At 44.2% G+C, this 260,243-nt stretch overlaps 249 non-coding genes across 249 annotated transcripts; 239 read left to right on the top strand and 10 right to left on the bottom strand.

Annotated features, from left to right (window-relative positions):
• Window positions 1–39,988: 39,988 nt before the first annotated feature.
• TRNAS-AGA (transfer RNA serine (anticodon AGA)) lies at window positions 39,989–40,070 on the bottom strand. The gene has a single exon. It is a non-coding gene; the product is annotated as a tRNA-Ser (tRNA).
• Window positions 40,071–51,356: 11,286 nt separating this feature from the next.
• TRNAT-CGU (transfer RNA threonine (anticodon CGU)) lies at window positions 51,357–51,428 on the top strand. Its single transcript has one exon. It is a non-coding gene; the product is annotated as a tRNA-Thr (tRNA).
• Window positions 51,429–51,650: 222 nt separating this feature from the next.
• On the top strand, window positions 51,651–51,722 carry TRNAT-UGU (transfer RNA threonine (anticodon GGU)). The gene has a single exon. It is a non-coding gene; the product is annotated as a tRNA-Thr (tRNA).
• An 8,320-nt stretch (window positions 51,723–60,042) lies between these two features.
• Window positions 60,043–60,114, bottom strand: TRNAT-AGU (transfer RNA threonine (anticodon UGU)). The gene has a single exon. It is a non-coding gene; the product is annotated as a tRNA-Thr (tRNA).
• A 75-nt stretch (window positions 60,115–60,189) lies between these two features.
• On the bottom strand, window positions 60,190–60,261 carry TRNAS-ACU (transfer RNA threonine (anticodon AGU)). The gene has a single exon. It is a non-coding gene; the product is annotated as a tRNA-Ser (tRNA).
• Window positions 60,262–60,336: 75 nt separating this feature from the next.
• Window positions 60,337–60,408, bottom strand: TRNAT-UGU (transfer RNA threonine (anticodon UGU)). Its single transcript has one exon. It is a non-coding gene; the product is annotated as a tRNA-Thr (tRNA).
• Window positions 60,409–73,106: 12,698 nt separating this feature from the next.
• TRNAT-UGU (transfer RNA threonine (anticodon UGU)) lies at window positions 73,107–73,178 on the top strand. The gene has a single exon. It is a non-coding gene; the product is annotated as a tRNA-Thr (tRNA).
• A 225-nt stretch (window positions 73,179–73,403) lies between these two features.
• On the top strand, window positions 73,404–73,475 carry TRNAT-UGU (transfer RNA threonine (anticodon UGU)). The gene has a single exon. It is a non-coding gene; the product is annotated as a tRNA-Thr (tRNA).
• A 225-nt stretch (window positions 73,476–73,700) lies between these two features.
• On the top strand, window positions 73,701–73,772 carry TRNAT-UGU (transfer RNA threonine (anticodon UGU)). Its single transcript has one exon. It is a non-coding gene; the product is annotated as a tRNA-Thr (tRNA).
• Window positions 73,773–74,276: 504 nt separating this feature from the next.
• Window positions 74,277–74,348, top strand: TRNAT-CGU (transfer RNA threonine (anticodon UGU)). The gene has a single exon. It is a non-coding gene; the product is annotated as a tRNA-Thr (tRNA).
• An 817-nt stretch (window positions 74,349–75,165) lies between these two features.
• TRNAT-UGU (transfer RNA threonine (anticodon UGU)) lies at window positions 75,166–75,237 on the top strand. Its single transcript has one exon. It is a non-coding gene; the product is annotated as a tRNA-Thr (tRNA).
• Window positions 75,238–75,314: 77 nt separating this feature from the next.
• Window positions 75,315–75,386, top strand: TRNAT-UGU (transfer RNA threonine (anticodon UGU)). The gene has a single exon. It is a non-coding gene; the product is annotated as a tRNA-Thr (tRNA).
• A 226-nt stretch (window positions 75,387–75,612) lies between these two features.
• On the top strand, window positions 75,613–75,684 carry TRNAT-UGU (transfer RNA threonine (anticodon UGU)). Its single transcript has one exon. It is a non-coding gene; the product is annotated as a tRNA-Thr (tRNA).
• Window positions 75,685–76,058: 374 nt separating this feature from the next.
• TRNAT-UGU (transfer RNA threonine (anticodon UGU)) lies at window positions 76,059–76,130 on the top strand. Its single transcript has one exon. It is a non-coding gene; the product is annotated as a tRNA-Thr (tRNA).
• Window positions 76,131–76,653: 523 nt separating this feature from the next.
• On the top strand, window positions 76,654–76,725 carry TRNAT-UGU (transfer RNA threonine (anticodon UGU)). Its single transcript has one exon. It is a non-coding gene; the product is annotated as a tRNA-Thr (tRNA).
• Window positions 76,726–76,950: 225 nt separating this feature from the next.
• TRNAT-UGU (transfer RNA threonine (anticodon UGU)) lies at window positions 76,951–77,022 on the top strand. Its single transcript has one exon. It is a non-coding gene; the product is annotated as a tRNA-Thr (tRNA).
• Window positions 77,023–77,247: 225 nt separating this feature from the next.
• TRNAT-UGU (transfer RNA threonine (anticodon UGU)) lies at window positions 77,248–77,319 on the top strand. Its single transcript has one exon. It is a non-coding gene; the product is annotated as a tRNA-Thr (tRNA).
• A 222-nt stretch (window positions 77,320–77,541) lies between these two features.
• Window positions 77,542–77,613, top strand: TRNAT-UGU (transfer RNA threonine (anticodon UGU)). Its single transcript has one exon. It is a non-coding gene; the product is annotated as a tRNA-Thr (tRNA).
• A 225-nt stretch (window positions 77,614–77,838) lies between these two features.
• Window positions 77,839–77,910, top strand: TRNAT-UGU (transfer RNA threonine (anticodon UGU)). The gene has a single exon. It is a non-coding gene; the product is annotated as a tRNA-Thr (tRNA).
• A 374-nt stretch (window positions 77,911–78,284) lies between these two features.
• On the top strand, window positions 78,285–78,356 carry TRNAT-CGU (transfer RNA threonine (anticodon UGU)). Its single transcript has one exon. It is a non-coding gene; the product is annotated as a tRNA-Thr (tRNA).
• A 374-nt stretch (window positions 78,357–78,730) lies between these two features.
• On the top strand, window positions 78,731–78,802 carry TRNAT-UGU (transfer RNA threonine (anticodon UGU)). Its single transcript has one exon. It is a non-coding gene; the product is annotated as a tRNA-Thr (tRNA).
• A 522-nt stretch (window positions 78,803–79,324) lies between these two features.
• Window positions 79,325–79,396, top strand: TRNAT-UGU (transfer RNA threonine (anticodon UGU)). The gene has a single exon. It is a non-coding gene; the product is annotated as a tRNA-Thr (tRNA).
• Window positions 79,397–79,621: 225 nt separating this feature from the next.
• TRNAT-CGU (transfer RNA threonine (anticodon CGU)) lies at window positions 79,622–79,693 on the top strand. The gene has a single exon. It is a non-coding gene; the product is annotated as a tRNA-Thr (tRNA).
• Window positions 79,694–79,915: 222 nt separating this feature from the next.
• On the top strand, window positions 79,916–79,987 carry TRNAT-UGU (transfer RNA threonine (anticodon UGU)). The gene has a single exon. It is a non-coding gene; the product is annotated as a tRNA-Thr (tRNA).
• A 374-nt stretch (window positions 79,988–80,361) lies between these two features.
• On the top strand, window positions 80,362–80,433 carry TRNAT-UGU (transfer RNA threonine (anticodon UGU)). Its single transcript has one exon. It is a non-coding gene; the product is annotated as a tRNA-Thr (tRNA).
• Window positions 80,434–80,658: 225 nt separating this feature from the next.
• TRNAT-UGU (transfer RNA threonine (anticodon UGU)) lies at window positions 80,659–80,730 on the top strand. The gene has a single exon. It is a non-coding gene; the product is annotated as a tRNA-Thr (tRNA).
• Window positions 80,731–81,252: 522 nt separating this feature from the next.
• On the top strand, window positions 81,253–81,324 carry TRNAT-CGU (transfer RNA threonine (anticodon UGU)). The gene has a single exon. It is a non-coding gene; the product is annotated as a tRNA-Thr (tRNA).
• Window positions 81,325–81,695: 371 nt separating this feature from the next.
• On the top strand, window positions 81,696–81,767 carry TRNAT-UGU (transfer RNA threonine (anticodon UGU)). Its single transcript has one exon. It is a non-coding gene; the product is annotated as a tRNA-Thr (tRNA).
• Window positions 81,768–81,992: 225 nt separating this feature from the next.
• Window positions 81,993–82,064, top strand: TRNAT-UGU (transfer RNA threonine (anticodon UGU)). The gene has a single exon. It is a non-coding gene; the product is annotated as a tRNA-Thr (tRNA).
• Window positions 82,065–82,583: 519 nt separating this feature from the next.
• Window positions 82,584–82,655, top strand: TRNAT-UGU (transfer RNA threonine (anticodon UGU)). Its single transcript has one exon. It is a non-coding gene; the product is annotated as a tRNA-Thr (tRNA).
• A 225-nt stretch (window positions 82,656–82,880) lies between these two features.
• Window positions 82,881–82,952, top strand: TRNAT-UGU (transfer RNA threonine (anticodon UGU)). Its single transcript has one exon. It is a non-coding gene; the product is annotated as a tRNA-Thr (tRNA).
• A 222-nt stretch (window positions 82,953–83,174) lies between these two features.
• Window positions 83,175–83,246, top strand: TRNAT-UGU (transfer RNA threonine (anticodon UGU)). The gene has a single exon. It is a non-coding gene; the product is annotated as a tRNA-Thr (tRNA).
• Window positions 83,247–83,471: 225 nt separating this feature from the next.
• On the top strand, window positions 83,472–83,543 carry TRNAT-UGU (transfer RNA threonine (anticodon UGU)). The gene has a single exon. It is a non-coding gene; the product is annotated as a tRNA-Thr (tRNA).
• Window positions 83,544–83,917: 374 nt separating this feature from the next.
• On the top strand, window positions 83,918–83,989 carry TRNAT-UGU (transfer RNA threonine (anticodon UGU)). The gene has a single exon. It is a non-coding gene; the product is annotated as a tRNA-Thr (tRNA).
• A 225-nt stretch (window positions 83,990–84,214) lies between these two features.
• On the top strand, window positions 84,215–84,286 carry TRNAT-UGU (transfer RNA threonine (anticodon UGU)). The gene has a single exon. It is a non-coding gene; the product is annotated as a tRNA-Thr (tRNA).
• Window positions 84,287–84,511: 225 nt separating this feature from the next.
• On the top strand, window positions 84,512–84,583 carry TRNAT-UGU (transfer RNA threonine (anticodon UGU)). Its single transcript has one exon. It is a non-coding gene; the product is annotated as a tRNA-Thr (tRNA).
• Window positions 84,584–84,808: 225 nt separating this feature from the next.
• On the top strand, window positions 84,809–84,880 carry TRNAT-UGU (transfer RNA threonine (anticodon UGU)). The gene has a single exon. It is a non-coding gene; the product is annotated as a tRNA-Thr (tRNA).
• Window positions 84,881–85,105: 225 nt separating this feature from the next.
• Window positions 85,106–85,177, top strand: TRNAT-CGU (transfer RNA threonine (anticodon UGU)). The gene has a single exon. It is a non-coding gene; the product is annotated as a tRNA-Thr (tRNA).
• Window positions 85,178–85,388: 211 nt separating this feature from the next.
• TRNAT-UGU (transfer RNA threonine (anticodon UGU)) lies at window positions 85,389–85,460 on the top strand. The gene has a single exon. It is a non-coding gene; the product is annotated as a tRNA-Thr (tRNA).
• A 373-nt stretch (window positions 85,461–85,833) lies between these two features.
• TRNAT-CGU (transfer RNA threonine (anticodon UGU)) lies at window positions 85,834–85,905 on the top strand. The gene has a single exon. It is a non-coding gene; the product is annotated as a tRNA-Thr (tRNA).
• Window positions 85,906–86,127: 222 nt separating this feature from the next.
• On the top strand, window positions 86,128–86,199 carry TRNAT-UGU (transfer RNA threonine (anticodon UGU)). The gene has a single exon. It is a non-coding gene; the product is annotated as a tRNA-Thr (tRNA).
• A 374-nt stretch (window positions 86,200–86,573) lies between these two features.
• Window positions 86,574–86,645, top strand: TRNAT-UGU (transfer RNA threonine (anticodon UGU)). The gene has a single exon. It is a non-coding gene; the product is annotated as a tRNA-Thr (tRNA).
• Window positions 86,646–86,870: 225 nt separating this feature from the next.
• On the top strand, window positions 86,871–86,942 carry TRNAT-UGU (transfer RNA threonine (anticodon UGU)). The gene has a single exon. It is a non-coding gene; the product is annotated as a tRNA-Thr (tRNA).
• Window positions 86,943–87,167: 225 nt separating this feature from the next.
• Window positions 87,168–87,239, top strand: TRNAT-UGU (transfer RNA threonine (anticodon UGU)). The gene has a single exon. It is a non-coding gene; the product is annotated as a tRNA-Thr (tRNA).
• A 222-nt stretch (window positions 87,240–87,461) lies between these two features.
• On the top strand, window positions 87,462–87,533 carry TRNAT-UGU (transfer RNA threonine (anticodon UGU)). Its single transcript has one exon. It is a non-coding gene; the product is annotated as a tRNA-Thr (tRNA).
• A 225-nt stretch (window positions 87,534–87,758) lies between these two features.
• On the top strand, window positions 87,759–87,830 carry TRNAT-UGU (transfer RNA threonine (anticodon UGU)). Its single transcript has one exon. It is a non-coding gene; the product is annotated as a tRNA-Thr (tRNA).
• A 225-nt stretch (window positions 87,831–88,055) lies between these two features.
• On the top strand, window positions 88,056–88,127 carry TRNAT-CGU (transfer RNA threonine (anticodon CGU)). The gene has a single exon. It is a non-coding gene; the product is annotated as a tRNA-Thr (tRNA).
• Window positions 88,128–88,349: 222 nt separating this feature from the next.
• Window positions 88,350–88,421, top strand: TRNAT-UGU (transfer RNA threonine (anticodon UGU)). The gene has a single exon. It is a non-coding gene; the product is annotated as a tRNA-Thr (tRNA).
• A 508-nt stretch (window positions 88,422–88,929) lies between these two features.
• Window positions 88,930–89,001, top strand: TRNAT-CGU (transfer RNA threonine (anticodon CGU)). The gene has a single exon. It is a non-coding gene; the product is annotated as a tRNA-Thr (tRNA).
• A 374-nt stretch (window positions 89,002–89,375) lies between these two features.
• Window positions 89,376–89,447, top strand: TRNAT-UGU (transfer RNA threonine (anticodon UGU)). The gene has a single exon. It is a non-coding gene; the product is annotated as a tRNA-Thr (tRNA).
• Window positions 89,448–89,969: 522 nt separating this feature from the next.
• Window positions 89,970–90,041, top strand: TRNAT-UGU (transfer RNA threonine (anticodon UGU)). The gene has a single exon. It is a non-coding gene; the product is annotated as a tRNA-Thr (tRNA).
• A 225-nt stretch (window positions 90,042–90,266) lies between these two features.
• On the top strand, window positions 90,267–90,338 carry TRNAT-UGU (transfer RNA threonine (anticodon UGU)). The gene has a single exon. It is a non-coding gene; the product is annotated as a tRNA-Thr (tRNA).
• A 225-nt stretch (window positions 90,339–90,563) lies between these two features.
• Window positions 90,564–90,635, top strand: TRNAT-CGU (transfer RNA threonine (anticodon CGU)). Its single transcript has one exon. It is a non-coding gene; the product is annotated as a tRNA-Thr (tRNA).
• A 222-nt stretch (window positions 90,636–90,857) lies between these two features.
• Window positions 90,858–90,929, top strand: TRNAT-UGU (transfer RNA threonine (anticodon UGU)). Its single transcript has one exon. It is a non-coding gene; the product is annotated as a tRNA-Thr (tRNA).
• Window positions 90,930–91,303: 374 nt separating this feature from the next.
• TRNAT-UGU (transfer RNA threonine (anticodon UGU)) lies at window positions 91,304–91,375 on the top strand. Its single transcript has one exon. It is a non-coding gene; the product is annotated as a tRNA-Thr (tRNA).
• Window positions 91,376–91,600: 225 nt separating this feature from the next.
• TRNAT-UGU (transfer RNA threonine (anticodon UGU)) lies at window positions 91,601–91,672 on the top strand. Its single transcript has one exon. It is a non-coding gene; the product is annotated as a tRNA-Thr (tRNA).
• Window positions 91,673–91,897: 225 nt separating this feature from the next.
• TRNAT-UGU (transfer RNA threonine (anticodon UGU)) lies at window positions 91,898–91,969 on the top strand. Its single transcript has one exon. It is a non-coding gene; the product is annotated as a tRNA-Thr (tRNA).
• Window positions 91,970–92,491: 522 nt separating this feature from the next.
• On the top strand, window positions 92,492–92,563 carry TRNAT-CGU (transfer RNA threonine (anticodon CGU)). The gene has a single exon. It is a non-coding gene; the product is annotated as a tRNA-Thr (tRNA).
• Window positions 92,564–92,934: 371 nt separating this feature from the next.
• Window positions 92,935–93,006, top strand: TRNAT-UGU (transfer RNA threonine (anticodon UGU)). Its single transcript has one exon. It is a non-coding gene; the product is annotated as a tRNA-Thr (tRNA).
• Window positions 93,007–93,231: 225 nt separating this feature from the next.
• TRNAT-UGU (transfer RNA threonine (anticodon UGU)) lies at window positions 93,232–93,303 on the top strand. The gene has a single exon. It is a non-coding gene; the product is annotated as a tRNA-Thr (tRNA).
• Window positions 93,304–93,822: 519 nt separating this feature from the next.
• Window positions 93,823–93,894, top strand: TRNAT-UGU (transfer RNA threonine (anticodon UGU)). The gene has a single exon. It is a non-coding gene; the product is annotated as a tRNA-Thr (tRNA).
• A 225-nt stretch (window positions 93,895–94,119) lies between these two features.
• TRNAT-UGU (transfer RNA threonine (anticodon UGU)) lies at window positions 94,120–94,191 on the top strand. Its single transcript has one exon. It is a non-coding gene; the product is annotated as a tRNA-Thr (tRNA).
• Window positions 94,192–94,413: 222 nt separating this feature from the next.
• On the top strand, window positions 94,414–94,485 carry TRNAT-UGU (transfer RNA threonine (anticodon UGU)). The gene has a single exon. It is a non-coding gene; the product is annotated as a tRNA-Thr (tRNA).
• Window positions 94,486–94,710: 225 nt separating this feature from the next.
• TRNAT-UGU (transfer RNA threonine (anticodon UGU)) lies at window positions 94,711–94,782 on the top strand. Its single transcript has one exon. It is a non-coding gene; the product is annotated as a tRNA-Thr (tRNA).
• Window positions 94,783–95,156: 374 nt separating this feature from the next.
• Window positions 95,157–95,228, top strand: TRNAT-UGU (transfer RNA threonine (anticodon UGU)). Its single transcript has one exon. It is a non-coding gene; the product is annotated as a tRNA-Thr (tRNA).
• Window positions 95,229–95,453: 225 nt separating this feature from the next.
• TRNAT-UGU (transfer RNA threonine (anticodon UGU)) lies at window positions 95,454–95,525 on the top strand. The gene has a single exon. It is a non-coding gene; the product is annotated as a tRNA-Thr (tRNA).
• A 225-nt stretch (window positions 95,526–95,750) lies between these two features.
• On the top strand, window positions 95,751–95,822 carry TRNAT-UGU (transfer RNA threonine (anticodon UGU)). The gene has a single exon. It is a non-coding gene; the product is annotated as a tRNA-Thr (tRNA).
• A 225-nt stretch (window positions 95,823–96,047) lies between these two features.
• Window positions 96,048–96,119, top strand: TRNAT-UGU (transfer RNA threonine (anticodon UGU)). Its single transcript has one exon. It is a non-coding gene; the product is annotated as a tRNA-Thr (tRNA).
• Window positions 96,120–96,344: 225 nt separating this feature from the next.
• Window positions 96,345–96,416, top strand: TRNAT-CGU (transfer RNA threonine (anticodon CGU)). The gene has a single exon. It is a non-coding gene; the product is annotated as a tRNA-Thr (tRNA).
• Window positions 96,417–96,627: 211 nt separating this feature from the next.
• TRNAT-UGU (transfer RNA threonine (anticodon UGU)) lies at window positions 96,628–96,699 on the top strand. The gene has a single exon. It is a non-coding gene; the product is annotated as a tRNA-Thr (tRNA).
• A 373-nt stretch (window positions 96,700–97,072) lies between these two features.
• TRNAT-CGU (transfer RNA threonine (anticodon CGU)) lies at window positions 97,073–97,144 on the top strand. Its single transcript has one exon. It is a non-coding gene; the product is annotated as a tRNA-Thr (tRNA).
• Window positions 97,145–97,366: 222 nt separating this feature from the next.
• TRNAT-UGU (transfer RNA threonine (anticodon UGU)) lies at window positions 97,367–97,438 on the top strand. The gene has a single exon. It is a non-coding gene; the product is annotated as a tRNA-Thr (tRNA).
• Window positions 97,439–97,812: 374 nt separating this feature from the next.
• Window positions 97,813–97,884, top strand: TRNAT-UGU (transfer RNA threonine (anticodon UGU)). Its single transcript has one exon. It is a non-coding gene; the product is annotated as a tRNA-Thr (tRNA).
• Window positions 97,885–98,109: 225 nt separating this feature from the next.
• Window positions 98,110–98,181, top strand: TRNAT-UGU (transfer RNA threonine (anticodon UGU)). The gene has a single exon. It is a non-coding gene; the product is annotated as a tRNA-Thr (tRNA).
• A 225-nt stretch (window positions 98,182–98,406) lies between these two features.
• TRNAT-UGU (transfer RNA threonine (anticodon UGU)) lies at window positions 98,407–98,478 on the top strand. Its single transcript has one exon. It is a non-coding gene; the product is annotated as a tRNA-Thr (tRNA).
• A 222-nt stretch (window positions 98,479–98,700) lies between these two features.
• TRNAT-UGU (transfer RNA threonine (anticodon UGU)) lies at window positions 98,701–98,772 on the top strand. Its single transcript has one exon. It is a non-coding gene; the product is annotated as a tRNA-Thr (tRNA).
• Window positions 98,773–98,997: 225 nt separating this feature from the next.
• TRNAT-UGU (transfer RNA threonine (anticodon UGU)) lies at window positions 98,998–99,069 on the top strand. The gene has a single exon. It is a non-coding gene; the product is annotated as a tRNA-Thr (tRNA).
• A 225-nt stretch (window positions 99,070–99,294) lies between these two features.
• On the top strand, window positions 99,295–99,366 carry TRNAT-CGU (transfer RNA threonine (anticodon CGU)). Its single transcript has one exon. It is a non-coding gene; the product is annotated as a tRNA-Thr (tRNA).
• A 211-nt stretch (window positions 99,367–99,577) lies between these two features.
• Window positions 99,578–99,649, top strand: TRNAT-UGU (transfer RNA threonine (anticodon UGU)). The gene has a single exon. It is a non-coding gene; the product is annotated as a tRNA-Thr (tRNA).
• A 508-nt stretch (window positions 99,650–100,157) lies between these two features.
• Window positions 100,158–100,229, top strand: TRNAT-CGU (transfer RNA threonine (anticodon CGU)). Its single transcript has one exon. It is a non-coding gene; the product is annotated as a tRNA-Thr (tRNA).
• Window positions 100,230–100,603: 374 nt separating this feature from the next.
• On the top strand, window positions 100,604–100,675 carry TRNAT-UGU (transfer RNA threonine (anticodon UGU)). Its single transcript has one exon. It is a non-coding gene; the product is annotated as a tRNA-Thr (tRNA).
• Window positions 100,676–100,900: 225 nt separating this feature from the next.
• TRNAT-UGU (transfer RNA threonine (anticodon UGU)) lies at window positions 100,901–100,972 on the top strand. The gene has a single exon. It is a non-coding gene; the product is annotated as a tRNA-Thr (tRNA).
• A 225-nt stretch (window positions 100,973–101,197) lies between these two features.
• TRNAT-UGU (transfer RNA threonine (anticodon UGU)) lies at window positions 101,198–101,269 on the top strand. Its single transcript has one exon. It is a non-coding gene; the product is annotated as a tRNA-Thr (tRNA).
• Window positions 101,270–101,494: 225 nt separating this feature from the next.
• On the top strand, window positions 101,495–101,566 carry TRNAT-UGU (transfer RNA threonine (anticodon UGU)). The gene has a single exon. It is a non-coding gene; the product is annotated as a tRNA-Thr (tRNA).
• Window positions 101,567–101,788: 222 nt separating this feature from the next.
• On the top strand, window positions 101,789–101,860 carry TRNAT-UGU (transfer RNA threonine (anticodon UGU)). The gene has a single exon. It is a non-coding gene; the product is annotated as a tRNA-Thr (tRNA).
• Window positions 101,861–102,085: 225 nt separating this feature from the next.
• On the top strand, window positions 102,086–102,157 carry TRNAT-UGU (transfer RNA threonine (anticodon UGU)). The gene has a single exon. It is a non-coding gene; the product is annotated as a tRNA-Thr (tRNA).
• A 76-nt stretch (window positions 102,158–102,233) lies between these two features.
• TRNAT-UGU (transfer RNA threonine (anticodon UGU)) lies at window positions 102,234–102,305 on the top strand. The gene has a single exon. It is a non-coding gene; the product is annotated as a tRNA-Thr (tRNA).
• Window positions 102,306–102,976: 671 nt separating this feature from the next.
• TRNAT-CGU (transfer RNA threonine (anticodon CGU)) lies at window positions 102,977–103,048 on the top strand. Its single transcript has one exon. It is a non-coding gene; the product is annotated as a tRNA-Thr (tRNA).
• A 222-nt stretch (window positions 103,049–103,270) lies between these two features.
• On the top strand, window positions 103,271–103,342 carry TRNAT-UGU (transfer RNA threonine (anticodon UGU)). Its single transcript has one exon. It is a non-coding gene; the product is annotated as a tRNA-Thr (tRNA).
• A 225-nt stretch (window positions 103,343–103,567) lies between these two features.
• Window positions 103,568–103,639, top strand: TRNAT-UGU (transfer RNA threonine (anticodon UGU)). The gene has a single exon. It is a non-coding gene; the product is annotated as a tRNA-Thr (tRNA).
• A 223-nt stretch (window positions 103,640–103,862) lies between these two features.
• Window positions 103,863–103,934, top strand: TRNAT-UGU (transfer RNA threonine (anticodon UGU)). The gene has a single exon. It is a non-coding gene; the product is annotated as a tRNA-Thr (tRNA).
• Window positions 103,935–104,011: 77 nt separating this feature from the next.
• TRNAT-UGU (transfer RNA threonine (anticodon UGU)) lies at window positions 104,012–104,083 on the top strand. The gene has a single exon. It is a non-coding gene; the product is annotated as a tRNA-Thr (tRNA).
• Window positions 104,084–104,160: 77 nt separating this feature from the next.
• On the top strand, window positions 104,161–104,232 carry TRNAT-UGU (transfer RNA threonine (anticodon UGU)). Its single transcript has one exon. It is a non-coding gene; the product is annotated as a tRNA-Thr (tRNA).
• A 225-nt stretch (window positions 104,233–104,457) lies between these two features.
• On the top strand, window positions 104,458–104,529 carry TRNAT-UGU (transfer RNA threonine (anticodon UGU)). The gene has a single exon. It is a non-coding gene; the product is annotated as a tRNA-Thr (tRNA).
• Window positions 104,530–104,754: 225 nt separating this feature from the next.
• Window positions 104,755–104,826, top strand: TRNAT-CGU (transfer RNA threonine (anticodon CGU)). The gene has a single exon. It is a non-coding gene; the product is annotated as a tRNA-Thr (tRNA).
• A 373-nt stretch (window positions 104,827–105,199) lies between these two features.
• TRNAT-CGU (transfer RNA threonine (anticodon CGU)) lies at window positions 105,200–105,271 on the top strand. Its single transcript has one exon. It is a non-coding gene; the product is annotated as a tRNA-Thr (tRNA).
• Window positions 105,272–105,493: 222 nt separating this feature from the next.
• On the top strand, window positions 105,494–105,565 carry TRNAT-UGU (transfer RNA threonine (anticodon UGU)). The gene has a single exon. It is a non-coding gene; the product is annotated as a tRNA-Thr (tRNA).
• A 225-nt stretch (window positions 105,566–105,790) lies between these two features.
• TRNAT-UGU (transfer RNA threonine (anticodon UGU)) lies at window positions 105,791–105,862 on the top strand. The gene has a single exon. It is a non-coding gene; the product is annotated as a tRNA-Thr (tRNA).
• A 222-nt stretch (window positions 105,863–106,084) lies between these two features.
• Window positions 106,085–106,156, top strand: TRNAT-UGU (transfer RNA threonine (anticodon UGU)). Its single transcript has one exon. It is a non-coding gene; the product is annotated as a tRNA-Thr (tRNA).
• Window positions 106,157–106,367: 211 nt separating this feature from the next.
• On the top strand, window positions 106,368–106,439 carry TRNAT-UGU (transfer RNA threonine (anticodon UGU)). Its single transcript has one exon. It is a non-coding gene; the product is annotated as a tRNA-Thr (tRNA).
• Window positions 106,440–106,664: 225 nt separating this feature from the next.
• TRNAT-CGU (transfer RNA threonine (anticodon CGU)) lies at window positions 106,665–106,736 on the top strand. The gene has a single exon. It is a non-coding gene; the product is annotated as a tRNA-Thr (tRNA).
• A 374-nt stretch (window positions 106,737–107,110) lies between these two features.
• Window positions 107,111–107,182, top strand: TRNAT-UGU (transfer RNA threonine (anticodon UGU)). The gene has a single exon. It is a non-coding gene; the product is annotated as a tRNA-Thr (tRNA).
• A 76-nt stretch (window positions 107,183–107,258) lies between these two features.
• TRNAT-UGU (transfer RNA threonine (anticodon UGU)) lies at window positions 107,259–107,330 on the top strand. The gene has a single exon. It is a non-coding gene; the product is annotated as a tRNA-Thr (tRNA).
• Window positions 107,331–107,555: 225 nt separating this feature from the next.
• On the top strand, window positions 107,556–107,627 carry TRNAT-UGU (transfer RNA threonine (anticodon UGU)). Its single transcript has one exon. It is a non-coding gene; the product is annotated as a tRNA-Thr (tRNA).
• Window positions 107,628–108,001: 374 nt separating this feature from the next.
• TRNAT-UGU (transfer RNA threonine (anticodon UGU)) lies at window positions 108,002–108,073 on the top strand. The gene has a single exon. It is a non-coding gene; the product is annotated as a tRNA-Thr (tRNA).
• A 225-nt stretch (window positions 108,074–108,298) lies between these two features.
• On the top strand, window positions 108,299–108,370 carry TRNAT-UGU (transfer RNA threonine (anticodon UGU)). The gene has a single exon. It is a non-coding gene; the product is annotated as a tRNA-Thr (tRNA).
• Window positions 108,371–108,595: 225 nt separating this feature from the next.
• On the top strand, window positions 108,596–108,667 carry TRNAT-UGU (transfer RNA threonine (anticodon UGU)). The gene has a single exon. It is a non-coding gene; the product is annotated as a tRNA-Thr (tRNA).
• A 225-nt stretch (window positions 108,668–108,892) lies between these two features.
• On the top strand, window positions 108,893–108,964 carry TRNAT-UGU (transfer RNA threonine (anticodon UGU)). The gene has a single exon. It is a non-coding gene; the product is annotated as a tRNA-Thr (tRNA).
• Window positions 108,965–109,189: 225 nt separating this feature from the next.
• Window positions 109,190–109,261, top strand: TRNAT-CGU (transfer RNA threonine (anticodon CGU)). Its single transcript has one exon. It is a non-coding gene; the product is annotated as a tRNA-Thr (tRNA).
• Window positions 109,262–109,483: 222 nt separating this feature from the next.
• Window positions 109,484–109,555, top strand: TRNAT-UGU (transfer RNA threonine (anticodon UGU)). Its single transcript has one exon. It is a non-coding gene; the product is annotated as a tRNA-Thr (tRNA).
• Window positions 109,556–110,371: 816 nt separating this feature from the next.
• On the top strand, window positions 110,372–110,443 carry TRNAT-UGU (transfer RNA threonine (anticodon UGU)). The gene has a single exon. It is a non-coding gene; the product is annotated as a tRNA-Thr (tRNA).
• Window positions 110,444–110,665: 222 nt separating this feature from the next.
• On the top strand, window positions 110,666–110,737 carry TRNAT-UGU (transfer RNA threonine (anticodon UGU)). The gene has a single exon. It is a non-coding gene; the product is annotated as a tRNA-Thr (tRNA).
• Window positions 110,738–110,962: 225 nt separating this feature from the next.
• On the top strand, window positions 110,963–111,034 carry TRNAT-UGU (transfer RNA threonine (anticodon UGU)). Its single transcript has one exon. It is a non-coding gene; the product is annotated as a tRNA-Thr (tRNA).
• Window positions 111,035–111,408: 374 nt separating this feature from the next.
• Window positions 111,409–111,480, top strand: TRNAT-UGU (transfer RNA threonine (anticodon UGU)). The gene has a single exon. It is a non-coding gene; the product is annotated as a tRNA-Thr (tRNA).
• A 225-nt stretch (window positions 111,481–111,705) lies between these two features.
• On the top strand, window positions 111,706–111,777 carry TRNAT-UGU (transfer RNA threonine (anticodon UGU)). The gene has a single exon. It is a non-coding gene; the product is annotated as a tRNA-Thr (tRNA).
• Window positions 111,778–112,002: 225 nt separating this feature from the next.
• On the top strand, window positions 112,003–112,074 carry TRNAK-UUU (transfer RNA lysine (anticodon UUU)). The gene has a single exon. It is a non-coding gene; the product is annotated as a tRNA-Lys (tRNA).
• A 225-nt stretch (window positions 112,075–112,299) lies between these two features.
• On the top strand, window positions 112,300–112,371 carry TRNAT-UGU (transfer RNA threonine (anticodon UGU)). The gene has a single exon. It is a non-coding gene; the product is annotated as a tRNA-Thr (tRNA).
• A 225-nt stretch (window positions 112,372–112,596) lies between these two features.
• TRNAT-CGU (transfer RNA threonine (anticodon CGU)) lies at window positions 112,597–112,668 on the top strand. Its single transcript has one exon. It is a non-coding gene; the product is annotated as a tRNA-Thr (tRNA).
• A 211-nt stretch (window positions 112,669–112,879) lies between these two features.
• On the top strand, window positions 112,880–112,951 carry TRNAT-UGU (transfer RNA threonine (anticodon UGU)). Its single transcript has one exon. It is a non-coding gene; the product is annotated as a tRNA-Thr (tRNA).
• Window positions 112,952–113,173: 222 nt separating this feature from the next.
• On the top strand, window positions 113,174–113,245 carry TRNAT-UGU (transfer RNA threonine (anticodon UGU)). Its single transcript has one exon. It is a non-coding gene; the product is annotated as a tRNA-Thr (tRNA).
• Window positions 113,246–113,619: 374 nt separating this feature from the next.
• TRNAT-UGU (transfer RNA threonine (anticodon UGU)) lies at window positions 113,620–113,691 on the top strand. Its single transcript has one exon. It is a non-coding gene; the product is annotated as a tRNA-Thr (tRNA).
• Window positions 113,692–113,916: 225 nt separating this feature from the next.
• On the top strand, window positions 113,917–113,988 carry TRNAT-UGU (transfer RNA threonine (anticodon UGU)). Its single transcript has one exon. It is a non-coding gene; the product is annotated as a tRNA-Thr (tRNA).
• A 225-nt stretch (window positions 113,989–114,213) lies between these two features.
• Window positions 114,214–114,285, top strand: TRNAT-UGU (transfer RNA threonine (anticodon UGU)). Its single transcript has one exon. It is a non-coding gene; the product is annotated as a tRNA-Thr (tRNA).
• Window positions 114,286–114,510: 225 nt separating this feature from the next.
• TRNAT-UGU (transfer RNA threonine (anticodon UGU)) lies at window positions 114,511–114,582 on the top strand. Its single transcript has one exon. It is a non-coding gene; the product is annotated as a tRNA-Thr (tRNA).
• A 222-nt stretch (window positions 114,583–114,804) lies between these two features.
• On the top strand, window positions 114,805–114,876 carry TRNAT-UGU (transfer RNA threonine (anticodon UGU)). The gene has a single exon. It is a non-coding gene; the product is annotated as a tRNA-Thr (tRNA).
• A 225-nt stretch (window positions 114,877–115,101) lies between these two features.
• TRNAT-UGU (transfer RNA threonine (anticodon UGU)) lies at window positions 115,102–115,173 on the top strand. The gene has a single exon. It is a non-coding gene; the product is annotated as a tRNA-Thr (tRNA).
• Window positions 115,174–115,398: 225 nt separating this feature from the next.
• Window positions 115,399–115,470, top strand: TRNAT-CGU (transfer RNA threonine (anticodon CGU)). The gene has a single exon. It is a non-coding gene; the product is annotated as a tRNA-Thr (tRNA).
• A 222-nt stretch (window positions 115,471–115,692) lies between these two features.
• TRNAT-UGU (transfer RNA threonine (anticodon UGU)) lies at window positions 115,693–115,764 on the top strand. Its single transcript has one exon. It is a non-coding gene; the product is annotated as a tRNA-Thr (tRNA).
• A 211-nt stretch (window positions 115,765–115,975) lies between these two features.
• On the top strand, window positions 115,976–116,047 carry TRNAT-UGU (transfer RNA threonine (anticodon UGU)). Its single transcript has one exon. It is a non-coding gene; the product is annotated as a tRNA-Thr (tRNA).
• Window positions 116,048–116,272: 225 nt separating this feature from the next.
• TRNAT-CGU (transfer RNA threonine (anticodon CGU)) lies at window positions 116,273–116,344 on the top strand. Its single transcript has one exon. It is a non-coding gene; the product is annotated as a tRNA-Thr (tRNA).
• Window positions 116,345–116,718: 374 nt separating this feature from the next.
• Window positions 116,719–116,790, top strand: TRNAT-UGU (transfer RNA threonine (anticodon UGU)). Its single transcript has one exon. It is a non-coding gene; the product is annotated as a tRNA-Thr (tRNA).
• Window positions 116,791–117,015: 225 nt separating this feature from the next.
• TRNAT-UGU (transfer RNA threonine (anticodon UGU)) lies at window positions 117,016–117,087 on the top strand. The gene has a single exon. It is a non-coding gene; the product is annotated as a tRNA-Thr (tRNA).
• Window positions 117,088–117,312: 225 nt separating this feature from the next.
• TRNAT-UGU (transfer RNA threonine (anticodon UGU)) lies at window positions 117,313–117,384 on the top strand. The gene has a single exon. It is a non-coding gene; the product is annotated as a tRNA-Thr (tRNA).
• Window positions 117,385–117,609: 225 nt separating this feature from the next.
• TRNAT-UGU (transfer RNA threonine (anticodon UGU)) lies at window positions 117,610–117,681 on the top strand. Its single transcript has one exon. It is a non-coding gene; the product is annotated as a tRNA-Thr (tRNA).
• A 222-nt stretch (window positions 117,682–117,903) lies between these two features.
• Window positions 117,904–117,975, top strand: TRNAT-UGU (transfer RNA threonine (anticodon UGU)). Its single transcript has one exon. It is a non-coding gene; the product is annotated as a tRNA-Thr (tRNA).
• Window positions 117,976–118,200: 225 nt separating this feature from the next.
• TRNAT-UGU (transfer RNA threonine (anticodon UGU)) lies at window positions 118,201–118,272 on the top strand. Its single transcript has one exon. It is a non-coding gene; the product is annotated as a tRNA-Thr (tRNA).
• A 671-nt stretch (window positions 118,273–118,943) lies between these two features.
• On the top strand, window positions 118,944–119,015 carry TRNAT-CGU (transfer RNA threonine (anticodon CGU)). Its single transcript has one exon. It is a non-coding gene; the product is annotated as a tRNA-Thr (tRNA).
• A 222-nt stretch (window positions 119,016–119,237) lies between these two features.
• Window positions 119,238–119,309, top strand: TRNAT-UGU (transfer RNA threonine (anticodon UGU)). The gene has a single exon. It is a non-coding gene; the product is annotated as a tRNA-Thr (tRNA).
• Window positions 119,310–119,534: 225 nt separating this feature from the next.
• TRNAT-UGU (transfer RNA threonine (anticodon UGU)) lies at window positions 119,535–119,606 on the top strand. Its single transcript has one exon. It is a non-coding gene; the product is annotated as a tRNA-Thr (tRNA).
• A 372-nt stretch (window positions 119,607–119,978) lies between these two features.
• TRNAT-UGU (transfer RNA threonine (anticodon UGU)) lies at window positions 119,979–120,050 on the top strand. Its single transcript has one exon. It is a non-coding gene; the product is annotated as a tRNA-Thr (tRNA).
• Window positions 120,051–120,127: 77 nt separating this feature from the next.
• On the top strand, window positions 120,128–120,199 carry TRNAT-UGU (transfer RNA threonine (anticodon UGU)). The gene has a single exon. It is a non-coding gene; the product is annotated as a tRNA-Thr (tRNA).
• A 225-nt stretch (window positions 120,200–120,424) lies between these two features.
• Window positions 120,425–120,496, top strand: TRNAT-UGU (transfer RNA threonine (anticodon UGU)). The gene has a single exon. It is a non-coding gene; the product is annotated as a tRNA-Thr (tRNA).
• Window positions 120,497–120,721: 225 nt separating this feature from the next.
• Window positions 120,722–120,793, top strand: TRNAT-CGU (transfer RNA threonine (anticodon CGU)). The gene has a single exon. It is a non-coding gene; the product is annotated as a tRNA-Thr (tRNA).
• A 373-nt stretch (window positions 120,794–121,166) lies between these two features.
• On the top strand, window positions 121,167–121,238 carry TRNAT-CGU (transfer RNA threonine (anticodon CGU)). The gene has a single exon. It is a non-coding gene; the product is annotated as a tRNA-Thr (tRNA).
• Window positions 121,239–121,460: 222 nt separating this feature from the next.
• Window positions 121,461–121,532, top strand: TRNAT-UGU (transfer RNA threonine (anticodon UGU)). Its single transcript has one exon. It is a non-coding gene; the product is annotated as a tRNA-Thr (tRNA).
• A 225-nt stretch (window positions 121,533–121,757) lies between these two features.
• Window positions 121,758–121,829, top strand: TRNAT-UGU (transfer RNA threonine (anticodon UGU)). The gene has a single exon. It is a non-coding gene; the product is annotated as a tRNA-Thr (tRNA).
• Window positions 121,830–122,051: 222 nt separating this feature from the next.
• Window positions 122,052–122,123, top strand: TRNAT-UGU (transfer RNA threonine (anticodon UGU)). The gene has a single exon. It is a non-coding gene; the product is annotated as a tRNA-Thr (tRNA).
• A 225-nt stretch (window positions 122,124–122,348) lies between these two features.
• Window positions 122,349–122,420, top strand: TRNAT-UGU (transfer RNA threonine (anticodon UGU)). The gene has a single exon. It is a non-coding gene; the product is annotated as a tRNA-Thr (tRNA).
• Window positions 122,421–122,642: 222 nt separating this feature from the next.
• TRNAT-UGU (transfer RNA threonine (anticodon UGU)) lies at window positions 122,643–122,714 on the top strand. The gene has a single exon. It is a non-coding gene; the product is annotated as a tRNA-Thr (tRNA).
• A 225-nt stretch (window positions 122,715–122,939) lies between these two features.
• On the top strand, window positions 122,940–123,011 carry TRNAT-UGU (transfer RNA threonine (anticodon UGU)). The gene has a single exon. It is a non-coding gene; the product is annotated as a tRNA-Thr (tRNA).
• A 225-nt stretch (window positions 123,012–123,236) lies between these two features.
• On the top strand, window positions 123,237–123,308 carry TRNAT-UGU (transfer RNA threonine (anticodon UGU)). Its single transcript has one exon. It is a non-coding gene; the product is annotated as a tRNA-Thr (tRNA).
• Window positions 123,309–123,530: 222 nt separating this feature from the next.
• Window positions 123,531–123,602, top strand: TRNAT-UGU (transfer RNA threonine (anticodon UGU)). The gene has a single exon. It is a non-coding gene; the product is annotated as a tRNA-Thr (tRNA).
• A 222-nt stretch (window positions 123,603–123,824) lies between these two features.
• On the top strand, window positions 123,825–123,896 carry TRNAT-UGU (transfer RNA threonine (anticodon UGU)). The gene has a single exon. It is a non-coding gene; the product is annotated as a tRNA-Thr (tRNA).
• Window positions 123,897–124,121: 225 nt separating this feature from the next.
• On the top strand, window positions 124,122–124,193 carry TRNAT-UGU (transfer RNA threonine (anticodon UGU)). Its single transcript has one exon. It is a non-coding gene; the product is annotated as a tRNA-Thr (tRNA).
• A 225-nt stretch (window positions 124,194–124,418) lies between these two features.
• Window positions 124,419–124,490, top strand: TRNAT-UGU (transfer RNA threonine (anticodon UGU)). Its single transcript has one exon. It is a non-coding gene; the product is annotated as a tRNA-Thr (tRNA).
• A 223-nt stretch (window positions 124,491–124,713) lies between these two features.
• TRNAT-UGU (transfer RNA threonine (anticodon UGU)) lies at window positions 124,714–124,785 on the top strand. Its single transcript has one exon. It is a non-coding gene; the product is annotated as a tRNA-Thr (tRNA).
• Window positions 124,786–125,010: 225 nt separating this feature from the next.
• TRNAT-UGU (transfer RNA threonine (anticodon UGU)) lies at window positions 125,011–125,082 on the top strand. Its single transcript has one exon. It is a non-coding gene; the product is annotated as a tRNA-Thr (tRNA).
• A 222-nt stretch (window positions 125,083–125,304) lies between these two features.
• TRNAT-UGU (transfer RNA threonine (anticodon UGU)) lies at window positions 125,305–125,376 on the top strand. The gene has a single exon. It is a non-coding gene; the product is annotated as a tRNA-Thr (tRNA).
• A 374-nt stretch (window positions 125,377–125,750) lies between these two features.
• Window positions 125,751–125,822, top strand: TRNAT-UGU (transfer RNA threonine (anticodon UGU)). Its single transcript has one exon. It is a non-coding gene; the product is annotated as a tRNA-Thr (tRNA).
• Window positions 125,823–126,047: 225 nt separating this feature from the next.
• On the top strand, window positions 126,048–126,119 carry TRNAT-UGU (transfer RNA threonine (anticodon UGU)). Its single transcript has one exon. It is a non-coding gene; the product is annotated as a tRNA-Thr (tRNA).
• Window positions 126,120–126,344: 225 nt separating this feature from the next.
• Window positions 126,345–126,416, top strand: TRNAT-UGU (transfer RNA threonine (anticodon UGU)). Its single transcript has one exon. It is a non-coding gene; the product is annotated as a tRNA-Thr (tRNA).
• Window positions 126,417–126,641: 225 nt separating this feature from the next.
• TRNAT-UGU (transfer RNA threonine (anticodon UGU)) lies at window positions 126,642–126,713 on the top strand. Its single transcript has one exon. It is a non-coding gene; the product is annotated as a tRNA-Thr (tRNA).
• Window positions 126,714–126,935: 222 nt separating this feature from the next.
• On the top strand, window positions 126,936–127,007 carry TRNAT-UGU (transfer RNA threonine (anticodon UGU)). Its single transcript has one exon. It is a non-coding gene; the product is annotated as a tRNA-Thr (tRNA).
• A 76-nt stretch (window positions 127,008–127,083) lies between these two features.
• Window positions 127,084–127,155, top strand: TRNAT-UGU (transfer RNA threonine (anticodon UGU)). The gene has a single exon. It is a non-coding gene; the product is annotated as a tRNA-Thr (tRNA).
• Window positions 127,156–127,232: 77 nt separating this feature from the next.
• TRNAT-UGU (transfer RNA threonine (anticodon UGU)) lies at window positions 127,233–127,304 on the top strand. Its single transcript has one exon. It is a non-coding gene; the product is annotated as a tRNA-Thr (tRNA).
• Window positions 127,305–127,529: 225 nt separating this feature from the next.
• Window positions 127,530–127,601, top strand: TRNAT-CGU (transfer RNA threonine (anticodon CGU)). The gene has a single exon. It is a non-coding gene; the product is annotated as a tRNA-Thr (tRNA).
• A 76-nt stretch (window positions 127,602–127,677) lies between these two features.
• TRNAT-CGU (transfer RNA threonine (anticodon CGU)) lies at window positions 127,678–127,749 on the top strand. Its single transcript has one exon. It is a non-coding gene; the product is annotated as a tRNA-Thr (tRNA).
• Window positions 127,750–127,971: 222 nt separating this feature from the next.
• On the top strand, window positions 127,972–128,043 carry TRNAT-UGU (transfer RNA threonine (anticodon UGU)). The gene has a single exon. It is a non-coding gene; the product is annotated as a tRNA-Thr (tRNA).
• A 520-nt stretch (window positions 128,044–128,563) lies between these two features.
• Window positions 128,564–128,635, top strand: TRNAT-UGU (transfer RNA threonine (anticodon UGU)). Its single transcript has one exon. It is a non-coding gene; the product is annotated as a tRNA-Thr (tRNA).
• A 225-nt stretch (window positions 128,636–128,860) lies between these two features.
• Window positions 128,861–128,932, top strand: TRNAT-UGU (transfer RNA threonine (anticodon UGU)). The gene has a single exon. It is a non-coding gene; the product is annotated as a tRNA-Thr (tRNA).
• A 374-nt stretch (window positions 128,933–129,306) lies between these two features.
• On the top strand, window positions 129,307–129,378 carry TRNAT-UGU (transfer RNA threonine (anticodon UGU)). Its single transcript has one exon. It is a non-coding gene; the product is annotated as a tRNA-Thr (tRNA).
• A 225-nt stretch (window positions 129,379–129,603) lies between these two features.
• Window positions 129,604–129,675, top strand: TRNAT-UGU (transfer RNA threonine (anticodon UGU)). The gene has a single exon. It is a non-coding gene; the product is annotated as a tRNA-Thr (tRNA).
• Window positions 129,676–130,194: 519 nt separating this feature from the next.
• Window positions 130,195–130,266, top strand: TRNAT-UGU (transfer RNA threonine (anticodon UGU)). The gene has a single exon. It is a non-coding gene; the product is annotated as a tRNA-Thr (tRNA).
• A 374-nt stretch (window positions 130,267–130,640) lies between these two features.
• On the top strand, window positions 130,641–130,712 carry TRNAT-UGU (transfer RNA threonine (anticodon UGU)). The gene has a single exon. It is a non-coding gene; the product is annotated as a tRNA-Thr (tRNA).
• A 225-nt stretch (window positions 130,713–130,937) lies between these two features.
• TRNAT-UGU (transfer RNA threonine (anticodon UGU)) lies at window positions 130,938–131,009 on the top strand. The gene has a single exon. It is a non-coding gene; the product is annotated as a tRNA-Thr (tRNA).
• A 519-nt stretch (window positions 131,010–131,528) lies between these two features.
• On the top strand, window positions 131,529–131,600 carry TRNAT-UGU (transfer RNA threonine (anticodon UGU)). The gene has a single exon. It is a non-coding gene; the product is annotated as a tRNA-Thr (tRNA).
• Window positions 131,601–131,825: 225 nt separating this feature from the next.
• On the top strand, window positions 131,826–131,897 carry TRNAA-UGC (transfer RNA alanine (anticodon UGC)). Its single transcript has one exon. It is a non-coding gene; the product is annotated as a tRNA-Ala (tRNA).
• A 225-nt stretch (window positions 131,898–132,122) lies between these two features.
• Window positions 132,123–132,194, top strand: TRNAT-UGU (transfer RNA threonine (anticodon UGU)). Its single transcript has one exon. It is a non-coding gene; the product is annotated as a tRNA-Thr (tRNA).
• Window positions 132,195–132,419: 225 nt separating this feature from the next.
• TRNAT-CGU (transfer RNA threonine (anticodon CGU)) lies at window positions 132,420–132,491 on the top strand. Its single transcript has one exon. It is a non-coding gene; the product is annotated as a tRNA-Thr (tRNA).
• A 211-nt stretch (window positions 132,492–132,702) lies between these two features.
• On the top strand, window positions 132,703–132,774 carry TRNAT-UGU (transfer RNA threonine (anticodon UGU)). The gene has a single exon. It is a non-coding gene; the product is annotated as a tRNA-Thr (tRNA).
• Window positions 132,775–132,999: 225 nt separating this feature from the next.
• Window positions 133,000–133,071, top strand: TRNAT-CGU (transfer RNA threonine (anticodon CGU)). Its single transcript has one exon. It is a non-coding gene; the product is annotated as a tRNA-Thr (tRNA).
• Window positions 133,072–133,441: 370 nt separating this feature from the next.
• TRNAT-UGU (transfer RNA threonine (anticodon UGU)) lies at window positions 133,442–133,513 on the top strand. The gene has a single exon. It is a non-coding gene; the product is annotated as a tRNA-Thr (tRNA).
• Window positions 133,514–133,738: 225 nt separating this feature from the next.
• Window positions 133,739–133,810, top strand: TRNAT-UGU (transfer RNA threonine (anticodon UGU)). The gene has a single exon. It is a non-coding gene; the product is annotated as a tRNA-Thr (tRNA).
• Window positions 133,811–134,033: 223 nt separating this feature from the next.
• Window positions 134,034–134,105, top strand: TRNAT-UGU (transfer RNA threonine (anticodon UGU)). Its single transcript has one exon. It is a non-coding gene; the product is annotated as a tRNA-Thr (tRNA).
• Window positions 134,106–134,330: 225 nt separating this feature from the next.
• On the top strand, window positions 134,331–134,402 carry TRNAT-UGU (transfer RNA threonine (anticodon UGU)). Its single transcript has one exon. It is a non-coding gene; the product is annotated as a tRNA-Thr (tRNA).
• A 225-nt stretch (window positions 134,403–134,627) lies between these two features.
• TRNAT-CGU (transfer RNA threonine (anticodon CGU)) lies at window positions 134,628–134,699 on the top strand. The gene has a single exon. It is a non-coding gene; the product is annotated as a tRNA-Thr (tRNA).
• Window positions 134,700–134,775: 76 nt separating this feature from the next.
• TRNAT-CGU (transfer RNA threonine (anticodon CGU)) lies at window positions 134,776–134,847 on the top strand. The gene has a single exon. It is a non-coding gene; the product is annotated as a tRNA-Thr (tRNA).
• A 222-nt stretch (window positions 134,848–135,069) lies between these two features.
• Window positions 135,070–135,141, top strand: TRNAT-UGU (transfer RNA threonine (anticodon UGU)). The gene has a single exon. It is a non-coding gene; the product is annotated as a tRNA-Thr (tRNA).
• Window positions 135,142–135,366: 225 nt separating this feature from the next.
• TRNAT-UGU (transfer RNA threonine (anticodon UGU)) lies at window positions 135,367–135,438 on the top strand. The gene has a single exon. It is a non-coding gene; the product is annotated as a tRNA-Thr (tRNA).
• Window positions 135,439–135,515: 77 nt separating this feature from the next.
• On the top strand, window positions 135,516–135,587 carry TRNAT-UGU (transfer RNA threonine (anticodon UGU)). The gene has a single exon. It is a non-coding gene; the product is annotated as a tRNA-Thr (tRNA).
• Window positions 135,588–135,812: 225 nt separating this feature from the next.
• Window positions 135,813–135,884, top strand: TRNAT-UGU (transfer RNA threonine (anticodon UGU)). The gene has a single exon. It is a non-coding gene; the product is annotated as a tRNA-Thr (tRNA).
• A 222-nt stretch (window positions 135,885–136,106) lies between these two features.
• TRNAT-UGU (transfer RNA threonine (anticodon UGU)) lies at window positions 136,107–136,178 on the top strand. The gene has a single exon. It is a non-coding gene; the product is annotated as a tRNA-Thr (tRNA).
• A 374-nt stretch (window positions 136,179–136,552) lies between these two features.
• On the top strand, window positions 136,553–136,624 carry TRNAT-UGU (transfer RNA threonine (anticodon UGU)). Its single transcript has one exon. It is a non-coding gene; the product is annotated as a tRNA-Thr (tRNA).
• Window positions 136,625–136,849: 225 nt separating this feature from the next.
• TRNAT-UGU (transfer RNA threonine (anticodon UGU)) lies at window positions 136,850–136,921 on the top strand. Its single transcript has one exon. It is a non-coding gene; the product is annotated as a tRNA-Thr (tRNA).
• Window positions 136,922–137,146: 225 nt separating this feature from the next.
• Window positions 137,147–137,218, top strand: TRNAT-UGU (transfer RNA threonine (anticodon UGU)). The gene has a single exon. It is a non-coding gene; the product is annotated as a tRNA-Thr (tRNA).
• Window positions 137,219–137,443: 225 nt separating this feature from the next.
• On the top strand, window positions 137,444–137,515 carry TRNAT-UGU (transfer RNA threonine (anticodon UGU)). Its single transcript has one exon. It is a non-coding gene; the product is annotated as a tRNA-Thr (tRNA).
• Window positions 137,516–137,737: 222 nt separating this feature from the next.
• Window positions 137,738–137,809, top strand: TRNAT-UGU (transfer RNA threonine (anticodon UGU)). The gene has a single exon. It is a non-coding gene; the product is annotated as a tRNA-Thr (tRNA).
• A 225-nt stretch (window positions 137,810–138,034) lies between these two features.
• Window positions 138,035–138,106, top strand: TRNAT-UGU (transfer RNA threonine (anticodon UGU)). Its single transcript has one exon. It is a non-coding gene; the product is annotated as a tRNA-Thr (tRNA).
• Window positions 138,107–138,331: 225 nt separating this feature from the next.
• Window positions 138,332–138,403, top strand: TRNAT-CGU (transfer RNA threonine (anticodon CGU)). Its single transcript has one exon. It is a non-coding gene; the product is annotated as a tRNA-Thr (tRNA).
• Window positions 138,404–138,479: 76 nt separating this feature from the next.
• On the top strand, window positions 138,480–138,551 carry TRNAT-CGU (transfer RNA threonine (anticodon CGU)). The gene has a single exon. It is a non-coding gene; the product is annotated as a tRNA-Thr (tRNA).
• Window positions 138,552–138,773: 222 nt separating this feature from the next.
• Window positions 138,774–138,845, top strand: TRNAT-UGU (transfer RNA threonine (anticodon UGU)). The gene has a single exon. It is a non-coding gene; the product is annotated as a tRNA-Thr (tRNA).
• A 520-nt stretch (window positions 138,846–139,365) lies between these two features.
• Window positions 139,366–139,437, top strand: TRNAT-UGU (transfer RNA threonine (anticodon UGU)). Its single transcript has one exon. It is a non-coding gene; the product is annotated as a tRNA-Thr (tRNA).
• A 225-nt stretch (window positions 139,438–139,662) lies between these two features.
• Window positions 139,663–139,734, top strand: TRNAT-UGU (transfer RNA threonine (anticodon UGU)). Its single transcript has one exon. It is a non-coding gene; the product is annotated as a tRNA-Thr (tRNA).
• Window positions 139,735–140,108: 374 nt separating this feature from the next.
• Window positions 140,109–140,180, top strand: TRNAT-UGU (transfer RNA threonine (anticodon UGU)). Its single transcript has one exon. It is a non-coding gene; the product is annotated as a tRNA-Thr (tRNA).
• A 225-nt stretch (window positions 140,181–140,405) lies between these two features.
• On the top strand, window positions 140,406–140,477 carry TRNAT-UGU (transfer RNA threonine (anticodon UGU)). The gene has a single exon. It is a non-coding gene; the product is annotated as a tRNA-Thr (tRNA).
• A 519-nt stretch (window positions 140,478–140,996) lies between these two features.
• Window positions 140,997–141,068, top strand: TRNAT-UGU (transfer RNA threonine (anticodon UGU)). Its single transcript has one exon. It is a non-coding gene; the product is annotated as a tRNA-Thr (tRNA).
• Window positions 141,069–141,442: 374 nt separating this feature from the next.
• Window positions 141,443–141,514, top strand: TRNAT-UGU (transfer RNA threonine (anticodon UGU)). Its single transcript has one exon. It is a non-coding gene; the product is annotated as a tRNA-Thr (tRNA).
• Window positions 141,515–141,739: 225 nt separating this feature from the next.
• On the top strand, window positions 141,740–141,811 carry TRNAT-UGU (transfer RNA threonine (anticodon UGU)). Its single transcript has one exon. It is a non-coding gene; the product is annotated as a tRNA-Thr (tRNA).
• Window positions 141,812–142,330: 519 nt separating this feature from the next.
• TRNAT-UGU (transfer RNA threonine (anticodon UGU)) lies at window positions 142,331–142,402 on the top strand. The gene has a single exon. It is a non-coding gene; the product is annotated as a tRNA-Thr (tRNA).
• Window positions 142,403–142,626: 224 nt separating this feature from the next.
• On the top strand, window positions 142,627–142,698 carry TRNAA-UGC (transfer RNA alanine (anticodon UGC)). The gene has a single exon. It is a non-coding gene; the product is annotated as a tRNA-Ala (tRNA).
• Window positions 142,699–142,923: 225 nt separating this feature from the next.
• On the top strand, window positions 142,924–142,995 carry TRNAT-UGU (transfer RNA threonine (anticodon UGU)). The gene has a single exon. It is a non-coding gene; the product is annotated as a tRNA-Thr (tRNA).
• A 225-nt stretch (window positions 142,996–143,220) lies between these two features.
• Window positions 143,221–143,292, top strand: TRNAT-CGU (transfer RNA threonine (anticodon CGU)). Its single transcript has one exon. It is a non-coding gene; the product is annotated as a tRNA-Thr (tRNA).
• A 211-nt stretch (window positions 143,293–143,503) lies between these two features.
• TRNAT-UGU (transfer RNA threonine (anticodon UGU)) lies at window positions 143,504–143,575 on the top strand. Its single transcript has one exon. It is a non-coding gene; the product is annotated as a tRNA-Thr (tRNA).
• A 225-nt stretch (window positions 143,576–143,800) lies between these two features.
• On the top strand, window positions 143,801–143,872 carry TRNAT-CGU (transfer RNA threonine (anticodon CGU)). Its single transcript has one exon. It is a non-coding gene; the product is annotated as a tRNA-Thr (tRNA).
• Window positions 143,873–144,242: 370 nt separating this feature from the next.
• Window positions 144,243–144,314, top strand: TRNAT-UGU (transfer RNA threonine (anticodon UGU)). Its single transcript has one exon. It is a non-coding gene; the product is annotated as a tRNA-Thr (tRNA).
• Window positions 144,315–144,539: 225 nt separating this feature from the next.
• TRNAT-UGU (transfer RNA threonine (anticodon UGU)) lies at window positions 144,540–144,611 on the top strand. The gene has a single exon. It is a non-coding gene; the product is annotated as a tRNA-Thr (tRNA).
• Window positions 144,612–144,834: 223 nt separating this feature from the next.
• Window positions 144,835–144,906, top strand: TRNAT-UGU (transfer RNA threonine (anticodon UGU)). Its single transcript has one exon. It is a non-coding gene; the product is annotated as a tRNA-Thr (tRNA).
• A 225-nt stretch (window positions 144,907–145,131) lies between these two features.
• On the top strand, window positions 145,132–145,203 carry TRNAT-UGU (transfer RNA threonine (anticodon UGU)). The gene has a single exon. It is a non-coding gene; the product is annotated as a tRNA-Thr (tRNA).
• A 6,889-nt stretch (window positions 145,204–152,092) lies between these two features.
• On the top strand, window positions 152,093–152,164 carry TRNAT-UGU (transfer RNA threonine (anticodon UGU)). The gene has a single exon. It is a non-coding gene; the product is annotated as a tRNA-Thr (tRNA).
• A 225-nt stretch (window positions 152,165–152,389) lies between these two features.
• Window positions 152,390–152,461, top strand: TRNAT-UGU (transfer RNA threonine (anticodon UGU)). Its single transcript has one exon. It is a non-coding gene; the product is annotated as a tRNA-Thr (tRNA).
• Window positions 152,462–152,686: 225 nt separating this feature from the next.
• Window positions 152,687–152,758, top strand: TRNAT-UGU (transfer RNA threonine (anticodon UGU)). The gene has a single exon. It is a non-coding gene; the product is annotated as a tRNA-Thr (tRNA).
• Window positions 152,759–152,983: 225 nt separating this feature from the next.
• On the top strand, window positions 152,984–153,055 carry TRNAA-UGC (transfer RNA threonine (anticodon UGU)). The gene has a single exon. It is a non-coding gene; the product is annotated as a tRNA-Ala (tRNA).
• Window positions 153,056–153,280: 225 nt separating this feature from the next.
• TRNAT-UGU (transfer RNA threonine (anticodon UGU)) lies at window positions 153,281–153,352 on the top strand. Its single transcript has one exon. It is a non-coding gene; the product is annotated as a tRNA-Thr (tRNA).
• A 225-nt stretch (window positions 153,353–153,577) lies between these two features.
• On the top strand, window positions 153,578–153,649 carry TRNAT-CGU (transfer RNA threonine (anticodon UGU)). Its single transcript has one exon. It is a non-coding gene; the product is annotated as a tRNA-Thr (tRNA).
• Window positions 153,650–154,008: 359 nt separating this feature from the next.
• Window positions 154,009–154,080, top strand: TRNAT-CGU (transfer RNA threonine (anticodon CGU)). Its single transcript has one exon. It is a non-coding gene; the product is annotated as a tRNA-Thr (tRNA).
• Window positions 154,081–155,044: 964 nt separating this feature from the next.
• Window positions 155,045–155,116, top strand: TRNAT-UGU (transfer RNA threonine (anticodon UGU)). Its single transcript has one exon. It is a non-coding gene; the product is annotated as a tRNA-Thr (tRNA).
• Window positions 155,117–155,341: 225 nt separating this feature from the next.
• Window positions 155,342–155,413, top strand: TRNAT-UGU (transfer RNA threonine (anticodon UGU)). The gene has a single exon. It is a non-coding gene; the product is annotated as a tRNA-Thr (tRNA).
• A 77-nt stretch (window positions 155,414–155,490) lies between these two features.
• Window positions 155,491–155,562, top strand: TRNAT-UGU (transfer RNA threonine (anticodon UGU)). The gene has a single exon. It is a non-coding gene; the product is annotated as a tRNA-Thr (tRNA).
• Window positions 155,563–155,796: 234 nt separating this feature from the next.
• On the top strand, window positions 155,797–155,868 carry TRNAT-CGU (transfer RNA threonine (anticodon UGU)). Its single transcript has one exon. It is a non-coding gene; the product is annotated as a tRNA-Thr (tRNA).
• Window positions 155,869–156,387: 519 nt separating this feature from the next.
• On the top strand, window positions 156,388–156,459 carry TRNAT-UGU (transfer RNA threonine (anticodon UGU)). Its single transcript has one exon. It is a non-coding gene; the product is annotated as a tRNA-Thr (tRNA).
• Window positions 156,460–156,833: 374 nt separating this feature from the next.
• TRNAT-UGU (transfer RNA threonine (anticodon UGU)) lies at window positions 156,834–156,905 on the top strand. The gene has a single exon. It is a non-coding gene; the product is annotated as a tRNA-Thr (tRNA).
• A 225-nt stretch (window positions 156,906–157,130) lies between these two features.
• TRNAT-UGU (transfer RNA threonine (anticodon UGU)) lies at window positions 157,131–157,202 on the top strand. The gene has a single exon. It is a non-coding gene; the product is annotated as a tRNA-Thr (tRNA).
• A 225-nt stretch (window positions 157,203–157,427) lies between these two features.
• TRNAT-UGU (transfer RNA threonine (anticodon UGU)) lies at window positions 157,428–157,499 on the top strand. The gene has a single exon. It is a non-coding gene; the product is annotated as a tRNA-Thr (tRNA).
• Window positions 157,500–157,724: 225 nt separating this feature from the next.
• TRNAT-UGU (transfer RNA threonine (anticodon UGU)) lies at window positions 157,725–157,796 on the top strand. The gene has a single exon. It is a non-coding gene; the product is annotated as a tRNA-Thr (tRNA).
• A 226-nt stretch (window positions 157,797–158,022) lies between these two features.
• On the top strand, window positions 158,023–158,094 carry TRNAT-UGU (transfer RNA threonine (anticodon UGU)). The gene has a single exon. It is a non-coding gene; the product is annotated as a tRNA-Thr (tRNA).
• Window positions 158,095–158,319: 225 nt separating this feature from the next.
• TRNAT-UGU (transfer RNA threonine (anticodon UGU)) lies at window positions 158,320–158,391 on the top strand. Its single transcript has one exon. It is a non-coding gene; the product is annotated as a tRNA-Thr (tRNA).
• A 225-nt stretch (window positions 158,392–158,616) lies between these two features.
• On the top strand, window positions 158,617–158,688 carry TRNAT-UGU (transfer RNA threonine (anticodon UGU)). The gene has a single exon. It is a non-coding gene; the product is annotated as a tRNA-Thr (tRNA).
• Window positions 158,689–182,782: 24,094 nt separating this feature from the next.
• TRNAT-UGU (transfer RNA threonine (anticodon UGU)) lies at window positions 182,783–182,854 on the top strand. Its single transcript has one exon. It is a non-coding gene; the product is annotated as a tRNA-Thr (tRNA).
• A 17,701-nt stretch (window positions 182,855–200,555) lies between these two features.
• TRNAS-AGA (transfer RNA serine (anticodon AGA)) lies at window positions 200,556–200,637 on the bottom strand. Its single transcript has one exon. It is a non-coding gene; the product is annotated as a tRNA-Ser (tRNA).
• Window positions 200,638–206,314: 5,677 nt separating this feature from the next.
• On the top strand, window positions 206,315–206,396 carry TRNAS-AGA (transfer RNA serine (anticodon AGA)). Its single transcript has one exon. It is a non-coding gene; the product is annotated as a tRNA-Ser (tRNA).
• Window positions 206,397–216,105: 9,709 nt separating this feature from the next.
• TRNAS-AGA (transfer RNA serine (anticodon AGA)) lies at window positions 216,106–216,187 on the top strand. Its single transcript has one exon. It is a non-coding gene; the product is annotated as a tRNA-Ser (tRNA).
• Window positions 216,188–217,852: 1,665 nt separating this feature from the next.
• On the bottom strand, window positions 217,853–217,934 carry TRNAS-AGA (transfer RNA serine (anticodon AGA)). The gene has a single exon. It is a non-coding gene; the product is annotated as a tRNA-Ser (tRNA).
• Window positions 217,935–223,162: 5,228 nt separating this feature from the next.
• On the bottom strand, window positions 223,163–223,244 carry TRNAS-AGA (transfer RNA serine (anticodon AGA)). Its single transcript has one exon. It is a non-coding gene; the product is annotated as a tRNA-Ser (tRNA).
• An 8,718-nt stretch (window positions 223,245–231,962) lies between these two features.
• On the top strand, window positions 231,963–232,044 carry TRNAS-AGA (transfer RNA serine (anticodon AGA)). Its single transcript has one exon. It is a non-coding gene; the product is annotated as a tRNA-Ser (tRNA).
• A 6,490-nt stretch (window positions 232,045–238,534) lies between these two features.
• On the top strand, window positions 238,535–238,616 carry TRNAS-AGA (transfer RNA serine (anticodon AGA)). Its single transcript has one exon. It is a non-coding gene; the product is annotated as a tRNA-Ser (tRNA).
• Window positions 238,617–239,885: 1,269 nt separating this feature from the next.
• On the bottom strand, window positions 239,886–239,967 carry TRNAS-AGA (transfer RNA serine (anticodon AGA)). Its single transcript has one exon. It is a non-coding gene; the product is annotated as a tRNA-Ser (tRNA).
• Window positions 239,968–242,444: 2,477 nt separating this feature from the next.
• TRNAS-AGA (transfer RNA serine (anticodon AGA)) lies at window positions 242,445–242,526 on the bottom strand. Its single transcript has one exon. It is a non-coding gene; the product is annotated as a tRNA-Ser (tRNA).
• A 1,079-nt stretch (window positions 242,527–243,605) lies between these two features.
• TRNAS-AGA (transfer RNA serine (anticodon AGA)) lies at window positions 243,606–243,687 on the bottom strand. Its single transcript has one exon. It is a non-coding gene; the product is annotated as a tRNA-Ser (tRNA).
• Window positions 243,688–249,646: 5,959 nt separating this feature from the next.
• TRNAS-AGA (transfer RNA serine (anticodon AGA)) lies at window positions 249,647–249,728 on the top strand. Its single transcript has one exon. It is a non-coding gene; the product is annotated as a tRNA-Ser (tRNA).
• The last annotated feature ends 10,515 nt before the right edge of the window (window positions 249,729–260,243 follow it).

Raw genomic sequence — 260,243 nt, 5'->3', positions numbered from 1 at the left:
GCCTGTCAGCAACTGCATTGCACCATCATATGCCACGTCCCACATAGGGCTATCTGTTTTGAAATATAAAAAACGGTCTTGTAAACCAGATGTCGTGAATTTCCTCCAAACAGGTGGCATTAATACACTGACTGACAGAGCAAATGCAACACCAAGAAGGAGTGGTCAGAACTTTATGCCAATTGCAGGGTAGACTGACGTCACTGAGGTATGCTCATGATGTGAAATGCGCCGCTGTGCTGCGCACGTAGCGAACGATAAATGGGACATGGCGTTGGCGAATGGCCCACTTCGTACCGTGATTTCTCAGCCGACAGTCATTGTAGAACGTGTTGTCGTGTGCCACAGGACACGTGTATAGCTAAGAATGCCAGGCCGCCGTCAACGGAGGCATTTCCAGCAGACAGACGACTTTACGAGGGGTATGGTGATCGGGCTGAGAAGGGCAGGTTGGTCGCTTCGTCAAATCGCAGCCGATACCCATAGGGATGTGTCCACGGTGCAGCGCCTGTGGCGAAGATGGTTGGCGCAGGGACATGTGGCACGTGCGAGGGGTCCAGGCGCAGCCCGAGTGACGTCAGCACGCGAGGATCGGTGCATCCGCCGCCAAGCGGTGGCAGCCCCGCACGCCACGTCAACCGCCATTCTTCAGCATGTGCAAGACACCCTGGCTGTTCCAATATCGACCAGAACAATTTCCCGTCGATTGGTTGACGGAGGCCTGCATTCCCGGCGTCCGCTCAGAAGACTACCATTGACTCCACAGCATAGACGTGCACGCCTGGCATGGTGCCGGGCTAGAGCGACTTGGATGAGGGAATGGCGGAACGTCGTGTTCTCCGATGAGTCACGCTTCTGTTCTGTCAGTGATAGTCACCGCAGACGAGTGTGGCGTCGGCGTGGAGAACGGTCAAATCCGGCAGTAACTGTGGAGCGCCCTACCGCTAGACAACGCGGCATCATGGTTTGGGGCGCTATTGCGTATGATTCCACGTCACCTCTAGTGCGTATTCAAGGCACGTTAAATGCCCACCGCTACGTGCAGCATATGCTGCGGCCGGTGGCACTCCCGTACCTTCAGGGGCTGCCCAATGCTCTGTTTCAGCAGGATAATGCCCGCCCACACACTGCTCGCATCTCCAAACAGGCTCTACGAGGTGTACAGATGCTTCCGTGGCCAGCGTACTCTCCGGATCTCTCACCAATTGCACACGTGTGGGATCTCATTGGACGCCGTTTGCAAACTCTGCCCCAGCCTCGTACGGACGACCAACTGTGGCAAATGGTTGACAGAGAATGGCGAACCATCCCTCAGGACACCATCCGCACTCTTATTGACTCTGTACCTCGACGTGTTTCTGCGTGCATCGCCGCTCGCGGTGGTCCTACATCCTACTGAGTCGATGCCGTGTGCATTGTGTAACCTGCATATCGGTTTGAAATAAACACCAATTATTCTTCCGTGCCGACTCTGTTTTTTCCCCAACTTTCATCCCTTTCGAACCACTCCTTCTTGGTGTTGCATTTGCTCTGTCAGTCAGTGTATTTCTCTACTCTAGTAACAAGATTACGTTAGAAAGTAAGCAATAAGTTACAAACACCATTCGCCTCATTTTCTCACTGGCGTTGTAAACTAGAGGGTGTGAGTTCGATATCCACAGAGACCAGTATTTAAGTACTGTTGTAACGTTCCAGACGTTACAGTGTAATTATGTTAATTTTATTATGTGTAATTAATTCAGGAATTTAACGTCATGATATTTATTTTGGTATGTAATTGCATTTATAATTCATGTTTAATCATTTGCTCACTATCATTTCATTACTTTGTAACTACGACTTGTAAACGAGGGCTGAATATCCTAATATTCACTTAGATTCTTGCGACATTCGTTTAAAATTAACTTGCAGTAGATTTCCTCTATCTTGCCACATCACCGAGGAAGAAGGAAGGACAAATTTAGACACCAAGTTCTGGGAAAAGCGAGCACGTGTTCACGCGTCCTAACGTAAGCTACCGTATTTCGACCAGAATTATTCAAACTGTTCACCGCCTATATTTTCAAAGGAGCGTCATGTTGCCATGGATACTGAGTGAAAGGACTAATAGAAGAACAGTTGACATCATGATTAAGACCCGTCAACTCTAATATATGGAGTGGGGAGAGACGTGTCATCTGATTGGACCACGTGTAACGACCTGTAATTAGCGCCAGAGAAGGTTATAAAAGGGCGTGTTGGAGCTCTTGGCTTCATCTTCTACTGATCTTCTACGAGACGTCGACGTATTATTCTGATCGATATTATTCTACGTGATTCTTCTACTTGATTCTCTACTTGATTCTTCGTCTCGATACTTAGAAATTCTGAATGAGGGGTGTATAGCCACTCTCATCAGGAAGTACGTACAGCACGGCTACAAGACCGGTTTGAACCAGTCTAAGTCTATAGGTAGTATTAATCTAGATAGAAATGAAACTTCAGAGCACATTTTCAGTAAAGTCGGAAGGATTCTTAATTGAGTATCCTCTCCATATAACCCAAGGTGGTTCTTCTAACTATGACTTAGGGCTTATCTCCAATATATGGGATAAAGCATAATAGGGAGTGTTAGTTTTGAAGTCATCTTCCAATTAGTGGTGGGTGCAATTGGCAAGGCAGGAATGGTACTTAGCTGCAGATGAAGAGATCTCAAAGACGACCGATGATGTTCCCGCTACAAGGATGGAAGCTTTCCCAGGACCAGCAGAACAAGACTACATGGTGAGCAAGCGAGTTAAAGATATTGCAAGTTTTCGCGAAGTAGAGTCATTCAATTTTTTGTTAAATTCATTTTCTATTTTAAATTCAGTTCTCGTTAAACCGTCGTCATTTATATTAAATATAATAAATAGTATTTTTCTAGTTCATTTTAATCAATCTGCCTTAATTAGCCTTTTGATTTTTAATTCTCCTGCTTAATGATTAGTGCACAAATAAGAGTCCGTCCAAGCTTGATTATAAATTTTTATCTTTAAGTCCTCAACTTAAAGATTGGCGCCCTTAGCTTGCATGGTTGCATTTCTCATTCAATGATTGTTCTCCAAGAGGGGAAGTCACATAAATGCCGCTCCAACGTGTGGCGAGAAAATCATTAAGTACGGAGCAGTTAATGACAGTAACGATATCAGAATTCGTATTATGGGCAAAATTTGGATATCCACGTTGCATTAGGAGTGTTTGATTGTGGGAAGGGTCATGGCTGATCAGACGAAAGAGGAGAGGATGTTGCGCAGTGGACGGGCGATAAAAGGCAATAATGTATTGAGTTCAGAGGAAGAGTTGTGTAGTCTAGGAGAGGAAATTGAAGATAGAAGTGTAAGTAGTATGGAGAGTGAAGGCAAGCAGAAAGAAGTCGGTATGGAGTCAGATGATATTAGGATGGTGGGCGAAGCGGAAGTAAACACTAACAATGAAAGTAATAATAATGATCAGTTAATGGGAATGATGCAGTTAATGTTAAGTAAGATAGAGGACAGTAAAACTGAAATAAAAATGAATTGGAACAAACTAAATCTGGGCTTAAAGGTGAATTAGAACAAACTAAATCTGAACTGAAAGAACAGTTAGAACAAACTAAAGCTGAATTAAGCAGGGAGATGAGGGAAAATAAGGAGGAAGCGAATCGGAGAATGGACGAACACAGTAGGCAGTTACGCGATCTGGTGGTAAAAAATTAACATTTTAATAAGCGATTAGAGGACCAGGAAAGGGAATATGTACGGCAAGGGAAAGAGGTAGAAGAAAAGTTTGCGGAGCAGAGAAGTGAATTCCTGGAATTAATGGGGAAGGAAAACAACTCTACTAGGGAGGAAGTAATGAGGCAGGTCACTAGTATTGATAAGAGAGTTGAGACTCAAAGAGGGGAAATACGGATATTTAAAGACCACGTCCAACAAGAGATTGACACGGTAAAGCTTAGAATAGAAGATGAGACCCGGGCAAGTGAAGAAAGGTTTGCGATAGCTGAAGAGAATAAGATTGAAATTAGGACATTGAAAGAGAAGCAGGTTAATTTGGAGAGCGAAATTGATAGGAGAGACAAAGAGGTAGAATGCCGGATAGAGAAAGCAGAAAATCAGTTAAAACAGGTGGCAAAGGATAAACAGGTTTTCACGGGAAGGCAATGTCTAGGAAATAGCTACATTAGGGAAATTGAACTACCTAAATTTAATGGGAAACAAACGAACCCGCTAGATTTCCTTAAGATGATAGAAAAACGATTTGAAAAGCGTCTAGAGGAAGGGTCTATGGACTGGGAAGGCGTTATGGAAAATATTGACCATGCTTTTGTAGGAGAAACTCGGTCTTGGTTCATGGTATATAGGCAAACGATGACGAACCTGAAAGAATTCAGAAATAAGTTTAGAGAGAAATTCTGGAATGAAGCGATACAAGCTCGGGAGAGAGAAAGGGTGGTATTTGGGAGGTACAAACAGCATGAAGGAGTTACTATGACCGAGTACTTCCTGGCACATGTCATGATTTGTCAGAACTTAGATGGTATAACCGAGGGGTCTGATGTAGTAAGACTACTTTTAAGACATTTTCCGGACAGGGTGAGAGAAGCGGCCTGCATGCAAAAAGTTGGAACTATTCAGGAGATGGAGAACCTACTAGGCAGTTTTGATGCTTTAGGTAACCTTAGGAGTAGAACGGAGAATATTCAGAACTTTAGTCATCACAACGGAATGAGACATAACGGTAGAACACAGAATCACGAAGCTCGCAATCAGTTCAGACCTCAGCAGAACAGCAGGAGCGGAGCACCTGAATATAGGACAGGAAATTCCCAACGGAGGCCAGAGCAATGTACTAATGAGTCCAACGTCAATACACAAAGGGAACCTTTAAACTAACTAGAGGCTGTAATGTTAGGTCAGAATTCCAGCCTAGTACGAAGGTAGCGAAGTGTCTTGTCATGAAAGTGTTACCATATGACCTAGATGTTAGAGACGATTTGTTGTATGAACCCGAGCAGAATAATGGAGATTCATGTAATAAAGTAGTCAATCCCGTTGTTAAATTGAAAGTCTGGGGGGCGTGCGTTAAAGTTTTGATTGATTCTGGTAGCCAAATATCATGTATTAGTTCTCAGTGGTATGAGTCATTAGTGAAACAGGGTATTCAGTTGGAGGAAATGCCTGTTAAGTCTACTTTCATCATTACGGCTGTTGGAAAGAGGTCTAAGCAAATTTGTAAACAAGTAGCTGTCCCGATCTGCATTAATAATTCTATTAGCGTTCAAACATGTTTGGTAATTCCGCATTTGATATTTGATCTTATCTTGGGATCTGACTGGTTAACGTTAAAATTGGCTCAGTTAAATTACTATGATCTAGTGCTAAATTTGAGGTGGAATAATGAGGATATCAAGGTCAAGTTTGAGGAGGAAATTCAGAGGAATACGGAAGTTAGTACAGTGTGGAGAATGAGAGAGGTTTCTAAAGTAAATGAAGAGGCTAGTGAGGGCCTGAAGTTGTGCCAGTTGTGGATTAATGAGGATAAAATATGTGGCTTGAAAGAAGCCGTAAGTAGAAATGAGTTAAATGAAATCCAGAAGGACAAGTTATTTGAAGTGTTATGTGAACACGTGGAGATTTTCTCCGAGAAACCTGGTGTTACCCATTTGTACGAACATTCTTTTTCTGTGCTGGATAAGAGTCCATTCAGCGGACCGCGGTATCCGATACCACACAAATATGCAAAAGCCGTAGAGGATCAAATTCAAGCTATGTTAGCAGACGATGTGATTGAATTATCAAACAGTCAATACGTTAATCCCTTAATTGTCGTGCCTAAGTCTGATAGATCAATACGTCTGTGTATTGAATATGAGAGCGTAGTGAGAGTGTTAGGTTTGCCTGTGAAACCACCTCGTAATGCTGAATTTTACGTCCGACTGGCACGGGAGAACCTGATTAAATCTGGAGATAAACGTAAAAGGCAGCAGAAACGTAAGGTACTTGATAACTTTGAGGTAGGTGATATGGTTTTGGTGAGAGTTCACATGTTGTCAAACAATGAGGATAAGGTAACAAAGAAATTTTTTCTTTTATATCAAGGCCCTTATAAAGTACATAGAAAACTAGGACCCTGTGCTTACAAGTTAGCGGATGGCGAGAGCGTAATGAATGGTTCATATAACATTAGTAGTTTACGGAGATACCTGTCGTGTGAGGTGGCTGAACCGGATTGTGAGATATAGGTCAGTAACTCGGGGAAGTTGCTACTTGTTATGTCAGACTACGAGCGGAATGAGTTACGTCTCAATTGTGGTGGTATTTCCTGGTTGTGTTTGTAAACAAGGGAGGTGTTTGTGCGTATCGGTAGATTTACGCTCGTTCATTGACGATAGATCATCTGTTTTCCGTATGTGAGGCCATGAAATTTTATATATATTATTTGTTTTCTGAGATGTTACAGAAGGCTAATTAAAGCTGACGACGGCAAATAATTAATTTTCCCGTATGTGCATTTCTAACTTGCAATAATTTTACCGTGAGCTTAAATCACGTGTGAATTCGTGTGAAGTGTATTGCATAATGCTTCAAGATAAGGTTGAAACATTCGAAAGAGTGATAAAAGTGTAAATTGTTTGTATCATTTGTTTTCCATGGTTCTAATGTTAAAGATTGGAAGAGAACGTGTTACTGCTATCTAGCAAAGAATGTCGGAGAGATGGGGAGTAAAAGGACAAATAGACACTCGGCAGAGTCTGTAATCTGAATTGTATATATATTATGTTATATTCTCTAGGATAATCTTGTTTTTTACAAAAATGGAAAGTTGCTTGTGTTGGGCATAATTTAGTATCTAAACCTCAAGATGAACTGAAATAACAGACATTCACAATGGTAAGCAGTCTAAGAGAGATATGGAAACAGTGAGATATAATTAATTGTATGAAAATAATGTCGCTCGTTATGGGCAGGTAATAGAGGCATTTCAAGTCAATGTGGGAGTAAGTGTGTGAGTTCTCAACTCGTGTGATATTTGTTAAGAACTCATGGGGGCGTATGTAACGTTCCAGACGTTACAGTGTAATTATGTTAATTTTATTATGTGTAATTAATTCAGGAATTTAACGTCATGATATTTATTTTGGTATGTAATTGCATTTATAATTCATGTTTAATCATTTGCTCACTATCATTTCATTACTTTGTAACTACGACTTGTAAACGAGGGCTGAATATCCTAATATTCACTTAGATTCTTGCGACATTCGTTTAAAATTAACTTGCAGTAGATTTCCTCTATCTTGCCACATCACCGAGGAAGAAGGAAGGACAAATTTAGACACCAAGTTCTGGGAAAAGCGAGCACGTGTTCACGCGTCCTAACGTAAGCTACCGTATTTCGACCAGAATTATTCAAACTGTTCACCGCCTATATTTTCAAAGGAGCGTCATGTTGCCATGGATACTGAGTGAAAGGACTAATAGAAGAACAGTTGACATCATGATTAAGACCCGTCAACTCTAATATATGGAGTGGGGAGAGACGTGTCATCTGATTGGACCACGTGTAACGACCTGTAATTAGCGCCAGAGAAGGTTATAAAAGGGCGTGTTGGAGCTCTTGGCTTCATCTTCTACTGATCTTCTACGAGACTTCGACGTATTATTCTGATCGATATTATTCTACGTGATTCTTCTACTTGATTCTCTACTTGATTCTTCGTCTCGATACTTAGAAATTCTGAATGAGGGGTGTATAGCCACTCTCATCAGGAAGTACGTACAGCACGGCTACAAGACCGGTTTGAACCAGTCTAAGTCTATAGGTAGTATTAATCTAGATAGAAATGAAACTTCAGAGCACATTTTCAGTAAAGTCGGAAGGATTCTTAATTGAGTATCCTCTCCATATAACCCAAGGTGGTTCTTCTAACTATGACTTAGGGCTTATCTCCAATATATGGGATAAAGCATAGTAGGGAGTGTTAGTTTTGAAGTCATCTTCCAATTAGTGGTGGGTGCAATTGGCAAGGCAGGAATGGTACTTAGCTGCAGATGAAGAGATCTCAAAGACGACCGATGATGTTCCCGCTACAAGGATGGAAGCTTTCCCAGGACCAGCAGAACAAGACTACATGGTGAGCAAGCGAGTTAAAGATATTGCAAGTTTTCGCGAAGTAGAGTCATTCAATTTTTTGTTAAATTCATTTTCTATTTTAAATTCAGTTCTCGTTAAACCGTCGTCATTTATATTAAATATAATAAATAGTATTTTTCTAGTTCATTTTAATCAATCTGCCTTAATTAGCCTTTTGATTTTTAATTCTCCTGCTTAATGATTAGTGCACTAATAAGAGTCCGTCCAAGCTTGATTATAAATTTTTATCTTTAAGTCCTCAACTTAAAAATTGGCGCCCTTAGCTTGCATGGTTGCATTTCTCGTTCAATGATTGTTCTCCAAGAGGAGAAGTCACACTGTGATAATAAGATGGGCGGTAGAGGTGGGATCCCTCCCTGAGTCGAGGGAAAAACCAACCCTTAAGGGTGAATGTATTAAGAAAGAAAAAAGAAAGGAAGAAAGCAAAAGAAAGGTGGCGTTAGACACTACCCAATAATCAGGAACTATAGTTGCATTCTTGGCTCATTGGTCTCGTTAAGAAGGGGTCGTGGGTCGTTCTTCATAGAAGATATTGTATAAACAAGATTGTGTTGCGTATTAGCCATTAAGTTGCTCGTGCCTCCTGCCTCAATGGTAGAACCTGGTCTCGTAGACCAAGGGTCAACATTTCGATCCTCGCAGAAATCAAGAATCGTTCTTTCTTTCTTTTTTGCCGGCATGAATGGCTCAGACAGTTATTTTGTTGTTCTCCTGGCCCCAACTTGGCAGCTTCGATCAAGGCTCAGTCCGATGGTATTCGAAGGTGTTCAAATACGTCAGCCTCGTGTCGGAAGATTTAGTGGCACGTAAAAGATCTCCTGCGGGACTAACATCCGGGACCTCGCCGTACCCGAAAACCGTTAATGTAGCGGAACGCAAAGCAAATAATATTATTATTTCTTTATTTATTTCTTTCTTTCTCTTCTTTTTTTCTTAACCCTTTTACCAACTAGGGTTTGTTTTCCTTCGGACTCAGCGAGGGATCCCACCTCTACCACCTCAAGACCAGTGTCCTGGAGGGTGAGAATTTGGGTCACAAGATATAAGTGGGGAAAATTTCGCGGCAGAGCCGGGAATCGAACCAGTGCGTCCCGGCTCCTCCACGAAATTTGAAAAGTGGTACGAGGGCTGGAACGGGGTCCACACAGCTACGGGAGGTCAAGTGAGTATAGGGGCTTCCATTCCCTCCTCAGCCATCCTTGAAGTAGTTTTCCGTTGTTTCCCACCTCTCTTCCAGGCAAATGCTGCTTCCTTCCCTCTTCCTTGTTTATCCATTCCAATCTTGCCGTCTCTCCACAATGCCCGTGTTCAGCATAGCAGGTGAGGTCGCCTGAGTGAGGTACCGTTCCTCCTTCGCCGTTATATCACCGACCCAAAGTCTCACGCTCCAGGACACTGTCCATAAGGCGTAAAAGGAAGGATCGCTCGCTGAGACCGTGGTAAGAACCAACTCTGGAAGGTATACGGATTAAGAAAGGAAGAAGAAAGTAATAACAATCATCAAGGCATAGTTGAGATATGTTGAAAATAACATAGTAAAATTTGTATCCACACCTCCATTGAGATAGTAAAATGTAAAAAAGAAAAGCAACCTACGCTCCCAGAGGGAATCTGATTTCTAGTCAGACGCCTTAACCACTCGGCCACGACTGCACGCCGCAGTGGTTATTACGGACACCTTATTAATAGAACCGACGTGCCTCGATGGCCGAGGGACTTGTTTTCCTACAGGTAAGATCTTCATGCATCCATATTGCACTTTTATTATTAGTGCAAGTGCGTAAAGGTTAATTGTTAGCGCCAACTGGGACTGCGGGCCATACACATCCTGTGATCTGAAACGAGAAAGCTCTTTCGGTCAAACGTTTCCAACAATTCCTTATTGAGGATGATTTCTGATGCTAACTTCGGTTCATTCTGCACTCCATGTTCCTTATTCCTTCCACAGTACATTGAATGCTTAATATTTGCGATTGAGGAATGTGTGTTTCTATCTTTATTCTTTCTTAATCAGTTAATCCCTAGGGTCGTTTTTCCCTCGGACTCAGCGAGGGATCCCACTTCCACCGTGGAGCGTGATACAATGGGTCGGGTTATACAACTGGGGAGAATGACCTGCACCTCGCCCAGGCAGCCGACCTACTATGCTGAACAGGGGCCTTGTGGGGGGATGGGAAGACTGGAAGGGATAGACAAGGAAGAGGGAAGGAAGCGGCCGTAGCGTTAAGTTAGGTACCATCCTGGCATTTTCCTGGAGGAGAAGTGGGGAACGGAAAACCACTTCCAGGATGGCTCAGTTGGGAATCGAACAAACCTCTACTCAGTTGACCTCCCGAGGCTGAGGAGACCACGCTTCAGCCCTCGTACCACTTTTCAAATCTCCTTGCAGAGCCCGAAATGGAACCCGGGCCACCAGGTATGGTAGCTATTCACACTAACCACTACACCACAGAGGCGGACTAATTTTATTATGGAGAAGCCAGCGTATCTTTCCATAACAGACTCAAATTTCTTCATTTCTTCTATTCCAACAATCTTTAAATACTGTCAGGAATGAATCCAAAACTGCTTTGGATATAAGCTAATTGGAAATATACGTTAGAATCACGGAAGGCTTTTAGGGCGTGTCCAGTTTAGCTTAAGCAAGCGACGAGTGCAAACGTGCTGGGTAGAGTGTGCCGGTAGAGCGAGAGGGAAGTGTTTGAGGGGAGTGCAAGGGCGAAGCAAAGAGTGTCGAGGAAGATGATTGGTGTGGAAAAATATAGGGCAGTAATAGGAAGATGGCTGGGGAGAAAGAAGAAAGAAGAAGCGAAAAATGGAAAAAGAGAGATGGAACTGGGAATGAAGGGGGAGAGGATGCTGGCGTCAGAGATGATCATATTGATGCTAAATATCGGGGGAGTGGAACTGAATCCCGGGCCGATCTCTAGTGGAAGCATGAGCTGGGAAGACGTTTAAGTAATTAGGAAGGTGGTAAAAGAGATGGTAGAAAAGGTTTGCCCGTTTGAGCAAATTAAAGATACGATACAAGAGCAAACGAAGGTGTTCGAAAATATGATGAAATGGTTCCAGGAAAAAAACAGACGATACAACAAACAAAGTGGGAGACAACGGGAAAGAAATTGCGTTACTAGGAGAGAAAATAAGAAAATTAGAATAGGAAGATTCGAAGCTGAAACAGAAGTAGGGGCCAGTAGTCAAGATCGAAGAAAGACATGCTTATTTATATATTTATATATGGTGTTCCGGAGGATAAGAGAGAGGACAAATGAATGCAATATATAAAGTGGTGGAGCTAATACAGGGCAAAATGAAAATTAATTTTAGCCAAGCTGTACAGACGATGCGGAAAGAATCGGTATAGTGCAAGGTTATAGGCCTATAAAAGTAAATTGTTATCTACTTTGATGGCCGAAACAGTGATCAGAAATGCGGGTAACATTCAGAGAGAAGAATTTGGATTAAGACAGATATGGGAAGTGAAGGGATCAAGAATTGAAAAGCTCTTAAGTAATATTTGACGAGGGCCTAGATACTCAGGATTGAAAGCTTACGTTAGGGGACAGCAATTAGTAGTGACTGTTGGCAGGTGGCTAAGATTTTGGTCGGTGACAAACTTACTGGAACTGGAAGAAATGATGTAACAGGACGGAGATACCGGGACGAGAGTGGAAGAAACGCTGGTACTCGGAAACCTTCCCGGAGAAGATGGACATGCGGAAAGGGGAGAACAGGGACCAATGACGACATAGAAACTCCTTCGGAGGTGACAAGTCCAAAGGAAAGAAAGAGAGATGATCGCAGTTTTGGAGTTGTCATACATAGTGATAAAGAGAGGACAGTGATTAATAGAGAAAGAATGGTATCGCCTAGGACAACAGTTAGGAGCGTTATCAGTGACGCATGTAAAGAGATTGAATGGGAGGGCTAATTAAGTGAAATGAAGAAGTACCACGAAGGTCTGAATGAGATGAAGGAGGTACTTAGTAAAGGGGGAAGCACAAGGGTAAAATATCTGTGGGGAAAGAAAGATAAAATTGATGAGGGTGTAGTAACGATAAGTAGAAAGTTAAGTAAAGAGAGTCAATAGACGATAGAGTAAAGTCATGTAGTGTTAGCAAGTGAGGTAGGTATTAACTAGTTTGGTAAGTATAATATTATTAAAGTGAAAACTAGTTTGGTGTGAGTAGTGAAAAATGGCTGCTATAGTGTATGTATATTATAAAGATGTGGAAAGAGGTTGATTTTGAGGTATATAGTAAGTGAATAAAAGGGGTGAAAGCAGGATGAGATCATGGTTGGAATTTGTTTGAATGGCAAGTCGTTTATTGACGGTTTTTGTTTTACCTTAATGTGGCTGTAAGGTGGATGGAGTATGGCACGAAATGTAAGTAAAAAATGAGCGTTTTGATGAAGAGGAGGAGGTGGTGGGATGTAAGGTATGTTGGCAAGTTAAGTGAGAGAAGTATGAAACTAAGATATGATTATGGTTGGTATATGCATGTACGGTAAGATGAATATTGCTGCATTATCATATGTAGAGAATGTGATGGCTAAAAAGTTGTAGAATAAGTTATTGGTGGATTCATAGTGTTGTCTGTAAGTGATTATTGTTGTTGAGATAAGAGTGATTAAGTTATAGATAGGGCACGGTAATTAGTGAAAGATAAAGAAGAGGTGGTATAACTTGATGTGGAGGATGATTGTGATTTAATGATACGGTGGTGTGTATTGTTAAGATGATTATGGCTGACCTTTGTATGTAAGTGCGGTTGTACGGTTTTTGGGTCTCGTCCAAGTCTAAACGGTTAGCGTGCTGGCCTTTAGTCACAGGGGTGGCGGGTTCGATTCCCGACAGGCTCGGGAATTTTAACCATCATTGGTTAATTTCGCTGGCACGGGGACTGGATGTATGTGGCGTCTTCATCATCATTTCATCCTCATCACGAAGCGCAGGTCACCTACTGGTGTCAAATCAAAAGACCTGCACCTGGCGAGCCGAACATGTCCTCGAACACACCCGGCACGAAAAGCCATGCGCCATTGTGTCTGGTCTGAGTGTGAGGTACTATTAAGAAGTTAAATTAGGTAGGTGCCGACGTTTGTTTCGCGGTGTGTTTGGGCTATTGTAAATCTGGGTGAAGGATGCTTAGGATGATTATGTCTACGGGCGTGTAGAGTGAGTAAGCTATTGGTGAAGACTGATAAGATGAGAGAGGTAGTTAAATATGAAGATGAAGCGTGATAATAGTGGTGGTGGCTAAAAAGAAGTAAGTTATTGGTAGTTTCGTAGTGTTGTCTGAAAGTTATGATCATAGTTGAGATAAGGGTGATTAAGTTATAGATAGGGTACGGTAATTAGTGGAAGAATAAGAAAAGGTGGTATAATCTGAGGTGGAGGATATTTGTGATTCGGTGATACGGTGGTTTGTTTGGAGAATTTGTAATTAATAGCTAGGTATCCTGATTAAGTACGGTTGGCAAGCTAATATGCTTGATGAGATAATGGAGCTTGGTAAATAGGAAGTAGTGCATATTATAAATAATACGTGAAGAGAATGTCGTACACCACCACGTCAGATGATATAACGCTGAAGCTGGTTTTGCAACTGAAGTAGGTCAGAAGAGATGGTAGCGTAAGGTCTGGATTGTGCTAGGTTGCAAGCGCAGTAGAATGAGTTCCATCTTGCTTCCTCCATTTTTCACTTCTTTCTTCTTTCTCCCCGGCCATCTTCATATAACTGCCCTATATGATTCCACACCAATCACCATCCTCGACATCTTCGCTTCGCGCTTGCACTCTCCTCCAACACTCCCCTCTCGCACTACCGGCACACTCCACCCAGCACGTGTGCACTCGTCGCTTGCTTAAGCTAAACTGGACACGCCCTAAGTGCCTTCAGTGATTCTAACGTACATTGCCAATTAGCTTATATCCAAAGCAATTTTGGATTTATCCCTGACAGTATTTAGGGATTGTTGGTATAGAAGAAATGAAGAAATTTTAGTTTGTTATGGAAAGATATCCTGGGTTCTCGAAATTCATCGCAGTGTGCAAGATCCTCAGGGGCGAAGAAGATAATCCCGCAGACGATATCTCACAGTTTAAATTTGTGCCAGCAACATCCTGTAACGTGGAGAGATCATTTTCTGCATACAAAAACATCCCCTCTGACCAGCGTCATTCCATGACACATTTGGTGTTCACCATACGACACCTCATAATCTGCAGGCCATCGGAATGAGCAGCGGTCGCTTGGTAGGCCAAGGCCATTGGGGGCTGTTAGGGCATGGGGTGTGGTGTTTAATAAAGGAAGAAGGTAGAAATGCCCCAGTCTTGTGTAGTCAAGGATAAAAGTGAATTATCCACAACACTTAACATTCTCATATGTATAGATTGGATGCGTTCGTGTTAAAACACTTTCCACCGTCCACTTCATAAATCATTCAGAATATATTGTTATAGTAGTGACAGGTTTATGAGTTATAAAAGACAAGTTAAATAAGACCTCACGACAAAAATTCCAAGCAGTGCTCCACAATGGCTATAAGACAGTTTATTGGTAAAATTTAACAGTAAAAAAATGGCGTATGCTTTTAGTGCCGGGAGTGTCCGACGACAAGTTGGGCTTGCCAGGTGCAGGTCTTTCGATATGACACCCGTAGGTGACCTGCGCGTCGTGATGAGATTGAAATGTTGACGAAGACAACACATACACCCAGCCCCCGTGCCAGCGAAATTAACCATTATTGTGGTTTAAATTGCCGACCCTGCCAGGAATCGAACCCGGGACCCATGTGACCAAAGGCCAGCCTGCTAACCATTTAGCCATGTAGCCGGACATCACTAACAGTTACTGGCGCGAACAGTATTGTATCTTACGGCAGATGAGGGCAATGTCTGGCAATAGACCTGTCTCGTACAAAAATGTGTCTTTCTTTATCCATCGAGGGTAGGTTTTCCCTCGGACTCAGCGAGGGATACCACCTCTACCGCCTGAAGGGCAGTGGCCTGGAGCATGATACTTTGGGTCGGGGATACAACGGGTGAGTATGACCAGTACCTCGCCCAGCGGCCACACCTGCTATGCAGAACAGATGCCTTGGTGGGAGATGGGAAGATTGGTAGGGATAGACAAGGAAGAGGGAAGGTAGCGGCCGTGGCCTTAAGTTAGGTACCATCCCGGCATTTGCCTGGAGGAGAAGTGGGTAACAACGGAAAAACGCTTCCAGGATGGCTGAGCTAGGAGTCGAACCCTATTCTACTCAGTTAACCTCCGGAGGGTAAGTGGACCCCATTCCAGCCCTCATACCACTTTTCAAATTTCGTGGCAGAACCGGAAATCGAACCCTGGCCTCGCGGTTGGCAACTAATCACACTAACCACTACACCACAGAGGCGGACAACGGGGAGCTTCTCGTTGATATTTCTCGATATCAGGAAATAACATAGGGTCATCCATCAAAATAGCACTAATACCAGAAGGTACGGGCATGGGTAGAGAAGACCTATCTTCCTCTTCACTTGTCTCAACATCATTAGAGAACATGCGGCTTAGTCCATCTACGCCTATATTTTCTGATCCTCTAATGTGTCGCACATCAAATAGAAAGGCAGAAATTCTGATAGCCCAACGGGCGATACGACCAGTACGACGAGGCCTAGCTAGGACCCAACTTAAGGCTTGATTGTCTGTCTCTAATTTAAATTACACATACTTTCGAAACAGGCGGAATTTCTCCATGGCGTACAGGACTGCCAAACCTTCTACTTCCTTTCCCTTTCACAGTGCAAGGGTCGAATATCTAGTAGTTTTCCTCTGATTAGAGTTAAGAGAGAATGGTTTGCCAATTAATTGTGCATCCTCATTACCACCGCACGTAGAGCCAAAATCTCCGTTTCAAACTTCACTTTGGATATGGGCTTGATGACGTAATAAAGAACTAAGCTTTTAAAATAAACATATTAACAATAATATTCCGCCTCTGTGGTGTAGTGGTTAGTGTGATTAGCTGCCATCCCCGGAGGCCCGGAATCGATTCCCACCTCTGCCACGAAATTTGAAAAGTGGTACGATGGCTGGAGCCTCGGGAGGTCAACTGAGTAGAGGTGGGTTGATTCCCACCTCAGCCATCCTGGAAAAGATTCGCCGTGATTTCCCACTTCTCCTCCAGGAAAATGCAGGGATGGTACCTAACTTAAGGCCACGGACAGTTCCTTCCCACCTCCTTGTCTATCCCTTCCAATCTTCCCAGCCCCCGCAAGGCCCCTGTTCAGCACAGCAAGTGAAGCCACCTGGGCGATGTAACGGTACTGCTCAAGGAAGAGGGAAGGAAGAAGCCGTGGCCTTAAGTTAGGTACCAGCCCGGCATTTGCCTGGAGGAGAAGTGGGAAACAACGGAAAACCACTTCCAGGATGGCTGAGGGTGGAATCGAACCCACCTCTACTCATTTGACGTCCCGAGGCTGAGTGGACGCGGTTCCAGCCCTCGTACTAACTTTTAAGTTTCGTGGCAGAGCCGTGAATCGATCCCGGACCTCTGAGGATGGCAGCTATTCACACTAACCACTACACCACAGAGGCGGACTACTTTTATTACCACTCGACGATATTGAGTTTGTGTTTCAAGCTCATTCGTATTACAGCGACAGCCAGAGCCTCTTTAGCTCAGTGGGAGAACACTGGCCTCTGATTTCTTTTACGACGCATCGAGTTGTGTAACAATTTGAACAGAAAGGAAAACGTACCGGTAATTGCATAAAGATACTGGTGTATGTGTGCAGGTATCTGAAAAGGGACTCGTTCTCGGGTTAAATCTCATTCTGGACTACCGATACTTTTATATAAGTATGGTAATAAATTTATCGTTTCCATGAAAAGGATCATTCAAGACCAGCCACAATATCATCCGACCTGAAGGCACATACACCGGAAGGAGCCGAACTCCGTCGACAAACTTCCGGAAACTGTTGAGGGAAACCTTCTGTGTATATTGGTAGAAGGTACCCGTGGTCTCCGGTGGCTCGTTATAGAGTAGAACTGGTAATTAAATTATGATTTATTCGGTTTTATTACCGCAAACAATCTTATTTCTGTGGAAATATCTTCACATCAGAGAAACAGCCTGCAATATTCAATAACCAAAACGTACAACACAAAACCGAGAGTAGCAAAGCCTGTAATATGTAATAACCAAAACGTACAACACAAAACACAGTAATGCGATAACGCTCTGTAGAAACACGTACACTTTTATCGCAGTGTGTTCAATATTTTCTATCAGTATAGTGTTTTATGTGTAACAATTCCATGTCGCTGGCTTTCAGCACGTTTAAGAACTCATTTCTTTCTTTCTTTCTTTCTTTCTTTCTTTCTTTCTTTCTTTCTTTCTTTTTCTTTCTTTCTTTCTTTCTTTCTTAATCTGTATACCCTCCAGGGTTGGCTTCTCCCTCGGACTCAGCGAAGGATCCCACCTCTACCGCCTCAAGGGCAGTGTCCTGAAGCTTCAGACTCTGGGTCGGAGGCGGCCTCACCTGCTATGCTGAACAGGGGCCTTGCGGGGGATGGGAAGATTGGAATGGATAGAAAAGGAAGTGGGAAGGAAGCGGCCGTGGCCTTAAGTTAGGTACCATCCCTGCATTTGCCTGGAGGAGAAGTGGGAAACCACGGAAAACAACTTCCAGGATTGCTGAGGTGGGAATCGAACCCACCTCTACTCAGTTGACCTCCCGAGGCTGAGTGGACCACGTCCCAGCCCTCGTACCACTTTTCAAATTTCGTGGCAGAGCCGGGAATCGAACTCGGGCCTCCCGGGGGTGGCAGCTAATCACACTAACCACTACACCACAGAGGCGGACTAACGGACTCCAGCGGGACATAATTCCCACACCCCGGCGTCTGTCAAGAACTAGCATTTAGGACGGACGTGAAAAGTGGTACGAGGGCTGGAACGGGGTCCACTCAGCCTCGGGAGGTCAACTGAGTAGAGGTGGGTTCGATTCCCACCTCAGCCATCCTGGAAGTGGTTTTCCGTGGTTTCCCACTTCTCCTCTAGGCGAATGCCGGGATGGTACCTAACTTAAGGCCACGGTCGCTTCCTTCCTCTCTCGTTTGAGATACTCGAGCCTGACGTCATTATCTCGACGCATCTCGGGGCACGCTCCAATTGGTCCTCAGCCAGGACGAATATGGTAGAAACAGAAATGATTAGCGTGTGTTTGGTACCGAAACTCCGATTGCAAAACAAGAACAAAGAAAAATATTTGAAAATAAGATTCGAACCACCACAAGACGTAGCGGAGGATAATACCGAACGATGCTATTTAGCCAAGTGTGCCATACAAACAGCTCGAGCTCCCAGTTTGCTAATCTTTTCTGTTTCTACCGTATTCGTCCTGGCTGAGGACCAATTGGAGCGTGCCCCGAGATGCGTCGAGATAATGACGTCAGTCTCGAGTATCTCGAACGAGAGTTTCGCCCACCACAATTGTAAACCAGGCGTCGTGATTTCGATCCTCACAGGAGGCAACTTTATTTCTCTTATTATCACACGACGATAATGAGTTTGTTCTCCAAGCTCATTCGTAGTACGCCGAGTGCCAGAGCTTCTTTAGCTCAGTGGTAGAGCACTGGTCTTGTAAACCTGGGGTCGTGAGTTCAATCCTCGCAGAAGGCAACTGTCTTTCTCTTATTATCACACGGACAATAATAAGTTTTGTTCTCCAAGCTCATTCGTATTACGCCGACAGCTAGAGCCTCTTTTTCTCAGTGGTAGAGCACTGGTCTTGTAAACCAGTGGTCGTGAGTTCGATGTTTGCAAGCGGCAACTGTCTTTCTTTTATTATCACACGACGATAATGAGTTTGTGTTTCAAGCTCATTTGTATTACGTCGACAGCCGTAGCCTCTTTAGCTCAGTGGTAGAGTACTGGTCTTGTAAACCTGGGGTCGTGAGTTCAATCCTCGCAGAAGGCAACTGTCTTTCTCTTATTATCACACGGACAATAATAAGTTTTGTTCTCCAAGCTCATTCGTATTACGCCGACAGCTAGAGCCTCTTTTTCTCAGTGGTAGAGCACTGGTCTTGTAAACCAGTGGTCGTGAGTTCGATGTTTGCAAGCGGCAACTGTCTTTCTTTTATTATCACACGACGATAATGAGTTTGTGTTTCAAGCTCATTTGTATTACGTCGACAGCCGTAGCCTCTTTAGCTCAGTGGTAGAGCACGGGTCTTGTAAACCAGTGGTCGTGAGCTCGATGTTTGCAAGCGGCAACTGTCTTTCTTTTATTTTCACACGAAGAAATTGAGTTTGAATTTCAAATTCATTCGTATTATGATCAAACCAAGACCCTATCCAGCTCAATGGTAGATTATTGGTCATGTAAACAAGGGGTCGTGAGTTCGATCCTCACAGGAGGCATTTGTTCTTATATTATCTTCTTCTTCTTCCTTATCGGTTTAGCTTCCAGGCTCGGTTTTTCCCTCGGACTCAGCGAGGGATCCCACCTCTACCACTTCAAGGGCAGTGTCCTGGAGCTTCGAACACTGCATTGGGGGATACAACTGGCGAGGATGACCAATACCTCGCTCAGGAGGCCTCATCTGTTATTGAACACGGGCCTTACGGAGGTATGGGAAGATTGGAAGGGACAGACAAGGAAGAGGGAAAGAAACGGCCTTGGAGGAGAAATGGGAAACCAAGAAAACCACTTCCAGGGTGGTGAAGTGGGAATCGGAAACCCCGTTTTCAGTTGACCTCCCGAGGCTGAGTGGAACCCGTTCCATTCCTCGTACCACTTTTCAAATTTCGTGGCAGAACCTCCGGGGTGGCAGCCAATCACACAAAACTCTATACCACACAGGCGGACAGGACACCGCCATTGAGGCGTTAGAGGTGCGATCCCTCGCTGAGTCCGAGGAATAAACAACCTTGGAGAGTAAACACATTAAGAAAGAAAGAAAAATTGTTTTGACAAATATAAATAAACATTTTTAAATCCAAAATGCATAAATTTTGAAATGAAAAACCAATATATTTGAAAGAAATAATGCACTGCGCATTAAAGAGTTAAATCCTCTAAAGCGATCCTAAAGCTGGCAAAGATTCCTGTCGAACAGTACTGAAGCCAGGTACGATTCTACATACAGTTAATCAATATAACTTTTGCTTTCTCTTTTTCTTTCTTTCTTTCTTTCTTTCTTTCTTTCTTTCTTTCTTTCTTTCTTTATCTATGTTTTACCGTCCAGTGTTGGCTTATCCCTATGATTCAGTGTAGTATCCCACTTCTAGCGCCTCAAGGGTAGTATCCGGAGCCTAACAATATGGACAGGGATACAACCGGGGAAGGGGACCAGTACCTCGCCCAGGCAGGCTTCCCTGCTCTGCCTTGTGGGGGGATGGGATATAAGGAAGTGATGGACAAGGAAGGGGGAAGGAAGCGCCATACCATCCCGGCATTGGGCTGAAGAAAAAGCGAGAAAACATAGAAAACCACTTCGAGGATTGATTTTTTTTTGTCATTGGCTTTACGTCGCACCGACACAGATAGGTCTTACGGCGACAATTGGACAGGAAATGGCTATGAGTGGGAAGGAAGTGGCCGTGGCCTTAATTAAGCTACAGCCCGAGCATTGGCGTGGTGTGAAAATGGAAAACCACGGAAAACTATCCTCAGGGCTGATCACGCTAACCACTACACCAGAGAGGTGGGCAGTAAAATATTCAGTGGCGGACATTTTGGTGTCAGTTGCAAACACAAAAATGGTTTAACAGTTTCACAATGAAACTCTGTCAGATGTTCGTTTAATAAGCTGGGACACAACAAATGACGGAAACATCATTTAATAAGCACTCACTAAATTTCAATCAATAACGTAGATGTGCTCTGAGAAAAGGCTGCAAATACTGAGTTAATGCCTAACAGAGTACAGACAGGTCCGCCTCTGTGGTGTAGTGGTTAGTGTGATTAGCTGCCACCCCCGGAGGCCCGGGTTCGATTCCCGTCTCTGCCACGAAATTTGAAAAGTGGTACTGTGACCGTATAGTCATATGAATAATTATTTCGAATTATATATTTAAGAAATTAGTAGGCTTGTAGCTTCCTTTGTGTGGATGCTGGCAGTAGCGTCCTATTGCATAACACTTCGCGACATAGAGGCGCCTAGATCTCCCAGTGGGTGGCTTAAAAAAACTCCCGAACTGCGCGCGTATCATGGAAAAAGGGGAAGAAGAATACAATTTTGCCGACTCCATATTGAAAACATATGCCAACGCACAGCGATGCCAAAGCGATGGGGCGATTTCAGGGGTATTTCCAGCTCAATAGAGGCTAAACTAACCGGAAAACATACGGCAGAGTAATAAGAGGAATATTGGATGAATGGCAAAATTGAAAAACAAGGTAGAATAATCTCGCCTACGAAAATGCACCTTCATAAGATTACGTAACCACCACGCGTACCCACGCCTACAGGGTCGCCAAATGCTCATAGCGAGTACTACCCCCACCCCGATTGTATTGGAATTAATTACGACAAATCCACCGATCATCCTGAGTTCCGCATTATAGCGTGTATTTTGGAGTAGTTGGCCACACAAGTTGCCGCATCGCTGGGATTCGTAAGCCTTGTGGATCTGGAAAACTGAAATGTGTAGGAGGGTGATGTCTCCCCAAGCATTCCCCACCCTAGGAAGCCTTTATATTTGCCTGCACATATGAGGGTGGACTCCAGTCTGCGAGGAGTCTACGAGGTGACCACACGGCCGATTTTTGGTCTGATTTCCCTCTCTTTGTGTGAAAAAGTTCTGTAAGCGGGAGTGTGAACAGTCGGATTTCCGTGCGAATCTGCAGTAAAAATCTGTACTGTGTAAACATGATGTGCGCATCTAGAGTTTGATCGCGGTGCGACACGAAGGATCGTGAGTGGCATAAATTTGCACCGAGAACTGTGAAACAATGAATTGCCGTCTGTCGAACGTGGAACGTTGTTTTTCAATCGGTACCCCGTAGTGGAGGTAGAGAGCTTCTTAATTATAATCTATGTTATAAACTGTGTAATCGGCAGGCGAGTGAATAGTGAGGGTACGAAGAATTAGTGGTTATCACATAAACAAAATTGTATCAACGTTTATCGAGCTTCAGAACAGCGTAGTCTGAAGAGCGCGCTGATCAAAGCATACCAGACAGGGTTGAGAATAAACATAAGTTGCCCACCTTGGGGTAATGCGGGAGGTTAAACTGTTCCGGTAATGAAACTGTGAGCTCGGAATTGCATATGTCAGATTAGGATAGACTAGCTACGTCCTGTACCAGGGTATCGTATACATTCATAACTTTCATACTGGTTAGAAGAAAGGAAAATTTGCCTGTAACGTGAGTGGAGGAAGTTTTGTGAAAAAAGTGTAAACAGTGTCATTTCAGTGTTCAAACCCCAACGCTATGGATTATTCCAGGAGCATCATGGAACGTCTTGAACCAGCGACTTTCCACTTCACCATGATGGGCTAAGACCTCCGAGGCAGCTCCCCTCGGGGCTCGAACAGCATACGATGGACAACGGACCAACATGTTGAGTACAAAATTATGATCTTATGATATTGATATTCCCTGTAGATAAACCATGTCAGAATATAGGAATAGCATGGGATGAGTTTATATTGAATAATTAAAGTAGTGATTAGAGTGGTCGGTATTTTATTTTAGTTTAACCTTTTAAAGTTGTTTGGGAAGGAAACAAATTAGGAATAGAGTATGAATTTCCCATCTAGTTGTCTTTATTGCACGAGCATGATTATATCCTTGTTTTATGAGTACTGTCAGAGGAGACGGGGGGAAAAGGCTAATTAATTTCGTTGAGGTAATAAAGGAGCCTTCGTTCTTGGTGAGATATATGAAAGAAGTCAGGTTAAGATGACGCAAGAATCTTTGACATATATCCTGTGAACCAGATAAAGTTGGATAGATGAAGTACTCGTTTTAATGTAAAGTAGTTGTATTTTATGCATGATAACTTAAGGCGTTGCTGTCCAATATGTGTGTGAAGAGTCATGGCACCGAGGAACAAATGTCCACCCCACCAACTCTAGCTAATGCCCCTGTTAAAGAAAATTTTATTTTGTGATTGCTTAAATACCTTTTTGGTAGTTCATTTTATTTCATTTAAATTAATCAGTTTGGTCGGATAATCTTATGCCGATCTATTAAAGAATTATAACTTCATGTCAGGTACATAGTCCGTATTATTATTATTATTATTATTATTATTATTATTATTATTATTATTATTATTATTATCATTATGGTGATTATTACGACTATTGTTATTAGTAAATTCTGTGAGGTTATTACACTCTAGTTTGCTAGCCCGTGGATTGTGGTAGTTTTACTATGAGAGGCACGAGGATGGAACTCCGGACTCCTATATAAGAGAGAGAGAGAGAGAGAGAGAGAGTAAAATGATGTAACGGCCCAAAGGTTGAGAGATTGGTCCGATGAAGAATACCTGAGCGGGTTAGAGCATAATTCTATGCACCTGTTTGTATTTGTTATTTTTGTTCGCGTGAATAAATTGGCCCACTGAATAGGCTTTTGTAAACGTACTAATGTTGGGTTTTAAAGAAAGAAGTATGTGGCCGGCGTGAGGGCGGTTGACAAGGAAATTTATGGCATCCTTCCCCGGGTCGGGTCGGAGCTCGCTTGTCGTGCCGAACCAGGCCTGCTAAAGGACAAATGCATGGCCGTCTTTCTCAAGGAGATGTTTTATGTTAATCGATTACCACAATCTAATAAGGCTAAGAAAGAATGAATGCAGGAACACTTAATTCATACACATGTAGAAGCGATAGATAGGGTCTTGATTTTTCAGGTTCCCCGACTCGAGAGACCTGTTGGTCTCCCGTTCGTACCTCGGACATGACAAAAGGGAGTCAGTCACACAAACGACGGCTAATGGTAATCCAGATGCAGTTACCATGTATGGGAAATGTTATAATATGTGTTTTCACTTCCAGGTGTGATAATAGTGTAAATAGGATGTTGTTTTGATGCTAATTGATTTGTTTAATTGAGACTTCGTGAACAATCCTTTGGTAGTTCGTTTGAGTGGCGGGTTCAGGCCCTAGGATGTGTATAGTTAGTCCTCAAATGAGGTGATTAGCAGTAACTAGAATTTTGTGCATTTCATGTTTTTGCGAGAGGTTGTAACGCCGCGAAGTTGTTGATCATTTATGATTTTTTTTAATGTCTTTAAATATTATATTTCTCGTGTTATGTTCGATGTAGGTGGCCACTCTAATCTTAGAGTAAATTAGTGGAACTTGCTGTGTTTTAAATATGTAATTTGGGAATTAATCCCGGGAATATTTATATCCGTAAGGTCATAGTTTCCTTATAAATTTTTGTAAAAAGTTTGGTTCATTATAATAGTGTTTACCGTACTCAGCAGGTAAAATAATCGTGTCCGTAAACTGGAAACCAAGTTTATCAACCAAGAGTGTAGTAAACGCAACTCAAATGTCTCCGAGTTGTTTGAAGTTATATGTGAACACCCATGTGCTTAATCCGAATAGGTGATAGTTTTTGTGTTAAACTATTCAACAGCGTAATGTCAATAGACCACATAATGAATCTTATAATGATGTGGATCAAAATTTCACTTGTGTGATAGCCCGGACGGGGTTGTCCGTGGCTGGTATTAAAATTTCAATGGATGTAATTTAGCTATGATGTTCAAGGTTGTCGATTGTAAATATGTTCAACGGGAGTGAATTAAATATTCAGAAAATTTATTCGTGCCAAAATTTTTTGCCGATAATTAGCATCCAGTACCTCTTCCGTTCATGTTATGCCTTTAAGTTAGTTGTAAGATATTTTATTTTTATCGCCGCGGACGGTCTGCGACTCTGAGTAGCCGGGGTTCAGATCTTAGGAACGGGAGAGTTAGCAATGACCTGGCTGGGCCGCAGGGCGTTGACTTCTCATGTGAGTGGATTACTTATTCAATCCCAATGAGAGGGAATCGTCACAGGCTGAAAAGGTCCCTTGACCATCGCCTTCCGTGGAGCATGGTGTCATGTGTTCATGACCCGACAGGGTCACCTCTTTGTTGGCACATGGTACCATGAGCTATGGGGGATGGTGGGAAAGGTCCCATATGGCGCCCTTCGTGTTGGCAATTTCGGCATTTCCAGTAGGTTTTTTCGGTTTTTTCGGTGGGCATTTTCGGTTTTTTATTTTTTGAAAAATGGGCGCATGGCATGGTAATGCCAGAATTAAAAATTTGTAGGAATGGCCAATTATGATAACGAACTGATTTAGTTCATATTACTGGATGCACATGATTGGACCAATAGGTGAAAATGAATGACGAGTGACAGAAAATTTTAATTTGTATGGTTACGGCGAAGATTGTCGTATGTCATGGTTGTTATTATTATTATTATTATTATTATTATTATTATTATTATCATTATTATTATTATTATTATTATTATTATTGCTACGGCAATAGCCATGACGGTCATTCATAGCAATTGACGTACCCAGAAAGTAATACAAGGATTCTATTGAATCAGGGAAACAATGGAGTGATTTTCCCGAATCTGAGGGAAAACGAATATTGATACCCTTCAGGTAACCATATTCATGGGTATTAGTCAGGAGGTACTACTTGCAATAGGCCTCATTGCTAATAGTGAGTGTTTATGCATGTGACGAGTTAGATTCTCCGCTGAGTAGCCAAGGTGACCTCAGGCCTTTGAGCTGATTCTGAAGATGCAGTAGATTAGGCTTCAGACGGAAAGTCTTGGGACGGTATTACCCATTGTCTCAGGTGTATCTGCCTCAATGCTGGAAGGATGACCTAATTTATTGGCATATACCACCTGTGTTGGTATTTTATTTTCGGATAGCTAATGTATTCAAAATTCTATCGTTAAGTATTATGGCTACTTTCTTTAATTTTGATTATGCTCCCGGTGCAACAGGGGTGTAAAAGTTAGGCAACTTCGAGTTAGCGTTTCCTTTTTGTGGCTACGTTTTGGACTTCATTCTATTAAATTGCAGAAATCTTCGAAGTTGAGGGGGGGAAACAACCTTGAAGAAAACTTGGTTTCGAGTTAATTGACCCAGGTCCTAAGTTCGAGTCTAAAGGGGGGCTCATTTAATGAAAATTGTGTTCGTAATGGAATTAGAACAGATGAAAGAATGGATGCAGGAGATGATTCGCGTTAATAGCGAAAACATTTTGGCGAAAATAAATCAGAATAACGAAGACATGCAGGGTATGAAGGAACTGATGCGTGAAAATAACGAAGACATGCAGGCGAAACTAAATGAGACTAGTGAGGATATTCAGGGAAACATTAAAGAAATGATAGAGAAGGTACAGGAGGAATGCAAGGAAGGGAGAGAGGGGATCAATAAACGGCTAGGTGACTTTGAGGAGCGGTTCGAGCGAATGACTGAACGTCAGAACGAACTAGTCGACCAACTTAAAGTCGATCGAGAACGTTGTGAAAAGGTTACCGAGCAATTAGGAGCGCGAGTAGACGGTGTAGAGGAAAAACAGGAAAATTTCGGCAAGATGATCAACACAGCGGTTGAGCGTGTAGATCGTATTGAAGCCCAAACTATCAGTATGGCGGAGCAACTCGAGGAACACATTAGAGCGACAGTGGCATATCAGGAAACTACCAGTAGGGAGATTGTAGCAACTAAGGGGGAGATATGTCAGGCTCAGAGCAAACTGTGTGATGTGCAACATCAAGCCGTGGCGGTGCGTAAGGAATTTGCTGAGCCAATAGAGAAGCAGATATCCAAAGTCAAAGAAATAACGACCGAAGAAATAATTTCGATCCGAGAAGAGGTTCATAAGAGGGACGACCAAATATCGGATAGGATCGAGGATTGGTCCCATAAAATCCAGAAGGCGAAAATTAGGGTAGATACCCATGAAAACCTCATCCAAGAGTTGAGAGAAGAGGTAGGAAAATTGAAAGTACGGGAGGATTTTCACGGAAAGGGAAAGGAGTTCAGTCCGATAAAATCGAGCCCCGTTAACCCTTTCGAAATGAATATGGAACCGGAAGGAACAGATCTTTTTGCTAGGATTAATACCAGTCAGGAACAGTCATCTGGAACGCAAATGCACAATTCGACGTCAATTCCCATTGAACCACTACCCATTTACAATATGATGAAGATGGCGGAAGATAAGCCGAAACGGTTTAAACCTGGGGGGAACATGACTCCAAAGAAATTTTTGCTCGAAATGGACGGATATATGGCCGATCATCGGATAACGCCAGAGCGAAAATTGAGGGTTGTGGAAAGGTTTTTGGAAGACCAGGCCCTCGTTTGGTTCCAAGCGTTCCGGTACTGCTTTGATGGTTATGAGAGCTTTAAAAGGGCATTTCTGGATAAGTATTGGGGAATGCAGACTCAACAGGGGTTGCGATTGGAGTTGTACTCTCGTCGGTACTCCATGACTGGCCCAACGCGCTTCTGTGAGTACTTCACTGGGCAGCTAGTCAAGATGAGAGAACTAGACAATCCCCCGGCAGAAATTGAGCTAATGGCAGCCATTAGTAAGCAATTTCCCGCCGACGTTCAACGCATGTTAATAGCCGCGAACGTAAAGACGGCGGTGGAAATGGAACAGGTGTTGCGGCACCTTGACCAAACGTCCAGTGGGCAGCATATACGAACTAGGCAGACAGAGATGGTCAACGTTTTGGATTGCCAAGGGAGTGCTAATTCAACCAGCCAGAAAGATCAGGGAACAAGTACACGGGAGCTGTACGTTGGGAACCGAAACCCAAGAGATGCGAGGTGGAGGTCTCGACCATGGGAAGAGTCCAGACGTAAATATGATAGACCGGCTTATAAGCAAAATGGTAATAATAGAGAGCGTCGACCATATCCAAAATGGCAACCGCGCAATGACGGCAATTCCCAACAGCGTAGGGAATACTACCAGGGCGACCTTCAGGACAGAAAAAGGGAGTCACAACAGTACGTCCGGGAGCTAAGTGCATCACAAAATGTTAAGGACATATGGGAGCAGCCCATTAGGCGATTAACTCAGACGACCGAATGTAAAGGGGCTGAAAGCCTTGCATTGCAACAACACAATGCAAGTCAAAGTAGATTAGATCCCCGTGCGCCAGAATATGAGGCGGCTGAGGGAGATCGTCTAAAAAAAAAGCCGAAGTACTAGATGAGGAGATAGCCGAATTTTCGAAGGCTATCGACCCTCAAACATTGTCATGGACAGTGATCACGATCGACACGTGGGTGGTACAATCTGATGAGTTATTGGAAGATACGTTTCAAACCGACATCAAGGTCGTGAGGGAATTGCCTGTGATCTATATCAGAGTCCATGGGGTCCGAGTTCGTTGTCTTGTGGATACGGGAGCCAGCGTGAGCGTCGTTTCTAGAACACTATTACAAGAACTTCAATCCAAAAATGATATCCCGGTTATCCCAATATCAAATGTCAAAGTTCGTGGGGTAATTCCTGACAGGACCACGATCTGCAATAGTCAAGCGTATTTGGATCTGGAGATTGGGAAGGATATTATTTCCCACCCGTTTATCGTGTTATCCAAAATGGAATATAATATTATCATCGGTTCAGATTTCCTAAGGGAATATAAAGCCCATATCAATATGGAAGTTGGAGTCGGCCCAAACTGAGATAAAGTTAAATGATTTTGAAGACTTAGAAACCGAGGAAAGGATTTGGATGACGCAGCTCTGTTCAGGAAACACGGAGGGAGAGGAAAACTGGATAGGAGTGGACGGAATGTGCCACAACGTTTTTGAGGAATCTGGAATGACAATCGCCGCATTGGAAACAGAAGAGGAACCATCGTTGGATTCAACAATTCAAGGAAAAATTCATGAAGCCAAAATTGGGGAAAATGAGAAGGATCAATTACTCAAAATTTTAGAACAATGCAAAGAAGTTTTCGGTTCACGACCGGGGAAGATCCCAAATTTCCAGTATACCTTGGTAGTAAACAGTTGGGAACCATTTAAGCAACGCCCGTATCCGGTACCAGAAAAGTATCATGACAAAGTCAGTCAAATAATTAGCGAGATGGAGGCTAGTGGTTTGATTATGAAGTCACCAACACCTTTTCTGAACCCACTCGTAATCGTGGAGAAAGCGAATGGGTCCCTTCGCGTTTGCCTTGACGCGAGGGCCATTAATAAGCGCTTAGTCCCCCAGTATGATCAAGCCCCCTGTATCAAGGACATCCTGAAGAAATTTCGGCATATGAAATTGTTTTCTGGGGTCGACTTAACTTCCTCTTTTCATCACGTAGAGTTAGACCCGAGGACCAAAATTTTGACGGGGTTTATGTTTGACCAAACGACGTACGTCTTCATCGTCTTCCGTTCGGCATTATGAACGCGGGATCCGCTCTTATCCGAGCTCTTGATAGAAACCTTAGCGACGAGGTAAAGGCATTTACGGTAAGGTACATTGATGACATTCTGGTGGCATCTGAGACAGTCGAGGATCATCTCGAGAAGATCAAGAAGCTCTTGCTCGATCTGGATCGAAACAACTTTAAAGTCAACCTTTCAAAGTCACAGTTTTGTCAAAGGAGTATTTTATTTTTGGGACACGTGATTGATGCCGATGGCGTGATCCCAAACCCCGTAAAAATTCAAGCAATCCAAAACTTTCCAAGACCAACTAGGGTCAAGCATGTTCGGCAATTTCTAGGGATCTGTAACTTCTTTTCTGATCATTGTCCTGGGTATACCGAAGTCGTAGCACCCCTCCAAAATTTGCTAAAGAAAAATAACCGTTGGAAGTGGAACGAGGAATGCGAAGCTGCTTTCGATAAGACGAAGGAACTCCTCGCCAACAGCGTCAAATTAGGTTACCCAGATTATTCAAAGAAATTCATCGTGCAAACGGACGCATCGAAAATTGGGGTCTGTGCCGTGTTGTACCAAGAAGACCCAGAGGCACGACCAAAGATCACGTATCTGGCATTTATGAGCCGAAAATTGAGAACTCACGAGCTCAAATACACAGTGACTGAACTCGAGATGTTGGCCATCGTCACAGCCCTAGGTCATTGGCGGAAGTATATCTACGGCTTCCCCATTGTCCTACGGACGGACCATAAGGCGTTAACGTTCATGCTCAAGTCGACAATGACGAGCGAAAGGGTCAATCGTTGGTGTCTTTTCGTCCAGCAGTATGACTTAACAGTAGAGCATTGTGCTGGGAAAAACAACATTATCGCGGATGCATTGAGTCGAAACCCGGACCCCAGCGAAACTTCCATTTTCCACATCCAACTAGAAGATGAAGACCAGGCCACGCTAGAGAAGTTGAGGACTATAGGGGAGGAGCAAGAAAGAGATCCGGAAACAGGGAAGTTGATCAAGTTCTTCAAGCGGAAGATACAACCAGGTACCGCCGAGTACTCAGAAATAGAGAAGAAGGCAGAACGATACAATTACTTCAATGGGATTCTACACAAATTTGTCGATGATAACCACACTCGATACAGGATTGTAGTGCCGCCCGTATTACATGAAGACTTAATCTGGTTGGCCCACCGAGCCATTGGTCACGCCGGGATCGACAAGGTTGTATCGACGTTAAAGGAAACCTTCATTTGGCCAAATTTGAGGAAGATTGTCCGCCGTGTATTGATGACATGCGATATATGCCAGCGGGTGAAACACAACACCTTTTTGCTGAAACAACTGCCACGACCTTTGTTGCCGGAGGAGCCTAAAGAGCTCTTCGCGCTAGATTTTTACGGTCCTTTGCCCAAGGCACGACGCGGAATGCAGCATATTTTGGTGTGCGTCGATGTTTTTTCAAAGTTCATCCAACTTTGCCCTGTACAAAAAGCAAATACCAGAGCTGTCATAAATCAGATAAAGAATAAAATCATTCCGAGGATGGGTAAACCGGAGTGTATTTTAACAGACCACGGTTCCCAATTTACCTCCGGAGCTTTTAAAAGGGATATTGAACGGCTAGGGGTGAAGCATCATTTGAGTTCGATTCGCCATCCCGAATCCAATCCAGCTGAGCGGATCATGCGGGAAATAGGCAAATTCTGCCGAATCTACTGTTCCTGTCAACATTGGCGATGGGTGGACGTCCTCCCTATCATTGAGGAGTGTGTTAATGGGACAGTCCACGAATCAACTGGGATGATCCCAAGCGTCGTTCATTTCGATGAAGTGCCCAAGAGACCCTGGGTGAACGTGATCCAATGTCCCCAAGACCCCCGCTTATCCGCGGAACTCTGCATCCAAACGACGGCAGAATACTTGAAGGAACAGGCGGAAAAGAGATTACGACGTCTGCGTGGGAAAAGGTACCATCGTCCGCTACGAGTTGGTGAACTCGTCCTTGTTAAACGACCAGCGATCTCCGATCCCGCAAATAAAATCTATCACAAGTTTGCGGAGCTATACATTGGGCCGTATAGGGTCATCGAAAATCTGGATAATAACTCGTACAAGGTCCAGAGTATGGACGGCACAACTGAGACAGTGTACAACGCCGCAAATTTGAAAGTATACCATCCTCCAGGTAGCAGCAGAATCGACGCCAATCAGGTGGATGAGAACGTCGAAGAAGAGGGAGATGACCTGGAGAGAGACGAAGATGAGGATCCATTGGACGAGGAAGAGGACGTTCAAGAGGATGCAATGGTCCACGTGATGTCAACGGTCGAGCAGGAGAACCAAGATGGCCAGTGTTGTGAAGAATGCCTAGGATTGTATCAGAAGCGTGAAGCCTTGGGACGGATATGTTTCCTTCTCAAAAGAGAAAATGCCTGGCTGAATTTAGAGACTCAAAGATTAAGTACACACAGAGGAGACGTTCCTTAAAGCAAAATTTTAAAACCAAGAAATTCGTAAATCCGTTCCAAATTTCTTGAAACCAATGGAGGGGCAGATGTGACCGTATAGTCATATGAATAATTATTTCGAATTATATATTTAAGAAATTAGTAGGCTTGTAGCTTCCTTTGTGTGGATGCTGGCAGTAGCGTCCTATTGCATAACACTTCGCGACATAGAGGCGCCTAGATCTCCCAGTGGGTGGCTTAAAAAAACTCCCGAACTGCGCGCGTATCATGGAAAAAGGGGAAGAAGAACACAATTTTGCCGACTCCATATTGAAAACATATGCCAACGCACAGCGATGCCAAAGCGATGGGGCGATTTCAGGGGTATTTCCAGCTCAATAGAGGCTAAACTAACCGGAAAACATACGGCAGAGTAATAAGAGGAATATTGGATGAATGGCAAAATTGAAAAACAAGGTAGAATAATCTCGCCTACGAAAATGCACCTTCATAAGATTACGTAACCACCACGCGTACCCACGCCTACAGGGTCGCCAAATGCTCATAGCGAGTACTACCCCCACCCCGATTGTATTGGAATTAATTACGACAAATCCACCGATCATCCTGAGTTCCGCATTATAGCGTGTATTTTGGAGTAGTTGGCCACACAAGTTGCCGCATCGCTGGGATTCGTAAGCCTTGTGGATCTGGAAAACTGAAATGTGTAGGAGGGTGATGTCTCCCCAAGCATTCCCCACCCTAGGAAGCCTTTATATTTGCCTGCACATATGAGGGTGGACTCCAGTCTGCGAGGAGTCTACGAGGTGACCACACGGCCGATTTTTGGTCTGATTTCCCTCTCTTTGTGTGAAAAAGTTCTGTAAGCGGGAGTGTGAACAGTCGGATTTCCGTGCGAATCTGCAGTAAAAATCTGTACTGTGTAAACATGATGTGCGCATCTAGAGTTTGATCGCGGTGCGACACGAAGGATCGTGAGTGGCATAAATTTGCACCGAGAACTGTGAAACAATGAATTGCCGTCTGTCGAACGTGGAACGTTGTTTTTCAATCGGTACCCCGTAGTGGAGGTAGAGAGCTTCTTAATTATAATCTATGTTATAAACTGTGTAATCGGCAGGCGAGTGAATAGTGAGGGTACGAAGAATTAGTGGTTATCACATAAACAAAATTGTATCAACGTTTATCGAGCTTCAGAACAGCGTAGTCTGAAGAGCGCGCTGATCAAAGCATACCAGACAGGGTTGAGAATAAACATAAGTTGCCCACCTTGGGGTAATGCGGGAGGTTAAACTGTTCCGGTAATGAAACTGTGAGCTCGGAATTGCATATGTCAGATTAGGATAGACTAGCTACGTCCTGTACCAGGGTATCGTATACATTCATAACTTTCATACTGGTTAGAAGAAAGGAAAATTTGCCTGTAACGTGAGTGGAGGAAGTTTTGTAAAAAAAGTGTAAACAGTGTCATTTCAGTGTTCAAACCCCAACGCTATGGATTATTCCAGGAGCATCATGGAACGTCTTGAACCAGCGACTTTCCACTTCACCATGATGGGCTAAGACCTCCGAGGCAGCTCCCCTCGGGGCTCGAACAGCATACGATGGACAACGGACCAACATGTTGAGTACAAAATTATGATCTTATGATATTGATATTCCCTGTAGATAAACCATGTCAGAATATAGGAATAGCATGGGATGAGTTTATATTGAATAATTAAAGTAGTGATTAGAGTGGTCGGTATTTTATTTTAGTTTAACCTTTTAAAGTTGTTTGGGAAGGAAACAAATTAGGAATAGAGTATGAATTTCCCATCTAGTTGTCTTTATTGCACGAGCATGATTATATCCTTGTTTTATGAGTACTGTCAGAGGAGACGGGGGGAAAAGGCTAATTAATTTCGTTGAGGTAATAAAGGAGCCTTCGTTCTTGGTGAGATATATGAAAGAAGTCAGGTTAAGATGACGCAAGAATCTTTGACATATATCCTGTGAACCAGATAAAGTTGGATAGATGAAGTACTCGTTTTAATGTAAAGTAGTTGTATTTTATGCATGATAACTTAAGGCGTTGCTGTCCAATATGTGTGTGAAGAGTCATGGCACCGAGGAACAAATGTCCACCCCACCAACTCTAGCTAATGCCCCTGTTAAAGAAAATTTTATTTTGTGATTGCTTAAATACCTTTTTGGTAGTTCATTTTATTTCATTTAAATTAATCAGTTTGGTCGGATAATCTTATGCCGATCTATTAAAGAATTATAACTTCATGTCAGGTACATAGTCCGTATTATTATTATTATTATTATTATTATTATTATTATTATTATTATTATTATTATTATCATTATGGTGATTATTACGACTATTGTTATTAGTAAATTCTGTGAGGTTATTACACTCTAGTTTGCTAGCCCGTGGATTGTGGTAGTTTTACTATGAGAGGCACGAGGATGGAACTCCGGACTCCTATATAAGAGAGAGAGAGAGAGAGAGAGAGAGAGTAAAATGATGTAACGGCCCAAAGGTTGAGAGATTGGTCCGATGAAGAATACCTGAGCGGGTTAGAGCATAATTCTATGCACCTGTTTGTATTTGTTATTTTTGTTCGCGTGAATAAATTGGCCCACTGAATAGGCTTTTGTAAACGTACTAATGTTGGGTTTTAAAGAAAGAAGTATGTGGCCGGCGTGAGGGCGGTTGACAAGGAAATTTATGGCATCCTTCCCCGGGTCGGGTCGGAGCTCGCTTGTCGTGCCGAACCAGGCCTGCTAAAGGACAAATGCATGGCCGTCTTTCTCAAGGAGATGTTTTATGTTAATCGATTACCACAATCTAATAAGGCTAAGAAAGAATGAATGCAGGAACACTTAATTCATACACATGTAGAAGCGATAGATAGGGTCTTGATTTTTCAGGTTCCCCGACTCGAGAGACCTGTTGGTCTCCCGTTCGTACCTCGGAAACGACAAAAGGGAGTCAGTCACACAAACGACGGCTAATGGTAATCCAGATGCAGTTACCATGTATGGGAAATGTTATAATATGTGTTTTCTCTTCCAGGTGTGATAATAGTGTAAATAGGATGTTGTTTTGATGCTAATTGATTTGTTTAATTGAGACTTCGTGAACAATCCTTTGGTAGTTCGTTTGAGTAGCGGGTTCAGGCCCTAGGATGTGTATAGTTAGTCCTCAAATGAGGTGATTAGCAGTAACTAGAATTTTGTGCATTTCATGTTTTTGCGAGAGGTTGTAACGCCGCGAAGTTGTTGATCATTTATGATTTTTTTTAATGTCTTTAAATATTATATTTCTCGTGTTATGTTCGATGTAGGTGGCCACTCTAATCTTAGAGTAAATTAGTGGAACTTGCTGTGTTTTAAATATGTAATTTGGGAATTAATCCCGGGAATATTTATATCCGTAAGGTCATAGTTTCCTTATAAATTTTTGTAAAAAGTTTGGTTCATTATAATAGTGTTTACCGTACTCAGCAGGTAAAATAATCGTGTCCGTAAACTGGAAACCAAGTTTATCAACCAAGAGTGTAGTAAACGCAACTCAAATGTCTCCGAGTTGTTTGAAGTTATATGTGAACACCCATGTGCTTAATCCGAATAGGTGATAGTTTTTGTGTTAAACTATTCAACAGCGTAATGTCAATAGACCACATAATGAATCTTATAATGATGTGGATCAAAATTTCACTTGTGTGATAGCCCGGACGGGGTTGTCCGTGGCTGGTATTAAAATTTCAATGGATGTAATTTAGCTATGATGTTCAAGGTTGTCGATTGTAAATATGTTCAACGGGAGTGAATTAAATATTCAGAAAATTTATTCGTGCCAAAAAATTTTGCCGATAATTAGCATCCAGTACCTCTTCCGTTCATGTTATGCCTTTAAGTTAGTTGTAAGATATTTTATTTTTATCGCCGCGGACGGTCTGCGACTCTGAGTAGCCGGGGTTCAGATCTTAGGAACGGGAGAGTTAGCAATGACCTGGCTAGGCCGCAGGGCGTTGACTTCTCATGTGAGTGGATTACTTATTCAATCCCAATGAGAGGGAATCGTCACAGGCTGAAAAGGTCCCTTGACCATCGCCTTCCGTGGAGCATGGTGTCATGTGTTCATGACCCGACAGGGTCACCTCTTTGTTGGCACATGGTACCATGAGCTATGGGGGATGGTGGGAAAGGTCCCAGTACGAGGGTTGGAACGGGGTCCACTCAGCCTCGGTAGGTCAACTGAGTAGAGGTAGGTTCGATTCCCACCTCAGCCTTCCCGGAAGTGGTTTTCCGTGGTTTCCCACTTCTCCTCTTGGCAAATGCCGCGATGGTACCTAACTTAAGGCGGTCACATAATCTATAGTCAGTCTGTCCAATATTCTCGAGTGGTTCCGAATTGAGAGAATATTCGTATTAAAATTTATTTAACTAGTTTTGTTTTATGAATGATTATGCTGATCATGTTCATTTTATACTTAGATAGCTTATCAAAGTCTTCCTATCCCCCACCAAGGCCCCTGTTCAGCATAGCTGGTGAAGTCACCTGGGAGAGGTACTGGTCATCCTCTCCAATTGTATCCCCCGATCCAATGTCTCATGCTCCAGGACTGAGTACGAGAGATACACCAACACTGGAGGTACGGTAAACCGATTAAGAAAGAAAGACAGAAAGAAATAATATTTTTAGTCCGCCTCTGTAGTCTCTGGTATAGTGAATACATGCACGCCCACGACGTGGAAAGCGCGTCTTTCAACGCTGACCAATGAAAACGATTGCTCGTCCTCTTCTAGGATCGCAGTATGTAAGTGCAAATGGTTTCTAGAGGACCCGCTGCAATCGCTGTTGACGATTATAATGCCATATTACATACCACCTGGAATACATTTACGAAATAAGATACATACCCCTCAATCCAGGATCGACTCCTCGAACTCCTGCATGCTAACCCATAACTCTATTCACTACGCCTACTACACAGGACAGCTAATATGCGCTGACAGAGCTAGTTACCCTACATGTGATTACAGTGTTGCCAGATTGCCGCACTTCGACGTCCTTTTCTGCCGGATACACTCGCAGGACGAACTTTTGTGAGAGAAATTTTTCTATTGCTGGCATGTGAGGAGTCGCGCTGCGGCGCCCTAGTGCGCGAATTTCGGTTCATCCTGTATAAAATATGTTATTATTCTATCGAAGACTATTTCTAGCCTGGCGCAGACCTTGCAAGGCACACCCTCCGAGGAGTGTAGGGGTCATCTGCCGTGTATAGCACACTGCGCGTTATTGTGTTGTGTTGTGTTGTATTGTGTTGTGTTGTATTGTGTGAGACTTGCAGAAACGTTGGCGACAGTGCAATGGCACCTGGGCGGGGGAATTAAACATCCAAGGTTAAAATCTCCGACCCGGGCCTCCGGGGGAGGCAGTTAAGCACACCAACCACTACACCACAGAAACGGACACTAAATCATACAAATACAAATTAAATTTCATATACCATAATTTGTAGATGCCCTCCGTCCGCCTCTGTGGTGTGATTAGCTGTGAGCCCGGGTTCGATTGCTGAATCTGCCACGAAATTTTAAAAATGGTAGAGTGCTGGAACGGTGTCCACTCAGCCTCGGGAGGTCAACTGTGTAGAGGAGTTTCGATTCCCACCTCAGCCATCCTGGAAGTGGTTTTCCGTGGTTTCCCACTTCTCCTCCAGGCAAATGCCAGCATGGTACCTAACGTAAGGCCACGGTCGCTTAATTCCCTCTTCCTTTTCTATCTCTTCTGATTTTTCCAACCCCCCACAATGGCCCTGTTCAGCTTAGCAGGTGAGGCTGCCTGGACGAGGTACTGGTCATCCTCCCCAGTTGTATCCCCCGACTCAAAGTCTCACGCCTTTAGACACTGTAGTTGAGGCCAGGTGGGATCCCTCGCTGATGCTACGGAGAAAAACAACCCTGGAGTGTAAAGGGAATAAATTTCAAAATTTTTATGAAATAATAAATATTCCAATATTGTTACATTTATTTTAATATCTTACGTTACTATTGCTCAAAGTGGAACTTGATGCATTCTAGTAACTCCACTATCTGTGGATCCATATATAATTTGTAAGGACAGGTTATTCTTGCCTGTCAGCAAATGCATTGCACCATCATATGCCACGTCCCACATATCTGTTTTGAAATATTAAAAACGGTCTTCTAAGCTAGACGTCGTGAATTTCCTCCAAACAGGTGGCATTAATATTCTCTCCTCTGGTAACAACATTACGTTAGAAAGTAAGCAATCGCTTACAAACACCATTCGCCTCATTTTCTCACTGGCATTGTAAACTAGAGGTTGTGAGTTCCACATCCACATAGGCCAGTATTTAAGTACTGTGATAATAAGATGGGCGGTAGAGGTGGGATCCCTCCCTGAGTCGAGGGAAAAACCAACCCTGAAGGGTGAATGGATTAAGAAAGAAAAAAGAAAGGAAGAAAGCAAAAGAAAGGTGGCGTTAGCACAACCCAATAATCAGGAACTATAGTTGCATTCTTGGCTCATTGGTATAGTACCGGTCTCGTTAAAAAGAGGTCGTGAGGTCGAACTTCACAGAAGATATTGTAGAAACAAAATTGTGTTGCAAATTAGCCATTTACTTGCTCGTCCCACCTGCCTCTTTAGCTCAGTGGTAGAGCGCTGGTCTCGTAGACCAAGGGACAACATTTCGATCCTCACGGAAATCAAGAATCGTTCCGTCTTTCTTTCTTGCCGGGCTGAATGTCTCAGACGGTTATTTCGTTGTTCTTCTGGCCCAAAATTAGCAGCTTCGATCAAGGCTCAGTCCGATGGTATTCAAAGGTGCTCAAATAAGTCAGCCTCGTGTCGGAAGATTTAGTGGCACGTTAAAGATCTGCTGCGGGACTAACATCCGGCACCTCGGCGTCTCCGAAAACCGTTGAAGTAGTTAGTTGAACGGAAAGCAATCAATATTATTATTTATTTCTTTCTTTCTTTCCTTCTCTCATTCTTTCTTTCTCTTTTCCTTTCTTAACCCTTTTACCAACCAGGGTTTGTTTCCCTTCGTACCCAGCGAGGGATCCCACCTCTACCGCCGCAAGACCAGTGTCCGTGGGCGTGAGACATTGGGACGCAGGATACAACTGGGGAAAATTTCGTGGCAGAGCCGGGAATCGAACCAGGGCGTCCCGGCTCCTCCACGAAATTTGAAAACTGGTACGAGGGCTGGAACGGTGCCCACTCACCTTCGGGAGGTCAACTGAGAAGAGGGGTTTCTTTTTTTTTTTTTTGCTAGGGGCTTTACGTCGCACCGACACAGATAGGTCTTATGGCGACGATGGGATAGGAAAGGCCTAGGAGTTGGAAGGAAGCGGCCGTGGCCTTAATTAAGGTACAGCCCCAGCATTTGCCTGGTGTGAAAATGGGAAACCACGGAAAACCATCTTCAGGGCTGCCGATAGTGGGATTCGAACCTACTATCTCCCGGATGCAAGCTCACAGCCGCGCGCCTCTACGCGCACGGCCAACTCGCCCGGTAAGAGGGGTTTCGATTCCCGCCTCAGCCATCCTCGAAGTGGTTTTCCGTGCTTTCCCACCTCTCTTCCAGGCAAATGCCGCTTCCTTCCTTCTTCCTTGCTTATGCATTCCATTCCTCCACAATGCCCGTGTTCAGCAAAGCAGGTGAGGCCGCCTGAATGAGGTACCGTTCCTCCTTCGCCGTTGTGTCCCAGACCCAAAGTCTCACGCCCCAGGACACTGCCCATAAGGCATAAAGGAAGGATCGCTCGGTGAGACCGAGGTAAGCACCAACCCTGTAAGGTATACGGATTAAGAAATGAAGAACAATCACCAAGGCATGGTTGAGTTATGTTGAAAGTAACATAGTAAAATTTGCATCCACCACTTTTGCATTATGTGGGATAGTAGAATTGAAAGAGGGAAAGATACCTTCGCAGTCGGTGGGACTCGAACCTATGCTTCCAGAGGGAATCTGATTTCTAGTCAGACGCCTTAACCACTCGGCCACGACTGCAGTAGTGATTACGCACACCTTATTAAAGTCTTGACGTGCCTCGATTGCAGAGAAATATTTTCCTACAGGTAAGTCTTCATGCATCTATATTGCACTTTTATTATTAGTGCAAGTGCGTAAAGGTTAATTGTTAGCGTCAACTTGGACTGCGTGCCGGTTACATCGCGCATACCTATCTACGAAAAGTCACTGTAAAATGTGTCACAAATGGAACACAATAATTGCTTTTACTTAAATGAAGTGAAAAATCTGCGGTAAATTAAGAAATACCGTCGTTATTAGAGAAATACATAAGGCTTGTTGACAGGACTCCTTTATGTCGTATTCCGCTGCTGGTGCCGTCTTTTGTTAATTTCTTGAGGTCCAGGGCTAGCACCGAGGAATGGGAGTGATATGTCTGTGGATTCTCATTATCGTTGTCCATATGACTAGAGCGGCCAGTTCAAACACCAAAATGGAGGTCAACAACATTCACGATGTTATTTCGTTCTTCAGTGAGGCAAATGACCATGTTATAGTGATGTGGCTGGAACTCGACGGAAAAACAACTAAGGATGCATTCAACAACTTGGTGCTGCACATTTCAGAGAAATATCGTAAGTACCACAAAAATGACTTTTGTTGAAAGAAAAATACCATGATCCCTGCACCAATAAATAATTTTTACTTTTGTTCGAACGAAAATAGTCCACAGAATTCTTGGCCATAGCTTTTTGCCTCCTATTAAAACTTGCATATCGCGATACAATTCAGGAAATGATGTCATTGACAAGTGAAGCAATGAAACGAAAGCAAAGAAGTTCGGTGAACACAGACATCAAACACGAAATTGTTGAAAGTCTAAGACAAACAGAAGACATACGTGTGTTACTGTGAGTGTAGCACCAAAAGTACTTGTTATTCTCCAAAAATAAAATGTTTCTTAATTTACCGCGGATTTTAGACTTCAAATGTGTAAAAGCAATTAGTATATTTCAATTGTGACAAATTTTACACTGACATTTCGTAGATAGGAATGCACGACGTAACCCTGCGTGCCATACACATCCTGTGGCATGAAACGAGAAGGCGCTTTCCGTCAAACGTTTCCAACAATTCCTTATTGAGGATGATTTCTGATGCTAACTTCGATTCTTTCTGCACTCCATGATCCTTATTCCTTCCACAGTACATTGAATGCTTAATGTTACGGAGATATCCGTGGTAGTTAGAGGTGAAAGAAGGAGTGGGCTGGAATAGGTCTCAACTACAAAATTAAAGTTAATTTGAAACTTTAACAAAGGTTATATTTTCTTTTCAAAATCAATCAATAACAAAGTATAACAGGTACCAAGTATCAGATCAATAAATTAAGAAATTACAAATTACAGTTCGTTACAAGATTTGGACTTCGAGCCCCACACTCACAATCCTTGAGCTATGAGCCCAACTTTACCAATGTACCAAGTTCAAACAAAGGGCAGAAAACCCCAATCATGCCAAGGACCACTTGCTCCCAATTACCATGTTAAGCCTCCTAGAGGCACACAGAAATCAAATTTAGGAAAGAGCAGACCCGCTCTCAAAATTCAAGCCTATCAAAGGCCACAACGAATTTCACTTCCATTTGCCCTCAAGGCACACATATAATGGTACAGGGGTACCTCGTACCCAATCTACTGGGCCTTCGCAGGAAGGAAAACAAAACCGGTTAAGTAAATGGCCCAAAATACAAAATTGAATGGAGGCGATAACTTGCACTCCTACACAAAGTTTTTGTCTTAAAACCTATGTGGCGCTAGGCCGATAATACAGGGGCTAATCCCAAGCTAGGGAGGTGAACCGTACGAGAAAACTTTACTACATTAAAGAAGAGAAGAACGGTTATGAAAACGTAGTCACCTCCATTTCAAAATGAAGGGGAGTTCGAGAGGGTGAAGCACTCTCTATCCCCGCTTCACAGTAAAAGATATTTGTAGATTTTACACAGACAGAAAAGGAATTTACATTTTTAAAAGATGGGTTAAATATTAAAGGATTCGAACCTTCTCCGAGAGTTAAACTGCTGAGCAAGCAAGAAATAAAGATGTTAACAGGCCATTACCTTGTTGAAGAACTGCTGCTTGAAGAAAGAGGCGCTTCCGCCCCTGCTACATATTCACACACTGAGTTAAATGTTATACTAGTGGCACGGAGACAAGAAAATCAGCAGTTTTTATACCCTCGTGGAAAATTCGAGACCTTTCAGGAATGAGTAGACACACCCCCTCAATTTTATTGGATAGCTAAAAGTTACACATCAACATCGAAAAAGAAAGACATTGTTGGTCAGAAATTAATTACAAAAATTCATGATTGGTTACATTCAAAACAGACGGAAAGAAAGGATAACTGTTACCAATCCACAAACTACAGAACAAAATTTAGTAAAAACAAAACTTAGGAATACAATATTTCTTCAGGAGAGTACATTCCTTTACACCAGAGTGCGTTATCATAGTTTTTGATAGAGACATCTGTTAGAGATTGTCCACACTCCTTAATCGTTGAAAAAAAAAGGCAAGTCAAAAACACTCAGTGACATCTTCTGAATAACCGTGGAGTTAGTTCAGTAGTTAAAGTTCCAAGTTTCTCCAGTAGAGAAGTTTCAATTGGCGCAAGATTTGAACTTGCGTCGTGGAGGTGTCCCGCCCGGTACAGCCCTCCCCCCCCCCCCAAAAAAAAAGTCCTTCCAAGGGGTGACACAGAATAAAACAAAAATTTTTGTTTTAAAACGAAGTCCAATTTTTTAGGTAATGATTAGAAGAAAAAATATAACTTTTCAGTAGTCGGAGGTCTCAGAAGTTGTTTGATAAAGGTGGGTGCGACTAGATTAAGTCCAGATTTAAACCATTTTGTAGTAGATTTTGATGAACGGTCTCTATGTTTGTAGTAGTTGAATTCAGAAAAAACTTTAATTCTTGAAAGGAAAATTTTTTTGAGTCCACCAAATGTTAATTTTAGCAAAAATGTAGTAACTGCGGATATGGAATGTCCATGTAGCTTAAGTAGTACATAAGCTGTCCGATTAATGTTGACTGTGAGAACTGTCGCCACTGCTTGTTTCCAGGAGGCCGCACGGACCCCTCAAGTACCCTGAGATACACCTCTCCCGCTAATATGAGAGGGGTAGTCGTGGTGAAGCATGCCGCAGACGCGACGATTGTTTACAGTCCTCGAGCAATTGCAGGTAGTGCGCCGCATATCAGCCTTGGCCGGAAGGAGGACTCCGGCTCGCCGTACACTGGTTGACCTCACTGGAGTGGAGTGGGCCCGTACCCCACCTCAGTGGCGGTACGGCGCCGCACGGCTGCGGGAGCACTGAAACATTAAGATCTCGGCGGCAGAACTTGTGTTGGACCATAATGGTTTTAGGGTACTGTCTTGGAGTTGAGGCTGAGGGGCCAGCGGCGTGGAAACTCTTATTTCATTACTTTTATTTTCATGCCACTGGTGTGGTTTAGCAGGAGACGGGAGCTTGGTAATGGCCTTACGGAGAGGACACCAGAGTAACCTCAGGGAAGATTTCACAATATTTATACAGAGCAGATTAAAAAACGAAATGTAAAACTATAAGAGGCAGAAGGCCTAGGATTTAGAGAAAAATATAACCTTTTCGGGCTCTTACAAGATGTTAAAGATCCAAGGAGCAAGTAATTTACACAGGTTTCACCTGGGACAGGTGAACCCTAAAGATTCTCTCGGTGGCTGGATTGCTCACTAACAATGTCACCGGCGTTAAAAAATCCAAGACGGTGCACGGCCCATGAAATCTGGGGGCAAGCGTGCCCGCGGGAAAAAAATTCTTGATCATAACTTGGTCTCCTACCTTTACGTTGGTGGGCCTCCGTCCACGATCATATCTTTCCCTAACTTTTCATGAGAAATTTTAAGATTGGCCTTGGATTCTTCCAAATATCTCTAATATTATCTGGATATATTATCTCCGGTAGAGTATCATTAAAAGACCAAAGGTTACAGAGCGGCGTGTTGGGAACAAACTTGAATGTCAAAGAAGCTGGAGTAAATTTATGGGATTCATGAACCGCCGAATTCAAAGCAAAACTAACCAATGCAGGGACGTGTCCCACCTTGAATGATCTTTGTGATAATAGGCAGTAAGAGCCGACCTCAGATTACGAGTGACCCGTTCAGCTAGATATGGTTGAGGATAGTATGCAGAAGTTGTTACATGTGAGATAGATAGGTCAAAACAGAATTTACGAAAGAGAGTAGAGGTGAAGGCTTTAGCATTATCCGAGACAATATATTGACACGGACCAAAAGAAGCAAAAATAGAATTTAAACAAGAAATGGTGGACTGAGCGGTAGCCAGCTTGGTCGGAAATAAACAAGAAAATCTTGTGAAACCATCTACACACACCAAAATGAATTTGTTAGTGTTCCCCTTTGACTGGGGGAAGGGGCCTACGTAGTCGATATAAAGACGCTGCATGGGGCGCGACGCTTGATGAGAAGACAAGGGCCCTTGTTTAGTGGACATGGAGGGTTAACTAAGCCAACAAGATTTACAAGATTTTACCAATTCACGAATTTCACCGTCCATACCTTTCCAGATGAACATTTCTCGGATATTTTCTCGAGTTTTGAAGATACCTAAATGCCCCTCTAATGGGGTCTCATGATAGTACTTGAAGATCATTGGTACAAGAACAGCTGGAACTACAACTTTCATCTTTTGATCATGCCTCGACGGGCAACATAAAACACCATTCCTCAATACATAAGGGACGACATGTTCCCCAGAAGAAAGGGTTTCCATGATAGGAGCCAGCGTCGGATCTTCACGTTGATATTTCTCAAGATCCCTAAACAACATGGGAGCATCCGTTAGTATGGCATTTACGCCAGCAGATATGGACTCGGGAGGTGAAGAACAGTCTTCCTGTTCAAGGGGCTCTACATCATTAGAAAACATACGGCTTAGTCCATCAGCTACAACATTTTCAGTTCCCCTTATATGCCTAACATCAAATTGGAAGGCAGAAATTCTGATGGCCCACCGGGCTATACGATCAGTACGACGCGGCCTAGCTAAGACCCAACTTAAGGCTTGGTTATCCGTCTCCAAGTCGAACTTGACATGTTCCAGATAGAGGCGGAACATTTCTAAAGCAAACAGGACAATCAAACCCTCAAGTTCATAGACGGAATATTTGGTTTCATGAGCCGAAAGAGTCCTAGATGCATAGGCGATGGGTCGCCTCCCTAGTTCAGTCTCTTGAAGAAGGACCGCAGCCACTGCCAACGACGACGCGTCCGTTTGGACGATGAATTTCTTCGAGAAATCCGGCGTAGCCAGAACAGGGGCATTACAAAGAGCTAATTTCAGGTCTTCAAAAGCGGCTTGTTGAGAAGCCCCCACTCAAGTTTGACGACTTTCCTACGAAGAAGATTCAAGGGCGCCGCTCTATTAGCAAAGTTGGGAATAAATTTCCTGAAGAAGTTCACCATACCAATGAATCTAGCAGTACCTTTGATGTCCTTGCGAGGTTTGAAATCACGGATGGCCTGTGTTCTAGAATGATCTACAGCGACACCATCGGGCGACACAATATGCCCTAGAAATGACATGGAAGGCTTAGCAAAAGCGAACCCACCTCTACTCAGTTGACCTCCCGAGGCTGAGTGGACCCCGCTCCAGCGCTCGTACCACTTTTCCGGGGGTGGCAGCTAATCACGCTAACCACTACACCACAGAGATGGACTCCACATATAATAATGCAGCAATAATCATCTTTCCATACATGCATATACCAACCATAATCATACCTTATTTTCCTACTTCTCTCATTTCACTTGTCAACATTCCTTACATCCCACCACCTAATCGTCCGACTCGTTGGCTGAACGGTCAGCGTACTGGCCTTCGGTTCAGAGGGTCCCGGGTTCGATTCCCGGCCGGGTCGGGGATTTTAACCTTAATTGGTTAATTCCTACGGCACGGGGCTGGGTGTATGTGTTGTCTTCATCATCATTTCATACTCATCACGACGCGCAGGTCCCCTACGGGTGTCAAATAGAAAGACCTGCAACTGGCGAGCCGAACCCGTCCTGGGATATCCCGGCACTAAAAGCCATACGCCATTTCATTTCACCACCTAATCTTCTTCTTCAAAACGCTCATTTTTTACTGACATTTCGTGCCATACACCATCCACCTTACAGCCACAATAAGGTAAAACAAAGACCGTCAATAAACGTCTTGCCATTCAAACATATTCCAACCATGATCTCATCCTGCTTTCACCCCTTTTATTCGCCTACAATAAACCTCAAAATCAACCTCCTTCCACATCTTTATAATATACATACACTATAGCAGCCATTTTTCACTATTCATACCAAACTAATTAAAACAATCCACAATCTCACCTTAATAATATTATACTTACCAAACTAGTTAATACCTACCTCACTTGCTAACACTACATGACTTTAATCTATGGTCTATTGACTCTCTTTACTTAACTTTCTACTTATCGTTACTACACCCACATCAATTTTATCTTTACTTCCCCACAGATTTTTTTAGCCTCGTGCTTCCCCCTTTCCTCAAAGTCTTCCCTTTACTAAGTACCTCCTTCATCTCTTTCAGACCTTCGTGGTACTTCTGCACTTCACTTAAGTAGCCCTCCCATTCAGTCTCTTTACATGCTTCACTGATATCGCTACTGACTGCTGTCCTAGGCGATACCATTCTTTCTCTATTAACCACTGTCCTCTCTTTATCACTATGTATGACCACTGCAACACTGCGATCATCTCTCATTCTTTCCTCTGGACTTGTCACCTTCGAAGCAGTTTCTATGTCCTCATTCGTCCCTGTTCTTCCCCTTTCCGCATGACCATCTATTTCGGGAAGGTTTCCCAGTACTAGCCTTTCTTCCACTCTCGTCCCGGTATCTTCGTCGTGTTCCATCATTTCTTCCAGTTCCAGTAAGTTTGTCACCGACCAAACCCTTATCCACCTGCCATTAGTCACTACTAATTGCTGTGAACTAACGTAAGCTTTCAGTCCTTAGTGTCTGGCCTTCACCAAATATTTCTTAAGAACTTTTAAATTTTTGATTCCTTCAATTCCCATATCTGTCGTAATTCAAATTCTCCTCTCTGAACGTTACCTGCATTTCTGATCACTATTTCACCAATCAAACTAGATAACAATTTCACTTTTATAGGCCTTGCACTATACCGAATCTTTCCGCATCGTCTATATCAGCTTGGCTAAAATTAATTTTCATTTTGCCCTGTATCAGCTCCACCACTTTATATATTGTGTTCATTTGTCCTCTCTCTTATCCTTCGGAATTTCTTATTTTCTCTCTAAGTGCCGCAATTTCTTTCCCGTTTTTTTCCCACTTCGTTTGTTGCATCGTCTGTTTTTTCCTGGAACTATTTCGTCATATTATCAAAATCCTTCATTTGCTCCTGTATCATATATTTCATTTGCTCAAACGGGCAAACTTCTTCTAACACCTCTTTTACCACCTTCCTAATTACTTAAAAGTCTTCCCAGCTCATGCTTCCACTAGAGATCGGCCCGGTATTCAATTCCACTTTCCCGATATTTAGCATTACCATGATCACCTCTGCCGCCAGAATCGTCTCCCCCTTCATAACCAGTTCCATCTTGCTTTCTCCATTTTTCGCTTCTTCTTTATTCCTTCTACCTGTCCATCTTCCTATAACTGCCCTATATTGTTCCACACCAATCATCTTCCTCGACACTCTCCGCTTCGCACTTGCACTCCCTTCCAACACGCCCCTCTCGCACTACCGGCACACTCTACCCAGCACGTGAGCACTCGTCGCTTGCTTAAGCTAAACTGGACACGCCCTAAGTGCCTTCAGTGATTCTAACGTACATTGCCAATTTGCTTATATCCAAAGCCATGTTGGATTCATTCCTGATAGTATTTAGTAATTGTTGGAATAAAAGAAATGAGGAAATTTGAGTCTGTTGTGGAAAGAAATTCATCGCAATGTGCAAGGTCCTCAGCGGCGAGGAGGAGAATCCCGCAGACGATATCTCTCAGCTTAAATTTGTGCCAGTAACATCCTTTAACGTGGAGAGATCATTTTCTGCATACAAAAACATGACCTCTGAATAGCGGCATTCCATGAAACATTTGGTGTTCACCACACGACACCTCACAATCTGCAGGCCATCGGACTGTGCAGCGGTCGCTTGGTAGTCCAAGGCCATTGGGGGCTGTTAGGGCATGGGGTGAGGTGTTTAATTATGGCAGAAGGTAGAAATGCCCCAGTCTTATGCAGTCGAGGTTAAAAGTGAATTATCCGCATCACCTAACATTCTCATATGTATAGTTTGGATGCGTTTGTGTTAATACACTTTCCACCGCCCACTTCAGTAATCCTTCACAACATATTGTTATACTAATGACAGGTTTATGAATTATAAGAGACAAGTGAAATAAGAGTCCACCTCTGTGGTGTAGTGTTTAGCGTGATTAGCTGCCACCCCCGGAGGTCCGGGTTCGATTCCCGGCTCTGCCACGAAATTTGAAAAGTGGTCCGAGGGCTAGAACGCGGTCCACTCAGCCTCGGGAGGTCAACTGAGTAGAGGTGAGTTCGATTCCCACCCCATCCATCCTGGAAGTGGTTTTCCGTGGTTTATCACTTCTCCCCCAGGCAAATGCAGGCATGGTACCTAACTTAAGGCCACGGCCGCTACCTTCCCTCTTCCTTGCCTTTCTCATCCAATCTTCCCATCCCTCCACAAGGCTCCCGTTGAGTATAGCATGTGAGGCCGCCTGGGCGAGGTACTGGTCATTCTCCCCAGTTGTATCCTCGACTCAAATTCTGAAACTCCAGGACACTGCCCTTGAGGCGGTAGAGGCGGGATCCCTCCCTGAGTCCGATTGAAGAGCCGACCCTGGAGGGTAAACATATTAAGAAGAAGAAGAAATAAGATCTCAGGACAACAAATTCCTTGGGTATAAGACAGTTAGTTGGTAAAAATTAACAGTAAAATGAATCACGTATGGCTTTTAGTGCCGGGAGTGTCCGAGGACATGTTCGGCTCGCCAGGTGCAGGTCTTTCGATTTGACACCCGTAGGCGACCTGCGCATCGTGATGAGGATGGTATGATGATGAAGACAACACATTTACCCAGTCCCCGTACCAGCGAAATTAACCAATGGTGGTAAAAATTCCCGACCCCGCCGGGAATCGGACCCGGGTCCCCTGCGACCAAATGCCAGCACGCTAACCATTTAACCATGTAACCGGACATGATTAATAGTTATTGGCGCGAACAGTATTGTATCTTACGGCAGATGTAGTTAATGTCAGGCAACAGACCTGTCTCGTTCAAAAATGTTTCTTTCTTTATCCATCGAGGATTGATTTTCCTTCGGACTCAGCGAGGGATACGACCTCTACCGCCTCAAGGGCAGTGGCCTGGAGCATGAGACTCTGGGTCGGGGAAACAACTGAGTAGGAGGAACAGTACCCCGCCGAAGCGGCCTCACCTGTTATGCTGATCATGTGCTTTCAACGTTGTTAATAACAATAACAATAGTCATTCACTTTCAGTCTTAACGTGGTTCTTCTTCTTTTCTTCTTCTTCTTATCCTCCTTCTTATTCTTTTCTTAATATTTTGTCCTCCGGGTTCGGCTTTTCCCTCGGACTCAGCGACGGATCCCACCTCTACCGCCTCAAAGGCAGGGTCCTGGAGCTTCAGACTCTGGTTCGGGGTATACAACTGAGGAGTATGACCAGTACCTCGCCCAGTCGGCCTCACCTGCTATGCTGAACAGGGGCCTTGGTAGGGAATGGGAGAAATGGTAGGGATAGACACGAGGGTAGGAAGCAGCCGTGGCCTTAAGATAGGTACCTTCCCGGCATTTGGCTGGAGGAGAAGTGGGAAACCACGGAATACCGCTTCCAGGATGGCTGAGGTGGGAATCGAACCCACCTCTACTCAGTTGACCTCCCGAGGATGAGTGGACCCCATTCCAGGCTGAGAACGGGGATCTTCTCGTTGATATTTCTCGATATCACGAAATAACATAGGGGCATCAATCAAAATAGCACTAATACCAGAAGGTACGGGCATGGGTAGAGAAGACCTATCTTCCTCTTCACTTGTCTCAACATCATTAGAGAACATGCGGCTTAGTCCATCTGAGATTATATTTTCTGATCCTCTAATATGTCGCACATCAAATAGAAAGGCAGAAATTCTGATAGCCCAACGGGCGATATGACCAGTACGACGAGGCCTAGCTAAGACCCAACTTAAGGCTTGATTGTCTGTCTCTAATTTAAATTACACATACTTCAGATACAGGCCGAACTTCTCCATGGCATACAGGACTGCCAAACCTTCTACTTCCTTTCCCTTTCACAGTGCAAGGGTCGAATCTCTAGTACTTTTCCCCGAATTAGAGTTAAGAGAGAATGGTTGGAAAATTAATTGTACATCGTCATTACCACCGCACGTAGAGGCAAATCTCCGTTCAAGCTTCACTTTGGAAATGGGCTTGATGACGTTATATAGAGCTAAGCTTCTAAAATAACTATATTAATAATCATATTCCCCCCTCTGTGGTGTAGTGGTTAGTGCGATTAGCTGCCACCCACGGAGGCCCGGGTTCGATTCACAACTCTGCCACGAAATTTGAAAAGTTGTACGAGGGCTGGAGCCTCGGGAGGTCAACTGAGTAGAAGTGGGTTCGATTCCAACCTCAGCCTTCCTGGAAATGATTCGCCGTGGTTTCCCACTTCTCCTCCAGGCAAATGCAGGGATGGTAACTAACTTAAGGCTACGGACACTTCGTCGCCACATCCTTGTCTAACCCTGCCATCTTCCGAGCCGCCGCAAGGCCCCTGTTCAGCATAGCAGGTGAAGTCACCTGGGCGGGGTACCGGTACTGGTCAAGGAAGAGGGAAGGACGTGGCCGTGGCCTTAAGTTAGGTACAAGTCTGGTATTTGCCTAGTGGAGTAATGGAAAACAACGGAAAACCACTTCCAGGATGGCTGAGGTGGGAATTGAACACACCTCTACTCATTTGACATCCCGAGGCTGAGTGGACGCAGTTCATGCCCTCGTAGTAATTTTCAAATTTCGTGGCAGAGCCGTGAATCGAACCCGGAACTCCGAGGGTGGCAGCTATTCACACTAACCACTTCATCACAGAGGCGGATTACTTTCATTATCACACGACGATAATAAGTTTGTTTTCCAAGTTCATTCGTATTACGACGACAGCTAGAGCCTCTTTAGCTCAGTGGTAGAGCACTGGTCTCGTAAACCAGGGGTCGTGAGTTCGATCCTCACATGAGGCAACTTATTTCTTTTCTTACCACACGACGATAATGAGTTTGTGGTTCAAGTTCACTCGTATTACGACGGCAGTCAGAGCCTGTTTAGCTCGGTGGTAGAGCACTGGTCTGGTTACTCTGGGGTCGTGAGTTCGGTAGTAAAAGGAGGAGAATCTTCCCTTTTATAATAACTCGACGATAATGTGTTTGTGCTTCAAGTTCACTCGTATTACGGCTACAGCCAGAGCCTCTTTAGCTCAGTTGTAGAGCACTGGTCTTGTAAACCAGTGGTCGTGATTTCGATCCTCACAGGAGGCAACTTCTTTCTTTTATTACCACACGACGATATTGAGTTTGTGTTCCAAGCTCATTCGTATTACGATCACACCAAAAACCTATTTAGCTCAATGGTAGGGCACTGGTAATGTAAACGAGGGGTCGTGAGTGCGATCCTCAAAGGAGGCATTTGTTCTTATATTACTTTTTTCTTCCTTATGGGTTTAGCTTCAAGGGTCGTTTTTTCCTTCGGACCCAGCGAGGGATCCCACCTCTACCACTTCAAGGGCAGTGCCCTGGAACTTCAGGCACTGCATTGGGGGATACAACTGGGGAGGATGACCAGTACCTCGCTCAGGAGGCCTCATCTGTTATTGAACACGGGCCTTAAGGGGGCACGGGAAGACTGGAAGTGATAAACAAGGAAGAGGGAAGGAAACGGCCTTGGAGGAGAAGTGGGAAACCAAGAAAACCACTTCCAGGGTGGTTGAAATGGGAATCGCAAACCCCTTTTTCAGTTGACCCGAGGCTGAGTGGAACCTGTTCCATCCCTCGTACCACTTTTCAAATTTCGTGGCAGAGCCTCCGGGGTGGCAGCCAATCACACAAAGCTCTACGCCACAGGGGCGGACAAATTAATTAAATTTGATAGTCACATCTTTTCAAGAAATAGTGGACAGCTTAGGATTAATTATCTGACTCAATTTCACTTTACTTTTAAAAATTAGCTAAAAGAAGTAATTGAAGAAAAGGAGGAAAATCCCTCCCGAAAGTGTTTTCCTTTTGTTAGCACATTAACAATAATAATTAATATTATTATGATCCGCCTCTGTGGTGCAGTGGTTTGGTGATTAGCAGCAACCCCCGGGTCCGGGTACGATTCCAAGCTCTACCACGAAATTTGAAAAGTGGTACGGGGGGCTGGAACGGGGTCCTCTCAGCTTCGGAAGGCCAACTGAGTGGAGGTGGGTTCGATTCTCACCTCAGCCATCCTGCAAGGGGTTTTCCGTGGTTTCCCATTTCTCTTAGGCAAATGCCGGGATGGGACCTAACTTAAGGCCACGGTCGCTTCCTTCCCTCTTCCATGTCTATCCCTTCCAATCTTCCCATCCCCCCCAAGACCCCTGTTCAGCATAGCAGGTGAGGCTGCCTAGGCGAGGTACTGGTCCTCCTCACCCATTTTATTCCCCGACCCAGAGTCTCACACTCCAGGACACTGCCCTTGAGGCGGTGGAGATGGGATTCCTCGCTGAGTACGAGGAGGAAAACAACCTGGGGCAGTAGACGCATTAAGAAAGAAGGAAAAATTGTTTTGACAAATTTATATCAACATTTTTAAAAATCAATAATGCATAAATTTTGAAATGAAAAACCAACATATTAGAAAGAAATAATGCATTACGCATTTAAGAGTTAAATCCTCTAAAGCGACCCTAAAGCTGGCAAAGATTCCTGTCGAACAGTATTGAAACCAGGTACGATTCTACATACAGTTAATCAATATTACTTTTGCTTTCTCTATCCTTCTTTCTTTCTTTCTTTCTTTCTTTCTTTCTTTCTTCCTTTATCCATATTTTACCGTTCAGTGTTGGCTCATCCCTATGAATCAGTGTGGTATCCCACTTCTATCGCTCCAAGGGTAGTGTCCGGAGCGTAACAATATGGTCGGAGATACAACCGGGGAAGAGGACCAGTACCTCGCCCAGGCAGCCTTCCCCGCTATGCCTTGTGGGGGATGGGATGTAAGGAAGTGCTGGACAAGGATGAAGGAAGGAAGCGCCATACCATCCCGGCATTGGCCTGAAAGAGAAGTGAGAAACCATACAAAACCACTTCTTGGATTGCTTTTTTCTTGTCATTGGCTTACGTCGCACCAGCAAAAAAGGTCCTATGGCTACGATGGGACAGGAAATGGCTAGGAGTGGGAAGGAAGCGGCCGTGGCCTTAATTAAAGTACAGTCCCAGCATTTGCCTGGTGTGAAATTGGGAAAGCACGGAAAACCATATCTTCAGGGCTGCCGACAGTGCGGTTCGATACCACGATCTCCCGAATACTGGATAGCGGCCGCACTTAAGCGACTGCAGCTATCGAGCTCTGTCGAGGATAGCTGAGGTGGAAATCGAACCCTCTTTACTCAGTTGAACTACCGCGATGAATTGACCCCATTCCAGTCCTTGTAGGGCCTACTACGTTTGAAATTTTGTGGCAGAGCCGGGAATTGAACACGGTTCACCGGGACTGGCGGCTAAACACACACATTGTTTAACTTTGCTTTACGTCGCGCCGACACAGATAGGTCTTACGGCGACAAGGGGATAGGAAAGGACTAGAAGTGGGAAGGAAGTGGCCGTGGCCTTAATTAAGCTACAGCCCGAGCATTGGCCTGGAGAGAAAATGGGAAACCACGGAAAACCATCCCCAGAGCTGATCACACTAACCACTACACCACAGAGGTGGACAGTAAAATATTCAGAGGTGGATATTTTGGTGTCAGTTGCAAACACAAAAATCGTTTAACACTTTCACAATGAAACTCTGTCAGATGTTCGTTTAATAAGCTTGGGCACAACAAATGACGAAAACATCATTTAATAAGCACTCACTAAATTTCAATCAATAACGTAGATGTGCTCTGAGAAAAGGCTGCAAATACTGAGCTAATGCCTAGCAGAGTACAGACAGGTCCGCCTCTGTGGTGTAGTGGTTAGTGTGATTAGCTGCCACCCCGGAGGTCCGGGCTCGATTCCCGGCTCTGCCACGAAATTTGAAAAGTGGTACGAGGGCTGTAACGGGGTCCACTCAGCCTCGGGAGATCAACTGAGTAGAGGTAGGTTCGATTCCCACCTCATCCAACCTGGAACTGGTTTTCCGTGGTTTCCCACTTCTCCTCCTGGCAAATGCCGGGATGGTACCTAACTTAAGGCGGTCAGATAATCTATAGTCAGTCTGTCCAATATTCTCCAGTGGTTCAGTATTGATAGGATAATAGTATTAAAATTTATTTAATTACTTTTGTTTTATGAATGATTATGCTGATCATGTTGATTTTATACTTAGATAGCTTATCTAAGTCATCCTATCCCCCACAAGGCCCCCTGTTCAGCATAGCGGGTGAAGCCACCTGGGCGTGGTTCTGGTCATCCTCTCCAGTTGTTTCCCCCGAGCCAATGTCTCTCGCTCCAGGACACTGCCCTTGATGGGGGAGAGGTGGGATCCCTCGCTGAGTACGAGAGATAAACCAACACTGGGGATACGGTAAACCGATTAAGAAAGAAAGAAAGAAAGAAAGAAAGAAGGAAGAAAGGAGGGAAGAAGTAATATATTTAGTGCGCTTGTGTGGTGTAGTGAATAAATGGACGTCCAAAAAGTGGAAAGCGCGTCTTTCAAAGCTGACTAACGAAAACGATTGTTCGTTCATTTCTAGGATCGTAGTATGTAAGTGCAAATGGTTTCTGGAGGACCCACTGCAATCGCTGCGTACGATAAAGATGCCAGAGAACATACCACCTGGACTACATTTACGAAATAAGATACATACCCCTCAACCCAGGATCGACTCCTCGAACTCCTGCATACTAACCCAAAACTCTATCCACCAACTGTACAGGACACCTAATATGTGCTGACAGAGTTAGTTACCCTACATGTGGTTACAGTGTTGCCAGATTGACACACTTCGACGTCCTTTTAGCTAGTTGTTTTACGTCGCACCGACACAGATAGGTCTTACGGCGACGATGGGACAGGGAAAGGCTAGGAGTCGGAAGGAAGCGGCCGTGGCCTTAATTAAGGTTCAGCCCCAGTTTTGCCTGGTATGAAAATGGGAAACCACGGAAAAGTTCTTCTGGGCTGCCGACAGTGGGGTTCGAACCAACTATCTCCCGAATACTGGAAACTGGCCGCACTTAAACGACTGCAGCTATCGAGCTCGGAGACGTCCTTTTTCTGCCGGATATACTCGCAGGACGAACTTATGTGATAGACATTTCTTTTTATTGCTGGCAGGTGAGAAGTCGCGCTGCGACGCCCTAGTGTGCGAATATCGGTTCATCCTGTATAAAATATGTTGTTATTATATCGAAGACTTTTTCTAGCCTGGCGCAGACTTGCAAGGCAAAACCTCCGACGAGTGTGGGCGACATCTGTCGTGTATAGCACACTGCGCGTTATTGTGTTGTGTTGTGTTGTGTTGTGTTGTGTTGTGTTGTGTTGTGTTGTGTTGTGTGAGAGTTGCAGAAACGTTGGCGACAGTACAAAGACTCAGTCCCCGAGCCAGGGGAATTAAAAATCTAACGTTAAAATTTCCGACCCGAGCCTCCGAGGGAGGCAGCTAAGCACACTAACCACTGCACCACAGAAGCGGACACTAAATCATATAAATACAAATTAAATTATATCGTATACCATAATTTGTAGATGCCCTCCGTCCGCCTCTGTGGTGTGATTAGCTGTGAGCCCGGATTCGATTGCTGACTCTGCCACGAAATTTGAAAAATGGTGCGAGTGCTGGAACGGTGTCCACTCAACCTCGGGAGTTCAACTGTGTACAGGAGTTTCGATTCCCACCTCATCCATCCTGGAAGTGGTTTTTCGTGGTTTCCCACTTCTCCTCTAGGCAAATGCCGGCATAGTACCTAACATAAGGCCACGGCCGCTTCCTTCCCTCTTTCTTGTCTATACCTTCCAATTTTCCCATCCCCTACCAAGGCCCCTGTTCAGCATAGCAGGTGAGGCCGCCTGGGCGAGGTACTGGTCATTCTCCCCAGTTGTATCCCCCGACCCAAAGTCTGAAACTCCAGGACACTGCCCTTGAGGCGGTAGAGGTGGGATGCCTCGCTCAGTCCGAGGGAAAAACCGACCCTGGAAGGTAAACATTAAGAAGAAGAAGAAGATAATAAGATGGGCGGTCGAGGTGGGATCCCTCACTGAGTCGAGGGAAAAACCAACCCTGAAGGTTGAATGGATTAAGAAAGAAAAAAGAAAGGAAGAAACCAAAAGAAAGGTGGCGTTAGACACTACCCAGTAATCAGGAACTATAGTTGCATTCTTGGCTCTTTGGTATAGTAGTACCGAGCTCGATAGCTGCAGTCGCTTAAGTGCGGCCAGTATCCAGTATTCGGGAGATAGTAGGTTCGTATTCCACTGTCGGCAGTCCTGAAAATAATTTTCCGTGGTTTCCCATTTTCACACCAAGCAAATGCTGGGGCTGTACCTTAATTAAGGCCACGGCCGCTTCCTTCCCACTCCTAGCCCTTTCCTCTCCCATCGTAAAACAACTAGCAAACAAAAAAAAAGTTTTAGTACCGGCATAGCGTATCGAAGAGGAAGTTGGACATCATCTCCGTTCGCCCGTAAGAGAGCTCAAGAGGTTGGTGGAACACCCGCTTGGTGGCAGCACAGGCGATTGCGATGTCAACAGCGACCCTTGGCTTGGCCATTAGCCCGCGTTATATTTGCCTTCAGATGTAGTAATTTTTATTGCTCATTATTGTCGCTGCCAGAGATGTTTCGACAGTTTTGCATTATTAGTGTATTCACGATTGAGTTGTGTGAGAAGTGTTATGTTTTAAATACCTCGGTCTTTGTCGCTATTGTGCTATAAGGCAACGTATATAGTGATTCCGGGAGAGATGGCGCAGGGTAGGTCAGTGTGGCAGTCGCCCGCTAGATCGCTCGACCACTGCTTCTCGTGTGTACAGTATGTAGTACGTGAGAACAAATGCTATCTGTTGGATGTCACATGGTGCGAGTGATTTCGCCTGAAATCATGGATATTTCTGGCAAGTACGTCTTCTCTACCTTCAAAAGTTTGCTACGGCATGATATAAAAGCCCACTGACTAAGCTGTTCAAGCTAAATTAACTTTGCATTGGCACAGACGGATGACTAGGTTAGTCAACGACTATGCTGGTGTGATATACGCCATGTTGGGCCAACGCAGTTCCTGGGGCAGGGGTGCGCCATCTCTCCCCAAATGTCGGGAGAGTTGGCGCGCTACATTTCCGGGAGAGATGGCGCGGTATTCTTTGAATTTCCATTTAGGTATAAAATGTGTTTCCATCCTCCGGTCAGTTTGTCAATAAAATATATTATATAGCCTGTATGTTTTTTTTAAATGCTGTGTCCTATTATACTAATTATGGAGAAAAGGAAGCAGCTACAGCCTAATCGAAGTTTGTGGTACATGCCTTTAATGAAACTTTAAAGCGTAATATCTCCAACAAAAGAGAAATCTCAGTGAACGAAAAGAACAAATTGCAAAGAAAAATTGCAACCGATACCACAATTGGAAAGAGTAGGAAAGGAGAAAAACCTCATTCCAATGAAGCAGCCAAAATGATTCAAGATGGGAAAAATAATGCAATGTCTGATGACTGCAACAAGTGTGTGGAGTGCTGGGAGAACTATTATTTGACAAAAAAGAAGGATGATTGGATTAAGTGCACCGTCTGCAACAAGTGGCTGCATGAATTGTGCTCAATGTATAAGAACTTGTGCAATGATTGTGGACGTGAGAGAGTACGCAAAAACATATCCTAAAAGGACTGAGTGATAAATTTTGAAATTTAAATAATTAACTGATTTATTGTCCGTCTCTGTGGTGTAGTGGTTAGCGTGATTAGCTGCCACCCCCGGAGGTCCGGGTTCGATTCCCGGATCTGCCACAAAATTTGAAACGTGGTACGAGGGCTGGAACGGAGTCTACTCAGCCTCGGGAGGTCAACTGAGTAGAGGTGGGTTCGATTCCCACCTCAGCCATCCTGGAAGTGGTTTTCCGTGGTTTCCCACTTCTCCTCCAGGCAAATGCCGGGATGGTACCTAACTTAAGGCCACGGCCGCTGCCTTCCCTCTTCCTTGTCTATCCATTCCAATCTTGCCATCCCCCCACAAGGCCCCTGTTCAGCATAGCAGGTGAGGCTGCCTGGGCGAGGTGCACGTCATCCTTTCCAGTTGTATCCACCGACCCAATGTATCACGCTCCACGGTGGAAGTGGGTTACCTCACTGATTCCGAGGGAAAAACTGACCCTAGAGGGTTAACTGATTAAGAAAGAAGATAGAAACACACATTCCTCAATTCGCAAATCACCAGTTTGTGTGAGACACGCTCAAAGAGGATAGGATTTATTGAACCTTACAGGCTTCTGCCTAATACATAGTTCAAATCCGTAATAGCTTAAGCAAAATACAGAATGCATAAAATACAGTAAATAAAATTAACGGCAATCTGCCCCCATATGCATTGACATATGGTCCATGATCAATCCTTATTGGCAATTCTAAGGCCATGGCAAGGAGATCTATTACTCCAAGACCGTTTCCTTCCCTATTCCTTATCTATCCTTTCCAATCTTCCATGCCCCCCGTGGAGCCCGGATTCAATAGCAGATGAGGACTCCTGGGCGAGGTATTGGTCGCCTACACAGTTATATCCCCCAATCCAGTGTCTGAAGATCCAGTGCACTGCCCTTGAAGTGGTAGACATGGGTTCCCTCACTGAGTCCGAGGGAAAAACTGACCCTAGAGGGTTAACTGATTAAGAAAGAAGATAGAAACACACATTCCTCAATTCGCAAATCACCAGTTTGTGTGAGACACGCTCAAAGAGGATAGGATTTATTGAACCTTACAGGCTTCTGCCTAACACATAGTTCAAATCCGTAATAGCTTAAGCAAAATACAGAATGCATAAAATACAGTAAATAAAATTAACGGCAATCTGCCCCCATATGCATTGACATATGGTCCATGATCAATCCTTATTGGCAATTCTAAGGCCATGGCAATAGGCAACAGGAGAACTACTACTCCAAGACCGTTTCCTTCCCTATTCCTTATCTATCCTTTCCAATCTTCCATGCCCCCCGTGGAGCCCGGGTTCAATAGCAGATGAGGACTCCTGGGCGAGGAATTGGTCGCCTACACAGTTGTATCCCCCCATCCAGTGTCTGAAGATCCAGTGCACTGCCCTTGAAGTGGTAGACATGGGATCCCTCGCTGATTCCGAGGGAAAAACCGACCCTGGAAGTTAAATCGATAAGGAAGAAGAAGATAATATAAGAAAAAATGCCTCCTGTGATGACCGAACTCACGACCCCTTGTGTATATGACCAGGACTCTACCATTGAGCTAAATACGGTCTTGATGTCGTCGTAATACGAATAAGCTTGGAACACATACTCAATATCGTCATGCGATAATAAAAGAAAATTTTGCCTCCTGTGAGGATCGAACTCACGACCGCTGGTATACAAGACCAGTGTTCTACCACTGAGCTGAAGTGGCTCTGGCTGTCGTCGTAATACGAATGAGGTTGGAGAAAAAACTTATTATCTTCGTGTGATGATAAAAGAAGTAAAGTTGCCTCGTGTGAGGATCGAACTCACGACCCCTGGTTTACTAGACCAGTGTTCTACCTCTGAGCTAAATAGGCTTTCGGCTGCGGAACAATACGAATGAACTTCGAACACAAACACATTATCGTCATGTGATAATAAACGTAATAATTTGCCTCCTGTGAGGTTCGAACTCACGACCCGTGGTCTAGTAGACCAGTGTTCTTCCACTGAGCCAAAGAGGCTCCGACTGCCTCTGTAATACGAATGCGGTTGGACAACAAACTTATTATCGTCGTGCGATTAAAAAAGAGGAAAGTTGCCTCCTGTGAGGATCGAACTCACGATCCCTTGTTTACAAGACCAGTGCTCTATCGCTGAGCTAAAGAGGCTCAGGCTTCCGCCGCAATATGAATGAGCTTGGACAAGAAACTTATTATCGTCGTGTGATAATAAAAGAAGGAAAATTGCCTCCTGTGAGGATGGAACTCACGACCTCTGGTTTATTAGTCCAGTGCTCCACCAGCGAGCTAACGTGGCTCTGGTAATACTAATGACCTAGGAACACGAACTTTTTATCTTCGTGTGATAATAATAGAAGGATAATTGCCTCCTGTGAGTATCAAACTCACCACCGCTGGTTAACAAGACCAGTGTTCTACCACTGAGCTAAAACGGGTCTTATGCTTTGTGGTAATACGATGAGCTTGGAAAACAAACTTATTATCGTCGTGTGGTGATAAAAGTAGTCCGCCTCTGTGGTTAAATGGTTAGTGTGAATAGCTGCCATCCCTCAGAGGTCCGGGATCGATTCACGGCTCTGACACGAAATTTGAAAGTTAGCACGAGGCCTGGAACCGCGTCCACTCAGCCTCGGGATGTCAAATGAGTACAGGTGGGTTCGATTCCCACCTCAGCCACCCTGGAAGTGGTTTTCCGTTGTTTCCCACTTCTCCTCCAGGCAAATACCGGGATGCTACCTAACTAAAGGCCACGGCCACTTTCATCCCTCTACCTTGACCAGTACCGGTACCTCGTCCAGGTGGCTTCACCTGCTATGCTGAACGGGGGCCTTGCGGGGGCTGGGAACATTGGAAGGGATAGACAAGGAGGTGGGAAGGAACTGTCCGTGGCCTTAAGTTAGGTACCATCCCTGCATTTGCATGGAGGAGAAGTTGGAAACCACGGCGAATCATTTCCAGGATGGCTGAGGTGGGAGTCGATCCCACCTCTACTCAGTTGATCTCTCGAGGCTCCAGTCTTGGTACCACTTTTCAAATTTCGTGGTAGAGGTAGGAATCGAACCCGGGCCTCCGGGGATGGCAGCTAATCACACTAACCACTACACCACAGAGGGGGAATATTATTATTAATATGGTTATTTTAGAAGCTTAGATCTATACTACGTCATCAAGCCCATATCCAAAGTGAACCTTGTAACTTTTTGATGATTATAATAAATAATATCATGAATAAAAATATATAAATAAAATTACTCAAAAACTTAATAAAATTAATAAGCATAATTAACCGAAATGTCCGTAGTATGGACGCCAGAGTTCACCAGAATGGATCCCTCGAATTTAGATAAGAGCATGATAAACTGTATATCCCAGGGCGTGTACATAATGCTGCGTACTGGTACATCTGTTGCAGGCCTTACCTAACCTCCTGAAAACGACTAATTAGGTAGGAAGTGCACCTAGGTTCATCAATAACACTGATTCTAAAATAGCTAACTATATTCTTAACAAATTCCGTGCATGAGCACCTCATCAACATACAACATTATACATATAATATACACATAAAATATTGCTGGAAGACTCCATATTTACAACAACAACAATAATGAAAATCGAGGGAAAACGAAAGCGAGAACTAAGCTACCATTTGTAGATAGTCCGATGAACAATGTACATGTATGAAGATAAATACCCTCCACTGTCTCTATATCAATTCGACTTACCGATTCTCATAATCGGCAGTTATCACATCACACAGATACTGTACCTTGTACTACTGTATTCACATATTTTAACACTTGTTGTAAAGATATATACACACGTCTGTCGATTATCAACATAAATTATGGAAAGTCTGAGATAGCTTTCACAACATATAATTCTAGGCCGCCACAAGTGCTACAATACTAAATGCGCAAGCACTCTCCACAATCATCCACTTTCCACGAACATAACAAGACTACGCTCCACGTATGTTTGAAGTCCAGTCCATTGCAGCCGTGTCCCTCCAGTACCGTGTATCAGCACTACTTCCTTCTCGTACAGTCTGTCAGTTGTAGTTCCTTCATACCGAGTGGCACTGGTTGTAGTTATCTTCCTTCTCGTTCCTTTACAACCACACCTGTTGCCGCCGTATGATCAACCTTTATTGACATCAACATCCCCCTCCTCTCAGATGATACGTCTGGATTGGTGTTTGCCAGCCAAACATGAGTGAACCTCTTGTCAAGACCTTGCTCCCAAGAGATAAACAGACTCTGGGGTTTGCCTCGGATGAGTCAACGAACTTCCCTAATACAACAACAAGCTCATCTCATCAGGCTGGGATATATACATGACTCAGGGAATATCCCGACACAAGTACACCACAACAAACACTGGGGTAGCCACATGACTCAACCAAATTACCAGAGTTATTAAAGCAATGTTTTCCCACTCGTGCAAAACAAATTACTCATACCTATATATGTGGATATCTTCCAGCTTACCAATATAAATGGCAAAATATACAAATGCAATACTGATAATAAAGATGATAATAATAATAATAATAAATCGAATACTGACAATAATATCTCTAACTTCTACATATAATTCGGGGGTGTGATATATGTACTATCACAAGCTTGAAACGGAGATTTTGGCTCTACTCGCGGTTGTAATGAGGATGCGCGATTAATTGGCAAACCATTCTCTATTAATTCTAATCAGAGGAAAAGTACTAGAGATTCGACCTTTGCACTGTGAAAGGGAAAGGAAGTAGAAGGTTCGGCAGTCCTGAATGCCATGGAGAAGTTCCGCCTCTATCTGAAGTATGTGTAATTTAAATTAGAGACAGACAATCAATATTTAATTTGGGTCTTAGCTATGCCTCGTCGTACTGGTCGTATCGCCAGTTGGGCTATCAGAATTTCTGCCTTTCTATTTGATGTGCGACACATTAGATTATCAGAAAATATAGTCGCAGATGGACTAAGTCGCATGTTTTCTAATGATATTGAGACAAGTGAAGAGCATTAGGCCTTCTCTCCGCATGCCCATACCTTCTGGTGTTAGTGCTATTTTGACTGATGATCCTATGTTATTTCGTGATATCGAGAAATATCAACGAGAAGATCCACTTTGTCCGCCTCTGCGGTGTAGTGGTTAGTGTGATTAGTTGCCATACGCGGAGACCGGGTTCGATTCCCTGCTCAGCCACGAAATTTGAAAAGTCGTACGAGGGCAGGAATGGGGTCCACTGAGCCTGGGGATGTCAACTGACAAGAGGTGGGTTCGATTCCCACCTCAGCCATTCTGCAAGCGGTTTTCCGTGATTTCCAACTTCTCCTCCAGGCAAATGGTCGTACTCCCCAGTTGTATCCCCCGAACCAGAGTCTCAAGCTCCAGGCCACTGTCCTTGTGGCGGTAGAGGTGGGATCCTTCGCTGAGTCCGAAGGAAAACCAACCCTCGATGGATAAAGAAAGAAACATTTTTGAACGAGACAGGCCTATTGCCTGACATTGCCCTTATCTGCCGTAAGATACAATACTGTTCGCGGCAGTAACTGTTAATGTAGTCCGGCTACATGGCTAAATGTTTAGCGTGCTAGCCTTTGGTCACATGGGTCCCGGGTTCGATTCCCGGCAGGGTTGGGAAATTAAACCACCATTGGTTAATTTCGCTGGCACGGTGGCTGGGTGTATGTGTTGTCTTCATCATCATTTCAACATCATCACGACGCACACGTCGCCTACGGGTGTCAAATCGAAAGTCCTCCACCTGGCGAGCCGAACTTGTCGTCGGACACTCCCGGCACTAAAAGCATACGCCATTTTTTTACTGTTAAATTTTACCAATAAACTGTCTTATAGCCATTGTGGAGCACTGCTTGGAATTTTTGTCCCGAGGCCTTTTTCACTTGTCTTTTATAACTCATAAACCGGTCACTAGTATAACAAATATATTCTGAAAGGTTTATGAAGTAGGCGGTGGAAAGTGTATTAACACGAACGCATCCAAACTATACATATGAGAATGTTAAGTGATGTAGATAATTCACTTTTATCCTTGACTTCATAAGACTGGGGCGTTTCTACCTTCTTCCTTTATTAAAAACCACACCCCATGCCCTAAGAGCCCCCAATAGCCTTGGTCTACCAAGTGACCGCTGCTCAGTCCGATGGCGTGCAGATTATGAGGTGTCGTGTGGTGAACACCAAATGTGTCATGGAATGACGCTGGTCAGAGAGGATTTTTCTGTGTGCGGAAAATGATCTCTCCACGTTACAGGATGTTGCTGGCACAAATTTAAGCTGAGAGATATCGTCTGCGGAATACTCTTCTTCGCCGCTGAGGACCTTGCACACTGCGATGTATTTCCATAACAGACTCAAACTTCTTCATTTCTTCTATTCCAACAATCCCTAAATACTGTCAGGAATGAATCCAATATTGCTTTGGATATAAGCTAATTGGCAATGTACGTTAGTATCACTGAAGGCACTTATGGCGTGTGCAGTTTAGTTTAAGCAAGCGGCGAGTGCAGACGTGCAGTTGTAGGAACATAGCCGGGGAGAAAGGAGAAAGAAGAAGCGAAAAATGGAGGAAGCAAAATGGAACTGGGAATGAAGGGGGAGAGGATGCTGGCGGCAGAGGTGATCATGGTAATGCTAAATATCGGGGGAGTGGAATTGAATCCCGGACCGATCTCTAGTGGAAGCATGAGCTGGGAAGACGTTTAAGTAATTAGGAAGGTGGTAAAAGAGGTGGTAGATGAAGTTTTCCCGTTTGAGCAAATTAAAGATATGATACAGGAGCAAAGGAAGGAGTTCGATAATATAATGAAATGGTTCCAGGAGAAATCACACGATACAACCAACTAAGTGGAAACAATGGGAAAGAAATTGCGTCACTAAGCGAGAAAGTAAGAAAATTAGAAGAGGAAGTGTCGAAGCTGAAAACGGAATAGAGGCCAGTAGTCAAGATCGAAGAAAGAAATGCTTATTTAAATATGCTGTTCCGGAGGATAAGAGAGAGGACAAATGAACATAATATATAAAGTGGAGGAGCTAATACAGGGCAAAATGAAAATTAATTTTTACCAAGCTGATACTGACGATGCGGAAAGTATCGGTATAGTGCAAGGTAATAGGCCTATAAAAGAGAAATTATTATCTATTTTGATGGCCGAAATAGTGATCAGAAATGCGGGTAATATTCAGAGTGGAGAATTTGGATTAAGACAGATATGGGAAATGAAGGGATCAAGAATTTAAAAGTTCTTAAGAAACATTTGGCGAGAGCCAGACACTACGGATTGAAAGCTTACGTTAGGGGACAGCAATTAGTAGCGACTAATGGCAGGTGGATAAGAGTTTGGTCGGTGACAAACTTACTGGAACTGGAAGAAGTGATGAAACAGGACGAAGATGCCGGGACGAGAGTGGAAGAAAGGCTGGTAATGGGAAACCTTCCCGGAGATGATGGACATGCGGAAAGGGGAAGAACAGGGACCAATGAGGTCATGAAAACTGCTTCGGAGGTGACAAGTCCAAAGGAAAGAAAGAGAGATGATCGCAGTGTTGGAGTGGTCATACATAGTGATAAAGAGAGGACAGTGGTTAATAGAGAAAGAATGGTATCGCCTAGGACAACGGTCAGGAGCGTTATCATTGAAGCATGCAAAGAGATTGAATGGGAGGGTTTTTAAGTGAAATGCAGAAGTACCACGAAGGTCTGAAAGAGATGAAGCAGATACTTAGTAAGGGGGAGACTTTGAAGAAAGGGGGAAGCACGAGTCTAAAATATCTGTGGAGAAAGAAAGATAAAATTGAGGAGGGTGTAGTAACGATAAGTAGAAACTTTAGTTAAGAGAGTCAATAGACGATAGAGTAAAGTCATGTAGTGTTAGCAAGTGAGGTAGGTATTAACTTGTTTGGTATTTATAATATTATTAAAGTGAGATTGTGGATTGTTTTAACTAGTTTGGTGTGAATAGTGAAGAATTTCTGCTATAGTGTATGTATATTATAAATATGTGGAAAGAGGTTGAATTTTAGGTATATAGTAAGTGAGTAAAAGGGTTGAAGGCAGGATGAGATCATGGTTGGAATATGTTTGAATGGCAAGACGTTTATTGGCAGTTTTTGTTTTACCTTATTGTGGCTGTAAGGTGGATGGAGTATGACACGAAATGTAAGTTAAAAAATGACGTATTGATATAAAGAGGACGAGGTGGTGGGATGTAAAGTATGTTGGCAAGTTAAATGAGAGAAGTAGGAAAATAAGGTATGATTATGGTTGGTATATGCATGTATGGTAAGATGATTATTGCTGCATTATTATATGTAGAGAATGTCATCATCATCATCATCATCTGTTTACCCTCCAGGGTCGGCTTTTCCCTTGGACACAGCGAGGGATCCCACATCTACCGCCTCAAGGGCAGTGTCCTGGAGCTTCAGACTCTTGGTCGGGGATACAACTGGGGAGAATGACCAGTACCTCGCCCAGGCGGCCTCACCTGCCATGCTAAACAGGGGCCTTGTGGAGGGATGGGAAGATTGGAAGGGATAGGCAAGGAAGAGGGAAGGAAGCGGCCGTGGCCTTAGTTATCATCCGGGCATTCGCCTGGAGGAGAAGTGGGAAACCACGGAAAACCACTTCCAGGATGGCTGAGGTGGGAATCGAGCCCACCTCTACTCAGTTGACCTCCGGAGGCTGAGTGGACCCCGTTCCAGCCTTCATACCACTTTTCAAATTTCGTGGCAGAGCCGGGAATCGAACTCGGGCCTCCGGGGGTGGCAGCTAATCACGCTAATCACGCTAACCACTACACCACAGTGGCGGACCGTAGAGAATGCGATGGCTAAAATGTTGTTGAATAAGTTATTGGTGGATTCACAGTGTTGTCTGTAAGTGATTATTGTGGTTGAGATAAGAGTGATTAAGTTATAGAGAAGGCACAGTAATTAGTGAAAGATAAAGAAGAGGTGGTATAACTTGATGTCGAGCATGATTGTGATTTGGTGAATTGGTGGTATGTATTGGTAAGATGATTATGGCTGACCTTTGTATGTAAGTGTGGCTGTAATGTCAATGTTGAATCAATGGCTAAATGGTTAGCGTGCTGGCCTTTAGTCACAGGGGTGCCGGATTCGATTCCCGACAGGCTCGGGATTTTTAACCATCATTGGTTAATTTCGCTTGCACGGGGACTGGATGTATGTGTCGTCTTCATCATCATTTCATCCTCATCACGAAGCGCAGGTCGCCTACGGGTGTCAAATCAAAAGACCTGCACTTTGCGAGCCGAGCGTGTCCCCGGACACTCCGGCCACGAAAAGCCATACGCCATTTCAATTCATTGGGTCTGGTCTAAGTGTGAGGTACTATTAAGATGTTAAATTAGGTAGGTGCCAACGTTTGTTTCGGGGTGTGATTGGTCTATTGTAAATCTGGGTGAAGGATGCTTAGGATGATTATGTTTACGGGCGTGTAGAGTGAGTAAGCTACTGGTGAAGGCTAATAAGATGAGGTAAGGTAAGGATTGTACTGCCCGAAGGCAGGTCCTAACCTCCGCAGAGGTGTTCCTGAGCCGGAGTTTACGTGCGGTAGGGTGGTCAGTTCCTTTCCGCTCCTCCATTCCCTTTCCCCCCACCAACAGCGCGTGGCAACCCATCCAACTCCTGACCACGCCTAATGTTGCTTAACTTCGGAGATCTCACGGGATCCGATGTTTCAACACGGCTACGGCCGTTGGCAATAAGATGAGAGAGGTAGTTAAATATGAAGATGAAATGTGATAGGATTGGTGGTGGCTAAGAAGAAGTAAGTTATTGGTAGATTCGTAGTGTTGTCTAAAAGATATGATCAAAGTTGAGATAAGAGTGATTATGTTGTAGATATGGTACGGTAATTAGTGGAAGAATAAGAAAAATAACAACATTTATTACATTTACGACACTTATAACACATTATTAATACATAATACTGAGTACTAATGGGCTGATGCCCTCGGTAATAGTCAGTCACATGTTCCCGTCTCCTCACGCACGAGGCACCCAAGCATAACAGTCTCTCATCCCCTTCCATCCACACCACTTCCGGCTGGGTGCTGAAGGGTGCTGCTATCTGTCCTAGGAAGTGGTAGCGAGCAACTAGGTGGTCTAGCCATAGCTAGGCCGGAACAGGTGATATAATCTGAGGTGGAGAATATTTGTGATTCGGTGTTTGCAGAATTTGTAATTAATGTGAAAATTATCGCTTAGTTGCTTTGATTTCACATGCCAGTAAAGTTATGCTTCATATCCTGCACAAGAGACTCCGGGCATTTCTAGAGTATCAAATTCCTGAAGTCCAGACTGGATTTATGAAAGGAAAAGGTACTCGCGAACAAATCTTAAGCCAAAGACAGATCATAGAAAAGGCTAGAGAATTCAATGTTCCGGTATATCTGTGCTTTATTGACTACCAAAAGGCCTTTGATACTGTCAAATGGAACCATCTTTGGAAAATTTTGGATGACATGGGTTTGCCACTCCATTTAATTGAACTCCTCAAGTCCTTGTATAAGGAAAATACAGCCACTGTGAAGATTCAAAACAAACAGTCTCAGCAGTTTCGTACAAGGGTTGGAGTTCGCCAGGGATGTATCCTGTCACCGTTACTTTTCAATATCTATGGTGAATATGCAATGAGAACTCCATTAGAAGGCTGGGACAAAGGGTTTTCCATTGGGGGATGCAAGATCAACAATCTGAGATTTGCTGATGACACCACCTTGATAGCATCATCTGAAGAGGAGTTGACAGAGCTGATCAAGAGAGTAGAGGAAGCAAGCCTAGAAATTGGATTACGCCTAAATCGACAGAAAACCAAAGTCATGATTGTTGATCGTAAGAACAACAACAGTCCACATATCAAACAGATTGTTGGGTGTGAAGTTGTACATCAGTATGTATACCTAGGCTCCATACTATCCAATTCTGGTGGTTCCAAAGATTAAATAAAGCTCAGAATTGAAATAGCAAAGGTAGCAATGATCCGTCTGCGGAAGATCTGGAAAGATAATAACATCACCATTAAGACAAAAAAGAAGCTCGTTGAATCTCTAGTCTTCTCAGTCTTCTTGTATGGCGCAGAGACGTGGACCATCCTCAAACGTGATGGTGAACGGATAGAAAGCTTCGAAATGTGGTGCTGGAGGAAAATATTAAGGATTCCTTGGACAGCTCATCGCACGAACACATCAATCCTGAACCAACTTCAGATAAAAGTTCGTCTATCGTGTAAGGTCTCTCAACGAATTGTACGCTACTTTGGACATATAATGCGCCGAGATGGTAGTCTACAAAAGCTGATTGTTGAGGGCAAAGTCCAGGGAACCAGACAACGAGGACGAATACCAACGCGATGGATTGACATGGTGAACGGCCCCCTACAGTGTTCTCTCAGAGTAACCACATTGAAAGCTTTAGATAGGGAAGAATGGCGGAGTATGGTTCATCGGCTAGAGGGCTGAATATTATGATAGTCACGACGCCTAAGTCATGTGGCAAAACGAAGAAGAAGAAGAATCGTGATTATGTACGGTTGGCAAGCTAATATGCTTGATTAGATAATGGAGCTTAGTAAATAGGAAGCAGCGCATATTAATAATAATACGTGAAGAGAATGTGGTACACCAGCACGTCAGATGATGTAACGCTAAAGCTGGTTTTGCAACTGAAGTAGGTCAGAAGAGATGTCAGCGTAAGGTCTGGATTGTGCTAGGTTGCAAGCGCAGCAGAATGAGTTCCATCTTGCTTCCTCCTTTCTACACTTCTTCTTTCTCCCCGGCCATCTTCCTATAATTGCCCTATATTGTTCCACACCAATCATCTTCCTCGACACTCTTCGCTTCGCCCTTGCACTCCACTCCAACACTCCCCTCTCGCACTACCGGCACACTCCACCCAGCACGTGTGCACTCGTCGCTTGCTTAAGGTAAACTGGACACGCCCTAAGTGCCTTCAGTGATTCTAACGAACATTGCCAATTAACTTATATCCAAAGCAATTTTAGATTCATTCCTGACAGTGTTTAGGGATTGTTGGAATAGAAGAAATGAAGAAATTTGAGTCCGTTATGGAAAGATATCCTGGCTTCTCGGAATTCATCGCAGTGTGCAAGATCTCCAGCAGCGAAGATGAGAATCCCGCAGACGATATCCTGTAACGTGGAGAGATCATTTTCTGCACACAAAAACATCCTCTCTGACCAGCGGCATTCCATGACACATTTGGTGTTTACCACACGACACCTCATAATCTGCAGGCCATCGGACTGAACAGCGGTCGCTTGCTAGGCCAAGGCCATTGGGGGCTGTTAGGGCATGGGCTGTGGTGTTTAATAAAGGAAGAAGGTAGATATGCCCCAGTCTTATGTAGTCAAGGATAAAAAGTGAATTATCCACTTCACTTAACATTCTGATAGGCTATGTATAGTTTGGATACGTTCGTGTAAAAACACTTTCCACCGCCCACTTCATAAATCTTTCAGTATATATTGTTATACTAGTGACCGGTTTAAGAGTTATAAAAGACAAGTGAAAAAGGCCTCGGGACAAAAATTCCAAGCAGTGCTCCACAATGGCTATAAGACAGTTTATTGATAAAATTTAACAGTAAAAAAATGGCGTATGCTTTTAGTGCCGGGAGTGTCCGACGACAAGTTGGGCTCGCCAGGTGGAGGTCTTTCGAATTGACACCCGTAGGTCACCTGCGCGTCGTGATGAGGATGAAATGATGACGAAGGCAACACATACACCCAGCCCCCGTGCCAGTGAATTTAGCCAATTGTGGTTAATATTCCCGGCCCTGCCGGGAATCGAATTCGGGGCCCCTGTGACCTAAGGCCAGCACGCTACCGTTTAGCCATGTAGCCGGACAACATCAACAGTTACTGGCGCGAACATTATTGTAGCTTACGGCAGATGAGGGCAATGTCAGGCAATAGACCTGTCTCGTTCAAAAATGTTTCTTTCTTTATCCATCGAGGATTGATTTTCCCTCGGACTCAGCGACGGATTCCACCTCTACCGCCTCAAGGGCAGGGGCCTGGAGCATGATACTTTGGGTCGGGGATACAACTGGGGAGTATGATCAGTACCTCGCCCAGGCGGCCTCACCAGCCATGCTGGTGGGGGATGGGAAGATTGGAAGGGATAGACAAGGAAGAGGGAAGGAAGCGGCCGTGGCCTTAACTTAGGTAACATCCCGGCATTATTTGCAGAAGAAGTGGGAAACCACGGAAAACCGCTCCCAGGATGGCTGAGTTGGGAGTCGAACCTTCTTCTACTCACTTGACCTCCTGAGGCTAAGTGGACCCAATTCCAGCCCTCGTACCACTTTTCAAAATTCGTGGCAGAACCTGGAATCGAACCCTGGCCCCGCGGATGGCAACTAATCACACTAACCTTTACACCACAGAGGCGGACAACGGGGATCTTCTCGTTGATATTTCTCGATATCACGAAATAACATAGCACTAATACCAGATGGTAATGGCATCATTAGAAAACATGCGGCTTAGTCCATCTGCGACTATATTTTCTGATCCTCTAATGTGTCGCACATCAAATAGAGAGGCAGAAATTCTGATAGCCCAACTGGCGATACGTCCAGTACGACGCGGCCTAGCTAGGACCCAACTTAAGGCTTGATTGTCTGTCTCTAATTTAAATTACACATACTTTATATACAGGCGGAACTTCTCCATGGCATACAGGACTGCCAAACCTTCTACTTCCTTTCCCTTTCACAGTGCAAGGGTCTAATATCCAGTAGTTTTCCTCTGATTAGAGTTAAGAGAGAATGGTTTGCCAATTAATTATACATCCTCATTACCACCGCGAGTAGAGCCAAAATCTCCGTTTTAAGCTTCACTTTGGATGTGGCCTTGATGACGTAATATAGAGCTAAGCTTCTAAAATAAACATATTAACAATAATATCCGCCTCTGTGGTATAGTGGTTAGTGTGATTAGCTGCCATCCCCGGAGGCCCGGAATAGATTCCCACCTCTGCCACGAAATTTGAAAAGTGGTACGAGGGCTGGAGCCTCGGGAAGTCATCAGAGTAGAGGTGGGTTCGATTCCCACATTAGCCATCCTGGAAATGATTCGCCGTGCTTTCCCACTTCTCCTCCAGGCAAATGCAGGGATGGTACCTAACTTAAGGTCACGGACACTTCCTTCCCACCTCCTTGTTCAATGTTCCCAGCCCCCGCAAAACCCCTGTTCAGCATAGCAGGTGAAGCCACCTGGGCGAGGTACCGGTACTGGTCAAGGAAGGCGTGTGTTCGGTAGCCGAAACTCCGATTGCAAACAAACACAAAAAAAAATATTTGAAGACAAGATTCGAACCACCACAAAACGTTGCGGAGGATAATACCTAACAATGCTTTTTAGCCAACTGTGCCATTAACAGCTCGAGCTCAAAGTTTCTGTTTCTACCATATTCGTCCTGCCTGAGGACCAATTGGAGCTTGCCTCGAGATGCATCGAGAGTGGTGACGTCAGTCTCGAGTATCTCGAACGAAAGTTTCGGCCACCAATATTGTAAACCAGGCGTCGTGAGTTCGATCCTCACAGGAGGCAACTTTATTTCTTTTATTATCACACGACGAAAATTAGTTTGTGTTTCAAGCTCATTCGTGTTACGACGATAGCCAGAGCCTCTTTAGAACAGTGGAAGTGCCCTGGTCAAGTAACCCAGCCGTCGTGAGTTCGATCCCACAAGAACAACGTTCTTGTCTTTATTACCACACGACGATAATAAGTTTTGTTCTCCAAGCTCATTCGTATTACGACGACAGCCAGCGCCTCTTTAGCTCTGTGGTAGAGCACTGGTCTTGTAAACCAGGGGTCGTGAGTTCGATCCTCACAGGAGCCAACTTCATTTCTTTTATTATCACACGACGAAAATGAGTATGTGTTTCAAGCTCATTCGTGATGCGACGGCAGCCAGAGCCTCTTTAGAACAGTGGTAGAGTACTGGTCTTGTAAACCAAGGGTCGTGAGTTCGATCCTCACAGGAGGCAAACTTCCTGTTTTTATTATCACACGACGATAATAAGTTTTGTTCTCCAAGCTCATTCGTATTACTACGACACCCACACCCTCTTTAGCTCAGTGGTAGAGCACTGGTCGTGTAAACCAGGGGTCGTGAGTTCGATCCTCACAGGAGGCAACTTTGTTTCTTTTATTATCACACGACGAAAATGAGTTTGTGTTGCAAGCTCATTCGTGTTACGACGAGATCCGGAGCCTCTTTAGAACAGTGGTAGAGCACTGGCCTTGTAAACCACGGGTCGTGAGTTCGATCCGCACAGGAGGCACACATCCTGTTTTTATTATCACACGACGATAGTAAGTTTTGTTCTCCAAGCTCATTCGTATTACGACGACAGCCAGAGCCTCTTCAGCTCAGTGGTAGAGCACTGGTCATGTAAACCAGGGGTCGTGAGTTCGATCCTCACAGGAGGCAACAGTCTGTATTTTATTATCACATGACGAAAATGAGTTTGTGTTTCAAGCTCATTCGTGTTACGACGACAGCTACAGCCTCCTTACAACAGTGGTAGCGCACTGGTCTTGTACACCGAGGGTCGTGAGTTCGATCCGCACAGGAGGCGAACTTCCTGTTTTTATTATCACACGACGATAGTAAGTTTTGTTCTCCAAGCTCATTCGTATTACGACGACAGCTACAGCCTCTTTTAACAGTGGTAGAGCACTGGTCTTGTAAACCAAGGGTCGTGATTTCGATCCGCACAGGAGGCACCAGGCAACTTTCTCTATTTTATTATCACATGACGGTAATGAGTTTGTGTTTCAAGCTCATTCGTGTTACGACGACAGCCAGAGCCTCTTTAGAACAGTGGTAGAGCACTGGCCTTGTAAACCAAGGGTCGTGAGTTCGATCCTCACAGGAGGCAAACTTCCTGTTTTTATTTTCTCCAAGCTCATTCGTATTACGACGACAGCAAGAGCCTCTTTAGCTCAGTGGTAGAGCACTGGTCTCGTAAACCAGGGGTCGTGAGTTCGATCCTCACAGGAGGCAACTTTTTTTCTTTTATAATAAATGACGAAAATGAGTTTGTGTTTCAAGCTCATTCGTGTTACGTAGACAGCCAGAGCCTCTTTAGAACAGTGGTAGAGCATTGGTCTTGTAAACCAAGGGTCGTGAGTTCGATCCGCACAGGAGGCAACTGTCTATATTTTATTATCACATGACGAAAATGAGTTTGTGTTTCAAACTCATTCGTGTTACATCGACAGCCAGAGCCTCTTTAGAACAGTGGTAGAGCATTGGTCTTGTAAACCAAGGTTCGTGAGTTCGATCCTCACAGGAGGCAAACTTCCTGTTTATATTATCACGCGACGATAGTAAGGTTTGTTCTCCAAGCTCATTCGTATTACGACGATAGCCAGAGCCTCTTTAGCTCAGTGGTAGAGCACTGCTCTTGTAAACCAGGGGTCGTCAGTTCGATCCTCACAGGAGGCAAACTTCCTGTTCTTATTATCACACGACGATAATAAGTTTTGTTCTCCAAGGTCATTCGTATTACGACGACAGCCAGAGCTTCTTTACAACAGTGGTAGAGCACTGGTCTCGTAAACCAGGGGTCGTGAGTTCGATCCTCACAGGAGGCAACTTTATTTCTTTTATTATCACACGACGAAAATGAGTTTGTGTTTCAAGCTCATTCGTGTTACGACGACAGCTACAGCCTCTTTAGAACAGTGGTAGAGCACTGGTCTTGTAAACCAAGGTTCGTGAGTTCGATCCGCACAGGAGGCAACTATCTCTATTTTATTATCACATGACGAAAATGAGTTTGTGTTTCAAGCTCATTCGTGTTACGTCGACAGCCAGAGCCTCTTTAGAACAGTGGTAGTGCATTGGTCTTGTAAACGAAGGGTCGTGAGTTCGATCCTCACAGGAGGCAAACTTCCTGTCTTTATTATCACACGACGATAGTAAGTTTTGTTCTCCAAGCTCATTCGTATTACGACGATAGCCAGAGCCTCTTTAGCTCAGTGGTAGAGCACTGGTCTTGTAAACCAGGGGTCGTGAGTTCGATCCTCACAGGAGGCAAACTTAGTGTTTTTATTATCACACAACGATAATAAGTTTTGTTCTCCAAGGTCATTCGTATTACGACGACAGCCAGAGCCTCTTTAGAACAGTGGTAGAGCACTGGTCTTGTAAACCAACAGTCGTGAGTTCGATCCGCACAGGAGGCAAACTTGCTGTTTTTATTATCACACGACAATAATAAGTTTTGTTCTCCAAGCTCATTCGTATTACGACGACAGCCAGAGCCTCTTTAGCTCAGTGGTAGAGCACTGGTCTTGTAAACCAGGGGTCGTGACTTCGATCCTCACAGGAGGGAACTTTGTTTCTTTTATTATTACACGACGAAAATGAGTTTGTGTTTCAAGCTCATTCGTGTTACGACGACAGCCACAGCCTCTTTAGACCAGTGGTAGAGCACTGATCTTGTAAACCAGGGGTCGTGAGTTCGATCCGCACAGGAGGCAAACTTCCTGTTTTTATTATCACACGACGATAGTAAGTTTTGTTCTCCAAGCTCATTCGTATCACGACGACAGCTACAGCCTCTTTAGAACAGTGGTAGAGCACTGGTCTTGTAAACCAAGGGTCGTGAGTTCGATCCTCACAGGAGGCAAACTTCCTGTCTTTATTATCACACGACGATAGTAAGTTTTGTTCTCCAAGCTCATTCGTATTACGACGATAGCCAGAGCCTCTTTAGCTCAGTGGTAGAGCACTGGTCTTGTAAACCAGGGGTCGTGAGTTCGATCCTCACAGGAGGCGAACTTAGTGTTTTTATTATCACACAACGATAATAAGTTTTGTTCTCCAAGGTCATTCGTATTACGACGACAGCCAGAGCCTCTTTAGAACAGTGGTAGAGCACTGGTCTTGTAAACCAACGGTCGTGAGTTCGATCCGCACAGGAGGCAAACTTGCTGTTTTTATTATCACACTACAATAATAAGTTTTGTTCTCCAAGCTCATTCGTATTACGACGACAGCCAGAGCCTCTTTAGCTCAGTGGTAGAGCTTTGGTCTTGTAAACCAGGGGTCGTGACTTCGATCCTCACAGGAGGGAACTTTGTTTCTTTTATTATTACACGACGAAAATGAGTTTGTGTTTCAAGCTCATTCGTGTTACGACGACAGCCACAGCCTCTTTAGACCAGTGGTAGAGCACTGATCTTGTAAACCAGGGGTCGTGAGTTCGATCCGCACAGGAGGCAAACTTCCTGTTTTTATTATCACACGACGATAGTAAGTTTTGTTCTCCAAGCTCATTCGTATCACGACGACAGCCAGAGCCTCTTTAGCTCAGTGGTAGAGCACTGGTCTTGTAAACCAGGGGTCGTGAGTTTGATCCTCACACGAGGCAACATTATTCCTTTTATTATTACACGACGAAAATGAGTTTGTGTTTCAAGCTCATTCGTGTTACGACGACAGCCAGAGCCCCTTTAGAACAGTGGTAGAGCACTGGTCTTGTAAACCAGGGGTCGTGAGTTCGATCCGCACAGGAGGCAAATTTCCTGCTTTTATTATCACACGACGATAGTAAGTTTTGTTCTCCAAGCTCATTCGTATTACGACGGCAGCCAGAGCCTCTTTAGCTCAGTGGTAGAGCACTGGTCTTGTAAACCAGGGGTCGTGAGTTCGATCCTCACAGGAGGCAACTGGCTCTATATTATTATCACATGACGGTAATGAGTTTGTGTTTCAAGCTCATTCGTGTTACGACGACAGCCAGAGCCTCTTTAGAACAGTGGTAGAGCACTGGCCTTGTAAACCAAGCGTCGTGAGTTCGATCCTCACAGGAGGGAAACTTCCTGTTTTTATTATCACACGACGATAGTAAGTTTTGTTCTCCAAGCTCATTCGTATTGCGACGATAGCCAGAGCCTCTTTAGCTCAGTGGTAGAGCACTGGTCTTGTAAACCAGGGGTCGTGAGTTCGATCCTCACAGGAGGCAACTTTATTTCTTTTATTATTACACGACGAAAATGAGTTTGTGTTTCAAGCTCATTCGTGTTACGACGACAGCCAGAGCCTCTTTAGAACAGTGGTAGAGCACTGGTCTTTTAAACCAAGGGTCGTGAGTTCGATCCGCACAGGAGGCAAACTAACTGCTTTTATCACACGACGATAGTAAGTTTTGTTCTCCAAGCTCATTCGTATTACGACGACAGCCAGAGCCTCTTTAGCTCAGTGGTAGAGCACTGGTCTTGTAACCCAGGGGTCGTGAGTTCGATCCTCACAGGAGGCAACTGTCTCTATATTATTATCACATGACGAAAATGAGTTTGTGTTTCAAGCTCATTCGTGTTACGACGACAGCCAGAGCCTCTTTAGAACAGTGGTAGAGCACTGGTCTTGTAAACCATGGGTCGTGAGTTCGATCCTCACAGGTGGCAAACTTCCTGCTTTTATTATCACACGACGATAGTAAGTTTTGTTCTCCGAGCTCATTCGTATTACGACGATAGCCAGAGCCTCTTTAGCTCAGTGGTAGAGCACTGGTCTTGTAAACCAGGGGTCGTGAGTTCGATCCTCACAGGAGGCAAATATCTCTATTTTATTATCACATGATGAAAATGAGTTTGTGTTTCAAGCTCATTCGTGTTACGACGACAGCCAGTGCCTCTTTAGAACAGTGGTAGAGCATTGGTCTTGTAAACGAAGGGTCGTGAGTTCGATCCTCACAGGAGGCAAACTTCCTGTTTTTATTATCACACGACGATAGTAAGTTTTGTTCTCCAAGGTCATTCGTATTACAACGACAGCCAGAGCCTCTTTAGAACAGTGGTAGAGCACTGGTCTTGTAAACCAAGGGTCGTGAGTTCGATCCGCACAGGAGGCAAACTTCCTGTTTTTATTATCACACGACGATAATAAGTTTTGTTCTCCAAGCTCATTCGTATTACGACGACAGCAAGAGCCTCTTTAGCTCAGTGGTAGAGCACTGGTCTCGTAAACAAGGGGTCGTGCGTTCGATCCTCACAGGAGGCAACTTTATTCCTTTTATTATCACACGACGAAAATGAGTTTGTGTTTCAAGCTCATTCGTGTTACGTCGACAGCCAGAGCCTCTTTAGAACAGTGGTAGAGCATTGGTCTTGTAAACCAAGGATCGTGAGTTCGATCCTCACAGGAGGCAAACTTCCTGTCTTTATTATCACACGACGATAGTAAGTTTTGTTCTCCAAGCTCATTCGTATTGCGACGATAGCCAGAGCCTCTGTAGCTCAGTGGTAGAGCACTGCTCTTGTAAACCAAGGGTCGTGAGTTCGATCCTCACAGGAGGCAAACTTCCTGTTTTTATTATCACACGACGATAGTAAATTTTGTTCTCCAAGCTCATTCGTATTGCGACGATAGCCAGAGCCTCTTTAGCTCAGTGGTAGACCACTGGTCTTGTAAACCAGGGGTCGTGAGTTCGATCCTCACAGGAGGCAACTTTATTTCTTTTATTATTACACGACGAAAATGAGTTTGTGTTTCAAGCTCATTCGTGTTACGACGATAGCCAGAGCCTCTTTAGACCAGTGGTAGAGCACTGATCTTGTAAACCAGGGGTCGTGAGTTCGATCCGCACAGGAGGCAAACTTCCTGTTTTTATTATCACACGACGATAGTAAGTTTTGTTCTACAAGCTCATTCGTATTACGACGACAGCCAGAGCCTCTTTAGCTCAGTGGTAGAGCACTGGTCTTGTAAACCAGGGGTCGTGATTTTGATCCTCACACGAGGCAACTTTATTTCTTTTATTATTACACGACGAAAATGAGTTTGTGTTTCAAGCTCATTCGTGTTGCGACGACAGCCAGAGCCTCTTTAGAACAGTGGTAGAGCAGTGGTCTTGTAAACCAGGGTTCGTGAGTTCGATCCGCACAGGAGGCAAACTTCCTGTTTTTATTATCACACGACGATAGTAAGTTTTGTTCTCGAAGCTCATTCGTATTACGACGATAGCCAGAGCCTCTTTAGCTCAGTGGTAGAGCACTGGTCTTGTAAACCGGGGGTCGTGAGTTCGATCCTCACAGGAGGCAACTGTCTCTATTTTATTATCACATGACGGTGATGAGTTTGTGTTTCAAGCTCATTCGTGTTACGACGACAGCCAGAGCCTCTTTAGAACAGTGGTAGAGCACTGGCATTGTAAACCAAGGATCGTGAGTTCGATCCTCACAGGAGGGAAACTTCCTGTTTTTATTATCACACGACGATAGTAAGTTTTGTTCTCCAAGCTCATTCGTATTACGACGACAGCAAGAGCCTCTTTAGCTCAGTGGTAGAGCACTGGTCTCGTAAACCAGGGGTCGTGAGTTCGATCCTCACAGGAGGCAACTGTCTCTATTTTATTATCACATGACGAAAATGAGTTTGTTTTTCAAGCTCATTCGTGTTACCACGACAGCTACAGCCTCCTTAGAACAGTGGTGGAGCACGGGTCTTGTAAACCAAGGGTCGTGAGTTCGATCCGCACAGGAGGCAAACTTACTGCTTTTATCACACGGCGACTGTAAGTTTTGTTCTCCAAGCTCATTCGTATTACGACGACAGCCAGAGCCTCTTTAGCTCAGTGGTAGAGCACTGGTCTTGTAAACCAGGGGTCGTGAGTTCGATCCTCACAGGAGGCAACTGTCTGTATTTTATTATCACATGACGGTAATGAGTTTGTGTTTCAAGCTCATTCGTGTTACGACGACAGCCAGAGCCTCTTTAGAACAGTGGTAGAGCACTGGTCTTGTAAACCAAGGGTCGTGAGTTCGATCCTCGCAGGAGGCAAACTTCCTGTCTTTATTATCACACGACGATAGTAAGTTTTGTTCTCCAAGCTCATTCGTGTTACGATGACAGCCAGAGCCTCTTTAGAGCAGTTGTAGAGCACTGGTCTTGTAAACGAAGGGTCGTGAGTTCTATCCGCACAGGAGGCAAACTCCCTGTTTTTATTATCACACGACGATAGTAAGTTTTGTTCTCCAAGCTCATTCGTATTACGACGATAGCCAGAGCCTCTTTAGCTCAGTGGTAGAGCACTGGTCTTGTAAACCAGGGGTCGTGTGTTCGATCCTCACAGGAGGCAACTGTCTCAATTTTATTATCACATGACGAAAATGAGTTTGTGTTTCAAGCTCATTCGTGTTACGACGACAGCCAGAGCCTCTTTAGAACAGTGGTAGAGCATTGGTCTTGTAAAGGAAGGGTCGTGAGTTCGATCCTCACAGGAGGCAAACTTCCTGTTTTTATTATCACACGACGATAGTAAGTTTTGTTCTCCAAGCTCATTCGTATTACGACGACAGCCAGAGCCTCTTTAGCTCAGTGGTAGAGCACTGGTCTTGTAAACCAGGGGTCGTGAGTTCGATCCTCACAGGAGGCGACTTTATTCCTTTTATTATCACATGATGAAATTGAGTTTGTGTTTCAAGCTCATTCCTGTTACGACGAGAGCCGGAGCCTCTTTGGAACAGTGGTAGAGCACTGGTCTTGTAAACCAAGGGTCGTGAGTTCGATCCGCACAGGAGGCACACTTCCTGTTTTTATAATCACACGACGATAGTAAGTTTTGTTCTTCAAGCTCATTCGTATTACGACGACAGCCAGAGCCTATTTAGCTCAGTGGTAGAGCACTGCTCTTGTAAACCAGGGGTCGTGAGTTCGAACCGCACAGGAGGCAACTGTCTCTATTTTAATATCACATGACGAAAATGAGTTTGTGTTTCAAGCTCATTCGTGTTACGAGGACAGCCATGGCCTCTTTAGAACAGTGGTAGAGCACTGGCCTTGTAAACCAAGGGTCGTGAGTTCGATCCTCACAGGAGGCAAACTTCCTGTTTTTATTATCACACGACGATAGTAAGTTTTGTTCTCCAAGCTCATTCGTATTACGACGACAGCAAGAGCCTCTTTAGCTCAGTGGTAGAGCACTGGTCTCGTAAACCAGGGGTCGTGAGTTCGATCCTCACAGGAGGCAACTTTATTTCTTTTATTATCACACGACTTAAATGAGTTTGTGTTTCAAGCTCATTCGTGTTACGACGACAGACACGGCCTCTTTAGAACAGTGGTAGAGCACTGGTCTTGTAAACCAAGGGTCGTGAGTTCGATCCGCACAGGAGGCAAACTTCATGTTTTTATCATACGACGATAGTAAGTTTTGTTCTCCAAGCTCATTCGTATTACGGCGACAGCCAGAGCCTCTTTAGAACAGTGGTAGAGCACGGGTCTTGTAAACCAAGGGTCGTGAGTTCGATCCTCACAGGAGGCAAACTTCCTGTTTTTATTATCACACGACGATAGTAAGTTTTGTTCTCCAAGCTCATTCGTATTACGACGACAGCCAGAGCCTCTTTAGCTCAGTGGTAGGGCACTGGTCTTGTAAACCAGGGGTCGTGAGTTCGATCCTCACAGGAGGCAACTGTCTCTATTTTATTATCACAAGACGACAATGAGTTTGTTGTTCAAGCTCATTCGTGTTACGACGTCAGCCAGAGCCTCTTTAGAACAGTGGTAGAGCACGGGTCTTGTAAACCAAGGGTCGTGAGTTCGATCCTCACAGGAGGCAAACTTCCTGTTTTTATTATCACACGACGATAGTAAGTTTTGTTCTCCAAGCTCATTCGTATTACGACGACAGCCAGAGCCTGTTTAGCTCAGTGGTAGGGCAGTGGTCTTGTAAACCAGCGGTCGTGAGTTCGATCCTCACAGGAGGCAACTGTCTGTATTTTATTATCACATGACGGTAATGAGTTTGTGTTTCAAGCTCATTCGTGTTACGACGACAGCCAGAGCCTCTTTAGAACAGTGGTAGAGCACGGGACTTGTAAACCAAGGGTCGTGAGATCGATCCTCACAGGAGGCAAACTTCCTGTTTTTATTATCACACGACGATAGTAGGTTTTGTTCTCCAAGCTCATTCGTATTACGACGACAGCCAGAGCCTGTTTAGCTCAGTGGTAGGGCAGTGGTCTTGTAAACCAGGGGTCGTGAGTTCGATCCTCACAGGAGGAAACTGTCTCTATTTTATTATCACATGACGAAAATGAGTTTGTTTTTCAAGCTAATTCGTGTTACGACGACAGCTACAGCCTCCTTAGAACAGTGGTGGAGCACGGGTCTTGTAAACCAAGGGCCGTGAGTTCGATCCGCACAGGAGGCAAACTTACTGCTTTTATCACACGACGACAGTAAGTTTTGTTCTCCAAGCTCATTCGTATTACGACGACAGCCAGAGCCTCTTTAGCTCAGTGGTAGAGCACTGGTCTTGTAAACCAGGGGTCGTGAGTTCGATCCTCACAGGAGGCAACTGTCTGTATTTTATTATCACATGACGGTAATGAGTTTGTGTTTCAAGCTCATTCGTGTTACGACGACAGCCAGAGCCTCTTTAGAACAGTGGTAGAGCACGGGTCTTGTAAACCAAGGGTCGTGAGTTCGATCCTCACAGGAGGCAAACTTCCTGTTTTTATTATCACACGACGATAGTAAGTTTTGTTCTCCAAGCTCATTCGTATTACGACGACAGCCGGAGCCTGTTTAGCTCAGTGGTAGGGCAGTGGTCTTGTAAACCAGGGGTCGTGAGTTCGATCCTCACAGGAGGCAAACTTCCTGTTTTTATTATCACACGGCGATAATAAGTTTTGTTCTCCAAGGTCATTCGTATTACGACGACAGCCAGGGCCTCTTTTGAACAGTGGTAGAGCACTGGTCTTGTAAACCAAGGGTCGTGAGTTCGATCCGCACACGGGGAAACTTGCTCCATTTATCACACGACGACAGTAAGTTTTGTTCTCCAAGCTCATTCGTATTACGACGATTGCCAGAGCCTCTTTAGCTCAGTGGTAGAGCACTGGTCTTGTAAACCAGGGGTCGTGAGTTCGATCCTCACAGGAGGCAACTGTCTGTATTTTATTATCACATGACGGTAATGAGTTTGTGTTTCAAGCTCATTCGTGTTACGACGACAGCTACAGCCTCTTTAGAACAGTGGTAGAGCACTGGTCTTGTAAACCAAGGGTCGTGAGTTCGATCCTCACAGGAGGCAAACTTCCTGTTTTTATTATCACACGACGATAGTAAGTTTTGTTCTCCAAGCTCATTCGTATTACGACGGCAGCCAGAGCCGCATTAGCTCAGTGGTAGAGCACTGGTCTTGTAAACCAGGGGTCGTGAGTTCGATCCTCACAGGAGGCAACTGTCTCTATTTTATTATCACATGACCAAAATGAGTTTGTGTTTCAAGCTCATTCGTGTTACGAGGACAGCCAGAGCCTCTTTAGAACAGTGGTAGAGCACTGGTCTTGTAAACCAAGGGTCGTGAGTTCGATCCTCACAGGAGGCGAACTTCCCGTTTTTATTATCACACGACGATAGTACGTTTTGTTCTCCAAGCTCATTCGTGTTACGACGACAGCCAGAGCCTCTTTAGAGCAGTTGTAGAGCACTGGTCTTGTAAACGAAGGGTCGTGAGTTCTATCCGCACTGGAGGCAATCTTCCTGTTTTTATTATCACACGACGATAGTAAGTTGTGTTCTCCAAGCTCATTCGTATTACTACGATAGCCAGAGCCTCTTTAGCTCAGTGGTAGAGCACTGGTCTTGTAAACCGGGGGTCGTGTGTTCGATCCTCACAGGAGGCAACTGTCTCTATTTTATTATCACATGACGAAAATGAGTTTGTGTTTCAAGCTCATTCGTGTTACGACGACAGCCAGAGCCTCTGTAGAACAGTGGTAGAGCGTTGGTCTTGTAAACGAAGGGTCGTGCGTTCGATCCTTACAGGAGGCAAACTTCCTGTTTTTATTATCACACGACGATAGTAAGTTTTGTTCTCCAAGCTCATTCGTATTACGACGACAGTCAGAGCCTCTTTAGCTCAGTGGTAGAGCACTGGTCTTGTAAACCAGGGGTCGTGAGTTCGATCCTCACAGGAGGCGACTTTATTCCTTTTATTATCACATGATGAAATTGAGTTTGTGTTTCAAGCTCATTCCTGTTACGACGACAGCCAGAGCCTCTTCAGAATAGTGGTAGAGCACTGGTCTTGTAAACCAAGGGTCGTGAGTTCGAACCGCACAGGAGGCAAACTCGCTGTTTTTATTATTACACGACGATAATAAGTTTTGTTCTCCAAGCTCATTCGTATTACGACGACAGCCAGAGCCTCTTTAGCTCAGTGGTAGAGCACTGGTCTTGTAAACCAGGGGTCGTGAGTTCGATCCTCACAGGAGGCAACTTTATTTCTTTTATTATCACACGACGAAAATGAGTTTGTGTTTCAAGCTCATTCGTGTTACGACGATAGCCGGAGCCTCTTTAGAACAGTGGTAGAGACCTGGTCTTGTAAACCATGGGTCGTGAGTTCGATCCGCACAGGAGGCACACTTCCTGTTGTTATTATCACACGACGATAGTAAGTTTTGTTCTCCAAGCTCATTCGTATTACGACGACAGCCAGAGCCTCTTTAGCTCAGTGGCAGAGCACTGGTCTTGTAAACCAGGGGTCGTGAGTTCGATCCTCACAGGAGGCAACTGGCCCTATTTTATTATCACATGACGAAAATGAGTTTGTGTTTCAAGCTCATTCGTGTTACGACGACAGCCAGAGCTTCTTTAGAACAGGGGTAGAGCACTGGTCTTGTAAACCAAGGGTCGTGAGTTCGATCCGCACAGGAGGCGAACTTCCTGTTTTTATTATCACACGACGATAGTAAGTTTTGTTCTCCAAGCTCATTCGTATTACGACGACAGCAAGAGCCTCTTTTGCTCAGTTGTAGAGCACTGGTCTCGTAAACCAGGGGTCGTGAGTTCGATCCTCACAGGAGGCAACTTTATTTCTTTTATTATCACACAACGGAAATGAGTTTGTGTTTCAAGCTCATTCGTGTTACGACGACAGCTACGGCCTCTTTAGAACAGTGGTCTTGTAAACCAAGGGTCGTGAGTTCGATCCGCACAGGAGGCAAACTTCCTGTTTTTATCACACGACGATAGTAAGTTTAGTTCTCCAAGCTCATTCGTATTACGACGGCACCCAGAGCCGCATTAGCTCAGTGGTAGAGCACTGGTCTTGTAAACCAGGGGTCGTGAGTTCGATGCTCACAGGAGGCAACTGTCTCTATTTTATTATCACATGACGAAAATGAGTTTGTGTTTCAAGCTTATTCGTGTTACGACGACAGCCAGAGCCTCCTTAGAACAGTGGTAGAGCAGTGGTCTTGTAAACCAAGGGTCGTGAGTTCGATCCTCACAGGAGGCAACTGTCTCTATTTTATTATCACATGACGGTAATGAGTTTGTGTTTCAAGCTCATTCGTGTTACGACGACAGCCAGAGCCTCTTTAGAACAGTGGTAGAGCACTGGCATTGTAAACCAAGGGTCGTGAGTTCGATCCTCACAGGAGGGAAACTTCCTGTTTTTATTATCACACGACGATAGTAAGTTTTGTTCTCCAAGCTCATTCGTATTACGACGACAGCAAGAGCCTCTTTAGCTCAGTGGTAGAGCACTGGTCTCGTAAACCAGGGGTCGTGAGTTCGATCCTCACAGGAGGCAACTGTCTCTATTTTATTATCACATGACGAAAATGAGTTTGTTTTTCAAGCTCATTCGTGTTACGACGACAGCTACAGCCTCCTTAGAACAGTGGTGGAGCACGGGTCTTGTAAACCAAGGGTCGTGAGTTCGATCCGCACAGGAGGCAAACTTACTGCTTTTATCACACGACGACAGTAAGTTTTGTTCTCCAAGCTCATTCGTATTACGACGACAGCCAGAGCCTCTTTAGCTCAGTGGTAGAGCACTGGTCTTGTAAACCAGGGGTCGTGAGTTCGATCCTCACAGGAGGCAACTGTCTGTATTTTATTATCACATGACGGTAATGAGTTTGTGTTTCAAGCTCATTCGTGTTACGACGACAGCCAGAGCCTCTTTAGAACAGTGGTAGAGCACTGGTCTTGTAAACCAAGGGTCGTGAGTTCGATCCTCACAGGAGGCAAACTTCCTGTTTTTATTATCACACGACGATAGTAAGTTTTGTTCTCCAAGCTCATTCGTGTTACGACGACAGCCAGAGCCTCTTTAGAGCAGTTGTAGAGCACTGGTCTTGTAAACGAAGGGTCGTGAGTTCTATCCGCACAGGTGGCAAACTCCCTGTTTTTATTATCACACGTCGATAGTAAGTTTTGTTCTCCAAGCTCATTCGTATTACGACGATAGCCAGAGCCTCTTTAGCTCAGTGGTAGAGCACTGGTCTTGTAAACCAGGGGTCGTGTGTTCGATCCTCACAGGAGGCAACTGTCTCTATTTTATTATCACATGACGAAATTGAGTTTGTGTTTCAAGCTCATTCCTGTTACGACGACAGCCAGAGCCTATTTAGAATAGTGGTAGAGCACTGGTCTTGTAAACCAAGGGTCGTGAGTTCGAACCGCACAGGAGGCAAAATTACTGTTTTTATTATTACACGACGGTAATAAGTTTTGTTCTCCAAGCTCATTCGTATTACGACGACAGCCAGAGCCTCTTTTGCTCAGTGGTAGAGCACTGGTCTTGTAAACCAGGTGTCGTGAGTTCGATCCTCACAGGAGGCAACGTTATTTCTTTTATTATCACACGAAGAAAATGAGTTTGTGTTTCAAGCTCATTCGTGTTACGACGAGAGCCGGAGCCTCTTTAGAACAGTGGTAGAGCACTGGTCTTGTAAACCAAGGGTCGTGAGTTCGATCCGCACAGGAGGCACACTTCCTGTTTTTAATATCACACGACGATAGTAAGTTTTGTTCTTCAAGCTCATTCGTATTACGACGACAGCCAGAGCCTGTTTAGCTCAGTGGTAGAGCACTGGTCTTGTAAACCAGGGGTCGTGAGTTCGATCCTCACAGGAGGCAACTGTCTCTTTTTTATATTCACATGACGAAAATGAGTTTGTGTTTCAAGCTCATTCGTGTTACGACTAAAGCTACGGCCTCTTTAGAACAGTGGTAGAGCACTGGTCTTGTAAACCAAGGGTCGTGAGTTCGATCCGCACAGGAGGCAAAGTTCCTGTTTTCATCACACGACGATAGTAAGTTTTGTTCTCCAAGCTCATTCGTATTACGACGACAGCCAGAGCCTCTTTAGCTCAGTGGTAGAGCACTGGTCTTGTAAACCAGGGGTCGTGAGTTCGAACCTCACAGGAGGCAACTGTCTCTATTTTATTATCACATGACGAAAATGAGTTTGTGTTTCAAGCTCATTCGTGTTACGAGGACAGCCATAGCCTCTTTAGAACAGTGGTAGAGCACTGGTCTTGTAAACCAAGGGTCGTGAGTTCGATCCTCACAGGAGGCAACCGTCCTGTTGTTATTATCACACGACGGTAGTAAGTTTTGTTCTCCAAGCTCATTCGTATTACGACGACAGCCAGAGCCTCTATAGCTCAGTGGTAGAGCACTGGTCTTGTATACCAGGGGTCATGAGTTCGATCCTCACAGGAGGCAACTGCCTGTATTTTATTATCACATGACGGTAATGAGTTTGTGTTTCAAGCTCATTCGTGTTACGACGACTGCCAGAGCCTCCTTAGAACAGTGGTAGAGCACTGGCCTTGTAAACCAAGGGTCGTGAGTTCGATCCTCACAGGAGGCGAACTTCCTGTTTTTATTATCACACGACGATAGTAAGTTTTGTTCTCCAAGCTCATTCGTATTACGACGACAGCAAGAGCCTCTTTAGCTCAGTGGAAGAGCACTGGTCTCGTAAACCAGGGGTCGTGAGTTCGATCCTCACAGGAGGCAACTTTATTTCTTTTATTATCACACGACTTAAATGAGTTTGTGTTTCAAGCTCATTCGTGTTACGACGACAGCTACGGCCTCTTTAGAACAGTGGTAGAGCACTGGTCTTGTAAACCAAGGTTCGTGCGTTCGATCCGCACAGGAGGCAAACTTTCTGTTTTTATCACACGACGATAGTAAGTTTTGTTCTCCAAGCTCATTCGTATTACGGCGACAGCCAGAGCCTCGTTAGCTCAGTGGTAGAGCACTGGTCTTGTAAACCAGGGGTCGTGAGTTCGATCCTCACAGGAGGCAACTTTATTTCTTTTATTATCACACAACGGAAATGAGTTTGTGTTTCAAGCTCATTCGTGTTACGACGACAGCTACGGCCTCTTTAGAACAGTGGTCTTGTAAACCAAGGGCCGTGAGTTCGATCCGCACAGGAGGCAAACTTCCTGTTTTTATCACACGACGATAGTAAGTTTAGTTCTCCAAGCTCATTCGTATTACGACGGCACCCAGAGCCGCATTAGCTCAGTGGTAGAGCACTGGTCTTGTAAACCAGGGGTCGTGAGTTCGATGCACACAGGAGGCAACTGTCTCTATTCTATTATCACATGACGAAAATGAGTTTGTGTTTCAAGCTTATTTGTGTTACGACGACAGCCAGAGCCTCCTTAGAACAGTGGTAGAGCAGTGGTCTTGTAAACCAAGGGTCGTGAGTTCGATCCTCACAGGAGGCAAACTTCCTGTTGTTATTATCACACGACGATAGTAAGTTTTGTTCCCCAAGCTCATTCATATTACGACGAGAGCAAGAGCCTCTTTAGCTCAGTGGTAGAGCACTGGTCTCGTAAACCAGGGGTCGTGAGTTCGATCCTCACAAGAGGCAACTTTATTTCTTTTATTATCCCACGACGAAAATGAGTTTGTGTTTCAAGCTCATTCGTGTTACGACGACAGCTACAGCCTCTTTAGAACAGTGGTAGAGCACTGGTCTTGTACACGAAGGGTCGTGAGTTCGATCCTCACAGGAGGCAAACTTCCTGTTTTTATTATCACACGACGATATTAAGTTTTGTTCCCCAAGCTCATTCGTGTTACGACGACAGCCAGAGCCTCTTTAGAGAAGTTGTAGAGCACTGGTCTTGTAAACCAAGGGTCGTGAGTTCTATCCGCACAGGAGGCAAACTTCCTGTTTTTATTATCACACGACGATAGTAAGTTTTGTTCTCCAAGCTCATTCGTAGTACGACGATAGCCAGAGCCTCTTTAGCTTAGTGGTAGAGCTCTGGTCTTGTAAACCAGGGGTGGTGAGTTCGATCCTCACAGGAGGCAACTTTATTTCATTTATTATCACACGAAGAAAATGAGTTTGTGTTTCAAGGTCATTCGTGTTACGACGACAGCCAGAGCCTCTTTAGAACAGTGGTAGAGCACTGGTCTTGTAAACCAAGGGTCGTGAGTTCGATCCGCACAGGAGGCAAACTTCCTGTTTTTATTATCACACGACGATAGTAAGTGTTGTTCTCCAAGGTCATTCGTATTACGACGACAGCCAGAGCCTTTTTAGCTCAGTGGTAGAGCACTGGTCTTGTAAACCAGGGGTCGTGATTTTGATCCTCACACGAGGCAACTTTATTTCTTTTATTATTACACGACGAAAATGAGTTTGTGTTTCAAGCTCATTCGTGTTACGACGATAGCCAGAGCCTCTTTAGACCAGTGGTAGAGCACTGATCTTGTAAACCAGGGGTCGTGAGTTCGATCCGCACAGGAGGCAAACTTCCTGTTTTTATTATCACACGACGATAGTAAGTTTTGTTCTACAAGCTCATTCGTATTACGACGACAGCCAGAGCCTCTTTAGCTCAGTGGTAGAGCACTGGTCTTGTAAACCAGGGGTCGTGATTTTGATCCTCACACGAGGCAACTTTATTTCTTTTATTATTACACGACGAAAATGAGTTTGTGTTTCAAGCTCATTCGTGTTGCGACGACAGCCAGAGCCTCTTTAGAACAGTGGTAGAGCAGTGGTCTTGTAAACCAGGGTTCGTGAGTTCGATCCGCACAGGAGGCAAACTTCCTGTTTTTATTATCACACGACGATAGTAAGTTTTGTTCTCGAAGCTCATTCGTATTACGACGATAGCCAGAGCCTCTTTAGCTCAGTGGTAGAGCACTGGTCTTGTAAACCGGGGGTCGTGAGTTCGATCCTCACAGGAGGCAACTGTCTCTATTTTATTATCACATGACGGTGATGAGTTTGTGTTTCAAGCTCATTCGTGTTACGACGACAGCCAGAGCCTCTTTACAACAGTGGTAGAGCACTGGCATTGTAAACCAAGGATCGTGAGTTCGATCCTCACAGGAGGGAAACTTCCTGTTTTTATTATCACACGACGATAGTAAGTTTTGTTCTCCAAGCTCATTCGTATTACGACGACAGCAAGAGCCTCTTTAGCTCAGTGGTAGAGCACTGGTCTCGTAAACCAGGGGTCGTGAGTTCGATCCTCACAGGAGGCAACTGTCTCTATTTTATTATCACATGACGAAAATGAGTTTGTTTTTCAAGCTCATTCGTGTTACCACGACAGCTACAGCCTCCTTAGAACAGTGGTGGAGCACGGGTCTTGTAAACCAAGGGTCGTGAGTTCGATCCGCACAGGAGGCAAACTTACTGCTTTTATCACACGGCGACTGTAAGTTTTGTTCTCCAAGCTCATTCGTATTACGACGACAGCCAGAGCCTCTTTAGCTCAGTGGTAGAGCACTGGTCTTGTAAACCAGGGGTCGTGAGTTCGATCCTCACAGGAGGCAACTGTCTGTATTTTATTATCACATGACGGTAATGAGTTTGTGTTTCAAGCTCATTCGTGTTACGACGACAGCCAGAGCCTCTTTAGAACAGTGGTAGAGCACTGGTCTTGTAAACCAAGGGTCGTGAGTTCGATCCTCACAGGAGGCAAACTTCCTGTCTTTATTATCACACGACGATAGTAAGTTTTGTTCTCCAAGCTCATTCGTGTTACGATGACAGCCAGAGCCTCTTTAGAGCAGTTGTAGAGCACTGGTCTTGTAAACGAAGGGTCGTGAGTTCTATCCGCACAGGAGGCAAACTCCCTGTTTTTATTATCACACGACGATAGTAAGTTTTGTTCTCCAAGCTCATTCGTATTACGACGATAGCCAGAGCCTCTTTAGCTCAGTGGTAGAGCACTGGTCTTGTAAACCAGGGGTCGTGTGTTCGATCCTCACAGGAGGCAACTGTCTCAATTTTATTATCACATGACGAAAATGAGTTTGTGTTTCAAGCTCATTCGTGTTACGACGACAGCCAGAGCCTCTTTAGAACAGTGGTAGAGCATTGGTCTTGTAAAGGAAGGGTCGTGAGTTCGATCCTCACAGGAGGCAAACTTCCTGTTTTTATTATCACACGACGATAGTAAGTTTTGTTCTCCAAGCTCATTCGTATTACGACGACAGCCAGAGCCTCTTTAGCTCAGTGGTAGAGCACTGGTCTTGTAAACCAGGGGTCGTGAGTTCGATCCTCACAGGAGGCGACTTTATTCCTTTTATTATCACATGATGAAATTGAGTTTGTGTTTCAAGCTCATTCCTGTTACGACGACAGCCGGAGCCTCTTTAGAATAGTGGTAGAGCACTGGTCTTGTAAACCAAGGGTCGTGAGTTCGAAACGCACAGGAGGCAAACTTACTGTTTTTATTATTACACGACGATAATAAGTTTTGTTCTCCAAGCTCATTCGTATTACGACGACAGCCAGAGTCTCGTTTGCTCAGTGGTAGAGCACTGGTCTTGTAAACCAGGTGTCGTGAGTTCGATCCTCACAGGGGGCAACGTTATTCCTTTTATTATCACACGACGAAAATGAGTTTGTGTTTCAAGCTCATTCGTGTTACGACGAGAGCCGGAGCCTCTTTGGAACAGTGGTAGAGCACTGGTCTTGTAAACCAAGGGTCGTGAGTTCGATCCGCACAGGAGGCACACTTCCTGTTTTTATAATCACACGACGATAGTAAGTTTTGTTCTTCAAGCTCATTCGTATTACGACGACAGCCAGAGCCTATTTAGCTCAGTGGTAGAGCACTGCTCTTGTAAACCAGGGGTCGTGAGTTCGAACCGCACAGGAGGCAACTGTCTCTATTTTAATATCACATGACGAAAATGAGTTTGTGTTTCAAGCTCATTCGTGTTACGAGGACAGCCATGGCCTCTTTAGAACAGTGGTAGAGCACTGGCCTTGTAAACCAAGGGTCGTGAGTTCGATCCTCACAGGAGGCAAACTTCCTGTTTTTATTATCACACGACGATAGTAAGTTTTGTTCTCCAAGCTCATTCGTATTACGACGACAGCAAGAGCCTCTTTAGCTCAGTGGTAGAGCACTGGTCTCGTAAACCAGGGGTCGTGAGTTCGATCCTCACAGGAGGCAACTTTATTTCTTTTATTATCACACGACTTAAATGAGTTTGTGTTTCAAGCTCATTCGTGTTACGACGACAGACACGGCCTCTTTAGAACAGTGGTAGAGCACTGGTCTTGTAAACCAAGGGTCGTGAGTTCGATCCGCACAGGAGGCAAACTTCATGTTTTTATCATACGACGATAGTAAGTTTTGTTCTCCAAGCTCATTCGTATTACGGCGACAGCCAGAGCCTCTTTAGAACAGTGGTAGAGCACGGGTCTTGTAAACCAAGGGTCGTGAGTTCGATCCTCACAGGAGGCAAACTTCCTGTTTTTATTATCACACGACGATAGTAAGTTTTGTTCTCCAAGCTCATTCGTATTACGACGACAGCCAGAGCCTCTTTAGCTCAGTGGTAGGGCACTGGTCTTGTAAACCAGGGGTCGTGAGTTCGATCCTCACAGGAGGCAACTGTCTCTATTTTATTATCACAAGACGACAATGAGTTTGTTGTTCAAGCTCATTCGTGTTACGACGTCAGCCAGAGCCTCTTTAGAACAGTGGTAGAGCACGGGTCTTGTAAACCAAGGGTCGTGAGTTCGATCCTCACAGGAGGCAAACTTCCTGTTTTTATTATCACACGACGATAGTAAGTTTTGTTCTCCAAGCTCATTCGTATTACGACGACAGCCAGAGCCTGTTTAGCTCAGTGGTAGGGCAGTGGTCTTGTAAACCAGCGGTCGTGAGTTCGATCCTCACAGGAGGCAACTGTCTGTATTTTATTATCACATGACGGTAATGAGTTTGTGTTTCAAGCTCATTCGTGTTACGACGACAGCCAGAGCCTCTTTAGAACAGTGGTAGAGCACGGGACTTGTAAACCAAGGGTCGTGAGATCGATCCTCACAGGAGGCAAACTTCCTGTTTTTATTATCACACGACGATAGTAGGTTTTGTTCTCCAAGCTCATTCGTATTACGACGACAGCCAGAGCCTGTTTAGCTCAGTGGTAGGGCAGTGGTCTTGTAAACCAGGGGTCGTGAGTTCGATCCTCACAGGAGGAAACTGTCTCTATTTTATTATCACATGACGAAAATGAGTTTGTTTTTCAAGCTCATTCGTGTTACGACGACAGCTACAGCCTCCTTAGAACAGTGGTGGAGCACGGGTCTTGTAAACCAAGGGCCGTGAGTTCGATCCGCACAGGAGGCAAACTTACTGCTTTTATCACACGACGACAGTAAGTTTTGTTCTCCAAGCTCATTCGTATTACGACGACAGCCAGAGCCTCTTTAGCTCAGTGGTAGAGCACTGGTCTTGTAAACCAGGGGTCGTGAGTTCGATCCTCACAGGAGGCAACTGTCTGTATTTTATTATCACATGACGGTAATGAGTTTGTGTTTCAAGCTCATTCGTGTTACGACGACAGCCAGAGCCTCTTTAGAACAGTGGTAGAGCACGGGTCTTGTAAACCAAGGGTCGTGAGTTCGATCCTCACAGGAGGCAAACTTCCTGTTTTTATTATCACACGACGATAGTAAGTTTTGTTCTCCAAGCTCATTCGTATTACGACGACAGCCGGAGCCTGTTTAGCTCAGTGGTAGGGCAGTGGTCTTGTAAACCAGGGGTCGTGAGTTCGATCCTCACAGGAGGCAAACTTCCTGTTTTTATTATCACACGGCGATAATAAGTTTTGTTCTCCAAGGTCATTCGTATTACGACGACAGCCAGGGCCTCTTTTGAACAGTGGTAGAGCACTGGTCTTGTAAACCAAGGGTCGTGAGTTCGATCCGCACACGGGGAAACTTGCTCCTTTTATCACACGACGACAGTAAGTTTTGTTCTCCAAGCTCATTCGTATTACGACGATTGCCAGAGCCTCTTTAGCTCAGTGGTAGAGCACTGGTCTTGTAAACCAGGGGTCGTGAGTTCGATCCTCACAGGAGGCAACTGTCTGTATTTTATTATCACATGACGGTAATGAGTTTGTGTTTCAAGCTCATTCGTGTTACGACGACAGCTACAGCCTCTTTAGAACAGTGGTAGAGCACTGGTCTTGTAAACCAAGGGTCGTGAGTTCGATCCTCACAGGAGGCAAACTTCCTGTTTTTATTATCACACGACGATAGTAAGTTTTGTTCTCCAAGCTCATTCGTATTACGACGGCAGCCAGAGCCGCATTAGCTCAGTGGTAGAGCACTGGTCTTGTAAACCAGGGGTCGTGAGTTCGATCCTCACAGGAGGCGACTGTCTCTATTTTATTATCACATGACCAAAATGAGTTTGTGTTTCAAGCTCATTCGTGTTACGAGGACAGCCAGAGCCTCTTTAGAACAGTGGTAGAGCACTGGTCTTGTAAACCAAGGGTCGTGAGTTCGATCCTCACAGGAGGCGAACTTCCCGTTTTTATTATCACACGACGATAGTACGTTTTGTTCTCCAAGCTCATTCGTGTTACGACGACAGCCAGAGCCTCTTTAGAGCAGTTGTAGAGCACTGGTCTTGTAAACGAAGGGTCGTGAGTTCTATCCGCACTGGAGGCAATCTTCCTGTTTTTATTATCACACGACGATAGTAAGTTGTGTTCTCCAAGCTCATTCGTATTACTACGATAGCCAGAGCCTCTTTAGCTCAGTGGTAGAGCACTGGTCTTGTAAACCGGGGGTCGTGTGTTCGATCCTCACAGGAGGCAACTGTCTCTATTTTATTATCACATGACGAAAATGAGTTTGTGTTTCAAGCTCATTCGTGTTACGACGACAGCCAGAGCCTCTGTAGAACAGTGGTAGAGCGTTGGTCTTGTAAACGAAGGGTCGTGCGTTCGATCCTTACAGGAGGCAAACTTCCTGTTTTTATTATCACACGACGATAGTAAGTTTTGTTCTCCAAGCTCATTCGTATTACGACGACAGTCAGAGCCTCTTTAGCTCAGTGGTAGAGCACTGGTCTTGTAAACCAGGGGTCGTGAGTTCGATCCTCACAGGAGGCGACTTTATTCCTTTTATTATCACATGATGAAATTGAGTTTGTGTTTCAAGCTCATTCCTGTTACGACGACAGCCAGAGCCTCTTCAGAATAGTGGTAGAGCACTGGTCTTGTAAACCAAGGGTCGTGAGTTCGAACCGCACAGGAGGCAAACTCGCTGTTTTTATTATTACACGACGATAATAAGTTTTGTTCTCCAAGCTCATTCGTATTACGACGACAGCCAGAGCCTCTTTAGCTCAGTGGTAGAGCACTGGTCTTGTAAACCAGGGGTCGTGAGTTCGATCCTCACAGGAGGCAACTTTATTTCTTTTATTATCACACGACGAAAATGAGTTTGTGTTTCAAGCTCATTCGTGTTACGACGAGAGCCGGAGCCTCTTTAGAACAGTGGTAGAGACCTGGTCTTGTAAACCATGGGTCGTGAGTTCGATCCGCACAGGAGGCACACTTCCTGTTGTTATTATCACACGACGATAGTAAGTTTTGTTCTCCAAGCTCATTCGTATTACGACGACAGCCAGAGCCTCTTTAGCTCAGTGGCAGAGCACTGGTCTTGTAAACCAGGGGTCGTGAGTTCGATCCTCACAGGAGGCAACTGGCCCTATTTTATTATCACATGACGAAAATGAGTTTGTGTTTCAAGCTCATTCGTGTTACGACGACAGCCAGAGCTTCTTTAGAACAGGGGTAGAGCACTGGTCTTGTAAACCAAGGGTCGTGAGTTCGATCCGCACAGGAGGCGAACTTCCTGTTTTTATTATCACACGACGATAGTAAGTTTTGTTCTCCAAGCTCATTCGTATTACGACGACAGCAAGAGCCTCTTTTGCTCAGTTGTAGAGCACTGGTCTCGTAAACCAGGGGTCGTGAGTTCGATCCTCACAGGAGGCAACTTTATTTCTTTTATTATCACACAACGGAAATGAGTTTGTGTTTCAAGCTCATTCGTGTTACGACGACAGCTACGGCCTCTTTAGAACAGTGGTCTTGTAAACCAAGGGTCGTGAGTTCGATCCGCACAGGAGGCAAACTTCCTGTTTTTATCACACGACGATAGTAAGTTTAGTTCTCCAAGCTCATTCGTATTACGACGGCACCCAGAGCCGCATTAGCTCAGTGGTAGAGCACTGGTCTTGTAAACCAGGGGTCGTGAGTTCGATGCTCACAGGAGGCAACTGTCTCTATTTTATTATCACATGACGAAAATGAGTTTGTGTTTCAAGCTTATTCGTGTTACGACGACAGCCAGAGCCTCCTTAGAACAGTGGTAGAGCAGTGGTCTTGTAAACCAAGGGTCGTGAGTTCGATCCTCACAGGAGGCAACTGTCTCTATTTTATTATCACATGACGGTAATGAGTTTGTGTTTCAAGCTCATTCGTGTTACGACGACAGCCAGAGCCTCTTTAGAACAGTGGTAGAGCACTGGCATTGTAAACCAAGGGTCGTGAGTTCGATCCTCACAGGAGGGAAACTTCCTGTTTTTATTATCACACGACGATAGTAAGTTTTGTTCTCCAAGCTCATTCGTATTACGACGACAGCAAGAGCCTCTTTAGCTCAGTGGTAGAGCACTGGTCTCGTAAACCAGGGGTCGTGAGTTCGATCCTCACAGGAGGCAACTGTCTCTATTTTATTATCACATGACGAAAATGAGTTTGTTTTTCAAGCTCATTCGTGTTACGACGACAGCTACAGCCTCCTTAGAACAGTGGTGGAGCACGGGTCTTGTAAACCAAGGGTCGTGAGTTCGATCCGCACAGGAGGCAAACTTACTGCTTTTATCACACGACGACAGTAAGTTTTGTTCTCCAAGCTCATTCGTATTACGACGACAGCCAGAGCCTCTTTAGCTCAGTGGTAGAGCACTGGTCTTGTAAACCAGGGGTCGTGAGTTCGATCCTCACAGGAGGCAACTGTCTGTATTTTATTATCACATGACGGTAATGAGTTTGTGTTTCAAGCTCATTCGTGTTACGACGACAGCCAGAGCCTCTTTAGAACAGTGGTAGAGCACTGGTCTTGTAAACCAAGGGTCGTGAGTTCGGTCCTCACAGGAGGCAAACTTCCTGTTTTTATTATCACACGACGATAGTAAGTTTTGTTCTCCAAGCTCATTCGTGTTACGACGACAGCCAGAGCCTCTTTAGAGCAGTTGTAGAGCACTGGTCTTGTAAACGAAGGGTCGTGAGTTCTATCCGCACAGGTGGCAAACTCCCTGTTTTTATTATCACACGTCGATAGTAAGTTTTGTTCTCCAAGCTCATTCGTATTACGACGATAGCCAGAGCCTCTTTAGCTCAGTGGTAGAGCACTGGTCTTGTAAACCAGGGGTCGTGTGTTCGATCCTCACAGGAGGCAACTGTCTCTATTTTATTATCACATGACGAAATTGAGTTTGTGTTTCAAGCTCATTCCTGTTACGACGACAGCCAGAGCCTATTTAGAATAGTGGTAGAGCACTGGTCTTGTAAACCAAGGGTCGTGAGTTCGAACCGCACAGGAGGCAAAATTACTGTTTTTATTATTACACGACGGTAATAAGTTTTGTTCTCCAAGCTCATTCGTATTACGACGACAGCCAGAGCCTCTTTTGCTCAGTGGTAGAGCACTGGTCTTGTAAACCAGGTGTCGTGAGTTCGATCCTCACAGGAGGCAACGTTATTTCTTTTATTATCACACGAAGAAAATGAGTTTGTGTTTCAAGCTCATTCGTGTTACGACGAGAGCCGGAGCCTCTTTAGAACAGTGGTAGAGCACTGGTCTTGTAAACCAAGGGTCGTGAGTTCGATCCGCACAGGAGGCACACTTCCTGTTTTTAATATCACACGACGATAGTAAGTTTTGTTCTTCAAGCTCATTCGTATTACGACGACAGCCAGAGCCTGTTTAGCTCAGTGGTAGAGCACTGGTCTTGTAAACCAGGGGTCGTGAGTTCGATCCTCACAGGAGGCAACTGTCTCTTTTTTATATTCACATGACGAAAATGAGTTTGTGTTTCAAGCTCATTCGTGTTACGACTAAAGCTACGGCCTCTTTAGAACAGTGGTAGAGCACTGGTCTTGTAAACCAAGGGTCGTGAGTTCGATCCGCACAGGAGGCAAAGTTCCTGTTTTCATCACACGACGATAGTAAGTTTTGTTCTCCAAGCTCATTCGTATTACGACGACAGCCAGAGCCTCTTTAGCTCAGTGGTAGAGCACTGGTCTTGTAAACCAGGGGTCGTGAGTTCGAACCTCACAGGAGGCAACTGTCTCTATTTTATTATCACATGACGAAAATGAGTTTGTGTTTCAAGCTCATTCGTGTTACGAGGACAGCCATAGCCTCTTTAGAACAGTGGTAGAGCACTGGTCTTGTAAACCAAGGGTCGTGAGTTCGATCCTCACAGGAGGCAACCGTCCTGTTGTTATTATCACACGACGGTAGTAAGTTTTGTTCTCCAAGCTCATTCGTATTACGACGACAGCCAGAGCCTCTATAGCTCAGTGGTAGAGCACTGGTCTTGTATACCAGGGGTCATGAGTTCGATCCTCACAGGAGGCAACTGCCTGTATTTTATTATCACATGACGGTAATGAGTTTGTGTTTCAAGCTCATTCGTGTTACGACGACTGCCAGAGCCTCCTTAGAACAGTGGTAGAGCACTGGCCTTGTAAACCAAGGGTCGTGAGTTCGATCCTCACAGGAGGCGAACTTCCTGTTTTTATTATCACACGACGATAGTAAGTTTTGTTCTCCAAGCTCATTCGTATTACGACGACAGCAAGAGCCTCTTTAGCTCAGTGGAAGAGCACTGGTCTCGTAAACCAGGGGTCGTGAGTTCGATCCTCACAGGAGGCAACTTTATTTCTTTTATTATCACACGACTTAAATGAGTTTGTGTTTCAAGCTCATTCGTGTTACGACGACAGCTACGGCCTCTTTAGAACAGTGGTCTTGTAAACCAAGGTTCGTGCGTTCGATCCGCACAGGAGGCAAACTTTCTGTTTTTATCACACGACGATAGTAAGTTTTGTTCTCCAAGCTCATTCGTATTACGGCGACAGCCAGAGCCTCGTTAGCTCAGTGGTAGAGCACTGGTCTTGTAAACCAGGGGTCGTGAGTTCGATCCTCACAGGAGGCAACTTTATTTCTTTTATTATCACACAACGGAAATGAGTTTGTGTTTCAAGCTCATTCGTGTTACGACGACAGCTACGGCCTCTTTAGAACAGTGGTCTTGTAAACCAAGGGCCGTGAGTTCGATCCGCACAGGAGGCAAACTTCCTGTTTTTATCACACGACGATAGTAAGTTTAGTTCTCCAAGCTCATTCGTATTACGACGGCACCCAGAGCCGCATTAGCTCAGTGGTAGAGCACTGGTCTTGTAAACCAGGGGTCGTGAGTTCGATGCACACAGGAGGCAACTGTCTCTATTCTATTATCACATGACGAAAATGAGTTTGTGTTTCAAGCTTATTTGTGTTACGACGACAGCCAGAGCCTCCTTAGAACAGTGGTAGAGCAGTGGTCTTGTAAACCAAGGGTCGTGAGTTCGATCCTCACAGGAGGCAAACTTCCTGTTGTTATTATCACACGACGATAGTAAGTTTTGTTCCCCAAGCTCATTCATATTACGACGAGAGCAAGAGCCTCTTTAGCTCAGTGGTAGAGCACTGGTCTCGTAAACCAGGGGTCGTGAGTTCGATCCTCACAAGAGGCAACTTTATTTCTTTTATTATCCCACGACGAAAATGAGTTTGTGTTTCAAGCTCATTCGTGTTACGACGACAGCTACAGCCTCTTTAGAACAGTGGTAGAGCACTGGTCTTGTACACGAAGGGTCGTGAGTTCGATCCTCACAGGAGGCAAACTTCCTGTTTTTATTATCACACGACGATATTAAGTTTTGTTCCCCAAGCTCATTCGTGTTACGACGACAGCCAGAGCCTCTTTAGAGAAGTTGTAGAGCACTGGTCTTGTAAACCAAGGGTCGTGAGTTCTATCCGCACAGGAGGCAAACTTCCTGTTTTTATTATCACACGACGATAGTAAGTTTTGTTCTCCAAGCTCATTCGTAGTACGACGATAGCCAGAGCCTCTTTAGCTTAGTGGTAGAGCTCTGGTCTTGTAAACCAGGGGTGGTGAGTTCGATCCTCACAAGAGGCAACTTTATTTCATTTATTATCACACGAAGAAAATGAGTTTGTGTTTCAAGGTCATTCGTGTTACGACGACAGCCAGAGCCTCTTTAGAACAGTGGTAGAGCACTGGTCTTGTAAACCAAGGGTCGTGAGTTCGATCCGCACAGGAGGCAAACTTCCTGTTTTTATTATCACACGACGATAGTAAGTGTTGTTCTCCAAGGTCATTCGTATTACGACGACAGCCAGAGCCTTTTTAGCTCAGTGGTAGAGCACTGGTCTTGTAAACCAGGGGTCGTGAGTTCGATCCTCACAGGAGGCAACTGTCTCTATTTTATTATCACATGACGAAAATGAGTTTGTGTTTCAAGCTCATTCGTGTTACGACGACAGCCAGAGCCTCTTTAGAACAGTGGTAGAGCATTGGTCTTGTAAACGAAAGGTCGTGAGTTCGATCCTCACAGGAGGCAAATTTCCTGTTTTTATTATCACACGACGATAGTAAGTTTTGTTCTCCAAGCTCATTCGTATTACGACGACAGCCAGAGCCTCTTTAGCTCAGTGGTAGAGCACTGGTCTTGTAAACCAGGGGTCGTGAGTTCGATCCTCACAGGAGGCGACTTTATTCCTTTTATTATCACATGATGAAATTGAGTTTGTGTTTCAAGCTCATTCCTGTTACGACGACAGCCAGAGCCTCTTTAGAATAGTGGTAGCGCACTGGTCTTGTAAACCAAGGGTCGTGAGTTCGAACCGCACAGGAGGCAAACTTGCTGTTTTTATTATTACACGACGATAATAAGTTTTGTTCTCCAAGCTCATTCGTATTACGACGACAGCCAGAGCCTCTTTAGCTCAGTGGTAGAGCACTGGTCTTGTAAACCAGGTGTCGTGAGATCGATCCTCACAGGAGGCAACGTTATTTCTTTTAATTTCACACGACGAAAATGAGTTTGTGTTTCAAGCTCATTCGTGTTACGATGTGAGCCGGAGCCTCTTTAGAACAGTGGTAGAGCACTGGTGTTGTAAACCAAGGGTCGTGAGTTCGATCCGCACAGGAGGCAAAGTTCCTGTTTTCATCACACGACGATAGTAAGTTTTGTTCTCCAAGCTCATTCGTATTACGACGACAGCCAGAGCCTCTTTAGCTCAGTGGTAGAGCACTGGTCTTGTAAACCAGGGGTCGTGAGTTCGATCCTCACAGGAGGCAACTGTCACTATTTTATTATCACATGACGAAAATGAGTTTGTGTTTCAAGCTCATTCGTGTTACGAGGACAGCCGGAGCCTCTTTAGAACAGTGGTAGAGCACTGGTCTTGTAAACCAAGGGTCGTGAGTTCGATCCTCACAGGAGGCAACCCTCCTGTTGTTATTATCACACGACGATAGTAAGTTTTGTTCTCCAAGCTCATTCGTATTACGACGACAGCCAGAGCCTCTTTAGCTCAGTGGTAGAGCACTGGTCTTGTAAACCAGGGGTCGTGAGTTCGATCCTCACAGGAGGCAACTGTCACTATTTTATTATCACATGACGAAAATGAGTTTGTGTTTCAAGCTCATTCGTGTTACGAGGACAGCCAGAGCCTCTTTAGCTCAGTGGTAGAGCACTGGTCTTGTAAACCAGGGGTCATGGGTTCGATCCTCACAGGAGGCAACTGTCTGTATTTTATTATCACATGACGGTAATGAGTTTGTGTTTCAAGCTCATTCGTGTTACGACGACAGCCAGAGCCTCCTTAGAACAGTGGTAGAGCACTGGCCTTGTAAACCAAGGGTCGTGAGTTCGATCCTCACAGGAGGCAAACTTCCTGTTTTTATTATCACACGACGATAGTAAGTTTTGTTCTCCAAGCTCATTCGTATTACGACGACAGCAAGAGCCTCTTTAGAACAGTGGTAGAGCACTGGTCTCGTAAACCAGGGGTCGTGAGTTCGATCCTCACATGTGACAACTTTATTTCTTTTATTATCACACGACGAAAATGAGTTTGTGTTTCAAGCTCATTCGTGTTACGACGACAGCTACAGCCTCTTTAGAACAGTGGTAGAGCACTGGTTTTGTAAACCAAGGGTCGTGAGTTCGATCCGCACAGGAGGCAACTGTCTGTATTTTATTATCACATGACGAAAATGAGTTTGTGTTTCAAGCTCATTCGTGTTACGACGACAGCCAGAGCCTCTTTAGAACAGGGGTAGAGCACTGGTCTTGTAAACCAAGGGTCGTGAGTTCGATCCGCACAGGAGGCAAACTTCCGGTTTTTATTATCACACGACGATAGTAAGTTTTATTTCTCCAAGCTCACTCGTATTACGACGACAGCAAGAGCCTCTTTAGCTCAGTGGTAGAGCACTGGTCTCGTAAACCAGGGGTCGTGAGTTCGATCCTCACAGGAGGCAACTTTATTTCTTTTATTATCACACGACGGAAATGAGTTTGTGTTTCAAGCTCATTCGTGTTACGACGACAGCTACGGCCTCTTTAGAACAGTGGTAGAGCACTGGTCTTGTGAACCAAGGGTCGTGAGTTCGATCCGCACAGGAGGCAAACTTCCTGTGTTTATCACACGACGATAGTAAGTTTTGTTCTCCAAGCTCATTCGTATTACGGCGACAGCCAGAGCCTCTTTAGCTCAGTGGTAGAGCACTGGTCTTGTAAACCAGGGGTCGTGAGTTCGATCCTCACAGGAGGCAACTGTCTCTACTTTATTATCACATGACGAAAATGAGTTTGTTGTTCAAGCTCATTCGTGTTACGACGTCAGCCAGAGCCTCTTTAGAACAGTGGTAGAGCACGGGACTTGTAAACAAAGGGTCGTGAGTTCGATCCTCACAGGAGGCAAACTTCCTGTTTTTATTATCACACGACGATAGTAAGTTTTGTTCTCCAAGCTCATTCGTATTACAACGACAGCCAGAGCCTGTTTAGCTCAGTGGTAGGGCAGTGGTCTTGTAAACCAGGGGTCGTGAGTTCGATCCTCACAGGAGGCAAACTCACAGTTTTTATTATCACACGACGATAATAAGTTTTGTTCTCCAAGGTCATTCGTATTACGACGACAGCCAGGGCCTCTTTTGAACAGTGGTAGAGCACTATTCTTGTAAACCAAGGGTCGTGAGTTCGATCCGCACAGGAGGCAAACTTACTGCTTTTATCACACGACGACAGTAAGTTTTGTTCTCCAAGCTCATTCATATTACGACGATTGCCAGAGCCTCTTTAGCTCAGTGGTAGAGCACTGGTCTTGTAAACCAAGGGTCGTGAGTTCGATCCTCACAGGAGGCAATCTTCCTGTTTTTATTATCACACGACGATAGTAAGTTTTGTTCTCCAAGCTCATTCGTATTACGACGGCAGCCAGAGCCGCATTAGCTCAGTGGTAGAGCACTGGTCTTGTAACCCAGGGGTCGTGAGTTCGATCCTCACAGGAGGCAAACTTCCTGTTTTTATTATCACACGACGATAGTAAGTTTTGTTCTCCAAGCTCATTCGTATTACGACGGCAGCCAGAGCCGCATTAGCTCAGTGGTAGAGCACTGGTCTTGTAAACCAGGGGTCGTGAGTTCGATCCTCACAGGAGGCAACTGTCTCCATTTTATTATCACATGACGAAAATGAGTTTGTGTTTCAAGCTCATTCGTGTTACGAGGACAACCAGAGCCTCTTTAGAACAGCGGTAGAGCACTGGTCTTGTAAACCAAGGGTCGTGAGTTCGATCCTCACAGGAGGCAAATTTCCTGTTTTTATTATCACACGACGATAGTAAGTTTTGTTCTCCAAGCTCATTCGTATTACGACGACAGCCAGAGCCTCTTTAGCTCAGTGGTGGAGCACTGGTCTTGTAAACCAGGGGTCATGAGTTCGATCCTCACAGGAGGCAACTGTCTGTATTTTATTATCACATGACGGTAATGAGTTTGTGTTTCAAGCTCATTCGTGTTACGACGACAGCCAGAGCCTCCTTAGAACAGTGGTAGAGCACTGGCCTTGTAAACCAAGGGTCGTGAGTTCGATCCTCACAGGAGGCAAACTTCCTGTTTTTATTATCACACGACGATAGTAAGTTTTGTTCTCCAAGATCATTCGTATTACGACGACAGCAAGAGCCTCTTTAGAACAGTGGTAGAGCACTGGTCTCGTAAACCAGGGGTCGTGAGTTCGATCCTCACAGGTGGCAACTTTATTTCTTTTATTATCACACGACGAAAATGAGTTTGTGCTTCAAGCTCATTCGTGTTACGGCGACAGCTACAGCCTCTTTAGAACAGTGGTAGAGCACTGGTTTTGTAAACCAAGGGTCGTGAGTTCGATCCGCACAGGAGGCAACTGTCTCTATTTTATTATCACATGACGAAAATGAGTTTGTGTTTCAAGCAAATTCGTGTTACGACGACAGCGAGAGCCTCTTTAGAACAGGGGTAGAGCACTGGTCTTGTAAACGAAGGGTCGTGAGTTCGATCCGCACAGGAGGCAAACTTCCTGTTTTTATTATCACACGACGATAGTAAGTTTTGTTCTCCAAGCTCATTCGTATTACGACGACAGCAAGAGCCTCTTTAGCTCAGTGGTAGGGCACTGGTCTCGTAAACCAGGGGTCGTGAGTTCGATCCTCACAGGAGGCAACTTTATTTCTTTTATTATCACACGAATTAAATGAGTTTGTGTTTCAAGCTCATTCGTGTTACGACGACAGCTATGGCCTCTTTAGAACAGTGGTAGAGCACTGGTCTTGTAAACCAAGGGTCGTGAGTTCGATCCGCACAGGAGGCAAACTTCCTGTTTTTATCACACGACGATAGTAAGTTTTGTTCTCCAAGCTCATTCGTATTACGGCGACAGCCAGAGCCTCGTTAGCTCAGTGGTAGAGCACTGGTCTTGTAAACCAGGGGTCGTGAGTTCGATCCTCACAGGAGGCAACTGTCTCTATTTTATTATCACATGACGACAATGAGTTTGTTGTTCAAGCTCATTCGTGTTACGACGTCAGCCAGAGCCTCTTTAGAACAGTGGTAGAGCACGGGTCTTGTAAACCAAGGGTCGTGAGTTCGATCCTCACAGGAGGCAAACTTCCTGTTTTTATTATCACACGACGATAGTAAGTTTTGTTCTCCAAGCTCATTCGTATTACGACGACAGCCAGAGCCTCTTTAGCTCAGTGGTAGGGCAGTGGTCTTGTAAACCAGGGGTCGTGAGTTCGATCCTCACAGGAGGCAACTGTCTCTATTTTATTATCACATGACGAAAATGAGTTTGTTTTTCAAGCTCATTCGTGTTACGACGACAGCTACAGCCTCCTTAGAACAGTGGTGGAGCACGGGTCTTGTAAACCAAGGGCCGTGAGTTCGATCCGCACAGGAGGCAAACTTACTGCTTTTATCACACGACGACAGTAAGTTTTGTTCTCCAAGCTCATTCGTATTACGACGACAGCCAGAGCCTCTTTAGCTCAGTGGTAGAGCACTGGTCTTGTAAACCAGGGGTCGTGAGTTCGATCCTCACAGGAGGCAACTTTATTTCTTTTATTATCACACAAAGGAAATGAGTTTGTGTTTCAAGCTCATTCGTGTTACGACGACAGCTACGGCCTCTTTAGAACAGTGGTCTTGTAAACCAAGGGCCGTGAGTTCGATCCGCACAGGAGGCAAACTTCCTGTTTTTATCACACGACGATAGTAAGTTTAGTTCTCCAAGCTCATTCGTATTACGACGGCACCCAGAGCCGCATTAGCTCAGTGGTAGAGCACTGGTCTTGTAAACCAGGGGTCGTGAGTTCGATGCTCACAGGAGGCAACTGTCTCTATTCTATTATCACATGACGAAAATGAGTTTGTGTTTCAAGGTTATTTGTGTTACGACGACAGCCAGAGCCTCCTTAGAACAGTGGTAGAGCAGTGGTCTTGTAAACCAAGGGTCGTGAGTTCGATCCTCACAGGAGGCAAACTTCCTGTTGTTATTATCACACGACGATAGTAAGTTTTGTTCCCCAAGCTCATTCATATTACGACGAGAGCAAGAGCCTCTTTAGCTCAGTGGTAGAGCACTGGTCTCGTAAACCAGGGGTCGTGAGTTCGATCCTCACAAGAGGCAACTTTATTTCTTTTATTATCCCACGACGAAAATGAGTTTGTGTTTCAAGCTCATTCGTGTTACGACGACAGCTACAGCCTCTTTAGAACAGTGGTAGAGCACTGGTCTTGTACACGAAGGGTCGTGAGTTCGATCCTCACAGGAGGCAAACTTCCTGTTTTTATTATCACACGACGATATTAAGTTTTGTTCCCCAAGCTCATTCGTGTTACGACGACAGCCAGAGCCTCTTTAGAGAAGTTGTAGAGCACTGGTCTTGTAAACCAAGGGTCGTGAGTTCTATCCGCACAGGAGGCAAACTTCCTGTTTTTATTATCACACGACGATAGTAAGTTTTGTTCTCCAAGCTCATTCGTAGTACGACGATAGCCAGAGCCTCTTTAGCTTAGTGGTAGAGCTCTGGTCTTGTAAACCAGGGGTGGTGAGTTCGATCCTCACAGGAGGCAACTTTATTTCATTTATTATCACACGAAGAAAATGAGTTTGTGTTTCAAGGTCATTCGTGTTACGACGACAGCCAGAGCCTCTTTAGAACAGTGGTAGAGCACTGGTCTTGTAAACCAGGGGTCGTGAGTTCGATCCTCACAGGAGGCAACTGTCTGTATTTTATTATCACATGACGGTAATGAGTTTGTGTTTCAAGCTCATTCGTGTTACGACGACAGCCAGAGCCTCTTTAGAACAGTGGTAGAGCACTGGTCTTGTAAACCAAGGGTCGTGAGTTCGATCCTCACAGGAGGCAAACTTCCTGTCTTTATTATCACACGACGATAGTAAGTTTTGTTCTTCAAGCTCATTCGTATTACGACGACAGCCAGAGCCTATTTAGCTCAGTGGTAGAGCACTGGTCTTGTAAACCAGGGGTCGTGAGTTCGATCCTCACAGGAGGCAACTGTCTGTATTTTATTATCACATGACGGTAATGAGTTTGTGTTTCAAGCTCATTCGTGTTACGACGACAGCCAGAGCCTCTTTAGAACAGTGGTAGAGCACTGGTCTTGTAAACCAAGGGTCGTGAGTTCGATCCTCACAGGAGGCAAACTTCCTGTCTTTATTATCACACGACGATAGTAAGTTTTGTTCTCCAAGCTCATTCGTGTTACGATGACAGCCAGAGCCTCTTTAGAGCAGTTGTAGAGCACTGGTCTTGTAAACGAAGGGTCGTGAGTTCTATCCGCACAGGAGGCAAACTCCCTGTTTTTATTATCACACGACGATAGTAAGTTTTGTTCTCCAAGCTCATTCGTATTACGACGATAGCCAGAGCCTCTTTAGCTCAGTGGTAGAGCACTGGTCTTGTAAACCAGGGGTCGTGTGTTCGATCCTCACAGGAGGCAACTGTCTCAATTTTATTATCACATGACGAAAATGAGTTTGTGTTTCAAGCTCATTCGTGTTACGACGACAGCCAGAGCCTCTTTAGAACAGTGGTAGAGCATTGGTCTTGTAAAGGAAGGGTCGTGAGTTCGATCCTCACAGGAGGCAAACTTCCTGTTTTTATTATCACACGACGATAGTAAGTTTTGTTCTCCAAGCTCATTCGTATTACGACGACAGCCAGAGCCTCTTTAGCTCAGTGGTAGAGCACTGGTCTTGTAAACCAGGGGTCGTGAGTTCGATCCTCACAGGAGGCGACTTTATTCCTTTTATTATCACATGATGAAATTGAGTTTGTGTTTCAAGCTCATTCCTGTTACGACGACAGCCGGAGCCTCTTTAGAATAGTGGTAGAGCACTGGTCTTGTAAACCAAGGGTCGTGAGTTCGAAACGCACAGGAGGCAAACTTACTGTTTTTATTATTACACGACGATAATAAGTTTTGTTCTCCAAGCTCATTCGTATTACGACGACAGCCAGAGTCTCGTTTGCTCAGTGGTAGAGCACTGGTCTTGTAAACCAGGTGTCGTGAGTTCGATCCTCACAGGGGGCAACGTTATTCCTTTTATTATCACACGACGAAAATGAGTTTGTGTTTCAAGCTCATTCGTGTTACGACGAGAGCCGGAGCCTCTTTGGAACAGTGGTAGAGCACTGGTCTTGTACACCAAGGGTCGTGAGTTCGATCCGCACAGGAGGCACACTTCCTGTTTTTATAATCACACGACGATAGTAAGTTTTGTTCTTCAAGCTCATTCGTATTACGACGACAGCCAGAGCCTATTTAGCTCAGTGGTAGAGCACTGCTCTTGTAAACCAGGGGTCGTGAGTTCGATCCTCACAGGAGGCAACTCTATTTCTTTTATTATCACACGACTTAAATGAGTTTGTGTTTCAAGCTCATTCGTGTTACGAGGACAGCCATAGCCTCTTTAGAACAGTGGTAGAGCACTGGCCTTGTAAACCAAGGGTCGTGAGTTCGATCCTCACAGGAGGCAAACTTCCTGTTTTTTTTATCACACGACGATAGTAAGTTTTGTTCTCCAAGCTCATTCGTATTACGACGACAGCAAGAGCCTCTTTAGCTCAGTGGTAGAGCACTGGTCTCGTAAACCAGGGGTCGTGAGTTCGATCCTCACAGGAGGCAACTCTATTTCTTTTATTATCACACGACTTAAATGAGTTTGTGTTTCAAGCTCATTCGTGTTACGACGACAGCTACGGCCTCTTTAGAACAGTGGTAGAGCACTGGTCTTGTAAACCAAGGGTCGTGAGTTCGATCCGCACAGGAGGCAAACTTCCTGTTTTTATCATACGACGATAGTAAGTTTTGTTCTCCAAGCTCATTCGTATTACGGCGACAGCCAGAGCCTCGTTAGCTCAGTGGTAGAGCACTGGTCTTGTAAACCAGGGGTCGTGAGTTCGATCCTCACAGGAGGCAACTGTCTCTATTTTATTATCACAAGACGACAATGAGTTTGTTGTTCAAGCTCATTCGTGTTACGACGTCAGCCAGAGCCTCTTTAGAACAGTGGTAGAGCACGGGTCTTGTAAACCAAGGGTCGTGAGTTCGATCCTCACAGGAGGCAAACTTCCTGTTTTTATTATCACACGACGATAGTAAGTTTTGTTCTCCAAGCTCATTCGTATTACGACGACAGCCAGAGCCTGTTTAGCTCAGTGGAAGGGCAGTGGTCTTGTAAACCAGCGGTCGTGAGTTCGATCCTCACAGGAGGCAACTGTCTGTATTTTATTATCACATGACGGTAATGAGTTTGTGTTTCAAGCTCATTCGTGTTACGACGACAGCCAGAGCCTCTTTAGAACAGTGGTAGAGCACGGGACTTGTAAACCAAGGGTCGTGAGCTCGATCCTCACAGGAGGCAAACTTCCTGTTTTTATTATCACACGACGATAGTAGGTTTTGTTCTCCAAGCTCATTCGTATTACGACGACAGCCAGAGCCTGTTTAGCTCAGTGGTAGGGCAGTGGTCTTGTAAACCAGGGGTCGTGAGTTCGATCCTCACAGGAGGAAACTGTCTCTATTTTATTATCACATGACGAAAATGAGTTTGTTTTTCAAGCTCATTCGTGTTACGACGACAGCTACAGCCTCCTTAGAACAGTGGTGGAGCACGGGTCTTGTAAACCAAGGGCCGTGAGTTCGATCCGCACAAGAGGCAAACTTACTGCTTTTATCACACGACGACAGTAAGTTTTGTTCTCCAAGCTCATTCGTATTACGACGACAGCCAGAGCCTCTTTAGCTCAGTGGTAGAGCACTGGTCTTGTAAACCAGGGGTCGTGAGTTCGATCCTCACAGGAGGCAAACTTCCTGTTTTTATTATCACACGGCGATAATAAGTTTTGTTCTCCAAGGTCATTCGTATTACGACGACAGCCAGGGCCTCTTTTGAACAGTGGTAGAGCACTGGTCTTGTAAACCAAGGGTCGTGAGTTCGATCCGCACAGGGGCAAACTTGCTGCTTTTATCACACGACGACAGTAAGTTTTGTTCTCCAAGCTCATTCGTATTACGACGATTGCCAGAGCCTCTTTAGCTCAGTGGTAGAGCACTGGTCTTGTAAACCAGGGGTCGTGAGTTCGATCCTCACAGGAGGCAACTGTCTGTATTTTATTATCACATGACGGTAATGAGTTTGTGTTTCAGGCTCATTCGTGTTACGACGACAGCTACAGCCTCTTTAGAACAGTGGTAGAGCACTGGTCTTGTAAACCAAGGGTCGTGAGTTCGATCCTCACAGGAGGCAAACTTCCTGTTTTTATTATCACACGACGATAGTAAGTTTTGTTCTCCAAGCTCATTCGTATTACGACGGCAGCCAGAGCCGCATTAGCTCAGTGGTAGAGCACTGGTCTTGTAAACCAGGGGTCGTGAGTTCGATCCTCACAGGAGGCAACTGTCTCTATTTTATTATCACATGACCAAAATGAGTTTGTGTTTCAAGCTCATTCGTGTTACGAGGACAGCCAAAGCCTCTTTAGAACAGTGGTAGAGCACTGGTCTTGTAAACCAAGGGTCGTGAGTTCGATCCTCACAGGAGGCGAACTTCCCGTTTTTATTATCACACGACGATAGTACGTTTTGTTCTCCAAGCTCATTCGTGTTACGACGACAGCCAGAGCCTCTTTAGAGCAGTTGTAGAGCACTGGTCTTGTAAACGGAGGGTCGTGAGTTCTATCCGCACTGGAGGCAATCTTCCTGTTTTTATTATCACACGACGATAGTAAGTTGTGTTCTCCAAGCTCATTCGTATTACGACGATAGCCAGAGCCTCTTTAGCTCAGTGGTAGAGCACTGGTCTTGTAAACCGGGGGTCGTGTGTTCGATCCTCACAGGAGGCAACTGTCTCTATTTTATTATCACATGACGAAAATGAGTTTGTGTTTCAAGCTCATTCGTGTTACGACGACAGCCAGAGCCTCTGTAGAACAGTGGTAGAGCGTTGGTCTTGTAAACGAAGGGTCGTGCGTTCGATCCTTACAGGAGGCAAACTTCCTGTTTTTATTATCACACGACGATAGTAAGTTTTGTTCTCCAAGCTCATTCGTATTACGACGACAGTCAGAGCCTCTTTAGCTCAGTGGTAGAGCACTGGTCTTGTAAACCAGGGGTCGTGAGTTCGATCCTCACAGGAGGCGACTTTATTCCTTTTATTATCACATGATGAAATTGAGTTTGTGTTTCAAGCTCATTCCTGTTACGACGACAGCCAGAGCCTCTTCAGAATAGTGGTAGAGCACTGGTCTTGTAAACCAAGGGTCGTGAGTTCGAACCGCACAGGAGGCAAACTCGCTGTTTTTATTATTACACGACGATAATAAGTTTTGTTCTCCAAGCTCATTCGTATTACGACGACAGCCAGAGCCTCTTTAGCTCAGTGGTAGAGCACTGGTCTTTTAAACCAGGGGTCGTGAGTTCGATCCTCACAGGAGGCAACTTTATTTCTTTTATTATCACACGACGAAAATGAGTTTGTGTTTCAAGCTCATTCGTGTTACGACGAGAGCCGGAGCCTCTTTAGAACAGTGGTAGAGACCTGGTCTTGTAAACCATGGGTCGTGAGTTCGATCCGCACAGGAGGCACACTTCCTGTTGTTATTATCACACGACGATAGTAAGTTTTGTTCTCCAAGCTCATTCGTATTACGACGACAGCCAGAGCCTCTTTAGCTCAGTGGCAGAGCACTGGTCTTGTAAACCAGGGGTCGTGAGTTCGATCCTCACAGGAGGCAACTGGCCCTATTTTATTATCACATGACGAAAATGAGTTTGTGTTTCAAGCTCATTCGTGTTACGACGACAGCCAGAGCTTCTTTAGAACAGGGGTAGAGCACTGGTCTTGTAAACCAAGGGTCGTGAGTTCGATCCGCACAGGAGGCGAACTTCCTGTTTTTATTATCACACGACGATAGTAAGTTTTGTTCTCCAAGCTCATTCGTATTACGACGACAGCAAGAGCCTCTTTTGCTCAGTTGTAGAGCACTGGTCTCGTAAACCAGGGGTCGTGAGTTCGATCCTCACAGGAGGCAACTTTATTTCTTTTATTATCACACAACGGAAATGAGTTTGTGTTTCAAGCTCATTCGTGTTACGACGACAGCTACGGCCTCTTTAGAACAGTGGTCTTGTAAACCAAGGGTCGTGAGTTCGATCCGCACAGGAGGCAAACTTCCTGTTTTTATCACACGACGATAGTAAGTTTAGTTCTCCAAGCTCATTCGTATTACGACGGCACCCAGAGCCGCATTAGCTCAGTGGTAGAGCACTGGTCTTGTAAACCAGGGGTCGTGAGTTCGATCCTCACAGGAGGCAACTGTCTCTATTTTATTATCACATGACGAAAATGAGTTTGTTTTTCAAGCTCATTCGTGTTACGACGACAGCTACAGCCTCCTTAGAACAGTGGTGGAGCACGGGTCTTGTAAACCAAGGGTCGTGAGTTCGATCCGCACAGGAGGCAAACTTACTGCTTTTATCACACGACGACAGTAAGTTTTGTTCTCCAAGCTCATTCGTATTACGACGACAGCCAGAGCCTCTTTAGCTCAGTGGTAGAGCACTGGTCTTGTAAACCAGGGGTCGTGAGTTCGATCCTCACAGGAGGCAACTGTCTGTATTTTATTATCACATGACGGTAATGAGTTTGTGTTTCAAGCTCATTCGTGTTATGACGACAGCCAGAGCCTCTTTAGAACAGTGGTAGAGCACTGGTCTTGTAAACCAAGGGTCGTGAGTTCGATCCTCACAGGAGGCAAACTTCCTGTTTTTATTATCACACGACGATAGTAAGTTTTGTTCTCCAAGCTCATTCGTGTTACGACGACAGCCAGAGCCTCTTTAGAGCAGTTGTAGAGCACTGGTCTTGTAAACGAAGGGTCGTGAGTTCTATCCGCACAGGTGGCAAACTCCCTGTTTTTATTATCACACGTCGATAGTAAGTTTTGTTCTCCAAGCTCATTCGTATTACGACGATAGCCAGAGCCTCTTTAGCTCAGTGGTAGAGCACTGGTCTTGTAAACCAGGGGTCGTGTGTTCGATCCTCACAGGAGGCAACTGTCTCAATTTTATTATCACATGACGAAAATGAGTTTGTTGTTCAAGCTCATTCGTGTTACGACGACAGCCAGAGCCTCTTTAGAACAGTGGTAGTGCATTGGTCTTGTAAACGAAGGGTCGTGAGTTCGATCCTCACAGTAGGCTAACTTCCTTTTTTCATTATCACACGACGATAGTAAGTTTTGTTCTCCAAGCTCATTCGTATTACGACGACAGCCAGAGCCTCTTTAGCTCAGTGGTAGAGCACTGGTCTTGTAAACCAGGGGTCGTGAGTTCGATCCTCACAGGAGGCGACTTTATTCCTTTTAATATCACATGATGAAATTGAGTTTGTGTTTCAAGCTCATTCCTGTTACGACGACAGCCAGAGCCTCTTTAGAATAGTGGTAGAGCACTGGTCTTGTAAACCAAGGGTCGTGAGTTCGAACCGCACAGGAGGCAAACTTACTGTTTTTATTATTACACGACGGTAATAAGTTTTGTTCTCCAAGCTCATTCGTATTACGACGACAGCCAGAGCCTCTTTTGCTCAGTGGTAGAGCACTGGTCTTGTAAACCAGGTGTCGTGAGTTCGATCCTCACAGGAGGCAACGTTATTTCTTTTATTATCACACGAAGAAAATGAGTTTGTGTTTCAAGCTCATTCGTGTTACGACGAGAGCCGGAGCCTCTTTAGAACAGTGGTAGAGCACTGGTCTTGTAAACCAAGGGTCGTGAGTTCGATCCGCACAGGAGGCACACTTCCTGTTTTTATTATCACACGACGATAGTAAGTTTTGTTCTTCAAGCTCATTCGTATTACGACGACAGCCAGAGCCTCTTTAGCTCAGTGGTAGAGCACTGGTCTTGTAAACCAGGGGTCGTGAGTTCGATCCTCACAGGAGGCAACTGTCCCTTTTTTATATTCACATGACGAAAATGAGTTTGTGTTTCAAGCTCATTCGTGTTACGACAAAAGCTACGGCCTCTTTAGAACAGTGGTAGAGCACTGGTCTTGTAAACCAAGGGTCGTGAGTTCGATCCGCACAGGAGGCAAAGTTCCTGTTTTCATCACACGACGATAGTAAGTTTTGTTCTCCAAGCTCATTCGTATTACGACGACAGCCAGAGCCTCTTTAGCTCAGTGGTAGAGCACTGGTCTTGTAAACCAGGGGTCGTGAGTTCGAACCTCACAGGAGGCAACTGTCTCTATTTTATTATCACATGACGAAAATGAGTTTGTGTTTCAAGCTCATTCGTGTTACGAGGACAGCCAGAGCCTCTTTAGAACAGTGGTAGAGCACTGGTCTTGTAAACCAAGGGTCGTGAGTTCGATCCTCACAGGAGGCAACCGTCCTGTTGTTATTATCACACGACGGTAGTAAGTTTTGTTCTCCAAGCTCATTCGTATTACGACGACAGCCAGAGCCTCTATAGCTCAGTGGTAGAGCACTGGTCTTGTATACCAGGGGTCATGAGTTCGATCCTCACAGGAGGCAACTGCCTGTATTTTATTATCACATGACGGTAATGAGTTTGTGTTTCAAGCTCATTCGTGTTACGACGACTGCCAGAGCCTCCTTAGAACAGTGGTAGAGCACTGGCCTTGTAAACCAAGGGTCGTGAGTTCGATCCTCACAGGAGGCGAACTTCCTGTTTTTATTATCACACGACGATAGTAAGTTTTGTTCTCCAAGCTCATTCGTATTACGACGACAGCAAGAGCCTCTTTAGCTCAGTGGAAGAGCACTGGTCTCGTAAACCAGGGGTCGTGAGTTCGATCCTCACAGGAGGCAACTTTATTTCTTTTATTATCACACGACTTAAATGAGTTTGTGTTTCAAGCTCATTCGTGTTACGACGACAGCTACGGCCTCTTTAGAACATGGGTAGAGCACTGGTCTTGTAAACCAAGGTTCGTGCGTTCGATCCGCACAGGAGGCAAACTTTCTGTTTTTATCACACGACGATAGTAAGTTTTGTTCTCCAAGCTCATTCGTATTACGGCGACAGCCAGAGCCTCGTTAGCTCAGTGGTAGAGCACTGGTCTTGTAAACCAGGGGTCGTGAGTTCGATCCTCACAGGAGGCAACTTTATTTCTTTTATTATCACACAACGGAAATGAGTTTGTGTTTCAAGCTCATTCGTGTTACGACGACAGCTACGGCCTCTTTAGAACAGTGGTCTTGTAAACCAAGGGCCGTGAGTTCGATCCGCACAGGAGGCAAACTTCCTGTTTTTATCACACGACGATAGTAAGTTTAGTTCTCCAAGCTCATTCGTATTACGACGGCACCCAGAGCCGCATTAGCTCAGTGGTAGAGCACTGGTCTTGTAAACCAGGGGTCGTGAGTTCGATGCTCACAGGAGGCAACTGTCTCTATTCTATTATCACATGACGAAAATGAGTTTGTGTTTCAAGCTTATTTGTGTTACGACGACAGCCAGAGCCTCCTTAGAACAGTGGTAGAGCAGTGGTCTTGTAAACCAAGGGTCGTGAGTTCGATCCTCACAGGAGGCAAACTTCCTGTTGTTATTATCACACGACGATAGTAAGTTTTGTTCCCCAAGCTCATTCATATTACGACGAGAGCAAGAGCCTCTTTAGCTCAGTGGTAGAGCACTGGTCTCGTAAACCAGGGGTCGTGAGTTCGATCCTCACAAGAGGCAACTTTATTTCTTTTATTATCCCACGACGAAAATGAGTTTGTGTTTCAAGCTCATTCGTGTTACGACGGCAGCTACAGCCTCTTTAGAACAGTGGTAGAGCACTGGTCTTGTACACGAAGGGTCGTGAGTTCGATCCTCACAGGGGGCAAACTTCCTGTTTTTATTATCACACGACGATATTAAGTTTTGTTCCCCAAGCTCATTCGTGTTACGACGACAGCCGGAGCCTCTTTAGAGAAGTTGTAGAGCACTGGTCTTGTAAACCAAGGGTCGTGAGTTCTATCCGCACAGGAGGCAAACTTCCTGTTTTTATTATCACACGACGATAGTAAGTTTTGTTCTCCAAGCTCATTCGTAGTACGACGATAGCCAGAGCCTCTTTAGCTTAGTGGTAGAGCTCTGGTCTTGTAAACCAGGGGTGGTGAGTTCGATCCTCACAGGAGGCAACTTTATTTCATTTATTATCACACGAAGAAAATGAGTTTGTGTTTCAAGGTCATTCGTGTTACGACGACAGCCAGAGCCTCTTTAGAACAGTGGTAGAGCACTGGTCTTGTAAACCAAGGGTCGTGAGTTCGATCCGCACAGGAGGCAAACTTCCTGTTTTTATTATCACACGACGATAGTAAGTGTTGTTCTCCAAGGTCATTCGTATTACGACGACAGCCAGAGCCTTTTTAGCTCAGTGGTAGAGCACTGGTCTTGTAAACCAGGGGTCGTGAGTTCGATCCTCACAGGAGGCAACTGTCTCTATTTTATTATCACATGACGAAAATGAGTTTGTGTTTCAAGCTCATTCGTGTTACGACGACAGCCAGAGCCTCTTTAGAACAGTGGTAGAGCATTGGTCTTGTAAACGAAGGGTCGTGAGTTCGATCCTCACAGGAGGCAAACTTCCTGTTTTTATTATCACACGACGATAGTAAGTTTTGTTCTCCAAGCTCATTCGTATTACGACGACAGCCAGAGCCTCTTTAGCTCAGTGGTAGAGCACTGGTCTTGTAAACCAGGGGTCGTGAGTTCGATCCTCACAGGAGGCGACTTTATTCCTTTTATTATCACATGATGAAATTGAGTTTGTGTTTCAAGCTCATTCCTGTTACGACGACAGCCAGAGCCTCTTTAGAATAGTGGTAGCGCACTGGTCTTGTAAACCAAGGGTCGTGAGTTCGAACCGCACAGGAGGCAAACTTGCTGTTTTTATTATTACACGACGATAATAAGTTTTGTTCTCCAAGCTCATTCGTATTACGACGACAGCCAGAGCCTCTTTAGCTCAGTGGTAGAGCACTGGACTTGTAAACCAGGTGTCGTGAGATCGATCCTCACAGGAGGCAACGTTATTTCTTTTAATTTCACACGACGAAAATGAGTTTGTGTTTCAAGCTCATTCGTGTTACGATGTGAGCCGGAGCCTCTTTAGAACAGTGGTAGAGCACTGGTGTTGTAAACCAAGGGTCGTGAGTTCGATCCGCACAGGAGGCAAAGTTCCTGTTTTCATCACACGACGATAGTAAGTTTTGTTCTCCAAGCTCATTCGTATTACGAAGACAGCCAGAGCCTCTTTAGCTCAGTGGTAGAGCACTGGTCTTGTAAACCAGGGGTCGTGAGTTCGATCCTCACAGGAGGCAACTGTCACTATTTTATTATCACATGACGAAAATGAGTTTGTGTTTCAAGCTCATTCGTGTTACGAGGACAGCCGGAGCCTCTTTAGAACAGTGGTAGAGCACTGGTCTTGTAAACCAAGGGTCGTGAGTTCGATCCTCACAGGAGGCAACCCTCCTGTTGTTATTATCACACGACGATAGTAAGTTTTGTTCTCCAAGCTCATTCGTATTACGACGACAGCCAGAGCCTCTTTAGCTCAGTGGTAGAGCACTGGTCTTGTAAACCAGGGGTCATGGGTTCGATCCTCACAGGAGGCAACTGTCTGTATTTTATTATCACATGACGGTAATGAGTTTGTGTTTCAAGCTCATTCGTGTTACGACGACAGCCAGAGCCTCCTTAGAACAGTGGTAGAGCACTGGCCTTGTAAACCAAGGGTCGTGAGTTCGATCCTCACAGGAGGCAAACTTCCTGTTTTTATTATCACACGACGATAGTAAGTTTTGTTCTCCAAGCTCATTCGTATTACGACGACAGCAAGAGCCTCTTTAGAACAGTGGTAGAGCACTGGTCTCGTAAACCGGGGGTCGTGAGTTCGATCCTCACATGTGGCAACTTTATTTCTTTTATTATCACACGACGAAAATGAGTTTGTGTTTCAAGCTCATTCGTGTTACGACGACAGCTACAGCCTCCTTAGAACAGTGGTAGAGCACTGGTTTTGTAAACCAAGGGTCGTGAGTTCGATCCGCACAGGAGGCAACTGTCTGTATTTTATTATCACATGACGAAAATGAGTTTGTGTTTCAAGCTCATTCGTGTTACGACGACAGCCAGAGCCTCTTTAGAACAGGGGTAGAGCACTGGTCTTGTAAACCAAGGGTCGTGAGTTCGATCCGCACAGGAGGCAAACTTCCGGTTTTTATTATCACACGACGATAGTAAGTTTTATTTCTCCAAGCTCACTCGTATTACGACGACAGCAAGAGCCTCTTTAGCTCAGTGGTAGAGCACTGGTCTCGTAAACCAGGGGTCGTGAGTTCGATCCTCACAGGAGGCAACTTTATTTCTTTTATTATCACACGACGGAAATGAGTTTGTGTTTCAAGCTCATTCGTGTTACGACGACAGCTACGGCCTCTTTAGAACAGTGGTAGAGCACTGGTCTTGTGAACCAAGGGTCGTGAGTTCGATCCGCACAGGAGGCAAACTTCCTGTTTTTATCACACGACGATAGTAAGTTTTGTTCTCCAAGCTCATTCGTATTACGGCGACAGCCAGAGCCTCTTTAGCTCAGTGGTAGAGCACTGGTCTTGTAAACCAGGGGTCGTGAGTTCGATCCTCACAGGAGGCAACTGTCTCTACTTTATTATCACATGACGAAAATGAGTTTGTTGTTCAAGCTCATTCGTGTTACGACGTCAGCCAGAGCCTCTTTAGAACAGTGGTAGAGCACGGGACTTGTAAACCAAGGGTCGTGAGTTCGATCCTCACAGGAGGCAAACTTCCTGTTTTTATTATCACACGACGATAGTAAGTTTTGTTCTCCAAGCTCATTCGTATTACAACGACAGCCAGAGCCTGTTTAGCTCAGTGGTAGGGCAGTGGTCTTGTAAACCAGGGGTCGTGAGTTCGATCCTCACAGGAGGCAAACTCACAGTTTTTATTATCACACGACGATAATAAGTTTTGTTCTCCAAGGTCATTCGTATTACGACGACAGCCAGGGCCTCTTTTGAACAGTGGTAGAGCACTGGTCTTGTAAACCAAGGGTCGTGAGTTCGATCCGCACAGGAGGCAAACTTACTGCTTTTATCACACGACGACAGTAAGTTTTGTTCTCCAAGCTCATTCGTATTACGACGGCAGCCAGAGCCGCATTAGCTCAGTGGTAGAGCACTGGTCTTGTAAACTAAGGGTCGTGAGTTCGATCCTCACAGGAGGCAAACTTCCTGTTTTTATTATCACACGACGATAGTAAGTTTTGTTCTCCAAGCTCATTCGTATTACGACGGCAGCCAGAGCCGCATTAGCTCAGTGGTAGAGCACTGGTCTTGTAACCCAGGGGTCGTGAGTTCGATCCTCACAGGAGGCAAACTTCCTGTTTTTATTATCACACGACGATAGTAAGTTTTGTTCTCCAAGCTCATTCGTATTACGACGGCAGCCAGAGCCGCATTAGCTCAGTGGTAGAGCACTGGTCTTGTAAACCAGGGGTCGTGAGTTCGATCCTCACAGGAGGCAACTGTCTCTATTTTATTATCACATGACGAAAATGAGTTTGTGTTTCAAGCTCATTCGTGTTACGAGGACAGCCAGAGCCTCTTTAGAACAGTGGTATAGCACTGGTCTTGTAAACCAAGGGTCGTGAGTTCGATCCTCACAGGAGGCAAATTTCCTGTTTTTATTATCACACGACGATAGTAAGTTTTGTTCTCCAAGCTCATTCGTATTACGACGACAGCCAGAGCCTCTTTAGCTCAGTGGTGGAGCACTGGTCTTGTAAACCAGGGGTCATGAGTTCGATCCTCACAGGAGGCAACTGTCTGTATTTTATTATCACATGACGGTAATGAGTTTGTGTTTCAAGCTCATTCGTGTTACGACGACAGCCAGAGCCTCCTTAGAACAGTGGTAGAGCACTGGCCTTGTAAACCAAGGGTCGTGAGTTCGATCCTCACAGGAGGCAAACTTCCTGTTTTTATTATCACACGACGATAGTAAGTTTTGTTCTCCAAGATCATTCGTATTACGACGACAGCAAGAGCCTCTTTAGAACAGTGGTAGAGCACTGGTCTCGTAAACCAGGGGTCGTGAGTTCGATCCTCACAGGTGGCAACTTTATTTCTTTTATTATCACACGACGAAAATGAGTTTGTGCTTCAAGCTCATTCGTGTTACGGCGACAGCTACAGCCTCTTTAGAACAGTGGTAGAGCACTGGTTTTGTAAACCAAGGGTCGTGAGTTCGATCCGCACAGGAGGCAACTGTCTCTATTTTATTATCACATGACGAAAATGAGTTTGTGTTTCAAGCAAATTCGTGTTACGTCGACAGCGAGAGCCTCTTTAGAACAGGGGTAGAGCACTGGTCTTGTAAACGAAGGGTCGTGAGTTCGATCCGCACAGGAGGCAAACTTCCGGTTTTTATTATCACACGACGATAGTAAGTTTTGTTCTCCAAGCTCATTCGTATTACGACGACAGCAAGAGCCTCTTTAGCTCAGTGGTAGGGCACTGGTCTCGTAAACCAGGGGTCGTGAGTTCGATCCTCACAGGAGGCAACTTTATTTCTTTTATTATCACACGACTTAAATGAGTTTGTGTTTCAAGCTCATTCGTGTTACGACGACAGCTACGGCCTCTTTAGAACAGTGGTAGAGCACTGGTGTTGTAAACCAAGGGTCGTGAGTTCGATCCGCACAGGAGGCAAACTTCCTGTTTTTATCACACGACGATAGTAAGTTTTGTTCTCCAAGCTCATTCGTATTACGGCGACAGCCAGAGCCTCGTTAGCTCAGTGGTAGAGCACTGGTCTTGTAAACCAGGGGTCGTGAGTTCGATCCTCACAGGAGGCAACTGTCTCTATTTTATTATCACATGACGACAATGAGTTTGTTGTTCAAGCTCATTCGTGTTACGACGTCAGCCAGAGCCTCTTTAGAACAGTGGTAGAGCACGGGTCTTGTAAACCAAGGGTCGTGAGTTCGATCCTCACAGGAGGCAAACTTCCTGTTTTTATTATCACACGACGATAGTAAGTTTTGTTCTCCAAGCTCATTCGTATTACGACGACAGCCAGAGCCTCTTTAGCTCAGTGGTAGGGCAGTGGTCTTGTAAACCAGGGGTCGTGAGTTCGATCCTCACAGGAGGCAACTGTCTCTATTTTATTATCACATGACGAAAATGAGTTTGTTTTTCAAGCTCATTCGTGTTACGACGACAGCCACAGCCTCCTTAGAACAGTGGTGGAGCACGCGTCTTGTAAACCAAGGGCCGTGAGTTCGATCCGCACAGGAGGCAAACTTACTGCTTTTATCACACGACGACAGTAAGTTTTGTTCTCCAAGCTCATTCGTATTACGACGACAGCCAGAGCCTCTTTAGCTCAGTGGTAGAGCACTGGTCTTGTAAACCAGGGGTCGTGTGTTCGATCCTCACAGAAGGCAACTGTCTCAATTTTATTATCACATGACGAAAATGAGTTTGTGTTTCAAGCTCATTCGTGTTACGACGACAGCCAGAGCCTCTTTAGAACAGTGGTAGAGCACGGGTCTTGTAAACCAAGGGTCGTGAGTTCGATCCTCACAGGAGGCAAACTTCCTGTTTTTATTATCACACGACGATAGTAAGTTTTGTTCTCCAAGCTCATTCGTATTACGACGACAGCCAGAGCCTCTTTAGCTCAGTGGTAGGGCAGTGGTCTTGTAAACCAGGGGTCGTGAGTTCGATCCTCACAGGAGGCAACTGTCTCTATTTTATTATCACATGACGAAAATGAGTTTGTTTTTCAAGCTCATTCGTGTTACGACGACAGCCACAGCCTCCTTAGAACAGTGGTGGAGCACGCGTCTTGTAAACCAAGGGCCGTGAGTTCGATCCGCACAGGAGGCAAACTTACTGCTTTTATCACACGACGACAGTAAGTTTTGTTCTCCAAGCTCATTCGTATTACGACGACAGCCAGAGCCTCTTTAGCTCAGTGGTAGAGCACTGGTCTTGTAAACCAGGGGTCGTGAGTTCGATCCTCACAGGAGGCGACTTTATTCCTTTTATTATCACATGATGAAATTGAGTTTGTGTTTCAAGCTCATTCCTGTTACGACGACAGCCAGAGCCTCTTTAGAAAAGTGGTAGAGCACTGGTCTTGTAAACCAAGGGTCGTGAGTTCGAACCGCACAGGAGGCAAACTTACTGTTTTTATTATTACACGACGATAATAAGTTTTGTTCTCCAAGCTCATTCGTATTACGACGACAGCCAGAGCCTCTTTTGCTCAGTGGTAGAGCACTGGTCATGTAAACCAGGTGTCGTGAGTTCGATCCTCACAGGAGGCAACGTTATTTCTTTTATTATCACACGACGAAAATGAGTTTGTGTTTCAAGCTCATTCGTGTTACGACGAGAGCCGGAGCCTCTTTAGAACAGAGGTAGAGCACTGGTCTTGTAAACCAAGGGTCGTGAGTTCGATCCGCACAGGAGGCACACTTCCTGTTTTTATTATCACACGACGATAGTAAGTTTTGTTCTTCAAGCTCATTCGTATTACGACGACAGCCAGAGCCTCTTTAGCTCAGTGGTAGAGCACTGGTCTTGTAAACCAGGGGTCGTGAGTTCGATCCTCACAGGAGGCAACTGTCTCTATTTTATATTCACATGACGAAAATGAGTTTGTGTTTCAAGCTCATTCGTGTTACGACAAAAGCTACAGCCTCTTTAGAACAGTGGTAGAGCACTGGTCTTGTAAACCAAGGGTCGTGAGTTCGATCCGCACAGGAGGCAAAGTTCCTGTTTTCATCACACGACGATAGTAAGTTTTGTTCTCCAAGCTCATTCGTATTACGACGACATCCAGAGCCTCTTTAGCTCAGTGGTAGAGCACTGGTCTTGTAAACCAGGGGTCGTGAGTTCGAACCTCACAGGAGGCAACTGTCTCTATTTTATTATCACATGACGAAAATGAGTTTGTGTTTCAAGCTCATTCGTGTTACGAGAACAGCCATAGCCTCTTTAGAACAGTGGTAGAGCACTGGTCTTGTAAACCAAGGGTCGTGAGTTCGATCCGCACAGGAGGCAAAGTTCCTGTTTTCATCACACGACGATAGTAAGTTTTGTTCTCCAAGCTCATTCGTATTACGACGACATCCAGAGCCTCTTTAGCTCAGTGGTAGAGCACTGGTCTTGTAAACCAGGGGTCGTGAGTTCGAACCTCACAGGAGGCAACTGTCTCTATTTTATTATCACATGACGAAAATGAGTTTGTGTTTCAAGCTCATTCGTGTTACGAGAACAGCCATAGCCTCTTTAGAACAGTGGTAGAGCACTGGTCTTGTAAACCAAGGGTCGTGAGTTCGATCCTCACAGGAGGCAACCGTCCTGTTGTTATTATCACACGACGATAGTAAGTTTTGTTCTCCAAGCTCATTCGTGTTACGACGACAGCCAGAGCCTCCTTAGAACAGTGGTAGAGCACTGGTCTTGTAAACCAGGGGTCGTGAGTTCGAACCTCACAGGAGGCAACTGTCTCTATTTTATTATCACATGACGACAATGAGTTTGTTGTTCAAGCTCATTCGTGTTACGACGTCAGCCAGAGCCTCTTTAGAACAGTGGTAGAGCACGGGTCTTGTAAACCAAGGGTCGTGAGTTCGATCCTCACAGGAGGCAAACTTCCTGTTTTTATTATCACACGACGATAGTAAGTTTTGTTCACCAAGCTCATTCGTATTACGACGACAGCCAGAGCCTGTTTAGCTCAGTGGTAGGGCAGTGGTCTTGTAAACCAGGGGTCGTGAGTTCGATCCTCACAGGAGGCAAACTTCCTGTTTTTATTATCACACGGCGATAATAAGTTTTGTTCTCCAAGGTTATTCGTATTACGACGACAGCCAGGGCCTCTTTTGAACAGTGGTAGAGCACTGGTCTTGTAAACCAAGGGTCGTGAGTTCGATCCGCACAGGAGGCAAACTTGCTGCTTTTATCACACGACGACAGTAAGTTTTGTTCTCCAAGCTCATTCGTATTACGACGATTGCCAGAGCCTCTTTAGCTCAGTGGTAGAGCACTGGTCTTGTAAACCAGGGGTCGTGAGTTCGATCCTCACAGGAGGCAACTGTCTGTATTTTATTATCACATGACGGTAATGAGTTTGTGTTTCAAGCTCATTCGTGTTACGACGACAGCTACAGCCTCTTTAGAACAGTGGTAGAGCACTGGTCTTGTAAACCAAGGGTCGTGAGTTCGATCCTCACAGGAGGCAAACTTCCTGTTTTTATTATCACACGACGATAGTAAGTTTTGTTCTCCAAGCTCATTCGTATTACGACGACAGCCAGAGCCTCTTTAGCTCAGTGGTAGGGCAGTGGTCTTGTAAACCAGGGGTCGTGAGTTCGATCCTCACAGGAGGCAACTGTCTCTATTTTATTATCACATGACGAAAATGAGTTTGTTTTTCAAGCTCATTCGTGTTACGACGACAGCTACAGCCTCCTTAGAACAGTGGTGGAGCACGGGTCTTGTAAACCAAGGGCCGTGAGTTCGATCCGCACAGGAGGCAAACTTACTGCTTTTATCACACGACGACAGTAAGTTTTGTTCTCCAAGCTCATTCGTATTACGACGACAGCCAGAGCCTCTTTAGCTCAGTGGTAGAGCACTGGTCTTGTAAACCAGGGGTCGTGAGTTCGATCCTCACAGGAGGCAACTGTCTGTATTTTATTATCACATGACGGTAATGAGTTTGTGTTTCAAGCTCATTCGTGTTACGACGACAGCCAGAGCCTCTTTAGAACAGTGGTAGAGCACTGGTCTTGTAAACCAAGGGTCGTGAGTTCGATCCTCACAGGAAGCAAACTTCCTATTTTTATTATCACACGACGATAGTAAGTTTTGTTCTCCAAGCTCATTCGTGTTACGACGACAGCCAGAGCCTCTTTAGAGCAGTTGTAGAGCACTGGTCTTGTAAACGAAGGGTCGTGAGTTCTATCCGCACAGGAGGCAAACACCCTGTTTTTATTATCACACGACGATAGTAAGTTTTGTTCTCCAAGCTCATTCGTATTACGACGATAGCCAGAGTCTCTTTAGCTCAGTGGTAGAGCACTGGTCTTGTAAACCAGGGGTCGTGTGTTCGATCCTCACAGGAGGCAACTGTCTCAATTTTATTATCACATGACGAAAATGAGTTTGTTTTTCAAGCTCATTCGTGTTACGACGACAGCCAGAGCCTCTTTGGAACACTGGTAGAGCATTGGTCTTGTAAACGAAGGGTCGTGAGTTCGATCCTCACAGGAGGCAAACTTCCTGTTTTTATTATCACACGACGATAGTAAGTTTTGTTCTCCAAGCTCATTCGTATTACGACGACAGCCAGAGCCTCTTTAGCTCAGTGGTAGAGCACTGGTCTTGTAAACCAGGGGTCGTGAGTTCGATCCTCACAGGAGGCGACTTTATTCCTTTTATTATCACATGATGAAATTGAGTTTGTGTTTCAAGCTCATTCCTGTTACGACGACAGCCAGAGCCTCTTTAGAAAAGTGGTAGAGCACTGGTCTTGTAAACCAAGGGTCGTGAGTTCGAACCGCACAGGAGGCAAACTTACTGTTTTTATTATTACACGACGATAATAAGTTTTGTTCTCCAAGCTCATTCGTATTACGACGACAGCCAGAGCCTCTTTTGCTCAGTGGTAGAGCACTGGTCTTGTAAACCAGGTGTCGTGAGTTCGATCCTCACAGGAGGCAACGTTATTTCTTTTATTATCACACGACGAAAATGAGTTTGTGTTTCAAGCTCATTCGTGTTACGACGAGAGACGGAGCCTCTTTAGAACAGAGGTAGAGCACTGGTCTTGTAAACCAAGGGTCGTGAGTTCGATCCGCACAGGAGGCACACTTCCTGTTTTTATTATCACACGACGATAGTAAGTTTTGTTCTTCAAGCTCATTCGTATTACGACGACAGCCAGAGCCTCTTTAGCTCAGTGGTAGAGCACTGGTCTTGTAAACCAGGGGTCGTGAGTTCGATCCTCACAGGAGGCAACTGTCTCTATTTTATATTCACATGACGAAAATGAGTTTGTGTTTCAAGCTCATTCGTGTTACGACAAAAGCTACAGCCTCTTTAGAACAGTGGTAGAGCACTGGTCTTGTAAACCAAGGGTCGTGAGTTCGATCCGCACAGGAGGCAAAGTTCCTGTTTTCATCACACGACGATAGTAAGTTTTGTTCTCCAAGCTCATTCGTATTACGACGACAGCCAGAGCCTCTTTAGCTCAGTGGTAGAGCACTGGTCTTGTAAACCAGGGGTCGTGAGTTCGAACCTCACAGGAGGCAACTGTCTCTATTTTATTATCACATGACGAAAATGAGTTTGTGTTTCAAGCTCATTCGTGTTACGAGAACAGCCATAGCCTCTTTAGTACAGTGGTAGAGCACTGGTCTTGTAAACCAAGGGTCGTGAGTTCGATCCTCACAGGAGGCAACCGTCCTGTTGTTATTATCACACGACGATAGTAAGTTTTGTTCTCCAAGCTCATTCGTATTACGAGGACAGCCAGAGCCTCTTTAGCTCAGTGGTAGAGCACTGGTCTTGTAAACCAGTGGTCATGAGTTCGATCCTCACAGGAGGCAACTGTCTGTATTTCATTATCACATGACGGTAATGAGTTTGTGTTTCAAGCTCATTCGTGTTACGACGACAGCCAGAGCCTCCTTAGAACAGTGGTAGAGCACTGGCCTTGTAAACCAAGGGTCGTGAGTTCGATCCTCACAGGAGGCAAACTTCCTGTTTTTATTATCACACGACGATAGTAAGTTTTGTTCTCCAAGATCATTCGTATTACGACGACAGCAAGAGCCTCTTTGGAACAGTGGTAGAGCACTGGTCTCGTAAACCAGGGGTCGTGAGTTCGATCCTCACAGGTGGCAACTTCATTTCTTTTATTATCACACGACGAAAATGAGATTGTGCTTCAAGCTCATTCGTGTTACGACAACAGCTACAGCCTCTTTAGCTCAGTGGTAGAGCACTGGTCTCGTAAACCAGGGGTCGTGAGTTCGATCCTCACAGGAGGCAACTTTATTTCTTTTATTATCACACGACTTAAATGAGTTTGTGTTTCAAGCTCATTCGTGTTACGACGACAGCTACGGCCTCTTTAGAACAGTGGTAGAGCACTGGTCTTGTAGACCAAGGGTCGTGAGTTCGATCCGCACAGGAGGCAAACTTCCTGTTTTTATCACACGACGATAGTAAGTTTTGTTCTCCAAGCTCATTCGTATTACGGCGACAGCCAGAGCCTCGTTAGCTCAGTGGTAGAGCACTGGTCTTGTAAACCAGGGGTCGTGAGTTCGATCCTCACAGGAGGCAACTGTCTCTATTTTATTATCACATGACGACAATGAGTTTGTTGTTCAAGCTCATTCGTGTTACGACGTCAGCCAGAGCCTCTTTAGAACAGTGGTAGAGCACGGGTCTTGTAAACCAAGGGTCGTGAGTTCGATCCTCACAGGAGGCAAACTTCCTGTTTTTATTATCACACGACGATAGTAAGTTTTGTTCACCAAGCTCATTCGTATTACGACGACAGCCAGAGCCTGTTTAGCTCATTGGTAGGGCAGTGGGCTTGTAAACCAGGGGTCGTGAGTTCGATCCTCACAGGAGGCAAACTTCCTGTTTTTATTATCACACGGCGATAATAAGTTTTGTTCTCCAAGGTTATTCGTATTACGACGACAGCCAGGGCCTCTTTTGAACAGTGGTAGAGCACTGGTCTTGTAAACCAAGGGTCGTGAGTTCGATCCGCACAGGAGGCAAACTTGCTGCTTTTATCACACGACGACAGTAAGTTTTGTTCTCCAAGCTCATTCGTATTACGACGATTGCCAGAGCCTCTTTAGCTCAGTGGTAGAGCACTGGTCTTGTAAACTAGGGGTCGTGAGTTCGATCCTCACAGGAGGCAACTGTCTGTATTTTATTATCACATGACGGTAATGAGTTTGTGTTTCAAGCTCATTCGTGTTACGACGACAGCTACAGCCTCTTTAGAACAGTGGTAGAGCACTGGTCTTGTAAACCAAGGGTCGTGAGTTCGATCCTCACAGGAGGCAAACTTCCTGTTTTTATTATCACACGACGATAGTAAGTTTTGTTCTCCAAGCTCATTCGTATTACGACGGCAGCCAGAGCCGCATTAGCTCAGTGGTAGAGCACTGGTCTTGTAAACCAGGGGTCGTGAGTTCGATCCTCACAGGAGGCAACTGTCTCTATTTTATTATCGCATGACCAAAATGAGTTTGTGTTTCAAGCTCATTCGTGTTACGAGGACAGCCAGAGCCTCTTTAGAACAGTGGTAGAGCACTGGTCTTGTAAACCAAGGGTCGTGAGTTCGATCCTCACAGGAGGCAAACTTCCCGTTTTTATTATCACACGACGATAGTACGTTTTGTTCTCCAAGCTCATTCGTGTTACGACGACAGCCAGAGCCTATTTAGAGCAGTTGTAGAGCTCTGGTCTTGTAAACGAAGGGTCGTGAGTTCTATCCGCACAGGAGGCGAACTTCCGGTTTTTATTATCACACGACGATAGTAAGTTTTGTTCTCCAAGCTCATTCGTATTACGACGATAGCCAGAGCCTCTTTAGCTCAGTGGTAGAGCACTGGTCTTGTAAACCAGGGGTCGTGTGTTCGATCCTCACAGGAGGCAACTGTCTCTATTTTATTATCACATGACGAAAATGAGTTTGTGTTTCAAGCTCATTCGTGTTACGACGACAGCCAGAGCCTCTGTAGAACAGTGGTAGAGCGTTGGTCTTGTAAACGAAGGGTCGTGCGTTCGATCCTTACAGGAGGCAAACTTCCTGTTTTTATTATCACACGACGATAGTAAGTTTTGTTCTCCAAGCTCATTCGTATTACGACGATAGCCAGAGCCTCTTTAGCTCAGTGGTAGAGCACTGGTCTTGTAAACCAGGGGTCGTGAGTTCGATCCTCACAGGAGGCGACTTTATTCCTTTTATTATCACATGATGAAATTGAGTTTGTGTTTCAAGCTCATTCCTGTTACGACGACAGCCAGAGCCTCTTTAGAACAGTGGTAGAGCACTGGTCTTGTAAACCAAGGGTCGTGAGTTCGATCCTCACAGGAAGCAAACTTCCTGTTTTTATTATCACACGACGATAGTAAGTTTTGTTCTCCAAGCTCATTCGTGTTACGACGACAGCCAGAGCCTCTTTAGAGCAGTTGTAGAGCACTGGTCTTGTAAACGATGGGTCGTGAGTTCTATCCGCACAGGAGGCAACTGTCTCTATTTTATTATCACATGACGAAAATGAGTTTGTTTTTCAAGCTCATTCGTGTTACGACGACAGCTACAGCCTCCTTAGAACAGTGGTGGAGCACGGGTCTTGTAAACCAAGGGCCGTGAGTTCGATCCGCACAGGAGGCAAACTTACTGCTTTTATCACACGACGACAGTAAGTTTTGTTCTCCAAGCTCATTCGTATTACGACGACAGCCAGAGCCTCTTTAGCTCAGTGGTAGAGCACTGGTCTTGTAAACCAGGGGTCGTGAGTTCGAACCTCACAGGAGGCAACTGTCTCTATTTTATTATCACATGACGAAAATGAGTTTGTGTTTCAAGCTCATTCCTGTTACGACGACAGCCAGAGCCTCTTCAGAATAGTGGTAGAGCACTGGTCTTGTAAACCAAGGGTCGTGAGTTCGATCCTCACAGGAGGCAAACTTCCCGTTTTTATTATCACACGACGATAGTACGTTTTGTTCTCCAAGCTCATTCGTGTTACGACGACAGCCAGAGCCTCTTTAGAGCAGTTGTAGAGCTCTGGTCTTGTAAACGAAGGGTCGTGAGTTCTATCCGCACAGGAGGCGAACTTCCGGTTTTTATTATCACACGACGATAGTAAGTTTTGTTCTCCAAGCTCATTCGTATTACGACGATAGCCAGAGCCTCTTTAGCTCAGTGGTAGAGCACTGGTCTTGTAAACCAGGGGTCGTGTGTTCGATCCTCACAGGAGGCAACTGTCTCTATTTTATTATCACATGACGAAAATGAGTTTGTGTTTCAAGCTCATTCGTGTTACGACGACAGCCAGAGCCTCTGTAGAACAGTGGTAGAGCGTTGGTCTTGTAAACGAAGGGTCGTGCGTTCGATCCTTACAGGAGGCAAACTTCCTGTTTTTATTATCACACGACGATAGTAAGTTTTGTTCTCCAAGCTTATTCGTATTACGACGACAGCCAGAGCCTCTTTAGCTCAGTGGTAGAGCACTGGTCTTGTAAACCAGGGGTCGTGAGTTCGATCCTCACAGGAGGCGACTTTATTCCTTTTATTATCACATGATGAAATTGAGTTTGTGTTTCAAGCTCATTCCTGTTACGACGACAGCCAGAGCCTCTTTAGAACAGTGGTAGAGCACTGGTCTTGTAAACCAAGGGTCGTGAGTTCGATCCTCACAGGAAGCAAACTTCCTGTTTTTATTATCACACGACGATAGTAAGTTTTGTTTTCCAAGCTCATTCGTGTTACGACGACAGCTAGAGCCTCTTTAGAGCAGTTGTAGAGCACTGGTCTTGTAAACGAAGGGTCGTGAGTTCTATCCGCACAGGAGGCAACTGTCTCTATTTTATTATCACATGACGAAAATGAGTTTGTTTTTCAAGCTGATTCGTGTTACGACGACAGCTACAGCCTCCTTAGAACAGTGGTGGAGCACGGGTCTTGTAAACCACGGGCCGTGAGTTCGATCCGCACAGGAGGCAAACTTACTGCTTTTATCACACGACGACAGTAAGTTTTGTTCTCCAAGCTCATTCGTATTACGACGACAGCCAGAGCCTCTTTAGCTCAGTGGTAGAGCACTGGTCTTGTAAACCAGGGGTCGTGAGTTCGAACCTCACAGGAGGCAACTGTCTCTATTTTATTATCACATGACGAAAATGAGTTTGTGTTTCAAGCTCATTCCTGTTACGACGACAGCCAGAGCCTCTTCAGAATAGTGGTAGAGCACTGGTCTTGTAAACCAAGGGTCGTGAGTTCGAACCGCACAGGCGGCAAACTCGCTGTTTTTATTATTACACGACGATAGTAAGTTTTGTTCTCCAAGCTCATTCGTATTACGACGACAGCCAGAGCCTCTTTAGCTCAGTGGTAGAGCACTGGTCTTGCAAACCAGGGGTCGTGAGTTCGATCCTCACAGGAGGCAACTTTATTTCTTTTATTATCACACGACGAAAATGAGTTTGTGTTTCAAGCTCATTCGTGTTACGACGAGAGCCGGAGCCTCTTTAGAAGAGTGGTAGAGACCTGGTCTTGTAAACCATGGGTCGTGAGTTCGATCCGCACAGGAGGCACACATCCTGTTGTTATTATCACACGACGATAGTAAGTTTTGTTCTCCAAGCTCATTCGTATTACGACGACAGCCAGAGCCTATTTAGCTCAGTGGTAGAGCACTGGTCTTGTAAACCAGGGGTCGTGAGTTCGATCCTCACAGGAGGCAACGCGCCCTATTTTATTATCACATGACGAAAATGAGTTTGTGTTTCAAGCTCATTCGTGTTACGACGACAGCCAGAGCTTCTTTAGAACAGGGGTAGAGCACTGGTCTTGTAAACCAAGGGTCGTGAGTTCGATCCGCACAGGAGGCAAACTTCCTGTTTTTATTATCACACGACGATAGTAAGTTTTGTTCTCCAAGCTCATTCGTATTACGACGACAGCAAGAGCCTCTTTTGCTCAGTTGTAGAGCACTGGTCTCGTAAACCAGGGGTCGTGAGTTCGATCCTCACAGGAGGCAACTTTATTTCTTTTATTATCACACAACGGAAATGAGTTTGTGTTTCAAGCTCATTCGTGTTACGACGACAGCTACGGCCTCTTTAGAACAGTGGTCTTGTAAACCAAGGGTCGTGAGTTCGATCCGCACAGGAGGCAAACTTCCTGTTTTTATCACACGACGATAGTAAGTTTAGTTCTCCAAGCTCATTCGTATTACGACGGCACCCAGAGCCGCATTAGCTCAGTGGTAGAGCACTGGTCTTGTAAACCAGGGGTCGTGAGTTCGATGCTCACAGGAGGCAACTGTCTCTATTTTATAATCACATGACGAAAATGAGTTTGTGTTTCAAGCTTATTCGTGTTACGACGACAGCCAGAGCCTCCTTAGAACAGTGGTAGAGCAGTGGTCTTGTAAACCAAGGGTCGTGAGTTCGATCCTCATAGGAGGCAAACTTCCTGTTGTTATTATCACACGACGATAGTAAGTTTTGTTCTCCAAGCTCATTCGTATTACGACGACAGCAAGAGCCTCCTTAGCTCAGTGGTAGAGCACTGGTCTCGTAAACCAGGGGTCGTGAGTTCGATCCTCACAAGAGGCAACTTTATTTCTTTTATTACCCCACGACGAAAATGAGTTTGTGTTTCAAGCTCATTCGTGTTACGACGACAGCTACAGCCTCTTTAGAACAGTGGTAGAGCACTGGTTTTGTAAACCAAGGGTCGTGAGTTCGATCCGCACAGGAAGCAACTGTCTCTATTTTATTATCACATGACGAAAATGAGTTTGTGTTTCAAGCTCATTCGTGTTACGACGGCAGCCAGAGCCTCTTTAGAACAGGGGTAGAGCACTGGTCTTGTAAACCAAGGGTCGTGAGTTCGATCCGCACAGGAGGCAAACTTCCTGTTTTTATCACACGACGATAGTAAGTTTTGTTCTCCAAGCTCATTCGTATTACGGCGACAGCCAGAGCCTCTTTAGCTCAGTGGTAGAGCACTGGTCTTGTAAACCAGGGGTCGTGAGTTCGATCCTCACAGGAGGCAACTGTCTGTATTTTATTATCACATGACGAAAATGAGTTTGTTGTTCAAGCTCATTCGTGTTACGACGTCAGCCAGAGCCTCTTTAGAAAAGTGGTAGAGCACGGGACTTGTAAACCAAGGGTCGTGAGTTCGATCCTCACAGGAGGCAAACTTCCTGTTTTTATTATCACACGACGATAGTAAGTTTTGTTCTCCAAGCTCATTCGTATTACGACGAGAGCGAGAGCCTGTTTAGCTCAGTGGTAGGGCAGTGGTCTTGTAAACCAGGGGTCGTGAGTTCGATCCTCACAGGAGGCAAACTTACTGTTTTTATTATCACAAGACGATAATAAGTTTTGTTCTCCAAGGTCATTCGTATTACGACGATAGCCAGGGCCTCTTTTGAACAGTGGTAGAGCACTGGTCTTGTAAACCAAGGGTCGTGAGTTCGATCCGCACAGGAGGCAAACTTAGTGCTTTTATCACACGACGACAGTAAGTTTTGTTCTCCAAGCTCATTCATAATACGACGATTGCCAGAGCCTCTTTAGCTCAGTGGTAGAGCACTGGTCTTGTAAACCAGGGGTCGTGAGTTCGATCCTCACAGGAGGCAACTGTCTGTATTTTATTATCACATGACGGTAATGAGTTTGTGTTTCAAGCTCATTCGTGTTACGACGACAGCTACAGCCTCTTTAGAACAGTGGTAGAGCACTGGTCTTGTAAACCAAGGGTCGTGAGTTCGATCCTCACAGGAGGCAACCGTCCTGTTGTTATTATCACACGACGATAGTAAGTTTTGTTCTCCAAGCTCATTCGTATTACGAGGACAGCCAGAGCCTCTTTAGCTCAGTGGTAGAGCACTGGTCTTGTAAACCAGTGGTCATGAGTTCGATCCTCACAGGAGGCAACTGTCTGTATTTCATTATCACATGACGGTAATGAGTTTGTGTTTCAAGCTCATTCGTGTTACGACGACAGCCAGAGCCTCCTTAGAACAGTGGTAGAGCACTGGCCTTGTAAACCAAGGGTCGTGAGTTCGATCCTCACAGGAGGCAAACTTCCTGTTTTTATTATCACACGACGATAGTAAGTTTTGTTCTCCAAGATCATTCGTATTACGACGACAGCAAGAGCCTCTTTGGAACAGTGGTAGAGCACTGGTCTCGTAAACCAGGGGTCGTGAGTTCGATCCTCACAGGTGGCAACTTTATTTCTTTTATTATCACACGACGAAAATGAGATTGTGCTTCAAGCTCATTCGTGTTACGACAACAGCTACAGCCTCTTTAGCTCAGTGGTAGAGCACTGGTCTCGTAAACCAGGGGTCGTGAGTTCGATCCTCACAGGAGGCAACTTTATTTCTTTTATTATCACACGACTTAAATGAGTTTGTGTTTCAAGCTCATTCGTGTTACGACGACAGCTACGGCCTCTTTAGAACAGTGGTAGAGCACTGGTCTTGTAGACCAAGGGTCGTGAGTGCGATCCGCACAGGAGGCAAACTTCCTGTTTTTATCACACGACGATAGTAAGTTTTGTTCTCCAAGCTCATTCGTATTACGGCGACAGCCAGAGCCTCGTTAGCTCAGTAGTAGAGCACTGGTCTTGTAAACCAGGGGTCGTGAGTTCGATCCTCACAGGAGGCAACTGTCTCTATTTTATTATCACATGACGACAATGAGTTTGTTGTTCAAGCTCATTCGTGTTACGACGTCAGCCAGAGCCTCTTTAGAACAGTGGTAGAGCACGGGTCTTGTAAACCAAGGGTCGTGAGTTCGATCCTCACAGGAGGCAAACTTCCTGTTTTTATTATCACACGACGATAGTAAGTTTTGTTCACCAAGCTCATTCGTATTACGACGACAGCCAGAGCCTGTTTAGCTCAGTGGTAGGGCAGTGGTCTTGTAAACCAGGGGTCGTGAGTTCGATCCTCACAGGAGGCAAACTTCCTGTTTTTATTATCACACGACGATAGTAAGTTTTGTTCTCCAAGCTCATTCGTATTACGACGACAGCCAGAGCCTCTTTAGCTCAGTGGTAGGGCAGTGGTCTTGTAAACCAGGGGTCGTGAGTTCGATCCTCACAGGAGGCAACTGTCTCTATTTTATTATCACATGACGAAAATGAGTTTGTTTTTCAAGCTCATTCGTGTTACGACGACAGCTACAGCCTCCTTAGAACATTGGTGGAGCACGGGTCTTGTAAACCAAGGGTCGTGAGTTCGATCCTCACAGGAGGCAAACTTCCTGTTTTTATTATCACACGACGATAGTAAGTTTTGTTCTCCAAGCTCATTCGTATTACGACGACAGCCAGAGCCTCTTTAGCTCAGTGGTAGGGCAGTGGTCTTGTAAACCAGGGGTCGTGAGTTCGATCCTCACAGGAGGCAACTGTCTCTATTTTATTATCACATGACGAAAATGAGTTTGTTTTTCAAGCTCATTCGTGTTACGACGACAGCTACAGCCTCCTTAGAACAGTGGTGGAGCACGGGTCTTGTAAACCAAGGGCCGTGAGTTCGATCCGCACAGGAGGCAAACTTACTGCTTTTATCACACGACGACAGTAAGTTTTGTTCTCCAAGCTCATTCGTATTACGACGACAGCCAGAGCCTCTTTAGCTCAGTGGTAGAGCACTGGTCTTGTAAACCAGGGGTCGTGAGTTCGATCCTCACAGGAGGCGACTTTATTCCTTTTATTATCACATGATGAAATTGAGTTTGTGTTTCAAGCTCATTCGTGTTACGACGACAGCCAGAGCCTCTTCAGAACAGTGGTAGAGCACTGGTCTTGTAAACCAAGGGTCGTGAGTTCGATCCTCACAGGAAGCAAACTTCCTGTTTTTATTATCACACGACGATAGTAAGTTTTGTTCTCCAAGCTCATTCGTGTTACGACGACAGCCAGAGCCTCTTTAGAGCAGTTGTAGAGCACTGGTCTTGTAAACGAAGGGTCGTGAGTTCTATCCGCACAGGAGGCAAACTCCCTGTTTTTATTATCACACGACGATAGTAAGTTTTGTTCTCCAAGCTCATTCGTATTACGACGATAGCCAGAGTCTCTTTAGCTCAGTGGTAGAGCACTGGTCTTGTAAACCAGGGGTCGTGTGTTCGATCCTCACAGGAGGCAACTGTCTCAATTTTATTATCACATGACGAAAATGAGTTTGTGTTTCAAGCTCATTCGTGTTACGACGACAGCCAGAGCCTCTTTAGAACACTGGTAGAGCATTGGTCTTGTAAACGAAGGGTCGTGAGTTCGATCCTCACAGGAGGCAAACTTCCTGTTTTTATTATCACACGACGATAGTAAGTTTTGTTCTCCAAGCTCATTCGTATTACGACGACAGCCAGAGCCTCTTTAGCTCAGTGGTAGAGCACTGGTCTTGTAAACCAGGGGTCGTGAGTTCGATCCTCACAGGAGGCGACTTTATTCCTTTTATTATCACATGATGAAATTGAGTTTGTGTTTCAAGCTCATTCCTGTTACGACGACAGCCAGAGCCTCTTTAGAAAAGTGGTAGAGCACTGGTCTTGTAAACCAAGGGTCGTGAGTTCGAACCGCACAGGAGGCAAACTTACTGTTTTTATTATTACACGACGATAATAAGTTTTGTTCTCCAAGCTCATTCGTATTACGACGACAGCCAGAGCCTCTTTTGCTCAGTGGTAGAGCACTGGTCTTGTAAACCAGGTGTCGTGTGTTCGATCCTCACAGGAGGCAACGTTATTTCTTTTATTATCACACGACGAAAATGAGTTTGTGTTTCAAGCTCATTCGTGTTACGACGAGAGCCGGAGCCTCTTTAGAACAGAGGTAGAGCACTGGTCTTGTAAACCAAGGGTCGTGAGTTCGATCCGCACAGGAGGCACACTTCCTGTTTTTATTATCACACGACGATAGTAAGTTTTGTTCTTCAAGCTCATTCGTATTACGACGACAGCCAGAGCCTCTTTAGCTCAGTGGTAGAGCACTGGTCTTGTAAACCAGGGGTCGTGAGTTCGATCCTCACAGGAGGCAACTGTCTCTATTTTATATTCACATGACGAAAATGAGTTTGTGTTTCAAGCTCATTCGTGTTACGACAAAAGCTGCAGCCTCTTTAGAACAGTGGTAGAGCACTGGTCTTGTAAACCAAGGGTCGTGAGTTCGATCCGCACAGGAGGCAAAGTTCCTGTTTTCATCACACGACGATAGTAAGTTTTGTTCTCCAAGCTCATTCGTATTACGACGACAGCCAGAGCCTCTTTAGCTCAGTGGTAGAGCACTGGTCTTGTAAACCAGGGGTCGTGAGTTCGAACCTCACAGGAGGCAACTGTCTCTATTTTATTATCACATGACGAAAATGAGTTTGTGTTTCAAGCTCATTCGTGTTACGAGAACAGCCATAGCCTCTTTAGAACAGTGGTAGAGCACTGGTCTTGTAAACCAAGGGTCGTGAGTTCGATCCTCACAGGAGGCAACCGTCCTGTTGTTATTATCACACGACGATAGTAAGTTTTGTTCTCCAAGCTCATTCGTATTACGAGGACAGCCAGAGCCTCTTTAGCTCAGTGGTAGAGCACTGGTCTTGTAAACCAGTGGTCATGAGTTCGATCCTCACAGGAGGCAACTGTCTGTATTTCATTATCACATGACGGTAATGAGTTTGTGTTTCAAGCTCATTCGTGTTACGACGACAGCCAGAGCCTCCTTAGAACAGTGGTAGAGCACTGGCCTTGTAAACCAAGGGTCGTGAGTTCGATCCTCACAGGAGGCAAACTTCCTGTTTTTATTATCACACGACGATAGTAAGTTTTGTTCTCCAAGATCATTCGTATTACGACGACAGCAAGAGCCTCTTTGGAACAGTGGTAGAGCACTGGTCTCGTAAACCAGGGGTCGTGAGTTCGATCCTCACAGGTGGCAACTTTATTTCTTTTATTATCACACGACGAAAATGAGATTGTGCTTCAAGCTCATTCGTGTTACGACAACAGCTACAGCCTCTTTAGCTCAGTGGTAGAGCACTGGTCTCGTAAACCAGGGGTCGTGAGTTCGATCCTCACAGGAGGCAACTTTATTTCTTTTATTATCACACGACTTAAATGAGTTTGTGTTTCAAGCTCATTCGTGTTACGACGACAGCTACGGCCTCTTTAGAACAGTGGTAGAGCACTGGTCTTGTAGACCAAGGGTCGTGAGTTCGATCCGCACAGGAGGCAAACTTCCTGTTTTTATCACACGACGATAGTAAGTTTTGTTCTCCAAGCTCATTCGTATTACGGCGACAGCCAGAGCCTCGTTAGCTCAGTGGTAGAGCACTGGTCTTGTAAACCAGGGGTCGTGAGTTCGATCCTCACAGGAGGCAACTGTCTCTATTTTATTATCACATGACGACAATGAGTTTGTTGTTCAAGCTCATTCGTGTTACGACGTCAGCCAGAGCCTCTTTAGAACAGTGGTAGAGCACGGGTCTTGTAAACCAAGGGTCGTGAGTTCGATCCTCACAGGAGGCAAACTTCCTGTTTTTATTATCACACGACGATAGTAAGTTTTGTTCACCAAGCTCATTCGTATTACGACGACAGCCAGAGCCTGTTTAGCTCAGTGGTAGGGCAGTGGGCTTGTAAACCAGGGGTCGTGAGTTCGATCCTCACAGGAGGCAAACTTCCTGTTTTTATTATCACACGGCGATAATAAGTTTTGTTCTCCAAGGTTATTCGTATTACGACGACAGCCAGGGCCTCTTTTGAACAGTGGTAGAGCACTGGTCTTGTAAACCAAGGGTCGTGAGTTCGATCCGCACAGGAGGCAAACTTGCTGCATTTATCACACGACGACAGTAAGTTTTGTTCTCCAAGCTCATTCGTATTACGACGATTGCCAGAGCCTCTTTAGCTCAGTGGTAGAGCACTGGTCTTGTAAACCAGGGGTCGTGAGTTCGATCCTCACAGGAGGCAACTGTCTGTATTTTATTATCACATGACGGTAATGAGTTTGTGTTTCAAGCTCATTCGTGTTACGACGACAGCTACAGCCTCTTTAGAACAGTGGTAGAGCACTGGTCTTGTAAACCAAGGGTCGTGAGTTCGATCCTCACAGGAGGCAAACTTCCTGTTTTTATTATCACACGACGATAGTAAGTTTTGTTCTCCAAGCTCATTCGTATTACGACGGCAGCCAGGGCCGCATTAGCTCAGTGGTAGAGCACTGGTCTTGTAAACCAGGGGTCGTGAGTTCGATCCTCACAGGAGGCAACTGTCTCTATTTTATTATCGCATGACCAAAATGAGTTTGTGTTTCAAGCTCATTCGTGTTACGAGGACAGCCAGAGCCTCTTTAGAACAGTGGTAGAGCACTGGTCTTGTAAACCAAGGGTCGTGAGTTCGATCCTCACAGGAGGCAAACTTCCCGTTTTTATTATCACACGACGATAGTACGTTTTGTTCTCCAAGCTCATTCGTGTTACGACGACAGCCAGAGCCTCTTTAGAGCAGTTGTAGAGCTCTGGTCTTGTAAACGAAGGGTCGTGAGTTCTACCCGCACAGGAGGCGAACTTCCGGTTTTTATTATCACACGACGATAGTAAGTTTTGTTCTCCAAGCTCATTCGTATTACGACGATAGCCAGAGCCTCTTTAGCTCAGTGGTAGAGCACTGGTCTTGTAAACCAGGGGTCGTGTGTTCGATCCTCACAGGAGGCAACTGTCTCTATTTTATTATCACATGACGAAAATGAGTTTGTGTTTCAAGCTCATTCGTGTTACGACGACAGCCAGAGCCTCTGTAGAACAGTGGTAGAGCGTTGGTCTTGTAAACGAAGGGTCGTGCGTTCGATCCTTACAGGAGGCAAACTTCCTGTTTTTATTATCACACGACGATAGTAAGTTTTGTTCTCCAAGCTTATTCGTATTACGACGACAGCCAGACCCTCTTTAGCTCAGTGGTAGAGCACTGGTCTTGTAAACCAGGGGTCGTGAGTTCGATCCTCACAGGAGGCGACTTAATTCCTTTTATTATCACATGATGAAATTGAGTTTGTGTTTCAAGCTCATTCCTGTTACGACGACAGCCAGAGCCTCTTTAGAACAGTGGTAGAGCACTGGTCTTGTAAACCAAGGGTCGTGAGTTCGATCCTCACAGGAAGCAAACTTCCTGTTTTTATTATCACACGACGATAGTAAGTTTTGTTCTCCAAGCTCATTCGTGTTACGACGACAGCCAGAGCCTCTTTAGAGCAGTTGTAGAGCACTGGTCTTGTAAACGAAGGGTCGTGATTTCTATCCGCACAGGAGGCAACTGTCTCTATTTTATTATCACATGACGAAAATGAGTTTGTTTTTCAAGCTCATTCGTGTTACGACGACAGCTACAGCCTCCTTAGAACAGTGGTGGAGCACGGGTCTTGTAAACCAAGGGCCGTGAGTTCGATCCGCACAGGAGGCAAACTTACTGCTTTTATCACACGACGACAGTAAGTTTTGTTCTCCAAGCTCATTCGTATTACGACGACAGCCAGAGCCTCTTTAGCTCAGTGGTAGAGCACTGGTCTTGTAAACCAGGGGTCGTGAGTTCGAACCACACAGGAGGCAACTGTCTCTATTTTATTATCACATGACGAAAATGAGTTTGTGTTTCAAGCTCATTCCTGTTACGACGACAGCCAGAGCCTCTTCAGAATAGTGGTAGAGCACTGGTCTTGTAAACCAAGGGGCGTGAGTTCGATCCTCACAGGAGGCAAACTTCCCGTTTTTATTATCACACGACGATAGTACGTTTTGTTCTCCAAGCTCATTCGTGTTACGACGACAGCCAGAGCCTCTTTAGAGCAGTTGTAGAGCTCTGGTCTTGTAAACGAAGGGTGGTGAGTTCTATCCGCACAGGAGGCGAACTTCCGGTTTTTATTATCACACGACGATAGTAAGTTTTGTTCTCCAAGCTCATTCGTATTACGACGATAGCCAGAGCCTCTTTAGCTCAGTGGTAGAGCACTGGTCTTGTAAACCAGGGGTCGTGTGTTCGATCCTCACAGGAGGCAACTGTCTCTATTTTATTATCACATGACGAAAATGAGTTTGTGTTTCAAGCTCATTCGTGTTACGACGACAGCCAGAGCCTCTGTAGAACAGTGGTAGAGCGTTGGTCTTGTTAACGAAGGGTCGTGCGTTCGATCCTTACAGGAGGCAAACTTCCTGTTTTTATTATCACACGACGATAGTAAGTTTTGTTCTCCAAGCTTATTCGTATTACGACGACAGCCAGAGCCTCTTTAGCTCAGTGGTAGAGCACTGGTCTTGTAAACCAGGGGTCGTGAGTTCGATCCTCACAGGAGGCGACTTTATTCCTTTTATTATCACATGATGAAATTGAGTTTGTGTTTCAAGCTCATTCCTGTTACGACGACAGCCAGAGCCTCTTTAGAACAGTGGTAGAGCACTGGTCTTGTAAACCAAGGGTCGTGAGTTCGATCCTCACAGGAAGCAAACTTCCTGTTTTTATTATCACACGACGATAGTAAGTTTTGTTCTCCAAGCTCATTCGTGTTACGACGACAGCCAGAGCCTCTTTAGAGCAGTTGTAGAGCACTGGTCTTGTAAACGAAGGGTCGTGAGTTCTATCCGCACAGGAGGCAACTGTCTCTATTTTATTATCACATGACGAAAATGAGTTTGTTTTTCAAGCTCATTCGTGTTACGACGACAGCTACAGCCTCCTTAGAACAGTGGTGGAGCACGGGTCTTGTAAACCAAGGGCCGTGAGTTCGATCCGCACAGGAGGCAAACTTACTGCTTTTATCACACGACGACAGTAAGTTTTGTTCTCCAAGCTCATTCGTATTACGACGACAGCCAGAGCCTCTTTAGCTCAGTGGTAGAGCACTGGTCTTGTAAACCAGGGGTCGTGAGTTCGAACCTCACAGGAGGCAACTGTCTCTATTTTATTATCACATGACGAAAATGAGTTTGTGTTTCAAGCTCATTCCTGTTACGACGACAGCCAGAGCCTCTTCAGAATAGTGGTAGAGCACTGGTCTTGTAAACCAAGGGTCGTGAGTTCGAACCGCACAGGCGGCAAACTCGCGGTTTTATTATTACACGACGATAGTAAGTTTTGTTCTCCAAGCTCATTCGTATTACGACGACAGCCAGAGCCTCTTTAGCTCAGTGGTAGAGCACTGGTCTTGCAAACCAGGGGTCGTGAGTTCGATCCTCACAGGAGGCAACTTTATTTCTTTTATTATCACACGACGAAAATGAGTTTGTGTTTCAAGCTCATTCGTGTTACGACGAGAGCCGGAGCCTCTTTAGAAGAGTGGTAGAGACCTGGTCTTGTAAACCATGGGTCGTGAGTTCGATCCGCACAGGAGGCACACATCCTGTTGTTATTATCACACGACGATAGTAAGTTTTGTTCTCCAAGCTCATTCGTATTACGACGACAGCCAGAGCCTATTTAGCTCAGTGGTAGAGCACTGGTCTTGTAAACCAGGGGTCGTGAGTTCGATCCTCACAGGAGGCAACGCGCCCTATTTTATTATCACATGACGAAAATGAGTTTGTGTTTCAAGCTCATTCGTGTTACGACGACAGCCAGAGCTTCTTTAGAACAGGGGTAGAGCACTGGTCTTGTAATCCAAGGGTCGTGAGTTCGATCCGCACAGGAGGCAAACTTCCTGTTTTTATTATCACACGACGATAGTAAGTTTTGTTCTCCAAGCTCATTCGTATTACGACGACAGCAAGAGCCTCTTTTGCTCAGTTGTAGAGCACTGGTCTCGTAAACCAGGGGTCGTGAGTTCGATCCTCACAGGAGGCAACTTTATTTCTTTTATTATCACACAACGGAAATGAGTTTGTGTTTCAAGCTCATTCGTGTTACGACGACAGCTACGGCCTCTTTAGAACAGTGGTCTTGTAAACCAAGGGTCGTGAGTTCGATCCGCACAGGAGGCAAACTTCCTGTTTTTATCACACGACGATAGTAAGTTTAGTTCTCCAAGCTCATTCGTATTACGACGGCACCCAGAGCCGCATTAGCTCAGTGGTAGAGCACTGGTCTTGTAAACCAGGGGTCGTGAGTTCGATGCTCACAGGAGGCAACTGTCTCTATTTTATAATCACATGACGAAAATGAGTTTGTGTTTCAAGCTTATTCGTGTTACGACGACAGCCAGAGCCTCCTTAGAACAGTGGTAGAGCAGTGGTCTTGTAAACCAAGGGTCGTGAGTTCGATCCTCACAGGAGGCAAACTTCCTGTTGTTATTATCACACGACGATAGTAAGTTTTGTTCTCCAAGCTCATTCGTATTACGACGACAGCAAGAGCCTCCTTAGCTCAGTGGTAGAGCACTGGTCTCGTAAACCAGGGGTCGTGAGTTCCATCCTCACAAGAGGCAACTTTATTTCTTTTATTACCCCACGACGAAAATGAGTTTGTGTTTCAAGCTCATTCGTGTTACGACGACAGCTACAGCCTCTTTAGAACAGTGGTAGAGCACTGGTTTTGTAAACCAAGGGTCGTGAGTTCGATCCGCACAGGAAGCAACTGTCTCTATTTTATTATCACATGACGAAAATGAGTTTGTGTTTCAAGCTCATTCGTGTTACGACGACAGCCAGAGCCTCTTTAGAACAGGGGTAGAGCACTGGTCTTGTAAACCAAGGGTCGTGAGTTCGATCCGCACAGGAGGCAAACTTCCTGTTTTTATCACACGACGATAGTAAGTTTTGTTCTCCAAGCTCATTCGTATTACGGCGACAGCCAGAGCCTCTTTAGCTCAGTGGTAGAGCACTGGTCTTGTAAACCAGGGGTCGTGAGTTCGATCCTCACAGGAGGCAACTGTCTGTATTTTATTATCACATGACGAAAATGAGTTTGTTGTTCAAGCTCATTCGTGTTACGACGTCAGCCAGAGCCTCTTTAGAAAAGTGGTAGAGCACGGGACTTGTAAACCAAGGGTCGTGAGTTCGATCCTCACAGGAGGCAAACTTCCTGTTTTTATTATCACACGACGATAGTAAGTTTTGTTCTCCAAGCTCATTCGTATTACGACGAGAGCGAGAGCCTGTTTAGCTCAGTGGTAGGGCAGTGGTCTTGTAAACCAGGGGTCGTGAGTTCGATCCTCACAGGAGGCAAACTTACTGTTTTTATTATCACAAGACGATAATAAGTTTTGTTCTCCAAGGTCATTCGTATTACGACGATAGCCAGGGCCTCTTTTGAACAGTGGTAGAGCACTGGTCTTGTAAACCAAGGGTCGTGAGTTCGATCCGCACAGGAGGCAAACTTAGTGCTTTTATCACACGACGACAGTAAGTTTTGTTCTCCAAGCTCATTCATATTACGACGATTGCCAGAGCCTCTTTAGCTCAGTGGTAGAGCACTGGTCTTGTAAACCAGGGGTCGTGAGTTCGATCCTCACAGGAGGCAACTGTCTGTATTTTATTATCACATGACGGTAATGAGTTTGTGTTTCAAGCTCATTCGTGTTACGACGACAGCTACAGCCTCTTTAGAACAGTGGTAGAGCACTGGTCTTGTAAACCAAGGGTCGTGAGTTCGATCCTCACAGGAGGCAAACTTCCTGTTTTTATTATCACACGACGATAGTAAGTTTTGTTCTCCAAGCTCATTCGTATTACGACGGCAGCCAGAGCCGCATTAGCTCAGTGGTAGAGCACTGGTCTTGTAAACCAGGGGTCGTGAGTTCGATCCTCACAGGAGGCAACCGTCTCTATTTTATTATCACATGACGAAAATGAGTTTGTGTTTCAAGCTCATTCGTGTTACAAGCAGCCAGAGCCTCTTTAGAACAGTGGTAGAGCACTGGTCTTGTAAACCAAGGGTCGTGAGTTCGATCCTCACAGGAGGCAAATTTCCTGTTTTTATTATCACACGACGATAGTAAGTTTTGTTCTCCAAGCTCATTCGTGTTACGACGACAGCCAGAGCCTCTTTAGAGCAGTTGTAGAGCACTGGTCTTGTAAACGAAGGGTCGTGAGTTCTATCCGCACAGGAGGCAAACTTCCTGTTTTTATTATCACACGACGATAGTAAGTTTTGTTCTCCAAGCTCATTCGTATTACGACGATACAGTCTAGCTCGAGCGGTCGAGGAGAGAGGTTGCGTAGCGAAGTGCGTGCTGTAAACATGGTCGGCATTGAACAGTACCGGGCCGCTATTGGGAAATGGCAGGCAAGGCAGAAGAAGGAGGCCAGGAGTGGATTGGTGACGGACGGATTGAAAATGAGTGAAGCGGTGCTGGTGGTGACAGTGATAGCAGTGTTACTGGTTATTGGGGGGGTGGAAGTAAACCCAGGCCCAAATACCAGTGGAAAATATAGTACGGAGGATTTGGCCGCACTCAGGGTGGTTGTAAGTGAAGTTATGCAGGAGAAGTGTCAATGGGATAAGGTGCAGGAAATAAAGGACATGTTGGAGGAGCAGAGAAGGGAGATAGGGAACATGAAGAAATGGCTTGAAACGAAGACAGAGGAATCGAGCAGGAGAGTGGTCAATAACGAGAAAGAAATCGAGTTATTGAGAGGGGAAGTGAAACATCTGAAAGATGAGGTGATGAAGATGAAGAAAGAAGCGGAGGGGTACAGGCAGGAGAGATTGAAAAAAGCCATATTTATATATGGAATTGAGGAAGGGGCGAGAGAGAGCAAGATTGAGCTGATATTTAAGGTGGTGGAAGCTATACGTGATGTTATGAAGATAAACTTTAGTGAGGTAGACATTGATGATGTAGAGAGAGTTGGTAAAATCAAAGGTCGGAGGCCAATTAGGGTTAAATTGTTCTCAACCTTAATGGCAGATTCTGTGTTAAGGAACAGCAAGAATTTACAAGGGCGGAAAATAGGGGTGAAAGGAGATATGGGAAGAGAAGGAAGTGAAAACGCGAAGATCTTGAATAGGCACCTATGGAGAGCGAGGAACCAGGGGCTAAAGGCCCGAATAAGAGGTCTGAGGTTGGAGGTGACAAACGGGCGATGGGTCAGAGTTCATTCAGTGACTAAGCTAAAGGAAATGGACGAAAACGAGAGGGTTGAGAGTGGTGAGAGGACAAGGCAAGATGGGAAGAAGAAAGAAGAAAAGAAGAGGAGGAGGGACGTGGCAGGAGAGCAGGGCATCTCAGAAGAGAATGGGCAGTGCAGCCGGGAGACAGAAGACCAAGATAGTGAAGTGGACGGTGAGAGTGGGCCGCAAGAAACTGGGAGAGGAGAGTGTAGAGGTGCAGTGAGCAAGAAAGGACAAAGGGAGGTGGATTCAGAAGTCCAAAATAGTGAGGGGGAGAGTGGGGGTGAGCAGCAAGAAGGGGTGAGTGCAGGGTGCAGTGGTGTAGTGAACAAGAAAGGTCAAGAGGAGACAGATCGACAAGAAGGTAAAAAAATTATGAGTAAAGTCAGGAGTAAGAGCTTAAAAGACATATGGGGAAAAGTACGTAAAGGGATGGAGGATACAGAGGGAGAGAGGTCGATAAATACTAGAAGTAAGAATAGAGGGGGAGACCTAGAAGGGAGGGAGGGAAAGTTATAACAATATTGGAAGATAGGATGTGTGAATATTGAAGGAGTAAGGAGCAAATTAGGAAACAAGAAAGTTAGGGAAGTAATTGAAAGTTTCGATGTTGTGGCACTCTTGGAGACGTGGTTGGAAACAGGGAGGGAGATTGCATGGAAGGGGTTTGAGATAAAATATAAATATAGAAGAAAAGAGAGGAATAAGGGACGAGCACCAGGGGGGATGATAGTTCTAATTAGGGAAGAAATTAGTGAAAGAGTAGAGGATATAGAGACCGATATGATGGAAACCATATGGCTGAGATTGAATTTGGGAGGGAGAGAGGGATGGAGGAAGAAAATAAATCTAGCTTTTGTTTACTGCCACCCTAGTAATTCAGAATATGCAAATAAATATTTTTTTGAAGAGTTATTGGTAGATATTGGTAGGATAAGGGGAATGTATCCAGGGGAGGAGGATATGTTGTTATTTGGGGATTGGAACGCGAGAATAGGAGAACAGAGCCCAGTTTATAGTAGGGAGGATGGAATGTGTTTGTTAGAAAGCAGAAGGAGTGAGGACAAAATTACAAATAGTTATGGAGAGAAGCTCCTAGAGATGTGTGCTGTGGGAAACTTGTATATTCTGAATGGGTGGATAGAGGGTGACAGGACGGGGAAATTGACATATGTTACGGAGAAAGGGGGTAGTGTGATAGATATGGTTTTGAGCTCGGAAGGGATGATTGAGGAAGTTGTAAGTATGGAAATAGGAGATTGGATTGAGTCACACCATTTCCCGGTGAGGGTTATGCTGAAAAGAGAGGAAGAGAAGTGTACAATGAAGGAAAATGAGACAAAGGATAAACGAGGGAGGGGTTATAATAAGTATAAATGGACAGAGAAGGTGGGCCGGGATTGGAATAGGGTAGTAAAGGAGGAGCTACATCTTCTGAAATATGGGTGGGAAGGGGCGTTAGAAGAGAACGATACTGATAAAGCCTTGGAATTGTTGCTACATCCAATAAAGATGATAGCGCAGAAGGTGAAAGCTAGAAAAGGAAATAAGAAAGAGGGAGAAGAATGGTTTAATAGGGAGTGTGAAGGATTGCGGAGGAAGGTGATGGACGCGTTAGGAGAATATAGAAGGAAAGGTGGGAGCCAAGAAAGGGAGTTTTTCTGTAGATTGAGGAAGGAGTATAAAAAGAAAATCTCTGAGACAAAAAAGACGTGGTTAGAGGAACAAATGGAAGCCATAAATAATGACTGCAAGACTAACAATTTTGAGAGAGTCTGGGATAAGATTAATAGAATTATTAAGGGTGGAAGGAATATGGAGAGAACGAGTATTGAGGAAGTGCAATGGGTCAGGCACTTCGATGAATTACTAGGAAAAAAGGGGGGTGATAGATGGAGAGGTTCGGGAGAAGAAGTAATTTGGAGGAATAGGGGAGTGGCAATTTATGACTTGGATAAAGAAATCACAAGAGAGGAAATCCGGGGAGTGATAAGCAGAGCCAGAGCGAAGTCGGCCGGGGGGTGTAATGGTATAAATAATAAGTTTTGGAAGGAAATTAGTAAAAATGAGATAATGATAGAGGGCATGGTGAAACTATTCAATAGGATATTCGAGGGAGGAAATTACCCTAGGGAATGGGAAACAGGAATTATATGCCCTATATACAAGGGAAAGGGTAGTAGGAACAATGTGAACAGTTATAGGGGTATATCTCTGTTGGATTCTTTGAGTAAAATATATACTGGGGTGCTAGCGAACAGAATAAGCGGGTGGGCGGAAGAAAATGAAATTTTGACAGATTACCAAGGGGGATTTAGGAAAAAGAAAAGAACAGTGGATAATATAATGATAGTAAAGACTATTTTAGAAAAGTATAAGAATATGGCTAGAAGTACGGTTTATGTAGCAGCAATAGATTTTGAGAAAGCTTTTGATAAGGTAAATAGAGAGGCCCTACTAGAGAAATTAGGTAGGTTAGGGATTTCGGAGAAGATGTTGAGGGCAGTGGAAGGAATATATAGGGACGTCAGGTTTTGTGTAAAATTGGGAGAAGGGAGAATGAGTGGACCATTAGAGTCCAAGGTGGGTTTAAAACAAGGATGCAAGTTATCGCCCATACTGTTTATTTTATTTATCAACGATATTTTAGAGGGGTTTGGGGCAGAAAATTGGACTGTACCAGTAATTAATGGTTTGGAAGTGCCAGGACTGATATTTGCGGATGATGTGTTATTGATGACGTTAACTTCAGGGGCGATGAATAGGGCCTTAGAGTCAGTGATGCTATTTGCGAGGAAATGGGGATTGAAAATTAATGGAAATAAGTCTAAAATATTGGTAGTACAGGTGAACAAAAGAAGAAAGATAGAAGGGAATTGGGTAATTCAGGGAGAAAGATTGGAACAGGTAAGGAAGCTGGAATATCTAGGAGTTATTTTTAATGATAAAGGAACTTGGAGTGACCAGATCAAAAGAATGAAATATAGAGGATTGGCAGCCTTAGCCTCAGTCAGAAATTTGCTACTCAAGTACCCGGGGATCAGTTACAAAACACTGAGACTCGTGTTCAGGTCGGTAATCGTGGGGAGGGTATTATACGGAGCAGAAGTTTGGGGGCTGGATGAGAAAAGAGAGGAACTAAGAAGGATTGTGAGTAGTTTTGCCAAGTTAGTGATGGGCTTACCGAGGTGTACAGCAAATGTAGGGGCGGAATTAATGTGTGGGGAGGATTTGGAATCAGAGGGTGTGAAAAGAATAGTTAGATATTGGATGAATCTAAAAAGACAGGAAGGTGGGAGAGTTTTACAGGCAGCATATGTACAGCAATTTAAGAGCATGTATAAGGGTGGATGGTTAGAAAAAATAAAGGGATATTTGGAGAGGATAGGATTAGGACACCTGTGGGGGGAGGTTTGGTCAAAGACAGAAGTGAGAGGGATGAATATACTGGAAAGGAGAATTAGAGATATCCATAGGCAGAAATTATTGGGGGAAAGCAGACTAAGAAATTCGCTGACTGTTTTGACGAAAATAGAGGAGATAGCAGGGTTGAATATTAGATACGTCGATAGGTCAAAACGATATGGGATGATGTGGTGGCTTTTAGGTCTGCCAAGGAATAAAGGCTGGTTACAGGGCAGGGATAAGACAAGGTGTGTACTTTGTGGAGATGTGAATGATGAGTTTCACTTGCTAAGAGACTGTGAGGTAACGAGGGGGTTAAGACATGGATTATTGAGTGCCGAGCATCGGGAAATACTGGGGAGAGGGGATGAGAACGCAATACTGAGATGGATTATTAAACAATGGGAAAAAGGGGGTGAATTGAACAGGTATTTTTGTGCGACAAAAAAGGCCTGCGAGAGTAAAATGAAGGAGAGTGAGTTAGAGGGTGGGCAGGGGAATAGGGGGGTGGAATAGGTATCTGTATAAGGGAAGGGGATAGTATGTTAGGTGTTGATGGCTATTTAATTTTTGGAGATGGAAACAGGTGAGTTTATTATCATTTTGTATTGTATTGGTGACTGGTATAAATGCGGAGTGATGGCAGACGAGTGTGTGTTAGGGCTGATAGCCTAGTATTTATGATTAGGTGATGTATGGTTTGCTATTATGTGTATTGAGATGGTTTATTTACGGATGATTGCGTGGGAGTTGGGAGGTGGTATATTGTATTGGTGTTTGAATTTTTGGAGCTGGAGAGAGGCGAGTTTATTATCATTTTGTAAATTTTTGGTTTGTTTGTAATATAGCGAGCAAATGTTGTGATGACGAGTGTGTGCTAGGGCTGAAATGTGGTGTTGGAAGTAGAGGTGGTAAATGTGGAAATGTGGTGTTGGAAAGGTATGGAGAAGTGGGGGTGTACTCATGAGTAAGTTGTATTGAATGTGATGATTGTATATGAGTGGGTGGTATTTGTGGATGTTGAAATGTGGTGTTGGAAAAGTATGAAGTGTAGTAATGTAATTTGGCTATTTGTAAATTTTGGTCTGGTGGAAGATGGAGTTTTCGGTAGGTAATTATGATGGGTAATAGGAGGAGTATGAGTGTATGGTAAATTGAATAAGTTATGATATGTGATATGTCTGTTAAATAGATTGAAATTAGAGAAGTTGGAAGTGGTGATATGAGATAGTGGAAAGCAGAAGGTGAGTGTAATTGTCGGAGAAGTAGAAGTGGTATATATAGAAATGAGGTGTTGGAAATGTGGTTATGAGGTGATGTATGGTGTGGTATTGAGATGGTTTATTTACGGCTGAATTCGTAGGAGTTAGGAGGTGGTATTGTGTCTGGTATGAGTATTGAATTTTTCAGAGTTGGAGAGAGATGATTTATGATCATTTTGTAAATTTTGGTTTGTTGGTGCAGAAGGGTCGAAGAAATATGTTGTGGGAGAGGTGTCGAAATTTCAATGTTATTATGGAGTGGTATGACGGAATGAAATGAAATGAAGCAATATTACCGAGGTTTTGTGAAAGTTGTGGTATGGTGGATTGGAATGTAATGACGGAATATTGTTGTTATTTTGGCTGGTTTGGTATGTAGTCGCGTAATGTTGCTGTGGTAGTTTATTTTGGAGTAGGTCAGGGAACAATAAAGCTGATGTAAATGCTGAAGGTAAACATAGGCATGGTTGGCCTGAGCACACCAAAGCAGAGTAGGTTAAACAGAAAAAAAACAATGGCGGTGTGGGAATGTGCTGAGTAAGAAAGGACAGTTGGTGGAAGGTGTAATCTTGCTCCGGGATCACATATGTGATATATTGCAAGTAAGGCAAACGGTTCATAGAGGGAATCTACCGTTGGCCAGTTGATTATTAATATTATTATTCCTTTATTATTATTATTTTATTATATTATTATTATTATTATTATTCCTTTATTATTATTATTATTTTATTATATTATTATTATTAATATTATTATTATATTATTTGTTTGTTTATTTATTCAGCTATTTATTTAGTTGTAGGGTGGCTTAGGTAAGACTCTATTGTGAACATGTATTGGGGCTAAACGCCTGTGATGTTCATCAATAAAATTGTAATTATAAAATTGTAATTATAAATTACTTTATTACGACGATAGCCAGAGCCTCTTTAGCTCAGTGGTAGAGCACTGGTCTTGTAAACCAGGGGTCGTGTGTTCGATCCTCACAGGAGGCAACTGTCTCTATTTTATTATCACATGACGAAAATGAGTTTGTGTTTCAAGCTCATTCGTGTTACGACGACAGCCAGAGCCTCTGTAGAACAGTGGTAGAGCATTGGTCTTGTAAACGAAGGGTCGTGAGTTCGATCCTCACAGGAGGCAAACTTCCTGTTTTTATTATCACACGACGATAGTAAGTTTTGTTCTCCAAGCTCATTCGTATTACGACGACAGCCAGAGCCTCTTTAGCTCAGTGGTAGGGCACTGGTCTTGTAAACCAGGGGTCGTGAGTTCGATCCTCACAGGAGGCGACTTTATTCCTTTTATTATCACATGATGAAATTGAGTTTGTGTTTCAAGCTCATTCCTGTTACGACGACAGCCAGAGCCTCTTTAGAATAGTGGTAGAGCACTGGTCTTGTAAACCAAGGGTCGTGAGTTCGAACCGCACAGGAGGCAAACTTGCTGTTTTTATTATTACACGACGATAATAAGTTTTGTTCTCCAAGCTCATTCGTATTACGACGACAGCCAGAGCCTTTTTAGCTCAGTGGTAGAGCACTGGTCTTGTAAACCAGGGGTCGTGAGTTCGATCCTCACAGGAGGCAACTTTATTTCTTTTATTATCACACGACGAAAATGAGTTTGTGTTTCAAGCTCATTCGTGTTACGACGAGAGCCGGAGCCTCTTTAGAACAGTGGTAGAGCACTGGTCTTGTAAACCAAGGGTCGTGAGTTCGATCCGCACAGGAGGCACACTTCCTGTTTTTATTATCACACGACGATAGTAAGTTTTGTTCTTCAAGCTCATTCGTATTACGCCGACAGCCAGAGCCTCTTTAGTTCAGTGGTAGAGCACTGGTCTTGCAAACCAGGGGTCGTGAGTTCGATCCTCACAGGAGGCAACTGTCTCTATTTTATTATCACATGGCGAAAATGAGTTTGTGTTTCAAGCTCATTCGTGTTACGAGGACAGCCAGAGCCCCTCTAGAACAGTGGTAGAGCACTGGTCTTCTAAACCAAGGGTCGTGAGTTCGATCCTCACAGGTGGCAAACTTCCTGTTGTTATTATCACACGACGATAGTAAGTTTTGTTCTCCAAGCTCATTCGTATTACGACGACAGCCAGAGCCTCTTTAGCTCAGTGGTAGAGCACTGGTCTTGTAAACCAGGCGTCGTGAGTTCGATCCTCACAGGAGGCAACTGGCCCTATTTTATTATCACATGACGAAAATGAGTTTGTGTTTCAAGCTCATTCGTGTTACGACGACAGCCAGAGCCTCTTTAGAACAGGGGTAGAGCACTGGTCTTCTAAACCAAGGGTCGTGAGTTCGATCCGCACAGGAGGCAAACTTCCTGTTTTTATTATCACACGACGATAGTAAGTTTTGTTCTGCAAGCTCATTCGTATTACGACGACAGCAAGAGCCTCTTTAGCTCAGTTGTAGAGCACTGGTCTCGTTTACCAGGGGTCGTGAGTTCGATCCTCTCAGGAGGCAACTTTATTTCTTTTATTATCACACGACGGAAATGAGTCTGTGTTTCAAGCTCACTCGTGTTACGACGACAGCTACGGCCTCTTTAGAACAGTGGTCTTGTAAACCAAGGGTCGTGAGTTCGATCCGCACAGGAGGCAAACTTCCTGTTTTTATCACACGACGATAGTAAGTTTTGTTCTCCAAGCTCATTCGTATTACGGCGACAGCCAGAGCCTCTTTAGCTCAGTGGTAGAGCACTGTTCTTGTAAACCAGGGGTCGTGACTTCGATCGTCACAGGAGGCAACTGTCTCTACTTTATTATCACATGACGGTAATGAGTTTCTGTTTCAAGCTCATTCGTGTTACGACGACAGCCAGAGCCTCTTTAGCTCAGTTGTAGAGCACTGGTCTCGTTTACCAGGGGTCGTGAGTTCGATCCTCTCAGGAGGCAACTTTATTTCTTTTATTATCACACGACGGAAATGAGTCTGTGTTTCAAGCTCACTCGTGTTACGACGACAGCTACGGCCTCTTTAGAACACTGGTCTTGCAAACCAGGGGTCGTGAGTTCGATCCTCACAGGAGGCAACTGTCTCTATTTTATTATCACATGGCGAAAATGAGTTTGTGTTTCAAGCTCATTCGTGTTACGAGGACAGCCAGAGCCTCTCTAGAACAGTGGTAGAGCACTGGTCTTCTAAACCAAGGGTCGTGAGTTCGATCCTCACAGGTGGCAAACTTCCTGTTGTTATTATCACACGACGATAGTAAGTTTTGTTCTCCAAGCTCATTCGTATTACGACGACAGCCAGAGCCTCTTTAGCTCAGTGGTAGAGCACTGTTCTTGTAAACCAGGGGTCGTGACTTCGATCGTCACAGGAGGCAACTGTCTCTATTTTATTATCACATGACGAAAATGAGTTTGTGCTTCAAGCTCATTCGTGTTACGGCGGCAGCCAGAGCCTCTTTAGAACAGTTGTAGAGCACTGGTCATGTAAACCAAGGGTCGCGAGTTCGATCCTCACAGGAGGCAAACTTCCTGTTGTTATTATAACACGACGATAGTAAGTTTTGTTCTCCAAGCTCATTCGTATTACGACGACAGCCAGAGCCTCTTTAGCTCAGTGGTAGAGCACTGTTCTTGTAAACCAGGGGTCGTGACTTCGATCGTCACAGGAGGCAACTGTCTCTACTTTATTATCACATGACGGTAATGAGTTTCTGTTTCAAGCTCATTCGTGTTACGACGACAGCCAGAGCCTCTTTAGAACAGTGGTAGAGCATTGGTCTTGTAAACCAAGGGTCGTGGGGTCGTGAGTTCGATCCTCACAAGAGGCAAACTTCCTGTTGTTATTATCACACGACGATAGTAAGTTTTGTTCTCCAAGCTCATTCGTATTACGACGACAGCCAGAGCCTCTTTAGCTCAGTGGTAGAGCACTGGTCTTGTAAACCAAGGGTCGTGTGTTCGATCCTCACAGGAGGCAAACTTCCTGTTGTTATTATCACACGACGATAGTAAGTTTTGTTCTCCAAGCTCATTCGTATTACGACGACAGCCAGAGCCTCTTTAGCTCAGTGGTAGAGCACTTGTCTTGTAAACCAAGGGTCGTGAGTTCGATCCGCACAGGAGGCAATTGGCTCTATTTTATTATCACATGACGAAAATGAGTTTGTGTTTCAAGCTCATTCGTGTTACGGCGACAGCCAGAGCCTCTTTAGAACAGTGGTAGAGCATTGGTCTTGTAAACCAAGGGTCGTGAGTTCGATCCTCACAGGAGGCAAACTTCCTGTTTTTATTATCACACGACGATAGTAAGTTTTGTTCTCCAAACTCATTCGTATTACGACGACAGCCGGAGCCTCTTTAGCTCAGTGGTAGAGCACTGGTCTTGTAAACCAGGGGTCGTGAGTTCGGTCCTCACAGGAGGCAACTGTCTCTATTTTATTATCACATGACGAAAATGAGTTTGTGTTTCAAGCTCATTCGTGTTGCGACGACGGCCAGAGCCTCTTTAGAACAGGGGTAGAGCACTGGTCTTGTAAACCAAGGGTCGTGAGTTCGATCCGCACAGGAGGCAAACTTCCTGTTTTTATTATCACTATTATCACACGACGATAGTAAGTTTTGTTCTCCAAGCTCATTCGTATTACGACGACAACAAGAGCCTTTTTAGCTCAGTGGTAGAGCACTGGCCTCGTAAACCAGGGGTCGTGAGTTCGATCCGCACAGGAGGCAACTTTATTTCTTTTATTATCACACGACGGAAATGAGTTTGTGTTTCAAGCTCATTCGTGTTACGACGACAGCTACAGCCTCTTTAGAACAGTGGTAGAGCACTGGTCTTGTAAACCAAGGGTCGTGAGTTCGATCCGCACAGGAGGCAAACTTCCTGTTTTTATCACACGACGATAGTAAGTTTTGTTCTCCAAGCTCATTCGTATTACGGCGACAGCCAGAGACTCCTTAGCTCAGTGGTAGAGCACTGGTCTTGTAAACCAGGGGTCGTGAGTTCGATCCTCACATTAGGCAACTGTCTCTATTTTATTATCACATGACGAAAATGAGTTTGTTGTTCAAGCTCATTCCTGTTACGACGACAGCCAGAGCCTCTTTAGAACAGTGGTAGAGCACTGGTTTTGTAAACCAAGGGTCGTGAGTTCGATCCTCACAGGAGGCAAACTTCCTGTTTTTATTATCACACGACGATAGTAAGTTTTGTTCTCCAAGCTCATTCGTATTATGACGGCACCCAGAGCCGCATTAGCTCAGTGGTAGAGCACTGGTCTTGTAAACCAGGGGTCGTGAGTTCGATCCTCACAGGAGGCAACTGTCCCTATTTTATTATCACATGACGAAAATGAGTTTGTGTTTCAAGCTTATTCGTGTTACGAGGACAGCCAGAGCCTCTTTAGAACAGTGGTAGAGCACTGGTCTTGTACACCAAGGGTCGTGAGTTCGATCCTCACAGGAGGCAAACTTCCTGTTTTTATTATCACACGACGATAGTAAGTTTTGTTCTCCAAGCTCATTCGTGTTACGACGACAGCCAGAGCCTCTTTAGAGCAGTTGTAGAGCACTGGTCTTGTAAACCAAGGGTCGTGAGTTCTATCCGCACAGGAGGCAAACTTCCTGTTTTTATTATCACACGACGATAGTAAGTTTTGTTCTCCAAGCTCATTCGTATTACGACGATAGCCAGAGCCTCTTTAGCTTAGTGGTAGAGCTCTGGTCTTGTAAACCAGGGGTCGTGAGTTCGATCCTCACAGGAGGCAACTTTATTTCATTTATTATCACACGAAGAAAATGAGTTTGTGTTTCAAGCTCATTCGTGTTACGACGACAGCCAGAGCCTCTTTAGAACAGTGGTAGAGCACTGGTCTTGTAAACCAAGGGTCGTGAGTTCGAGCCGCACAGGAAGCAAACTTCCTGTTTTTATTATCACACGACGATAGTAAGTTTTGTTCTCCAAGGTCATTCGTATTACGACGACAGCCAGTGCCTCTTTGGCTCAGTGGTAGAGCACTGGTCTTGTAAACCGGGGGTCGTGAGTTCGATCCTCACAAGAGGCAACTGTCTCTATTTTATTATCACATGACGAAAATGAGCTTGTGTTTCAAGCTCATTCGTGTTACGGCGGCAGCCAGAGCCTCTTTAGAACAGTTGTAGAGCACTGGTCTTGTAAACCAAGGGTCGTGAGTTCGATCCTCACAGGTGTTAAACTTCCAGTTGTTATTATCACACGACGATAGTAAGTTTTGTTCTCCAAGCTCATTCGTATTACGACGACAGCCAGAGCCTCTTTAGCTCAGTGGTAGAGCACTGGTCTTGTAAACCAGGGGTCGTTAGTTCGATCCTCACAGGAGGCAACTGTCTCTACTTTATTATCACATGACGGTAATGAGTTTGTGTTTCAAGCTCATTCGTGTTACGACGACAGCCGGAGCCTCTTTAGAACAGTGGTAGAGCACTGGCCTTGTAAACCAAGGGTCGTGAATTCGATCGACACAGGAGGCGATCTTCCTGTTGTTATTATCACACGACGATAGTAAGTTTTGTTCTCCAAGCTCATTCGTATTACGACGACAGCAAGAGCCTCTTTAGCTCAGTGGTAGAGCATTGGTCTTGTAAACCAAGGGTCGTGACTTCGATCCTCACAGGAGGCAAAGTTCCTGTTTTTATTATCACACGACGATAATAAGTTTTGTTCTCCAAGGTCATTCGTATTACGACGACAGCCAGAGCCTCTTCTGAACAGTGGTAGAGCACTGGTCTTGTAAACCAAGGGTCGTGAGTTCGATCCGCACAGGAGGCAAACTTTCCGTTTTTATTATCACACGACGATAATAAGTTTTGTTCTGCAAGCTCATTCGTATTACGATGACAGCCAGAGCCTCTTTAGCTCAGTGGTAGAGCACTGGTCTTGTAAACCGGGGGTCGTGAGTTCGATCCTCACAGGAGGCAACTTTATTTCTTTTATTATTACACGACGAAAATGAGTTTGTGTTTCAAGCTCATTCGTATTACGGCGACAGCCAGAGCCTGTTTAGAACAGTGGTAGAGCACTGATCTTGTAAACCAGGGGTCGTGAGTTCCATCCGCACAGGAGGCAAGCTTCCTGTTTTTATTATCACACGACGATAGTAAGTTTTGTTCTCCAAGCTCATTCGTATTACGACGACAGCCAGAGCCTCTTTAGCTCCGTGGTAGAGCACTGGTCTTGTAAACCAGGGGTCGTGTGTTCGATCCTCACAGGAGGCAACTTTATTTCTTTTATTATTACACGACGAAAATGAGTTTGTGTTTCAAGCTCATTCGTGTTACGACGACCGCCAGTACCTCTTTAGAACAGTGGTAGAGCACTGGTCTTGTAAACCAGGGGTCGTGAGTTCGATCCGCACAGGAGGCAAACTTCCTGTTTTTATTATCACACGACGATAGTAAGTTTTGTTCTCCAAGCTCATTCGTATTACGAAGACAGCCAGAGCCTCTTTAGTTCAGTGGTAGAGCACTGGTCTTGTAAACCAGGGGTCGTGTGTTCGATCCTCGCAGGAGGCAACTGTCTCTATTTCATTATCACATGACAAAAATGAGTTTGTGTTTCAAGCTCATTCGTATACGGCGGTAGCCAGAGCCACTTTAGCTCAGTGGTAGAGCACTGGTCCTGTACACCAGGGGTCGTGAGTTCGATCCTCACAGGAAGCAATGATCTTTCTTAAATTTTCACACGACGATATTGAGTTTGTGTTCCAAGCTCATTCGTATTATGATCAAACCAAGACCCTATTTAGCTCAATGGTAGAGCACTGGTCATGTAAACAAGGGGTAGTGAGTTCGATCCTCACAGGTTGCATTTTTTATTACATTATCTTCTTCTTCTTCCTTATCGGTTTAGCTTCCAGGGTCGGTTTTTCCCTCGGACTCAGCGAGGGATCCCACATCTACCACTTAGGGGACAGTGCCCTGGAGCTTCAGACACTGGATTGCGGGATACAACTGGGCTTGATGACCAGTACCTCGCTCAGGAGGCATCATCTGTTTTTGAACACGGCCTTACGGGGCCATGGGAAGATTGGAATGGATAGACAAGGAAGAGGGAAGGAAGCGGCCTTGGAGGAGAAGTGGGAGACCAAGGAAACCATTTCCAGGGTGGTTGAAGTGGGAATCGAAAATCCCGTTTTCAGTTGACCTCCCGAGGCTGAGTAGACCGCGTTCCATCCCTCGTACCACTTTTCAAATTTCGTGGCAGAGCCTCCGGGCTGGCAGCCAATCACACAAAGCTCTACACCACAGAGACGGACAAATTAATTAAATTTGATAGTCACATCTTGTCAAGAAATAGTGGAAAGCTTAGGATTAATATCTGACACCATTTCATTTTATTTTTAACTATCAGCTAAAATAAGTAAGTGAAGTTAAGGAGGAAAATCCCGCCCGAAATTGTTTTCATTTTGTTAGCACATTAACAATAATAATTAATATTATTATGGTCCACCTCTGTGGTGTAGTGGTTTGGTGATTAGCTGCAACCCCCGGAGACCGGGTTCGATTCCCAGCTCCACCACGAAATTTGATAAGTGGTACGGGGGCTGGAACGGGGTCCACACAGCCTCGGGCGGTCAACTGAGTAGGGGTGGGTTCGATTCCCATCTCAGCCATCATGGAGGTTGTTTTCCGTGGTTTCCCACTTCTCTTAGGCAAATGCCGGGATGTTACCGAACTTAAGGCCACAGCCGCTTCCTTCCCTCTTCCTTGTCTATACCTTCCAATCTTCCCAACCCCCACAACACCCCTGTACTTTATAGCAGGTGAGGCTGCCTAGGCGGGGTACTGGTCCTCCTCCCCAGTTTTATTCCCCAAACCAGAGTCTCACATTTCTGGACACAGCCATTGAGGCGTTTGTGCTGCGATCCCTCGCTGAGTCCGAGGAAAAAACAACCTTGGAGGGTGAACACATTAAGAAAGAAAGAAAGAAAAATTGTTTTGACAAATATAAATAAACATTTTTAAATCCAAAATGCATAAATTTTGAAATGAAAAACCAAATGGTCCGCCACTGTGGTGTAGTGGTTAGCGTGTTTATCTGTCACGCCCGGAGGCCCGGGTTCGATTCCCAGCTCCGCCACGAAAAATGAAAAGTGGTATTGCACCCGCCCACCTCCTGAGTCCCAGACTAGCATTTATCTCAGGGGTGATCAGTTCGAAAACGAATAAAAAAATTTATATCAAAAAAATATATATATATCGGCGCATCAAATGAACACAGGGATGAACGGGGCATGAAAATTTAAGGTTACGGGGGACGACTCATTCATGGATACAAAATTCTGACTCCACAATTGGACTGGGAAGTGACAACTTAAATTCCATGGGCATACTGGACTAACTACAATGAAAAGATATGGAAGCTGTTTCCTATTGAAATTGCAATGAGGAGCAATTTATTCACTTATTTTGCATACTACACATGATGACAAATTTACATTGGGACACTTTAATCCTGAAAAATAAATGACATAATACTTGGATTTTACCTCACTACTCTGGTAGTGTAAAACATCTGGTGAATTCGTCCCAATTGGTTACTGGGGATCGAATTCACATCCGTATGATTGGACGTTTCACCGCTGGAGATATTCTTTCGGCGACGAAGGCACGACAGTAACTTTTTACTGTCGTCTCCTCGTTCCGTTTGGACATGAGACACTTCCGGTATGTACATTCTGGTGAGCCGGACACCCACCGTAGAAAATGTTATCGCCTCGAAAAAACGGGAATTTATAATACGGACAAACTCTAGCCTATTATTTCCAGATTCACAAACACACCAGGTAGAGTTCATTAACTCAAAAGCTACTTTAATATTTACACTTGTCAATACGACAAGACGTACGGAAAGGTTCATTACTATGCTCTGACCCTGCAAACATGTGCCGTCCGTGGGTTATTTACGTATCTACCGCTATCTCCCCGTGAAAACCCAACATCTGGTTCAGAGCAGTTCGACACAGGATGACTGTCCCTAGCATATCCTCCTATTATTATTATTATTAGATAATATCATTACCATTCTTTATCTGATCATTAGCATATACTCTGACTACCATCAATTAATTTATTATCATTAATTTCAATTATAATCCTGTATTTGATTATTATCATTTGTCATCCGGGATGATTATATGCCAACCCTTGCCGACGTTTCAAACGAGGGTCGTTCTTACTCCTAATTTATCCGCACAATATAATGATCAGCTTCCTCATAAATATTTTTATTATTATTATTATTATTATTATTATTATTATTATTATTATTATTATGATATTCGTAACAATGAATCATCGCCCATTAAATATCTTAATTTCCTTTCATCATAATTATTATTCTCAAATTACTATTGCAAGTTCTTTATCTTCTGCTCCTTCAACTTTTCATTATTATTATTATTATTATTATTATTATTACTATTATTATTATTATTATTATTATTATTATTATTAATAGTGGAAATCGTGATTATCGTAACCCGTAATCATCCTTTCTATAATACTTCAACTTCTCGCTCTTATTATTTTCATCAAAAAAATAAAATAAAAAATGTACCGGGCGGTACACCTCCACGCCGCTAATTTAAATGCGCGCCAGTTAAAACTCCTCTGCTGGAGGAAGTCTGAACTTTATTGACGGTATTAATTTTCTACCTTCTCAGAAGATGTCACTACCTGTAAATTTTGGAGTTTTAGAACTGTGTCATTTTTTATGTGTTTTTGTTTCGCTTGAAGTAAGAAGTGTGAACTTTCTCTTCTAGAGGACACTACTGAAGATCTACAATAGTGCAACCTAGTGCGGAGTCAAAGAACTATTTTGTTGGAGAAAATTTAATTTCAAGAGTTTGTTCTTTGTTAAATTTCTTTCTGTCATTATTTAAGTTGGCAATATTTACCCCTTTCTTCCCCTTGTTATGAATGTATCCAATCCCGAATTTCTTCTATTAATTTCTGACCAATCTGGTGTATCTTCCCCCAACTTGAATCTGTTGCGGGGTCCTACCCAATAAAGAAATTGTGGGAGGGTGTTTTCTTTCCCCTAACGACTAGAACCTTCCGCGAGGGTATATAAACTGCTGATTTTAGGGTCTCCGGGCCACTTCTGTTCCATCTTTCAGTGCGTAAGGTACACAGCAGGGGGCGGGAAGCGCCTCTTTCTTCTCCTGCCGTTCAACACAAGGTAATGGCCAATTAATAACTTCTTTCGTTGCTAGATTAGCAGTTTAACTCTCGGGGCGGGTTCTAGGCCTTCCACCATGTAACTTTCCTTTAAAATGTAAAAACTACTGGTATCTATTCTATCTTTCAAACGACATATCGGGATAGAGAGTGCTTAACCCTCTCGAGCTCCCACTCACATCATCTTGAGGTGAACGTATTTTTCTCAACCAATTCTTCCGTAATGTAATGTAAATTGTTATTAAGTCACCTCTGTAGTATGGGATTAGCCCTTGTATTAACGGCCTAGTGCTAAGTAGGTCTTAAGCAAAGTGTATTAGGAGTTCAAGTTCGCCTCCTCTCAAATTGTATTTTAGAGGTCATGTATTAACCTTCTTGTCATTTAACAGACCTCAGTAGGTTGGGTATTTTACCCCTGTGTATATGTCCTTTGAGGACAGCTTAAAGGTGGAGTTCGGAGTGGCCTATGATAGGCTTGTATTTTAGGGGGAAGTTGCCCTTTCTTGAAAATTGTGTCTCTGCCTCAAGGAGGCTTTTGGGTGTAATTGGAAGCAAATGTTTCTGGCATGTTGGGGGGTTTTCGGCCCCTTTGTTGTATGGTGTTCATTGTAAGGTTGGGCTCATTGCTCAAGAATTATGTTTCTGACTTTTGAAGCCCCAAATGCGGTACCTATGTAAATGTATTTTTCAATCGTGTTTCGGCTACTAAGTACCTGTTCAATTTGTTGTTACCTAATTTTGAAAAGAAAATATAACCTTGTTAAATTTTAAAATTAATTTCACTTTAGTAGCTTGAGACCTATTCACCACCCAGCACCTTCTTTCATGCATAACTACCACCAAAACACGGTAACAAGTGGTAGCAGAGCGTGGTTGAATGGGTCTTAATTTTGCCCCTTTTGACGGTTAAACATTGCTTTAATCCAAACTCTAACAATTTTCTCAGTTGCTGGCATTTGTGAGTTTTTCAAATTTGTTCTGTCATCATGCCCGGCCCTCGCGATGTTCTCCTCCTTAACTATTTGCGCAAAGAGGAGTTGATATACGAGTTAACTATCAGAAACGTGCAATCTGAAGGCACGGTTGCAATAGACACTAACAAGCTTAGAGAGTCCCTTGATTTGCCCATTTCCATCCCCAATTTGGGAGAGAAAGAAATTGATGACTCTCTTTCCACGATCGTCGAGAATATTACTGGGCTAGCATCTGTAGTTAGTTTTTTTGATGAAAATGATCCGTCTCCTAATCAAATTAAGCGTGTGCAAGGCAGACTATATCACTTTTCAAATAGAGTTAATGATCTGTTGTCTCTAAAGGTGAATGACGTTCAGAGGAAGGAAGCTAATACGCTCCTTGAAACTATTTCTGAATTGTCTAGTAAAGTCACTCTATTGTTAACTGGGGAAATTCCTCCCAAATCTGATCAACCCACCATAGTGAATGTAGGTAACGAGGAAGAGCCTCCTAAGGGAGAAGTAAATAGGAAAACCCTCACTGCTCAAACTATCTCTGCCCCATTGGACAACGAGTCTGAACACCGTGCATCGTTGAGTAACATCCGTTCTGAATTAACTTCCTTGCCATTGAAACCCTTACCTACTATGTCACCCGGGTTTAGCAGCTTGCCTCATCCATTGGCAATGTTGCTAAGAGGTATCTCTAAGTTTTCTGTCAACACCACCAGTGAAGTTATTTCATTTTTAAGATTTTTAGTTGAATTTCAGGATCACGCCCTTGTGTTTTCTCTTTCCCATTGTCAGATTTTGCAAATTATCTATCCGTATGCTATAGGTATTCTCTCAGACAAAATCGTAAGAGCCATTGCCGAGCAATCATCTATTGAGGATTTCCATGCCCATTTGCTAGCTAACTTCATCCCGGCTAGGGCCAGGTCCTCCCTTATTCAGAAGTACTATTATCGGGTACAGCGCTTGGATGAAAACCTGGCAGACTTCATCCAAGATATTAAGTTTTATACTAGGGTGTTTGCTCTCCACTTCCCTGAGGATCAGATCGTGCAAGCTATTGTTGAAGGGATCTCACCACCCTACAGGTCATATTTGTGTTTCGCGGCATGCCCGCAAACTTTCTCGGAACTTGAAGCATTGGCCGTCTCAGCGGAAGGGGTTAGATACGCCGATTCTTTGCGTGTCGCGAAAGAACACCCGCCTTCCTTTAGTAATACTCGGCCTCCTCCTCGCCGATCAGTCACCCCTCGTAAATGTTATGCTTGCGGGTCGCCTGACCATCTGCGCAATAAGTGTCCTCTGATCAAGTCTAGTAGGGCAAATAATGGAGCGGTTTCATCACAAGGCTGTTTTAAATGTGGGGCTTTCTCACATATCGCAAAGAATTGTCCCAATTCGAATAGCACCCCCTCCTGCTCAACTTCTGGTGTAACTTCCAACAACAATCAAAAGTGACTAGTGGCTTCGGCTGAGTCAACTAATTCTGCTTCCCAAGGCTCAGCCCCTGGCAAAAAGGTCGAGAATTCAAGGAACGATAAGTCTTCGAATACATATTTTGAATGCCCCAAAGAGTGTCTTAGGATTGCGGCGGATACCCCCGCACCTGTTCCTTTTCTTAAGATTGAGGTAAATAACGAACCTATAACAGCTCTATTAGATTCAGGCAGTGTTTGTTCCATTATTTCGGCTGAATGGTACTCGAAATTGAAATCTGTTTGTAAACTACCTGTCTATGACCCTTCTCCTGTTAAATATGTTTCGGCTAATACATCTCCATTAGAAATTCTAGGTTCCTTACTGGTCAAAATTCGTATTTTTAAGTTTACATGGAAAATCAAACTGTTTGTGGCTAAGCACTTGTCTTGCCCCATCATACTGGGAGCGGACTTCATTTGTCACACTGGTCTTGTGCTCGATCTTCAGAGTAAGTCGTGCACATTCAAATTTGCGTCCAATTGTAAAGTTCCCTTGTTAAAGTGTAATTCTGCATCATGTTCTTCTATTTCGCCTACCCAGGATGAGATGTTGTTAGACCTTAGACATCTACCTGACGAGCAGGCTGATAGTATTCGTAAATTGTGTCAGTCGTTTCCAGAGGTGTTCTCTGATACTCTTGGTGTTACTGACCTTATTGAATACAAAATTGAGGTCACGGATTCGATTCCTGTCCGTTTTCCACCATATAGGCTATCTCCACCTAAAATGAAGGCTCTGAAAGAAATCATCGATCAGATGTTGAAGGATGGTATTATTAGGCCCTCTAAGTCAGCGTATTCTTCGCCTATTTTTTTAGTCCCGAAACCCCAAGGAGGCTTCAGGCCTGTAATTGATTACAGGGCTCTCAATCGGAAGGTGGTGTTACAATCTGTGCCCCTTCCCGACCTTCATTCTTGCTTTTCATGGTTTCGTAAGGCCAAGTTCTTTACTATCTTGGACTTGAATCAGGCCTATAATCAGATTCCCCTTGCTGAAGAGTCTAAACATCTCACAGCGTTTGCCACGGACTGGAATTTATACGAATACAACCGCGTGCCTTTCGGGCTCCCCACGGGAGCAGCTGTACTCACTAGGCTACTAGATAGGGTCTTCTCCGACATCAAATTTGAATACTTATATCACTACTTGGATGATGTCGTCGTGTTTTCGGAGACCTTTGAAGAACATCTAGGTCATCTGCGAGAAGTTCTGAATCGCCTTCGTAAGGCTGGGTTAACCGTCAAGTTGTCCAAGGTCGCCTTTGCTAAGCCCTCTATGTCATTCCTAGGGCATATTGTGTCACCTGATGGCGTAGCAGTCGATCATTCTAGAACACAGGCCATCCGTGATTTTAAACCTCCCAAGGACATTAAAGGTATCGCCAGGTTCATTGGTATGGTGAATTTCTTCAGAAAGTTCATTCCTAACTTTGCTAATAGAGCGGCGCCATTGAACCTTCTTCGTAGGAAAGGCATCAAATTCGAGTGGGGACCTTCTCAACAAGCTGCTTTTGAAGATCTGAAATTAGCTCTCTGTAATGCCCCTGTCCTTGCTATGCCTGATTTCTCAAAGAAATTCATCGTCCAAACGGACGCGTCATCGTCAGCTGTAGCTGCAGTCCTTCTTCAGGAGACTGAACTAGGGAGGCGACCCATCGCCTATGCATCTAGGACTCTATCGGCTCAAGAAGCCAAGTATTCCATCTATGAGCTCGAAGGGTTGGCAGTCTTATTTGCCTTAGAAAAGTTCCGTCTCTATCTGGAACATGTCAAATTCGACCTGGAGACAGATAATCAAGCCTTAAGCTGGGTCTTAGGTAGGCCGCGTCGTACTGGTCGTATAGCCCGTTGGGCCATCCGTATTTCTGCCTTCCAGTTTGATGTTAGACATATCAGAGGTACCGAAAATGTTGTTGCTGATGGACTCAGCCGTATGTTTTCTAACGACGTCGAGACCCATGAACCGGTCGACAGTTCATCACCTTCCGAGTGCATACTATCCGAGGTTAATGCCATCCTAACCGATGCTCCCATGCTCTTTAGGGATATCGAGAAATACCAACGTGAAGATCCGACGCTGGCTCCGATAATGGAAACCCTTTCTTCTGTGGAACATGCTGTCCCTTATGTTCTGAGGAATGGTGTTCTATGTTGCCCTTCGAGGCATGATAAGATGATGAAAGTTGTTGTTCCAGCGGTTCTCGTACCTATGATCTTCAAGTATTATCATGAGACCCCATTAGGAGGGCATCTTGGAATCTTTAAAACCCGTGAAAAGATTCGTGAAATGTTCATCTGGAAAGGTATGGACGGCGAAATTCGTGAACTTGTAAAAGCTTGTAAATCTTGTTTGCTCAGTAAACCCACCATGTCCACTAAGGTAGGCTTTTTGTCTTCTCATCAAGCGTCGCGCCCCATGGAACGCCTGTATATTGATTATGTAGGACCCTTCCCCCAGTCTAAGGGGAATGCCAACAAGTTCATCTTTGTATGCGTAGATGGTTTTACAAGATTTTCGTGGTTATTTCCGACTAAGCTGGCTACCGCTCAGTCAACCATTACTTGCCTAAATTCTATTTCTGCTTCGTTTGGTCCGTGCCAATACATTGTATCTGATAATGCTAAGGCGTTCACATCAAATCTTTTTCGTAAATTCTGTTTTGACTTGTCCATCTCTCATGTAACTACTTCTGCTTATTACCCTCAACCATCCCTGGCTGAACGGGTTAACCGTAATCTCAGGTCCGCACTTATTGCCTATCATCATGAAGATCATTCTAGGTGGGACACGTCCCTGCATTGGTTAGCTTTTGCTTTGAATTCGGCGGTTCATGAATCACACAAATTTACTCCAGCTTCTTTGATGTTCAAGTTTGTTCCCAACACGCCGCTCTCGAACCTCTGGTCTCTGAGTGACGTTCTGCCCGAGACAATAGATCCAGACAACATTAAAGATCTTTGGAAGAAGGCTAAAGCTAATCTTAAAGTATCTCATGAAAAGGTTAGGGAAAGGTATGATCGTGGACGGAGACCCACCCCTTTAAAGGTAGGTGACCAAGTAATGGTCAAAAATTTTGTTCCCGCGGGCAAGCTTGCCCCCAGATTCCATGGGCCGTGTGTCATTCTCGATTTCCTTACCCCGGTTACGTTGTTATTAAGCAATCCAGCCACCGAGAGGATATTTAGGGTTCACCTGTCCAAGGTGAAACCGGTGTAATTTCTGTGTTAACTTGCTTCATATTATTTTGAAAGGATATGAAGGTTATATTTTTTTTTTGAGTTTCGCTTTTAAGGCATTCTGCCCCTTCTGTAATATTTTGGTTTTAGATGTAAGCCTTTTGTAAAACCTGCCCCGATCCGTTAAACTGCCATCCTGTCCTTGCCACGGCCATTACCACGCTCCCGTCTCCTGCTCCACCTTACACAGTGGCTTAACTTATGCCATGGATATTTGCACGCCGCTGGCCCCTCAACCTCTCCACTAACCTGTACCCTCAAAGAAGATGATAGTCCAACACAATTCTGCCGCCTAGCTTTAATGTTTCAGTGCCCCCGCAGCCGCGCGGCGCTGTGCCGCGGCTGGGTTCGAGGACGGGCCCCCTCGGCCCCAGCGAGGACGACATGTGCACGGCGAGCCGGAGCTCTCCTCCCGGCCTAGGCGGATGTGCGGCGCACGACCTGCTACATGCCCGCAGCCTGTATCTGTTCACCGCGGGCGCGGCGTACTTCAACACCTCTGCTCCCCTCATAGTGCGGGCGAGCGGTATCTCAGGGTACTTGAGGGGTCCGAGCGGTTTCCTTTGGACGCAAACTGTAACGGCCGGTCTGGCCATCCAACTTAGCCTACATCAACTACATGGACAGTCACTATAAGAGATGACTACACTTGGGAATTCAAGAACAAAATTTGGTGGACATTGCAAAATTTTTCATCACCTTTTAAAAGATTATCTTCAGAAATTCGCCTTCTACAAACATAAATACCTTACGTTACCAATTACAACAAAATTTTGGAACTGAATCAAACCCAATTAAGAAATTTCTCAAATACTTCTGCAATTTATCTTAATATCAACATCAACACTTGGACCTTATTTTCAAACAAAAGTTTATGTTCTTCTGTGTTACCCCTTGGAGGAACTTTTGGGGGGGGGAGGTCTGTACCGGGCGGTACACCTCCACGCCGCTAATTTAAATGCGCGCCAGTTAAAACTCCTCTGCTGGAGGAAGTCTGAACTTTATTGACGGTATTAATTTTCTACCTTCTCAGAAGATGTCACTACCTGTAAATTTTGGAGTTTTAGAACTGTGTCATTTTTTATGTGTTTTTGTTTCGCTTGAAGTAAGAAGTGTGAACTTTCTCTTCTAGAGGACACTACTGAAGATCTACAATAGTGCAACCTAGTGCGGAGTCAAAGAACTATTTTGTTGGAGAAAATTTAATTTCAAGAGTTTGTTCTTTGTTAAATTTCTTTCTGTCATTATTTAAGTTGGCAATATTTACCCCTTTCTTCCCCTTGTTATGAATGTATCCAATCCCGAATTTCTTCTATTAATTTCTGACCAATCTGGTGTATCTTCCCCCAACTTGAATCTGTTGCGGGGTCCTACCCAATAAAGAAATTGTGGGAGGGTGTTTTCTTTCCCCTAACGACTAGAACCTTCCGCGAGGGTATATAAACTGCTGATTTTAGGGTCTCCGGGCCACTTCTGTTCCATCTTTCAGTGCGTAAGGTACACAGCAGGGGGCGGGAAGCGCCTCTTTCTTCTCCTGCCGTTCAACACAAGGTAATGGCCAATTAATAACTTCTTTCGTTGCTAGATTAGCAGTTTAACTCTCGGGGCGGGTTCTAGGCCTTCCACCATGTAACTTTCCTTTAAAATGTAAAAACTACTGGTATCTATTCTATCTTTCAAACGACATATCGGGATAGAGAGTGCTTAACCCTCTCGAGCTCCCACTCACATCATCTTGAGGTGAACGTATTTTTCTCAACCAATTCTTCCGTAATGTAATGTAAATTGTTATTAAGTCACCTCTGTAGTATGGGATTAGCCCTTGTATTAACGGCCTAGTGCTAAGTAGGTCTTAAGCAAAGTGTATTAGGAGTTCAAGTTCGCCTCCTCTCAAATTGTATTTTAGAGGTCATGTATTAACCTTCTTGTCATTTAACAGACCTCAGTAGGTTGGGTATTTTACCCCTGTGTATATGTCCTTTGAGGACAGCTTAAAGGTGGAGTTCGGAGTGGCCTATGATAGGCTTGTATTTTAGGGGGAAGTTGCCCTTTCTTGAAAATTGTGTCTCTGCCTCAAGGAGGCTTTTGGGTGTAATTGGAAGCAAATGTTTCTGGCATGTTGGGGGGTTTTCGGCCCCTTTGTTGTATGGTGTTCATTGTAAGGTTGGGCTCATTGCTCAAGAATTATGTTTCTGACTTTTGAAGCCCCAAATGGGGTACCTATGTAAATGTATTTTTCAATCGTGTTTCGGCTACTAAGTACCTGTTCTATTTGTTGTTACCTAATTTTGAAAAGAAAATATAACCTTGTTAAATTTTAAAATTAATTTCACTTTAGTAGCTTGAGACCTATTCACCACCCAGCACCTTCTTTCATGCATAACTACCACCAAAACACGGTAACAAAAAAAAAGTACGTTCATTGGTTATTCTTCTTCTCCTTCTTCAAATATTTTATTTATTATTATTATTAGTTAAAAATCTCAAATCTTTCATTTCATCTCCCAACATCATTATTATGTCCAAAATATATTTAAAAAAATTAATTCTTCAAAAAAATAGCTTAGTTTTTATTAATTTTATTATTATTATTATTAAAAAAACTTAATTTCGCCTGTTACACGGTAGTCCACTCTTAATATGTTTAACGCATAACCCCTTTTACAATTCCGATTTATCTTGGCACTAAGCACTTGATTTAAGACAAGATTCACTTGGAGTATGATTATTGTTATTATTATTAAAAATGGAAAGATGATATTTTAATATCCACTCTTTAGAATTTAGTCACATATGTTAAATCCCGTTATGAACCACTAAGATCTGCTTTATATCGGTCGGGACAACACGGTATTCGGGACCGTACCTTCAACTTCGTACTGCCGTTAATTTTATATGGGGACACCTGTCCTCCCAAGACACATCTCACAACCTATGGCACATCGCGGCTGGGCAAATACCTCCAATGCCGGCGATTGCTAAACTATTCCTTCAAATTTGAAGTCCATTTCCTTTCATCGGAACTCTTCAAACATTTAATTCATAAAATAATCCTCGGTGCGTAGATTCTACCACTAATAACACCGGCATATGCATTTATATCATCTTAGGCCTTGAGATTCATCTATTTCATCATTACAAACAATACGGCTCAACTTATTTCACGCCGGATATTCGTCCCTCATGACTTCCAACTCTAAATATGGGCTCAAATCATTCTGGGCTTTTAACATATCGTGACCATTCTAATTCACGTGCCTATATCGCTTTTAAACAAAATTTTAATGGTTAAATTAAAGTCCAAAAACGTAAAATCAAAAATTTACGTAAAATCAAACTGATTACGCGAATGAAAGTCTTTAACGCTACATGTCATCTCCACATTGATTATTATATTTGCACTGGCTAACTCGTGAAGCACCGTCATTATTATTATTATTATACTTTAACTTGCACACGCCCAAATATTATTATTATTATTACTTTACTTTCCTTTGTCAACTCACAAACATGATTATTATTAGTATTTTAATGACCTTCCGTACGCAACACAAATCTTACATACTCTGGCTCTTTCATAATCTGGCTGTCTAATAGAAATTATTCCTAATTAAAATACAAATGATCACCGCAGTGAATGAAATTCAAATAAATGGGTTAGCACAAAAAAAAGAATTTAACACTTGAAATGAACTTAATTCAAAGTATTACAAACAGCATGCATTAATTGAAAGAAATATATCCCATATTTACATTATATACAACAAACAAATACTCAAATTAATTAATCTAACCCATTATTACGTTAATATAAATTAGTTCGTCCGTCTAACAAAAAATAAAATCATGGACTCGGGAGGCGGACCATGTTAAGTAACCATAATTAATTTACACTGAACCCCGTTTAGTCGCGATAACATCCCCTAAATATCAAAATTGTGTACTCATTTCTATGTAGAATTCCATTGTCTCGTAGCGGAGGAGATATAGGCCTTACGGCCCCATGGTGATCTACTCGTCCATCATGCCACACAATACAAATTTAACACCATAAAACACTTCTGGGTGACTACCCATGATTAATATCTTATTACACTATTTTACACAGGAATACCAATAACAAAAAAAAACACTTATAGGTGCTCCTAGACCCCTGACACTCGCACAATATACTCTTCATATACGCCCGAAACACACGTCGTGACACATTACGACGAAATGTCGTTCATTTGAACCGGCGCGTATCGCGTCTTCAACCGGCACTTCCTGGTTTATTTTCAAGCCGTCTTGATCATCGCCTAGCTCCTATAATTCCCTGCTCGGATAGTTATTCACCGTCTATCTTGAGGTGTTTACTTCAGGCTCCGCACACTGCCTTCCAAAGGTACTATCGGCGTTCCGTTAGTTATTTATTATTTAAACACATGACATTCATTAAATTCAACATACAATTGTACTGATTATACACACTCGGTACTATGGATAATTTCACTGTTCGTATTCATTCTCCTAATAATTCACGTACTTTCAGCTCTAATTGTCCGACTCGTTGGCTGAACGGTCAGCGTACTGGCCTTCGGTTCAGAGGGTCCCGGGTTCGATTCCCGGCCGGGTCGGGGATTTTAACCTTAATTGGTTAATTCCAATGGCACGGGGGCTGGGTGTATGTGCTGTCTTCATCATCATTTCATCCTCATCACGACGCGCAGGTCACCTACGGGTGTCGAATAGAAAGATCTGCACCTGGCGAGCCGAACTTGTCTTCGGACACTCCCGGCACTAAAAGACATACGCCATTTCATTTCCATTTTTTCAGCTCTAATTGACTTCGAATACGTCCCGAGGTACTGACTTACAGAGTCAACGTGTCAGAGTCTCAACTACTCCATTACGACGGTCACAACTGGTGACTTCCAACGACTGGGTACTGGTAAGAACTGAGTGATGTGAGGTCCGCTTCTGGACTTTTATGGACGATACGGTTTCCCGCCGGGGTCATCCGCGGTCAGCTCCTGGAGAGGGGGGTTGGTTATCCTAAATCGGCATAAGCAGGCGGATTTGGATCTCTTGCTTTATCCTACTTAATACACTGGCGATACACATTCATGTGTCGTATTCTGAACTCCTATCGTTCGGTGATCATGGAAATATCACTTAATTTCTGTCCTCCACCTTTCGCGCGCTAACTCGGCGTCCCTGATGGCGTGCTCATCTCGACCAATGGCGAGATAGCGTGGGTCATTTCCACGAATTCAATACTTTAATTTATTACGATTACAATTAATCAACATGGGAATGATATCACAAAAATCCCCTCTATTCAATTTTGTGGTTGGAATAATTTAATTATTATTATCGGAGAAGCTAACTGGAGTTCACTCTTAGTTTTTCTTATGTTGGTTTATCTGCGGGCCTGTGATATAATTCTCATTGGTCAACACCGCTTCGGTTAGTTTGAAATCTCTTCCTTGTAACGTTGACAACACCAAATGCCTCGGGCGTGGAAAAACTGGCACGTCACATTCTCGGTATTGGTGATGCATCTACTCGCCCTTGGTCCGAAATATATACTCTTTCACTTCCTCGAAGTCATTATTCTGTTGTTGTGAGCTCTAGATTTAATCCTCTTATCTTCTGACCAGGAAACCTTTTCCCCCTAATGACAAGCTTATTGTGGCGCCGGACAGTCGCGATCACGGCTGGCTTATGTCGAAAATTTTCCCGTTCACACAAAACTGCCACTGTATTCATTTAATATTCCTATATATCTGTATTTCTCCTATCAAAATCAAATCATGAAACTAGGGGCCTATCACATCAGGGTACATTTTCCTGTTGCTCGGTAAAAAAAAATCTTGTGATAATCATGAGATTTTTTTATATATCCGCATCATACTTTCATCATGATTTGATTACTGCTTTCGTTCCTTTTTGATGGTGACTGATCTCGCCCCGCAGATTGTGGTTATTGAGTCTCAATTCTTCATTCTCTCGTTGAATCATGTGGATCCTGTTAACGAAATCTTGGACATCACTGTCGATCTCTCCGCATTCTGGACATGGTCTTGCTTCTATTTGCCTATGGATCAGCTGGACTTCTTCTTCTCTTCCATCTTCTTCTTCATCATCCTCTCCTTCGTCCTCATCTTCTTCTTGGTCATCCTCTGCCTCGTTTTATTGAAACTCTGTCGTTTTCCTCCTAGCTCCGAGTTGTCGTTCGTCCTCGAATCTAGGGGCGTTTGGATTTAGCTGGCTACCATATTGAGAATGTGACAACGGCGCGTTCCTTTCCCCGTTGCGACCACCATTTGCCTCCTTCTTCCATTTGTCTTCTAAATATTGCTTGGTCTCCTGATGTAGCTCCTCCATAGTTTGTATCGTCGCCTCTATGTATGGTTTCCCATCGTCTCGGTCCCAAACACTACATGGCTTGTCATCCTTTCGGTCATGATTTTGGATAGCCTCCTTCCATTTCCTCTTCTTCAGCTCATCGAGGTACTGCTGGGTTTCTGGGTGTCGATCATCCCCATTTCTACGGTATTCCTCCGTGTAATGCCTTCGGTTATTCTGATTTCTTCGGTGGTATGGCTGAGTTTCGCTCCTTCCATTCCGATATCCACGGTATCCCGTTTCGTCATGGAATTTAACATGCTTCGTTTGCCAGTTGCCTTCCGCAAATCCTCCTCCGTGATTCCATTGTCGGGGTCTCCATCCTGGATCATACATCCTCTTGGGTTCTGGATCGGTACTCGTTCCTTGGCTTCTAGTACTGATGGTTCTAGTTTCCGTCTGCCTCTCGACGTTTTTTATCTGTTGCTCTCTAGGCCTGGGTTGCCTCTGGTTAGAGTGATACGTGGTCTGATCTAATTGACGTAACAAAGCTTCCGCTTGCACTGCAGTCTGAATATTCGACGCAATCATCATCCGTTGGACCTCAAATGGTAACTGCTTCCCGATAGCGCTAATGAGTTCTGTCTCACTGACCGGATTATCTAATTCCCGCATCTTATGAAATTGGGATACGAAATACTCTGAATATTTAGTTGGGGACGATGTTGAATAACGTCTAGAATACAACTCCAACCTAAGATCTTGCTGTTCTTGGATACTCCAGAATTTTTGCAAAAACGCCTGTCGGAATCCTATGAAATCCTCGAATGTGTTTAAGAAGGCCCTGAACCACATTGCAGGTGCTCCGTCCAAAAACTTCTCTACAGTTCGTAATTGCCGCTCCGCCGGAATTTTATTTTCACTAATATAGTTAGTGATCTCGCGGATGAAGCCTTTAGGGGTTATATGTCCTCGAGCGTCGTATCTAGGTGGTTTGTCGTCTGACATTTTGATGACGTGGACCACAGATGTCGGAAGGGCATTTGATGATGATGACGATCCGTCTCCTACTTCAAACTTAAGTCCGGTCGTATCGGCTTGTGACATGCCTTCCTTTTTATGAAAGCCCTGATTGTCTGGGGTCTCGAACTCTCGGTACTGGAGATGGAAGTCCTGAAGTGGTCCTGGCTGTTCTAACCTGGCCTTGACCTGTTCCAGATCCTTTCTAATTTCTTCCAGCCTTTCGGTATTACTGTCTGACATTTGCTTGGCCACTGAATTCTGCCCCGTGTGTACATTAAATTGTTCCACTATTCTGACCTCTGTGTCAGCGATCGTTTGGCTTTGTTCCGCTAACCCATCAGTCTTTCTGAACAATGCTATATTTGCCTCCTCACACTGTGTGAGTCTACGGCTACGATCTTCCGAATTCGTCTTTATATCCTGAATTTCATTTCTGAGACCGGCTACTAGTACTAGGGTACGAACAGTTTCACCTCGTAACTCATCGATTCCCTTTTCGTGCCTGTCCAAAGTATTTGCAGTATGTGCACCTTTACTTTCCACGTGGCTTCGGATGATATCGTTTTCCTTGCGACATTCACCCCTCACCTCTTCGATGTGCGCCTTTAAATCTTCGCGGTCGACCAACCTCTGAGCTGAAATCTCCTGAATACTGGCCTTTAATTTCTCCTTAATTTCGTTACGTTCTAGTAACGCCTCATCCCTGAATCGGTCAACCTTTTCATTGACACTAATAATACACGAGTCGATATGCCCTTTCAATTCGTCCTTAGCGAAATGACACGCCTCCTGGACTTGGGTCATTCGGTCCAGTAATTCCTGTCCTAGTGATATACTGGCGGCATGAACCTCAGCTATTTGTTCTGTGAGTTTTATTTTATTAAATTCACACGCGGCCTGTACCATCTCGACTTTATTTTCTAATGAAACATTAGCGGCATGTATTTGTTCCGTCAGTTCCTGTCTATTAGTCTCAATTTTACGCTCTAGTGAAACACTCGCGGCCTGAACCCTGTCCACTTTATTTTCTAGCGCACCACTAGCGGCATGAACTATAGATGTCAATTCCGTGAGTTCTTGTTTATTTAGAACCATAACTCGCATTAAGTCTTCCAAAGTGAGAGCTTTCACCTCTCCCTGTCCTTCTAACTGTTCACCTTGGGGACGCTCCCCACCTTCGTCTGACATTATATCAAATGAGAAAAGAGGGCCGATCAGCTTCTCATCCTATCGCACACGATTACGACAACTTTGGGTCTAGGCCCTATCATACGGTTATATCCTCGTTAATATTTTCTAGAATTTTTAAATTTCCAAATTCAAAACCAAACAATATTTTTCGCTTTCACATAGCGAATTATTATATAACGTAATTCACATTTGCATATTAATTGCCATCGCGTGCTCATTATTAGTGAAATTCATATCATTAGTCACTCCCGAATATGACAACAACAACAACAATCGATAATACCATGACGAAAACCTTGAAGTCACCTGTCTTGAAATAATTTAAATTTAACTTACACAGTTCCATTATCTTTTTATTAATACTTGAATCTGGTTCTCAGTCACATTTTTACCAAATACAGTATTCCTAATAAATTTTGCCTATATAAAATTCCTGCCCATGGATAGTTACATTTCTGTGGAGTCTCACTAAATCACAATAAATTTTAATTTCATAGAATAGGGAATTATTAATTTAATGAGCCTCTATAGCAATAAAATACTATTGTATAATTATCAAGTCTAGCCCCGTTCGAAACTAACCTTACTTTAACATGAAATACTACTTGACATATCTAAAACCACTATTCAACCGTGATGCGGTCAAAATTTAATTAAATATCCCGATTGGGTTTACATTTAAGTTAAACAACTGGGCCTATTTATAATGAAATCGGGCACTGAGCTGCTCGCTAATGATATCGTCGCTAATACAACAAAAAGTTCAGATTTTCTTTTTTGCGTAAAAAATTATAAAGTCACCCGTTGCTCAAACATGATGCAATAGGCCCTTTTACGTTGGGCGCCATTATGCACCCGCCCACCTCCTGAGTCCCAGACTAGCATTTATCTCAGGGGTGATCAGTTCGAAAACGAATAAAAAAATTTATATCAAAAAATATATATATATATATCGGCGCATCAAATGAACACAGGGATGAACGGGGCATGAAAATTTAAGGTTACGGGGGACGACTCATTCATGGATACAAAATTCTGACTCCACAATTGGACTGGGAAGTGACAACTTAAATTCCATGGGCATACTGGACTAACTACAATGAAAAGATATGGAAGCTGTTTCCTATTGAAATTGCAATGAGGAGCAATTTATTCACTTATTTTGCATACTACACATGATGACAAATTTACATTGGGACACTTTAATCCTGAAAAATAAATGACATAATACTTGGATTTTACCTCACTACTCTGGTAGTGTAAAACATCTGGTGAATTCGTCCCAATTGGTTACTGGGGATCGAATTCACATCCGTATGATTGGACGTTTCACCGCTGGAGATATTCTTTCGGCGACGAAGGCACGACAGTAACTTTTTACTGTCGTCTCCTCGTTCCGTTTGGACATGAGACACTTCCGGTATGTACATTCTGGTGAGCCGGACACCCACCGTAGAAAATGTTATCGCCTCGAAAAAACGGGAATTTATAATACGGACAAACTCTAGCCTATTATTTCCAGATTCACAAACACACCAGGTAGAGTTCATTAACTCAAAAGCTACTTTAATATTTACACTTGTCAATACGACAAGACGTACGGAAAGGTTCATTACTATGCTCTGACCCTGCAAACATGTGCCGTCCGTGGGTTATTTACGTATCTACCGCTATCTCCCCGTGAAAACCCAACATCTGGTTCAGAGCAGTTCGACACAGGATGACTGTCCCTAGCATATCCTCCTATTATTATTATTAGATAATATCATTACCATTCTTTATCTGATCATTAGCATATACTCTGACTACCATCAATTAATTTATTATCATTAATTTCAATTATAATCCTGTATTTGATTATTATCATTTGTCATCCGGGATGATTATATGCCAACCCTTGCCGACGTTTCAAACGAGGGTCGTTCTTACTCCTAATTTATCCGCACAATATAATGATCAGCTTCTTCATAAATATTTTTATTATTATTATTATTATTATTATTATTATTATTATTATGATATTCGTAACAATGAATCATCGCCCATTAAATATCTTAATTTCCTTTCATCATAATTATTATTCTCAAATTACTATTGCAAGTTCTTTATCTTCTGCTCCTTCAACTTTTCATTATTATTATTATTATTATTATTATTATTATTATTATTATTATTATTAATAGTGGAAATAGTGATTATGGTAACCCGTAATCATCCTTTCTATAATACTTCAGCTTCTCGCTCTTATTATTTTCATCAAAAAAATAAAATGAAAAAAAGTACCTTCATTGGTTATTCTTCTTCTCCTTCTTCAAATATTTTATTTATTATTATTATTAGTTAAAAATCTCAAATCTTTCATTTCATCTCCCAACATCATTATTATGTCCAAAATATATAAAAAAAAATTAATTCTTCAAAAAAAAGTAGCTTAGTTTTTATTAATTTTATTATTATTATTAAAAAAACTTAATTTCGCCTGTTACACGGTAGTCCACTCTTAATATGTTTAACGCATAACCCCTTTTACAATTCCGATTTATCTTGGCACTAAGCACTTGATTTAAGACAAGATTCACTTGGAGTATGATTATTGTTATTATTATTAAAAATGGAAAGATGATATTTTAATATCCACTCTTTAGAATTTAGTCACATATGTTAAATCCCGTTATGAACCACTAAGATCTGCTTTATATCGGTCGGGACAACACGGTATTCGGGACCGTACCTTCAACTTCGTACTGCCGTTAATTTTATATGGGGACACCTGTCCTCCCAAGACACATCTCACAACCTATGGCACATCGCGGCTGGGCAAATACCTCCAATGCCGGCGATTGCTAAACTATTCCTTCAAATTTGAAGTCCATTTCCTTTCATCGGAACTCTTCAAACATTTAATTCATAAAATAATCCTCGGTGCGTGGATTCTACCACTAATAACACCGGCATATGCATTTATATCATCTTAGGCCTTGAGATTCATCTATTTCATCATTACAAACAATACGGCTCAACTTATTTCACGCCGGATATTCGTCCCTCATGACTTCCAACTCTAAATATGGGCTCAAATCATTCTGGGCTTTTAACATATCGTGACCATTCTAATTCACGTGCCTATATCGCTTTTAAACAAAATTTTAATGGTTAAATTAAAGTCCAAAAACGTAAAATCAAAAATTTACGTAAAATCAAACTGATTACGCGAATGAAAGTCTTTAACGCTACATGTCATCTCCACATTGATTATTATATTTGCACTGGCTAACTCGTGAAGCACCGTCATTATTATTATTATACTTTAACTTGCACACGCCCAAATATTATTATTATTATTATTTTACTTTCCTTTGTCAACTCACAAACATGATTATTATTAGTATTTTAATGACCTTCCGTACGCAACACAAATCTTACATACTCTGGCTCTTTCATAATCTGGCTGTCTAATAGAAATTATTCCTAATTAAAATACAAATGATCACCGCAGTGAATGAAATTCAAATAAATGGGTTAGCACAAAAAAAAAAGAATTTAACACTTGAAATGAACTTAATTCAAAGTATTACAAACAGCATGCATTAATTGAAAGAAATATATCCCATATTTACATTATATACAACAAACAAATACTCAAATTAATTAATCTAACCCATTATTACGTTAATATAAATTAGTTCGTCCGTCTAACAAAAAAATAAAATCATGGACTCGGGAGGCGGACCATGTTAAGTAACCATAATTAATTTACACTGAACCCCGTTTAGTCGCGATAACATCCCCTAAATATCAAAATTGTGTACTCATTCCTATGTAGAATTCCATTGTCTCGTAGCGGAGGAGATATAGGCCTTACGGCCCCATGGTGATCTACTCGTCCATCATGCCGCACAATACAAATTTAACACCATAAAACACTTCTGGGTGACTACCCATGATTAATACCTTATTACACTATTTTACACAGGAATACTAATAACAAAAAAAAACATTTATAGGTGCTCCTAGACCCCTGACACTCGCACAATATACTCTTCATATACGCCCGAAACACACGTCGTGACACATTACGACGAAATGTCGTTCATTTGAACCGGCGCGTATCGCGTCTTCAACCGGCACTTCCTGGTTTATTTTCAAGCCGTCTTGATCATCGCCTAGCTCCTATAATTCCCTGCTCGGATAGTTATTCACCGTCTATCTTGAGGTGTTTACTTCAGGCTCCGCACACTGCCTTCCAAAGGTACTATCGGCGTTCCGTTAGTTATTTATTATTTAAACACATGACATTCATTAAATTCAACATACAATTGTACTGATTATACACACTCGGTACTATGGATAATTTCACTGTTCGTATTCATTCTCCTAATAATTCACGTACTTTCAGCTCTAATTGACTTCGAATACGTCCCGAGGTACTGACTTACAGAGTCAACGTGTCAGAGTCTCAACTACTCCATTACGACGGTCACAACTGGTGACTTCCAACGACTGGGTACTGGTAAGAACTGAGTGATGTGAGGTCCGCTTCTGGACTTTTATGGACGATACGGTTTCCCGCCGGGGTCATCCGCGGTCAGCTCCTGGAGAGGGGGGTTGGTTATCCTAAATCGGCATAAGCAGGCGGATTTGGATCTCTTGCTTTATCCTACTTAATACACTGGCGATACACATTCATGTGTCGTATTCTGAACTCCTATCGTTCGGTGATCATGGAAATATCACTTAATTTCTGTCCTCCACCTTTCGCGCGCTAACTCGGCGTCCCTGATGGCGTGCTCATCTCGACCAATGGCGAGATAGCGTGGGTCATTTCCACGAATTCAATACTTTAATTTATTACGATTACAATTAATCAACATGGGAATGATATCACAAAAATCCCCGCTATTCAATTTTGTGGTTGGAATAATTTAATTATTATTATCGGAGAAGCTAACTGGAGTTCACTCTTAGTTTTTCTTATGTTGGTTTATCTGCGGGCCTGTGATATAATTCTCATTGGTCAACACCGCTTCGGTTAGTTTGAAATCTCTCCCTTGTAACGTTGACAACACCAAATGCCTCGGGCGTGGAAAAACTGGCACGTCACATTCTCGGTATTGGTGATGCATCTACTCGCCCTTGGTCCGAAATATATACTCTTTCACTTCCTCGAAGTCATTATTCTGTTGTTGTGAGCTCTAGATTTAATCCTCTTATCTTCTGACCAGGAAACCTTTTCCCCCTAATGACAAGCTTATTGTGGCGCCGGACAGTCGCGATCACGGCTGGCTTATGTCGAAAATTTTCCCGTCCACACAAAACTGCCACTGTATTCATTTAATATTCCTATATATCTGTATTTCTCCTATCAAAATCAAATCATGAAACTAGGGGCCTATCTCATCAGGGTACAGTATGAGGGCTGGAACGGTGTCCACTCAGCCTCGGGAGTTCAACTGAGTAGAGGTGGGTTCGATTACCACCTCAGCCATCCTCGAAGTGGTTTTCCGTGGTTTCCCACTTCTCCTCCAGGTGAATGCCGGGATGGTACCTAACATAAGGCCACGGCCGCTTTCTTCCCCCTTCCTTGCCTATCCCTTCCAATCTTCCCATCCTTCCACAAGACCCCTGTTCAGCCTAGCAGGTGAGGTCGCCTGGGCGAGGTACCGGTATTGACAAGGAAGAGGGAAAGAAGTGGGAAACAACGGAAAACCACTTCTCCCGAGGCTCCAGCCCTCGTACTAATTTTCAAATTTCGTGGCAGTTCCGTGAGTCGAACCAAAACTTCCGACGGTGGCAGCTATTCACACTAACCACTACACCAAAGAGGCGGACTACTTTTATCACCACACGAAGATAATAAGTTTGTGTTCCAAGGTCATTAGTATTACGGCGGAAATCAGAGCCACGTTAGATCACTGGTGAAGCACTGTCTAATAAACCAGAGGTCTTGAGTTCAATCCTCAATGGAGGCAACTTTACTTCTTTTCTTCTTTTGTTTTCACACGACGATAATAAGTTTCTTGTCCAAGCTCATTCATGGGACAACAAAAATCGGAACCTCTTTAGCTCAGCGGTACAGCACTGGTCTTGTACACCAGGGGCCGTGAGTTCGATCCTCAATGGAGGCAAATTTCTTCCTTTTATTATCACACGACGATAATGAGTTTGTGCTTCTAGCTCATTTGTATGACGACGATAGCCGTAGCCTCTTCAGCTCAGTGGTAGAGCACTGGTCTTGTAAACTAGGGGTCGTGAGTTCGACCCTCACAGGAGGCAACTGTCTTTCCTTCATTTTCACACGACGATATTGAGTTTGAGTTTCAAGTTAATTCGTATTATGATCAAACCAAGACACTATTTAGCTCAATGATAGAGCATTGGTCATGTAAACAAGGGGTCGTGAGTTCGATCCTCACTGGAGGCACTTGTTCTTATATTATCTCCTTCTTCCACTTCTACCTTACCGGTTTAGCTTCCAGGCTCGGTTTTTACCTCGGACTCAGCGAGGGATCCCACCTCTACCACATCAAGGGCAGTGCCCTGCAGCTTCGAACACTGCATTGGGGATACAACTGGGGAGGATGACCAGTACCTCGCTCAGGAGGCCTCATCTGTTATTGAACACGGGCCTTACTGGCATGGGAAGATTGGAAGGGATAGACAAGGAAGAGGGAAGGAAACGGTCTTGAAGGAGAAATGGGAAACCAAGAAAACCACTTCCAGGGTGGTTGAAGTGGGAACCGGAAACCCCGTTTTCAGTTGACCTCCCGAGGCTGAGTGAAACCCATGGTACCACTTTTCAAATTTCGTGGCAGAGCTTCAGGGGTGGCAGCCAATCACACAAAACTGTACAGCACAGAGACGGACAAATTAATTAAATTTGATAGTCACATCTTGTCAAGAAATAGTGGAAAGCTTAGGATTAATATCTGACTCCATTTCATTTTATTTTTAACAATCAGCTAAAAGAAGTAATTGAGGATAAGGAGGAAAATATCTTCCGAAAGTGTTTTCCTTTTGTTAGCACATTAACAATAATAATTTATATTATTATGTTCCACCTCCGTGCTGTAGTGGTTTGGTGATTAGCTGCAACCCTCGGAGACCGGGTTCGATTCCCAGCACTACCACGAAATTTGATAAGTGGTACGGGGGCTGGAACGGGGTCCACTCAGCCTCGGGCGGTCAACTGAGTAGGGGTTGGTTCGATTCCCATCTCAGCCATCATGGAGGGGGTTTTCCGTGGTTTCCCACTTCTCTTAGGCCAATGCCGGGATGGTACCTAACTTAAGGCCACGGCCGCTTCCTTCCCTCTTTCTTGTCTGTACCTTCTTCCCCATCTTCCCATCCCCCACAAGACCCCTGTTCAGCATAGCAGGTGAGGCTGCCTAGGCGAGGTACTGGTCCTCCTCCCCAGTGTTATCCCCCGACCCAGAGTCTCACAGTCCAGGACTCTGCCATTGAGGCATTATAGGTGCGATCCCTCGCTGAGTCCGAGGAAAAAAACAACCTTGGAGGGTAAACACATTAAGAACATACATACATACATACATACATACATACATACATACATACATACATACATACATACATACATACATACATACATTATCATTATAGACTGTTATGCCTTTCAGCGTTCAGTCTGCAAGCCTCTGAGAATTTACTAAACGTCGCCACAATCCTCGATTTGCAACTAGTGTTGTGGCCCCATTTAGTTCTATACCTCTTATCTTTAAATTGTTAGAAACCGAGTCTAACCATCGTCGTCTTGGTCTCCCTCTACTTCTCTTACCCTCCATAACAGAGTCCATTATTCTCCTAGCTAACCTATCCTCCTCCATTCGCCTCACATGACCCAACCACCGAAGCCGGTTTATGCGTACAGCTTCATCCATCGAGTTCATTCCTAAATTAGCCTTTATCTCCTCATTCCGAGTACCCTCCTGCCATTGTTCCCACCTGTTTGTACCAACAATCATTCTTGCTACTTTCATCTCTGTTACTTCTAACTTATGAATAAGATACCCTGCGTCCACCCAGCTTTCGCTCCCGTAAAGCAAAGTTGGTCTGAAAACAGATCGATGTAAAGATAGTTTCATCTGGGAGCTGACTTCCTTCTTACAGAATACTGCTGATCGCAACTGCGAGCTCACTGCATTAGCTTTACTACACCTTGATTCAATCTCACTTACTATATTACCACCCTGGGAGAACGCACAACCTAAATACTTGAAATTATCGACCGGTTCTAGCTTTGTATCACCAATCTGACATTCAATTCTGTTGAATTTCTTACCTACTGACATCAATTTAGTCTTCGAGAGGCTAATTTTCATACCATACTCATTGCACCTATTTTCAAGTTCCAAGATATTAGACTGCAGGCTTTCTGCACAGTCTGCCATTAAGACCAAGTCGTCAGCATAGGCCAAACTGCTTACTACATTTCCACCTAACTGAATCCCTCCCTGCCATTTTACTCGTATAACTTTAAGCAGATGATCCATGTAAACTACGAACAGCAAAGGTGAAAGATTACAGCCTTGTCTAACCCCTGTAAGTACCCTGAACCAAGAACTCATTCTACCATCAATTCTTACTGAAGCCCAATTGTCAACATAAATGCCTTTGATTGATTTTAATAATCTACCTTTAATTCCATAGTCCCCCAGTATGGCAAACATCTTTTCCCTCGGTACCCTGTCATATGCTTTCTCTAGATCTACAAAACATAAACACAACTGCCTATTCCTCTCGTAGCATTTTTCAATTACATGGTGCATACTGAAGATCTGATCCTGACAGCCTCTCTGTGGTCTGAAACCACACTGGTTTTCATCCAACTTCCTCTCAACGACTGATCGCACCCTCCCTTCCAAGATGCCAGTGAATACTTTGCCTGGTATACTAAACAATGAGATACCTCGATAGTTGTTGCAATCATTCCTGTCCCCTTGCTTACAGATAGGTGCTATTACTGCTTTTGTCCAATCTGAAGGTACCTTACCAATATTCCACGTTAATTTTACTACTCTATGAAGCCATTTCATCCCTGCCTTCCCACTATCCTTCACCATTTCTGGTCTAATTTCATCTATTCCTGCTGCCTTATGACAATGGAGTTTATTTACTATCCTTTCCAATTCCTCAAGCATAATTTCACCAACATCATTTTCCGCCTCCCCATGAGCTTGGCTGTTTGCAACACCACCATGATGATTTCCTTTTACATTGAGAAGATGTTCGAAATATTCCCTCCACCTCTCCACTGTTCATTTCCTTTTTCCCTCCCTTCCTAAGATTCTTCATTACTGTCCAGAAAGGTTTCCCTGCTGCTTGACCTAGCCTTTCCAGGTTATTACCATAATCTTCCCATGACTTCTTTTAGGATTCAACAACTATTTGTTTCGCTCTGTTTCTTTCATCTACGTACCAATCCCTATCTGCCTCGGCCCTTGTTTGGAGGCATTTCTGATAAGCCTTCTTTTTATGTTTACAGGCTGCTCTCACTTCATCATTCCACCAAGATGTTCGCCTTTTCCCATCTTTACACACAATTGTTCCTAGGCATTCCCTTGCTGTTTCTAATACAGTATGCCTGTATGCCACCCATTCACATTCTATATCCTGAACCTGCTTACTGTCTACTGTTCGAAACTTCTCACTAATCATATCCATGTACTTGCGTCTAATTTGCTCGTCCTGGAGATTTTCTACCCTTATTCGTTTGCAGACAGATTTCACTTTCTCTACCCTAGGCCTAGAGATACTTAGTTCACTACAGATCAGATACTGGTCTGTATCATCGAAAAATCCGCGAAAAACTCGTACATTCCTAACAGATTTCCTGAATTCAAAGTCTGTTAAGATATAGTCTATTATGCATCTGGTACCCCTAGCCTCCCATGTGTAGCGGTGAATAGCCTTATGCTTGAAGAATGTATTCGTAACAGCTAAACCCATACTAGCACAGAAGTCCAGCAAACGCTTCCCATTCCCATTAGCTTCCATATCTTCCCCACATTTACCAATCACCCTTTCGTATCCTTCAATTCTATTCCCAACTCTCGCATTGAAATCGCCCATTAGCACTATTCTATCCTTGCTGTTGACCCTGACCACGATGTCACTCAATGCTTCATAAAACTTGTCAAATTTATCCTCATCTGCACCCTCACATGGTGAATACACGGACACAATTCTTGTCCTAATTCCTCCCACTGACAAATCTACCCACATCATTCGTTCATTTACGTACCTAACAGAAACTATGTTCCGTGCAATGGTATTCCTGATAAAGAGCCCTACCCCAGACTCTGCCCTTCCCTTTCTAACACCCGTCAAGTACACTTTAGAATCTCCTATCTCTTCCTCATTATCTCCCCTTACCCGAATATCACTTACTCCTAGCACATCCAGATGCATCCTCTTTGCTGACTCAGCCAGTTCTACCTTCTTTCTTCCCTAAGCCCCATTAATATTGATAGCTCCCCATCGAATTCCATTTCGTTCGCCAAGTTGTTTCCAAGGAGTCCCTCGCCTGTCAAATGGGAGTGGGACTCCATTACTCCCATAGGTCCGAGGCTTGGTTAAAGTTTTCTGAGCTCGGTAAATTCATGAAGCAGGATGCTGCCCTACTTGCACATAGCCCAAGTGAGGATCTCTCCTCTAACGGGTTATGGACCACCGGTGAATTGTATAGTCCTAGCCGCCTGAGCACAAGGAGGGTCACGACTCAGAATATGTCCGAGATGCCCACTCCCATTCCATAGCAACTGGTATCCCGACTCTCAGGACCACTTACTAGGCCACTCAGCCGTTGCCCATGGTTCACGAACTAGGACGTGACTACAGTAACCCACAAACATGAACCATACACATTAAGAAAGGAAGAAAAATTGTTTTGACAAATATAAATAAACATTTTAAATCCGAAATGCATAAATTTTGAAATCAAAAACCAATATATGCGAATATATTGCGCATTAAAGAGTTAAATCCTCTAAAGCGATCCTAAAGCGGGCAAAGATTCCTGTCGAACAGTACTGAAGCCAGGTACGGTTCTACATACAGTTAATCAATATTACTTTTTCTTTCTTTCTTTCTTTCTTTCTTTCTTTCTTTCTTTCTTTCTTTCTTTCTTTCTTTCCTTCTTTCTTTCTTTATGTTTTACCGTCCAGTGTTGGCTTATGCCTATGATTCAGTGTAGTATCCCACTTCTAGCGAATCAAGGGTAGTATCCGGAGCGTAACAATATGGACGGGGATACAACCGGGGAGGAGGACCCGTACCTCGCCCTGGCAGCCTTCCCTGTTCTGTCTTGTGGGGGGATGGGATGTAAGGAAGGGATAGACATGGAAGGGGGAAGGAAGCGCAATACCATCCCGGCATTGGCCTGAAGGAGAACCGAGAAACCATAGAAAACCACACAGTATATTTAGATAGTGCCGTATCTTGCCTGCTATATTCGTGTGTTATCTTTCGTGTGTATCTATTAAAGCGCAGTTCTAATAATAATTTGTCTAAGCATTTAGCATTGTTGGTAATCTTTGAGTACAGTCGTTCTTGCAAATTTCATTTCTGTTTGTGCTTAGTAGTTGACATACGGTACCGGTATTGTAACTAGGATACGTCTGAAAGTAGTTTAAAAATTACTGTAGTGTACTGTACAGTAGTATACGAGTAGCCTAATATCCTATCAGAATTTAGTGTGCTTATTTTATTATTGTAAAATATTTGTGTAGTACTGGTGTAATAGAGGTATCCGTAGAAACTTGTGCCGAACCCCTCCCTTACAGATCGCATAAGATGTAAATGAAACAAACGTAACAGGAGAATGAGGTGCGGACCGCGATTAGGGAAGGCAGTAATCGGCCCTGAGCTCAGGGTGGGCTTCGTTATTAACCAACGAGGGCGATTGTAGAAGACTACTATAAATGAAACGCTGAATAAACATAAGGACAGGGTTTATTAATAAATTAATAATAGAATCAAAACATGGAAAAAGAAGCCAATCGAATTACAGAAAAAAAAACTAAAGACACAAATATACCTTCACAAGCGTCCCTGCCGAGATTGTGGAGTGAGCTCAACGTAAATTATCATAACACACACCAGATATTTCATCATCAGCTCACTGATACAATAGTGACCTCATTACCATTAGTATTTCGATTAAATTTGCCGTGCGCACGGTAGTACAGGCAATATCCTTTTTTCACTTCAGATTACATTATTCACAGCGCATATCTTTCCATTCTCAATTCGCGCGACAACAATAGAAGCCTCCTACTACAAAAACATTCTTACCCACGTGACCAGAGAGATCAACATAAGACGCAAGGAGTAACGGAAGGAATCAGCCAAAAGCGCTGAGTACAGCATCTTTGGTCCAGCAATATAAAACAGGCATGCGCAGAGATACGAAAAATAAGAATACCAACATGGCCGACCGGCGGTTAGGCCGAGCCCAAACAAACACATGGCCAAGTAAATAACAAATCTGTACCAAGAAAAGAAAATGGGGTTCCAAAACAAAATCGAAATGAAACTGAAATAAAACATGAATAAACCAATCGATAGCCCATCTTTTACTTGCATCAGACACCAGCATTCACTCATAACATTCACACGAGGTACAAATACACATCACATGACTCACCTTAACACAGTTCCAGATCTCGCATATTCAACAAATAACGTGCACTATGGGAGCACAATATAAGAGTATATGTATTTTATATAATCGGGCAAAACAGGCAGGATGGTGCACCAAATCACATTAAGATTGAGTTTCCTACGACTTTAAATAAAACTTTGTCGACACGAAAGTCGTTGCTTCGAAGACGGCCAGGTACGACCAAAACAAGTGCACCAAAAATGTGATGGGTTCGAGACCAAATTTCCAAATCAGCAGTAATCATAATATTAAATTCTCACAGTCACACACGCCATTTACACGAACCGAAGTAGAAGATGCACATCGACCGGTCATCAAGGATCGTGAAAAGAGTTATGCAAACGTAGTAATAATAAAGTGACGACTAAAAGCACATACCTGTTAAATCAATACATTACTTACGACATGAATGGTGGTAAAGGCTCATTTAAATAAGTTTAAAATCCACCTAAAGCAAAGGAAGGCGATTCTACATCGTCTAGACTCCATTGTTAAAACAAAATATCACGAGTGAGGAAGGCAAAGATATGCGTCAAAAGATGAAAACAGTAGTCTCGTACGGCAAAAGATCGTCAATACACATCCCGCAGAGTGCTGCGCTCTGTGGCCTATCAAGGGATATACACAGGTTTTTCCTCGAACTGAGGTCAACAAAACTTGTTTGAGTAGTTAAACATAACACATGAGAAACATGCTAAAGGAGCATGGTTCAAACTCTTACTAAAATTCTGTTGTTGTAATTAGGATAGGCTTAATTGCAGTTTGGAATTGTGTAGTTCTTGTGTATTCCTTTAGATATTCAGTAATTAACAGCAGTTTTTATCCCGTTAGGGGTTGTAGGATAAAAAATAGAGTAGTATTGTAGTTAGGGTTGCCAGATTTCCAGATGGCAAATAAGGAACACTTCCATTTCACTGCCATATAGTGCTAAATTATGGCACCATAGTCGTGATTAAGAGAAAAAGAGCAGGGTTATACTAACAAGTAAATACCGGTAATAATATAACAGCGTCAACATGAAATATATAGGTACTTAAACTAATGATGCGTTAGTCTTTACATTGACCGAGCTCGATAGCCGCAGTCGCTTAATTGCAGCCAGTATCCGGTATTCGAGAGATAGTGGGTTCGAACCCCACTATCGGCAGCCCTGAAGATGGTTTTCCGTGGTTTCCCATTTTCACACCAGGCAACTGCTGGGGCTGTACCCTAATTAAGGCCACGGCTGCTTCCTTTCCAGTCCTAGCCCTTTCCTGTCCCATCGTCGCTATAAGACCTATCTGTGTCGCTGCGACGTAAAGCCAATAGCAAAGAAAAAAAAAGTCTTTACATTGAAATGAACATTTCACAAGTACTTGTCATTTGAAGGAGCAATTTGTAACAGTTTCTTATTCAACAAAACTTTCTTGAGAAATTCCTTACAATTCTCATCATAGTTGAAGTACACAAGAACTCCATTTTTTATTAAATCTACTGAGCATCTGTTTCTGTCATCTCTCTATTTCCATTACTGAAAACAAACACTCTTTCAGTATAAGCATTCGATGGCAATATATGTAAGACAACGATCAAAATGTTCTTCAGTTTTTCTGGGCCAATTAAACCGCTGATATATAAAATGGAGGAGACTCGTGCTCTACATGCCCGCTAGAGGCGCTGTTCTCAACTGTGATGGCTGATCATTGCTGACCTAACCATACAAAATATTTTGATCATAACCGTGCACTTTTTTTATACTATACTATAGTGATGGGCTAGCGACGGAATCGAGTAGAATCGAGTAATGTGCTCTTAGAATCGGTATTACTCGACTCCAGACTCGAGTCCAAGCATACTGGTGTCGCTATCTGTGGACATGCCTTAGAACTAAAATCTACTGTACTGGAGTGCACGGCATTCAGCGTCACCCACAGAATATTTTTGTGGTGTGGAGTGCAATATGTTTGCTGCTGATGATTGATGTTGTTCAGTCATCGGTCGTCAATAATTCGATTGTTATGATTATTATTATCATCATCATAGGCACTAAAGGTTGTGACTTACTAACAAACTGTCAGCTGTTTAGCTAGAACAGAATGACGTTCTGTCCGCTGATTTGCTGCGTGTACGTACGTCACATTCTGTACGCCTCATCTTAATACCCGACATTATATCTGCCGAAAGTAAGATGTACATATAAACTGCTGTAATTCACCTGTTCCCCCGGACGATTGTAGGCTTTGGCACGGTTAGCAATAGGCTATGGTTACAATAAATCTGTCATACTACCGATCATATTAGCACATCTACGCCCGTGTATATGCATAATGGCTACATGAGATATAATTTACCAGTAGCGAAGCAATACAATGTGTGCAGAAATACCGTCTATAGTCTACAAATAGCACATGTTACCGGGCGAGTTGGCCGTGCGCGTAGAGGCGCGCGGCTGTGAGCTTGCATCCGGGAGATAGTAGGTTCGAATCCCACTATCGGCAGCCCTGAAGATGGTTTTCCGTGGTTTCCCATTTTCACACCAGGCAAATGCTGGGGCTGTACCTTAATTAAGGCCACGGCTGCTTCCTTCCAACTCCTAAGCCTTTCCTATCCCATCGTCGCCATAAGACCTATCTGTGTCGGTGCGACGTAAACCCCTAGCAAAAAAAAATAGCACATGTTTAAAATACACTAATTACAACATACATACCGTGACAGGGATTTGAAATAATAATAATAATAATAATGTTATACCTTTTACGTCCAAGTACGTACATTTGTATCGTTTTCGGGGATGCCGAGGTACCGCATTTAGTCCCCCGGGAGATTTTTTACGTCCCAATAATTCTACCGACACTAGGTTGACGTATTTGAGCACCTTCAAATACTACCGGAATAAACCAGTATCGAACCGGCCAAGTTGGGCTATGAAGGCCAGATAAGCTATATTATCAATATTAGAATAGATGGCATATTCAGTGAAGTGTGTGCGAGACGCCGTAAACGGATATTTTCATATCTTATTATGCGTATTAAGTGGCATTATTATCGTTCTCAAGTAATTATCAAATTTAGGTTATTCCTTTTCCGCATTCATTCAGTTTTTTCATATCGTACCGCGCTGTCGCAATCCCATAAACCCTCAGCGACCGCTTGTACGCATGCTTCATCCATCTACGAGCCGGCGAGTGAGCGAACGTGTGACGTCATGCTATCATCGAGCCTTCGCAAGCGAAGCGAGTCCGAGCCTGGACTCGAAAGAATCGAGTACCGCGATTCCAGGCATCACTCGCGCACATCACTACTATACTATACTATTGTCTAAACCATGATATTTTTAAAAACGGAACATTGGGCGTACGGTTTAAAGGGTGCACCGTACGCGGAACAAACTGAGAAAATAACGTATTGTTCCGGGCAAAACCGTACATCTGGCAACCCTAATTGTAGTGTAGTCGTATATTAATTCCTTATTGTTGTGTGATCTTTGAGTACTATCCCAGACAATATATCCCACCGTTCATTTATTTTTTGCAAGTAAGTTCTTTTTATTTTTTCGGTAAAGAATGGAAAAGGAGTGCCAGTGTACGAACTGTGGGTGTGGCGAGCCATTCAGGGGTATGAGGGAAGAGTTGGAGAGTTTGAGGCAGATAATTAGGATTCTCACAGAAGACAGGAAGGAAGATAGGACTCCCTCAAACAATGTACACGTTACAGTAGGTGTACAAGAGGGAGGGGAAGGAAATGGGGGAGTTGTAGAAGACAGGTGGTCTAATGTTCTAAGGGGAAGGAGATTGCAGGCTAAGGGCTCTATTCAGGATCAGAATTCAGGACAGGTGTCTGTGCGAAATCGGTACGAGTCACTCCAGGTAGAACAACAGAGGGAAGATGAAGGACAGGGAACTGTTGCTGAGATGTGTGGAAGTAGGAGGAAGGGAAAAGGTAGGAAAGGGAAATGTAGAGTAGAGGATAGGAAAAGACAGGTGGAACAGGGTCATGGGAAGGAGAAAGGGAGGAGGAAGTAGCTTCTGCAGCTATCAGGAAAGATAGGGCTGACCAGGAGGGGAGGGGATCAAATGAGGTGGGTAGGGTTGAGGCTCTGGTCATGGGAGATTCTATCGTTAGACACGTGGGGAAAGTGTGTGGAGGAAAGGGAACCATGGTGGAATGTTATCCAGGAATTAGGTTGAGGCAGATGTTGAGGAAAGTAGAAGAGAGGGAGGAGAGGAAGGAGAAGGTGGTAGTGTTTCATGTTGGTACCAACAACGTAAGGCAAGCCGATATAAGTACCAACATAGTTGGAGAAGTGTGGGATCTGGTAAATGCAGCACGGGTGAAGTTTAAGAAAGCGGAGATTGTTATTAGTGGAATACTGTGTAGGAGGGATACTGACTGGAGGGTGATTGGGGATTTAAATGATACTATGGAGTGGGTATGTGGGAAACTGGGAGTGAAATTTCTAGATCCTAATGGGTGGGTAGGAGATAGGGATCTGCGCTCAGATGGCCTTCACTTAAATCGCAGTGGTTCGTATAAGTTAGGAAAATTCTTTGGAAGCGTAATAGGGAGGTACATTCAGGGAAACGGGGTGGCTTAGGGAGCGGTGATAAGGGAAAAGGGAACTGGAAATCAAGTAGGGATGACATAAAATTGTTAGTGTTGAACTGTAGAAGTATTGTAAAGAAAGGAATAGAATTGAGTAATTTAATAGATACATATTTACCAGATATTGTAATAGGAGCTGAATCATGGCTGAGAAATGGCATAATGGATGCAGATATTTTCTCACGGCACTGGAGTGTGTATCGTAGAGATAGGATAGGAATGGTGGGAGGGGGAGTGTTCATTCTAGTGAAAGAAGAATTTGTAAGCTACGAAAACGTTAAAGATGAGACACATGAAATTCTAGGTGTAAGGCTCATTTCTAAAGATAATAGACAACTTGATATCTTTGGAGTGTACAGACCGAGAAAGGGTAGCACTGACACGGATTCAGAATTATTTTATAAGATAATCAGCTATGTGGGAAACGACAAGGAAAGAAATGTGATTGTAGCGGGAGATCTGAATTTACCAGGTGTCAATTGGGAAGGAAATGCGAACGACAGGAAACATGACCAACAAATGGCAAATAAGTTAATATGGGAAGGACGGCTGATTCAGAAAATTATGGAACCAACCAGAGGGAAAAATATCCTGGATGTGGTGCTAATAAAACCAGATGAGCTCTATAGAAAAACTGAAGTAATAGATGGTATTAGTGATCATGAAGCTGTTTTTGTCGTAGTTAAAAATAAATGTGATAGAACGGAAGGTCTTAAAAGTGGGACTATTAGGCAGTACCATATGGTTGATAAATTAGGCATGAGGCAGTTTCTAAAAAGTAACTATGATCGGTGGAAAACGGTAAATAAAAATGTAAACAGACTCCGGGATTTGTTTAAAGAAATTGTTGAGGAATGCGAAAACAGGTTTGTACCTTTAAGGGAGGTAAGGAATGGTAACGACCCACCTTATTATAATAGAAAAATAAAGAGACTAAGAAGGAGGTGCAGACTGGAGAGAAATAGAGTTAGAAAGGGCTGTGGAAGTAAGGAGAAATTGAAGGAACTTACTAGAAAATTGAATCTAGCAAAGAAGGCAGCTAAGGATAACATGATGGCAAGCATAATTGGCAGTCATACAAATTTTAGTGAAAAATGGAAGGGTATGTATAGGTATTTTAAGGCAGAAACAGGTTCCAAGAAGGACATTCCAGGAATAATTAATGAACAAGGGGAGTGTGTATGTGAGGATCTTCAAAAGGCAGAAGTATTCAGTCAGCAGCACGTAAAGATTGTTGGTCACAAGGATAATGTCGAGATAGAGGAGGAGACTAAGGCCAATGAAGTATTAAAATTTACATACGATAACAATGACATTTACAATAAGATACAAAAGTTGAACACTAGAAAAGCGGCTGGAATTGATAAGGTTTCAGGGGATATACTAAAGACAATGGGTTGGGATATAGTACCATATCTGAAGTACTTATTTGATTATTGTTTGGTCGGAGGAGCTATACCAGATGAATGGAGAGTTGCTATAGTAACCCCTGTGTATAAAAGAAAGGGTGATAGAGATAAAGCTGAAAATTACAGGCCAGTAAGTTTGACATGCATTGTATGTAAGCTTTGGGAAGGCATTCTTTCTTAATTATATTAGACATGTTTGTGAAATTAATAACTGGTTCGATAGAAAGCAGTTCGGTTTTAGGAAAGGTTATTCCACTGAAGCTCAACTTGTAGGATTCCAGCAAGATATAGCAGATATCTTGGATTCAGGAAGTCAAATGAACTGTATCGCGATTGACCTGTCTAAAGCATTTGATAGGGTGAATAGGGAGACTACTGGCAAAAATGAGTGCAGTTCTGCTAGACAAAAGAGTGACTGAATGGGTTGCTATATTTCTAGAAAATAGATCTCAGAGAATTAGAGTAGGTAAAGCTTTATCTGACCCTGTAATAATTAAGAGGGGAATTCCTCAAGGCAATATTATCGGACCTTTATGTTTTCTTATATATATAAATGATATCAGTAAAGGAGTGGAATCAGAAGTAAGGCTTTTTGCGGATGATGTTATTCTCTATAGACTAATAAATTACAAGATTGTGAGCAACAGCAACGTGACCTCGAAAATGTTGTGAGATGAACAGCAGGCAATGGTATGTTGATAAACGGGGTTAAGAGTCAGGTGTGAGTTTCACAAATAGGGAAAGTCCTTTCGGTTTTAATTACTGTGTTGATGGGGTGAAAGTTCCTTTTGTAAGTATCTAGGTGTTAATATGAGGAAAGATCTTCATTGGAGTAATCACATAAATGGGATTGTAAATAAAGGGTACAGATCTCTGCACATGCTTATGAGGGTGTTTAGGGGTTGTAGTAAGGATGTAAAGGAGAGTGCATATAAGTCTCTGGTAAGACCCCGACTAGAGTATGGTTCCACTGTATGGGACCCTCACCAGGATTACTTGATTCAAGAACTGGAAAAAATCCAAAGAAAAGCAGCTCGATTTGTTCTGGGCGATTTCCGACATAACAGTAGCGTTACAAAAATGTTGCAAAGTTTGGGCTGGGTAGAACTGAGAGAAAGAAGGAGAGTTGCTCGACTAAGTGGTATGTTCCGAGCTCTCAGCGGAGAGATGGCATGTAATGACATTAGTAGACGAATAAGTTTGAGTGGCGTTTATAAAAGTAGGAAAGACCACAATATGAAGATAAAGTTGGAATTCATGAGGCCAAACTGGGGCAAATATTCATTTATAGGAAGGGGAGTTAGGGATTGTAATAACTTACCAAGGGAGATGTTCAATAAATTTCCAATTTCTTTGAAATCATTTAGGAAAAGGCTAGGAAAACAACAGATAGGGAATCTGCCACTATGCGACTGCCCTAAATGCAGATCAGGATTGATTGATTGATTGATTGATTGATTGATTGATTGATTGATTGATTGATTGATTGATTGATTGATTGATTGATTGATTGATTGATTGACTGATTGATTGATTGATTGATTGATTGATTGATTGATTGATTGATTGATTGATTGATTGATTGATTGATTGATTGATTGATTGATTGATTGATAATAGTGGCTGGCGGTGACACGAATGGACTCAGCCATCGCCTGAAGATTTGCTCTATGAAACGTCACTCCTATAATTCAAGACAGCCAGATATTGTTATTCTTATTTGTTTCATATGCTTATTATTTTACATTGCCTCATTCTCTTAGGTCTTTTCATCGCGTAAGTTGGTCATAACTTCTGGCTGTCTTGAATTATGGGAACGATATTTCCTCGGCGTAACCCTCAACTACTGAAGTTTTACCACTCCATTGTCTAATTTGTGGTCTATCAACGAGTTATTACCAGAGCAATAGATCCAGACAACATCCCGGATCTATGGAGGAAAGTAAGAAATAATCTTAAAGCTTCCCACAGGAGAGTAGAAACGAGGTATGACCGTGGGCGAAAACCCGCCAATTTAAAAGTTGGAGATCAAGTCATGGTTGAAAATGTTGTTCTCTCCGGCAAGCTTGCCCCCCAGATTTAATGGACCTTGTGTTATTATGATCCGCCTCTGTGGTGCAGTACTTAGTGTGATTAGCTGCCACCCCCGGAGGCCCGAGTTTCTAACTTAACTGGAGGGTAAACAAATAAAGAAGAAGAAGATGAAGTGTTATTATGGATTTTCTCACTTATGTCACCCTTCTGGTGAGTAATCCGGAGATTGAAAGGATTTTTCGTGTTCACTTTTCTCAAGTAAAGCCTGTGTGAAAGCTTCCTCCCTGTTGCTTAAAAGCCACCAAGTTATTAAATAGTTGGATTAATTATATTTTTTTCCTTAGGTTATTTTGTAAGTGTAACTTTAAGGATGATTAGAAAAACTCGTGGTCCCTTATCTACTATGTTAAAAAGATAAGGAGGTCTTCTGCTCCGTTTGTTCATCAGAACTTATGTCTGTAAACTAGTATTTTGTCGTTGCCGGGACAAAACCTCCTATGTGATAATATTTTTGAGATATACTGACCCGCAGCGCATACATTATGAAGAGCGAGAATGCCTTGACAATATTGAAGCAATATTGCACCTTAGATGACAGAACCTTACCGGCCAAAGTTCTAAGCTAAAATATTTCACATAGGAGGTTTTGTCCCGGCAGCGACAATTTATTTATATGGTCAAGTTGCATCCTAAATTTTAATATTGTTTTGTTGTAAAGCTTGTCGTGTATGAATTGCTCGAGTTCTTGTGAGTGCGACTTGACGGAGGCCAGAGCGGGCTAGGGGGCAGGGGCGCGGCCTGCTTGAAGAAGATACAGCGATACAAAGCAGAGGCTGAATTTACCTAAACACGAGATTGTGCCTGTGGGTAGTTCGAGGGGAAAATTTCAGCCGGGTTCTTAATATCTGATATGAAATCTTGTCTTATTGGGGTTGATTTGTAGGACCTGCTACGCAGTCTTCGGACTCTATTTCTATTCCCTACTAGGAAAATATTTAATTTAAGGGAGCACAAGTGGTGACCCTCAGTTGCCCCCCCCCCCCTTCAACTTTGAGCTGGTGCCTAAGGTTTTCAACCTCTAAATTTTCGAAATCTTGTCCCGGCTTTTAAATGTTCCACCTTTAGTCACACTTGTTAGTATGGGATTAGCTTCTGTGTCATTGAGCCTTAAGCCGGCGTAGGTTCTCGTCTATTGAAGAACGTTCTTTAATGATTTCTGGTGTTTCGCCTCCTTGCCTTTTGTTAATGGCCTGTTGTGTGTAACCTCTTCTCTTTTTATTCTTAAGGCCTTGTAGTATGGGTAATTATGTCCCTGTTTATTCTTTATAGTCTTAGGGTAACTGTGTCTAAGTTTTGCTTTCCTTTGGGAACAGTACACAAACTAATTGTGGAACCTTAAAATATATCTCGACCGTGTAGGAACACTCTGAAGTGGGGTCACCCCAGGAGTGGACGGGCGTAACTATTTATGTCAAAAGCAACTGGTTTCCTGTTCGAGGCTAGCCTCTTGTATCCTAGAGAAGAGACTTCTATAAATTGTACCCGAACAGGAGCATTTAAGCTCTTTCGTATGTTATTTAACGACTGGGAGTTCCTCCCAAGTTATTTTGTAACTGATTTAGGAATTATATCTGTGGTGTAGTGGGTAGTGTGATTCATCGGGAGGTCAACTGAGTAAAGGGGGTTTGATTCCCTCCTCAGCCATATGAGATACAAGAAAATATCATAGTACCAACTATTCAGCCCGCTAAATCGGTGCCTTATGGTACAATCGGTTTGTCAATATGACGTACCGTTTAGCAGCAGTTAATCTATAACTGAAGGTCTGCAACATTGTAAACATGCATATACTTTCGTATGGCGATCTATGTATATATATATATATATATATATATATATATATATATATTCACTGATGTCGATATGTAGCGATCGAAAAAGGGTGTGTCTGCTATTCTAACCAATACTCCCCACATCGACTTTGAGTGGCAGTAGGAATGGAGTCCTTCTCCAAGTCCTGTGAAAGTGGCATTAGTAAGGAGCGCCTACCATTGTAATGAATAATTCCCTTCTCGATTTGACTTGCAGGAGGCAAGGGAGCAAGCAATTTTGTTCAAAATTCCCCTACCTGATTGTGTTTGGCTATACCCAAGGATGCCACCATTATAAACAAGTGTACCCATCTAAAATGTGACTGGCATTATGCATAGTGGCTTACTATTTTAATGGAAACTCGCCATCTCGGTGTGACTGGCAGTAAGCAAGCTGGAAGTAGGAAGAGGGGCTATCATTATGATAATAGCACAACTCAATTTAGACTGGCAGTAGGGAAGCTGCCTGCCATTATAATAAAAGCTCCTCAACTATAATCTGTCGGCAAATAGGAAAAAAGAAGTACTCTTCACAGTTGATATTTTCCTTTTTTAAGGTTATATATACTAGCAAATGTACCCGTGCTTCGCTACGGTACTATACATTGTATACGGATATTGAAGTAAATTTCTGCACATGCAGTGAATATCATTCTTTTATTACGTGTCTCTTAGCGTTATCCCCAAATCTAATGTGACCGCGCAGTGGGCAATGGAGCCTGCAATTATAATAAAAACTTCCTAGTCGTTTGTGAATGGAAATTTACTTCGATATCCGTATACAATGTAGAATACCTTAGCGAAGCACGGGTACATTTGCTAGTATAATGATATAACCTTAAAAAAGGAAAATATCAACTGTGAAGAGTACTTCTTCTTCTTCTTCATCTGTTTACCCTCCAGGGTCGATTCTACCCTCGGACTCAGCGAGGAATCCCACCTCAAGGGCAGTGTAGTAGCGCGTGAGATATTTGGTCGAGGATACAACTGGGAAGGATACACATTAACACTCCCTGTCGGCCTCACCTGCTATGCTGAACAGCGGCCTTATGGGGGATGGGAAGATTGGAAGGGATAGACAAGGAAGAGCAAAGGAAGCGACTGTGGCCTTAAGTTAGCAACATCCCGACATTCGCCTGGAGGAGAAGTGGGAAACCTCGAAAAAACACTTCGAGGATGACTGAGGAGGGAATCGAACCCCTCTATTAAGTTGACCTTCCGAGGGTGAGTGAACCCCGTTCCAGTACTCGTACCCATTTTCAAATTTCGTGGCAGAGCCGGAAATCGAACTCGGGCCCCCGGGGTGGCAACTAATCACACGAAGCACTACACCACAGCGACGGACATACATTATGTCCGTTATTTACCATTGTAAAAAAAACGGAAGAAAGAAAAATCTTCGCAGTCGGTAGGACTCGAACCTACGCTCCCAAAGGGAATCTGATTTCTAGTCAGACGCCTTAACCACTCGGCCACGACTGCACCTACGCTGGGGTGAAAATGTATGAAATACACAAATACCGTGAATAGCACACACGCTGTGTGTTGTTTGCTGGGATATCAGCACTGTAAATTGAAATTACCCACACCATCTCCCCATTGTGACACCCTCGCACTGCATTCACAAGTAAAAGGTATTATTAGTCTATTCTCATTATTATTATTATTATTCTTTCTTTCTTAATATGTTTACCCTCCAGGGTTGGTTTTTCCCTCGGACTCAGCGAGGGATCCCACCTCTACCGCCTCAAGAGCAGTGTCCTGGAGCGTGAGACTTTGGGTCGTGGGATACAACTGGGGAGGATGTCCAGTACCTCGCCCAGGCGGCTTCGTCTGCTATGGTGAAATAGAGCCTTGTGGGGGGGATGGGAAGATCGGAAGGGATAGACAAGGAAGTAAGAGGAAAGCGGCCGTGGCCTTAAGTTAGGTACCGTGCCGGCATTTTTCGTGGAGGAAAAGTGGGAAACCATGGAAAACAGTTTCAAGGATGGCTACTCATTTGACCTCCCGAGGAATCAGATTGAGTTAGAAACGTTGAATAGGGTGAAATTTCGGTAAGATTGTCTCACAGTGCATTACTTTCCGGATTGTACAGGAGGTAGACCCGCCCCGTTCATTTAAACGAAGCGCCTTCGATAAGGCCCTCTTTAAAGTAAAACTGGAAACGAGTCGTGCATGAAGCTAGAACATTTCACATTCACAACAGGTGTCGCTGTATAAACGTATGTCTGTGCCCTCTGGTGTAAAGATGAACTATTAAAGTTCTAGATAATTTGTTTATGTTTCCTAAACTGAATTATTTATACTTTCTTCTTCTTCTTCTTCTTCTTCTTCTTCTTCTTCTTCTTCTTGCGTTCCGGCCTTCTAAGGACCACGTTACAATTTCAATTGTTCCTCCTTAGTTGTTCTTTCCTTTTTTTCCAGTATTCTTTCATTGTTTCACTGTGTTTCTTTTTCCTGTCTTCAGTCCACTTTGTGCCTGTTTTCTTTTCCTTCCTCCCTTGGAATCCTTCCATTTGTAAGACTTTCTTCCTAAAAATCTTTCTTTCCAATAATTCTTCTTCTCGTATGTTGTTCCTTTCCAGGTCTTTCTTGACTTCTTGAATCCAGGTGGTAGTTGATTTCTTTTCCCAAAGGTACTTGAAGATTCGTTTAGTTAGTCTATTGTCATCCATTCTGTAAATATGTCCAAGAAATAGCAATCTCCTTTTTCTTATGGTTTGTGATATGTTTTCTACGTTCTGGTAAATTTCATTGTTACTTCTTAATTTCCAAAACTCTGCAATTCTTGGAGGACCTAATATTTTCCTTATAATTCTTCTTTCTAATATTCTAATATTTCTTTGTTTTTTGTGTGTTAACATTTATAACACTTATATCTCTTCTCGCCAACTCAACGCGTTGACCTATAAAAATTTGTGTACATTTATTTATTCACCAATGAGAAAATATTGGTATTTATTTGATTATCCAATGAGAATTGGGGGTGTGTCAGGGCCTTAGCCCAGAGTTTCCTAGAACCGTCCCCTCGTCTATAAAAGCTGGCACATTTTCGGACCAGGTTTTCTGAGTGATCACTCCAGTCTGGAGCGTGTTCATAAAGGAGCCTGAGGCGCCTGGTCCATCTTCGAGAGGTCCACCAGCTCAAGGTAATGGCAGATTCAGTATAAACTAGCTCGAGGGGAAGGTTTCCAGTCTTAACAATTTAAATTTTCTTTTCTCCGGTGTAAATTTCGAACTTTAAATGTAAATTTCAAACTAGTCGAAAGAACTTAACCGAAATCAGGGAATAGAGAGCGAGATACCCTCTCGAATTCACTTTCAACTGGCTTTTAAGGTGACTATGATTTTGTACATTTTCTATGTTGTAATATCCGTAACTTAAATATTCTCTCCATCCAGTGACCTCAGTAGTATAGGCATAGCCTCCGTAACGTCGGGCCACAAGCCCAACTAGGGTAAATTTCTAGAAGTGCAAGAGATCGCCTCCTTTCCATTTTGGTTTTGCGCCAGTAAGTTGTCTGTTAGGTCATCAGCCCATAGGCTGGTTGGATCCTCAATTAGCACCATCAAGGGCTATGCAGTTACAGTGAAACAGCAAAGACCAATGGCAGAGCCAAAATGAGGCGTACTATGCAAGATGAGGAGTGAGGTAGTTTCCCATTGCTTTCCTCACTGGGCCAGAAAGTGTCACTGCAGCACGACTGATCCTATGAGCAACACCTTTTGTAACAGTCAGACACTATTTGTGCTCCGAATGTCATTATTCAGCACTACCCATACCCCAGCAACTGCCATACTGTCACAGCCATGGATGAGACTGGGACTTCAGTGGAAGCTACACTTTGCTCTGGGCTGTGCCAAGAGATGGATACAAAAGTACTACATCCATCAAGAAATGGCAACAAGCGGGGCCAGTAAGTTAACCTTCTGTTTTTACCAAATGCCGTCAAGAATTGGTACGTGCTAACTATGTTACAATCAATGCCATTCCTTTTCATGGTAAAGATACCAGAGTGTTGAGCAATTATGACAATGAAATTTTGTAAACTGTAGGTTGTGCCTTTGATAGGCCTGGAGATTTTTGGAAATAGAGTCCTAAGTGTAAAGTTATAGAGCGAAGACGCTCTTCTTATTAATGTAAATGTTGAACGGAAGGCTGGGATGTTATAATGTCCGGAGAGTTGTCTCCTATCTAGGAGCAAAGGTGCTCTTGTAAGAGATATTATTGAATGGAGTAGTGGTCGCTCTTGATACATTGGCAAGGTTGGAGCTTCCAGCTCGCATTGTTAATTAGTGGTGTTTAATTATTCTATGAATCCATAATAGTACTTCTCGAGATCATTGCTGTACCTGCATTTTGTTATTCGCTTAGCAAGTTGTTTTTGTTAACAACTGAAACGAGCAAAGAAATAAAACTGCCAATTTGAAAGTTTTAAATCAATTTTCTCTCTACACCTATTCATGCCCGCACCTTCTTTCACCCATGTAAATGACGGTATCACCGTAACACGGATAATTATGTGACAACTACAAACATAGCATTTGGTTCCCATGCCTACTGGGTGGGCCAATGTCCGTGTAGAATTTTATGATTCTATCTTCCCTATAAGTGATTCTTCTTCTTCTTGTTATTTGTTTACCCTCCAGGATTGGTTTTTCCCTCGGACTCAGCGAGGGATCCCATCTCTACCGCCTCAAGGGCAGTGTCCTGGAGCGGGAGACTTAGGGTCAGGGATACAACTGGGGAGAATGACCATTATCTCGCCCAGGCAGCCTCACCTGTTATGCTGAAGAGGGGCCTTGTGGGGGGATGGGAAGATTGAAGAGGGAAGGAAGGGGCTGTGGCCTTAATTAGGTACCATTCCGGCACCTGCCTGGAGGAGAAGAGAGAAACTACGGAAAACCCCTTCCAGGATGGCTGAGCTGGGAATCGCACCCACCCTCTCTCAGTTGATCTCCCGAGGCTGAGTGGATCCCGTTCCAGCCCTCGTACCACATTTCAAAATTCGTGGCAGAGCCGGGCATCGAACCCGGGCCTCATGAGGAGGCAGCTAATCACGCTAACCACTACACCAAGCTACTAATTTATCTATTAAAAAAACCTGTTCCTGCGAACTGATGTGCAGTCGTGGTCGAGTGGTTACGGCGTCTTATTATGTATAGGAATCAGATTCGCTCTGGGAGCGTAGGAGCGAGTCGCACCGACGGCGTAGATTTTTATGCCCCCATTGTTCACAATGCTAAATTACTGGAAATTGTTAAGAAAAACTTCGCATGATTATGCCTTTACTTTTGGAAAGCCTCAGCTGTCATCATTAAGGTGCCGAACATGTAGGTAGTCCGCCCCACTAATACACTGAATTGTGGACAAAACCTCCCCCCTTTTCCCAGACTACAGATTTCCAACTCATAATTCAACTTTCGTATAAATAAATAGAAGTGTACGAATATTCCGAATCTGCGGTGTAGTGTTTAGTGTGACAACCCCCGGAGGCCCGGGTTCGATTGCCGGCTCCGCTATGAAATTTGAAAAGTGGTACGTGGACTCGAAGGGGGTCTACTTGGCATCGGGAGGTCAAGTGATAGAGACAGATTCGATTTCCACTTCAGCTATTCTTTGAGTGGTATTCCATGGTTTCCCAATTCTTCTCCAGGCATTTTCCGGGGAACGGCCGCTTCTTTCCCTCTTCCTAGTCTATCCCTTCCAATCGTCCCATCATCCCACAAGGCCTCTGTTTAGCAGGTATCCGCTGAATCCAGTGGAAAAACCAACCCCGGACGTTGAACGGATTAAGAATTAGAGAAAGAAAGAAAGAAAGAAAGAAAGAAAGAAAGAAAGAAATAGCTAAGGAGACAACAACGCTTGTAGAAATTATTGTATTTTAAATATTTGATACATTCGGGTGACTAGAATGGAATCTTCTTTTTCTCCTTCTGCGGGGCCTAAAAACAACCGTTATGAAGATATTGGCATCACAATACCCCGCTCTAGGAATCGGATGAAGAAATGATCGGCCGTAATCATGACGTCAGCTCAAGTATTCTACAGTAGAATACAGGCCTGGTGTTCGAAGTAGGCACGTGCGTAAATGTTTTCAAATGTTATTAAATTTTATGTACTTCTTTTTCACATGTAGGATATAAGTTTTAAGAATGTATCCTTTCATTATATCTAATTTGTTTCATCATAATTTAATGTAATCACTCATCATTCCTGTATTATTATTATTATTATTATTATTATTATTATTATTATTATTATTATTATTATTATTATTATTATTATTAATTTAATTGTCCGGCTCCATGGCTAAATGGTTAGCGTGCTGCTCTATGGTGATAGGAGCCCGGGTTCGATTCCTGGCAGGGTCCGGAATGTTAACCGTAATTGGTTATTTCGCTGGCACGGGGGCTGGTTGTATGTGTCGTCTACAACATCATTTCATCCTTATCACAACGCGCAGGTCGCCTACGGAGGTCAAATCAAAAAACCAGCACCTGGCGAGCCGAACTTCTCCTCGAAAATTCCCGGCACTAAAACCCATACGCCATTTCATTTCATTTACCTAATTTGTATTAAATCTAATTATTGTAAAGTAATACATTGTAATATATATATACTTCAGAGCCTGGTCAGATGGAAGAGTAGGCCTGAAGGCCTTAACCTTACGAGGGTTTTTTTTCTAGTTGCTTTACGTCGCACCGACACAGATAAGTGTTGTGGCGACGATGGGACAGGAAAAGGCTAGGAGTGGGAAGGAAGCGGCCGTGGCGTTAATTAAAGTACAGCCCCAGCATTTACCTGGTGTGAAAATGGGAAACCACGGAAAAACGATCTTCAGGGCTGCCGACAATGGGATTCGAACCTACTATCTCCCGAATACTGCATACTCGCCACACTTAAGCGACTGCAGCTATCGAACACGGTTGTCAGGTACAATAAAACATAACTAACTAAATAACCTCTACTGCCTCCAGCCCTCGTACCACTTCTCAAACTTCGTGGCAGAACCGGGAACTGAACTCGGGCCTCCGGTGGTAGCAGCTACTCGTACTAACCACAATAATATGTTAGACTTTTGAATGGTCCGGTCCTTTAGCTGCTGCCAACCTACTAATTTATTTATCTACAATAACCTGTTTCTGATAACCATGTGCAGTCGTGGCCGAGTGGTTAAGGCGTCTGACTAGAAATCAGATTCCCTCTGGGAGCGTAGGTTCGAGTCCTACCGACTGCGAAAACTTTTCGTGCTCTCATCTTTTACAATGCTAAAATACTGGAAATTGTTAAGAAAAACTTCACCTCAGCTGTCATCAATAAGGGACCTAACATGTAGGTAATCCGCCCCACTAATACATGGAACTGTGGACAACCCTCCTCCTCTTTTCCCAGACTACCGGTCCGACGTAAAGCAAATGGAAAAAAAAATCCCAGACGACAGATTTCCATCATATAATTCAACGTTCACATAAGTAAATACATAAGTACCGCCTCTGTGGTGTAGTGGTTAGCGTGATTAGCTGCCACCCCCCGAAGGCCCGGGTTCGATTCCCGGCTCTGCCACGAAAATTTGAAAAGTGGTACGAGGGCTGGAACGGGGTCCACTCAGCCTCGGGAGGTCAACTGAGTAGAGGTGGGTTCGATTCCCACCTCAGCCATCCTCGAAGTGGTTTTCCGTGGTTTCCCACTTCTCCTCCAGGCGAATGCCGGGATGGTACCTAACTTAAGGCCACGGCCACTTCCTTCCAATCTTCCCATCCCTCCACAAGGCCCCTGTTCAGCATAGCAGGTGAGGCCGCCTGGGCGAGGAACTGGTCATTCTCCCCAGTTGTATCCCCCGACCAAGAGTATGAAGCTCCAGGACACTGCCCTAGAGGCGGTAGAGGTGGGATCCCTCCCTGAGTCCGAGGGAAAAACCGAACCTGCAGGGTAAACAGATGATGATGATGATGATGAAATACATAAGTATACCAATTGTCCGCCTCTGCGGTGTAGTATTCAGTGTGACATCCCCGGAGGCACGGGTTCGATTCCCGGCTCTGCCACGAAATTTGAAAAGTGGTACGAGGGCTGGAACGGGGTCCACTCAGCCTCGGAAGGTCAATTGAGTACAGGGGGGGGGGGGGTCGATTCCCTCCTCAGCCACCCTGGAAATGGTTTTCCGTGGTTTCCAACTTCTCCTCCAGGCAAATGCCGGGATGGTATCTAACTTATGGCCACGGCCGCTTCCTTCCCTCTTCCTTGTCTATCCCTTCCAAACTTCCCATCCCCCCACAAGGCCCCTATTCATCATAGCAGGTGAGGCCGCCTGGGCGAGGTACTGGTTGTAACCACCGACCCAGAGTCTGAAGCTCCAGGACACTGCCCTTGAGGCAGTAGAGGTGGGATCCCGAGGGAAAAACCGACCCCTGAGAGTAAGCAGATTAAGGAGAATAAGATTGTCCTTAAGTCACTACTAAATGTGAAATATTTCCTACGTATTTTTCACAGGTTTCTTTCAAAACAAGGATCACTGTGCCTTATTTTGAATCAAACATACATCGGACATACACTCCTTTATATAACCACCTATCGTGGCCCCGACTAGAAATCCGTCGTACTGTGATACCCTATGCCGTCTCCATAAAAATCCTTCATTCTTCACAGCCATTTTAGCTTACTTCATATTTCAAATACCTTTCTTCTTATCACATCTCAACACTAGATCGTCTAATAATTACTTCCTTGCTTTACCTACCCATTGAACTGCCTTCTACGATAAATCATTCACAGTAATTGCCTGCCATGAGTGGAACCTATTCCCACTTTGAAGGAAGGACTATGGAGACATTTCTGAGCCAGTAAGGATCATCGTCCGCCTCTGTGGTAGTGGTGGTTTTGATTATTGTTTTAAGAGGAAGTACAACTAGGCAACCATCCTCTATATAACACTCACAAGAGGGAAAAAGGAAAGGGATCCGACACTTCGAAAACTGAAGATATCGGTCAAAGAAAGACAAGGGCCACGAAGGGCGTGAAAATGAAAGACTCCTCGCAAACCGAATGGCGTCGGGGTCGGAAAAGAACAAGTGTTGACCAAGAGACGTCGGATAGGATAGATGAAAGTGAGGAGCCTGGCACAAGTAAGTGGAAGCAATGCCAGGACTCAGCTAAGGGCCCCGTTTTCGCCAACCCACGCTCCCAAGTTTGGAACCCCTGGGGCCCTCTCCAGTCGCCTAAAGAAATAGCTAAGGAGACAACAACGCTTGTAAAATTTGCTTTTTAAAATAACTGACGGATTCAGTTGACTAGAATGGAATCTTCTTCTTCTGTGCGGTCGCGGGTGCGATCTGCGTCGCAGATTGAATTTGGCCCTGTTTTACGGCCGGATCCCTTCCTAACGCCAACCCTATACGGATGGATGTAATCACTATTGCGTGTTTCTATCGCGGTTGGTAGTGCACAGTTGTGTGTTGACTGAATATGAAGAGGACAGTGTTGGGACAAACGTAAATACCCAGTCCCCGGGTCAGAATAATTAATCAGAGGCGATTAAAATTCCCGATCCGGCCGGTAATCGAACCGAAGGCCTCAACGCTGCCCATTCAGCCAATGACTCGGACGTCAGTAGAATGGAATACCGGTAAATATTTATATTTCTGCACAAATTTGGGGAGTGACTGTCCCTCATTTTACGTCTCACGACGTAAAGAACAAAACATGGTAAGGCCGTAAGACCTCAAAACCATGTTTTAAGGGCCTAAAAACAACCGTTAAGAAGATATTGGCTTCAAATTACCCCGCTCTAGGAATCGGATGAAGAAAGGATCGGCCGGAACCATGGCAACGTCAGCTCAAGGATTCTACGATAGAATACAGGCCTGGTGTTCGAAGTACGCACGAACGTAAATGTTCTTCAAATGTTGTTAAATGTATGTACTACCTCGTGTTTCATCATCATCATCATCTGTTTACCCTCCAGGGTCGGCTTTTCCCTCGGACTTAGCGAGGATCCCACCTCTACCATCTCAAGGACAGTGTCCTGGAGCTTCAGACTCTTGGTCGGGGGATACAACTGGGGAGAATGAGCAGTACCTCGCCCAGGCGGCCTCACTTGCTATGCTGAACAGGGGACTTGTGGAGGGATGGAAATGGGAAGATTGCTCTTTTTTTTTTTTTTTTTTTTTTTTGCTAGGGGCTTTACGTCGCGCCGACACAGATAGGTCTTGTGGCGACGATGGGATAGGAAAGGCCTAGGAGTTGGAAGGAAGCGGCCGTGGCCTTAATTAAGGTACAGCCCCAGCATTTGCCTGGTGTGAAAATGGGAAACCACGGAAAACCATTTTCAGGGCTGCCGATAGTGGGATTCGAACCTACTATCTCCCGAATGCAAGCTCACAGCCGCGCGCCTCTACGAGCACGGCCAACTCGCCCGGTAGGGAAGATTGGAGGGGATAGGCAAGGAAGCGGCCGTGGACTTATGTTAGGTACCATCCCGGCATTCGCCTGGAGGAGAAGTGGGAAACCACGGAAAACCACTTCCAGGATGGCTGAGGTGGGAATCGAACCCACCTCTACTCAGTTGACCTCCCAAGGCTGAGTGGACCCCGTTCCAGCCCTCATACCACTTTTCAAATTTCGCAGCAGAGCCGGGAATCGAACCCGGGCCTCCGGGGGTGGCAGCTAATCAAGCTAACCACTAAACCACAGAGGCGGACTACCTCGTTTTTACATGTAACAAATTAGTTTTAAAATGTATCCTTTCATTATATCTAATTTATTTAATCTTAATTTAATCAAATCACCCATCGTTCTTGTGTCCGACTCATTGGCTGAACGGTCAGCGTACTGGCCTTCGGTTCAGAGGGTCCCGCGTTCGATTCCCCTTCGGGTCGGGGATTTTAACCGTAATTGCTTAATTCAAATAACACGGGGGCTGGGTGTATTTGTTGTCTTCATCATCATTTCATCCTACGGGCGTCAAATAGAAAGACCTGCACCTGGCGAGCCGAACCCGTCCTGGGATATCCCGGCACTAAAAGCCATACGACATTTTATTTATATCATTATTGTATTATTAATTTAATTGCCCGGCTCCATGGCTAAATGGTTAGCGTGCTGGCCTTTGGTTACAGGGGTCCCGGGTTCAATTCCTGGTAGGGTCGGGAATATTAACCGTCATTGGTTAATTACGCTGGAACGGGGCTGGTTGTATGTGTCGTCTTCATCATCATTTCATCCTCATCACGATGCGCAGGTCGCCTACCTCCACCTGGGGAGCCATTTCATTTCATAAATTTAATTTGTCTATACTAATATTATAAAGAGGAAAATGTTGTATATTTGTATGTAACGGATAGACTCAAAAAGTACTGAACAGATTTTAAAAATGATTTCACCTCTGGAAAGCTACATTGCCAGTGAATAACATGGGGTGTATTCTATTTTCAAAACAATTCGAGTAGGGGGTCACGGGGGGCGAGATATAAAAATAATACGTTAATGTAGGAAAAATATCGAATTTGTCGTAGAAGGACGAGACAAAACTCAATTTAATCCCCTTGACGCAAAGAACAAAACTCGGTAAGCCCTACGGGCCCGTAAACTATATTTTTAGGCCCTAAAACCAGCCGTTACGGAGATATTGGCACCACACTACCCCTGCTCTAGGAATAGGATAAAAAAATGAACTGAAATGAACGTCAGCTCCAGAATTCTACAATATATCACAAAAACCTAACATATTACAGACATGAAAATTGGTATTTGGAATCCTCTGTAAAAATAAAAGAACAAGAATATTCGTTTTCAGAAAATCCACCTAAGTTGGGGGGGGGGGTTAAAATAAGAGAGGAAGGAGTTGAATTATTTATATGAAGATACATATATCTCAGAAAATGACGATGTTACAGACGTTAAAATTGGTACTTGGAATCTCCTTTAAAAATGAACACACATTTTTCTGTGGAAAATCCACAGAATAAAAAAGCGGGTGAATTGTTAAAATGTGTATCTTCTTCTTCTTCTACCGCCTTACCCACACCTGTTGGGTTGCGGGTGCGAACTGTGTCGCCCGATTGGGTTTGACCCTGTTTTAAGGCTTGATGCCCTTCCTGACGGCAACCATGTTTGTAGGGATGTAATTACTATTGCGTGTTCCTGTTGTGGTTGATAATGTGGTGAGTTGAGTGAATATGAAGAGGAAAATGTTGGGACAAACACAAACAACCTGTCCCCGAGCCAGAAGAATTAATCACACGCGATAAAGAACTCCGACCTAGTCCGCAATCGAAGCCGAAAACCTGTAAACCAAAGACCTCCAGGCTGACCACTCATTTAATGAGTGAGGCAGTTTTAATAATGAGTATGTCTACATTATATCTCATAAACGTAACATGTTACGGACGTGAAAATTGGTATCTGCAGTCTCCTTTAAAAACAAAGAAACACGTACGTTTAGTTTTCGGAAAATCAACTTCGAGCTGGAGATCGAAAATAAGCGAAGGAGTTGAACTCTCTTTATGAGGATAACTTACAGTATATCTCAAGAACTAAGATGTTACAAACGTGAAATTTGGTATTTGGAATCTCCTTTAGAAACAAAGAAAACTTTTTTTTTTTTTTTTAGATAAAACAGGACTGTTTCTCACACATAGAGTTCCATGTCCCGTGTTCCAGATTTAGGTCTGCTAGTAGCCTGGTCATCTTAACGCCACAGACGTGGTTTACAAATAGGTTCTCGGTAAATGAAATGCAATTTTTCGGAGAGTTGTTATACTTTAGGGATTTACAGGTAAGGTCTTGGTGCAGTACCGAGGAACAAGTAATTTTAATCAAATTACGAAATCCTCGCGAGCGAAGCCGTGGGTAACAGCTAGTATTATATATAACTATTGTACAGTGATACAATGTAATAGTCCGCCTCTGTGGTGTAGTGGTTAGTGTGATTTGCTACCACCCCCGGAGGCCAGGGTTCGATTCCCAGTTCTGTCACGAAAATTGAGAAGTGGTACGAGGGCTGAACGGGGTCCACTCAGCCTCGGAAGGTCAACTGAACGGAGGGGAGTTCGATTCCCACCTCATTCATCCTGGAAGTGGTTTTCCGTGGTTTTTCACATCTCCTCAAGACAAATGCCTGGATGGTACCTATCTTAAGGCCACGGCCTCTTCCTTCCCTCTTCCTTGTCTATCTCTTCCAATCTTCCCATCCCACCGCAAGGCCCCTGTACAGCATAGCAGGTGAGGCCGCCTGAGCGAGATACTGGTCATTCTCCCCAGGTGTATCCCCCGACCCAGAGTCTGAAGCTCCATGACACTGGACTTGAGGCGCTAGAGGTGGGATCCCTTGCCGAGTCCGAGGGAAAACCGACCTTGGAGGGAAGCAGATTAAAAAAGAAAGAATGAACCGGGAAATGAACTCGGGCCTTCGATTCTGGAAGCTAACCACACTAACCACTATAATATATAAAACTTCCGAATGGTCGGAAACTTTAATTGATGCCAAGCTACTAATTTATCTAATATAACAGGGGAAATGCAGGAGTTGGTTTAATAATGAATAAGAAAATAGGGCAGCGGGTAAGCTACTACGACCAGCATAGTGAAAGAATTATTGTCGTCAAGATAGACACCAAACCAATGTCCACCACAATAGTGAAGGTCTATATGCCTACTAATTCAGCGGATGATGAAGAAATCGAAAGAATATATGAGGAGATAGAAGATTTAATACAATACGTAAAAGGTGACGAGAATCTAATTGTGATGGGAGACTAGAATGCAGTGGTAGGCCAAGGAAGAGAAGGTAATACAGCAGGAGAATTTGGATTGGGACAAAGGAACGAAAGAGGAAGTCGCCTGGTTGAATTCTGCACTGATCATAATTTAGTCCTTGCCAATACTTGGTTCAAACACCACAAACGACGGCTGTATACGTGGACGAGACCTGGAGACACTGGAAGGTATCAAATAGACTTCATTATGATTAGGCAGAGATTCAGAAACCAGGTGTTGGATTGCAAAACTTTCCCAGGAGCAGACGTGGACTCTGACCACAACTTGTTGGTCATGAAATGCCATCTGAAGTTGAAGAAATTGAAGAAAGGAAAGAATGCAAAAAGGTGGGATCTAGACAAGTTGAAAGAAAAGAGTGTGAGGGATTGTTTCAAGGAACATGTTGCACAAGGACTAAATGAAAAGGCTGAAAGAAACACTATAGAGGATGAGTGGGGAGTCATGAAAAATGAAGTCAATAGGGCTGCTGAGGAAATGTTAGGAAGGAAGAAAAGATCAACTAAGAATCACTGGATAACTCAGGAGATACTAGACCTGATTGATGAACGACGAAAATACAAGAATGCTAGAAATGAAGAGGGCAGAAAAGAATACATGCGATTAAAGAATCAAGTGGATAGAAAGTGCAAGGTAGCTAAGGAAGAATGGCTGAAGGAGAAGTGCAAGGATGTCGAAGGCTGTATGGTCCTGGGAAAGATAGATGCTGCATACAGGAAAATCAAGGAAATCTTTGAAGAAAGGAAATCTAGGTGTATGAATATTAATAGCTCAGATGGAAAGCCACTTCTAGGGAAAGAAGACAAAGCAGAAAGGTGGCAGGAGCATATCCAACAGTTATATCAAGGTAAAATGTAGATAATTTGGTTCTGGAACTTGAAGAGGCTGTTGATGCTGATGAAATGGGAGACCCAATTTTGAGGTCAGAGTTTGACAGAGCTGTGTGCGACCTAAATAGGAACAAGGAACCTGGAATTGATGACATTCCCTCTGAATTACTGACGGCCGTAGGAGAAACCAGCATGGCAAGGTTATTTCATTTAGTGTGCAAGATGTATGAGACAGGAGAAGTCCCATCCGATTTTCGACAGAATATTGTTATACCTATTCCCTAGAAAGCCGGTACTGACAAGTGTGAAAACTACCGCACTATTAGTTTAGTATCTCATGCCTGCAAAATTTTAACACGTATTATTTACAGAGAAATGGAAAAACAAGTTGAAGCTGAGTTGGGAGAAGATCAATTTGGCTTCAGAAGAAATGTCTAATAATAATGTTAATTGCTTTACGTCCCACTAACTACTTTTTCGGTCTTCGGAGACGCCGAGGTGCCAGTATTTAGTCCCGCGGGAGTTCTTTTACGTGCCAGTAACTCTACCGACACGAGGCTGACGTATTTGAGCACCTTCAAATACCACCGGACTGAGCCAGGATCGAACCTGCCACGTTGGGGTCAGAAGAACAGCGCCTTAACCGTCTGAGCCACTCAGCCCGGCCAAAAGAAATGTAGGAACACGTGAAGCAATCCTGACTTTACGTCTGATCTTAGAGGATCGAATCAAGAAGGACAAGCCCACGTACATGGCATTCGTAGATCTAGAAAAGGCATTCCATAATGTTGATTGGGCCAATCTATTTAGATTCTGAAGGTGATTGGGATCAGATACCGAGAACGAAGAATTATCTACAATCTGTATAAAAATCAGTCTGCAGTGATAATAATTGACGGCTTTGAAAAAGAAGCAGCAATCCAGAAAGGAGTGAGGCAAGGCTGCAGTTTGTCCGCCTTCCTTTTCAATATTTACATAGAACAGGCAGTAAAGGAAATCAAAGAGGAATTTGGAAAGGGAATCTCAATCCAAGGAGAGGAAATCAAAACCTTGAGATTTGCCGATGATATTGTTATTTTATATGAGACTGAAGAAGATCTCGAGAAGCTGCTGAATGATATGGACGAAGTCTTGGGTAAGGAGTACAAGATGAAATTAAATAAGTCGAAAACAAAAGTAATGGAGTGCAGTCGAACGAAGGCAGGTGATGCAGGAATTATTAAATTAGGAAATGAAGTCTTAAAGGAAGTAGAAAAATATTGTTACTTGGGTAGTAAAATAACTAACGATGGCAGAAGTGAGGACATCATCATCTGTTTACCATCCAGGTTCGGCTTTTCCCTCGGACTCAGCGAGGGATCCCACCTCTACCGCCTCAAGGGCAGTGTCCTGGAGCTTCAGACTCTTGGTCAGGGGATACAGCTGGGGAGTATGACCAGTACCTCGCCCAGGCGGCCTCACCTGCTATGGTGAACAGGGGCCTTGTAGGGGGATGGGAAGATTGGAAGGGATAGTCAAGGATGAGGGAAGGAAGCGGCCGTGGCCTTAAGTTAGGTACCATCCCGGCATTCGCCTGGAGGTGAAGTGGGAAACCACGGAAAACCACTTCGAGGATGGCTGAGGTGGGAATCGAACCCACCTCTACTCAGTTGACCTCCCGAGGCTGAGTGGACCCCGTTCCAGTCCTCGTACCACTTTTCAAATTTCGTGGCAGAGCCGGGAATCGAACCCGAACCTCCAGGGTGGCAGATAATCACGCTAACCATTACACCACAGAGGCGAGCAAGGAGCACACAAAATGCATATTAGCACAAGCAAGGAAGAGCTTTCTTAAGAAAATTAATTTGCTCACTTCAAACATTGATATAGGAATTAGAAAGATGTTTTCGAAGACTTTTGCGTGGAGCGTGGCATTGTATGGATGTGAAACATGGACGATAACTAGCTCAGAAAGAAAGAGAATAGAAGCTTTTGAAATGTGGTGTTACAGAAAAATGCTGAAGGTGAGATGGATAGATCGAATCACGAATGAAGAGATACTGAATCGATTTGGCTAAATTTGACGAGAAGAAGAGATAGAATGATAGGACACATCTTAAGATAGCCAGGACTTGTTCAGTTGGTTTTTCAAGGAAGTGTAGGTGGTAAGAACGGTAGGGGTAGACCAAGGTATGAATATGACAAGCAGATAAGAGCAGATGTAGGATGCAATAGTTACGTAGAAATGTAAAGGTTAGCACAGGATAGAGTGGCATGAAGAGCTGCATCAAACCAGTCTATGGACTGATGACTCAAACAACAACAACAACAACAACAACAACAACAACCTGTTCGTGGCATCAACGTGCAGTCGTGGCCGAGTGGTTATGGCGTCTGACTAGAAATAAGATTCTCTCTGGGAGCGTAGGTTCGAGTCCTACCGACTGCGTAGATTTTTCGTGCCCATCTCTTTACAGTATTAAAATACTGGAAATTGTTAAAAAAATTGCATTTTTATGCCTTTACTTTTGGAAAGCCTCAGCTGTCATCAATAAGGGGCCTAAGATACATTCAGTCCGCCTCTGTGGTGTAGTGGTTAGCGTGATTAGCTGCCACCCCCGGAGGCCCGGGTTCGATTCCCGGCTCTGCCACGAAATTTGAAAAGTGGTACGGGGGCTGGAACGGGGTCCACTCAGCCACGGGAGGTCAACTGAGTAGAGGTGGGTTCGATTCCCACCTCAGCCATCCTGGAAGTGGTTTTCCGTGGTTTCCCACTTCTCCTCCAGGCGAATGCCGGGATGGTACCTAACTTAAGGCCACGGCCGCTTCCTTCCCTCTTCCTTGCCTATCCCTTCCAATCTTCCCATCCCTCCACAAGGCCCCTGTTCAGCATAGCAGGTACTGGTCATACTCCCCAGTTGTATCCCCCGACCAAGAGTCTGAAACTCCAGGACACTGCCCTTGAGGCGGTAGAGGTGGGATCCCTCGCTAAGTCCGAGGGAAAAACCGAACCTGGAGGGTAAACAGATGATGATGATGAGATACATTCAATTGTGGACAAACCCTCCCCTCTTTTCCGAGACTACAGATTTCCATCTCATAATTCAACTTTCATATAAATAACTACATAAGTTTACCAATATGTCCGCCTCTACCATGCAGTGTTTAGTATGCCACCCCCGGAGGCCCGGGGTCCGTGGACTGCAAGGGGGTTCACTCGGCATCGGGAGGCCAACTGATTAGGGAGAGAATCGTTTTCAACTTCAGCCATTCTCGGAGTGGTCTTCCGTGGTTTCTTAATTCTTATCCAGGCATTTGCCGCGCCACGGCCGCTTTTTTCCTTCTTCCTTGTCTGTCCCTTTCAATTGTCCAAACATCCCACATTTCAGGAGAGGCCGCCTGGGCGAAGTACTGATCCTCCTCCCCAGTTGTATCCCAGACCCAAAGTCTCACCCTCCAGGACACTGCACTTGAGGCGATAAGGTGGGAATCCTTCGCTGAATCCAAGGGAAAAGCCAACTCTGGCTCTGGGCGGTGAACGGATTAAGAATTAGGGAAAGAAAGAAAGGATGATATAGCTAAGGAGACAACAGCGCTTGTACAAATTGCTTTTTTAAATAATTGATACAGGTGACTAAAATGGAATCCTCTTCTCCTTCTTCTGATGTGGTGTCGCGGGTGCGAACTATGTCTCACATGAGATTTGGCCCTGTTTTATGGCTGGATGCCCTTCTTAACGCCAACCCTATACGGAGGGATGTAATCACTATTGCGTGTTTCTGTGGTGGTTGGTAGTGTACAGCAGTGTGTTGACTGAATATGAAGAGGACAGTGTTGGGACAAACACAAACACAAGCACCCAGTGCGCGGGCCCGAGAATTAATCAGAGCCGATTCAAATCCCCGACCCGGCCGGTAATCGAACCCAGGACCCTCTGAACCGAAGGCGTCAACGCCGACCATTCGGACTATGAGTCGGACTTGGTTAGAATGGAATACCGGTAAATATGTATTTTTCTGCACAAATTAGGGGAGCGACTACGCTTCCCCCCTACCCTGTTCCTACTAATCACCGCCTCAGTTTGGCATAGAATAACAGATCATGAAAAAATGTACGCAGTCGGTAGGACTCGAACCTACGCTACCAGACGGAATCTGATTTCTAGTCAGACGCCTTAACCACTCGGCCACGACTGCACATAGTGACCAGCGCGGATGTTTGTATTACACAAATAGGTAAGAAACGAGATCAACTAGCCTTCTCTACATGCTCTGTTATGATGAGCTCTGTGCTGTGTGCTGTTTACAGGGATGCCAAGTCTATAAATGAAAATTACCCACACCTTCCTACATACATAACTCGTATTATTTGTCCCACCTCTCGAGACAGCACGCGGTTCGCGACGATCGTTTATCTTCTATCACTCTACAGAAAATAAAGGTTGCAAATTTCGGGCTGAGAAAACTTGTCAGTAACGCCGTCTTTACATGATGCCAGTTGTCAGAATACAGTTGACTGGCTTACAAGTACTGTACTGGCTACGTGTGAACACTTCGGTCCGGTTGTCTAGGCAATTGATTGTTTCCAGCGCGAGACTGAGGACAACCAACCCCCACCACCCGGAGCTCAGTATTGTTGCGACTTTTGGCGTCAGCAGAGAGGAGCAGCTGCCGGCGTGGTCTTGATGGTTTAAATACTTTATATTTTCATTTATTTCTAAGCTGTTCGCGTGATCTTTTTCCTCATCTTCTTCTTTATCTGTTTACCATCCAGGGCCGGTTTCTATCCTCGGACTCAGCGAGGGGGATTGGAAGTTTGGAAGGTCTTAAGTTAGGTACCGTCCCGGCATTTACCTGGAGGAGAAATGGGGAACCTCGGAAAATAACTTCCAGAATGGCTGAGGTGGGAATCGAACTCAACTCTACTCAGTTGACCTCTCGAGGCCGAGTGGATCCCGTTCCAGCCCTCGTACCACCTTTAAAATTTCGTTGCAGAGCCGGGAATAATGCCCGGGCCTCGGGGGTTGGCAGCTAATCGCACTAACCACTACACCACAGAGGCGGACAATTCAAGTTTCACATAAATAAATACATTAGTATACGAATATGTCCGTCTCTGCGGTGTAGTGTTTAGTGTGCCAACCCAGGATGCCCGGGTTCGATTCCCGGCTCCGCCACGAAATTTGAAAAGTGGTACGTGTACTGAAAGGGGTTCCACTCGGAATCGGGAGGTCCACTGATTAGAGAGAGATTCGATTTCTACTTCAGCCATTGTCGGAGTGGTTTTCCGTGATTTCCCAATTCTTCTCCAGGTATTTGCCGGGCCACAGCGGCTTCTTTCCCTCTTCCTTTTCTATCCCTTCCAATCGTCCCATCATCCCACAAGGCCCCTGTTTAGCATAGCAGGTGAGGGCGCATGGGCTAGGTACTAATCCTCCTCCCCAGTTTCATCCCAGACCCAAGTCCGACGCTCCAGGACATTGCCCATGAGGCGGTGAATGTGGGAATTCTTCGCTGAATCCAAGGGGAAAACCAACTCTGGACGGTGAACGGATTAAAAATTAGAGAAGGAAAGAAAGAAAGAAAGAAAGAAAGAAAGAAAGAATTAAAGAAAGAAATAGCTAATGAGACAACAGGGTTTGTACAAATTGCTTTTTTAATTAATTGACAGATTCAGGTTGTGATGTTTGGGACATCACTGCATGTTTTTAATTATTGAACTATGAAATTAATTGATAAGATGTGTATATTTAATCACTGATAGGTCATGTTTAAATTAATATGTATATATATATATATATATATAGGGTTTTTATCATCCATTTCAATCATCATTTCATTTCTTTGTATCGCGGCTATAACGTATTCTGAACGAACAAATTATTCGGTAAAGTATTTCAACACCATGCATATTTATAACTTGCAGTAAATTTTCCAATAGCCGTTGTGAGGTGACCAGAGTCAGCAGGCTAATTTCAGCCCAATTCCAGGAAAAGTACGTCATCTAGGTTACGAGAGACCTTACTCTGTCTACCTCATGAAGAGACAGTTGATACATTATTAACACCCACTTTTCAAACTCCGCTTCGGGACGCGTTATTTCAGCGGGAAAGTTCAGCCTATGCGAATGAACGTAATGAAGCAACGTGATGGATTCACAGCTATACATCGGAGAAGGGATGAGACTTCGAATCTTACTGGACCATGTGATATGGCTGATGGAAGGAGACTTTTGAACCGATATATACCACCGACAAGAGCTGGAGTAGACATTCAGATTCAGATTCTTATTAGCATTAGCAGTCGTTTTCACATTCATACTCGTATTCTTACTCGTGAGCAGATTGTCACTTGTATTCGGACATTCTGATTCTGATTCTCACGCTTGGAAGATACTCTTACTACGATTCTACGTCTATACATCAGAGAAGATTTTAACTTAGTTCACTTCGCATCTGAGTATATTCTACTCAAAAGTTACTCTCATTGGGACTTGTTATCTCAATGACGAGAGGTAGTCAACGGGAGACCGGTTCTGACTAGTATAGGGAAGGAGAGCTTTTATTATGAAATTAGCTACGCTACTGTTCCGTAATACGGAAGAATACGAATGTATTCTCTCCATGAACATAACCCATGGTGGTTTTGCACTTAAAATTAGGACTCATTACGACTTTATGTAAGGAGTACAGTAGGAAGTGTTAAGGACAGGAAATGTAGAAGTAGGACTGGAATCCAACAACAGAGAAGGCAGCCGGTACGAGATCCACATATCATCAGCTTCAAGACAACAGAGTCTACATATGGTGAGCTTATGGCATAAGTTACTGCATGTCTTCGCGCAACAGTTCTTTTTTTTTAAATTAATTTCATTCAATTTTTCTTCTGCGTCCGTAAGTTCAGATGTCTTTAAAACGCCGTTACGTCACGTTTTTCATCTTAATAAATAGCTGTTTTAATTTGTATTTTATGAAATTATTATTAATCATCCTTAAATTCCAAGTAAGTGTACTTAATGATTTGTGTTCCGTTCACCTCAGCCCTGGGAGTTTTTTGAGTCTCATTACGCATTATTATTATTACTAATTATCTACTTTTGTTTTCAAGCCATAAGCTTGAAGACTGGCGCCCTTGGGATACTGTTTCTGGAGAAACAATGACATATAATTTATTTATTTTAATATTAAAGTCAGGGGCGTATTCTCCTTGAATGCAAGGCATTCATTGCATGCGTTATGATAACACAAAGAACTGTCTGATTTACGATTTTAGGTTGTTTCAGGTCAAATATTAACGATTTCATCTCTCAGAAGTTCAAAAGGTCCGCGCAACTGTACTAGTTCCGTTGCTTGATTACGTGTGGTGCTGGTGTAGTCTCGCCGTCTACTCCACTCTCGGAAGAAAGAGACAGCAAATGGGGGAGTTAACGACGTAAGGCATTCAATCGTAAAATTGCATTCACTGGCAGACGTAGTTCAGAAACCCTCCGAACGATGTCGCTGCAATTGAAACTTGGTCAGAATTTGTCACCCCATACCCGTGCTACCCTCTGCCATCTGTTAGCAACTTGGAGAAAGTCGACATGTTTGCAGCGAACGGGACACACAGATTACCCCCTAGCGAGAACCCAACGTGAAGAAACTGACCAATGCCACTGGGGTGACTTACCTCCAGTGCTTGAGTTGTGGCTAACTAGTGAGTTAATTCATTGTGTGTTTTGCTGATTAGTGAGTTCATTCTGTGTGTGCTGTTCCTGTGCTATTCCTGTGCTATTCGTCGTTTTGCGCACATGTGGTATTAACGATGGATGAGTCTAAAACGGATATAATTGTAAATCAGTTTGAAAAGCCATTTACTGGTCGTTCGTTTGATGAAAAGATGCAAATAGTTAAAGCCGCGCGACCTCTACCTTCCCTCGTAAATTTCTTCTTCTTCTTCTTAATCTGCTTACCACCGGGCGAGTTGGCCGTGCGCGTAGAGGCGCGCGGCTGTGAGCTTGCATCCGGGAGATAGTAGGTTCGAATCCCACTATCGGCAGCCCTGAAGATGGTTTTCCGTGGTTTCCCATTTTCACACCAGGCAAATGCTGGGGCTGTACCTTAATTAAGGCCACGGCCGCTTCCTTCCAACTCCTAGGCCTTTCCTATCCCATCGTCGCCATAAGACCTATCTGTGTCGGTGCGACGTAAAGCCCCTAGCAAAAAAAAAATCTGCTTACCCTCCAGGGTTGGCTTTTCCCTCGGACTCAGAGAGGGATCCCTCCTCTACCGCCTCAAGGGCAGTGTCCTGGAGCTTCAGACTCTGGGTCGGGGGATACAACTGGGGAGGATGACAAGTACCTCACCCAGGCTGCCTCACCTGCTATGCTGAACAGGGGCCTTGCGGTGGATGGGAAGATTGGAAGGGATAGACAAGGAAGAGGGAAGGAAGCGGCCGTGGCCTGAAGTTAGGTACCATCCCGGCATTTGCCTGGAGGAGAAGTGGGAAACCACGGAAAACCACTTCCAGGATGGCAGAGGTGGGAATCGAACCTACCTCTACTCAGTTGATCTCCCGAGGCTGAGTGGACCCCGTTCCAGCCCTCGTACCACATTACTATTTCGTGGCAGAGCCGGGAAGCGAACCCGGTCCTCCGGGGGTGGCAGCTAATTACATTAACTACTACACCACAGAGGCGGACCCTCGTAAATTTAAAAAGAGAAAACAAGAATTGTGTACGCACGTTCAATCCAGAAACTTACAGTAAAACTGTTTGGCTCGAGTTCACCTACATGTAATTAGGGTGAGTAGAATTTAAATTTACTTAATACATTGTGTTAACTGCATGGTTACTAGTTGCATGCCTCAGTGGAGATTCCAGGATACGCCACTGATTAAAGTGACCCGCCACGTTATAAATTTGTCATACATCTGTGGGCCAAGTGGGTACGTCACAGGGTGGCTAGAATGGAATCATTACTATTTCCTACCGCTTTTCCCACACATGTGAGGTCGCGAGTGCGAACTGTGTCGCACATTGGATTTGGCCCTTTCTTACGGCCGGATGCCCTTCCTGCGCCAACCGTATACGGTGGGATGTAATCACTATTGCGTGTTTCTGTGATGTTTCGTAGTGTACATTAGTGTGTTGTCTGATTATGAAGAGGACAGTGTCGGGCCAAACTCAAGCACCCAGTTCCCGGGACAAAAGTATTAATCAGAGGCGATTAAATTTCCCGACCCGGCCGGTAATCGAACCCGGGACTCTCTGAACCGAAGGAGTCAACGGCGACCATTCAGCCAATGAGTCGGACTGGGTTTGAATGGAATACCGGTAAATATTTATTTTTCTGCACATACTGGGGGAGCGACTGTCCCTCCAAACCGCCCCCGTTCCTGCTAATCACCGCCTCTGCTTGGCATAGAATAGATCATGAAAAAATCCTCGCAGTCGGTAGGACTCGAACCTACGCTCCCAGAGGGAATCTCATTTCTAGTCAGACGCCTTAACCACTCAGCCACGACTGCACATAACGACCAATGCAGATGTTTGTATTACACAAACAGGTATGAAACGAGATCAACTTGCCTTCTCTACATGCTCTGTTATGATGAGCTCTACCAGGGCTCTACGGGCTGTGTCCTGTCTACAGGAATGCCAAGTCTATAAATGAAAATTACCCACACCTTCCTACATACATAACTAGTATTATTTGTCCCACCTCTCGAGACAGCACCCGGTTCGCGACGATCGTTTATCTTCTATCACTCTACAGAAATTAAAGGTTGCAAATTTCGGCCTGAGAAAACTTGTCAGTAACGCCGTCTTTACATGTTGCCAGTTGTCAGAATACAGTTGACTGGCTTACAAGTACTGTACTGGCTACGTGTGAACACTTCGGTCCGGTCGTCTAGGCAATTGATTGTTTCCAGGGCTAGACTGAGGACAACCAACCCCCCCACCCCCACCCGGAGCTCAGTATTGTTGCGACTATTGGCGTCAGCAGAGAGGAGCAGCTGCCTGCGTGGTCTTGATACATGCATACATTATCATTATAGACTGTTATGCCTTTCAGCGTTCAGTCTGCAAGCCTCTGAGAATTTACTAAACGTCGCCACAATCCTCGATTTGCAATTGGTGTTGTGGCCTCATTTAGTTCTATACCTCTTATCTTTAAATCGTTAGAAACCGAGTCTAACCATCGTCGTCTTGGTCTCCCTCTACTTCTCTTACCGTCCATAACAGAGTCCATTATTCTCCTAGCTAACCTATCCTCTTCCATTCGTCTCACATGACCCCACCACCGAAGCCGTTTTATGCGTACAGCTTCATCCATCGAGTTCATTCCTAAATTAGCCTTTATCTCCTCATTCCGAGTACCCTCCTGGCATTGTTCCCTCCTGTTTTTACCAACAATCATTCTTGCTACTTTCATGTCTGTTACTTCTAACTTATGAATAAGATATCCTGTGTCCACCCAGCTTTCGCTCCCGTAAAGCAAAGTTGGTCTGAAAACAGACCGATGTAAAGATAGTTTCGTCTGGGAGCTGACTTCCTTCTTACAGAATACTGCTGATCGCAACTGCGAGCTCACTGCATTAGCTTTACTACACCTTGATTAAATCTCACTTACTATATTACCATCCTGAGAGAACACACAATCTAAATACTTGAAATTATCGACCTGTTCTAGCTTTGTATCACCAATCTGACAATCAATCCTGTTGAATTTATTACCTACTGACATCAATTTAGTCTTCGAGAGGCTAATTTTCATACCATACTCATTGCACCTATTTTCAAGTTCCAAGATATTAGACTGCAGGCTTTCGGCACAGTCTGCCATTAAGACCAAGTCGTCAGCATAGGCCAAACTGCTTACTACATTTCCACCTAACTGAATCCCTCCCTGCCATTTTATACCTTTCAGTAGATGATCCATGAAAACTACAAACAGCAAAGGTGAAAGATTACAGCCTTGTCTAACTCCTGTAAGTACCCTGAACCAAGAACTCATTCTACCATCAATTCTCACTGAAGCCCAATTGTCAACATAAATGCCTTTGATTGATTTTAATAATCTGCCTTTAATTCCATAGTCCCCCAGTATGGCGAACATCTTTTCCCTCGGTACCCTGTCATATGCTTTCTCTAGATCTACGAAACATAAACACAACTGCCTATTCCTCTCGCAGCATTTTTCAATTACATGGTGCATACTGAAGATCTGATCCTGACAGCCTCTCTGTGGTGTGAAACCACACTGGTTTTCATCCAACTTCCTCTCAACGACTGAACGCACCCTCCCTTCCAAGATGCTAGTGAATACTTTGCCTGGTATACTAATCAATGAGATACCTCGATAGTTGTTGCAATCCTTCCAGTTCCCTTGCTTATAGATAGGTGCAATTACTGCTTTTGTCCAATCTGAAGGTATCTTACCAACACTCCATGCTAATTTTACTATTCTATGAAGCCATTTCATCCCTGCCTTCCCACTATACTTCACCATTTCAGGTCTAATTTCATCTATTCCTGCTGCCTTATGACAATGGAGTTTATTTACTATCCTTTCCACTTCCTCAAGCATAATTTCACCAACATCATTTTCCTCCTCCCCATGAGCTTGGCTGTTTGCAACACCACCATGATGATTTCCTTTTACATTGAGAATATGTTCAAAATATTCCCTCCACGTCTCCAGTGATTCCCTGGGGTCTATTATGAGTTCACCTGATTTACTCAAAACACTGTTCATTTCATTTTTCTCTCCATTCCTAAGATTTTTTATTACTGTCCAAAAAGGTTTCCCTGCTGCTTGACATAGCCTTTCCAAGTTATTACCAAAATCTTCCCATGACTTCTTTTTGGATTCAACAACTATTTGTTTCGCTCTGCTTCTTTCATCTACGTACCAATCCCTGTCTGCCTCGGCCCTTGTTTGGAGCCATTTCTGATAAGCCTTCTTTTTACGTTTACAGGCTGCTCTCACTTCATCATTCCACCAAGATGTTCGCCTTTTCCCATCTTTACACACAGTTGTTCCTAGGCATTCCCTTGCTGTTTCTACTACAGCATCCCTGTATGCCACCCATTCACTTTCTATATCCTGAACCTGCTTACTGTCTACTGTTCGAAACTTCTCACTAATCATATCCATGTACTTCTGTCTAATTTCCTCGTCCTGGAGATTTTCTACCCTTATTCGTTTGCAGACAGATTTCACTTTCTCTACCCTAGGCCTAGAGATACTTAGTTCACTACAGATCAGATACTGGTCTGTATCATCGAAAAATCCCCGAAAAACTCTTACATTCCTAACAGATTTCCTGAATTCAAAGTCTTTTAAGATATAGTCTATTATGCATCTGGTACCCCTAGCCTCCCATGTGTAGCGGTGAATAGCCTTATGCTTGAAGAATGTATTCGTAACAGCTAAACCCATACTAGCACAGAAGTCCAGCAAACGCTTCCCATTCTCATTAGCTTCCATATCTTCCCCACATTTACCCATCACCCTTTCGTATCCTTCAGTTCTATTCCCAACTCTCGCATTGAAATCGCCCATTAGCACTATTCTATCCTTGCTGTTGACCCTGACCACGATGTCACTCAATCCTTCATAAAACTTGTCAACTTCATCCGCATCTGCACCCTCACATGGTGGATACACGGACACAATTCTTGTCTTAATTCCTCCCACTGACAAATCTACCCACATCATTCGCTCATTTACGTGCCTAACAGAAACTATGTTGCGTGCAATGGTATTCCTGATAAAGAGCCCTACCCCAGACTCTGCCCTTCCCTTTCTAACACCCGTCAAGTACACTTTAGAATCTCCTATCTCTTCCTCATTATCTCCCCTTACCCGAATATCACTTACTTCTAGCACATCCAGATGCATCCTCTTTGCTGACTCAGCCAGTTCTACCTTCTTTCTTCCATAAGCCCCATTAATATTGATAGCTCCCCATCGAATTCCATTTCGTTCACCAAGTTGTTTCCAAGGAGTCCCTCGCCTGTCAAATGGGAGTGGGACTCCATTACTCCCATAGGTCCGAGGCTTGCTTAAAGTGTTCTGAGCTCGGTAAATTCATGAAGCAGGATGCCGCCCTACTTGCACATAGTCCAAGTGAGGATCTCTCCTCTAACGGGTTATGGACCATCGGTGAATTGTATAGTCCTAGCCGCCTGAGCACAAGGAGGGCCACGACTCAGAATATGTCCGAGATGCCCACTCCCATTCCATAGCAACTGGTATCCCGACTCTCAGGACCACTTACTAGGCCACTCAGCCGTTGCCCATGGTTCACGAACTAGGACGTGACTACAGTAACCCACAAACATGAAATAAATAAATAAATAAATAAATAAATAAATAAATAAATAAATAAATAAATAAATAAATAAATAAATAAATAAATAAATAAATAAATAAATAAATAAATAATTTAATTTTCATTTATCTGTAAGCTGTTCGCGTGATCTTTTTCCTCATCTTCTTCTTCTTTATCTGTTTACCCTCAAGGGTCTGTTTTTTCCTCCGACTCAGCGAGTTATCCCACCTGTACCACCTCAAGGGCAGTGTGCTGGAGCTTCAGACTCACGATCGGGGGATACAACTGGGCAGGACCTCGCCCAGGCGGCCTCATTCGCTATGCTGAACAGGGGCCTTGCTGGGGGATGGGAAGATTGGAATAGATAGGCAAGGACGAGGGAAGGACGCAGCCGTATCCTTAAGTTTAGGTACCATCGCGGCATTTGCCTGGAGGAGAAGTGGGAAAACAACGGAAAACCACTTGCAGGATGGCTGAGGTGGGAATCGAACCCAACTCTACTCAGTTGACCTCCCGAGGCTGAGTGGACCCAGTTCCAGACCTCGTACCACCTTTCAAATTTCGTGGCAGAGCTGGGAATCATGCCCGAGCCTCCGCGGGTGGCAGCTAATCACACTAACCACAACACCACAAAGGTGGACTAAATACTTTAATTTTTAAATTATGTTTAAGCTGTTCGCGTGATCATGGCTCCAGAGTGGCGTGGCGATACTAACTTAAATTTCTCGATATGTATACGGAACGACGTTGTTTGTCGGACCAGCACGATAACCTGTACTTCTTCTTCTTCTTCTTCTTCTTATTCTTATTATTATTATTATTATTATTATTATTATTATTATTATTATTATTATTATTATTATTATTATTATTATTATTATTATTATTATTATTATTATTATTATTCTTTATCAGTTGACACTTCAGAGTCTGTTTTTCCCTCGGACTCAGCGAGGGATCCCATTTCTACCCCCTCAAGGGCAGTGTCTTGGAGCTTCAGACTCTGGGTCGGGTGATAGAACTGGAGAGGATGACCAGTACCACGCCCAGGCGGCCTCACCTGCTATGCTGAACAACAGGGGCCTTGTGGAGGGATGGGAAGATTGAAAGAGATAGACAGGGAAGAGCGAAGCAAGCGGCCGTGGCCTTAAGTTAGGTACCATTCCGGCACCTGCCTGGAGGAGAAGAGGGAAACTACGGAAAACCACTTCCAGGATGGCTGAGGTGGGAATCGAACCCACCTTTACTCAGTTTATCTCCTGAGGCTGAGTGGACCCCGTTCCAGCCCTCGTACCACATTTCAAAATTCGTGGCAGAACCGGGCATCGAACCCGGGCCTCATAGGGAGGCAGTTAATCACGCTAACCACTACACCAAGCTACTAATTTATCTAAAAAAACCTGTTCATGTGGACTGATGTGTAGTCATGGCCGAGTGGTTAAGGCGTCTTTCTACGTATATGAGTCAGATTCGCTCTGGGAGCGTAGGAGCGAGTCCCACCGACGGCGTAGGTTTTTTACAATGCTACATTACTGGAAATAGTTAAGAAAAACTTCGCATGATTATGCCTTTACTTTTGGAAAGCCTCAGCTGTCATCATTAAGGGGCCTAATATGTAGGTAGTCCGCCCCACTAATACACTGAAATGTGGACAAACCCTCCCCTCTTTTCCCAGACTACAGATTAACAACTCATAATTCAACTTTTGTATAAATAAGTACAAGTGTACGAATATTCCGAATCTGCGGTGTATTGTTTAGTGTGACAACCCCCGGAGGCCCGAGTTCGATTCCCGGCTACGCCATGAAATTTTAAAAGTGGTACGTGGACTGGAAGGGGGTCTACTCTTCATCGGGAGGACAAGTGATTAGAGACAGATTCGATTTCCACTTCAGCTATTCTCTGAGTGGTATTCCATGGTTTCCCAATTCTTCTCCAGGCATTTGCCGGGCCACGGCCGCTTCTTTCCCTCTTCCTTGTCTATCCCTTCCAATCGTCCCATCATCCCACAAGGCCTTTGTTTAGCAGGTAATGATCCTCCTCCCCAGTTGTACCCCGGACCCAAAGTCTCGCGCTATAGGACTTTGCCCTTCACGCGATGAAGGTGGGAATCCTTCGCTGAATCCAGTGGAAAAACCAACCCTTGACGGTGAACGGATTAAGAATTAGAGAAAGAAGATATATGCAAGTAGACAGCAGTGTTTGTAAAAATTACTTTTTTAAATATTTGATGGATTCAGGTGACTAGAATGGAATCTTCTTTTTCTCCTTCTGCGGGGCCTAAAGACAACCGTTATGAAGATTGTACCGGTTGGTAAACCTCTACGACGCACTTTTGAATTTTTCGCCTTTAAGTACTCCCCTACGGCAGAAACTCTGAACTTTAAAAACTGAATTATCTGAACAGTTTCTCAGAAGATGTCACTGTGTTAATTTCGAACTGCTTTGGTTTTACTAATTATCAAGAAGTGTGGACATTCTCTGATAGATGTCTCTACAAAAACTATAACCATGCACCCTGGTGCGAAGTGGTAGAACTTTATTTGAAGAAATTTTGTATTTATAAGTTTGTTCCTGACTAAATTTCGTTCTTTCATTTGTGGGTTGGCAATATAAATCTTCTCTTTCCGCCAGTTTGAAGTTAGCCAATCAATAATTTATGTCAGTAATTTTCAGCCAATTGCGTCTTTCTTCTCCAAATTTGATGTGTAACTGCAAGCTACCCAAAAAACTACTGTAGGTGTGTCTTAATTATTCATGAAAGGTCTCGAATCTTCCCCAAGAATATAAAAACTGCTGATTTTCCTGGCTCTCGGCCACTTCAAAAACATCTAGCTTAGTGTATAGAAGTATAGCAGGGGGCGAGTAGCGCCTCTTCCTACGGCCAGCAGCTCTTCAACAAAGGTAATGGCCTTTTAACATCTTTATTTCTGGATAACTCAGCAGTTTAACCCTCAGGGAAGGTCCGAAACCTTTTCAATGTAACCTACCTGTCTCAAAATGTAACTTAGTGCCGGCTTATGCAAAATTTTCTTATTACTTTAACTGTAAGTCGGGGATAGAGAGTGCTTTTCCCGCTCGAGCTCCCCTTCATTTTTGATTTGAGGTGACTACGTTTTCATAACCGATTTTCTACTCTAAATGTATTAAAATGTTCTTATACGATTCACCTCCCTAGCTTGGGAATAGCCCGTGTGTCATCGGTCTAGTGCCTCTTAGGTTTTAAAAAGTGAATTTAGGAGTGCTAATCCAGGCCTCCTTTCCTTTTGCATTTAGGGCCATTTAAATTAAACTATTATTTTTCTTTTAAGGCCCTGTAGGCTGGCTACGAGATACCCCTGTTTAATACTTGTAAGTTGTGCCTCGATGGCAAGTGATTGTAAAGAATAGTATAGCCTTTAATAGGCTTGAAAGATTGAGAGCAGGTCAGCCCTTTCTGGTGTTTTGAAAGGTGTCTTTAGGTGGGTTGACATTACTAAGTGGGAGCAAGTGCTTCATGTAATTAGGGGTTTTCTGCCCTTTGGTTATTTGTGGTTGTGAGCTGAGAGCTCAGGAATTATAAAACTTGGGCCTCGAAGCCCAGATCTTGTAATGATCCCCTAAATCTTGTGATTTCGTTGTACCAGATTTTGGCTTGTTGTTCATTTGTTACTTGTTGAATTTTGAAAGTCTATACGAAATTTGTTAAGGTCTGAAAATATAACCTTTATGATAATTTCAATTCATCTTTCGAACTTGTAGTTAGACCCATTCCAGCCCGCGCCTTCTTTCACCTCTGCATTCCACGGGTAACTCCGTAACAAAGATATTGGCATCACATTACCCCGCTCTAGGAATCGGATGAAGAAATGATCGGCCGTAACCATGACGTCAGCTCAAGTATTCTACAGTAGAATATAGGCCTGGTGTTCGAAGTAGGCACGTGCGTAAATGTTTTCTAATGTTATTAAATTTTATGTCCTACCTCTTTTTTACATGTTGGATATTAGTTTGAAGAATGTATCCTTTCATTATATCTATTTTGTTTCATCATGATTTAATCTAATCACTCATCATTCTTGTATTATTATTATTATTAGTTTAATTGTCCGGCTGCATGGCTAAATGGTTAGCGAGCTGGCCTATGGTAACAGGAGCCCGGCTTCGATTCCTGGCAGGGTCCGTAATTTCTACTCGAAAATTCCCGGCACTAAAACCCATACGCCATTTCATTCCATTTATCTAATTTGTATTAAATATAATTATTGTAAAGTAATACATTGTAATATATGTATACTTCAGTGCCTGGTTAGATGGAAGAGAAGGCCTGATTGCCTTAACCTTACCAGGTATTATTATTATTATTATTACTTTTTTTGCTAGTTGCTTTACGTCGCACCGACACAGATACGTCTTATGGGGATGATGGGACAGGAAAAGGCTAGGAGTGGGAAGGAAGCGGCCGTGGCGCTAATTAAGGTACAGCCCCAGCATTTGCCTGGTGTGAAAATGGGAAACCACGGAAAAACTCGCCAGGTGCTGGTTTTTTATTTGATATCCGTAGGCGACCTGCGCGTTGTGATGAGGATGAAATGATGTTGAAGACGACACATACAACCAGCCCCCGGGGTTCGAACATACTACCTCCCGAATACTGCATATTGGCCGCACTTAACCGCCTGCAGCTATCGAGCTCGATTGTCAGGTACAATAAAACATAACCTCTACTGCCTCAAGCCCTCGTACCACTTCTCAAACTTTGTGGCAGAACCGTCAACTGAACTCGGGCCTTCGGTGGTAGAGCTACTATAATTTGTTAAACTTTTGAATGGTCGGGATCTTTACTTGCTGCCAGCCTACTAATTTATTTATCTAAAATAACCTAAAATCTAAAATCTAAAATAAAAATCTAAAATAGTCCGATGTGCAGTCGTGGCCGAGTGGTTAAGGCGTCTGACTAGAAATCAGATTCCCTCTGGGAGCGTAGGTTCGAGTCCTACCGACTGCGAAGATTTTTCGTGCTCTCATTTTTTACAATGCTAAAATACTGGAAATTGTTAAGAAAAACTTCGCATTATTATGGCTTTACATAACATGTAGGTAATCCGCCCCACTAATACATTGAATTGTGAACAACCCTCCTCCTCTTTTCCCAGACTACCGGTGCGAAGTAAAGCAAATTGAAAAAAAAATCCCAGACGACAGGTTTCCATCTCATAATTCAACGTACATGTAAGTAAATACATAAGTGTACCAATTGTCCGCCTCTGCGGTGTAGTGTTCAGTGTGACATCCCCGGAGTCACGGGTTCGATTCCCGGCTCTACCACGAAGTTTGAAAAGTGGTACGAGGGCTGGAACGGGGTCCACTCAGCCTCGGGAGGTCAAATGAGTACAGGGGGGTTCGATTCCCTCCTCAGCCACCCTGGAAATGGTTTTCTGTGGTTTCCCACTTCTCCTCCAGGCAAATGCCGGGATGGTATCTAACTTAAGGCCACGGCCGCTTCCTTCCCTCTTCCTTGTCTATCCCTTCCAACCTTCCCATCCGCCCACAAGGACCCTGTTCATCATAGCAGGTTAGGCCGCCTGGACGAGGTACTGGTTATCCTCCCCAGTTGTAACAACTGACCCAGAGTCTGAAGCTCCAGGACACTGCCCTTGAGGCAGTAGAGGTGGGATCCCTGGGTGAGTCCGAGGGAAAAACAGAACCTGGAGGGTAAGCAGATTAAGAAGAATAAGATTGTCCTTAAGTCACTACTAAATGTGAAATATTTCCTACGTATTTTTCACAGGTTTCTTTCAAAACAAGGATCCTTATGCCTTATTTTGAATCAAACATACTACATCGGACATACACTCCTTTATATAACCACCTATCGTGGCCCCGACTAGAAATCCGTCGTACTGTGATACCCTATGCCGTCTCCATAAAATCCTTCATTCTTCACAGCCATTTTAGCTTACTTCATATTTCAAATACCTTTCTTCTTATCACATCTCAACACTAGATCTACTAATAATTACGTCCTTGCTTTACCTACCCATAGTACTGCCATCTACGATAAATCATTCACAGTAATTGCCTGCCATGAGTGGAACCTATTCCCACTTTCCAGGAAGGACTATGGAGACATTTATGAGCCAGTAAGGATCATCGTCCGCCTCTGTGGTAGTGGTGGTTGTGATTATTGTTTTAAGAGGAAGTACAACTAGGCAACCATCCTCTATATAACACTCACAAGAGGGAAAAAGGAAAGGGATCCGACACTTCGGAAAATGAAGATATCGATCAAAGAAAGACAAGGGCCACGAAGGGCGTGTAAATGAAAGACTCCCTAGCCCTCGCAAACCGAATGGCGTCGGGGTCGGAAAAGAACAAGTGTTGACCAAGAGAGGTCGGATAGGATAGATGAAAGTGAGGAGCCTGGCAGAAGTAAGTGGAAGCAATGCCACGACTCAGTTAATGGCCCCGTGGTCGCCAACCCACGCTCCCAAGTTCGGAACCACTGGGGATTTTTCCAGTCGCCTAAAGAAATAGCTAAGGAGACAACAACGCTTGTAAAATTTGCTTTTTAATATAACTGATGGATTCAGTTGACTAGAATGGAATCTTCTTCTTCTGTGGGGTCGCGGGTGCGATCTGCGTCGCACATGGGATTTGGCCCTGTTTTACGGCCGGACCCCTTCCTAACGCCAACCCTATACGAATGGATGTAATCACTACTGCGTGTTTCTATCGCGGTTGGTAGTGCACAGTTGTGTGTTGACTGAATATGAAGAGGACAGTGTTGGGACAAACACAAACACCCAGTTCCCGGGTCAGAAGAATTAAGCAGAGGCGATTAAAATTCCCAACCCAGCCGGTAATCGAACCGAAGGCCTCAACGCTGTCCATTCAGCCAATGACACGGACATGAGTAGAATGGAATACCGGTAAATATTTATCTTTCTGCACAAATTTGGGGAGCGACTGTCCCTCATTTTACGTCTCACGACGTGAAGAACAAAACTTGGTAAGGCCCTAGGATCCCAAAACCATGTTTTAAGGGCCTAAAAACAACCGTTAAGAAGATATTGGCTTCAAATTACCCCGCTCTAGGAATCGGGTGAAGAAAGGATCGGCCGGAACCATGGCAACGTCAGCTCAAGGATACTACGATAGAATACGGGCCTGGTGTTCGAAGTAGGCACGTACGTAAATGTTCTTCAGATGTTGTTAAATGTATGTACTTTACACGTAGCAAATTACTTTTAGAATGTATCCTTTCATTATATCTAATTTATTTAATCTTAATTTAATCAAATCACTCATCATTCTTGTGTCCGACTCGTTGGCTTGGGTTCAGAGGGTCCCGGGTTCGATTCCCGGCCGGGTCGGGTAATTTAATCTTAATTGGTTAAATCCAATGGCACGGGGGCTGGGTATATTTGTTGTCTTCATCATCATTTCATCCTACGGGCGTCAAAAAGAAAGAGCTGCACCTGGTGAGCCGAACCCGTCCTGGGATATCCCGGCACTAAAAGCCATACGATATTTCATTTATATCATTCTTGTATTATTAATTTAATTGTCCGGCTCCATGGCTAAATGGTTAGCGTGCTGGCCTTTGGTTACAGGGGTTCCGGGTTCGATTCCTGGTAGGGTCGGGTACATTAACCGTAATTGGTTAATTTCGCTGGAACGGGGCTGGTTGCATGTGTCGTCTTCATCATGATTTCATCCTCATCACGATGCGCAGGTCGCCTACGGGAGTCGAGTCAAAACAAAAGACTTGCAACTGGCGAGCCATTTCATTTCATAAATTTAATTTGTCTATACTAATATAAGAGGAAAAATTTGTATATTTGTTTGTAACGGATAGACTCAAAAAGTAATGAACCGATTTTAAAAATGATTTCACCTCAAGAAAGCCACATTGCCAGTGAATAACATGGGGTGTATTCTATTTTCAAAACAATTCGAGTAGGGTATCACGGGGGGGCGAGATATAAAAATAATACGTTAATGTAGGCAACATATCGAATTTGTCGTAGACGGACGAGACAAACCTCAATTTAATCCCCTTGACGCAAAGAACAAAAGTCAGAAAGCCCTACGGGCATGTAAACCATATTTTAAGGCCCTAAAACCAGCCGTTACGGAGATATTGGCACCACACTACCAAAAGGGTGAAAAGAATAAAAAAGCGGGTGAATTTTTAAAATGAGTATCTTCTTCTTCTTCTACCTCCTTACCCACACCTGTTGGGTTGCGGGTGCGAACTGTGTCGCCCGATTGGATTTGACCCTGTTTTAAGGCTTGATGCCCTTCCTGACGGCAACCATGTTTGTAGGGATGTAATTACTATTGCGTGTTCCTGTTGTGGTTGATAACGTGGTGTGTTGAGTGAATATGAAGAGGAGAATGTTGGGACAAACACAAACAACCTGTCCCCGAGCCAGAAGAATTAATCACACGCGATAAAGAACTCCGACCTAGTCCGCAATCGAAGCCGAAACCGTGTAAACTAAAGACCTCCACGCTGACCACCCATTTAATGAGTGGGGCAGTTTTAATAATGAGTATGTCTACATTAGGCCGCCTCTGTGGTGTAGTGGTTAGCGTGATTAGCTGCCACCCCCGGAGGTCCGGGTTCGATTCCCGGCTCTGCCACGAAATTTGAAAAGTGGTACGAGGGCTGGAACGGGGTCCACTCAGCCTCGGGAGGTCAACTGAGTAGAGGTGGGTTCGATTCCCACCTCAGCCATCCTGGAAGTGGTTTTCCGTGGTTTCCCACTTCTCCTCCAGGCGAATGCCGGGATGGTACCTATCTTAAGGCCACGGCCGCTTCCTTCCCTCTTCCTTGCCTATCCCTTCCAATCTTCCCATCCCTCCACAAGGCCCCTGTTCAGCATAGCAGGTGAGGCCGCCTGGGCGAAGTACTGGTCATACTCCCCAGTTGTATCCCCCGACCAAGAGTCTGGAGCTCCAGGACACTGTCCTTGAGGCGGTAGAGGTGGGATCCCTCGCTAAGTCCGAGGGAAAAACCGAACCTGGAGGGTAAACAGATGATGATGATGATGATGATGATGATGATGATGTCTACATTATATCTCATAAACGTAACATGTTACGGACGTGAAAATTGGTATCTGCAGTCTCCTTTAAAAACAAAGAAACACGTACTTTTAGTTTTCGGAAAATCAACTTCGAGCTGGAGATCGAAAATAAGCGAAGGAGTTGAATTGTCTTTATGAGGATAACTTACAGTATATCTCAAGAACTAAGATGTTACAAACGTGAAGTTTGGTATTTGGAATCTCCTTTAGAAACAAACAAAACTTTTTTTTTTCTGACATTAAAAGAGGACTGTTTCTCACACATAAAGTTCCATGTCCCGTGTTCCAGATTTAGGTCTGCTAGTAGCCTGGTCATCTTAGCCCCAAAAGGCAACGCCACAGACGTGATTTACAAATAGGTTCTGGATAAATGAAATGCATTTTTTCGGAGAGTTTTTATACTTTATGGATTTACAGGTAACGTCTTGGTGCAGTACCGAGTAACAAGAAATTTTAATCAAATTACGAAATCCTCGCGAGCGAAGCCGTGGGTAACAGCTAGTATTATACACTGACTGACAGAGCAAATGCAACACCAAGAAGGAGTGGTTCGAAAGGGATGAAAGTTGGGGAAAAAACAGAGACGGCACGGACGAATAATTGATGTTTATTTCAAACCGATATGCAGGTTACACAATGCGCACGGCATCGACTCAGTAGGATGTAGGACCACCGCGAGCGGCGATGCACGCAGAAACACGTCGAGGTACAGAGTCAATAAGAGTGCGGATGGTGTCCTGAGGGATGGTTCTCCATTCTCTGTCAACCATTTGCCACAGTTGGTCGTCCGTACGAGGCTGGGGCAGAGTTTGCAAACGGCGTCCAATGAGATCCCACACGTGTTCGATTGGTGAGAGATCCGGAGAGTACGCTGGCCAGGGAAGCATCTGTACACCTCGTAGAGCCTGTTGGGAGATGCGAGCAGTGTGTGGGCGGGCATTATCCTGCTGAAACAGAGCATTGGGCAGCCCCTGAAGGTACAGGAGTGCCACCGGCCGCAGCATATGCTGCACGTAGCGGTGGGCATTTAACGTGCCTTGAATACGCACTAGAGGTGACGTGGAATCATACGCAATAGCGCCCCAAACCATGATGCCGCGTTGTCTAGCGGTAGGGCGCTCCACAGTTACTGCCGGATTTGACCTTTCTCCGCGCCGACGCCACACTCGTCTGCGGTGACTATCACTGACAGAACAGAAGCGTGACTCATCGGAGAACACGACGTTCCGCCATTCCCTCATCCAAGTCGCTCTAGCCCGGCACCATGCCAGGCGTGCCCGTCTATGCTGTGGAGTCAATGGTAGTCTTCTGAGCGGACACCGGGAGTGCAGGCCTCCTTCAACCAATCGACGGGAAATTGTTCTGGTACGTGCGGGGCTGCCACCGCTTGGCGGCGGATGCGCCGATCCTCGCGTGCTGACGTCACTCGGGCTGCGCCTGGACCCCTCGCACGTGCCAAATGTCCCTGCGCCAACCATCTTCGCCACAGGCGCTGCACCGTGGACACATCCCTATGGGTATCGGCTACGATTTGACGAAGCGACCAACCTGCCCTTCTCAGCCCGATCACCATACCCCTCGTAAAGTCGTCTGTCTGCTGGAAATGCCTCCGTTCACGGCGGCCTGGCATTCTTAGCTATACACGTGTCCTGTGGCACACGACAACACGCTCTACAATGGCTGTCGGCTGAGAAATCACGGTACGAAGTGGGCCATTCGCCAACGCCGTGTCCCATTTATCGTTCGCTACGTGCGCAGCACAGCGGCGCATTTCACATCATGAGCATACCTCAGTGACGTCAGTCTACCCTGCAATTGGCATAAAGTTCTGACCACTCCTTCTTGGTGTTGCATTTGCTCTGTCAGTCAGTGTATATAACTATTGTACAGTAATATAATGCAATAACCACCTCTATGGTGTTCTGTCACGAAAATTGAGAAGTGGTACGAGGGCTGGTCAACTGAACGGAGGGGAGTTCGATTCCCACCTCATTCATCCTGGAAGTGGTTTTCCGTGGTTTCCCACATCTCCTCCAGGCCTCTCTCTTCCCTCTTCCTTGTCTATCTCTTCCAATCTACCCATCCCACCGCATAGCAGGTGAGGCCGCCTGGGCGAGATACTGGTCATCCTCCCCAGGTGTATCCCCCGACCCAGAGTCTGAAGCTCCAGGACACTGCACTTGAGGTGGAATCCCTCGCCGAGTCCGAGGGAAAAACGGACCTTGGAGGGAAGCAGATTAAAAAAGAAAGAATGAACCGCTAATTGAACTCGGGGCTCGGGCCTTCGATTGTGGAAGCTAATCATACTAACCACTGTAATATATAAAACTTCCGAATGGTCGGAAACTTTGATGCCAAGCTACTAATTTATCTAATATAACCTGTTGGTTGCATCGATGTGCAGTCGTGGCCGAGTGGTTAAGGCGTCTGACTAGAAATCGGATTCCGTCTGGGAGCGTAGGTTCGAGTCCTACCGACTGCGTGGACTTTTCGTGCCCATTTCTTTACAATGCTAAAATGCTGGAAATTGTTAAGAAAATCTTCGCATTTTTATGCCTTTACTTTTGGAAAGCCTCAGCTGTCATCAATAAGAGGCCTAAGATACAATCAATTGTGGACAAACCCTCCCCTCTTTTCCGAGACTACAGATTTCCATCTCATAATTCAACTTTCATATAAATACCTACATAAGTTTACCAGTATATCCGCCTCTGCCATGCAGTGTTTAGTATGCCACCCCCGGAGGCCCGGGTCGATTGCCGGCTCCGCCACGAAATATGAAAAGTGGTCCGTGGACTGGAAGGGGGTTCACTCGGCATCGGTAGGTCCACTGATTAGGGAGAGAATCGTTTTCAACTTCAGCCAATCTCGGAGTGGTTTTCCGTGGTTTCTTAATTCTTATCCAGGCATTTACCGCGCCACGGCCGCTTTTTTCCTCCTTCCTTGTCTGTCCCTTTCAATCGTCCAATCATCCCACATTTCAGGAGAGGCCGCCTGGGCGAAGTACTGATCCTCCTCCCCAGTTGTATCGCAGACCCAAAGTCTCATGGTTCAGGACACTGCCCTTGAGGCGATAAGGTGGAAATCCTTCGCTGAATCCAAGGGAAAAACTAACTCTGGACGGTGAACGGATTAAAAATTAGGGAGAGAAAGAAAGAAAGAAAGAAAGAAAGAAAGAAAGAAATAGCTAAGTAGATAACAGCGCTTGTACAAATGGCTTTTTTAAATAATTGATAGATTCAGGTGACTAGAATGGAATCCTCTTCTTCTTCTTCTTCTTCTTCTTCTTCTTCTTCTTCTTCTTCTGATGTGGGGTCGCGGGTGCGAACTGTGTCGTGCATGAGATTTGGCCCTGTTTTATGGCTGGATGCCCTTCTTAACGCCAACCCTATACGGAGGGATGTTATCACTATTGCGTGTTTCTGTGGTGGTTGGTAGTGTACAGCAGTGTGTTGACTGATTATGAAGAGGACAGTGTTGGGACAAACACAAACACCCAGTCCGCGGGCCCGAAGAATTAATCAGAGCCGATTCAAACCCCCGACCCGGCCGGTAAACGAACCCAGGACCCTCTGAACCGAAGGAGTCAACGCCGACCATTCGGGCTATGAGTCGTACTTGGTTAGAAGGGAATACCGGTAAATATTTATTTTTCTGCACAAATTGAGGGACGCGACTGTCCCTCCCAACCGCCCCCGGTCCTGCTAATCACCGCCTCTGTTTGGCATAGAATAGATCATGAAAAAATCCTCGCAGTCGGTAGGACTCGAACCTACGCTCCCAGAGGGAATCTGATTTCTAGTCAGACGCCTTAACCACTCAGCCACGACTGCACACAACGACCAATGCAGATGTTTGTATTACACAAATAGGTAAGAAACGAGATCAACTTGCCTTCTCTACATGCTCTGTTTGATGAGCTCTACCAGGGCTCTACGGGCTGTGTGCTGTTTAAAGGGATGCCAAGTCTATAAATGAAAATTACCCACACCTTCCTACATACATAACTCGTATTATTTGTCCCACCTCTCGAGACAGCACGCGGTTCGCGACGATCGTTTATCTTCTATCACTCTACAGAAATTAAAGGTTGCAAATTTCGGGCTGAGAAAACTTGTCAGTAACGCCGTCTTTACATGATGCCAGTTGTCAGAATACAGTTGACTGGCTTACAAGTACTGTACTGGCTACGTGTGAACACTTCGGTCCGGTTGTCTAGGCAATTGATTGTTTCCAGGGCTAGACTGAGGACAACCAACCCCCCCACCCCCACCCGGAGCTCAGTATTGTTGCGACTATTGGCGTCGTGTGTCAGTTCGCTTGTGTCAGCAGAGAGGAGCAGCTGCCGGCGTGATCTTGAGAGTTTAAATACTTTATATTTTCATTTATTTGTAAGCTGTTCGCGTGATCTTTTTCCTCATCTTCTTCTTATTTATCTGTTTACCTTCCAGGGTCGGTTTCTATCCTCGGACTCAGCGAGGGGGATTGGAAGTTTGGAAGGCCTTAAGTTAGGTACCATCCCGGCATTTACCTGGAGGAGAAATGGGAAACCACGGAAAATAACTTCCAGAATGGCTGAGGTGGGAATCGAACTCAACTCTACTCAGTTTACCTCTCGAGGCCCAGTGGACCCCGTCCCAGCCCTCGTACCACCTTTAAAATTTCGTGGCAGAGCCGGACCTCCGGGGGGTGGCAGCTAATCGCACTAATCACTACACCACAGAGGCGGACAATTCAGGTTTCACATAAATAAATACATCACCATCATCATCATCATCATCATCATCATCTGTTTACCCTCCAGATTCGGTTTTTCCCTCGGACTCAGCGGGGGATCCCACCTCTACCGCCTCAAGGGCAGTGTCCTGGAGCTTCAGACTCTTTGTCGAGGGATACAACTGGGGAGAATGACCAGTACCTCGCCCAGGCGGCTTAACCAGCTAAGCTGAACAGGGGCCTTGTGGAGGGATGAGAAGATTGGAAGGGATAGACAAGGAAGAGGGAAGGAAGCGGCCGTTGCCTTAAGTTAGGTACCATCCCGGCTTTCGCCTGGCGAAGAAGTGGGAAACCACGGAAAACCACTTCGAGGATGGCTGAGGTGGGAATCGAACCCACCTCTACTCAGTTGACCTCCCGAGAATGAGTGGACCCCGTTCCAGCCCTCGTACCACTTTTCAAATTTTCGTGGCAGAGCCTCCGGGGGTGGCAGCTAATCACGCTAAGAACTACACCACAGAGGCGGACAATAAATACATTAGTATACGAATATGTCCGTCTCTGCAGTGTAGTGTTTAGTGTGCCAAAACCGGATGCCCGGGTTCGATTCCCGGCTCCGCCACGAAAATTGAAAAGTGGTACGTGGACTGGAAGGGGTTCCACTCGGCATCGGGAGCTCCACTGATTAGAGAGAGATTCGATTTCCACTTCAGCCATTCTCGGAGTGGTTTTCCGTGATTTTCCATTTCTTCTCCAAGTATTTCCCGGGCGACGGCCGCTTATTCCCTCTTCCTTGTCTATCCCTTCCAATCGTCCCATCATCGCACAAGGCCCCTGTTTAGCATAGCAGGTGGGGGCGCATGGGCGAGGTACTAATCCTCCTCCCCAGTTACATCCCAGACCCAAAGTCCCACGCTCCAGGACACTGCCCTTGAGGCGGTGAATGTGGGAATCCTTCGCTGAATCCAAGGGGAAAACCAACTCTGGAGGGTGAAAGGATTAAGAATTAGAGAAAGAAAGAAAGAGAGAGAGAGAAATAGCTAATGAGACAACAGGGTTTGTACAAATTACTTTTTTTTAAATAATTGACAGATTCAGGTGGCTAGAATGGAATCATCTTATTATTATTTCCTACCGCTTTTCCCACACATGTGGGGTCGCGAGTGTGAACTGTGTCGCACATTGGATTTGGCCCTTTCTTACGGCCGGATGCCCTTCCTGCGCCAACCCTATACGGAGGGATGTAATCACTATTGCGTGTTTCTGTGATGTTTCGTAGTGTACATTAGTGTGTTGTCTGTTTCTGAAGAGGACAGTGTCGGGCCAAACTCAAGCACCCAGTTCCCGGGACAAAAGAATTAATCAGAGGCGATTAAATTTCCCGACCCGGCCGGTAATCGAACCCGGGACTCTCTGAACCGGAGGAGTCAACGGCGACCATTCAGCCAATGAGTCGGACTTTGCTAGAATGGAATACCGGTAAATATTTACTTTTCTGCACAAATTGGGGGAGGGACTGTCCCTCCCAACCGCCCCCGTTCCTGCTAATCACAGCCTCTGTTTGGCATAGAATAATAGATCACGGAAAGAGCTTCGCAGTCGGTAGGACTCGAACCTACGCTCCCAGATGGAATCCGATTTCTAGTCAGACGCCTTAACCACTCAGCCACGACTGCACATAACGACCAATGCAGATGTTTGTATTACACAAATAGGTGTGCCTACCCTGATGCCCGGATTCGATTCCCGGCTCCGCCACGAAATTTGAAAAGTGGTACGTGGACTGGAGGGGGTTCCACTCGGCATCGGGAGGTCCACTGATTAGAGAGAGATTCGATTTCCACTTCAGCCATTCTCGGAGTGGTTTTCCGTGATTTCCCAATTATTCTCCAGGTATTTGCCGGGCGACGGCCGCTTCTTTCCCTCTTCCTTGTCTATCCCTTCCAATCGTCCCATCATCCCACAAGGCCCCTGTTTAGCACAGCAGGTGAGGGCGCATGGGCGAGGTACTAATCCTCCTCCCCAGTTACATCCCATACCCAAAGTCCCCCGCTCCAGGACACTGCCCTTGAGGCGGTGAATGTGGGAATCCTTCGCTGAATCCAAGGGGAAAACCAGCTCTGGACGGTGAACGTATTAAGAAAGAAAGAAAGAAAGAAAGAAAGAAAGAAAGAAAGAAAGAAAGAAAGAAAGAAAAAGAAATAGCTAATGAGACAACAGGGTTTGTACAAATTGCTTTTTTAAATAATTGACAGATTCAGGTGGCTAGAATGGAATCATCTTATTATTATTTCCTACCGCTTTTCCCACACATGTGGGGTCGCGAGTGTGAACTGTGTCGCACATTGGATTTGGCCCTTTCTTACGGCCGGATGCCCTTCCTGCGCCAACCCTATACGGAGGGATGTAATCACTATTGCGTGTTTCTGTGATGTTTCGTAGTGTACATTAGTGTGTTGTCTGTTTCTGAAGAGGACAGTGTCGGGCCAAACTCAAGCACCCAGTTCCCGGGACAAAAGAATTAATCAGAGGCGATTAAATTTCCCGACCCGGCCGGTAATCGAACCCGGGACTCTCTGAACCGAAGGAGTCAACGGCGACCATTCAGCCAATGAGTGGGACTGGGTTTTGGATGGAATACCGGTAAATATTTATTTTTCTGCACAAACTGGGGGAGCGACTGTCCCTCCCAACTGCCCCCGTTCCTGCTAATCACCGCCTCTGTTTGGCATAAAATAGATCATGAAAAAATGTACGCAGTCGGTAGGACTCGAACCTACGCTCCCAGAGGGAATCTGATTTCTAGTCAGACGCCTTAACCACTCGGCCACGACTGCACATAGTGACCAATGCAGATGTTTGTATTACACAAACAGGTATGAAACGAGATCAACTTGCCTTCTCTACATGCTCTGTTATGATGAGCTCTACCAGGGCTCTACGGGCTGTGTGCTGTCTACGGGGATGCCAAGTCTATATGTACCGGGCGGTACACCTCCGCTCCGCTAATTCAAACTTTGCGCCAGTTGAAACTCCTCTACTGGAGGAAGCCTGAACTTTAACTACAGTGTTAATTCTCTAGTTTGTCAGAAGATGTCCCTACTTGTAAATTTTGAAGTGTTCTGAACGGTGTCGTTTTCGATGTATTTTTGTTTTGCCTGTAGTAAGAAGTGTGAACATTCTCTTCTAGATGGCACTACTGAAGGACTACAATTATGCACCCTAGTGCGAAGTGAAAGAACTGTGTTTTTGGAGAAATTTTGTGTTCATAAGTTTGTTCTTTGTTAAATTTATTTCATTCATTGTTTAGGTTGGCTGTATAACCCTGCTCTTTCCCCTTGTTTTGAATTTACCAATCCCGAATTTCTCTAATTAATTTTCCACCAATAATGTGTTTCTTCTTCATCTGGTGTAGGGGTTTTCGTTGTTAGCCAATAAAATGATTGTGGGCGGGTGTTGTCATTCCTGAAACGTCTCGAATGTTCCGCGAGGGTATATAAACTGCTGATTTTCGGGTCTCTGCGCCACTTCAGTAACACCTATCATTGTGTAAATTATGTAGCAGGGGGCGGGAAGCGCCTCTTTCTTCGGGCAGCAATTCAACCACCAGGTAATGGCCGTCTTATAACTTATTCTCTTGGCAGTTCAGCAGTTTAACCCTCGGAGCGGGTTCGAAACCTTCTACCATGTAACCTTCCTCTAAAATGTAAAAGACTCTTAATTTAAATTCTGCCTCTGTAACTACAAATTGGGATAGAGAGTGCCTAACCCTCTCGAGCTCCGTTTCATATTGTTTTTGAGGTGACTATGTTTTCTCAACCATTTTTCTTCGTTTCGTAATGTAATAGTTTTCCTATCGTGTCACCTCCGTAGAATGGGATTAGCCCTTGCATAAGTGGCCTAGGGCCAAATTAGGTTTTAATAATGTATATTCGGAGTGCCAGTTTCGCCTCCACTCAAGTTTGTATTTTGGGGCCTTGTAATTTTCCTGTTCATTTACTAAATCGGACTCAGTAGGTTGGGTATTTTTACCCCTGTGTTTATGTCCTTAGAGGACAACTTGAAGGTGGAGTTTGGTGTGGCCTTTGATAGGCTGGAACTTTGAGAGCGGGTTGCTCTTCCAAAGAAATTTGTTTCTGTGTGCCTCGAGGAGGCTTTGCTATGTAATTGGGAGCAAGTGCTCTTGAGCATGATTGGGGTTTTCTGCCCCTTTTTTAAACCTTGTGTATAAGTAAAAGTTGGGCTAATTGCTCAAGAATTGTGTGTCGGGGTCTCGGAGCCCAAATCCTGTAACTACTGTAATTGTACATTCTCGATTTGTTGCTAGGCTACTAAGTACCTGTTATATTTGTTATTTCTTGATCTTGAAAAGAAAATATAACCTTGTTAAATTTTAAATTAACTTTAATTTCGTAGATTGAGATCTATTCATCCCAGCACCTTCTTTCACCTCTAACTACCACGGATAACTCCGTAACACTATAAATGAAAATTACCCACACCTTCCTACATACATAACTCGTATTATTTGTCCCACCTCTCGAGACAGCACGCGGTTCGCGACGATCGTTTATCTTTTACCACTGTACATAAAATAAAGGTTGCAAATTTCGGGTTGAGAAAACTTGTCAGTAACGCCGCCTTTACACGATACAATTTGTCAGAATACAGTTGACTGGCTTAATAGTACTGTACTGGCTACGTGTGAACACTTCGGTCCGGTTGCCTAGGCAATTGATTGTTTCCAGGGCTAGACTGAGGACAACCAACCCCCACCACCTGGAGCTCAGTATTGTTGCGATTATTGGCATCAGCAGAGAGGAGCAGCTGCCTGCGTGGTCTTGATAATTTAAATAATTTAATTTTCATTTATCTGTAAACTGTTCGCGTGATCGTTGTCCTCATCTTCTTCTTCTTTATCTGTTTACCCTCCAGGGTCGGTTTTTTCCTCAGACTCGGCGAGTTATCCCACCTGTACCACCTCAAGGGCAGTGTGCTGGAGCTTCAGGCTCACGGTCGGGGGATACAACTGGGCAGGATCTCGCCCAGGCGGCCTCAATTCGCTATGCTGAACAGGGGCCTTGCTGGGGGATGGGAAGATTGGAATAGGTAGGCAAGGACGAGGGAAGGAAGCAGCCGTATCCTTAAGTTTAGGTACCATCCCGGCATTTGCCTGGAGGAGAAGTGGGAAAACAACGTAAAACCACTTGCAGGATGGCTGCGGTGGGAATCGAACCCAACTCTACTCAGTTGACCTCCCGAGGCTGAGTGGACACAGTTCCAGCCCTCGTATCACCTTTCAAATTTCGTGGCAGAGCTGGGAATCATGCCCGGGCCTCCGCGGGTGGCAGCTAATCACACTAACCACTACACCACAAAGGTGGACTAAATACTTTAATTTTTAAATTATGTTTAAGCTGTTCGCGTGATCATGGCTCCAGAGTGGCGTGGCGATACTAACGTAAAATTCCTCGATATGTATAGGGAACGACGTTGTTTGTCGGACCAGCACGAAAATCTGTACTTCTTCTTATTATTATTCTTCTACTTTATCAGTTGACCCTCCAGGGTCGGTTTTTCCCTCGGACTCAGCGACGGATCCCACCTCTACCTCCTCATGGGCAGTGTCCTGGAGCTTCAGAGTCTGGGTCGGGGAATAGAACCGGAGAGGATGACCAGTACCTCACCCAGGCGGCCTCACCTGCTATGCTGAACAGGGGCCTTGTGGAGGGATGGGAAGATTGAAAGGGATAGACAAGGAAGAGCGAAGGAAGCGGCCGTGGCTTTAAGTTAGGTACCATCACGTCATTTGCCTCTAGGATAAGTGGGAAACCAACGAAAACCACTTTCAGGATGGTTCAGCTGGGAATCCAACCCACCCCTACTCAGTTCACCTCCCGAGGCTGAGTGGACCCCGTCCCAGCCCTCGTACCACTTTTCAATTTTCGTGGCAGATCCGGGAATCGAATCCAAGGGTGGCATCTAATCACACTAACCACTACATCACAGAGGCGGGCTAAATACTTTAATTTTTATATTATTTGTAAGCTGTTCGCGTGATCATGGCTACAAAGTGGGGTGATGTATAGGGAACGACGATGTTAGGGGGACCAGCACGAAGACCTGTACAAAGAAAATATTCTCATCAAGCGGCACTTTTTTAAGAACACACGAAGAAGCTTGATTGGATCTTTTAAAAATAGGGAAGTTAATAATATGAAGATAAAATTTAGAGGCGACAATCAAGACAAGGTTAACTCGTGACGCTGCCAATGACGTCACGTCTGCGTGATGTGGTATAAATCAATCACAATCGCGAAATTCCAGAAAATGAACGCAGTTAACGAACAAGATGCGTCTCAGGAGTTTCAAAAGTGTTTCTTCAAACTGCTGTTTGTTGCTTACAGGGGGCTAACATCTAGATCATCGTCAGCCCTAACATCGAACCGTTTTGTACAGAGGTTTGGAGACTTTTTAAAAACTGACGGAACTGTACTATTTTGCATCATGTATGAGAAACCCGTAAGTACAGACGTACCTTCGCAAGTTACTGTACGCAACTTAATGATAGCAAAATACGTGAAATGTGCAACACATTGTTTGCTTCCAGAAATGGAGGATGTGAGAGCTGGTCCTGTTCCTGAAGAGTCAAGACTGCGTTCACCAAGACTTTACTCTGAGACCGTGCACACATTCGTGGTGAAATTGGCGACAAGCCTTTATGGATTACAACGGATGAAAGGACTGACGCTACTGGCCGTTACGTAGCCAACGTCTTAGTCGGTGCGTTAAAATGCGATTCATAACCGTCAGTTTTACCGACAACGGCAACCTGCTGTAAATTAAATCTTTGTTTTCTTAAGTTACACAATCATGAAACTTGTACCGCTTACGTCACTTCAGCAGGACATTCTTGAAATCTGTAAGAAGCTTGAGAATTATCCGGAAGAGCCGGGGAAATAAGAGGTTCCCGAAATTGAGTAACGTCCTATCAGATAATATGGGATACAATAAATTTAAGAAAATAAGAAGTGTCCTTAGTGACAACGGAGATCTGGAACCCAACGAATGTCGGACATTCTGTGTTTTATATATGCACCAGTAACCTCATCTGATGCGGAGAGAAGCTTTTCGCGGTACAAACCTGCGTTAGCAAAAAATAGGCAGATCTTTCGCTTTGAAAACTTTAAAATGCTCCTTGTTGTGTGTTTAATGCTAAAGCGTAGAAAAAACTTCGAGCTGTGTAAGCTGTGTATTTGTTCTTTTAGATTTGGAGTGGCAAAGAGTGGCCTAAGTAGAGTGTTTTTCTTGTGCATTACTTTTTCTAGAATAGTACGTTCTTTGTGTACGTGCCACCACCTGGAAATTAAGAGATCAGGTGTAATTTTGTATGCATATGTTCTACGTGTCTTGAAGGTTAAAATATTGTAGTATTTTCTCTAGTCCGCCCCTGTGGTGTAGTGGTTAGTGTGATTAGCTGCCACTCCCGGAGGCCCGGGGGGTGGAACGGGGTCCACTCAGCCTCAGGAGGTCAACTGGGTAGAGGTGGGTTTGATTCCCACCTCAGCCATCCTGGAAGTGGTTTTCCGTGGTTTCCCACTACTCCTCCAGGCGAATGCCGAAATGGTACCTCATTTAAAGCCACGGCCGCTTCCTTCCCTCTTCCTTGTCTATCCCTTCCAATCTTCCCATCCCTCACCAAGGCCCCTGTTGAGCATAGCAGGTGAGGCCGTCTGGGCGAAGTACTGGTCCTTCTCCCCAGGTGTATCCCCCGACCCAATGTCTCACGCTCCAGAACACTGCCCTTGAGGTGGTAGAGGTGTGATCCCTCGCTGAGTCCGAGGGAAAAACCAACCCTGGAGGGTAAACAGATAAAGAAAGAAAGAAAGAAAGAAAGTATTTTCTCTATAGAAATGTAAATTGGTGATGAAAACTAAACAGCGAGTTTTATTGCATCTGAAGGCTATTCCCGGATAAATGTGCTTCTGTATGTAGCTGTCTAACTGTGCGTGTAAGTGTAGACGTTGTGTGGGGCTAAATTTAATTTACATTTTACGTCATTCCAGGTACTCTAGTAGCAGTATAAGAGAAAACAATCCATTTTGTGAACGTTTCTGAAGTGACCTTTTCATCCACACTTGAGAATAACATTCGAAAACAGCAGGTACTGTGTAGAGATGAGAAGAATGCAAGAATGAGGAATGTGGCCTGCAAACACGAACTTCCTATTCAGCCCAGACAGATCGGCTCTTATCTGCTCTTATCTGCTACACGAAAACAATTACTCACAGTTTGCAATTTGCTGGATTACAACTGACAAGAGCGAAGAGCTGCCAGTAGAAGATAATAAAAAGTCGCCTGGGTAGTAGCGTCACTGGCTCTGCTGGTGGAAGCCCCTTCGCCCCGTGCCTCACCGGGCGTGTGCATTCTTCTGATCTCCCAACAATAGGTACATTCTTTCATGTACGCGTGCGCAGTATTTAAGTTATTGTAAACTTAGGACGCGGGAACTAGCAAGCACCGCCTCATAAGCGGGAATTAAATCTGACGGAATATTTGTACTGTGTGCTGGTTTATTCAATCAGCGCACACCGAGCGATAAAAGTGGAGTACCTGTGACGTTGTATTCGGGAGGTGGTGGTTTCGAATCCCATCGCTGTTAGCCCTGAAGATAGTTTTCTGTGGATTCCGATCTTCACACCACGCAAATACTGGGGCTGTACCTTACTGAGGCTATAGCAGCTACTTTCCCAACCTCAGCTCTTTTCTATCATTTCGTCGCATGCAGCATTACGCGCAGTCGTGGCCGAGTGGTTACGGCGTCTGACTAGAAACCAGATTCCCTCTGGGAGCGTAGGTTCGAGTCGTACCGACTGCGCGGATTTTTCTTGTTCCGTCCTTTACAATGCTATAGAAGCAGATGAAGTATATATTCGACTGACCCTGGGTATAGATACAGCTCAAATTTAATACGTTTCACTTTTTAAGCACACAATTGAACACATATTTCTGAAAAGTTCTTCATTTATTTATTTCTTAATCCGTTTACCCTCAAGGGTTGGTTTTTCCCTCGACTCAGCGAGGGATCCCACCTTTGCTGCCTCAAGGGCAGTGTCCTGGCGTTGAGACATTGGGTCGGGGATACAACTGGAGAGGAGGACTACTACCCCGCCCAGGCTGCCTCACCTGTGAAGTGCAACCGCTGTGGTGGTGATCACTACTACACGGCCTGCACAACACTTAAGGAGGCGCCGGTGTGAGCCAATTGCGCGGGGGGCCACCCGGCCTCCCACCGCAGTTGCCCAGTCTACAGGGCCATGGCGCGGGCAGAGAGGAGGGAGGCCCGGCGCCATGACCCACCCCCTTCCAGGAGGCCCCCGCCTCGGCGGGCTTGGCCTCATTCTCCGGGATCAGAGACTGGGTACGAGGTACCCCAAGGAGGTGGAGCCGTGCGACAGGCCCTAGTGGTACTCGACGCATGGCTCCGCAGCCGGCAAGGACCGTGCTAGTCACAGCAGTGCCCAGACGGACTGATCCCCAGACGATGGAATGGCAAGGAATTGGTTTATGTTTTGTGCATGTTACCTGTTCCTAACTAACACAACCTCTGGTCTTTTTCCAGCCCACATCCTTGCATGTGCTATCAAAAGATGTCAGGTTTTACATGTAGGCTCTTTCTTCTTTCTGCCTATGTGGTTTTTCCCTGACCCTTCAATACAATACTTCAATACCATATACCTAACATAATATCGCCTGGTAGCGTGTCTGACATGGAAACAGGCAGATACTCCTTGTATCACTTCCCACTCCTCCCTGCTATCTCTTTCTTCTTCTTAGAAATAATAGGATGTTGGAGGCCATGTAGATTGAGTCGTTGGTCACGCGGGGGGAGCGAGCTTCGGACCCCCCCCCCCCCGAAGAAAAAAAAAAGCCTCACCTCTTATGCTGAACAGGGGCCTTGCGTGGGGGAATAAGAAAATTGGAAGGATTAGTCAAGGAAGAGTTAGGCGAAAGTCACTTCGAGGATGGCTGAGGAGGGAATCGAACCCCAAGTTGACTTTCCGAGGGTGAGAAGACTCCGTTACAGCCCTCGTACCACTTTTTAAATTTCGTGGCAAAGCCGGGAATTGAACCCGGGCCTCCGGGGGTGGCAGCTAATCACACTAACCACTACACCACAGAGGCGGACGCTCGTCAGCTCTAGTAACAATCATTATTAAACTTCAGGTACACAAAATGTCGTATGGCTTTTAGTGCCGGGAGTGTCCGAGGACAAGTTCGGATCGCCAGATGCAGGTCTTTTGTTTTGATACCCGTAGGCGACCTGCGCGTCGTGATGAGGATGAAATGATGAGGAAGACGACACATACACCCAGCCCCCGTGCCAGCGAAATTAACCAATTAAGGTTAAAATTCCCGACCCTGCCGGGAATCGAACCCGGAACCCCTGTGGCCAAAGGCCAGCACGCTAACGATTTAGCCATGGAGCCGGACTTCAGTTACACAATAAATTCCAGAATGATCTTGAAGCTCCAAAGTTACAACATTCAAAATAGGATCTTTGCTCCACACAATTACCCCCTAGGAGACTGAGCTCCAAAATTTACGACCTTCAAGACTCTCCAAGGCACAATTCTGTTATCCAAGTACTAGATAAACCTAGAAAAAAGATTTTACTGTCTTACCCGCTCGATAATATGATTACACTTGAATATGAATAGTTAACATTTCATCATCATCATCATCTGTTTACCCTCCAGGGTCGGTTTTTCCCTCGGACTCAGCGAGGGATCCCACCTCTACCGCCTCAAGGGCAGTGTCCTGGAGCTTCAGACGCTTGGTCGGGGGATACAACTGGGGAGAATGACCAGTACCTCGCCCAGGCGGCCTCACCTGCTATGCTGAACAGGGGCCTTGTGGAGGGATGCGAAGATTGGAAGGGATAGGCAAGGAAGAGGGAAGGAAGCGGCCGTGGCCTGAAGTTAGGTACCATCCCGGCATTCGCCTGGAGGAGAATTGGGAAACCACGGAAAACCACTTCCAGGATGGCTGAGGTGGGAATCGAACCCACCTCTACTCAGTTGACCTCCCGAGGCTGAGTGGACCCCGTTCCAGCCCTCGTACCACTTTTCAAATTTCGTGGCAGAGCCGGGAATCGAACCCGGGCCTCCGGGGGTTGCAGCTAATCACGCTAACCACTACACCACAGAGGCGGACATAGTTAACATTTAACGGAGGAAATAAATGCCCATTCTCCATGGCCTTGGTGATCAAAAGAAAAAGTTTAAGATATCGGTCGTAAACCAAAATGTTAGGAGGTCAACACTTGCACTCCTTTGAAAATATACTCTAAAACACTAAAAACCCTATGTGGGCTTATGGTCCGAGGTTGCAGAGCCTAAGCCCATACTGCAGAGATGAATAGATGGAGAAAGAAATAAATTCCATAAGAAGAGATGAATTTTAACCTTTACAGAATCATAGTCATCCCAATACCAAGTTGAATGGGAATCAAAAGAGGGTGAACACTCTCTATTCCCTAAGTTAGAATACAGTCCTTAAGAGTTGCTTGCAAATTTACACTGAAAAGATTGGTATTACATTAAGAAAGAACTTTGAAACCTTCCCCTCAAGTCAGCTTTCTGAGACCATCGCATGATTAAAAGATGTCGACCATGACCTTGATCTGGTAGGCCTTGACGCCGGGAAAGATTTGCTCCCTGCCTCCACTACGAACACACTCAAAACCTTTTGACTGGAGTGATGGAAAAGACAACATGGCCCAAAAGTTCTCAGCTTTTATAGCGAAGAGGAAGTTTCCAGAACTCTCTGGGCCGAAGCCCTGTACACTCCCTCAGTTCTGATTGGCTAATTTAACAGATATCCAAAGTTTATGATTGGTTAATAATTATCATGAAGAACGAAGGGATAGCAGTGCCAGTAACCTAAGAACACAAAAAGGAATCTACAAATATTACAGTTTAGTAAACCTAGTATGTACAAATTTCTTTGAAGATTAATTGTCCATCTCCCCGCCAGAGGTGCACGTAAGTCGATAAAGTTCGAACCTTCTTCTGATATTCACTTCACTGTTCATATTACAGATGGTCTTCTAAAAGGCGCTCAGTTTAAATGTACGGAGTGGGTGTACCTCCTGTACGGACCGCCACCCCCGAAAGTCCTTCCACGGTTGATACAGTTTTGAAATTTAGCATGTTAGAAAACTTTAAATTTAGAGACCGAAAGCAGAAAATTTATTGATGGAGAGTTCATTCACAAGGTATTTTGAAGAAAATAATTCTTGATGTAATTTATAAAGTCATAGAAGTCCGGCCAGTTATGCCCAAGGTTGGCGGCAAGAGCGGCCACCATTGCCGATTCCAGGGTGAGGTTCCCCGAATCCCCCTCCCAGTACCCTCAGATACGTCTATCCCGCTACCTTGAGAGGGGTAGCAATGGTGACGGTCACTACGGACCAAATATCTTAGTAATGCCCAATGATGAAGTGGGCCTTTGTGGCACTGCATCTCAGTCATTACTGCTAATGATGGTGCTCAAGTTCGCCGCTGAGAAGGAGTCTGGGCCGGAACTTCTCGCCAGTTGTTACGACACAGCCTTAGATAAAATCAGGGCACTGCAACAATAACTCCTGGGCAATTCCCACCCCAACCCCTCCCGGCCTCAGGGTTGGCGGCAGGGGCAGATGGGAGAAGAAATTAATGAAGGGAAGGTTTTCACAAAGCCAGGAAACCAAATTTACAATTTTACCTGTCTTTGCTGAGCTGAGCTAGTGAGCAGACGTCCGTGGTAACGGTCCGGAGTGCAGGTAAAGCAGTATGGGCGTAACAGTTCAGCAGTATAGGATTGTGATAGGGCGATGGCACAACCGGGTCAAGTGGATCAAGACGGAGTGCAAATTAGGAGTTGATAAAAGAATAGGACTGACAGGACTGTTGATGGCGGCAGCAATAGGGGCTACTTTATTAGTCACCGGAGGCGTCGAGATGAACCTAGGTCCATTGACATGGAAAGACATTGAACCCTTTTGGTCCATACTGAAGGATATCTACCTTTCTTACCTATCAGCAAAGTTCATGAGATCTGTCCCTTGGGTCGTATCGGGTTCTTCGTCATTTACTGAGGTAAAGGTAGGGTTCAGTAATTCTAATCTATCTACTCAAACGAAGGGTTTGTTTAAAAAATGTTCCTATTTATTCAATTATTTCATGTATCATTTCTGCTTTCTTTTAACTCAACTGTGTCCACTGGACACCACAGTTACTTTACATAGAGGGTCAGAACACTGGTGTGAGCCTTTGACGTAACTGCCTGATGGGCATTCTTACCAGAAACCATTGTCTCATTTTTATTAAAGAAAGGAAAGTCTGGAAATCCTTAAATTCGGCTTCCATATGAGACTACATGTACCATCATAGTGATTCTTTATGGTCCAGCCCTCGTAACACAAACTCTGGACTCTGGGTATAATTAAGGCAGTCCAATCGGTGTGTGCCACACAGTGGTTATACGGCATGGACCCTTAATTGAATCGATGTAACCTGCGACTATGTCCGGACCGACATCTAAACTTCTAAGTTACTTTAAAGTCCTTGTGGATGATGACCGCAAGGAAAATGATGCTACAGTGGCATATGGCCCTAATCTAAGTCATTGAGGTTGATGACCCCAAGAACATCCAAGTTTCTAAGCTGAAGGCTAAACACAATTAAGTTACATCGGTTGATGACCAAAGTTTCCACTTTACTATCCCCAGCACATTCACTGCTCAATCAATCAAAGTTAAATAATACAACAATAGTAATACTCACAATACTTTGTGGCAGTAAAACCAATTGCCTCGGATATGTCCCCTTAATCGTTACGTTAACATTTACACATTCCCCAGAAAACAAACTAAGATTTCCAGAATGCATCTCCAAGTTATTCGCTTGATTTAAAGTTATTTCAAAATGCGGTTTCACTGAATTTAATAATTAAATAAATTTAAATGATTTGATGAAATCTTAAAGAACAACAAATTCTATTTCCGCGGACTAATGGTTTCTTCACAAATTCCTACGCAATTGTGATGTAAAATTTTTAATCCTGTGATGTGTATCTGTTAATTCCGATAGCTGGAAAAGAACTATTACATCATTCATGTCCAGTTTATATCTTGTATCATGACCTCACACCTTAAGTCTAATCTAATCCTAGCCATTATTAACAGTTGGATAACCCTAATAATTACGTACAAACCAAAAGCAACTCGTCATATAATTACGATGTCATATCTCGTCATAACATTTTATAAAGTTTGTGCACCCCTCACCGACAAACAATCATCACTACCATCGCTCTATATTTTGGACAACCCTGAATTTGGCTAATCTTGTTCATTATATTCTAATTTCGCGGTCTCAATTGCACATTACGTTCCCAGTTAAACAAATTTACAGTGTCTAATAACACACACGTTATTCCCGGATGAAAATTTTAACTAAATCCAACATTTAACGTTATCCCCTGCCGAGAAATGCAATCTCAATTCAATGCGTAACACACTCTGCCTATTCCGTTATCCCAGCGGCGAACCCCTATCAGCTGACGGCATTTCGCCCCAAGCCCGCTTGGCAGTGATGTGAGACATCTGTTTGTTCTACCTGACTGGTCTCTCAGAATGCAACCTTTAAACTCTGCCGACATAATTACACAAATACGATATTCTAACCAACAAAATGCACATAGATTATACTTCAAAATGCCCACAACAATTATACACGTCGCAAATTAATACCGGCGCGGATTCTTGTATATTGCTTTCCATTCCCAACATTATAAAATCTTCCTCGGGCTTCCACAAGTCCCGGCTTCATTGATAGGTCTCCAACCTGATTCATAAATCTCATCTCGACTCACACGACAAAACTAACCTCTGGTTCCCAACTCACGACTATCACTGAAAAAAGTACTGGAATAAAATCCTTACTAGAATCCACGACGTCTAATAACGCACAATGCTTTAATAATGAATAACTTCGCATAAAATGATATCGTATTTTAATAACTGGATTTTCGCGAAATGACTGAAAAATTCTACTAAACCTTTTTCCATTGTCAGTCAGACACAGTTTAAAATGGGCCTAGAAAAACGTTTCACTCCGTGACCTAATTCATCACTCTATACTCTCACCCGACAGCGCGCTTCCACTCGATTGAAAATGAGTAACCCGAGATTTCTCATATTATTTACGTCAAAATTTCAGACAGAAAAATTTTACGTCGAATGAACATCTTAATTTGACATCACAAAATATAGGCAATAAACACACGGGAATGACGATCTACATTGGACGTGATATCACTTCGAAACCCTATTTAATAACTTTTACAACATCATACGGCACTCGGAAGACTTCAAAATTTTATCCAAGTGGAAAATAAAACAAATGACCCTTTTTCGTCGTATACTGACATTTACAAAAACCAGATAGGGGCGACCAACTGCGTCGTATATATCCCCTTCAATTACACATATTTTAGACATCATGAAATAAGATATAATAGGTGGTAAGATGGTAAGTCACATACTTTATAGTACGCCATCGTTCATCATTGGGCTCACCTGTGACCCTGGCATTTTTATTTAGCCATTCTTACATTTTTGGCTGTACAGATCATTTTATTCTTCCGGTTTCCTGGAAATAAAGCATAAAAAAAGAAAATGCTCTTCACTTTTTCTTGTTGAGCGCACACGATGGACTGTAATTATTTCCGCACACGAATTACTTTCTTTATCTACTACAAATTTATTCTGTCCCTTGACCGTCCTTTTGGTACAATTATTTCCACTCAAGAAAAACTATCTCCACATCGAGTCAAGACCCCAGCCACAACGACTAAAATCTGTGGGTTGGACTTAGTCTACTTTTGTCGTTCGATTTTACAGAGCAGCTCAACCCTCTGTCTTCAACCTCGTGATACAAAATGCAGAGGCTTCTTCATGGTGTGCCTTCATATTTATAGGCACCACCCCCTCTCTCCGGGCACCTCCCCTTGCCGCCAAGAAAATTTCTGTAACTTTTCTGACTTAACTAAACTGTAATTACAAGAGTTTTGAAGGTGACTACATATTTGCTACATTTCCGGCGGTAGTGTCCGTGGACATTTAAAATTTATACATGTTCAATTAGCTGGATAAATGGCCTCATTTGATAGGCACTATATTTTCGACTTGGTTCGGACACGCCACACACACGCGCTCTTCTGAAATAGTTCATAAAATGACTTAAGATTCTTCCACCGTTGACACGTGCGAATGACGTCACGTATCCCATAGCGTGGGACAGAAGGCAGCCACCCCCTCGCCACGAGTCAATTCCGTGCTATCAAGAATCGAACTTCTTGTTCCAATTGACAATTTAATACATAATATTCTTAGGGCACAAACGTCATGGGTTCAACATGGAGAAAATCAAGGAAGTTTAGCGCGATGCTTCTCAAGCTGACCAGACAAAAGAAATGTTCGAGGTGCAGTATCAACAGATCAACGATATGAAGGACAGAATAACCAACGAACTAACAGAAATAAAGGTGAAGATTAGAGAAAAATGGAAGGAAGAACGATGTTAAATCAGAGGATAAAGGCGCTAGAAGAACAAGTTCAGGTATCTCAATGGCGAGATAGCAGAAGAACGGAGGAGGAGAAGAGAAGAAATATTATTATTTACGGCCTGGAGGAAACGGAAGGGGAGTCTACGATGGAATTGATGAACTCAGTCTTAAAGCTAATGAGAGAGAAGTTAGGCATTGACTGTACTGAAAGGGATACAGATGATTTGTATAGGATTGGAAAGAATAGGGGAAGAAGACCTGTTAGAATTAAGTTTGTTTCTCCATTAATTGCAAGACAATTTTTGAAAAGTGCGAGGAACTTGAAGGGCAGTAGGGTTTGGATAAGAAGGGATATGGACAGAAAAAGCCTCAACGAGCAATGAGTTCTAAAATTCCATTTCCGACAAGCAAGAAAGTCGAATCTACGGGCATTTATAAGAGGAAACCGCTTGCATGTGATAGGAGATACCTGGGTGAGAACGTGGACGGTCAGTGATCTGGGTAATATGTTCAAAGAACGAAGTAAGCAGTCTGGGTCATCAGCGGAAGTGCATGGTGTAGGAGTGATGACACAAGGGATTCCAGAGTCTGCATGCAGTGCTGGTGTTGATAACCCTGGACAGGTGATTTAACCGCCAGATCTTCCAGTGGATTTAAATAACAGTGCGGGGAACGACGAGGCGAGCTGGATGTCAACAGCGGCGCCGCGTGGAGGAGCTGAGGATACTTCCAGGCGTAGGTCAGTGAGTCTAAAAGACTTTTTTTCAGAAGAATGGGATGGGTTCAGGTATTAGAGTAAAAATCACAGAAGAAATATCTGAGAAGGGCGTTATTTGCTCTTCGGAGGGGAGTATAACGGAAGTGGAAAGATCTACAATGACTAGAAGTCAGTCAGGGAGTTTAGCAGAACACAGAAGTAAACAATAACTAGAGTTAAAGGTATCATGTGTTAATATTGAAGGAATATAGAATAAAATAGGTAACGAAGACTTTAAAGAGCTACTGAAAGAAATGGACATCCTTGGGCTTGTAGAAACCTGGTCTGATTACAAGAAATACTTAAAGATAGAAAGGTGCATTGTATGGAGTCAATATGGATCCAATAGAGGAAGGATATCGGACGGAATTTCGGTGGTAATCAAGGACAACTTAAAATATAGGATACAGCTCTTAGAATCGGAGTTTAATTAATTAATCTGGATAAGAATATTAGATACGATCAATTGGAGGAATGAAATATGTATAGCTTTTATATTAATCCTCCTTTGAACTCCCCATTTGCGCAGAATGAATTTTTGAGAATTTAGCGACAGGAATTAGATGAATGAGAAGTACGTATGATCAGGCAAGCATTATAATTTGGGTGATCTTAACGCAAGGATAGGGGACAAGAAGCCAATTTACAGTCAACATGAGGACAAGGTATTAGTAGTTAATAGAAATAGCCAGGATAAAGAATGTAACAGAAATGGAGAAAAACTACTAGAATTACGCGCGGTAACGGAGCTTTATATCTTGAATGGATGGTGGTTCGGAGATGAGAGTGGAAAATTAACCTATATAGTAGAAAATGGGGGCAGTACAATTGACCTAGTTGTGTGCTGTAGGGATAATCTGCAAGTTACCAAAGAGATACGTATTAGGGATAGGGCGGAGGCAAACCATATGCCAGTATCTATAAAATTAATGATTCAAGATATAATAGTGCGGGAGATCGTTTACAATAGCGTAAAGAAGAGGAAAATACCTAGGTATCGTTGGAGAGAAGAATTAGGGAATGAATTCAGAGAGTAATTCAATGGAGAGAATTTTGAAAATAGGTATTGTAAAATTGATAGAAGAGTATAGAGTTGAAGAAGCCCTAACCGGGATAGAAAATTTTATAGGAATGGCAGGAAAATGTATGAGGCAAAATCTAGGTAAAACGCGGATAAAAGGTGGATGGCTTAATACATACTTGTGCAAAGAAAAAATCACTAGTTATGAAGGCACTTTAGAGATACAGGTTGGATGGTGGTCAAGTAGCTAGAAAAGAAGGAAAGAATACAGAGATTTGTTAACAAAGGAGAAATTGGAATGACAACAAAAGATGGCTGCAGACATAAATAAAAAGTGTAAGGACAATGAAAGCAGAAAAGTATGGGATAAAATAAATCAAATAACCAAGAAGAAGTCGGGTTCTGGGGGGACCAACATAAGTACATGGGTCCAGTATTTCGAGAAATTATTGAATAAAGAAGACAAATTGAGAACTCATCATGAGGGGATTATTGTTTGGGGGGATTTGAGTGTCACTCTGCCTGAGGCTATTTCGACTCAGGAAATAAAGAACCTGTTACAAGGAGCCAGAAAAGGAAAATCAGGAGCTATTTCGGGTATCACATATGAATTTTGGAAAGAGGTGGGAAAGCGAAACAGCATGTTGGAAATTTTGATAACGATATTCAAAAAAATCTTCGAGAAAGGGATATCCCCGAAAGCTTGTAAAGAGGGGATAATACGTTCTATATACAAAAATAAATGGGATAGATGAAATCCAGGGAGCTATAGGGGAATTACTTTATTAGATACATTGGGGAAAATATATACTGGTATACTAACAAATAGACTAAGGAACTGGGCAGAGAGACATTCAATCCTGTCAAAATTTCAAAGTGGTTTCAGAAGATGGAGAGCAACACAATGTTTTTATTGTGAGAACTCTTATTGACAAATATATAAAGAAGGAAGGAGGTAAACTCTATATTACATCAATAGCGTTTGATACTGTGAACAGGGG

This window comes from Anabrus simplex, chromosome 3 (genome assembly GCF_040414725.1).
Source record: "Anabrus simplex isolate iqAnaSimp1 chromosome 3, ASM4041472v1, whole genome shotgun sequence".
NCBI lineage: Eukaryota > Metazoa > Arthropoda > Insecta > Orthoptera > Tettigoniidae > Anabrus > Anabrus simplex.
Note: the sequence above shows the minus strand (reverse complement) of the source record. Positions and strands in the feature narration are given on the sequence as shown.